The following is a 288,358-nucleotide window of genomic DNA, read 5'->3' on the forward strand; positions in this document are numbered from 1 at the left end:
ATAGTTTTTTTGATTACCAGTGCACCTTTGACATTTTCATGCACTTAATATGCATTTATTTTTATTCTCATATGATTGGTTGGTCATGTTTTTTGTTTATTCTGTATTGAATGCTTTTATCTTTTTGATTTTTTTGGGGGGTGGTGGTGGTTCAGTAGCTTTCTTTTTTATTTTAGACATCTTTTTTATAATATTCTTTTCCATTATGGTTTATCACAGGATATTAAATACAGCCCCTGTGCTACTTAGTAGGACCTTTATTCTTGATTTTTAAAAGAGTTCTTTCTATACTAGTGTAACTAGTATGATCTGCTCCACAAACTCAAGGTACAAATGTGGTCAAGTACATCCATTAATTTTCAAGGCCTGCCACATGCCCTATTAGAAGAAAGTCTAGTTTTCTCCACTGTGGTTTTCCCTCGTCTCCACTGATTGTCCAAGAATACTGAGGGGGGCTTACTCAGCCCAAAGGGCACCTCTTTTAATAGCCAAATACAGAGAGAACTAGAACTGGTGTCTACTCAGTTCTCCTTTGCCACTGAGTCTTTGCACATCCACATAAATTCTCCTTAACTTCAGATCTTGGTGAGCATAAAGGGTTTTTGGTCTCCTATTCCCTTTGGGTACCAGGCTTCTAAGGCAAACTGATTCACGTCCTCCCCAGTGACCCACTAGGTAAAACTAAGGTGAGGCAGCTGCTAATTGGAAAGAAACACACACACACACCCCAAAAAGTTTTTTTAAATTTAATTTATTTATTTATGGCTGTGTTGGGTCTTTGCTGCTGCACGCAAGCTTTCTCTAGTTGCGGCGAGTGAGGGCTACTCTTTGTTGCGGTGCGCGGGCTTCTCATTGCGGTGGCTTCTCTTGTTGTGGAGCACAGGCTCCAGGTGCGTGGGCTTCAGGAGTTGCAGCACCCGGGCTCAGTAGTTGTGGCACATGGGCTTAGCTGCTCTGCGGCATGTGGGATCTTCCCGGACCAGGGCTCGAACCCATTTCCCCTGCACTGGCAGGTGGATTCTTAACCACTGCGCCACCAGGGAAGTCCAACACACCAAAAAGTTTTGTTAGAATCTTCTTGCAGGACAGTGGGTGCCTTCACCAATTACATTTGCATAACTAAGACAGCCTTCATAGAACAAAGAATATCAACTTCATCTGATTAAAATTTTAAAAATAAACAATAAAAAATACTGTTAAGAGATACGATCTTAACCCTTTATCATATATGTTGTGTACATATTTTTCCATTTGTGAATTGCTTTTTAGCCTTGAATATCTTTTTTTGTTTTTTTTACGGGAGGGGGGCTACACCTGTTTTAAATTTTTTATGTAGTCAAAGGTACGGCCTCAACTTTTATTTCTTAAATCTTCATCAAGATTCAAAAGACATTTCTCATACCAAATTTATAAAAGACATTTACCCAAACTTCCTTTTGGTACTTTAATGTTTTCATTCTCTCACATTTCTAATTTTCATCTCTCCACAGTTATTTGGCAAAGGAGTGAGGTAACGACCTAATTTTCTTTTTGCTGTGTATGACCAGCCAGTTGCACAAACATCACTTATTAAGACCTAACTCTTCTCCATGATTTGAACTGTCCCTTTATCATATGTGGGCACTTCCCACAGCAATTATTTCAAAACTTTTCAACTATTTTATTCCCTATCAGCCACTTTTCCATCACTCTCAGCAGACAACTCTTCACAAATAATTGAGTCTGTCAAGAATTCCAACTTTTGCTGCAACTCCACTCTTCATATGAACATAGACCATTTTCTACCTCTAGAACAAGGCTCAGCAAACATTTCTGTAAAGGGGCAGATAGTAAATATTTTAGACTTGGAAGGCCAAGAGGCAAACTCAAGGATATTACATGGGTTTTTATATAAAAGGTCTACTAACGAGAAGAATTTTTTTTTCTTTTTAGGAATAACATTAATTAATTGGGGACTCTGATCAGTTGCAAATATTCATCCATTAAAATCATTCTTACTTTCTGGGACCATGCAAAAGCAGGCCAGATTTGGCCCCTGACCTTTGACATCTTCCCTCTGTCCATTAACTTGAGAAGAATTGCCCCAGATCATCCCACCTATCCACCAAGGCCATTTCCGGATCCCAATTCTTCCCTGCCTTTTCAGTGACATTAGCCATCAGTCTACTTAGCAATTCTATTCCAATTCCAAATGGTCCAATCCCTGGACCATTCCTTTCAGTGATTAATTTGTATATTTACATAATAAAAGACAACCTTTTTAAGGCTAAACAAAATATAAAAGTAATTAAAAATAGGTAGGCAGCACTTTCTATTGACCATAGTATATTTACAACTAAGGGAAGTTAGTTGTAACTAACTTCCTCTAGTAAACCCACACATTTCTATGACAAGTATAATACAAAATAACAAAAAAAATTTTTTAAATCATTTGTAGTTAGTTTTAGAATACAGACAATTTTTTGTCCATCAGCCTTGGTTTCCTATTTCCATTCTCTCTTCTTTATTATTAACTTATGGCTATCTTTCCTAAGGATACATTGTCTGGAGAATGGTGATTCATAACACAATAATGTGCTAGGTAGTTAGAAAAAGCCAACCTTTAACAAATAAAACACCATATATACAAAAACACGTACTACAATGGAGTCTTTATTATATTAACATTGTATTGACTTTATGCGAAAGTGCTCCAAGGCTATAATCTAGGAGACCTGTGCTTAAATCCTGATGCTAAAACTAATCCAGGATTCATTTTTCTCAACTATCTAACAGACCACTGCTAATTTCCACTTTTAATTTTACCTTTACATTTTTTGGGGAAATAATCTTAAGTATGTTAAAGAGTTATAAGCACAGCAGAAAAATGTTTTTTTTCTTTTCCTGGCTCATTTGAGAGCAAACAGAGATGCCCCATCATTCTCAAACATTTTCAAGTATTTCCTACAAATGAGGATATTCTCCTAAGTAGCCACAGCACAACTATCAAGACCATACATCACTACTACCTCAGACCCATTTAAGTTTTACCAATCGATCCAGAAATGTCCTTTGTATCAAAACAAATTTATCATTTTAACCATTTAAAAATATACAGCTCAGTGGCATGAATACATTCACATTTTGTGCAACCATCGCCACCATCTATCTCCAGAACTTTTCCATCTTTCCAAAATGAAACTTCATACCCATGAAGCAATAATTCTCCATTTTTTTCCTTCCCACACCACGGCAACCACAATTCTGCTTTCTGTCTCTGTGAATCTGCCTATTCTAGGTACTTCACATAAGTGGAATCATACAATATTTGTCTTTTTTGTGTTTGGCTTTTTTCACTTAGCATAATGTCTTCAAGTTCCATCCATGTTGTTGCATGTGTCAGAGTTTCCTTTCTTCTTAAGGCTAAATAATATTCCATGGTATGTATATACCACATTTTGTTTATACATTCATTAATCAGTGGACATGAGTTGTTTCCAACTTTTAGGTATTGTGAATAATGCTGCTATGAACATTGATGTACAAATATCTGTTCAAGTTCCTGCTTTCAGTTCTTTTGGGTATATACCCAGAAGTGGTAGTGCTGGACCACATGGTAATTCTAAGTATAATTTTTTGAGGAAGTGCCATATTGTTTTCCAGAGTGGCTGCACCTTTTCACATTCCCATCAGCAATGCACAAGGGTTCCAATTTCTCTACATAAAAGCCAACACTTGTTTTCTTTTTTTCTTCTTTTCTTTTGATAATAGCCATCCTAATGTATGTGAAGTGGTATCTCATTGTGGTTTTGATTTGCATTTTGTCAGTCTTTTTAATCTCCTTCAATCTGGAATAGTTCCTCAGTCTCTCCTTGATGTTTGTGACCTTGATAGTTTTTCTTTTGGTCCTTCAAGTGAATAGTGGCTCAAGCAGAAGTTTAATTATCACTCTCATAAATTCCAAAACCAATGGTCCTGATCAGTAGATAGTGATTCAAGATTCCATGCTTCTTCCATATTGCAGCTTTGCCATCTTCTTAACGTGGTTTCCAAATGACCTTGAAATTCTGAAGATTGGAGACATGCTATTTTGTAGAATATCTCTCAGTTTGTGTTTATCTGATGTTTCCTCATGACTAGATGCAGGTTATACAATTTTAGCAGGAATGTAAAAGAATTATGTTCTGTGTTCTCATGCCATCCTAATATAGTTTTGATTTGTCTCATTACTGGTGGCTTAAATTCAATTTGTGATTAAGGCAGTGTCTGCTACTCTTCTCCACTAAAAAGTTATTCTTTTCTTTGTAATTAATAAATATTTTGTAATATTTTGACACTACGTTAAGTATATAAATGATACTAAATTATGCAAATATGTAAACTTTGAGGATATGTTAATAAAATTTCCTCAACAAACTTTCGATTTATTTATTTCTTTTCATCAGTTTGGATTCATGGTTTCCTATTTTATTCAGTGGGTTATAATCTGTTCCTATCATTACTTATTTTGATACTCAAATTGTTCCAGATTTGGCTACTCAAAACTTATTAAAGCTGGCTTTTCTTACCTTTTAACGTGTTACCATCATTTTATGAAGACTTCCTTACCTGCAACAATAAAATATTCCCGGCTCATCTTCTGTTTTCTCTGCTGTAGGCTTGGAATCAGCCATTTCACCAAGGGGCTCTAGTTCTTTTTAAAAGAGAAGGGTATTTAAGAGCTAGGATCTGGGTGCTAGGTGTATTATTATTATTATTTTTAGCAGACTTCAGGTTTTACTGCCAAAAATTACAAAAACAAAAAATTTCTGCTTTTTAAAACCTGTGAAGTTTTAGAATTGTAAATGAGGGGCTGTGAATCTCTAACATCTACTTTAATTTTATTTTTTTAATTTAATTTTTTTACTGAGGTATTGTTGATGTACAATACTTGCTAGGTGTATTTGTTGCTATTGGGGTATTGTTGCTCCCAAGCCTCTCAGTGGAGAGACATAAGGAATATATGTTCTATGTACACACATATACGTAAATATGTAAAGGGTGGCAGAATATGCCACCCCAAAATGTGCTAATATGGCCTAAGGATTATTTTGAACAAAATGTTCTTAAAAAACAGCAGGTGCAGGAAGGGTGTTCTGACTTCCCCTTTTCTACCTGAAAGCAGGAGATGAAACGCCCATGTAAAAGATGTATTCCTTATACCAGGAGGAAAGACACATTCTTATCACCAGAGATAGGGAGTCGATGCTGAGAAAATTGTATACAACAGACCTTGTTAAAATAACTCTTATCTTCCTTTAGTCTCCCCATATATTTAAGTTACTCTTCCACAATTGCCTCTCTTTGTTCAACTTAATATATAAGCCCTTAGGTTTCGTCATTGCTTTGGGTCATTTCCTTATGAGGGCTCCCAAGTCACGTAAAACTTATATTACATAAATCTGTATGCTTTACTCCTCTTAATGTTTTTTTAAAAAATATTTATTTACTTATTTATTTAGGCTGCCCCAGGTCTTCGTTGCGGCATGCAGGATCTTCAGTTGCGGCATGTGTACTTCTTAGTTGTGGCATGCAGACTCAGTTGCAGCATGTGGACTCTTAGTTGTGGCATGCAAACTCTTAGTTGTGGCATGCATGCGGGATCTAGTTCCCCGACCAGGGACTGAAGCCAGGCCCCCTGAATTGGGAGCGTGGAGTCTTACCCAGTAGACCACCAGGGAAGTCCCTTAATCTGTCTTATGTCAATTTAATTCTCAGGCCCAGCCAGAGACCTTAAGAGGGTAGAGGTAAAATTTTTGCTTCCATTATATATACATACATATACAATTATACACTTGTCTCATTTATGTATTTATTTCTGTAACTATCTCTATATATTGACACCCATGAGGACACATAGATACCACAATTCCAACCCAGCATTGCAGAGTTTGTTCTAGTTTTCTCTTTCCATATTTGTAACTGAGGAGGATGTCCCCACCCCACCAAGGCTCTGACACATTACGATGGGTTCCATTCCTGCACTGATGCCCTTCTTAACCCTCTTGGGCTACCCTATGCTGGGCTAACCCCTGCCCATGCAAAGCTGTTCTCCCATTGGATGTCTTCCTGACCCTGCTCAGAGTCTAAAACCCTACACTGGGCCTTCCTGCTACACAGATGCCTTCCCCATCCATCGTGGGCTCTGATGCCAGGGCCAGGCCATCCCCCTGTGCTGGCCACTCTCCTCACCCTGTGCTGGCTCTGATGTCCCATGCTGGGTGTCCCCACTCTTCTCTGGCTTTGACTGTCTGTGCTGGGTGATAATCCCCTGCATGGACACACTCTTCACCCTGCTTGTTCTCCAAACTCCTGATGGCCCAACCTCCCATGTAGAAGCCTCTCTCTTCATCCTGCAGAGGCTGACCCCTCTCCCCAGGGGGAAACCCTCCTTAGTCTCTGACTCTGCCCTTGAGCACAGCTGCTCTCTCTCTCAGGCACAAATACCCGCATTGTTGATCCCGCTTAATGGCTTCTGGGCAGAATCGCTGGGGAAGGGAAAAGAAACGGGTAAGAAGAAGAGCTCAGTGACTGTTTTTCATATTTATCAGTTATAATAGACAATGCTGATTGCCTTCACAATAACTCTTCTTTCCACCATCTTTTGTTACTTGCAGCCAAAAGAATTCTAACTGCCCAACTAACCTTACTGATGCCCCTCTCTCAGCATACAACCTTGCTTCTTTCTCAGAGGCTACACAGGCTTTTCCTACTCTTCTATCCACATCCCCTAAGGCACAAAACTACCTACATCTCCACAGTACTCTATCTTCTTTCCCATAATTTCCAGGCAGCGATATTCTTTCTCTTATTCCAAGGCTAATTTACCCATCATGTTTCTATATACTATTTTCTCCCAGATTCTTAGGGAGTCTGCTTTGGTAAAAGTTTCCTTTATTTTCTTATTTTCAAATTCTGGATTATTATTTCTTTTCTTTAAGCAGAAAAATGGCCAAGTCTCTTCCTTCTTATAAACAAAGATAAACCTTCCTCTGATCAGAAAACATTTAATATGTACATTTTTTTGATCCAATATAATTCTGCTTCTAAAAATCACTTATTGGGACTTCCCTGGTGGTCCAGTGGTTAAGACTCCACACTCCCAATGCAGGGGGCCTAGGTCAGATCCCTGGTTGGGGAACTAAGATCCCACGTACTGCAACTAAGCCTGTGTGTCGCAACTAGAGAAGCCTGCACAGCCAAAATAAATAAATTCATTTAAAAAATCACTTATTATTGAATATTTATGAGCACCCATGTGCCAGGTACCATGAATAAAATAAGCAGAAACAGATATCATCCCTGATTTCATGGAGCTTAATGAGACAAATATCAATCAGATAATCACACTAATGAATGCATTATTGCAAATTGAGACCTTAATGATAAAATGAAATATTATGTACTCATATTTGTTGGTCCCTATTCCACTCTTTCCATGCATTAATTTAATCATAAATAATGTATTATACGTACTATAATATGTATATAGTTTTATTATGCCCACCACTATTATGCCCACTTGCAGAAATGAAACTGAGTCAGAGAGAGGTTAAGTAACTTGTCCAAGGTCATACACCCAGTAAGTGATAGAGTTGGAATTGAAACCCAAATTGTCTGGCCCCTGCTCTTAACCATTATGCTATACTGGTCCTTACAAGTAGCTATGAAGAGGGATCTTTTTTTTTTTTTGATTAAAAAAAATTATTTATTTATTGTTTCTGGCTGCATTGGGTCTTTGTCGCTGCGCACGGGCTTTCTCTAGTTGCAGCGAGCAGGGGCTGCTCTTCGTTGCAGTGTGCGGGCTTCTCGTTGTGGTGGCTTCTCTTGTTGCAGAGCACGGGCTCTAGGCATGTGGGCTTCAGTAGTTGTGGCACGTGGGCTCAGTAGTTGTGGCTCGTGGGCTCTAGAGTGCAGGTTCAGTAGTTGTGGCACACAGGCTTAGTTGCTCCATGGCATGTGGAATCTTCCCAGATCAGGGCTCGAACCCGTGTCCCCTGCACTGGCAGGTGGATTCTCAACCACTGCACCACCAGGGAAGCCCGAGGAATCATTTTTTAGTTTTATTTTTTATTTTTCGCTGCCTTGAGTCTTCGTTGCTGCTCACAGGCCTTCTCTAGTTGGGGTGAGCGGGGGCTACCCTTCGTTGCGGTGCATGGGCTTCTCACTGTGGTGGCTTCTCATTGCAGAGCACGGGCTCTAGAGCACAGGCTCAGTAGTTGTGGCACACGGGCTTAGTTGCTCCGCAGCATGTGAGATCTTCCCAGACCAGGGCTCAAACCCGTGTCCCCTGCATCGGCAGGCAGATTCTTAACCACTGCGCCACCAGGGAAGTCCCAGAAAGAGGGATCAATGAGGATATCCAACAAAGAAAACTGATCTAGACAGGAGCTTTCTGAGGAAGTACTGCTTGAGCTCAGACCTCAAGTTTGAGTAGGCATTAACTCTGCAAAGTGGGTGGTGGTGGTAGTAGGAGAAGCAATCATTTCACCTAGAGGGCAGAATGTGCAAAGGCCCTGAGGCAAGAGGGAGCATGGCACAGTGAAGAAACTGAAAGGTCAATATAGCCAGAATGTAGAAAGCAAGGGAAAAGTGGGACATTATATGGCTAGAGAGGTAGTCTAGGCCAGATGAAACGGGGCCTTATTGGCCCTTAGGGATTTTGTTTTTCATCCTAAGAGAAAGCCATGAAGATAAGGATTGGGGAAGCAGGGATCAATTTTCTTTGAAAAGATTACTCAACTCCAGTTTAGACAGTGAATTATAGGGGAGTCACAGTACATGTGGAGATGAGGCTTGTGATATCTTGAGGGTGGTAAGTTGACTTAGGGTGGTGACAGTGGAAATGGAGGGATGTGGAGAAATATTTAGAAAGTCAAATTGACAGGACTGGGTAAAAGATTAGATATGAGGGGTGAGAAGTTGTAGGTTTTAAGGACAGGACGACCCCCTCCTGTATGTAATCTGTCAATAAAATCAGTTAATGTATCTTCTAAATATCTTTCTTTCTAGCTCAAAACACCATTTATTGAGATAGGGAATGTGGAAGAAGATGAGGTTTGGGGAAAAGATTACTGAGTCTTGGACGTGCTGACTTTGCAGTGCCTTTGAGACATTCACGTGGAGATATTAACTGACCTGGGCTAAAGTCATACACTTGGCAGTTATTATATGGATGGCAAATGAAGCTGAAGCATGGATGAGTTTGCCTAGGGGAAGAAAATTGATTGAAAAGAGAAGGGGGTCTAGAGCTGATATTTCAGAAAGCCCAACACTGAATAAGTCTGAGTACAGCAAAGTGCTAACTTTGTAGGCCTGTACTGATCAAACCCTGCACATTCCAAAGAAAGGCTTGTTTTTAGAACTGTTCTTGATTGACTCCTGGGAGATGATAACCTCTGAGCCCTTGGAATACTCTGCCTGTAAGAATGGTTTGTATGCCTGAGGCCTTGGGCCACACTGTATCACTTTGACTGAATAGTTTAAGCTATCAATGTGATTTATGCTGATCATCTGTTTTAGTATGCCTGAGGCCTTGGACCATGATGTATCAGTTTGACCTCTGTGGGCTGGCATTTGAGCAGCTGAGGTCAGTTATGTGGGTGATCCATGCCTATGTGACAGACCTTCCCCCAAAATAAAAACCCTGTATACCAAGGCTTGGGTGAACTTCCCTGTTTGGCAACACCGCACAAAGGTGTTGTCACACATCATTGCTGGGAGAATTAGTGCCTGTGCAACTCCACTGGGAGGAGACACCTGGAACCTTGTGCCTGTTTTCTTCTGGAATTTTCTCCATGGACCTTTTACATTTGCTGATTTTAATCTGTATCATTTCACTGTAATACACCATAACCATGAGCATACCAACTTTTCTGAGTCCTATGAGTTCTTCTAGTCTGTTTTTGGGGACCCTGACACAGTATGTAAAAGAAAAACAGCAGTCCAAGAAGTAGGAAGAAAACCACCGGAGTATGGTGTCATGAAAGCCATGGAAGTAAGTGATTCCAGAAGGGGGAATTGTCAAAGGTGTGAAATCCCATGGAGAAAACAAGTAAGGTTAGGAATAAAATATGTCTACTGGATTTAAAAAACATGGAGGTCCTTGATGACCTTAGCAAGAGCTGTTTTAGTAGAGTGATGGAAATGGGAAGCCAGGCCAGAGTAGACTGAAGAATAAGTGGGATGTGAGGAAACAGAGAACTTTAGACAGAGAAGCAAATTTGAAAAAAAAGATTGCAGGTTAATTTACCTTTATTTATAGTAGTAAAATACATCAAACATAGTCTAGTTCTTTAATAACCTAATAAGAACCCTTTGAATTTATATATTAAAAATTTTTACAACGGGTATACTTGTTGAATCAGCAATTCTATCTTTAGGAATAGTCATAAAAAATAACTATAGACATGCAAAGTATTATTCATCACAGTGCTTATCACAGTATTGTTTATAATAGCAAAAAGTTGAAAACAACCTTATTGTGTAAGAACAGACAGCTAATATATTAGAGTACACTCACATTATGAAGTCTGTTTATTGTCTAAATTGGAATGTATCTTACTGGTTACAAGAATTAGAGATAATGTGTGTGAAATCACTTTGTAAACTGTAAACTGCTGTTCAAATGTCCTGTTTATTACTGGGATTAAAAATGTGCCCCCAGAAGGCCTTAGAAACATAGAAAAGCCAAAGAGCTAGCAATTAGACTCAGAACTCTGCCATTTGTCCCTCTTTTCTTGGTACTAGTGATTCTCAAACTCAGACAACTTGGCACCTGGAAGTCAAAGGGCGCTTTGCACAACATCATGAAATTCTGAGAAGTGAACTTTATTTTTTCTAAGATCTTGTTTTTAATTATCTTAAGCCTTATGATCACAAAATCTACAAATTTGTGCTGATGGTGTATCTCCCCTACTTTGTCTAATGAGTTTGCAAAGACACCATTACCAATCACATATATACAGGAGTTTTATAGTTTCATGTCGTTTTGAATAGCTGTTTAAAGACAATCCTGAATTATAACTCAGTCTCACTCAGATAGTAAAGGATTTAAAAGCAAAGTTTAACTTGCTATTATATCTTGTCACACTGACTTTTAAAAGCCTCTGACCTTATAGATCATCTATAAAATGTGAGAAGTGTTAAATATTCTTTGATATTTTACATAAACCACACTAAAATGCCTTTTGTTAAGTAAAAGGCAACATTTTACTTATTTATTTATTTTTCTCTTTCCTTTTTGGACGCACTGCGTGGCTTGTGGAATCTTAGTTCCCAGACCAGGGACTGAACCTGGGCCCTCGGCAATGAGAGCGTGGAATCCTAACCATTGGACTGCCAGGGAATTCCCAAAAGGCAACATTTTGGATACGGGGAATTTTGGATTGGCATAGTTAAGACCAAAAAGATAAAATGGATATTTCTACCTTGTCTTCAGCCCTTTAAAGCCTAATGGACACAAACTGAAATGCAGGTGAGTCTTGCTCAGTTGTATGAGACAACAAAGCGATTTTCCCAGTATTTAAATATTATACTCAAATAATTAGTTCTATAAACCTAAATTAAAACCAGTATCCTACAGGTTTTGAGATGGCATTCACCATCTTTGTGAAAAGTTCGATATTACCAATCAAGTCTGATTATATCTTTGGAAGAGGGAAACAGTGACAGTACTTGCTGAACTGGAATTCCTATCAAAATTCAAAAAGCTCATCATATTAATTTAACCACAGCCAATCTTATTTAAATCAGGACTATCCAAAAAAAAATTCTGTCAGCCACTCATGATCTGAATTCTGGTATATGAGATCAATTTAAATATGTTACACATAAAAGAAGTTGAGACATTTCTGTTTTGTAAGAAAATAAGGCAGTGGGCCAACTATTACTCATTAGAAGCTTTGAGATAAGCTATCAAGTCTGCCCTTTCTGTCTTCTTCTTAATGCCAGCGAAGATCATTTTTTTCCAGGGATGTACTTCTTAGGATTCTCCAAATACATTTCTCCCCAGATGATGCCCTTGTTCTTGTTGGCATCAGTGTAAGAGAATCCCAGGGGCCTGACCTGTCTTCCATCCAGGACCATTTATTATGCTTGCCTTACTTTTCCACGGTGTGGCACTGGGCATATTTCTGGACAAAAATCTTGCCCTTCTCAACATCACCCATTTTAATTTTGGTTTTTTGACATGTGCTTTAGGAAGGTCCTTGCTCTGAAGTTGGACTTCCTGCTAAGTGCAAGGATATGCTAATCCAAGGTACATGTGCTTATGTACCTGTGTTCAGAGAAGTGAACTTTAAATCACAAGATGTCCCCTTTATATCCCCTGGCCTTACCCACTCATGATTGCTAATATGGCACATTAACAGAAATTCCCCAAATCTTTTTTTTTTTTTTTTGGCTGTGCCACGTGGCTTGTAGGATCTTAATTTTCTGACCAGGGACTGAACCTGAGCCTTTGGCAGTGAAAGCGTGGAGTCTTAACCACTGGAATTCCCCAGAAATGCCCCAGATCTTAACCGCAGCTCAGCATTCCTCTGCTGGTCCTCGTGACCTCTTCCTTCCCCGCTGATGGCCGTAGTTGCTCTGTCCAAGAGTGGCAGAACCAGCCATTGCAAACCTTTACCCTATTCTTGGGCTACTCTGCCTCACTGTTGCCAACCTGCTGTGCTCTCACCATTGCTCACCTAGCTATGTCATTCCCAGTGCTCTTTCTCTTTGCTGGACAATTGTAAAGTTCTTTTCACTTCTGGTTACCAGCAATATCAGGGCAGTTTTCTCCACAGCAGAGCTACTAGGCATCTACTGATAGCTCTCCTTTATTTCAGAACTGTGTTTTTCTTATAATGTTTGGGCAAGCTGGTCAGGGGTAAAAGATAGCCTAGGTTAGGGGAATGGCTGGATCCTTACACTCGCTGCTCAGTTCAGCCCACAGAATGGTTTCTCTTCTTGAGATTTTTCTCTGAGGTATCTTTGTTTCTCCCTCCAGTTCTGTTCCCTTCATGAACCTTTAGGTCTGTCTACTTTTACATTCATTTCATGTTTACCATGCGCCAGGTACAGTTAGCACTTTATAAATATTTAATTGTCAACCTTGAAGTAGATCGTACTAGTAACAAAAGCCCTTTTACAAATGAGGAAACTGAGGCAAGCGAAGTAAGTTACCCCAAATCACACAGCTAGTAGGTGGTGGAACGAGGCTTCAAACTAGGCATTCTGGCTCCAGCACAGACTCAACCTCCATGCAATACAGTCTCTTCATCAGGCAGGTTTATCCATATCATACGTCAGTCTTATGATTTCACAGTTTCTCCTGCAAGATTTCTGGGTTTCCATTGCAAATTGAGAATGTAGCTGATTCAATGTCCCCAAGTACTCCATGACAATTTAATTCCAGGCACTGCATTCTCAGGGCACACAGTAAATTATATTGGTGGGGGGACAGTTTGCTCTCTATAAAATTATATCGTTTTCAAAAACAACACTTTTGGGCTTCCCTGGTGGTGCAGTGGTTAAGAATCCGCCTGCCAATGCAGAGGACACGGGTTCGAGCCCTGGTCCGGGAAGATCCCACTTGCTGCAGAGCAACTAAGCCTGTGCGCCAAAACTACTAAGCCTGTGCTCTAGAGCATGTGAGCCACAACTACTGAGCCCATGTGCCACAACTACTGAAGCCCACGCGCCTAGAGCCCATGCTCCACAAGAGAAGCCACTGCAATGAGAAGCCTGTGCACCACAACGAAGAGTAGCCCCCACTCACCGCAACTTGAGAAAGCCTGCACACAGCAATGAAGACCCAATGCTGCCAAAAATAAATAAGTAAATAAATAAAAATTTTTAAAAAGTGTTAAAAAAAACAAGCAATTTTATACTAGATTTTTATAGTATTTATTTATTTTTTGGCTGTGCTGCGCGGCATGTGCTGAACCCATGCTCCCTGTAATGGAAACATGAAATCCTAACCACCAGACCATCAGGGAATTCCCTTGTACTAGATTTTAATAAAGGCAAGTCGTAGCAGGCATCAAAAGCTTAAGAAAAATGCAAGGAAACAAAGATTTTGGTTGAGAAATTTGGTCCACTAATTTGTTTTTTTGAAGTGAATTTGGAGAAAAGTCTTTATTTGCTCTTTATTATATATACACCTTATTTTTCACCACCTGTACAGATACCACCCTGGTTCAATCCACCATTATTCCTCGGCTGAAATATTATTGTATTAGCAACCTAACTGGTCTTCCTTCTTCCACTCTGACCCCCTACAAGTGATTTCTACAGTAAACAGCCACAGTGACTCTTCACAACTTTGGGTCTTTGATCAAAACTCATCCAAGATTTCCTATCTCACTCAGCATCTTAAAACCGGAGTATGAGTATTCGGGTACTACAGTGGAGGAAATTTTTCCAAAGGGTACACAAGGATAGTTTTAAGAGATTTAATTTTATATTAATTCATATATATATACACATATGTATACATGCATTTTTTAATGCAGTGCTTATGTCAATAAAAATGAAAAATGGAATTGATACAGGACTTTATCTCTTCCTAGTAATGTTATATACATCCATGCCTACACAAACTAAAAAAAACTATGTCATCTCATTAAAAGACAGTCCCAATTAACATTTTACTTTTCATGTTTAATATTTATTTAATGAAATAGAACATTTTTGATCATGTACTTTTAAAATGGATGACGATGTTTGTTAAACTACTTGTTTACCTTTCCATTGGACAGATTTAAAAGTAATGTGACAATTAAAAAATGTTGGTATTGCAAAATGTCAGAAATGGCACTCTTTGCAACTATTTACACTCCTGATGAAAAATGTTAAGAATCAACTTATAATGTTCGAGGGAGAAAATAGTTTTTCTAAGTTCTTTTCCCGGGCACAGAAGTTTAAAAAGTTGAAGGCCATTTCTGTATATGACCTGGCTCCTTTACTATTATGTCATATTCTACTACTCTTTCCCCCTTCAAGGCACTCCAGCCACACAGACTCTTTGCTGTTCCACTTACAAGCCAAGACTGTGCCTCAGGCCCTTTGTACTTACCGTTTGTTCCTCTGCCTGGAACACTCTTCCGGAAGAGAACCACAAGCTTGTTCACCTATCAGCCGAGGCCTTCCCCAATCATCTCTAATCTCTTTTACTCTGCTTTTTTTTCTTCATAGCATTTATCACTCCCTGCATATATTTATGTCACTCTTCCTCCAGACTGCAAACTCCTTGAAAGTAAGGATCTCCTTTGTTCTTTGCTATAATCCTATCATCTCTAAAACACTACCTGACTCATAGTAAGAGGTCACTATTTTTGAACGAATAAATGAAAAATGTTTCGAGGTGGTTTAAGGACTTTTACCAGCTCAAGGATAACGGTTTCTTGGGAACACTGTCAGAAGAGGAAAGCACTTCACAATCCTAACATTAAAACAGCCGCAGTACTTGTTTCTCAATAAAGACCCTTCCTGAAAGCTTCTATTACCGACACTGTTAAGGCATTTGCAACCCAACTCCCGCCAGGGCACTAAGTGAGACTCTCAGGACATAATACTGGTTAGATCGTGACTCCCCAAACTGACGCACATCAGTATCAGCCAAAGCGCTTTCAACATTCATGAGCTCACCCCCACTTCCTGATGTAGGTCTGGGGTGTGGTCCTGGAACAGCTCTGCTTTGAAAAAGCTTCTCAGTTGATTGGTTTTCTGAAGCGTAGCAACGTCAGAGAATCAATCACCTTAAGAAGCTAAAAATAGCTGCTAAAATAGCTGTTTTTCCTCATTGGGTCTTTTCAGCCTATTTCTGGTACGCCACCAGTTAAATACAAAAATCCTCACTTTACTGCTCCCCTGAGACACAACCATCCAAAGGAACGCGGCCAGTTAAAGCACAGAGACCCAGGAGGTCGGCACCTCGGAGCCAGGAGGCCAAGGCGTCTGACCCCGCGCCGAATGAGGTTTCGGCGGAGACGCGCCCGCCTCTGGGGACCTCGCCGCCAGAGAGACACTCCGGCCTTCCACCCTTGCCCGCTCTTCCCCGCACCATCGCCGCGGCCGAGCTCTTAACCACCCAGACCAAAGATAGTTCAGCGTCAAGAGCCTCTGACTTTAAACGCTCACTGCTAGCCAAACTGCAACGGGGCGGACTCCACGCGCCGGCCACGGAGGTCAGGAAGGGCGGCCAGGACGTCTGCGCGCCCGCGCCCCAAGTTCCCGCCTCCCTCCGGAGGACGTCCGTGCGTACGTGCGCGCGCCGCGCCCGCCCTCTTGCAACCGTGCGACGCGAGGGTGGGGGCGCCGCCTGCGCGCGCGTTCTCGTTCCTTCGTTCGCTTGCCTGCTCGCTCTCGGCGGCCGCTCTCGTTGCGGCTGCGGCTGGGGCTGGGGGCGGCGGCGGCGGCGGCGGGCGGCGCGGGGCGGTCCGGCGGGTTCAAAGAGGAAAACATGGCGGAAAACAAAGGCGGTGGCGAGGCTGAGAGCGGCGGCGGGGGCAGCAGCAGCGCGCCGGTAACTGCCGGGGCCGCCGGGCCCGCGGCGCAGGAGGCGGAGCCGCCTCTCGCCGCGGTGTTGGTGGAGGAGGAGGAGGAGGAAGGCGGCAGGGCCGGCGCGGAGAGCGGCGCGGCCGGGCCCGACGACGGGGGGGTGGCCGCGGCCTCCTCGGGCTCGGCCCTGGCTGCCTCAGCCCCTGCAGCCTCAGTGGGCCCTGGAATTCCCGGGGGGGCGGTATCGACGCCGGCCCCAGCTCCGGCTTCGGCTCCTGCTCCGGGTCCCTCGGCGGGGCCGCCTCCTGGTCCGCCAGCCTCGCTCCTGGACACCTGCGCCGTGTGTCAGCAGAGCCTGCAGAGCCGGCGTGAGGCGGAGCCCAAGCTGCTTCCCTGTCTTCACTCTTTCTGCCTGCGCTGTCTGCCGGAGCCCGAGCGCCAACTCAACGTGCCCATCCCGGGGGGCAGCAACGGCGACATCCAGCAAGGTGAGCGGGAGGCCCGGCCCGAGGTCTGGGCCGAAGGGGATTTGCGGTGCCGAGGAGGATCTGGGGACGGAGGTGTTCGGGCCCGGGGCTGCTCGGACCGGCGTAATCCTAAGGGGTCTGAGGTGAAAGACACGGCTCCTGGGACAGTTTCCCGAGAAGCTGGACCTCCAGAGATACGGGGAGGGTGAAGGGAGGGGTGCCGGCTGCGAGAGGCTGGGGGAGGGGACACCGGCTGCAGGGGAGGTTCACGATGTGCGGATACGGGCCGGGAAGGGGTGGACTCTGGCCGAGCGCAGGTTCGGGAGCGGGTGGAACGGACTGTGAGAGAAGAGGGGGTCTGGGAATCCGCTTGTGAGAAGCATTTTGGAGGGAAGGCCTAGGCGCGAGAGGTGTTGAGGTAGTAGTTCAGAGATAAGGGCAGTGAGGATGAATTGCCTTAGAGGGAGAGGATTTGATCTGTTCAAAGCTAGGGGAAAGAAGGACTAGGGAGGTTAAAGGGCATTAGAGAATTTGGGGCTACGAGAAGCCGTCTGGTAGAGAGTAATTTTAGGATGACATTGAGAAGGAGGAACTCTGGAAGCAAAATAGCTGTGAGGGGCCTGCATGGATAGGGAAAAATCTTAAGGTTTAGGGGTGAAGGAGAAATGAACTTTGAAGGGAATTGGGGGTTAGGGAGAGCTGGGCATGAATTTCAGTTCCTTGTACATTAATGAACACTTAGTGTTTCGGATACTGTGCTAGAATTGGATAAAATACTCAATGAGGAGCTCATTCACAGTCCAACATAGGGGAAACAAACATGTAAGGTACAGCAGTGGAGGTGGGTCCTTGGTACAGTGGTTGTGGGACAATCAAGAGAAGGTCAAGGAAACTTCACTGAAAAGGAAACCCTTGAGTAGGTTTCTTGAAGGGTGAGTAGCTCCCTGGGTTGGAGAGTTTTCAGGGCACAGGGCACCTTACACATCCCTGGAGCTAAGCGATGTGTAAGGTGATTGGTGGAAATTAGGTTGGTTTGATGGGCTGAATAGGTAGGGGGTCTGCAGTGCCTTATCTGAAACCCTTGAGACCAGGTGTGTTTTAGACATCAGAATAGGTTGGAAATTTTTCTTTTTCCTGGTAAGGTCTCTAACACTACTGCAGGGTCTGGGTTAACAACTCATTATCAAATATTAATGTTTCTGCAGTGAAGTATGTGAATATCATTCTAATGGGATAGACCAATAACCTCTTGCAATTCAGAGTGGGTTTTGTTGCAGAATTATGAAAAAACTTTAAAATTTCAAAGCTTTTGAATTTTGGAACTTCAGGTACGGAAGGGATTGTGGACTTGTACTAAAGGGTTTGGGATTCATCCTGTAGAATGTATCCTGTACAGTGTAGATAGATTAAAGGGAGTCCCTAACAGATTTTTGTATCAGGAAGATAAAAGGATCACATTTGTGATCTAGAAAGATCACTTGGGAGCACATTGAAGGGTAAGGGAAGAAAAGATCCAAGGCAGGGCCAGTTAGGAGAATCCTGGCAGTAATCTAGGGGAGAAATTAGCATTTGGAGTAGGTAGTAAAGGACTGATATAAGGTGTTAAAGAAGAAAGTGTTTTGGTATGGGGGAAAGGTATGGACTTTGGGAGAAACATTTGAGTTTGGATGCCTACTTTGTCACTTCCTACTTGTTACTTGGACAGATTAATTTTACAAGGACAAAATTACCTACCTCATACAGTTATTGATAGAATGAAGTGTGTTAAGTGACTAGTACATGCTAGTTATTAGTGAAATGGCAAATAGTTTATTATTAGTGGTAACTAATTGTAAGTAGCTGTGGGAATGGATATGAGAGGCAATTGAGACTGGAGTGAGAGAGACACACGTGTCTAGGCCAAGTTCCAGGTTTCTTGTTTGGTGGGTGGCAGTGTTATTAATGCAAATAAAAGAATTCAGGCACAGAAGCAGGTGTGTGTGGGGTGGAGGGAGGATATAGTTATTTCAATTTTGGGTTTGAAGTATTTATTGAGATCTACAGGTAAGAATGTTAAGAGTAACGGTTTGATTGATGGAGAAGATTCTAAATGATAATGGGTATATAGAGGGTGGATAATGGGTGTATAAGTAACTGCTCATGGCCTCACTGAGTGTAGTAAGACGTAGGATTCAGTGTTCTTGTGGGAACCTGGATTAGGTGAGAGATTTAGAGTAAACACAAGATGAAAATTGTGTTTGATTGATGTGGCTGAGGGACTGAGGTTATGAAATTAGCTCTGTGTTACTTATGCAGGAGAGAGAATAATAGTGTGTAAATTCCCTCTTCATTTCTCCATCTTTTGTTTTTGAACTAGGAGAAATAAGTAGATGGGACTAAATACTGTCAATCTTAAGGCAGTGTTGCTTTCTAACTGGTATCTAAAACAAATTAAGTCTGGAAGCCATCATGTTTTTAGGCAGGGAGTCTAGAAAGTAACTTAGTATCAACTCCTGTATGTATCCTTTGCTTTGCTGTTTAAAAAAATGGAACATGCTGTTCTGGAAGTAACACTGGATTTGGAGTCAGGGGACATAGTTCTGCCCCTTAATTGTTTTCTGGTTCCCTCAGGTTCATGTTTCTGTCCTTCAGCTTCTTTATCTCTACATGTAGCTAATAGTCCTTCACTTATATCCCACTAAATCGTATTAAATAATGAAAGTGAAAATGCTTTTATAAACTGTGAAATGCTTTGCAAATGTAAGGTATTATTGAACAACCTGTGATTCCATTTCTGGTCTGGGTATCCATGGTTGGTAGTTTAGTTCACCATCTTAAGTGGTCCCGAAACAATGACATTACCCTCCCTTCTAATGGACTTTTTTTCTGTTTCTCTAACACACCAGAGTTATTCAAACCTTTTAGCTGTTCCCTTCAGATCGATGATTCTCCAAGTGTGGTTTCTGGACTAGCAGCATCAGCGTCATTTGCAATCTTGTTAGGAATGCAAATTCTTGGGCCCCACTCAAGACCTTCAAACCAGAAATCATTTTTAGTAAGTCCTCCAGGTGATTTTGATGCACACTAAGTTTGAGAACCACTATTCTTTTTTTTATATATATAAAATTTATTGATTTATGTATTTATGGCTGTGTTGTGTCTTCGTGGCTGCGTGCGGGGGCTACTCTTCGTTGCGGTGCACGGGCTTCTCATTACGTGGCTTCTCTTGTTGCAGAGGACGGGTTCTAGGCATGCGGGCTTCAGTAGTTGCAGCACGTGGGCTCAGTTCTGGCATGTGGGCTCTAGAGTGCAGACTCAGTAGTTGTGTCACAGGGGCTTAGTTGCTCTGTGGCATGTGGGACCTTCCCGGACCAGGGCTCAAACCCATGTCCCCTGCATTGGCAGGCAGATTCTTAACCACTGCGCCACCAGGGAAACCCCAAGAGAACCACTGTTCTTAAGTGAAGGGCTCCTCACTTCAGATGTTGCCTCTGCAGAAAGACCTTCTCTTGATCACTTTTTTTTTTTTTTTTAGGGCTTTATTTTTAAAGAGCAGTTTTAGATTTACAGCAAAATTAAATGGAAGATACGGAGATTTCCCATATATCCCTTCTCCCCAGACCTACATAGTTTCTCCCATTATCAACATCCCTCACTAGTGTGGTACATTTTTTAGAGTTGATGGCCCTACATCATAATCACCCAGAGTCCACAGTTTATGTTAGGGTTCACTATTAGTGTTGCACAATCTAAGGGTTTGAACAAATGTATAATGACATGTATTCGTCATTATAATATCATACATAGTATTTTCACTGCCCTGAAAATTCTGTGTCTGGCTGCTCCTTTTAAGGTACAGTTGGCTCTCTGTATCTGATGGGGGTTTTGGAACCAATCCCCTGAGATTGCTGAGGGACAATTGTAGTCCTCCAGGTCACTCTTTGACATATTATCTTTATTTCTTCATAGGACAGCTAAAGTCCAGAATGTTTACTTGTTTTTGTTTACTCGTTTGTTCCTTGTTTCCCACTAGAATATTGTAGAGTGAATGTAACTTTTGGATGAATAAGAATCATCTGGAGAGCTTTTTAAAATACCATTTTGGGAGTTTCAGAGACTGTTTCAATTGACTTGGGGATGACACTAGGATTTGAATTTTTAACAAGTATCATGTGATTCTGATTCTGGAACCTGCCACACTTTGAGAGACATGGATTTAAATATTTTGAGGAGAAAGACTGATTTATGTGCTGTTGGAATATTTGGAAAAGGAAAATCAAAATAGATAATTTAGTTAATATTTGTTGAATCTCAATTGTGAGCTTTTTAAAGTGCTTTTGTGACTTTTATTTTTTTAGGTTTATTTCAGGTTCAGTCAGAATAGCTATCAGTAGTGGGTATGTACAATCTATAATGTATCAGTAAAAATACAAATATGCATTGATGCATCTGAAAAACCTCTCAAATGAACTCTTGAAGGAGGTGAGACTTTTGTAGTAAGGCATAGACAGCATGGTGATGTGGATGATTATCTGGATTGGGAGTAACTTGCATTGGGTTCTGCTGTTAATATGTTGTGTAGCCTTGGGCAAGTCACCTAGACAGCCTCTCCAGGTTTGCAATATGAAGTTGAGTTCCTATCCAGTAAAATTCTGTGTGATTCTGTTATTGTCTTTTATGCTAACTTTTTACATCTACATAAGTTTAATATTCTCATCTTTTGTGGGGAATAATCAACCTGGAAAAATGATTCTGTTTATGAATCTTCAACTTTTTGTGAAAAGTCTGAGATGGCAACAATCATGTGGTAAGTGGGAGGGAATAACTCTGGGTATAGTGTGAAGAGCACCTCCTCACAGTGGTCCTGTTTTATCACTGAGCATGGTGAGCCACTCAGGGGAATCTTCTGTTTGAGCTCTTGGAAGTTCTTGTCCCAGGAGTACATGTAATATTTAGCAGTTTGCTAGTTCTGGGTGTGGCTTATCTCGGGATTTTTTTAGGCCCTACTTTCTCTAATGCTCTGTTTGACATAAATATGCTTGAGTTTTTGAATGATAACATAGTCATCAGCAATCAGTCATTAAAGACGTATCAAAGAAAAACACTTTTTAATATCTTACGGCATTGTGGTTGGTGAAATGCACACAATTCAGGAGTCAGACTGCCTGCATTCATTTTTGAGCTCCTTTATTTACTACTAGAATGACTGTGGATATGTTACTTAACATCCATAAATTGAGAGTAATAATAATAATACCTATTTCATAGTGTTAATTGTGCAGATTGAATGAGTTAATACATTGTAAATTGCTTCATAGAGTGCCTGGCGCCTGGTAAGCCCCCAATAAATTGTACTGCTGTTGCCTTTGTGATTACCTCTATCTCACAGTAAGCAGAAAAGAAGAGGCAGGAAGGCAAATTGTTGGTGTTTTTCTAGGTTTTTCTGACATCTAATGAAGTACAGCACACCAGACAAAGTAATTTGTATTCCAAACCTCTCTTCAGCTGCCTAAAACTTACAGTGTAAAAACTTGTAAACTAATGTTCTAAATCCTAAGTTTTTACAAGGTTTAATATCTGTACACCAAAAATTTCAGTTAGGGGAATCTAACTGCTTTTCATTTCCTTATATATACTCCTCTAAGCAGACACTAAATGAGAATAGTACCTTAAAGTAGATTCTCAAAGTTGGTCCATGAAACTCTGAGTTAGGGGGTACGGGGGATTGTGTCTGATACCCTTTCAGGTGTTGGCAGAGTTGAAACTGTTTTCATTATAACACTGATTCATTATTTGCCTTATTCACTGTTCTGACATTTGTATAAATAATACAAAAGCAATGATGGGTAAGACTGCTTGGCACCTTAGCAGGAATTCAGATAGTGCCTCCAAAGCACTCTAAAAGTTATTGTAACTTTACCATCACATACTTAGAGTAAAACCACCGCCACCAACAAAAATTATGTTAGTTTTACTTTTATGTCCTTGATGAAGCAGTGAAACTTGTTTTTAAAATATATATTTTTTAATATTTGTTTTATTTTGGCTGCACCGGGTCTTAGTTGTGGCGTGCGGACTTCTTAGTTGTGGCGTGCGGGATCTAGTTCCCCAACCAGGGATTGAACCCGGGCCCCACGCATCGGGAATGGAGTCTTACCCACTGGACCACCAGGGACGTCCCTATTTTAAAAATCTTTATCCTTAATATTCTGTGCGATGAAATGGGATAATGCATAAAGTGCTTCTGCTGCAGACTGAAGTGCAATAAGAAAAGTACTTGTGCAGTTGTTTGAATTCCAAGTTGAATTAGCTGCTTTTTTTCTTGGAAAATAATTTTTACTTGAAAGAATGAGTAACAAACTGTGGTTTTCAAGAATGGATATTTGGCAGATATTTTCTTTAAAATGAATGAATTGAGCCTTGTCACTTCAAGAGAAACAACTGATGTTGTTATATGTTGCCAGTGATAAAAATTGAGCTTTTAAATGAAAATTAGGATTTTTGGGAAACTTGTATATGCCACCATGAGCTTGACAGCTTCTCAATATTTAAAGGCTTTTCTGATGAGATTGGTAGTGATATTAACACTTTCTTTTTTGATATTGTGCAATGAAATGTCAACATTTGGAAGATCTACATAGTGAACCAGTATTTGCCAAATGACCAATGCATCATGTTACAAAATCAGGTGTAGGAAAAAGATTCAAAGTGCAAAATAGACCAATAGATTTTAATGTAAGGGCGTAGTAAAAGTTCATCACTATAGTTTGAAATTTCACATTGCAACTGATGTTTAAGAAATAAATAAAAACACTTTAAATTTTTTGAATGTATCAAAGAAGAATATCCACAGATTGTCTGAAAAGACTGTTAAAATACTCTTCCCTTTTCTTAAGTACATGGTTATATGAGGCCAAGTTTTCTTTATAGTCTTCAAACAAAACAATCTCTCACAACAGATTAAATGCAAAAGGGTATATACAGACATCTTCTGTTAAACTAAACATTAAAGAGATTTAAAAGTGAAATCAGTGCCACTCGTTACTAAAAAATTTTTTTGGTTTTGGAAATTAGTTATTTCTGTTAAAAATGTTATTTAAACATGCAGTGTGTTTATTTTTATTTATTATTATTTAATGTGTTTATTTTTAAATGAATTAATAAAGTATTTAATTTTAATGAAACAGATTATTAATTTGCTATTAATTATTTATTACAATTTTAAATATTTTAAAATCTTCAGTTTTTATTTCTAATACTGTACACATGGATGGATAAAACCCATCTGAACAAATGCTTTTTAGGTCCTTGATGATTAAGAATGTAAGAGGGATTATGAGACCAAAAAGTTTTGAGACCTGCTTCTGTGGTACGTGGGCCTCTCACTGCTGTGGCCTCTCCTGTTGCGGAGCACAGGCTCTGGACGCGCAGGCTCAGCGTCCATGGCTCACGGGCCCAGCCGCTCCGCGGCATGTGGGATCTTCCCGGACTGGGGCACGAACCCCTGTCCCCTGCTTCGGCAGGTGGACTCTCAACCACTGCGCCACCAGGGAAGCCCAGAGACCTGCTTCTTTAAAGGGGCTATAACCAAGTGATAATGTAAAGTCATTAGAAAGAGTGTCAAACCATGGAATAGCAGAAGGTGGCAGATTCATGCATTTATAGTCCTTCATTTTGGGGTACCCATCACAGTTCATAAAGAGCTTGCCCCAAATGTAAATGTAAAGAGGAAAAAAGTACTTAATAACTAAAATTGACCTTTTGTAAATAGTGTGCTGTAGATCTGCTGATTTTTTTTTTTCATATTTATTACTGGTTGACTGAGTTCTATCATTTTATTTTCCAGAGGACAAGTTCTGAGGTTGGGATCATGGTGTTGGATACATTAATCTGTGTCTCCTCTGTGGCCACAAATTGTATCTTCATCCTTAGCCAGCTTCCAGAATGGACATTGGTCTCAAGGGGAAGTGGGAAAAAACAAGGATGAATGAACATAAATGCATCATTTTTAGAAAAATACTTAAATTCTATGCCTTTATGATACGTAAATAGCATGAATTACGTGGTTCTAGGGAAAAATACTTTTTGAATGCTTGTTACGTGCGATTTATGTTGTTGCTTCTGTGAATTACTTGTCCGTATGTCTTCTATTTTTTTTAGTTTGCTAACGTTTTTTTGTTTTGATTTACAAGAATTCTTGGTAAGTTCTACATACTGATCCTTTGTTGGTTATGTAAATTGAAGATTTGTTCTTAGCCTACTATGGCTTAGTGTGGTAGCCAGCCTCTGAGGTGGCCCCAGTGTTCTTCTCTTCTGGTATTCACACCCTTCTTTAGTCTCTTCTCACAGTGACTCAGGGCTTGTTTGGGTGACCAAGAGAGTATAGCAGAATTAACAGTGACTTCTGAGGCTTCATTAAAGGTATATAGCTTTTTCCTTACTCTTTGGATTCCTTGTTCTAGGCGAAAACAACTATCACTCTTGCAGTTCTGTAAAGAACTGGGGTCTGTTAACATCCAGCACCAACTTCCCAGCCATGGGAATGAGCCACTTTGGAGGTGGATATTCCAGCATGGTCAGGCTTTCAGATGACTGCAGTCCCGGCTGACATCTGACTGCAGCCTCATTAGAGGCTCAGAGAGAACCACTTGCCATATCACTCCCAGATTCCTGACTCAAAGAAACTGAAAGATAAGGAATTATTGTTTTACCCCATTAAGTTTTGGGGTAATTTGTTACACAGCAATAAACTAATACACTTGACTTTTCTCTTTATTCTTTAGAGAGCTGTCTTTTGATATATGAGAGGTTTTTTAAAAATCAGTTTTTTCCCCCATTTTTCTGCCTTTATTGCTTATTATAAAGCTATAGTAAACTTTGTTATTCGTTAAGGTAATTTCATCCCCCTTCACATATACCTTGTTCATCTTAAAGATTATCTTGACTGATCTTGGCTTTTAGCTCTTAAACATATTAGAATCATGTTGTGAAAGTTCATTTTAAAAACTTGTCAGCATTTTTGTTGGAATTGCTTTGAATATATAGATTAATTTGGGAGAAAATGCCATCTTTACAATATGGTATCTGCCTGTTCAGAAACATTGCATGCCTTTCCATTTGCTTAAATCTTTTATTTTTGAATATTATATAGCTTATTTCCTAGAAAAGTCTTGTACGTCTTTTATGAGTTATTCTGATATATTTTATATTTTGTTTTTACTATAAATGGCTTCCCTTAAATTACATTTAGCTGTGTTTGCTTTGTTTTCTTGTTTTTCATTTTACTTTTTATTTTTTAAATATCTGAAGTATACTTATTTCATATTTATATTTGATAATTCCATTATCTAAAGTTCTTGAGGTCCTATTTTACTATTACTTGCTTCTGCCTATTCCTGATTATTGTAGATGGTGTTCTCCAGTGTTTTATAGTTTTGGAGTTTGAGTGTGTTTACTAGGGCTTTAACTATGAACCCTGCCAGACCTGATTTTTGGAAACAAGCCTCCAAAGAGTATTTTGTCCTTGCTTCTGTCAGGTACCACCAGTGAAAAGTCACTGATGGTAATTTTTAGTTTGGTGTTTCTTAGAACTGGCAGATGTTGATTTAGAGTTTACCTTATAGGCTAACCTGTATTTGAAACTTCTCAGGAGAAAATTTTTTCCCTAGCTCTGAAACCAGGGAGTGACAGTTTTTTTTTTTTTCCTATGCTAATTGTCTGATTTATTTTTTTTTAAGTTTTACTATTATTATTTGCTTATGCACCCTTCTAACTGAGGGTGTAATCTTTCAAGCCTGCCTTATGAGGAGAGTCTTGCTTCTAATTATTTTACACAGGCTTCCCCATTCTTTGTTTACTCCCTTGTTTGTACATACTAAGAAAGAATCGTTAAGAGTAAAATTTCAGAGACTTTGCATTTTTGAAGCTCTTTATTTTATTCTTCTATTTAAATGGTAGTTTGACTGGATATGGAATTCCAGGTTCAAATTTGTTTTTCTTCAGAACTTTGAAGGTATCTCCTCCCTTGTTTTAAAGTAGTCAGTGTTGCTCATGCTAGTCTGATTTTGCTCCCTTGTACAACCCCAATTGGGTTTTATTTACCTCTTCTTGGAACCTTTTAATATTTCTTCATCCTTTTCTGGAATATAGTGATTGTTTCTATGTTTTTTCCTTTATCGTTTTTAAAAGTTCACTGTGCTTTTTCTGTTAGTCTTCTACTCTTCATTTATAGTAAGAAAAAGTTTAAACTTAAAAAATTTTTTCATAAGGACCCTCTCTCTTCATGCCCTTCCCCTTCAGGCCCCCCTTTCTCTCACTCTTTTTGGAACTGTTTCTATTTGAATGTTGGAGCTACTGGGTTCATACTCTCTCCTACGTTTTCTCTTATGCTTTCCTTCTCTTTGTTTTCTTTCTTTCTTTTTTTTTTTTCTGGCCTCACCGCGCTGCTTGTGGAATCTTAGTTCCCTGACCAGGGATGGAACCGGGGCCCTCGGCAGTGAAAGTGCCAAGTCTTAACCACTGGACCAACAGGGAATTCCCCTTCTCTTTACTTTCTTATTCAACTAACATTCTGAAAGATCACCTTGACTTTATTTTCTTTCTTCCCTTTCTCTTTTTTTAAAAAAAAATATTGGTTTATTTATTTATTTGGTTGTGTTGAGTCTTAGTTGCAGCATGTGAACTCTTAGTTGCAGCATGCATGTGGGATCTAGTTCCCTGACCAGGGATCGAACCCAGGCCTCCTGCATTGGGAGCACGGAGTCTTAACCACTGTGCCACTAGGGAAGTCCTTGACTTTATTTTCTAACTTTGTTTTTTTCTTTTTGTCTTTATCTCTTCATGTCTCAAAGGCTTCCTTAAACAGTGGATAAGCTTTGGTTCTTTTCCTATTTGAGTGAGGCAATAAAATTCTAATTGGAAGTTCTGTGCTTGTTAATTGTTGGACCTTACTTTAGATCAGGGGTTGGCAAAATACTGCCCATGGGCCAAATCTAGCCTGCTGCCTGGTTGTTGTTGTTGTCCTCGTTTTTTCAGTATCTTTATTGGAGTATAATTGCTTTACAGTGTTGTGTTAGTTTCTGCTATGTAATAAAGTGAATCAGTTATATGCATACGTATATCCCCATATCCCCCCACCATGCGTCTCCCTCCCACCCTCCCTATCCCACCCCTCTAGGTGGTCGCAAAGCACCTAGCTGATCTTCCTGTGTGATGCTGCTGCTTCCCACTAGCTATCTGTTTTACATTTGGTAGTGTAGGTATGTCAGCATTACTCTCTCACTTCGTCCCAGCTTTACCCTTCCCCCTCCCTGTGGCCTCAAGTCTATTCTCTGCATCTGCATCTGCATGTTTATTCCTGTCCTGCCCCTAGGTTCATCAGAACCATTTCTTTTTAGATTCCATATATATGTGTTAGGATACTCTATTTGTTTTGCTCTTTGTCATACTTCATTCTGTGTGACAGACTCTAGGCCCATACACCTCACTACAGATAACTCAATTTCGTTTCTTTTTAGGGCTGAGTAATATTCCATTGTATATATGTGTCACATCTTTTTTATCTATACCACTGTCGAAGGACACTTAAGTTGCTTCCGTGTCCTGGCTATTGTAAATAGTGCTGCAGTGAACATTGTGGTACATGACTTTTTAAAAAATTTTTTTAAATTTTTTATTTTTGACCATGTTGGGTCTTCGTTTCAGTGCAAGGGCTTTCTCTAGTTGCAGTGAGCGGGGGCCACTCTTCATTGCGGTGCGTGGGCCTCTCACTGTCACGGCCTCTCTTGTTGCGGAGCACAGGCTTCAGACGCATAGGCTCAGTGGTTGCTCCACGGCATGTGGGATCTTCCCAGACCAGGGCTCGAACCCGTGTCCTCTGCATTGGCAGGCAGATTCTCAACCACTGCGCCACCAGGGAAGCCCTACATGATTCTTTTTGAATTATGGTTTTCTCACGGTATATGCCCAGTAGTGGGATTGTTGGGTCATAATGGTAGTTCTATTTTTACTTTCTAAAAAAATTTATTTATTTATTTATTTATGGCTGAGTTGGGTCTTTGTTGCTGCGTGCGGGCTTTCTCTAGTTGCAGCAGCGGGGGCTGCTCCTCTTTGAGGTGCATGGGCTTCTCATTGTGTTGGCTTCTCGTTGAGGAACACAGGCTCTAGGCTTGTGGGCTTCGGTAGTTGAGGCTCATAGGCTCTAGAGCGCAGGCTCAGTGGTTGTGGCACATGGGCTTAGTTGCTCCGCGGCATGTGGGATCTTCCCAGACCAGGGCTTGAAGCCGTGTCCCCTGCATTGGCAGGTGGATTCTTAACTGCTACGCCACCAGGGAAGCCCTTATTTTTGGTTTTTTAAGGAACCTCCATACTGTTCTCCATAGTGGCTATATAAGTTTACATTCCCACCAACAGTGCAAGTGGGTTCCTTTTTCTCCACACCCTCTCCAGCATTTATTGTTTGTAGAGTTTTTGATGATGGCCATTCTGACCGGTGTGAGGTGATACCTCACTGTAGTTTTGATTTGCATTTCTCTAATGATTAGTGATGTTGAGCATCTTTTTATGTTTGTTGGCAATCTGTATATCTTTGGAGAAATGGCTATTTAGTTCTTCTGCCCATTTTTGGATTGGGTTGTTTGTTTTTTTGATATTGAGCTGCGTGAGGTGCTTGTATATTTTGGAGATTAATCCTTTCTCAGTTGCTTCATTTGCAAATATTTTCTCCCATTCTGAGGGTTGCCTTTTCGTCTGTTTTTACGGTTTCCTTTGCTGTGCAAAAGCTTTTAAGTTTCATTAGGTCCGATTTGTTTATTTTTGTTTTTATTTCCATTTCTCTAGGAGGTGGGTCAAAAAAGATTTTGCTGTGATTTATGTCATAGAGTGTTCTGCCTATGTTTTCCTCTAAGTTTTATAACCTTACATTTAGGTCATTAATCCATTTTCAGTATTTTTATGTCTGGTGTTAGGTAGTGTTCTAATTTCATTCCTTTATATGTAGCTGTCCAGTTTTCCCAGCACCACCCATTGAAGAGGTTGTCTTTTCGCAATTGTATACCCTTGCCTCCTTTATCAAAGATAAGGTGACCATATGTGCGTGGGTTTATCTCTGGGCTTTCTATCCTGTTCCATTGATCTATATTTCTGTTTTTGTGCCAGTACCATACTGTCTTGATTACTGTAGCTTTGTAGTATAGTCTGAAGTCAGGGAGCCTGATTCCTCCAGCTCCATTTTTCATTCTCAAGCTTACTTTGGCTATTCGGGGTCTTTTGTGTTTTATACCACCTTCCTGCTGCCTGGTTTTATATGACTCGTGGGCTAGGAATGATTTTTACATTTTTAAATCATTGAACAAAAATCAAAAGAAGATACTTTGTGATGTGAAAATTTTATGAAATTCAAATTTGTTTTCATGTTAAATTTTTGGGACACATTTAAGCCCGTTTGTTTATGTATTGTGCATGACTGCTTTCATGCTACAGTGGCAAAATGAGTAGTTGTGACAAAGACTGTATGTGGTATTTATTGCTTTGTAATGACTTTTGGTGCACTACGAATTGCAGTGAAATAGTTATAACTTGATAGGCATATGTATAAGTATAGCATGACATTTACAAAAATATTTGTTACCAGTGCATACTTACCTTTTCAAACAAGAAAAGAGAAATGTGGATTTCAGATGTCACACTTTCAAGACACAGTGGAATGTGGGTTATTTTCCTTTAATGGCAAAGTGTTTATTATGCACTTTTACCATATAGCTTTGCTAAAAAAGTATAACATGTGTGGACAATACCAGACTAAGTATGGGACATGATATTCCCAATTCACAGGAAAGCAGTGGACAGAGAAATTAGAAAATTTAGAATGAAATATTTCATCGTGGCAGAATTTCTTAAAAATAAAAAAATGAAACCACGGTTTTTTACTTTGAAATATGGTTCAGAAGTAGCATTAGTCATGGCTGAAATTCACAGCTTTCGCTCTTAATGTTGGTTGGCAGGTGATGGTTTCCCTTCTCATGTGCATACAATGTGACTGATTTTGGCTCTTAGGCTTTTGGCTGTAATCCAGGCTCTTTTAACTTTGATCCAATTTTCTTTCTCTGTTTTCCATTCCCTACTTTGTTGTATGGTTTCAAGGTGGGGTATCTGAATTAGTAATGGCAGGAGAGAATTAGATAAGAGCAGGTTTATTTGAATCTGACTAGACTTCATGTTCCTTACCTGTAGAATAATATCAGCTTCAGTTTAAATTTTTTTACGTTTTTTTTATTTGCTTATAAAAATTTTCTCAGGTAATATTATTCTCTTTTGTTTTTTAAACAAATGAACTGAGGCAGAGAGGTAAAATTTTGCCTAAATGTGGCTCTCCCGTGTGGAGAGAGTAGACCAGCCTCAGATAAATGCCTTCAGGGGCACTTAGTAGTAAGGCTTACGGAGTATCAAAGCTTGCCTTACCTAAAAGGAGTAAAATTTAAACTTTAAAAATACTCCTTCCTGATCAGATGATACCAGACTGCCAGTTTTCTACCTTTGTCCTTATTTGGATCTGATTAGTTACTTTTATCTGAGTTGGATATAATTAATTTATAATTAGTTAGAAGTCATAGTTTTAAAAGCTTAACTATTTATGTAAACTTTTTCCTTTAGAGTGTTTCAGTAAGTGATATTGTAATATTTTAATAAGAATTAAGCATCATTAGAAGATGGTTGTTCAGAGACACTAGTCTGCCATCTTCTCGGTCTGCTGGCTTCCCAAATAAAGTCGTATTTCTTGCCTCAAAAAAAATAAATAAATAAAAAGAATTAAACATCATTAGAATGACTAGTATTTTTACTAGTAAGGGAAGAAGGTAAGAGAATTGTCTAGTCAAATTTGGTAAAGTGATTGAAATGCTGAAAAATGGTGATTAGCAAGTTCACAAAAGTCTGTTTAACTGATGGTATAGGTGCCTTCAAAATTTTACTAATTCTGTACCAAACCCGTATTATAATATACTTCTGAAATTTACCTACCTGTTCTTCCCACTTCTAAAAACACTCAAGTTTTTACATGTTCAAAATGGAATTAGGTGAATGGTTCTCAGTTGATGTGTCATAGCAGCATGTTACACTTGAGCACTTCACAGGTGTACTGCCAGATTCTGAACAGTGTGAAATTAATTTTTGTTACAGTGACACATTTGATGTCTGTTTGATCTAACTGTTGAGTCCAGTGGGTCATTTAACGTGACATAAAACATGACACAACTTGCTTAATCCTTGCAGAAGCTTGGGAAAAGACAATCTCATGCCAAAGAAAAGTTGTATGAAAACTTTGCCTTTTCAGTAGAGAGCATGATCAAGGTAGTAAACAGATTTGCTCATACAGAGTAGTTTTGTGATGGGAGACTAAAATATTGGTTTATTTTTAATGATGTGTGCAGTTTTTAAAGTAAATGTGCTATTGAAATATACATAAATGAAAGTATAAAAATCAAAAGCATATAGTTCAGTAAATACGCATAAACTCATTTGTAAGTCTAGCAACCAGAATGAGAAAGTACATTATTAGCACCCTATAAGCCTGTACTCTTTGTGTCCCCTTCCCGTTACTACCTATGAACCTAACTTCTAACACCATGGGTTAATATGCCTGTGTTAAAGTTTTATTTAAATAGAACTAAACAGTATGTACTAGTTTGTGACTGACTGCTTTTGCTCAACATTGTGAGATTATTCACATTGCTTATGATGGTAGTTTGTTCATTGCCTTCACAGCATTCATTGTATAAATATACTAAAATTTATTCATCCACTCAAATGTTGGTGATCATTTGAGTTTATAGTTTTTTACTATTATGAATGTGTTCATTTAACATGTCTTTTGGGGAACATATGCACACATTCTGTTGATTACGTATCTTAGCGTGGACTTGTCGAGTCATAAGTTGCACATGAGTTCAGCTTTACTAGATATTGCCAAACAGTTTTCTTAAGTGGTTATATCAATTTACACTTCTGCCAGTAGTGTTTGAGATTAATTGCTTTATATTCTTACTAAGACATAACATTATCTGTCTTTGACATTTTAGCTGTTCTGATGGGCGTGCAGTGTAGTAGGATAGCATTGCAGTTTAATTTGCACTTCCCTGGTAAACTGTAAAATCGAGCACGCTTTTTTATGTTTATCGGCCTTTGGATATCTTTTATTGTGATATGCTTGTTCAAGTTGTGCCCATACTTTTTTTCCTATGGGTTGTCTGCCTTTTCCCAGATGCTTTTGTGGAATTCTTTATATATTCCAAGCATGAGTCCTTTGTCAGATATACATCCTATTCTGTGGCTTGCCTATTTAAGTGTATTTTTAAAACTTGAATTTATTTTAGCTTTTGAATAAGTAGTACTTTCACATGGCTCAAACGTTTAAAAAGTATACAGAGCTAAATAGTGTGAAGCCTTCTTTCCACTCCTTGTCCTCATCCAGTTCCTATCTCCCCCAATATATAACATGTGTTAATAATCTATTTGTCCTCCCAGTACATCCAGATGATTTTTGACAGGGGTGCCAAATCCATTTAGTGGGGGAAAGAATAGTTTCTTCAACAAATGATGTTGGAACAACTGGATTTTCCACATGCAAAAGAATAAAGTTGGACCCCTGCCTCCCACCATATTAAAAAAAATGAACTCAAAATGGACCAACAACCTAAATATAAAAGCTAAACGCATAAAACTCTCAAAAGAAAACATAGAGATAAATTTTCATGACTTTGGATTTGGTAGTGGATTCTTAATATAACACCAAAAGCATGAGCAACAAAAGAAAAAGTTGATAAAGTGGACTTAATCAAAATTAAAATTTTGTACATCAAAGGACATTATCAAGAAGATGAAAAAACAACCTACAAGAATAGGAGACTCAGATAAGAATCTAGTACCTGGAATATATAAAGAATGCTTACAACATAATTTAGACAAAATTCAATTAAATAATGAGCAAAAGATCTGAATAGACAATTCTCCAAAGAAGACATGTGGCCAATAAACACATGAAAAGATGCTCAAGATCATTAGTCATTAGAGATGTAAATCAAAATCATGAGATACCACTTCACATCTACTAGGGTGTGTCTAATAAAGAAATCAAAGTGTTGGCAAGGATATGGAGAAATTAGAACTCTTGTATATTGCTGGTGGGAATGTAAGGTGGTGCTGCCACTTTGGAAGACAGTTTGGCAGTGATGGTTATATGGTTATATAACTTTGTGAATGTAGTTCAATGCTGTAGAATTGGATACCTGAAAATGGTTAAAATGGCAAATTTTATGTATATGTATTTTTACCACAATAAAAAAGTACTTTAAAAAACTTTGTTTTTCCTTCCAGAGATTTAAAAACTATATAGACTCAATTCTCAGTATTTGTGAATTCTGTATTTTAGAATTTATCTACTCATTAAAATTTATTTGTAACCCCCAAATCAGTAATTGTGGCACTTTCTCATTTGTGACACGTGCAAAGTGGCAAAAAATTCCAGTTGTTCCATGCATGTGTTCCAAGCTTAGGGAGAACATGGTAATATTCTGCCTTCTTTTCAGCTTTCATGCTGGAAACTCCGGTCCTTCTTGTGGTCTGTTTTGTGCCATGCTTTCCTCATTTTTGTGCTTTTTTGTTTGGTGATTTCACTGCTTAAAATGGCCCCCAAGCATAGAGGGGAAGTGCTCTTGAGGATTTTTTTTTTTTTTTCTGCACTCCACATCCCCGGCTTGTGGGATCTTAGTTCCCCGACCAGGGATTGAACCTGGGCCCTGATGGTGAAAGCACAGAGTCCTAACCACTGGACTGCCAGGGAATTCCCTGTCTAGTGTTTTTAAGTGCAAGAAGACTGTGTGCTTTATTGAGAAAATACATGTTAGATAAGCTTTTTTTCAGAGATTTATAGTATTATTGGAGTTATAGTGCTTTGGGCTTGAATTCAGTGTTAATGAACCAAGATTATATTGGGTTGGCCAAGAAGTTCCTTTGGTTTTAAAGTAAAAATAAAAGACACATTTGGGACTTCCCTGGTGGCGCAGTAGTTAAGACTCCGTGCTCCAAATGCAGGGGGCCGGGTTCAATCCCTGGTCAGGGAACTAGATCCCACATGCATGCTGCAACTAAGAGTTTGCATGCCACAACTAAGGAGCCTGTGAGCCACAACTAAGGAGCCCACCTGCTGCAACTAAGACCCGGCGCAGCCAAATAAATATATTTTTAAAGGCACATTTTTCATTTTCATCAAGAACTTTATTGAACAACATATTCATCATTTTGTTCCACTACCTTCTGCCATTTTTCAGGCAACTTCATAATTCTGTGTTCCCAAAACTTTTTAATCTTTTTGAGCAAAGAACTGTTCCAGATGCCTTTTACAGTCTTCCAGGGAATTGAAATTTTTTCCATTAAGACAATTTTTAAAGACCGAAATAAATGGAAGTTCAAAGATGCAATGTCTGGTGAATATGGCAGATGAATCGGAACTTCCCAGCCAAGCTGTAACAGTTTTTGCCTGGTCATCAAAGAAACATGCAGTCTTGCGTCATCCTGATGGTAGATTATGCGTTTTCTGTTGACGAATTCCGGATGCTTTTCGTCGAGTGCTGCTTTCAGTTGGTTTAATTGGGAGCAGTACTTGTTGGAATTAATCGTGTGGTTTTCCGGAAGGAGCTCATAATAGAGGACCCTCTTCCAATCCCACCATATACACAACATCACCTTCTTTGGATGAAGACCGGCCTTTGGTGTGGTTTGTGGTGGTTCATTTCATTTGCCTCACGATCTCTTCCATTCCACATTATTGTGCAGTATCCACTTTTCGTTGCGCATCACAATTTGTTTTAAAAATGGAAAGTTTTTGTTACGTTTCAGTAGAGAATTGCATGCAGAAATACAGTCATTTAGGTTTTTTTTGCTTAACTTATGTGGAACCCAAACATCAAAGCGATTAACATAACCAAGCTGGTGCAAATGATTTTCAACGCTTGATTTGGATATTTTGAGTATGTCGGCTGTCTCCCGCGTGGTATAGTGTTGAGTTTCTCAATGTCTTGATTTGATCGCTATCAACTTCAACTGGTCTACCCGACCGTGGAGCATCATCCAGCGAGAAATCTCCAGCATGAAACTTCGGAAACCACTTTTGACATAGTCAGTCACAGCACCTTCTCTATACACTGCACAAATCTTTTTTTGCATTTCAGTTGCGTTTTTACCTTCCTTGAAATAATAAAGCATAATAGGCCAAATATGTTGCTTTTTTCTTCCATCTTCAATATTAAAATGGCTACACAAAAATGCACCAATTTTTTTTTTGTTTTTGGTACACGGGCCTCTCACTGTTGTGGCCTCTCCCGTTGTGGAGCACAGGCTCCAGACGCTCAGGCTCAGTGGCCATGGCTCATGGGCCCAGCCGCTCCGCGGCATGTGGGATCTTCCCAGACCGGGGCACGAACCCATGTCCCCTGCATCGGCAGGCGGGCTCTCAACCACTGTGCCACCATGGAAGCCCAAAATGCACCAATTTTGATAAGTTTTTTAAAAATGCATGCTGATATGACGGCTGTCACAGTACAGTCTAACAAAACTGTTTCGAATGAAGTGAAAAATGACTAAGTACTACTAGAGCCATCATATGGAAAAAACCGAACGAACATTTTGGCAAACCCAATATATTAACTAAAGTATATTAAACAGAAATACACATAAAACAAGGTAGTGTATTGATTGGTTGTTCTAAATGTTCTGACCAGAGTCTCGCAGGAACCTAACCCTGTGTTTCTCCTAGTGATGGTTCAGTATCCACTAATTCCTTTTTGTAGCAACTTTATAGAAAAACTGCTGTGAATAATGAGACCTGACCCTATGTAAATACAAATAAAAATCACACAGCTGTGTTTAAAATGGATAACCAAAAAGGACCTACTGTATAGCACAGGGAACTTGCTCAATATTATGTGGCAGCCTGGATGGGAGGGGAGTTTGGGGGAGAATGGATATGTGTATATGTATGGTTGAGTCCCTTTGCTGTGCACCTGAAACTATCACAACATTGTTAATTGGCTATACTCCAATATAAAACAAAAAGTTAAAAAGAAAAAAAACCCCAAAATCATTTTTCTGTTTTATGTAAATGGAAACATTAAAATTTTTCATTTATTTATTTTTATTTATTTATTTATTCATTTATTTTTTGCGATACACGGGCCTCTCACTGTCGTGGCCTCTCCCGTTGCGGAGCACAGGCTCCGGATGCGCAGGTTCAGCGGCCATGGCTCACGGGCCCAGCTGCTCGGTGGCATATGGGACCCTCCTGGATCGGGGCACGAACCCGTGTCCCCTGCATCGGTAGGCGGACTCTCAACCACTGTGCCACCAGGGAAGCCCCTCATTTATTTATTTTTAAAAAAAGATTTATTTATTCATTTTGGCTGGGACGGGTCTTAGTTGAGGCACACGGGATCTTCGTTGCAGCATGTTTAGTTGTGGCATCCATGTGGGATCTAGTTCCCCGACCAGGGATCAAACCCAGGCCCACTGCATCAGGAGTGCGGAGTCTTAATCCACTGGACCACCAGGGAGGTCCCCAATTTTTTCATTTAAAATTGTATCTTGGAGATATTTTATTTTTTTTCTGAAATCTATAGTATTTGCATGTAACCTGTTCTTTTATGTACTTTAAATTATCTCTAGTTTATTTATAACATCTAACACAATGTAAATGCTATGTAAATAGTTGCCAGCACATGGCAAATTAAAGTTTTGCTTTTTGGAATTTTCTGGAAGTTTTTTCTTTGTGAATGTTTTTTATCCATGGTTGGTTGAATCTGCAGATGAGGAACCCGCTGATATGGAGGGTGATTGTAATTCATACATTTGAAGTGTACAGCTCAATAATGGTTTTTAGCGTATTCACAGAGTTGTGTAACCATCACCTCAATTTTAGAACATTTTTATCACCCTAAAAAGAAACCCTGTACCCATTAATGGTCACTCCCCATTTACCCATAATACCCACTCCCAGATCTAGACAACCACTGTTCTACTTTTTTGTGTCTATAGATTTGCCTGTTCTGCACATTTCATATAAATGTGATCATGGAGTATATAGTCTTTTGTGACTGGCTGCTGCTTTTTTTTTTTTTTTTTTTTTTTAATTTGGCTGCATCCCTTGACTTACAGGATCTTAGTTCCACAACCAGGGATCAAACCCAGGGCCCCGGCAGTGAGAGTGCCAAGTCCTAACCACTGGACTGCCAGGGAATCCCTGTAACTTGCTTCTTTTATTTGGCACAAAGCTTTCAAGGTTCATACATGCTGTAGCAGTGTTAGCACATTATTCTTCTTTTAAAAAAATATCAATCTATCTGTCTATCTAATCTATCTAAGCTGGATCTTTTAGTTTTAGTTACGGCATGTCGGACCTCTAGTTGTGGCGTATTGGAGCTAGTTCCTTGACCAGGGCCCCCTGCATTGGGAGCGTGGCATCTTAGCCACTGGACCACCAGGGAAGTCCCACATTATTCTTTTTAGGCTTGAATAATACTCCATTTTATGGCTGTCCTATGTTTTGTTTATTTATCGGTTGATGGACATTTGAGTTCCTTCCCCTTTTTGGACCATTATGAATAATGTTGCTGTGAACATTTTTGTACAAGTATTTGCATGAACATATGTTTTAACTTTTCCTTTTTTCTTAAAAAAATTTTTATTTATTTATTTGGTTGCCCCAGGTCTTAGTTGTGGCAGGCGGGCTCCTTAGTTGTGGCTCGCAGGATCCTTCATTGTAGCATGCAAACTCTTAGTTGCAGCGTGTATGTGGGATCTAGTTCCCTGATCAGGGATTGAACCTGGGCCTTCTGCATTGGGAGCTTGGAGTCCTGTCCACTGTGCTACCAGGGAAGTCCCTGTTTTAACTTTTCTTTTTTTATTTTAAAGGTTAACAGATTTTTTTTTTTTTTTTTTTTTTGGCCGCATTGGGTCTTTGTTGCTGGGGGTGAGCTTTCTCTAGTTGTGGCAAGTGGGTGGCTACTCTTCATTGTGGTGCGCAGGCCGGGCGTCTCATCGAGGTGGCTTCTCTTGTTGTGGAGCACGGGCTCTAGGCGCTCAGGCTTCAGTAGTTTTGGCTCGCGGGCTCTAGAGCGCAGGCTCAGTAGTTGTGGCTCACAGGCTTAGTTGCTCCTCGGCATGTGGGATCTTCCCGGACCGGGGATCGAACACTTGTCCCCTGAATTGGCTGGCAGATTCTTAACCACTGTGCCACCAGGAAATTCCCAACTTTTCTTGTATATATATTTAGGAGTGGAATTTTGGGGTTATATTGTAACTCTATACTTAATCTTTTGAGGAACTGCCTGTTTTCCAGTGTGTCTAATATTTTGCAATATCTCGTTAGCAATGTTTATGAAGGTTCCATTTTTTTCCCCATAATCTTCCTAACAGTTGTTATTCTGTCTTTTTTATTAGAGGCATCCCAGTGGGTGTGAGGTGGTGTCTCATCGTGGTTTTGATGTGCATTTTTCTGATGGCTAATAATGTTGAGCATCTTCTCAAGTGCTTATTTACTGTATCTTCTTTTACTATATCTTCTTTGAGGAAATGTCTGTTCCGACTTTTGCCCATTATTTAATTGAATTATTTGATGTTATTAGGTTGTCAGAGTTCTTTATATATTCTGGATAGTAAACCCTTATATCTGACTTGCATGTATCTTCTGTCTTTCATTTTTTCGATGATATCATTTGCCACACAATTTTTTTTAACATCTTGCTATTTTTTTATTGTAGAAAAAGATGTAACAAAATTTGCCACTTTATCCATTATTAAGTGTACATCTTTTTGGCATGAATTGCATTCATAGTGTTGACAGCACAAAAACTTCTGTGCTGAAGTCCAATTTAATATTTTTTTCCTGTGCTTTTATGTTTGATGTTGTATCTAAAATACCATTTCCTAACCCAAGATCATGAAAATGTACTTTTCTTTTTAAAAGAACTTTACAGTTTTATCTCTTACTTTTGGATCCATGATGCATTTGAATAATTTTTGTATGTAAAATTTGTGTGTGAGGGAAAGATCCAGCTTCAGTTTTTTTTAATGTGCTTATTCATTGTCCCTGTACCATTTTTTTTTTTTAATTTATTTTTTTGGCCACATGTCAAGGCTTGTGGGATCTCAGTTCCCCGACCAGGGATTGAACCTGGGCCACAGCAGTGAAAGCCAAGCATTCTAACCACTAGGCCATCAGGGAACACTTGTCCCAGTACCATTTATTGAAAGGGCTATTCTTTCCCTGTTGAATTGTCTTAGCACCCATAGAAGTGAATTTTTGTTTTGGGACTCTCAATTCCATTGCATTCATCTACAGTTGGCCCCCCATATCTGCAGCTTTCACATCTATGGATTCAACCAACTGCAGGTAGAAAATATTTGGAAAAAATTTTTCAGAAAGTTGTAAAGAGCAAAACCATCCTGGCAACTAGTTACATAGCATTTACATTGTATTAGGTATTATAAGAAACCGAAAGATGATTTAAAGTATATAGAAGGATGTGTGTAGGTTATATTCAAATATTATTTCATTTTATAAAAGGAACTTGAGCATCTGCGGATTTTGGTATCCATGAGGGTCCTGGAACCAATCCCCCATGAATACTGGGGGATGACTGTTTTTGTGCATCCTTATGACTGAACCAAATTGTGTTGTTCATTGTAGTTTTGTAGTAAGATTTGAAATTGGTAGTAAGTCTCTATCTTTGTTCTTTTTCAAGATTATTTTAGCCCTTCTATTCTAGATCCCTTGACTTTCCATATAAATTTGGAAAGTCAAATACTGGCCTGTTGATGTCTACAAAAAAGTCATCTGGGATTTTGATGGAAATTGTGTTGAATTTGTAAGCCAGTTTTGAGGAGTTTTGCCATCTTAATGTTAAGTTTTTTTGATTCATGAATCTGGGACATCTTTACATTTACAGGCATACCTTGCTTTGTTGTGCTTTGCAGATACTGTGTTTTTTACAGATTGAAGTTTTGTGGTAACCCTGCATCAAGCAAGTCAGTCAGCACCATTTATCCAACAGCATTTGCACACTTCATGTATCTGTCATATTTTGCTAATTTTTGCAGTATTTCAAACCCTCCACCAGCAAAGAGATTACGACTTGCTGAAGGCTCAGATGATGGTTAGCATTTTCAGCAGTATTTTTAAATTAAGGTATGTGCATGTACACTTTTTAAATATGTAATGCTGTTGCACACTTAATAGACTACAGTATAGCATAAACATAACTTTTATACGCACCTGGAAACCAAAAAATTTGTGTGACTTGCTTTATTGTCATACTCACTTTATTGTGATGGTCTGGAACCAAACCCACAATATCTCGAGGTATGCCTGTATTTAGGTCTTCTGTAATTTCTTTCAACAGTATGTTATAGTTTTCAGAATACAGGTTTTATGCTTTAAGAAATTTATTTCTAAGTACAGTTTACCCTTGAACATTATGGGGTTTGGGGTGCCAATCCTCTGAGCAGGCAAAAATCTGTGTATAACTTTACAGTCGACCCTCCGTATAAGCAGTTTGTTTCTTCCATATCCACGGTTCTGCATCTGTAGATTCAACCAACCATGAATTGTGTGGTACTGTAGTATTTACTACTGGAAAAAAATCCATGGGCTTCCCTGGTGATGCAGTGGTTAAGAATCCGCCTGCCAATGCAGGGACACGGGTTCGATCCCTGGTCCAGGAAGATCCCACATGCCACAGAGCAACTAAGCCCGTGCTCCACAACTACTGAGCCTGTGCTCTAGAGCCCATGAGCCACAACTACAGAAGCCCACGCGCCTAGAGCCTGTGCTCCGCAACAAGAGAAGCCACTGCAATGAGAAGCCCGCACACTGCAACGAAGAGTAGCCCTCGCTCGCCACAACTAGAGAAAAAGCTCGTGTACAGCAACAAAGACCCAATGCAGCCAAAAATTATTTAAAAAACAATTTTGAAAAAAAAGCCATGTATAGGTGCTGTTCAGACCCATGCAGTTCAGGGTCAACTGTACTGTGTTCTTTCTAATGCTCTTGCAAGTGAAATTGTCTTCTTAATTTCATTTTTTTTAAATTGTCTGTTACTTCATGTTCCTTAGTCATTCACTGCGTAAAAATATTGAGTTTTGTACATTGGTCTTTCATTCTTCAACAGATTCTGGGGATTAGGAAGTACTGTAATTAGTATAGCCACTATCTTTCTTATGGTTGCTGTTTGTATCTTTTCTTACCCTTCTACTTTGAGCCTATTTATGTATTTGAATCTAAATTGTTTCTTTTGGAAACAGTGTGTAGTTCGGTCTTATTTTTGTTTTTAATCCAGCCTAACAATCACTGTCTTTTGGTTGGATTGTTTAATCCATTTACACTTAATGTTACTGTTGATATACTTGGATTTATGCCTGCCATTTTGCTTTTTCTCATATCCTTTGTTCTTCCATTTTTCCATTTCTGACTTCTTTTGTGATACTAATCTTCCCCCACCCCCAGGGCTGCCAGTTGGTTTATTTGTTTAGTGACTGGATAGGATCATTTTAGTGAAGTCAACTTTATTTTCCACTACAGTGTGAAGCCTCTGCTATCTCTTGTCAGAGGGCTTAATCTTGGGCATGTGTAGTCACCCTGGGATATCATGATTTTAGGTAGGCTCTTTGTTTATTTTCTTGATCTGTTGAGCTCTCTACCTCTCTTGATATCATACCAAGCTGTTAGGTAGGCTCTGCTAATTGTGGTCTGGTTGCTCTGCTGTTTCTTTCTTTTTTTCCTTTAATAAATTTATTTATTTGTTTATTTATTTTTGGCTGCGTTGGGTTTTGTTGCTGCCCGCAGGCTTTCTCTAGTTGCGGCAAGGGGGGGCTAATCTTCATTGTGGTGTGTGGGCTTCTCATTGTGGTGGGTTCTCTTGTTGCAGAGCATAGGCTCTAGGTGCATGGGCTTCAGGAGTTGTGGCACGTGGGCTCAGTATTTGTGGCTCATGGGCTTAGTTGCTCCATGGCTTGTGGGATCTTTCCAGACCGGGGATTGAGGCCATGTCCCCTGAATTGGCAGGCAGATTCTTAACCACTGCACCACCACGGAAGTCCTTCTCTGTTGTTTCTGACAGTGCCCTGGGACATAACTTTTTCCATAGTCTGTTAAAATGAAATTCAGACCCCTTTCCAAGGTAGTTTTTGAGGTTGTCTTTGAGGTTTGTTATGACCCTAGGTGGGCTCCTTATTAGGTTCCTTGTGTCCCTGATAAACAGTTGGCCTGTGGTTTAGCTTATTTTTCTCATGAACGTATCAACTTCCTCTTACTTTTTTTTCAACTTTTAAATGTATATTTTATTTCTACATCAATTTTTTAAACATCTTTATTGGAGTATAATTGCTTTACAGTGGTGTGTTAGTTTCTGCTGTTTAAAATAGTGAATCAGCTGTACATATACATATATCCCCATATCTCCTCCCTCTTGCATCTCCCTCCCACCCTCCCTATCCCACCCCTCTAGGTGGACACAAAGCACTGAGCTGATCTCCCTGTGCTATGTGGCTGCTTCCCACTAGCTGTCTGTTTTACATTTGGTAGTGTATATATGTCCATGCCACTCTCTCACTTCGTCCCAGCTTACCCTGCCCCCTCCCCGGTCCTCAAGTCCATTCTCTTCGTCTGCATCTTTAATCCTGTCCTGTCCCTAGGTTCTTGAGAACCTTTTTTTGTTTTTTAGATTCCATATATATGTGTTAGCATACAGCATTTGTTTTTCTCTTTCTGACTTCACTCTGTATGACAAACTCTAGGTCCATCCACCTCACTACACATAACTCAATTTTGTTTCTTTTTATGGCTGAGTAATATTTCATTGTATATATGTGCCACATCATCTTTATCCATTCATCTGTCGATGGACACTTAGCTTGCTTCCATGTCCTGGCAATTGTAAATACAGCTGCAGTGAACATTGTGGTACATGACTCTTTGAATTATGGTTTTCTCAGAGTATATGCCCAGTAGTGGGATTGCTGGGTCGTATGGTAGTTCTGTTCTGTTTTTTAAGGAACCTCCATAGTGTTCTCGATAGTGGCTGTACCAATTCATATTCCCACCAACAGAGCAAGGGGGTTCCCTTTTCTCTACACCCTCTCCAGCATTTACTGTTTGTAGATTTTTTGATGATGGCCCTTCTGACTGGTGTGAGGTGATACCTCATTGTAGTTTTGATTTGCATTTCTATAATGATTAGTGATGCTGAGCATCCTTTCATGTGTTTGTTCGCAATCCTCATATCTTCTTTGGAGAAATGTCTATTTAGGTCTTCTGCCCATTTTTGGATTGGTTTTTTTTTTGTTTGTTTTTTGGTATTGAGCTGCATGAGCTGCTTGTAAACTTTGGAGATTAATTCTTTGTCAGTTGCTTCATTTGCAAATATTTTCTTTCATTCTGAGGGTTGTCTTTTCGTCTTTTTTATGGATTCTTTTGCTGTGCAAAAGTTTTTAAGTTTCATTAGGTCCCATTTGTTTAATTTTGATTTTGTTTCCATTTCTCTAGGAGGTGGGTCAAAAAGGATCTTGCTGTGATTTATGTCAGAGTGTTCTGCTTATGTTATCCTCTTAAGAGTTTTATAGTGTCTGGCCTTACATTTAGGTCTTTAATCAATTTTGAGTTTATTTTTGTGTATGGTGTTAGGGAGTGTTCTAATTTCATTCTTTTATGTGTAGCTGTCCAGTTTTACTAGCACCACTTACTGAAGAGGCTGTCTTTTCTCCATTGTATATTCTTGCCTCCTTTCTCAAAGGTAAGGTGACCATGTGTGCGTGGGTTTTATCTCTGGGCTTTCTATCCTGTTCCATTGATCTATATTTCTGTTTTTGTGCCAGTACCATACTGTCTTGATTACTGTAGCTTTGTAGTAGTCTGAAGTCTGGGAGCCTGATTCCTTCAGCTCCGTTTGTCTTTCTCAAGATTGCTTTTGCTATTCAGGGTCTTTTGTGTTTCCATAAAAATTGTGCAACTTTTTTTTCTAGTTCTGTGAAAAATGCCATTGGTAGTTTGATAAGGATTACACTGAATCTGTAGATAGGTTTGGGTAGTATAGTCATTTTCACAGTGTTGATTCTTCCAATCTAAGAACATGGTATGTCTCTCCATCTGTTTGTATCATCTTTAATTTCTTTCATCAGTGTCTTATAGTTTTCTGCCTACAGGTCTCTTGTTTCCGTAGGTAGGTTTGTTCCTAGGTATTTTATTCTTTTCGTTGCAATGGTAAATGGAAGTGTTTCCTTAATTTCTCTTTCAGAGTTTTCATCATTAGTTCAGCTTCCTCTTAGTTGCTTGCCACCAAGTTTTTTTCAGGAAGTGCTCTTAGGTTTGAACTTTTGCATATTCTATTCCAAGTAAAGTCAGTTCTTCATTTGCAAATATTCTCAGAGGAACTTCAGAGCTTTTTGTTCTTATAGTCTACCTCTTCCCCTGTGTAAATTCTCTGAGTCACTGCTCTGGAGCTTTAGGTGGGGCCAGTGCCTCATTTCTTTGGGTGACTTCCCTACTGTATGAGCAGGATACTAGGTGAAGTACAATTGTCTCTTGTCTTATTGGCTTGCCTCTCTTAGGCATGGAGCCTCTGCATTACAAGCAGGTGAGCCAGTTGCCAGAGTATTTTAGTCCTGCTGTGCCTTGGCTAGAATTGTGCCTTATATATTGGGGCTGCGTGGAGAAAGGGAACTCCTGACCCTTGGTTGCACTGCCTTGAATTTAGCATTTGTAGTCCAGAGCTGTGCAGGTTGAGAAATGCTGATGGCCTGCCCCTTTTGGGGAAGGTATTGTAGATTTTGACTTGGAGCCTGTGGGAAAGGTCTTTTTGGTCGTATCTACCTGGAGCGTTGCTTTCATCGTGTTGAGTTGGTGGGGAGGTGGGGAGTGGGTTGTGGCTTCAGTGCCACGGATTTGTTGTTTTATCTACCAAGATCTAGTAGCTTTTCTTAAGTAAATGTTTCTTTCTTTTTTTAATCTGTATGCTCTTAGGACAATTTCCAGAGATTTTAAATGGTTATTATTATTATTTTTTGACGGTACGTGGGCCTCTCACTGTTGTGGCCTCACCTGTTGCAGAGCACAGGCTCTGGACACGCAGGCTCAGCGGCCATGGCTCACAGGCCCAGCCGCTCCACGGCATGTGGGATCCTCCTGGACCGGGGCACGAACCCGTGTCCCCTGCATCGGCAGGTGGACTCTCAACCACTGCGCTACCAGGGAAGCCCTAAATGGTTATTTTTTTAAAAATCATTTTTCCCAATTATGGTTATTTCCCCAGGAAGGCATCTGCAGAGCTCCTCCCACTACCTTTTCAAAAATTGTTCCTGTCCCGATTTTTAAGAAAATTAATATCTTCATGGTGTGTCTTTTCCTGTCTTTTTGCTTTTAGTGTGCTTATGTCTTTTGTTTGAAGTGATTTCTTTTAGAGAATATATTGTTGGATCATGTTTTAAACTTACCCATTCTGCCAGTCTTTGTCTTTTAATTTGTGTATTTAGACCATTTACGTTTTAAGGCACTTATTGATATGCTAGGGATTAAATCTCTTATTTTTTTGTTTGATTCCTGTTTTTTTCTTGCCTTCAAGTGGGTTACCTAAACTTTTTTTTTTAAGATTCCATCTTTGTGTTGTGTTCGTATAGTTTTGTATAGTGCTTGAGTAGTTTCTTAGTGGTTGTTCTAAATATTGTAATGCTCATTTTTAACTTAGAGTCTATTTATATTAATGACTTACCATTTGGAGCTGAGTACAGAAACTTTATTTCTATTTAGATCGTTTTATCCTTCCTAGTTGTAAAATAGGATTGTCTTTAAATATTTCCTCTACATATAGCACCTTGTGAGATAATGTTATAATTGTAACATCGGCTATCATATAACATTTAAGGCACTCATGAGAAGTATTATGTTTACCCTCATTCTTAGCCATTCCACTGTTCTTTTCCGAAAATCGAAGTTCCTTCTGTTAACAAGTCTTCTCTGTTTAGCAAACTTCCTTTAATCATATGTTAAGGGTAGGTTTGCCAGTGACAAATTTTTGTAGTTTGCGTCGTGAGAATGTGTTTTTAATTCTCTTTCACTCCTGAAGAATACTTATTATTGCGTACAGGATTTGTGGTTGCATTCTTTTGTTTTAGCCTTTGAACAACACTGTAGAAGTTCCTTCTGTCCTTCACTGAGAAATCCACTGCCGTTTGAATTTGATGTTCCCCTGTAATGCAATCACTGGCTGCTTTCATGGTTTTTTCTTTGCCTGTAAGCTTTCAGAACTTAATGATGGGTCTTGGTGTGGATTTCTTTGGATTTATCCTGTTTGGAATTTTTAAGGATTTTCATTCTGTAGGTTTATGTCTTGGAAAATTTGGGATATTTGCAGCCATTATTTGTTGAAATACTTTTTAAGTTCCACTCCTCTCCTGGGATGCCAGTGATATGAATGTTAGCTGTTTTCTTATTGTCCCATAGGTCCTTGAGACTGTTGAATTTTTTTTCGTCTACTTTGGGTAAATTATATTGATTTGGTCTGAAGTTCAGTGACTTTATTCTCTGTCATTTTCGCTTTACTATTGAGGCTGTTTATCAAGGTTTGGTTATTGTATTTTTTAGTTATATCATTACCATTTGGCTTTTTCTATAACTTCTGTTTCTTTGGTATGTTTTTTTAAAATTTGTTTCAAGAGAATTTGTAATTGCTTTTTGAAGCCCTTTTATGTTGATATCTTTAAATGCTTTGTCATATAGTTCTAACATCTGATTCTGTTGAGCATACATCAGTTGTCTTTTCTGATTTAAATTAGATATTTCTCGTTGTTAGTTTGACTGATTTTTTAGTGTACTGTGATGTTTTGGATATTATGTTCTGATACTTGAGGTCATATTTAATCTTTTTAAGCAAGTAGTCTTCCTGTGGAGGGACATGATGATTAAATGGATGTGTATGTTCAGCTTCTCACTGAGCCCTACTGTCACCATTCCAGCAGAAGTGGAGTGCTGACTTTCACTGCCTTGTTGCAAATGGATGAGGTGAAATTTCAGTTCCCAAAAATGAGATATGAACTCATACAACTTTGTTGCCATGTCTGCTCAGTTCCACTCAGCCCCACTGACACAAGGGAAATAGGAAGCATAGGGCTGACTCACACCACCTTTTTGTTGCAGCGTAAGGGTGGAATCTCATCTATCCCCCTGAGACTTTAGCCTAGCAGAGACTGGAAGTAGAGTGATGACTTGCCTCACCTTCCACTGTCTTATTCCTTCTTGTTATTGCCAAGTGGGGGTGGAAGTTCAGCTCCCTGTTACTGCCCTCTGACATGGAGGGTAGGAGTTATTTTTAGTAGTTTAGGTAAGAAAAAATAATCTGCTTCAACTAAAATGTCATTTGTTTAAGATTATGATAGTGGAGATAATGAGGATTTTTTCCCTTTTTTTCAGCTTTATTGAGGCATATTTGACAAAATTGTAAGATATTTAAAATGTACATCATAATGATTTGATGTACATATATATCGTGAAAGGATTCCTCCCCGTCTATTCAGTAATAACACATCCATCACCTCATGTTTTTATATTTATAGGTGAGAATATTTAAGTTCTACTCCCTAAGGAAATTTCAATTATATAACACAGTGTTAGCAACTATAGTCACCATGTTGTACATTAGATTTTCAGTTCTTATTCATCTTAGAGCAGAGAATTTGTATCCTTTTACCAACCTCTCTCTCTTCCTGTATTCTTCACCCTGGGCTCTGACAACCACTTTTGTACTGTTTCTTTCTTTGAGTTTGACTTACAATTTTTTTTTTTTTTTTAGCTTCCATATATAAGTGATACCATGTAGTATTCGTCTTTGTCTGGCTTATTTCACTTACGTTTATCCATGTTGTAACAATGGCAGCATTTCCTTCTTTCTCATGGCTGAATCCTATTCCATTTTGTGTGTGTGTGTGTGTGTGTATGTGTGAGTGAGACTGTTTGTATGCATGTATGTATGTATGTATACACACACGCCACATTTTCTTTAGCCATTTATCTGATGATGGACATTTAGGTTTCCCTATCTTGGCTATTGTGAATAATGCTTCCATGAACATGGGAGTGCAGGTTTCTCTTTGATATCCTGTCTTCTTCTTTCTTTCTTTTTTTTTTATTTTTTGGATATATACCCAGAAGTGGGATTGCTGGATCATATGGTAGTTCTGTTTCTAATTTTTTGAGAAACCTCCATACTGTTTTTCATAATGGCTGTACCAGTTTACATTCCCACCGTCAGTGCACAGGGGTTTGCTTTTCTCCACATCCTCACCAACACTTATCTGTCTTTTTGATGAAAGCCATTAAAACTATTGCCAAGACTGATGTCAAGGAACTTATTACCCTCTATGTTTTGAGTTTTATAGTTTCTGATTTTAAATTTATATCTTTAATTCACTTTGAGTTGATTTTTGTGTATGGTGTAAGACAGGGGTCCAGTTTCATTCTTTTGCATGTGGCAATCTAGTTTTCCCAACACTATTTGTTGAAGTGGATATACTGAGGATTTCTTTAGGTCCTGACATTTTACCCTTTATAGGTGTGAAATTATAGAATCATGACTCATTGAATTCTAGCTTCAATTCCTGTTCTGTGCAAGGCAGTGTTAGATGATTTCTGATCTCAGGGTATGATATTTGGGTTTGGGAGACTTGAATAAGTGCTTAATTTTAACAATTGAAGGGATGATCAATATAATTTATTATTTATTTACTTATTTTTATTTTTATTTATTTTTTGACTGCATCACGTGGCTTGTGGGATTTTAGTTCCCCCACCAGTGATCAAACCCCGGGCCCTCAGCAGTGAGAGAGCTCGGAGTCCTAACCACTGGCCCACCAGGGAATTCCCGATATAATTTATTTTTACAAATGGGAAAATTTACAGGTCAGAAAGTCGTGGTCAAGGGTATTTGGCTATAATATTTTTCCACCATTTTGTCTTTTATAATTATTTTGAAATACTAGAACGTGGACATGATTAGAATTTTGAACAAGATAAATGGTTATATAATGGTAACTCATTTAAATCCATAAATTACTAGCATATTAAATACTATATCATTTTTACCAGGAAATGTAAAAATACATATCAGCTAAGAAGCTAATAAGAGTACAGGAAGTCTTGTCAGGTAGGCCATTACTTCAGAATAAAACATTATATTATCATCATGCAGTCTCACTCAAGCACAGTTTTAACACAACTGCCTTTTTCTTGAATGACCCAGATGCATTTCAGATTTACCATATTTAAAATTGAACTTGTCTCAAAAATTATTGAATCTCCTCTTGTAAGCCCTTTCTTATTCTTCTTATTCCTAAGCAAGAAACTTGGGAATGATCCTTGTCTCCTCTTCTATTACATCTCTGTTCTCCAGTTTAATTTTCTGGGGATATAGTGTCTGTGATGTCTTGTTCATCTTATGTCTTTGATAACATGGCCTCTTAAAACGAATTATGAGTTTTCTTCTCCTTTATTTTTAACATCTTCATTGGAGTATAATTGCTTTACAGTGTTAGTTTCTGCTTTATAACAAAGTGAATCAGCTATATGCATATGTATATCCCCATATACCCTCCCTCTTGCATCTCCCTCCCACCCTCCTTATCCCACCCCTCTAGATGATTGCAAAGCACTGAGCTGATCTCCCTGTGCAATGCAGCTGCTTCCCACTAGCTATCTGTTTTACATTTGGTAGTGTATATATGTCAGTGTTACTCTCTTCATCCCACCTTCCCCTTCCCCTTCCCCACGTCCTCAAGTCCATTCTGTACATCTGTGTCTTTATTCTTGTCCTGCCCCTAGGTTCATCACAACCTTTTTTTTTTTTTTAAGAGTCCATATATATGTGTTACGATATGGTATTTGTTTCTCTCTTTCTGACTTACTTCACTGTGTATGACAGACTCTACTGGGTCCTCTCACCTCACTACAAATAACTCAATTTCGTTTCTTTTTATGGCTGAGTAAATATTCCATTGTATATATGTGCCACATCTTCTTTATCGATTCATCTGCTGATGGACACTTAAGTTGTTTCCAAGTACTGGTTATTGTAAATAGTGCTGCAGTGAACATTGTGGTACATGATTCTTTTTGAATTATGGTTTTCTCAGGGTATATGCCCAGTAGTGGAATTGCTGGGTTGTATGGTAGTTCTATTTTTAGTTTTTTAAGGAACCTCCATACTGTTCTCCATAGTGGCTGTACCAATTTACATTCCCACCAACAGTGCAAGAGGGTTCCCTTTTCTCCACGCTCTCCAGCATTGTTTGTAGATTTTTTGATGATGGCCATTCTGACCAGTGTGAGGTGATACCTCATTGCAGTTTTGATTTACATTTCTCTGATGATTAGTGAGGTTGAGCATGTTTTCATGTGTTTGTTGGCAATCTGTATGTCTTCTTTGGAGAAATATCTATTTAGGTCTTCTGCCCATTTTTGAATTGGGTTGTTTGTTGTTTTGATATTGAGCTGCATGAGCTGCTTGAGGATTTTGCAGATTAATCCTTTCTCAGTTGCTAGGTTTGCAAGTATTTTCTCCCATTTTCATCTTTTTCATGGTTTCCTTTGCTGTGTAAAAGCTTTTAAGTTTCATTAGGTCCCATTTGTTTAATTTTGATTTTGTTTCCATTTCTCTAGGAGGTGGGTCAAAAAGGATCTTGCTGTGATTTATGTCATAGAGTGTTCTGCCTATGTTTTCCTCTAAGAGTTTGATAGTGTCTGGCCTTACGTTTAGGTCTTTAATCCATTTTGAGCTTATTTTTGTGTATGGTGTTAGGGAGTGATCTAATCTCATACTTTTACATGTACCTGTCCAGTTTTCCCAGCACCACTTATTGAAGAGACTGTCTTTTCTCCATTGTATACTCCTGCCTCCTTTATCAAAAGTAAGGTGACCATATGTGCATGGGTTTATCTCTGGGCTTTCTATCCTGTTCCATTGATTTATATTACTGTTTTGTGCCAGTACCATACTGTCTTGATTACTGTAGCTTTGTAGTATAGTTTGATGTCAGGGAGCCTGATTCCTCCAGCTCTGTGTTTCTTTCTCAAGACTGTTTTGGCTATTCGGGGTGTTTTGTGTTTCCATACAAACTGTGCAATTTTTTGTTCTAGTTCTGTGAAAAATGCCATTGGTAGTTTGATTGGATTGCATTGTATCTGTAGATTGCTTTGGGTAATATAGTCATATTCACAATGTTGATTCTTCTAATCCGAGAACATAGTATATCTCTCCATCTGTTTGTATCAACTTAAATTTCTTTCATCAGTGTCTTATAGTTTTTGCATACAGGTTTTTTGTCTACTTAGATAGGTTTATTCCTAGGTATTTTATTCTTTTTGTTGCAGTTGTAAATGGGAGTGTTTCCTTAATTTCTGTTTCAGATTTTTCATCATTAGTGTATAGCAATGCAAGAGATTTCTGTGCATTCATTTTGTATCCTACAACTTTACCAAATTCATTGATTAGTTGTAGTAGATTTCTGGTAGCATTTTTAGGATTCTCTATGTATAGTTTCATGACATCTGCAAACAGTGACAATTTTATGTCTTTTTTTCTGATTTGGATTCCTTTTATTTCTTTTTGTCCTCTGATTGATGTGGCTAGAACTTCCAAAACTATGTTGAATAATAGTGGCGAGAGTGGGCCACGTTGTCTTGTTCCTGATCTTAGAAGAAATGGTTTCAGTTTTTCACCATTGAGAACGATGTTGGCTGTGGGTTTCTCATATATGGCCTTTATTATGTTGAGGTAGGCTCTTTCTGTGCCTACTTTCTGGAGAGTTTTTATCATAAATGGGTGTTGAATTTTGTTGAAAACTTTTTTTGCATCTATTGAGATTATCATATGTTTTTATCCTTCCATTTGTTAATATGCTGTATCACATTGATATGCGTATATTGAAGAATCCTTGCATTCCTGGGATAAACCCCACTTGATCATGGTGTATGATCCTTTTAATGTGCTGTTGGATTCTGTTTTCTAGTATTTTGTTGAGGATTTTTGCATCTGTGTTCATTAGAGATATTGGCTTGTAGTTTTCGTTTTTTGTGACATCTTTGGTTTTGGTATCAGGGTGATGGTGGCTTTATAAAATGAGTTTGGGAGTGTTGCCCCCTTTTCTATATTTTTCAAGAGTTTGAGAAGGATAGGTGTTAGCTCTTCTCTAAATGTTTGATAGAATTTGCCTGTGAAGCCATCTGGTCCTGGGCTTTTGTTTGTTGGAAGATTTTTTTTTTTCTTTTTTTTTTTTGCGGTATGTGGGCCTCTCACTGGTGCAGCCTCTCCTGCCACGGAGCACAGGCTCCGTACGCGCAGGCCCAGCAGCCATGGCTCACGGGCCCTGCCACTCCGCGGCATGTGGGACCCTCCTGGACCGGGGCACAAACCCGTGTCCCCTGCATTGGCAGGTGGACGCACAACCACTGCGCCACCAGGGAAGCCCTGTTGGAAGATTTTTAATCACAGTTTCAATTTCAGTGCTTGTGATTGGTCTGTTTATATTTTCTGTTTCTTCCTGGTTCAGTCTTGGAAGGTTGTGCTTTTCTAATAACTTGTCCATTTCTTCCAAGTTATCCATTTTATTGGCATATAGTTGCTTGCAGTAATCTGTCATGATCCTTTGTATTTCTGCAGTGTCAGTTGTTACTTCTCCTTTTTCATTTCTAATTTTGTTGATTTGAGTCTTCTCCCTTTTTTCTTGGTGAGTCTGACCAATGGTTGATCAATTTTGTTTATCTTCTCAAAGAAGCAGCTTTTAGTTTTATTGATCTTTGCTATTGTTTCTTTCTTTTTCATTTTTTTCTGATCTGATCTTTCCTTCTGCTAACTTTGGGGTTCTTTTGTTCTTTCTCTAACTGCTTTAGGTGTAAGGTTAGGTTGTTTGAGATTTTTCTTGTTTCTTGAGGTAGGATTATATTGCTATAAATTTCCCTCTTAGAACTGCTTTTGCTGCATGCCATAGGTTTTGGGTCTTCGTGTTTTCACTGTCATTTGTTTCTGGGTATTTTTTGATTTCCTCTTTGATTTCTTCAGTGATCTCTTGGTTATTTAGTAGCGTACTGTTTAGCCTCCGTGTATTTGTAGTTTTTTTACAGTTTTTTTCCCTGTAATTGGTATCTAGTCTCATAGTGTTGTGGTCGGAAAAGTTACTTGATACGATTTCAGTTTTCTTACATTTACCAAGGCTTGATTTGTGACCCAAGATATGGTCTCTCCTGGTGAATGTTCCATGAGCACTTGAGAAGGAAGTGTATTCTGTCATTTTTAAATGGAATGTCCTGTAAATACCAATTAAGTCCATCTTGTTTAATGTATCATTTAAAGCTTCTGTTTCCTTATTTATTTTCATCTTGGATGATCTGTCCATTGGTGAAAGTGGGGTGTTAATGTCCCCTAGTATTATTGTGTTACTGTTGATTTCCCCTTTTATGGGTGTTACCATTTCCTTTATGTTTTGTGGTGCTTCTATGTTGGGTGCATAAATATTTACAATTGTTATATCTTTTTCTTGGATTGATCCCTTGATCATTATGTAGTGTCCTCCTTTGTCTCTTGTAATAGTCTTTATTTTAATGTCTATTTTATCTGATATGAGAATTGCGACCCCAGCTTTCTTTTGATTTCCGTTTGCAGGGAATGTCTTTTTCCATCCCTTTACTTTCAGTCTGCATGTGTCCCTAGGTCTGATTTGGGTCTCTTGTAGACAGCATATGTACGGGCCTTGTTTTTGTATCCATTCAGCCAGTCTATGTGTTTTGGTTGGAGCATTTAATCCGTTTGCATTTAAGGTAGTTATTGATATGTATGTTCCTATTACCATTTTCTTAATTGTTTTGGGTTATTGTAGGTCTTTTCCTTCTCTTGTGTTTCCTACCTAGAGAAGTTCCTTTAACATTTGTTGTAAAGCTGGTTTGGTGGTGCTGAATTCTCTTAATTTTTGCTTGTCTGTAAAGGTTTTAATTTCTCCGTGGAATCTGAATGAGATCCTTGCTGTGTAGAGTAATCTTGGTTGTAGGTTTTTCCCTTTCATCCCTTCAAATGTGTCCTGCCACTCCCTTCTGGCTTGCAGAGTTTCTGCCGAAAAATCAGCTGTTAACCTTCTGGGGATTCCCTTTTATGTTATTTGTTGTTTTTCGCTTGTTGCTTTCAATATTTTGTCTTTGTATTTAATTTTCGATAGTTTGATTAATATGTGTCTCAGCATGTTTCTCTTTGGGTTTATCCTTTATGGTACTCTCTGTGCTTCCTGCACTTGACTGACTGTTTCCTTTCCCATGTTAGGGAAGTTTTTGACAATAATCTCTTCAAATATTTTTTCAGACCCTTTCTTCTCTTCTTCTTCTGGGACCTCTGTAACTTGAGTGTTGGTGCATTTAATGTTGTTCCAGAGGTCTCTGAGACTGTCCTCCATTCTTTTCATTCTTTTTTCTTTATTCTGCTCCCTGGCAGTTATTTCCACCGTTTTATCTTCCAGCTCACTTATCCGTTCTTCTGCGTCAGTTATTCTTTTATTGATTCCTTCTGGAGTATTTTTAATTTCAGTAATTGTGTTGTTCATCACTTTTTGTTTGCTCTTTAGTTCTTTTAGATCCTTCTTAAATGTTTCTTGTGTTTTCTCCATTCTTTTACTGAGATTTTGGATCATCTTTACTGTCATTACTCTGAATTCTTTTTCAGGTAGGTAGCCTATTTTGTTTTCATTTATTTGGTTTTTTAGGTTTTTACTTTGCTTATTCGTCTGTAACAAATTATTTTGCTGTTTAGTTTTTTTTTTTTTTTTTTTTTTTTTTTTATGGGTGGCGCAGTATTCCTGTCTTACTGGTTGTTTGGCCTGAGACGTCCAGCACTGGAGTTTGCAGGCAGTTGGATAGATCCGGGTCTTGATGCTGGGATGAGGACCTCCGGGAGGGCTCACTCTGATTGATATTCCCTGGTGTCTGCGATTTTCTTAATCCAGTGGTTTGGTCTCGGAGCGTCCACCACAGGAGCTCGGGTCTGACCCCTGGCCTGGGAACCAAGATCCCTCAATATTCAAAGAAAGAAAGCAAGAAAAAAAAAGGAGCAGTACAATATTAAAGAATAAAAAGCAAAATAAAGTTAGAAAGATAAAAAATATATTAGGAAAAATAAAACTATAGTTGAAACAATTTCAACAAGATAAAATAAAACCACAACAGAAAGAAAAAGAAGGGGGGGACAATCTAAAAGGAGAGATCACTAACAAAGTATAAAGAATCAAATAAAATTAGAAAAATAAAAGATTTATTAGGAAAAATAAAAATTTAAAAGAATCACCAACAATGAATCAACAAGGTAAAACATAATCCCAATGTAAAAGAGGAAAACAGAAAAAAAAAAATCCTTGGCTATGGGGGTAGAGTTTAGGCGGAGGATGGTGTAGAACTTAGGCAGGGGTGGGATGTTGAGTGGGGCTGGACCTACCTGGGGTGTGGGTGGTGACATTTTAGCGTGGGTGGTGTCTGGGCGGGGCCTAGCTCAGGGTGATGTTCAAGCGTGGGGCGGGGCCTCTCCTTAGGATCTGCCCAGAAGGGGAGAGGTAGCATGTGGGAAGGAAGGCCCCTGGAGTGGTGTTCTGTAGTTTGGAGGTAGGGCCCTGAGTGAGGTTGTGTGGGTGCGGTTTAGGCCCAGCTCCTTGGAGGGGGTCTCCTAGTGTAGTGGTAGGGCTCTTGGTGGGGGTGTAGTGGTGTGGCTTGGGCTCTGCACGGCAGGAGCATGGCTCTGAGGGAAGAGGATTAGGTCTGGGAACCCAACCGGCTTCTCGGTGCCTGATTGCACAGGGAAAGCACGGACCCCGTTCCATTCTGTTCCTTCTCACCTGTCCCCCACCATCTCCCCCAGGGTCTCCCATTGCCGCTGGGCCTCTGGATTCCCTAACCGTGGGTGGGTCCCACTGGGTGTAGGAACTCCTTCCCTCCCCCAGCCACCCCTCAGGGGTGCCGGTCCTGGAGTTCTGGCCTTTACTTTTGCTCCTCCTTCCCTCCCCACTCCCTCAGGACCTGTGCGGCTGTAGGGAGCCTAGGTGGGCAGAGGATTAGGCTCAGGATCTCAACAGGTTCCTGGGGGTCCAAGTGGGCATGGGAATCGTGGCCAATGTTCCCTTTTGATCCTCTGCCCTCCCAGTGGTTCTCCAATTTCCCCCTTTGGGTGTGGGATCCCTTCTTCTCCCCCAGCCACCCCTCAGGGGCGCCAATCCCTTTCTGCTTCCACTTCTCCTCCCCCTTCACTTCCCCCAAGCCCCACATCCTACCTGGTCACTGGGGATTCTTCCCGTCTCCTAAGGTGTCCGTGGTCCCCCACTGGTGCCTGGTAGGTGCCCTATTTGTGACTCCTTTATTTCTTAAAGAGTTTGTGTAAGGTTTGTATTATTTCTTCCTTAAGAAAATTTACCATTGAAACAACCAACCAAGCCTGGACTTTCTATTCTAGAAGACTTTAATTGCTTATCCAGTTTCTTTATTTGGTATTAGTATATTCAGTTTCTCTGTTTCCTTGAGCCAGTTTTGGTAGTTTGTATTTGTCTAGAAATTTGACTCATTAAATTGTCTAACTCAGCATAAAAACTTTAATAATATTCCTTTAATTTTTTTCATTTCTGTAGGGTTTGTTGTTAAGTCCTCTGTTTTACACTGTTGATTTTGGTAATCTTTTTTCTTTTTTTTTTTTTTTTACCTCTGAATCAATCTATGTCATTGTGTGTCTCTGTACCCCCACCTTAAATCTCTTCCTCTTTTTCTTCTCTTCCCTTTCTCCCTTCCTTTCCTTACCTGCACCTTTTCCCCACCATTTAGCTAATTATCAATTTTGTTGATCTTTTCAAAGAATCATCTTTCGGTTTTATCCTCTTTCCCTCCACTGATGGGTACTCTGATCTTTATTTCAGTCTATTTAATTTGGGTTGATTTGCAGAATCTGATTTACATGTTCAGATTATTGGTTAAAAATTACTTTGCCTTTCTAGTTTTTTTTTTTGGCTGTGTCAGGTCTTCGTTGTGTGTGGGCTTTAGTTGCAGTGAGTGGGATCTAGTCTTCATTGTGGTGTGCAGGCTTCTCATTGTGGTGGCTTCTCTTGTTGTAGAGCACGGGCTCTACGTGCATGGGCTTCAGTAGTTGCAGCGCATAGGCTCAGTAGTTGCAGCACTCCAGCTCTAGGGCACGCGGGCTTCAGTGGTTGTGGCTCGCGGGCTGTAGAGCGCAGTCTTAGTAGTTGTGGCACATGGGCTTAGTTGCTCCACAGCATGTGGGATCTTCCCAGACCAGAGATTGAACCCCTGTCCTCTGCATTGGCAGGCATATTCTTAACCACTTTGCCACCAGGGAAGTCCTCTAGTATATTTGTAAAGCTATAAATTTCTCTCGGGACTTCCCCTGGTGGCTCAGTGGTTAAGAATCCTCCTGCCAGTGCAGGGGACATGGGTTCGATCCCTGGTCCGGGAAGATCTCACATGCCGTGGAGCAACTAAGCCTGTGCGCCATAATTACTGAGCCTGTGCTCTAGAGCCCGCGAGCCACAACTCCTGAATCCCATGCACCTAGAGCCCATGCTCCACAACAAGAGAAGCCACTGCAATGAGAAGCCCGTGCACTGCAATGAAGAGTAGCCCCTACTTGCCGCAATTAGAGAAAACCCGCACGCAGCAACAAAGACCCAATGCAGCCATACATAAATAAATGAATGAATGAATGAAAAAAATTTTTCTCTAAGCCTGTGCCATCAAATGTGTTAGCTAACACCCATGTGTAACTATTAATATTAAAATTTAAATAAAATAGTAGATTGAGTTCCTCAGTCATTCTAGTCACATTTCAGGTGTTCACTAAGCTCATGTGTCTAGTGGCTACCCCATTGGACATTGCAGATATAGAACATTTGCCAGAATTTCTGTTGGACTCTTAAGTAGTGCTTTAACTGCATCCTGTGAATTTATACATATTAATTTTAAGTTTTATTCAATTCAGTGTATTTTCTAATAGTCCTTGTGATTTCTTTTACCCATGAGTTATTTAGAATTTGGTTGTTAAGCTTTCAAAAATTTTGGCTCTCCAGATTTCTTTCTGTTGTTACTTTCTAATTAAATTTAACTGTGGTAAGAGGACATACTATGAATGATTTCAAACCCTTTCAAATTATTGAGTTTGTCTTATTAACCAGCACAGCGGTTGGCAAAGTATTTCTTTAAAGGGCCAGATAGGGCTTCCCTGGTGGCGCAGTGGTTGAGAGTCCGCCTGCCGATGCAGGGGACGCGGGTTCGTGCCCCGGTCCGGGAAGATCCCACATGCTGCGGAGCGGCTGGGCCTGTGAGCCATGGCTGCTGAGCCTGCGCATACGGAGCCTGTGCTCCGCAATGGGAGAGGCCACAACAGTGAGAGGCCCGCGTACCGCAAAAAAAAAAAAAAAAAATTTAAAGGGCCAGATAATATGTATTTCAGGCTTTGTATACCACACAAGGTTTCTGTTGTGGCCTACTTCCTCTTCCCCCCAGACAATTTGAATTATGTGTTTGGGAGGAATTCCCTGGTTATCCAGTGGTTAGGACTCGGCACTTTCACTGCCGAGGGCATGGGTTCAATTAGATGGGGATCTAAGATCCCACAAGCTGTGTGGCCAAAGAAAAAAAAATATGTTTGGGCTTTGATCCTCGTTCCAGACACAGAACTTAAGACGGAGTGATAGGGATGATAGGTGCTTCTTTCATTACTTATAAAAGATCCCTTTTAACCATACCTGAAGTTATGGTAAGAAAACAACTAAGTAGGCCTACTAGATAGCTTCAGGATGAGTGCTGCTAGGAGAAACCAACCGTGTGATTAGAGAGTGGGGCTGAAATTCCTGGACCTCTAGGGAGGGCAGAGAGTCTGGAGATAGAGATTAGTCACAAACCGGCAGTGATTTAGTCAGTCATGCTGATGTAATGGAACCTACATAAAAACTAAACAATGGGGTTTGGAGAGCTTTGGGCTGTTGCAGACATCCAGGGGTTGGTAAAGTGGTATGCCTGGAGAGGAAGCTCTGTGCTCATTCCTCCCTATTCGTTATCTTATGAATGTCTTTTTTTTTTTTTTTTTGCGGTACGCGGGCCTCTCACTGCTGTGGCCTCTCCTGTTGCGGAGCACAGGCTCCGGATGCGCAGGCTTAGCGGCCATGGCTCACGGGCCCAGCCGCTCCGCGGCATGTGGGATCTTCCCGGACCGGGGCACGAACCCGTGTCCCCTGCATCGGCAGGCGGACTCTCAACCACTGCGCCACCAGGGAAGCCCTTATGAATGTCTTCTATCTGTTTTTGAGTTGTATCCTTTATAATAAATCAGTAATAGTAAGTTAAGCACTTTGCTGAGTTCTGAGTCGTTTTGTATGTAATTGAACCTGAAGAGGGGATTGTGGAAACCCTTTGAATTTCATCACTGGTTGGTCAGAAGTACTGGTGTCAACCTAGGACTTGTGACTGGCATCTGTAGTAGGGGCAGTCTTGTGAGACAGCCCTTCTTTTGTGGAGTTTAATGCTACCTGCAGGTAGTTAGGGTTGGAATTGAATTGAATTGTTAGACACCCAGTTGGTGTCAGAGAGTTGGAGAAGTGGTGTTAGAAAAGATACCAGGTATTTGATGTCAGGAGGTAAAAAACCTCAGAACTCTTTGAAAAATGTAAACTACTGCTTAGCTTGTGGGCCATACAGAAACAGACTGGGCTTGATTTGGCCCATGGGCCTTAGTATTAGTGCCCATCTTTGCACTAATACATGATCTGTCCTTGAGAATGTTTGATTTGTGCTTTAGTAGAATTTGTATTGTACTGTCTTTGTGTGGAGTGTTTGTGTTGATCAGTTACATCAAGTTGGTTACAGTGTTGTTCAAGGCTTTTATATTTTACTAAGATAGTTGCTTTTATCAGTTTCTGAGAAATGAGTATTGCAGTCTCCATCTGACATTGTTGAATTGTCCATTTCTCCTTTTATTCTGTTAGGTTTTTTTGGTTTGGTTTTGGTTTGGTTTTTTTTAGCTGCAGCTGTGCGGCATGTGGGATATTAGTTCCCCAACCGGAGATCAAACCTGTGCTTCCTGCACTGGAAGCTCAGAGCCCTAACCACTGGACTACCAGGGAATTCCCGCATTCTATTAGTTTTGCTTCATGTATTTTTTAGGTGCATATACACATATAATTGTTAGATATTTCTGATGTATTGGTCCTTTAGCATATAAAATGTTTATCTTTGAGTTGAGTAATACGTTTTATCTGAGAGTCTTTTTCCTGATGCTAATATAACCACTCCACCTCTCTTATGGTTATTATCTTCATGGTATATCTTTTTCCTTTTTTTCCCTTTCATCCTGTTGTGTCTCTGGGTTTGAATGTTTAAGATGCCACATAGTTGTGTTTTACCCAGTCTAATCTCTGCCTTTTTATTGGAGTGCTTAGTCCATTTATATTTAAATGGTTGGATTTAGGTTGTTTGTTTTCCATCTTTGTCATGTCAGTTTTTTGTTCCTTTTACTGAATCTTTTGTGTTCACCAGTATTTTCAACATTCTATAAATTTTTCTCTCATTTTGTTTCTACTTTGTTTTTGTTTTAGCTCTAGCAATTATATGTCTAATTTATTACATGCCACTTCAAGGTAATACTGGATTAATTTTGTTAAAACGTAGCAACTTTGCTATAGATCCATTCCTCTTCTTTGTAACTATTGTCATATTATTTCGTTTGTATGTTTAAAAACTATCAGTACATTGTTCTGATTATTGCTTTAAACAATCTTATGGTTTTTTTTTTAAAGAAATTAAGAGGAAAAAATAGTCTTTGTGTTTTCCATGTTTACCATTTCTAATGCTCCTCATTTCCATCCTGTCGATTCAGGTTATAGTCTGATTTCAGTTCTTTTCAGCCTGAATGGGCTTCATTTAGTATTTTTTGTTGTACACATATGCTAGCGACATTCTATTAATTTTTGTTTATCTGAGGATTTCTTTATTTTGCTTTCATATTGAAGAATATTTTTGATTTATATGGAATTCTTGGTTTTGCAGTCTTTCAGTTACTTTAAATATGTCATTTCATTGCTTTCTGGTCTCCATTGTTTCTGATGAAAAGTCAGATGTCAGTATTGTTTCTCTGTGTGTGATGAATTGTTTTTCTCTTGCTGCTTTCAAGATTTGCTTTGAAAGTCTTTGCCTTTCAACAGTTTGAGTATGATAAATCAAGGTTTGATTCTCTGTTTTATTATGTTTGAGAGTTCTTCCACCTTTTGACTCTGCAGATTAATGTATTTCATCAAGTTTGGGATGTTTTTGGCCCATTATTTCCTCAACCGTTTTTCCTACTCCTTACTCTCATCTCCTGGGACTTCCACTACATTTATGTTGGGATTCTTGATCTTGTCTCCCTGGTCTCTGAGGAGCCGTTTCCTTTTTTTTTTGGTCTTTTCCCTCTTTTAAGGATTGGATACTTTCATCTATCTACAGGCTCACTCAAGTCTGTAATTTTTCTAACAGTTTTTAAAAAATATATTTACTTATTTATTTCGCTGTGCTGGGTCTTAGTTGTGGCACGTGGGATATTTGTTGCCACGTGCAGGATCTTTAGTTGCGGCATGCAAACTCTTCGTTGAGGCATGCATGTGGGACCTAGTTCCTTGACCAGGGATCGAACCCGGGCTCCCTGCATTGGGAGTGCGGAATCTTAGCCATCGGACCACCAGGGAAGTCGCTCAGGTCTACTGTTGAGCATAGCTGTATGATGAAATTTTTATTTTGGACGTTGTACTTTTCATCTTATGGATTGTTATTATAGTTCCTAGTTCTCTCTTGAGACTTCCTGTATGTTGAGTACTGCCATTGTATTTTACTTAGTACCTTTATGCTTAGCTGCTTTGAAATCTTTGCCTTCTAACTCCAATGTCTGGACTAAGTTGATTAGTTGACTGATTCCCCACCCCAACCCCCCCACCATCAGGTTCAGTCACACTTTTCTGTTTCTTTGTATGTTTTGTCAATTAGATTGTATTATGTTGTAGCAACTATGAATTCTGCTTTATTTTTCTGTGGGTTGTTGGTATTTTTTAGTAACTTGCTTAAAGTATGGAGTCTGTACAGCTTACAGCCACTGATGTCTCTTTTCAGTATTTTTACTTTAATCATTTAGCCTGGCTTGCTAGGGTTCGCTTCTGTATCTGCATAGCTTGGTGTTCAGCCAGTGGTTTGGGTGGAAGTTGTGGTCAGATACCTTGAGCCTATCAGCCTCACACCACTGATGATCCATCTCTGTTTAGTTTAGGAAACACACTAAAAGTTGCAGCCAGTTTTTAGTCTCACTTGGCCTTTCATTTTTGCTGGGCTTTCTTGGGTGTCCCTTTTAGTTAGCCAGCTATGTGTGGAGAGTTTGTCTTAGTTCTTCTGTGACTCTCTCATTTTAAGTGTCTTATATTAATTTTCTGAATGGGCTGCTGCCACAGTATAGGGAAGCTATTCTTTCCTAACTTGGATACCCACTTTTAGCTGGCAAATGTTCTGCTCACATTTGCCCTCCTAACCTAATTGATCCTGCTTCATGTGGCAGCAAAGCTGCTATTTTGTTTTTTTTAAATTGAAGTATAGTTGATTTACAGTGTTACATTAGTTTCAGGTGTACAACAGAGTGAATAAATATTTTTATAGATTGTACTCATTCAAAGTTATTATATAAAAAATATAAAGAAGAAAAAACCAAAAATGTTGTTATAAAATATTGGCTGTTTTCTCTGTGCTGTACAATATCTTCTTGTAGCTTATTTATTATATACATAGCAGTTTGTGCCTCCTAATCACCTACCTTTATCTTGCCCCGCCTCCTTCACTCTCCCTCCTGATATGTTTTCCATACTGTGAGTCTGTTTCTGTTTTGTTATATCCATTCATTGTTTTATTTTTTAGATTCAGCATGTTAAGTGATAACATACAGTATTTGTCTTTCTCTGTTTGACTTATTTCACTAAGCACAATACATTCCAGGTCCATCCATGTTGTTGTAAATGGCAGGATTTCATTCTTTTTTCTTTTAATGGCTGAATAGTATTCCATTGTGTATATGTGTGTGTGTGTGTGTGTGTGTGTTTGTGTGTGTGTGTGTGTGTATACACATATATATTCCAGTTCTTCTTTATCTGTTCATGCATTGATGGACACTTAGGTTGCTTCCGTATCCTGGCCATTGTAAGTAATGCTGCCATGAACATTGGAGTGCATGTATCTTTTCAAATTAGTGTTTTCATTTTCTTCAGATATATTCCCAGGAGTAGAATTGCTGGGTCATATAGTAGTTCTATTTTTAGTTTTTTTGAGGAACTTCCGTACTGTTTTCCAAAGTGGCTGCAGCAATTTACATTCCCACTAACAGTGTAGGAGGGTTTCCTTTTCTCCACATTCTCACCAACATTTGTTGTGGTCCTTTTGATAATAGCCATTCTGACAGATGTGAGGTGATACCTCATCGTGGTTTTGATATGCATTTCTCTCATGATTAGTGATGTTGAGCATCTTTTCATGTGCCTGTCAGCCATCTGTATATCTTGTTTGGAAAAATGTCTGTTCAGGTCTTCTGCCAATTTTTTAAATTGGGTTTTTTTTCCTTTGATATTGAGTTACATGAGCTGTGTATATATTTTGGATATTAACCCCTTATCGGTCATATCATTTACAAATATTTTCTCCCATTCAGTAGGTTGTCTTTTTGTTTTGTTGGTGGTTTCCTTTGCTGGGCAAAAGCTTTTAAGTTTAATTAGGTCTCATTTGTTTATTTTTGGTTTTGTTTCCTTTGCCTTAGGAGACAGACCCCAAAAATATTGCTACCACTTATGTTAAAGAGTGTTCTGTGTTTTGTTTTAGTTTTATTGTGTCTGGTCTTACACTTAGGTCTTTAATGCATTTTGAGTTTATTTTTGTATATGGTATGGGAACAAAGCTGCTGTTTTTAGGATCATCCTCAGGCAAGAAAGCCAGTGCCTTCCACATGGTCTTTCCTATTAACCTGTATATATTAACATTTTTGGTACTCTAATTTCTTTGGGGGTTTGGGTTATGGTTTGGTGTTATGTCCTGGTGCTAGCCAGTGTGACTCCATTTCCTCTCTCCTCCTTTGTGCTATTATTGTTTTATGCAACTTTAAAAAAATCAGTTAAGGGAAGAGAACAAATAAATTTATATTCTTTAATACATTTACCAGCATAGTTAACCTTACCTGTGCTGTTTATTTCTATAGGGATTTGAGTTACTGTCTGAGGACACTTTCTTTCAACCTAAGGATCTTCTTCTAAGGCAGGTCAACTTGAAATGAATTCTCTCAACCCATGATTATATGAGGATTTCTTTATTTCATTTTCATTTTTGTAGGTTAGTTTTGATGAATATAGAATTCTTGGTTGGTAATTTTTTCTTTTACCACTTTGAAATATGTCATCCCATTGCTTTCTGGCCTCTGTTGTTTCTGCGAAGTCTACTGTTAATCTTACTGTCGTTCCCTTGTACATCAGGAGTCACTTTTTTCTTCTTTCAAAAATTTCTTTGACTTCAGTAGTTTAACTGTAACTATGTGTATCTTTAAAAAATAAGTTCATGTTCATTAATTGTTACAAGAAAAGGCACAAAGGCCAAATATTTTCCTCCCTTTGTATTTTGCTGAATGATAATTTGTTATAAAATAAAGTTATAAAATATTTTCCATTTTGGTAGTTTAAAATTTTTTTCACTTAAAAATTTCCTGTTTGAGCCAGAATATCATTTCTTATTTAGGAATCATTTCAGTTCTTTTGTGGGGTAGGGAGGTCATATTTTTATTTATTTATTTATTTTTAGAGTTATTGGATTATGTCTATATATATAGTCAGTAAAACCTTTTACTTTTTTTTTAATCATGGCCAGGTCACATGATTAAAGTTTTATGGACATAGGAAAACAAAAATACTTTATTATTTTTATGTTAAAAGATTCCATTCATGGATTCAGCTTTGTGCCAAGTACCTTTTGGGATACATAAATTTTCATATTTTAGAGAGGAAAGATGGTACTTAACCTTTCAGCAGGGTCTGTGGTAGTATCTTTGTAATGAAATACCTTAATATTTTGTAGCAGTATTTACACTTAGTAGGGACATAACGATATAGTTTCATGCCAGTTCAGGTCAGGTCTTTTTCCCTAAATGTGTTTTGAAACTAAACTTTCATCAAAATTTTCTGGATTTCAGAATTCGGATAAGGAAATATGAGTTCGAGAGCCACTAAATTTTATGTTTTACCATTAGGTTTGTGTATATTCACATATTTTTACTTTTTGTTTGTGGCTGCCATCTTGTTTGTTGCATAAAAGTTTATGACAGTTTATGGATTGTATACTTCACTGTTAAATAAAATTCCTCCTTGTTCTATTTAATGCTTTTTGAGGTCAAATTAGACTTACCTAATGCTATACTGTTTTTCCTCTTTTTTTTGGTTCTACCTTCTTCCACCCACCCCCATTTGCTGATATTTATTTGTTTATCCTTTTCTCTTTAAACCTTTCTTTTGTTTTAGGTATGTTTCTTAATTTGATTAATTTGCTTCTTAGAAGTTACCTTTTTTTTTTCTTTCAGGTCTTCTGTTTTTATAAATGAAAATCACGTTTATTTAATTTTAGCAGAGCTTTTTTTTGTGCTTGCAATGTATATTCTAATTGCATTTCTCTTGAGTAAGCTTTTTTTTTTCTAGTCAAGTTCTCTCTTGTTTCTTCCACTAGTTCTGCCTCAGTAGGAGCCAGTCAGCTGGTTCTGATTGTTCACCTTGGTCTCCCTCAAGTTACTGAACCTGCTCAAATGGAATATACTTATTCTTTGCCTATTCATGAGTATGGCTCCCTTTACAGGGTCAATTTTGTGGGGGATGGTTTTATTGGTCAGTGGTGAACTAGTAGACCATGAAAGACATGATAAACTTTGTTTCAGCTGCCCTTTAATGAATATATTATCAAATTAATTACCTTATTCCAAGAGTAGCAGAGCCTTACTGTTTCCCTGCTCAGCTTGCTTGTACAGCTGGGGTTGGAACAGTCCTCACTGAGGATCCAGGGACTGACTGACTGATTGAGCCTATCAGTGCAAAATTCAGATGGCCTCCTAAAGGAGGCAATGAATAAGTAGATGCGGTGAACCAGGCAGCCATGGAATCCTGGCTCTTCATAGTGAAGGCTCCAGGTTCCACTAGGACTTTTCAGTTCCATGCCTCCTTCCCCCATGAAAAGAGAGTAAAGAACACCTAGGTGCATGCAAGTAAGCACATGTATGTATACACAGATTGAAGCCCTCTCTCCTGTGAGCTGTATCCACAAAGAAGACTCAGAATTCCTGTAGTTTGGGATTTGAATACTTGAATTCAAGAACTATCTAGAAGTTCGTGAGTTAGTGAAAAATCATTCATTCAAACTAGATGTTCAGTACTTTTTCTGTAAAGGACCAGGTGGTTTATATTTTATGCTTTGCAGTACAAATACTATCTCTATAGCTTTCTCTCTCTTTCTTCTTTTCCTTTAGAAGTATAAAAATCTTTTTTTTTTTTTTTTTTTTTTTGCGGCACGCGGGCCTCTCACTGTTGTGGCCTCTCCCGTTGCGGAGCACAGGCTCCGGACGCCCAGGCTCAGCGGCCATGGCTCACGGGCCCGGCCGCTCCGCGGCATGTGGGATCTTCCCGGACCGGGGCACGAACCTGTGTCCCCTGCATCGGCAGGCGGACTCCCAACCACTGCGCCACCAGGGAAACCCAAAAATCATTCTTAATAAGTTATTGGCTGAACTGTTTATTATTTTTTAAACTGTGCTTTTTCGTAGCTAGCAGGCTGTAACTTGCCCACATTACCAATTTAAAAGTATGTTATTTTTTACACAAGTTTCTGTTAATATTGAAAAAACTTCGGCAACCTTATTTCAAACAGTGCTGAGTGCTGGAATTAGATTGCTATATTTGGTAATGAATTTACTCATAATTTTCTGAGTATGTTAGGTTTTTGAATTTTAATTTAACGATCTATCTTTTAGGAAGCTTGGGCTTCCCTGGTGGCGCAGTGGTTGAGAGTCCACCTGCTGATGCAGGGGACACGGGTTCGTGCCCCGGTCCGGGAAGATCCCACATGTCATGGAGCAGCTGGGCCCGTGAGCCATGGCCGCTGAGCCTGCACGTCCGGAGCCTGTGCTCCGCAACGGGAGAGATCACAGCAGTGAGAGGCCCGTGTACCGCAAAAAAAAAAAAAAAAAGGAAGCTTAAAGAATACTAAGAAGCTTTATGATAACATCTAATTACTGTATTTCCTAAATATATTTTGTTTGTTTGATAATCAGTGTTAGGTCTTATATGATCATTTGTGCACATAAGTGGCCATATATAACTATGACTTCAGCTTAAGCCAGTTCTATATTTAGTGGTAAAAACAATTCTTTTTTTGGCTTTTCGAGTTTTTGTTTTATTGTGTGCAGCCTGCATATGTGTTATAAATATTCTTTTGTACATGACAGGTGTTCAGTGTTTTGCATAATTGATTTACAGTATTATATTAATTTCAGGTGTACGACAGTGATTCGATATTTTTATACATTACAAACTGATCACCACAGTGGTAAAACTGACTTGTGCAGACTTCCTGGATACGTACTACTAATAATTTAAATACACATTCTGTATGGTATTAGTTTGTAGGGTTAAGCCAATTTGATTATAAATTAATTTATTTTCTGTATTATATCTCCAATTTTTTCCTGTATAAAGCAGTATAGTACTTTATTTTGCCTCTCCATTCTTTTCCCTCTCTTTATTGACACCTTGTTTTGTAAGAATGGGCAACATATTTAACATTCCATATTTCTAGCTCCCCCGTATTCATATACAAATCTTTGTGCTGCTACCTCCACTGTTACAAAATTTCTGTAGAAAAGATCAGTGACTTGTTGCTTCAGAATCTAGTTATTTTTTGCCTTCCTCCTTAGCAAATATGTACTTCTTCCTAGGTGCCTACTATTGTGTGCACACAGGGAAGGAATAGAGATGAATGGGAGATAGGTGCAAGGTGAAGGGAGGAATTAGCATTGGGAATGGTTATACCTTTCAAACTTGGGGCTCTTGACACTACCCACTAACCTTATTCTCTCTAGCCTCTTTTTCCTGTTTCCTGAATTATTCAATTCAGACTTTCAACAGTCAACTCACAAGACTCACCCTCATCACTTGATCTGGCCTCCCACTTAGGTAATTAGAGGCCATAGGTGTAAATTCCCTTCCACTCCCTTCTCCACCTGAAAAACATGTCTGTATTTTTTCATTCATAATTACTTTCGAAGGGAAAGGAGGGGAATTGATGATTGAAGATTTGAACTAACTACTCCATGGTATGGGAAAGAAAACTAGGGCTGAATAAAAAGATTGTTAGGTTATGCCAAGAGTCAGCTGATATTTAAGAATAGTGTGTGATTCTGAAAGTAAATTGCTACAGGCACGACAGGATCATGAGTGGTTAATGGAAAAAGTAGTTGACCCTTGTTTGATTCTCATTTATTTCAGCTACATGTATGTGTTTCATGTAAAATGTACTTACTGTGATTTGCAGTTGAAAATGTTTGGAATTTGTCTCCTAAATCTGAGACCTCCTTTTCTTTTGCTTAACCTATAAATATTGGTGTACAAAGAGGTATTGTCCTTGATCCTGTTCTCCCTTCACTAATCATAACTGCACTTCAGATTTGAAATACTTATATGCTGGTGGCTCACACTCTTCAGTTCTAGAACTATGCTAAACAGTCTGTCCGAAACTTATTCATTACGTTCTGGCTAAAATTACTTTTCCCTCATTTTGAGTAATTGTGTAATTATCCATGAATTACCCATGCCAGAAACTTGCAAATCATCTAGAATTTCAAATTTCTTCCCTTGCTGTAACTGTTACCTCTCCATCTTCACATATTCATTCATTAAGTAAATCAGTTCTGCCTCTAATTTATCATCTACCTTTCTCTTATGATTGCCTTAGTTTGGTCTCTTGTTTTGTTACTAATAGACCAGTCTTTTAATTAGAGGGGTAGTTTAGCATAGGTTTTAAGAGCATTGGCTGTAATAAAAACAAAAATAAACAAATGGGACCTAATGAAACTTCAAAGCTTTTGCACAGCAAAGGAAACCATAAACAAGACCAAAAGACAACCCTCAGAATGGGAGAAAATATTTGCAAATGAAGCAGCTGACAAAGGATTAATCTCCAAAATTTACAAGCAGCTCATGCAGCTCAATAACAAAAAAACAACCCAATCCAAAAATGGGCAGAAGACCTAAACAGACATTTCTCCAAAGATGATATACAGAATGCCAACAAACACATGAAAGAATGCTCAACATCATTAATCATTAGAGAAATGCAAATCAAAACTACAATGAGATATCATCTCACACCAGTCAGAATGGCCATCATCAGAAAATCTAGAAACAATAAATGCTGGAGAGGGTGTGGAGAAAAGGGAACACTCTTGCACTGCTGGTGGGAATGTGAATTGGTTCAGCCACTATGGAGAAGAGTATGGAGGTTCCTTAAAAAACTACAAATAGAATTACCATATGACCCAGCAATCCCACTACTGGGCATATACCCTGAGAAAACCAAAATTCAAAAAGAGTCATGTACCAAAATGTTCATTGCAGCTCTATTTACAATAGCCCGGAGATGGAAACAACCTAAGTGCCCATCATCGGATGAATGGATAAAGAAGATGTGGCACACATATACAATGGAATATTACTCAGCCTTAAAAAGAAACGAAATTGAGCTATTTGTAATGAGATGGATAGACCTAGAGTCTGTCGTACAGAGTGAAGTAAGTCAGAAAGAAAAAGACAAATACCGTATGCTAACACATATATATGGAATTTAAGAAAAAAAAAATGTCATGAAGAACCTAGGGGTAAGACAGGAATAAAGACGCAGACCTACTGGAGAACGGACTTGAGGATATGGGGAGGGGGAAGGGTGAGCTTTGACAGGGCGAGAGAGAGTCATGGACATATACACACTAACAAACGTAGTAAGGTAGATAGCTAGTGGGAAGCAGCCGCATGGCACAGGGATGTTAGCTCGGTGCTTTGTGACAGCCTGGAGGGGTGGGATAGGGAGAGTGGGAGGGAGGGAGACGCAAGAGGGAAGACATATGGGAACATATGTATAACTGATTCACTTTGTTATAAAGCAGAAACTAAAACACCATTGTAAAGCAATTATACCCCAATAAAGATGTTAAAAAAAAAAAGAGCATTGGCTGTAGGTTCAGACATTTAGGTTTCAGACCTTGGTCTCCTCTCCCCTCCATTTACATTGTCATATAGCTTGAGAACATTATCTAATCTCTCTGAACCTCAATTTTTTCACCTTTGAAGTGAGGATAGTAATTGAACCTACTTTACAAAGCTGTTAGGAGGACTGAATGAACTAATAAATATAAATTTCCCAGTAAATACTACCTGATCTTACAGTGAAACCTTGTACTAATGCAAATATAGATATAATTTGATTATTTCCTGTCCCCAACACAGACTTTGTTTTCAAACGGGCAGGTTAAAATTCTTACTGGGATAAGGGCAGAAGTACAAGGTAGAGCAAAGTTGGGCTGGAAAACATCTGACAAGGATTGTGGGGTGGCAGAGAGTTCCTGTGTCCCCAGTGTCTCCTGAGCCAATTTATGTGAATCAGACTGGAAAAAAAGGTGCCAACTAATAGAGATGCCTGGAATTTCTGAAATTTGACTCTCCAGTTTGTGTGATTGAATTTCAAGGCCTTTGCTTATTTTGTTAAGGCAAGGTTTTTACCTTATTTTAATTGACATAATTTTAACCATATCTCAAATTTCCCTTCATATTGTAATTAGAATGATTTTTAAAGCTGAAGTTTAATTATAATAGAACAGATTATTATATTTTTCTATTTTAATTTAATTTTTAATCTCTCTTTTATATATTTACTTTTAGGCCATGCATTTAGATATCAATATGTTTTATTGATGCCTTTGCTAATTAATTTTTGCATCTTCTAAGTATTTTTCCATGTTCTTAAATATCAGGTTGAACTGTATAAAATTACCATATTTGCAGGTCACAAGTGGTCAAATACTGGCAGTTTTATATGGTTCAGTCGAATGCTTTATTCTTACAGCAATGAATAAGTACTGTTATATGTCTGATAATTTGATTTGCTTATATTCTTGAATAATAGCTTAATCAGGATACAGATTGCTGGTTGACTGTTATTTTCTCTAACAGCTTTGAAGATAAACATTCCTGTTATCTTTTGACAGTTTTTTTTTAACTGATGAGGTCAGCTGTAAGTCTGATTTTCTTCTATTACTAGTAGTTATTAAGAGTTTTTTTCAGGAGTTCCCTGGTGGCCTAGGGGTTAGGATTCTAGGCTTTTCACTGCCATGGCCTGAGTTCAATCCCTGGTCAGGGAACTGAGGTCCTGCAAGCCACATGGATGGCCAAAAAAAAAACAAAGTTCTTCATTTTTGCTATGTTTATGTGCACACATTTAGTTTTATTTACCCTGCTCATGACTTGGATTGCAATCTGAGTGTTCATTTTTTAGTTTTGAAATTTCCAACTGTTATCTCTTTAGCATCTCTACTTCAGTTCCTTCATGAACTTTTAGAACTTCTATTTGACACATGCTGGAGTTTCTCATTCAGTCCCCCCCCCCTTTTTTTTTTTCAGTATCCAAAATGTATTTATTGGGATGGTTTCCCATTCATCTTGATTCAGGGTGATTTTAGTGCTGCTTCTGTCTGAAGGAGCATCCTTCTGTAATCCTTGCTTTTTCCTCCTGTAGGCTGGCAGAATATAGTAGAGCAGCCAACACAAAAAGTGTTTGTGCATTGCTAAAGACAGTGGTGATTTTATAGCATCTTGAACATTTCACATCCATGAAATAGGAATTGGGGCTCTGCACCAGGTGCTTCTTCTTATGTTTCTTCTTCTTTTCTGGAGAGGGATGAAGGAGATCCTTTGTGAGAGGCTTGTTCTTGTGGGGAGGTTGTCACAGCCAGAAAGCCTCATTCAGTTCTTTAGCTTGCTTTTTATCTTTTGTGGTTTCTATCTCTCCTTATCTCTGTTGAATTCTATGTGATTTCTTCATATCTATCTTCTACCTTGATAATTTTTTTTACAGTTATCACTTATTATTTAGCTTGTGTTGTGAGTTTATTCAGTAATTTTATTTTCTTGATTCTTTTTCAGATCTACCCATTTTCATAGATCCCATTTGTCACTTTGTGAAAATTTTAACACATATTTGAAGTCTTTATCAGACTGATTTGTCTTCTGTGGATTAGGTTTCTACTTCTTGGTGTATTGTATTTGTTGACTGTAATAGTACTGAAATTTCTTCATGTGCATTGTAGTCTTATTTATGAGCTTATCTTCAGTGGGAGTTCCACATGTGCCTTGGGTTGGGAGGAGTTCTAATGAGATGGTTTTGTGTTTGTAAGGGTCCAGACAAGCTTCTTTTTGTTGTTGTTGAATGAATATGTGAATTTACTTATCTAAAGAGGAATCCCAGGAAAACAAGTAGCTGTTAGGCAAAAATAATGACTTCTGCTTCGTGGACATTTTGTTTGGAGTTCTGAGTTGATTAAAAAGGAGATTTTAAATAAGAACTTGAACTTAGGATAGAGAACAGAGGAGAAACGTTGAGTTCAGCCTTGGGAAAGATGACTAGTATGATGGACTGGTTTCCTTGGGTTCCTTCTGGTTCATAATAGATTTACTTCCAATTTTCCATTCAGTGTTTCTGAAATCTGAGAAAAACTGGTGCCAGGACACGAAGGTTCAGGGCTGGAAATTGCATCACTACATGAACCCTAAGTCATCCGGCATTGGATAGATTACCAGTTATTATAAAAGAATATAGCTCAGGAACAGCCAGATGGAAGAGATGCATAGGGCAAGGTATGTGGGAAGAGGTGTGGAGCTTCCATGCTCACTGAGTGTGTCACTCTTCCTGAATATCCCCAAGTTCACCAACCTGGAAGCTACTCCTAGACAAGCTTCTTATTAGTTTCTTGACTTGGCCTTTCTATGTACTCTGCAGATAGTACACACTTTGGTTATGTATCTATGCAGGAAGCTTGTTTGTGTTCAGACTTCTTGTGGATGACTCCACGGCTGGCAAGGACTTTAGGTTTTAGAGTACTTAAAGCCTGCCCTATGGCTTTATTGAGGGAGTTCAGTTTCAACTTTTAACCTTTGTCTTCCTATTCCCAACGGTGGTAACGATAACCCCTGTGGCCCACTTGCATCACTGCCTTACCACTTAGGCTTTGAGTGCCCTTTTGGTTTCTGGCACTTCCAATTTTGACTTCTTGGTTGTAGACTCAGTTATATATTTTTAGACCTTTAATTTGTTATATGTTAGCCATTTCTGTGTTTGAGTTGGGGGTCAGGTGGTCTTAGATTTGCTTAGTGATCCATCTTGAATGGAAGTCCACCAATTTAATGAAGCTAAATTGCAGTTAACAACACTGTGGAGATAAACTAGTTTGTAGACTTGTCTATTTTAGCCTTTAAGCACTCCCCCCAAAGATTATACATTTTAGTAAATTGACACTTAAAAGAAATTAGTCTAATAGGTATGAATGGGTCTCTCAGAACATTGAAGTAATGAAATCAGTTCTAGGGACGTTATGCGTAAAACTTGGTCAGTAGGGGCTTCCCTGGCGGCGCAGTGGTTGAGAATCTGCCTGCCAATGCAGGGGACACGGGTTCGTTCCCTGGTCTGGGAAGATCCCACATGCCACGGAGCATCTAGGCCCGTGAGCCACAGCTACTGAGCCTGCGCGTCTGGAGCCTGTGCTCCGCAACAAGAGAGGCCGCGACAGTGAGAGGCCCGCACACCGCGATGAAGAGTGGCCCCCGCTTGCCGCAACTAGAGAAAGCCCACGCACAGAAACGAAGACCCAACACAGCCAAAAATAAAAGTTAAAAGAAAAAAAACTTGGTCGGTAGCTTTGGCTCTGAAGTTTGGGTTTCAGTTTTGTATAGTAATGAAAACTCAACATGACAACTAGTACTGAGTGATTGAGTCAGGAGCACGCTCGTCTGATCACTAATTACAAGGGCATTGTTACTCATAAACTCGAATGGAAAATGACTCACATTTTCAACACAAACATTTATATAATTCAAAAATTTATAAATATAGAAGTAAATAGCAGAAAGATCCTTAAAGAAGCTTCAACTCTTTGTTTTGGTGGTAAGACACCTTGGCTGCTGGGTAATCTGACAGAAGTAAGTAGTCAGCATAGGAATGGGTTTGGCTGATGGTCTGCAGACTTAAATTTTCCTGTGTCTCATTGGGGGTTCTTTCATGCCTTAGATTTCTGAATTCCAAGCTTCTCTGAAAACCTTTATGGCAAATAAGAGTCTTTCTCAAATGTATCCCTCTATTCTTCCTGTACTTTGGGTTGTGTTTCTTCTGCAATGTTTAGGTATCCTTTTGCCATCTACATTTTTTGAAAAAGATAAAAAGTCGTAAACTGTGAGGTCAGCTTGCCAGGTAGAAGTAGAAATTGTAAGAACCTGAGAATCAGCTTATTGAGTTCAAAAAACAAAACCTGGTATGACTTACATCAAATCATACATAAAAGTATAATGGATACTTTTATATATTGAATGTTTCTTGCTCAGAACAGAATGTCTCTTCAGAGATATTCCTTCAGAGTTATTCCTTCATTAAGATGTTACAAATTTCTTAAGAACTTTCTCAATATTTTACATATATATAATTATATATACATATAGTTATATATACATATAATTTTCTATCTGTAGACTCCTATTCTTTTTTTTCCATTTGTGAACTTCGCACCTGCTCTCCTTGGTTTGCATGCTGTTTCTTCCTTTCCTAGTTTTGTTGGGGGTCCCCAAGACCATCCTCAGGTTCAGTGATTTGCTGGAAGGACTCACAGAATTAAGAAAAGCTTATACTCATGGTTGATTTTATTGCAGTGAAAGGATACAGATTAAAATTAGCAAAGAGAAAAGGTGCATGGTGTAAAATCCAGGAGAAAGCAGATGCAAGCATCCAGGTGTCTCCTTTCAGTGGAGTTGCACAGGGAGAGTCTTAATTCTCCCAGTTACAATGTATGACAATATGCAGGAGGAGTATTGCCAACCAGGGAAGCTCACATGAACCTCTGTGTCTGGGTTTTTTTAAAAATAAATTTACTTATTTATTTGATTTTTGGCTGCATTGGTTGGGTCTTCGTTGCTGCGCGTGGGCTTTTCTCTAGTTGTGGCGAGTGGCGACTATTCATCGTTGCGGTGTGCGGGCTTTTCATTGCGGTGGCTTCTCTCATTACAGAGCACGGGCTCTAGGCGCGCAGGCTCAGTAGTTGTGGCACACGGGCTTAGTTGCTCCCTGGCATGTCGGATTGTGCCAGACCAGGGGTCGAACCCGTGTCCCCTGCATTGGCAGTTGGATTCTTAACCACTACGCCACCAGGGAAGCCCTTGTCTGGGGTTTTTTTTGAAGACTCAGTCATATAGGGATGCAGCATCCACAGAACTGATAACACCTACTTGGACTCCAGCCGACCTCACAGGTCAAACTGAATACAGATGGCCCCAAGGCCTCAGGCAAACAGAAACGCTTTTATCAGGCATAATATTCCAAGAGTTCGAAGGCCATCTCCCATATGCCCATCAAGGGCTAGTGTTGAAGGCCTTCCTTAGGAATGTGTGGGGTTTAATGAACCCAGGCCAACCAAGCATACTCTTTCTTGCACATTAGTGAATGCATGTTGATTCTTCAAGACCATGTATAAATGTCACCTCTTCAGTGAAAACTTACCTTATTCACTGTAAGAAGTTAGTTGCTCGCGTATTTTTGCTCCTAAATTACTTATCCTTATCTCCTCTGTAGTTAATGCTGTAGGTTTCCAGGATTTAAAAAATATTTATTTATTTATTTATTCATTCATTCATTGGCTGCATCGAGTCTTAGTTGTGGCATGCAGGATCTTTCATTGTGGTGCGCAGACTTCTCTCTAGTTGTGGCGCACGGGCTCTATAGTTGTGGTGTGCAGGCTCGGTAGTTGAGGCACATGGGCTTAGTTGCCCCATGGCACGTGGGATCTTAGTTTCCCAGCTAGGGATTGAACCTGCTTCGCCTGCATTGGAAGGCAGATTCTTAACCACTGGCCCACGAGGGAAGTCACTCTACAATGTTTTTAATTCATGCCATCTTAGATGTAAAAATATTTATATTCATTTTCCCCTTTCTCCTGACCATACTGTTTCTTCCTTTGATTCAAAAAATTGTTTTTATGCATTTCCTTTGAGCAGGATCTTTGTATGCATTTTGTATTATAAAAACAATATTTTGTTTTCATATGTAATGGTAAATTTGAGTTTGTTTTACCAATGTATGTATGTCTGCTGAGGGACTGATATTCCTGCTTTTAGCATGACATTTTGTTTTCATTTTCCATTACAATTACTATATAAGTTATTGTAGTTTGTATATGTACAACTCTTTGCAGTCACATGCTCTACCACTGAGCTATACCTCCTATATGTACAACTCTTGGACTGTTTATATTCTTGTCTTTGTATGCTGCTTCCTATAGTTGTGCGTGGTATAAACTATAAAAATCATATACTAGTCTTGAACCCTTTTTTTTTTAATATACTGCAGTTTTATTTCAGTCACACAAACGAAGTTAGTATATAGGAAATTTAAATGAAACAGTATGGTAAAAATAGCTGAGAACCAAAAAATCTAAAAAGGAAGTACACCTAAAGGATGAGAATTCAATATGCACTAGTGTTTCATCTTTAGTTTTGATTGACGCTTGATGCTTGCAGATTTCAAAACTTTGAGATCATGATGACTATTCTGAAGAGATTTCAGCACCAGCACTAAGATTTTGTACATTCAGTTGGTTTGCAGTTGACTTGTTAGCCATTTACATAGTGTATAGTACAGATTTGGCACAGGTCAGATCACAGTGTTGAAGGAAAGAAGTACCTTCCTGTAATTAGAAAGGATCCCCTGAACTGCACTCACCTTAAGACATCCAGTATACAGGAGCATGAAAACCATCATAACAATGTGGCTCCAGGGAAGATAGTTTTGATAAGGAAAATAGCCTAAGCTTCTGTTTCCCATTTTAATTACTGAAATCTCTAACAGTGACAGAACTGTCACATAGTACAGTAAATGTATACAGTAATTCAATCAAACTTCTTGGAAAGAACACATTTAGCAATCTGGGATAATGCAGAATGACAAGAAGTATAACGTGATTCAACACTGGTTCTTTTTGTCATTTTACACAGATATCATGTTTGTTCGTTTTTTTAATGACAGGATTTTTATTTTTATTTTTTAAATTTTTGGCCATGCAGCACGGCATGCAGGGAACTGATCTCAATTCCCCAACCAGGATCAAACCTATTCCCCCTGCAGTGGAAGCCAGAGTCTTAACCACTGGACCACCAGGGAAGTCCTGACATGTTAATATTAGGCCAAAGCACAAAACGTTTAGTGCATAAACCAGTTTCTATTTTAAGATCTAGCATTTTTATTGTCTTTTATCTTAGTTTGTACCACTTTTACCCAGTACTCTATCCCAGTGTAGATTGTTTAACTTGATGAACAAAATCAAAAGTGATTTCTGACCAGATTTATGGGGGACATAAACATTTATATCATCGAAGTGTTTGCTTAACCAAGAGTGCAATAATAAATATGAAAATGCCTATTTCATTTAGAAAATAAGCTTGCTGCATCTTTATTTTTTTGAATTTTATTTTGTTTATTTTCTTATACAGAAGGTTCTTATTAGTTATCCATTTTATACATGTTAGTGTATACATGTCAATCCCAATCTCCCAATTCATCACCGCCCACCCCCCACCCCGCCACTTTACCCCTTGGTGTCCATATATTTGTTCTCTACATCTGTGTCTCTATTTCTGCCCTGCAAACCAGTTCATCTGTACCATTTTTTCTAGGTTCCACATATATGCTTTAATATACGATATTTGTTTTTCTCTTTCTGAGTTAACTTCATTCTGTATGACCTCTAGATACATCCACGTCCCTACAAATGACCAAATTTCGTTCCTTTTTATGGCTGAGTAATATTGTATATATGTACCACATCTTCTTTATCCATTTTTCTGTCGATGGGCATTTAGGTTGCTTCCATGACTTTGCTGTTGTAAATAGTGCTGCAGTGAATATTGGGGTGCATGTGTCTTTTTGAATTATGGTTTTCTCTGGGTATATGCCCAGTAGTGGGATTGCTGGGTCATATGGTAATTCTATTTTTAGTTTTTTAAGGAACCTCCATACTGTTCTTCATAGTGGCTGTATCAATTTACATTCCCACCAACAGTGCAAGAGGGTTCCCTTTTCTCCACACCCTCTCCAGCATTTGTTGTTTTTAGATTTTCTGATGATGCCCATTCTAACTGGTGTGAGGTGATACCTCATTGTAGTTTTGATTTGCATTTCTCTAATAGTTAGTGATTTTGAGCAGCTTTTCATGTGCTTCTTGGCCATCTGTCTATCTTCTTTGGAGAGTTGTCTATTGAGGTTTTCTGCCCTTTTTTTTTTTTTTTTTGCGGTATGCAGGCCTCTCACTGTTGCGGCCTCTCCCGTTGCAGAGCACAGGCTCCGGACACACAGGCTCAGCGGCCATGGCTCATGGGCCTAGCCGCTCCGTGGCATGTGGGATCTTCCCAGATCGGGGCAGGAACCCGGGTCCCCTGCATCGGCAGGCAGACTCTCAACCACTGTGCCACCAGGGAAGCCCCCTCTGCCAATTTTCTGATTGGGTTGTTTGTTTTTTTAATATTGACCTGCATGAGCTGTTTATATATTTGGGAGACTAATCCTTTGTCCGTTGATTGGTTTGCAAATGTTTGCTCCTATTCTGAGGGTTGTCTTTTTGTCTTGTTTTTATTTCTTTTGCAAAAGCTTTTAAGTTTCATTAGGTCCCATTTGTTTATTTTTGTTTTTATTTCCATTTCTCTAGGAGGTGGATCAAAAAATATCTTGTTTTGATTTATGTCAAAGAGTGTTCCTCCTATGTTTTCCTCTAAGAGTTTTATAGTGTCCAGTCTTACATTTAGGTCTCTAATCCATTTTGAGTTTGTTTTTGTGTATGGTGTTAGGGAGTGTTCTAATTTCATTCTTTTACATGTAGCTTTCCAGTTTTCCCAGCACCGCTTATTGGAGAGACTGTCTTTTCTTGTGTATCCTTGCTTCCTTTGTCGTAGATTAGTTGACCATAGGTGCATGGGTTTATCTGTGGGTTTTCTATCCTGTTCCACTGATCTATATTTCTGTTTTTGTGCCAGTACCATATTGTATTGATTACTGTAGCTTTGAGTATAGTCTGAAGTCAGGGAGTCTGATTCCTCCAGCTCCGTTTTTATTCCCTCAAGACTGCTTTGTCTATTCGGGGTCTTTTGTGTCTCCATACAAATTTTAGGATGTTTTGTTCTAGTTCTGTAAAAAGTGCCATTGGTAATTTAATAGGGATTTCATTGAACCTGTAGAATGCTTTGGGTAGTATAGTCATTTTCACAATATTGATTCTTCCAATCCAAGAACATGGCATATCGCTCCATCTGTTTGTATGATCTTTAATTTCTTTCATCAGTGTCTTATAGTTTTCTGCATACAGGTCTTTTGTCTCCTTAGGTAGGTTTATGCCTAGGTATTTTATTCTTTTTGTTGCAGTGGTAAATGGGAGTGTTTCCTTAAGTTCTCTTTCAGATTTTTCATCATTAGTGTATAACAATGCAAGAGTTTTCTGTGCATTTATTTTGTATCCTACAACTTTACCAAATTCATTGATTTAGCTCTAGTAGTTTTCTGGTGGCATCTTTAGGATTCTCTGTGTATAGTATCATGTCATCTGCAAAGAGTAACAATTGTACTTCTTCTTTTCCAATTTGGATTCCTTTTATTTCTTTTTCTTCTCTGATTGCCGTGGCTAAAACTTCCAAAGTTATGTTGAATAATAGTGGCAAGAGTGGGCAATCTTGTCTTGTTCCTGATCTTAGAAGAAATGGCTTCAGTTTTTCACCATTGAGAATGATGTTGGCTGTGTGTTTGTCATATATGGCCTTTATTATGTTAAGGTAAGTTCCCTCTCTGCCTACTTTCTGGAGGGTTTTTATCATAAATGGGTGTTGAATTTTGTCAAAAGCTTTTTGTGCATCTATTGAGATGATCATATGGTTTTTATTCTCCAGTTTGTTAATATGGTGTATCACATTGATATGCGTATATTGAAGAATCCTTGCATCCCTGGGATAAATCTCACTTGATCATGGTGTATGATCCTTTTAATGTGTTGTTGGATTCTGTTTGCTAGTATTTTGTTGAGGATTTTTGCATCTATATTCATCAGTGATATGGTTTGTAATTTTCTTTTTTTGTAGTATCTTTGTCTGGTTTTGGTATCAGGACGATGGTGACTTCATAGAATGAGTTTGGGAGTGTTCCTCCCTCTGCAATTTTTTGGAAGAGTTTGAGAAGGGATGGGTGTTAGTAGCTCTTCTCTAAATGTTTGATAGAATTCACCTGTGAAGCCATCTGGTCTGGACTTTGTTGAAAGATTTCTAATCACAGTTTCAATTTCATTACTTGTGATTGGTCTGTTCATAGTTTCTATTTCTTCCTGGTTCAGTCTTGGAAGGTTATACCTTTCTAAGAATTAGTCCATTTCTTCCAGGTTGTCCATTTTACTGGCATAGAGTGGCTTGCAGTAGTCTCTTAGGATGCTTTGTATTTCTGTGGTGTCTGTTGTAACTTTTCCTTTTTCATTTCTGATTTTATTTGAGTCTCTCCCTCTTTTTCTAGATGAGTCTGGCTAATGGTTTATCGATTTTGTTTACCTTCTCAAAGAACCAGCTTTTAGTTTTATTGATCTTTGCTATTGTTTTCTTTGTTTCTATTTCATTTATTTCTGCTGTGATCTTTATGATTTCTTTCCTTCTGCTAACTTTGGGTTTTGTTTGTTCTTCTTTCTGTAGTTCCTTTAGGTGTAAGGTTAGATTGTTTTTTTGAGGTATTTCTTGCTTCTTGAGATAGGCTTGTATAGCTATAATCTTCCCTCTTAGTGCTTTTGCTGCATCCCATAGGTTTTGGATCGTCTTATTTTCATTGTCATTTGTCTCTAGGTATTTTTTTATGTCCTCTTTGATTTCTTCAGTGATCTCTTGGTTATTTAGTAACATATTGTTTATACTCCATGTGTTTGTGTTTTTTACGTTTTTTTCCCTGTAATTGATTTCTCATCTCATAGCGTTGTGGTCAGAAAAGGTGCTTGATATGGTTTCAATTTTCTTTAATTTATTGTGGCTTGATTTGTGACCCAAGATGTGATCTATCCTGGAGAATGTTCCGTGCACACTTGAGAACAAAGTGTAATTTGCTGTTTTGGAATGTCCTATAAATATCAATTAAATCTATCTGGTCTATTGGGTCATTTAAAGCTTCTGTTTCCTTATTTATTTTCATTTTGGATGATCTGTCCGTTGGTGTAAGTGAGGTATTAAAGTCCCCCATTATTATTGTGTTACTGTCGATTTCCTCTTTTATAGCTGTTAGCAGTTGCCTTATGTATTGAGGTGCTCCTATGTTGGGAGCGTATATATTTATAACTGTTATATCTTCTTCTTGGATTGATCCCTTGATAATTATGTAGTGTCCTTCATTGTCTCTTGTAACATTCTTTATTTTAAAGTCTCTTTTATTTGATATGAGTATTGCTACTTCAGCTTTCCTTTGATTTCCATTTGCATGGAATATCTTTTTCCATCCCCTCACTTTTGGTCTGAATGTGTCCCTGGGTCTGAAGTGGGTCTCTTGTAGACAGCATATATATGGGTCTTGTTTTTGTGTCCATTCAGCAAGCCTGTGTCTTTTGGTTGGAGCATTTAATCCATTCACATTAAAGGTAGTTATCGATATGTATGTTCCTATTACCATTTTTTTAATTGTTATGGGTTTGATTTTGTAGGTCCTTTTCTACTCTTGTGTTTCCCACTTAGAGAAGTTCCTTTAGCATTTGTTGTAGAGTTGGTTTAGTGGTGTTGAATTCTCTTAGCTTTTGCTTGTCTCTAAAGCTTTTGATTACTCCATGGAATCTAAATGAGATCCTTGCCGGGTAGAGTAATCTTGGTTGTAGGTTCTTCCCTTTCATCACTGTAAGTATGTCATGCCACTCCCTTCTGGCTTGTAGAGTTTCTGCTGAGAAATCAGCTATTAACCTCATGGGAGTTCCCTTGTATATTATTTGTCGTTTTTCCCTTGTTGCTTTCAATAATTTGTCTTTAATTTTTATCAATTTGATTACTATGTGTCTCGGCATGTTTCTCCTTGGGTTTATCCTGCCTGGGACTCTCTGCGCTTCCTGGACTTGGGTGGCTATTTGCTTTCCCATTTTAGGGAAGTTTTCGACTATAATCTCTTGAAATATTTTCTCAGGTCCTTTCTCTCTCTCTTCTCCTTCTGGGACCCCTATAATGCGAATGTTGTTGCATTTAATGTTGTCCCCAAGGTCTCTTAGGATGTCTTCATTTCTTTTCATTCTTTTTTCTTTATTCTGTTCCTCAGCAGTGAATTCCACCATTCTGTCTTCCAGGTCACTTATTTGTTCTTCTGCCTCATTTATTCTGCTGTTGATTCCTTCTAGTGTTTTTTTCATTTTAGTTATTGTTCATCTCTGTTTTTTGTTCTTTAATTCTTCTAGGTCTTTGTTAAACATTTCTTGCATCTTCTTGATCTTTGTCTCCATTCTTTTCCTGAGGCCCTGGTTCATCTTCACTATCGTTATTCTGAATTCTTTATCTGGAAGGCTGCCTATCTCCATTTAGTTGTTTTTCTGGGGTTTTATCTTGTTCCTTCATGTGGTACGTAGCCCTCTTCCTTTTCGTCTTGTCTGTCTTTCTGTGAATGTGGCTTTTGTTCCGCAGGCTGCAGGATTGTAGTTTTTCTTGCTTCTACTGTCTGCCCTCTGGATGCTTGCTGCATCTTTAATGTCTTTACTAGTGGATGACAATGAGTAGTTGATAGAAAAAAAAGAACTATATACTTGAATTATGGTAGCGCATCCATCACAGGTTAATCTAGAAATGAAGTTTCTATAGAAACAGGAACTGTTTTAACAAGGAAAAAAAGTTCCCTCATTCAAACCTCTTTGAAGTGGTAATGGCTGCAAACTTGCAGCATTTAGGAAACTATGCTGTCAACAAGCTGTGTCTTACGAACCTATATTAAGAAATCCAGAAAGCAGATGAAAGTGGATTCTTCAAAATTTTAGTAAAACTACTGATAACCAAAGATTTCAAAGGAAATATAGCACATAACTCAAGCATAAATCAAGGTGGAGAGCATGGAGAATTTTTGATTTCCTAAATTTTCAAAAATTTTATCATTGCACATACAGGAATTCTCCTGTATTTTAATTTTAGAAGTTTCAAAGAAAATGGAGTGGATTACATACACAAGTGTGAATGCCCACACAAACACGTGCAGACACACACACACACACACACACACACACACAGTGTAAGTAGAGTATATAGTTCCTTCTTCCCACCACCTAAGTCTCACTACCACTGAGCTGTACCTCCTGTATGCACAGCTCTTTGGACTGTTTATAGCCTTGTCTTTGTATGGTGCTTCCTATAGTTGTGCATAGTATAAACTGTAAAAATTATATCCTAGTCTTGAACCCTTTCTTAAAAGCAAGGATTGAGTCATGCTATGTTCTCAATTTTATGGCTGACATATAGTAGTCAGTTTGTTGTGTTGACTGTGATGCTATTTTACAGTTAAGTTTAACTTCCATATGTTAACCTGAGCAGGTTTATTCGTTCTGATAGATGCTAGAACACTAGCAGGTTACATCACAGATGATCTTTCTTCCCACATTAGCATGAATTCAAGTAGTTCTGAACAAAGTCAGAATTTATAAGTTGATAGATTGTGTATTTCTATTCCTCCTGTAACAGAATTGCCATAAACTTTTGTCTTAAAACAACATACATTTTATTTTCTTACTGTTCTTGAAGGCTGAAGTGTGAAATCAGTTCTACTGTGTTAGAGTCAAAGTGTCGGCAGGTCTTGTTCCTTCTGGAGGCTCTGAGGAGAGAATCCATTTTCTTTTTCTTTTTCTTTTTTTCCAGCTTATAGTAGCCACCTGCATTCCTTGGCTCTGTCTCTGTTTCCAAAGCACATTATTCTAATCTCTGCTTTCATTGTCAATTGCCTTCTCCTCTTCTGTAGTCTAATCTTCTTCTGCCTCCATCTTGTTAGATCACTTGTGATGACATTTATGGCCTATCAAATAATCCAGGACAGCATACCCATCTCAAGATCCTTAATTTAATCACCCTCGCAAAATCTCCTTTGCTGTATAAAGTGACACAGGTTTTCCAAGCATTACGACCTAGGTATCTTTGGGGGCCGTTATTACAACCACATAGTGTAATAACGAAGCACCTTAAAGTTTTTTTGCATATTAATGCTTATTTTCTCTTCCTAAATAAGGTATCATTTTTCCCCAATGTAATAACTTAGTGGAATAACTTATTTTACTCAGCTCTTAATGCTCATTTCTTTGTTCTTGTCTATGATATATGAATGAGTAGTTCCCATGTAGGCATCGTGTACAATTTCCTTATTTTTTCTGAAGAATATTTCTTAATGTTGTTGTTTTGTGTTGTAGTTGGTGTAATACGGTGCCCAGTATGCCGCCAAGAATGCAGACAGATAGACCTTGTGGATAATTATTTTGTGAAAGATACATCTGAAGCTCCTAGCAGTTCTGATGAGAAATCAGAACAGGTATGCTTCTCAATTTTTCTTTATATTCCTATCTTGATATGAAAATATGAATTATAAGAAAACATGCTTGAATTGTTACATAATTTAGGGTAGTTATGCCTTAGTTTCATCTTTCAAATTGAAAATGAAGGATATCTTTATTCTACACCCTCAGACCTGGTTAAATGAGATTAAAAGTCATTACTTAAAGATTCAAATCTTGTATAGATTTTGTGTTCTGAGACTTTTTTTTACCTACCTGAATGTTTGATCTGGAAGGGAAAGGATTTTGTTGAAGAGAAATGGATAACAAAATAATTTTATTCTAGGTACAGTGAATTAGTATATTTGAGAGCAAGTTAGAAAGTTTTCACCTTTTTGTTTTGTGGATCTATATTTTGTAAATTTAATGTAGCTTAGTATTTATTTCCTCCTTTAGGTATGTACTAGTTGTGAAGACAATGCAAGTGCAGTTGGCTTTTGTGTAGAATGTGGAGAGTGGCTATGTAAGACATGTATTGAAGCACATCAAAGAGTAAAATTCACTAAAGATCACTTGATCAGGAAGAAAGAAGATGTCTCAGGTAAGATAGAAGCAGTTTTAATGACTACTATTAATCTCCCTCTTTTGCCTCTATAGCATTTCTACTTATCTTTATAAGCTTTTGATGCCAATATCAGTAAGAATTTAGAAAGTTAGACAAAAATTTTGTTTAGTTTAAAAATATGTGTTTTATTTTACTGCAGAGTCTGTTGGAGCATCTGGTCAGCGCCCTGTTTTCTGCCCTGTACACAAACAAGAACAGTTGAAACTTTTCTGTGAAACATGTGATAGGCTGACATGTAGAGACTGTCAGCTATTGGAACACAAAGAACATAGGTACAGAAGTCATAATTGCTTATCAAGAAATATTATAAAAAGTTCTTGTAAAATTATTTTTCCTAAAGCAAGTATTCTATAATTTTGTTAGCATTTTAAAATTATCAGTTTTGTGTTTTATGTCTTAGACAAGATATATTTTTGATAAATTATTTAATGGTTTCCATATTCATACCTAATTGTTTTATGGATATTTGTTGAAAATGTATCAGTACATGGATTTGGGTTGCAAGAATGGAGTTATATTATTTCTTTGTATGCAACGCCTCTGGTTCAAATACACTTTTTTTCAAGTGTTCTATGGGATTTAGGCTCTGGGCTGTTGTCTTAAAAGGTAATATTTCCATGGGTGTGGCTAAGTGATACCCATTTTAACATCAAAGCATAAATATACTGCTTTCATATTGGATATACAGTTTATAGAAAAACTAGGGATTTATAAGCATCTAAGTAGCATAATTAATAGTTCATTAATACATAGCTTTGTCTTTCACCCTTCTTTTACCCTCAGGATACAATAGTATTCACTTATCACCGGCCTGTTACATCTGAACTGTTCTGGAAAGTACTGAAATTTCTAGTCAGGTGTTAAGTTTGATTAACCACACTTAAATATTTGTTTTTTAACTCTAGGATGTCTTAGAGCTTTTAGTTCATTAGAGCCATTGGAATTTTTTGGAATCCTCTAAAAGAAGGGGATACATTAATTCTGTTCACTAACAAGTATTGCATCTGTAGTTTGTGCCAGGCAGTTTTCCTAATGGTGCATGTTTGTTTAATTCACACCAACCACCCATGCAGTGTTGGTACTGATATCCTGACTGTTTTAAAGGTGAGCGAGAGTTCTTACAGAAAGCTTTAGTAATCTGTACAACGTGTCCCCATAAGTGGTAGAGCCAGGATTTGAACTCCAGATCTATTTTAGCCCATATGCTCATTTTCTCCCATGTGGTATTCAGAATATAGAATACAGTGTATGGAATCTTTCAAACTTGGCCTCATAGGGGTAATGCTCTTTTTTGTTTTCCAAGGCACCTCTTACTGTTTTACAGAACATTTGTGTAGAAATGCTACTTTAAACTTTTGTATCCTTTGTTACAAAATGTCTCATCTTACTTATGAATTGGCTAATGTTTTGCTTGAGGTGACTAATCTTGTGAATGCCTTCACCTGAGGTCCAGATCTTACCCTTGTCTTGTAATCTCAGTAAGACATTAAATTACTTTCTCACAGCTGCAGTCAGATCTTTGAGCATTTAGATTTCTTATGGCTTTTTACATTGATTGTGCGAAACAGAAAGAATAGGAACATGGCATCCTTTATCCTGTGAACAAATAGCTTCAGCCACTCCTCTCAAAGTTTAACCATGTTCCATTCTTCCCTTTCCTTCACCACTTTCCTTTACTACTCATATCCAACTCCTAATTATCTCTTGAATGTTCTTCCCTTTTCTTTCGTTTTTTCACACTGTGATTTTCCTGGATAGACTATGGCAGAACCAATGGCACTGGACTTAAAAGCCTAGGTTCCTGTTACTACAACACATTTACAACTAGTCTCCCTAGTTGTAAACTAGTTTTGAGTTTTATATTGTCAAATTAATTCTGCCCACATTGCTGCCAGTATCATTTGGCTAACATGTAGTTAAGCCCCACCCACCCCACCCCCTTTAAAAACACTCTTCAAAGATACCCCATAGTCAAAGTTTAAAGTGTTCATTATTGAGTCTTACCAGATTCTTTCTCTTTATCATCTGTACAAAAGTTAGGAAACAGTCCACAAGACCACCCTCTCTTCTAATACCAGCTGCAGAGTTCAGTAAAAACCCAAACATAGGGGATAACAGCATGCAGTCCACCTCATTAATATGATTTGTTATTACTTATACCTTCTTCAGTTAGAGTGGTGGCATTGTAAACAGAATGCTTTCTGTTCACCTTGGAACCACCATCCATAAACCAAGCAGCTCTTTGTTAGCTAATAGACTTTATAGAGCACCACCTATGTGATCATAGCATTCAGCAGCTGCTCTGGTGGTTCAGAAGTTATATTTAGAGGAAAAGAGGCCAGCTACCTGCTCATAAATACAATAAATACTTCTTTGCATCCTCCTGGTCGCATGTTCCTGCACAGACCATCTCTGTTTATGTGGAACGCTTCTGGGCCTTGCCTTCGTCATTAGAGTGTTCCCCTGTCACCCAAGACATTATGAGTATTTTAGGTTTCATGGTTATTTTGTGTCCTTCAGTCATAGAGTCAGTCTCAGTGCTGAATGGCAAGCTAGTAATTTTCTCTTAAATGACATAAATTTTACCATGGTATCCTGAACTTCTCTGGTCCAAAATCCTGGTGGGTCTCTGCTGAGTGGCACTGAGAGGTTTTTGCCATAAGTTTCAATCTGCGTAGGTACATGTTGCTGACACTTCCAGAATCATGTCCAAGTGTGGATCACAGGGGCCCAAAAGCATCATGAGAAAGACTGCTTTTTGCAGTTCAGACAGTGGCTGCCTTTGTTCAGGCCCCCGTTCAAATATGACCTTCTTTTGGGTAGTTGTATAGATTGGTGCTGGTAATATTCCCAGATATGGAGGGTGTGTTCTTTAAAATTCAAATATACCAACCAAATGTTGGCTTCTTGTTTAGTTCTAGGGGTAGGTGGCAGAAGCAGTTTTTTTTTTTTTCACCTTTGGAATGTCATGGGTGGCTCCTGCCTAGGTTATTCCTAAGAATTTCACCAGTTTGGACAGGTCCTTGGACCTTTGCTATATTTAGCAACAGCTTCTGTTGGTCATGTGTGTCGCCATTGCATCTGAGTCAGTCTTACCTTCATCTTTAGTTTCTGATATTATCATGAAATTAATATAGTATATTTTTACACTCAGGACCTGCATCAAGTCTAAATCTCTTCTAAACAAATCATACCAGTAAGCTGGTGAATTGAAATAACCCTGTGGCAGTATAGTAAACATAAATTAGGGTCCTTCCACATCAAGGAAAATTGCTGTTTGGCTCTTTTTCAGAGTTAGAAAAAAAAATTGACATGTTCAGTCACTGAGTGCCACTCTTTTTTAGTCTGCTTTATATATTTTTTGTATTGTTGAAATCGTATCAAGGACTGCTGATGCTATGGTGGCACTACTTTATTCAAACTTTAATAGTCTGCTGTTACTCTTGATGAAACATTTACTTTTTTTCTTGATGAAACTACACATGGTTATTGTACAAAGAATTCATTGATACTAGCACTCCAGCTTCTAATTTGTCATTAAAGTTGTAATCTCATTTTATCCATCAGGTATCCTATACTGTCTCAGGTCTACAACTTCTGTGGACTTGGATGGACAGTTTTGTTTTTTTTAAAAAAATATTTATGTATGTATGTATTTTGCTGTGCCAGGTCTTAGTTGTGGCACGTGGGATCTTCAAGTTGCGACATGCGGGATCTTTAGTAGCGGCATGCAAACTCTTAGTTGCGGCATGTGGGATCTAGTTCCTTACCCAGGGATTGAACCCGGGCCCCCTGCATTGGGAGCGTGGAGTCTTAGCCACCGGACCACCAGGGAAGTCCCTGGACTTGGACAGTTTTAGTGATTTCCATGTACCATGTCTAATCAAGACTCGCCTGAAGGTGAACCTGTATGTCTTCTGTTTTACAGTACCAGTCAGACATAATATCCATTCCAGTGACATAGTCACATAAAGGAGAGATGTAACTACTTCACATAAAGTCTGTTCATATATTCCAACTTTCATCACCTTAATCCTATCAACCATCCCTCTCCTCCCAATCTAACCTTAGCTCCCATTAGGTTTTCAGCAGGTTTTAGAATCATAGCACATTGGGCCCCCATGTCAGGGAGTCCCGGAACTGTCTCTTATCCACCCCCTGTCTATTTTACCCACACAAGTGCATATTGCCTTGTGTTTTCCAGCTGGGGTTGAGCCAGAAAACCCTGGCCTCTCCTTCAGTTTTCAGGTTGATTGATCCATGGAATCGTTGCTCCAGGAAGTACAAGGTCAGGTTTCTCATTGTCATCTTTGCCCTCCAGCTTTTAAAATTTCTTCATACTGGGGTAAATACAACAGTTGTTTAATGCCCTTTAATGTTGGGGACCAGCAGTGGCTCCCATTGGTCCACCCAACCTCCCAAGAGTGCTACGTTAAGACCTTTGTTTCAACACCATCATTGTCTGCTTTATTCACTACCTTCCCCCCCTCCCTTTTTTTTTTTTTTTGTTATTTTTGTTTTTGTTTTTTATGGTATGCGGGCCTCTCACTGTTGTGGCCTCTCCCATTGCGGAGCACAGGCTCTGGACACACAGGCTCAGCGGCCATGGCTCACGGGCCCAGCCGCTCCGTGGCAAGTGGGATCTTCCCAGACCGGGGCACGAATCCGTGTCCCCTGCATCGGCAGGCGTCCTCTCAACCACAGCGCCACCAGGGAAGCCCCCCGCCCCTTCCCTTTTTAACAGCCACCTGAAGATTTCCATCCTGCTGGGATAAATCCCTTGACTCTCCCCTTTGTCTTTCCCTATTTTCTCATGAATCACTAGTTTTCTTAACATCTGTAAGGCCCATAAAGCTGAGACAAATCTAATAAGGCTTCTCAGATTATTGCTAGGTTTTGCAGCAGTAAAATTACATGGGGGTGCCCATGTACAAAGGTCTCCCTTAATCACATTATTTACCTTGATCTTAGTAGGAGGCATACTCAGTAGATGAACATCCTGCTCTGCATAATGCTCATCTGGCGTGGCTTGCGTGTGAGAAGCATATCAGCCAGTTCTTCTGGGGAGTTCTATTTGGCATTTATAGGAGAAGGACAGTCGCCTGTCTGAGGGTAAAAAAAACCTCACAGGGGCTTTTATCCAGTCCACCAAGCTAGCTGTCCCCTCAGGAATCACCTGCTGTGTATCTAGGTTATGTATAGCCATCTGTGGTTCCATAGTGAGCTGTGGGCCCTCCATCAGCTCAAACATTGCTGTTCTATTCTGCAGCATTCAGAATCAACAATACTGCCTCTAAGTAATCAGTCACTCTTACAATATTTTAGTAAAGGTTTTTTTCAGGAAGCTTACAATGTCAACCCACAAAATGAGATAATTCCTTAGCATTGTAAACTCTCGTTTCATTAGTTTCTTGATTTTGTCTTTCCTCAACCCGGACTACTTTGTGACTGAAGTCATAGAGGTGCTGTCTGTTTTCCCAGCGTAATTTTCCCCTTTGGAATGCTAGTGGCTGTAGCTCAGACTGGCTGAAATCTAAACTTTGCCCAGTGTCAGGATCTGTCCCAATACACTCTTTATTTTAGCTGCTACAGATAACAATAACCAAGGAATTGTTTCATTACCTTGTTTCTTATTAGTTTGCATTTCCTTGTTTATCCAGGGAGTCAACTCCTAGGGAGTTGGAGCTACAGTTTCTAAGTTCTTTCTGTTGGTAACTTTTACCTCTAATAACTGCAGCTGTAGCTCCATACCATGAGTGACTAGATAGTCATCCAGGAATCAAAGGTTCATAACCCTTGTCATCTTTTCCTTCCTCTTCCCAACCAGAAGTTTCAATGAGTCAGGATGGTTCTAGTGAATCTCACGTTTGAGGCCAACTATGAAGTTAGGGAACAATTCACAGGCCTCCCTCACTTCTGACACCCAGTTGCAGAATTTGGGGGTCCCCAAAACCATTTGCGCTTCTTTTTTTTTTTTTTAATTTATCTTATTCATTCTCACTTCTGACACCAGTTGCAAGTTCAGGATTTCTTAAGACTACCCTCAGATTCAGTAATTTCTTAGAACTCACTGAAAGATGTATACTGACAGTTAACATTTATTACAGTGAAAGGATACAGATTAAAATCATCCAATGGAAAGACACAGAGCAGAGTAGTCTAGGAGAGTTCTAAATGTGGAACTTCCATTTGTGTCTTCTCAGTGGAATTCTTTCTTTTTTGTTTAATCTTTATTTATTCATCCATTTATATTGGCTGCGCTGAGTCCCAGCTGTGGTGCATGGGATCTTCAGTTGTGGCATGCCAACCCTTAGCTGCGGCATGCGTGCAGGGTCTAGTTCCCTGACCAGGGATCGAACCCGGGACTCCAGTGCTGGGAGCAGGGAGTCCCACCCACTGGACCACCAGGGAAGCCCCCTCAGTGGAATTCTTAATGTAGTTAACTCCTCCTAGCAATAATGTGTGACAGCATGAAGAGAATATTGCCAACCATCGAGGCTTGCATGAGCCTTGGTGTGCAGAATTTTTTTTGGAACTCTGTCATGTAGATGTAGTTCACTGGCCACATGATTGACTGGTTTCCAGCCCCTCCTGATGTTGAGCTGACTGTGTGACCTGAAGACTCTACCAGAAATCATATCATTAGCATATGGCCTAAGGCCTCAAGTAAACAAAGATACTTTTGTCAGACAGTGCATTTCAAGGGCTTAGAGACGCCCTCCCAGCTGCTGAGGGCAAAGGCCAGAATTCTCTTTGGGCAAGGTTAATTCTTTAGTACACAATCTGTTATCTCCTATTTGCACTCTTACAGTAGGAAACCCTCTGTTTTAAACTCCTCTGCCTTTACAAGTGCTATTTCTTACCAGTACACTGTCAGGAGAACTATTTCTAAAAGCCAGTTTACTTGTGTCTTGTCTTCCCTAACACTTTCATCCCATCTTACCCACCCCGTTTCCCTGTCTGGACTTCAGGCCTTTTAGGGCTAGTTCTTTAAGGGACTTAGCTTCTCACATGCTTATTGATCAAGTCGGGTTTCCCACCTCTTCTTGAGTCACTCATGCAATTATGATAATATGTATTTTCTTAGAAAATCCCACCAGTTAGTAGAGGTTTTAAAAACATACTTGTGGGCTTCCCTGATGGTGCAGTGGTTAAGAATCCACCTGCTATTGCAGGGGACACGGGTTCAAACCCTGGTCTGGGAAGATTCCACATGCTGCGGAGCAGCTAAGCCCGCGCACCACAACTACTAAGCCTGCGCTCTAGGCCCCGCGAGCCATAACTACTGAGCCCGCGTGCCGCAACTACTGAAGCCCACGCGCCTAGAGCCTGTGCTCCACAACAAGAGAAGCCACCACAATGAGAAGCCCACGCACCACAACAAAGAGTAGCCCCTGCTCGCTGCAATTAGAGAAAGCCCACGCACAGCAACGAAGACCCAACGCAGCCAAAAATAAATAATTTTTTTAAAAAGCCATTAAGAAAAGTTTAAAAATAAATAAAAAAAAGAAAAACATACTTGCTTAGAAATAGACCATAAAGATTTTACAAAAATCTGTGCTTCTATCTTTTTCTTGTTTATAATGTTGAATAGCTGAGTTTATTTCCTTATTCTTTATTAGCCTAGCCATAGATTTGAGTCTCTTGTTGGTCATTTTATTTTATTTTTTAAAGATTTTTTTGTTGTGGACCATTTTTAAAGTCATTACTGAATTTGTTACAATATTGCTGTTTTATATTTTGGTTTTTTGGCTGCGAGGCATGTGGGATCTTAGCTCCCTGACCAGGGATCAAACGTGCACCCCCTACATTGAAAGGTGAATTCTTAACCACTGGACCTAGGGAAGTCCCTATTGGTCATTTTAGTGATCCAGTTTTTGAAATTGTTTATTCTTTTTTTAAGTATTCTAACTCTCACAGTTCTCTTTTATTTTTTATTTTATTTTATTTTATTTTATTTTTTTGCTGTACGTGGGCCTCTCACTGCTGTGGCCTCTCCCGCTGCGGAGCACAGGCTCCAGAAGCGCAGGCTCAGTGGCCATGACTCACGGGCTCCGTGGCATGTGGGATCCTCCTGGACCGGGACACGTGTCCCCTGCATCGGCAGGCGGACTCTCAACCACTGCGCCACCAGGGAAGCCCTCTCTTTTATTTTTATTCTTTGCTTAGCTTAATTTCATTGTACTTCTTTTAGGTTCTTATGCTGAATCTTGACTTTATCAAAAAGATGTGAATTTTTCATTTATTTATTTATCTATCTATCTATTGCTGCATCGGGTCTCATTGCTGCGTGCGGGCTTTCTCTAGTTGCAGCGAGTGGGGGCTACTCTTCGTTGCGGTGTGTGGGCTTCTTATTGCAGTGGCTTCTCTTGTTGCAGAGCGCAGGCTCTAGGCGCACAGGCTTCAGTAGTTGTGGCACGTGGGCTCAGTAGTTGTGGCTCACAGGCTTTAGAGCACAGGCTCAGTAGTTGTGGCGCACGGGCTTAGTTGCTCCGCAGCATGTGGGACCTTCCCGGACCAGGGCTCAAACCTATGTCCGCTGCATTGGCAGGAGGATTCTTAACCACTGAGCCACCAGGGAAGCCTGTGAATTTTTCTTTGATTAAAATTTAGCCTCATTCCAGAATCATTATTGACTTACCTCCTCTATATAAGAATTTTGGGCCCCCTGCCACCCACACACCCTTTTAAAGGTGATTGTTGCATAGTATAGTGATACAGATAATGAACTTTGGTGTGCGAGTGTGTATCTTCAAATGGAGAATATGTAGTACCTTCCTTATAAGATGGCTGTGAGGATTGAGTTGAGAATTGTACCTGTAAAGTGCTTAAGACAGTAAGGGCTCAATAATAGTCTGTTACATTTCATTTATTTATGGCCATGCTGGGGGGCTTGTGGGAATTCCCTGACCAGGGGTTGAACCTGGACCCTCAGCAGTGAAAGCCCTGAGTCCTAACTACTGGACCACCAGGGAATTCCCTATTTCTTTTTGTTTTTAAAAAAACACTTTATTGAGATCTTTGGTTTTCTTTATGGCCTCGTAAATTGTTTTCAAAAAGGAAAACATCTATAGAACTTTATGAAATTTTGTACCTCAAAGCACTTCATGATTTCTAGCTAAACCAAGGCATTATCCCTCCTCCTTCTAGTAATTCTCTTCACAGTACATGAATAAAAAATGTATAGACTTATAAAGGATAAGAATGAGAGAAGAGACACCAATGGAGGTTTCAGTTAATTTTTCAAAACCAGGGAAATGGATTGAATATTTGTTGGATCTGATGATTTACCTAGTAGAGTTGAGCCAACTACAACCCAAGGGCATGCAAATGAGCTATAAAGGAAGCTACTTGATTTATTTCCTAGAAACCTATGGTGGCTCAGGATCTAGAGGTGATAGGTATCACAAAAGTTGGGCTTATTCTCTGGATAAGTAAAATCAGAGGCCCTGGACTTGGGGATATTAGGTCTAGATTGAGGGTGGGGATGAGGTACTTGGCTGAAACTGGGGAGATTAAAGGATCAATCTGCACACTAAACTGTGAGACATTCACTTACCTCGACTTGCTTCCAGATTGCCAGTAGTGAACTTTTCCATTTCACTATTCTTCCCTACTCTGCTGTCTGGAATTAGAGGCTTTGTCACTCTCTGGAGAAAGTGAATAATTAGAAGAGGCCTCCTAATGTTGCCATTTGGGGTTCATTTCTGATGAAAAAGATTGCCTTATGGTGAACCCCATCAGTTCATAAGTTCTGCTCTCTCACACATGATTCTGAGCAGTTTTAAAGTATATTTAGGGACTTCCTTGGTCATCCAGTGGCTAAGCCTCCCCATTCCCAGTGCAGGGGGCCTGGGTTTGATCCTTGTTCAGGAAACTAGATCCCACATGCCTCAACTAAGAGTTTGCATGTCGAAACGAAGATCCTGTGTGCCACAACTAAGACTCATTGCAGCCAAATAAATAAGTAAATACTGACATATTAAAGTATATTTAAATATAAAAGGATATGAATAGATGGAAGGATCATCTGACATTTGATGAGAGCCACTGTCATATGCCATCCATTGTGGGATAGTTGAGAATTCTCAACTTCTCTCTCTTGTCTGGCTTCAAATATAGAGACTGTAAAATCTAAGTATTTCCTTTCTCAGCATTCCTGGCATTAGGGTACCTCTGATCCACAGTTTATGCCCCCAAAATAGAAACAGAATTCTGTTTAGAGGGTGATTTTCAGAAAGTTTTTACCTTCCTGACAAAAGGGACAGATGTTGCTGGTGTCATCCATCTTCCTCCTTTTTCCTTCCTTGAATTTGGATGTGATGCCTGGAATTCTGACACTATTATATACTCATGGGATAAAGCCAAGATCATCTCAGTGATTCTAACTTTGATGTTGTTAAACTAACACCATCAACTGCCTACATTTGGTCTTGTTATATGAGCCACTATTAGTCCCTACAGCTGTACATGTTTCTGATTGACACAGCTGCCCTCATGAAAGGACATAACATAATACAAGGGCAAAAGGAAGTGTGAAATAAAAATTATGATGTTCTGAAAAATGGCAAGCTATTGGTCACAAATTAAGGATAGAATCTCCACAAAAGAAGTAATTAAAGGGACTTCCCCAGAGGTCAGGTGGTTAAGACTCCGCACTTCTGCTTCTACTTCAGGGGGTGCAGGTCTGATCCCTGGTCGGGTTTGATACCTGTTCAGGGAGCTAAGATCCCACATGCCGAGCAATGTGGCACCCCCCCAAAAAAAAAAATTAAAATAAGAAGGAGCTCTTGGAAGTATGATAAGTGAAAAAAATCAATAGGTTTGGTAGATAAATTCTATTTAGTCTCCTAGAAAATAAAACAAAAAGATTTTAAAAAGATTTAAAAATTACAAGAGATCAACTGCCAGCTAGTACAAATTATAGAAAAAGAAATGAAAGAAATTATCAAATAAATAATACAAGAAATTCTCCTACGAACCTAGAATTGCCAATCTGAAATGACCCATTTAATGCCCAGTATGCTGATAGTAAAAGGCTTCTATCAAAGCTGTGTATCATCATCGTAAGATGACGATATGCTATGGGTTAGAATGAAGATGAACAGAGTTTCCAAAGAATCGAAGTAGGTAACCTGCAATGAAATGGAAATCTAAATATGATCTTTAAAAATAGCAATACTAGGAGGTAGAAGATGGTGGAACTGTAACTTCAGAAGTTGGGGGGGTGATAAAAAAATTAAAATAAAAAGTTGTGGGGCGAGAGGGAAAGATTTTCAACCTAGAATTCTATATCTAAACTTAATCAGTGTGAGAGTAAGATGTAAACATTTTTCAGCATGCAAGGATTCAGAAACTGCCTCCCATACACCTCTTTCTGGAGAGCTATTAGAGAATGTGATCCACAGAAATGTTAATAAGCCAAGAAAGTGAATGGGAATGCCCAGAATGACAGCTGTGCAGGAGCTAGTTTAGACTGAAGCGTGAGGACTAAGGACCCCATTAAGGATGTCTCCAGGAAAAAAATGGAACCACTTCTATTAAATTTGTTATATTAGGTCATTTGAAAAATAATATTGACAAGTTTTTGACATACCTGATGGAACATGAGAAACATTAGGAATCAATACATTGAGAATTAAGTCAATATTCCAAAAGAAAAAAAGTTCAAGAAAAGAAATTACTCTTATTATACTCCTTGGCTCATCGTTGGACAGTGTTTACAATCATTTATTAATTCAACAAATAGTTGCATGCTTATTGAGTGCCAGGCATGGTATATTTCTGTGAACAACGTAAAGTCACTGTCCCCAAAGACTTAATTTTTCATGGTAGAGTCAAACAAATAGTGAATATATCAGGTGGTAATTGTCATAGAGAAAAATAAAGCTGGGAATTTGGAACAGAGCATGTGAGCCTGCAGGTTTGTAGGTTTTTATTTTAAATTAGGGTGGTTTCAAAAAGCTTCGGTGATGAAGTGGGATTTGAGTAGAGACTGAAGGAAGAATGGGAGCAGGCCTTGCTTAAATTTGGCAGTGAGGAGCATGCTTCAGGTAGAGAGAAAGCAAGTGCAAAGGGCCAGAGATAGTAGCATATTTGACATCTTTGAGTAACTGTATGGTCTGAGTGCAGTTAACAAGGGGAAGATTGCTATCAGATGAGTTCAGGGGCAGGAAGGGCCAAATTATTTAGTGATTTGTAGGTTATGGTAAGAATGTTGCTTTTTACTCTTGAGTCAGATGCTCAAGCTTTTGAGCGGTGGAATAATTTGATTGTTTTAAAAAGGATCGCACTAGCTCTAGTGAGGAGAGATTAAAGAAAGAGCAAGGACAGAATCACAAGATTAAGTTAGGAGGTTGTTCTTAATAATTTTGGCAAGAAATAATGGTGGTTTAGACTAACTAGAGATATAAAGATATAATCCAGTTCTAAATATATTTTGAACTTGATGCCTGAAAAAGATAATGTGGATTTGCTGATATATGGGTTGTATGAGATACCAATAACACCAAGAGTTTTGGCTTTCAGTTTACCAAGAATAATGGAAGATTAGGATTGAATTTACTGAGGTGTGGAAGACTGTGGGAAGACATTGTTTGTTAGGTGTATTTAGGGAGTTGATAGTTAAGTTTTGGCCATATTAAATTTGAGATCTTGTAGTAATATAAACACTGACTATTTTATGATAAAATCAGATTGGGCTTGATAGAAGTAGGGAGGATGGTGGTATGTGTTGAATTCTTAACTGTGTTTAATTGATAAAGCTATATAATAAAGGCCTATCATTTTGGAAGGCATCCCATAGACCTTCTGCCCCCATCATCACAGATTGGAGAAGGTCCTCACACTCAGTGTACCTTCTCAGAACTTCTCTGTTCCCTTCACTCTGTCATCATGAGGCAAGATGTAACATATACATTTGGAGTGAGTTTGTGTCTCCCAAAATGAGGGTCATGACTAAACCTTCGCATTCTAAGACCACACAATTCTGACTCTTCTATCCTCATCTGGAGTGAAGATGTGGTTGACTTGCTAGAACTAGAATTTCTTCTCCATTAACAAATTAAAGGAGAAAGCTCTAGGCCCCACCCCTGTTTACCACCAATATTTGCAATTTCTCCATTATTATCTGCTTTAAATCTGCTAGGGCTAATATTATTATGTACTTTATCCCTGTTTGTCATCCAAGAAAAGCCCCACACTCCCAGGTCTCCCCTCATCTGCCATGCTTTAATTCCCATAAGGCTCCCACGTGGCAGTTTCTGCTACTTTGTTCTCTGTGATTCCTGGTTTGTCATCAGCAGGATTTCTATATCCTCAACCTCTTTTTTGATCCCTTTCTGTACCTCCTTTGCTATAATGGAAACAGGGCTCTAGGATGTTGCTTCCTCTGCAGTCTTTTTAACTGGTGGCTGTTTTATTTTTTGCGGTACGCGGGCCTCTCACTGTTGTGGCCTCTCCCGTTGTGGAGCACAGGCTCTGGACGCGCAGGCTAAGCGGCCATGGCTAACGGGCCCAGCTGCTCTGCGGCATGTGGGATCTTCCCGGACCGGGACACGAACCCGTGTCCCCTGCATCGGCGGGCGGACTCTCAACCACTGCACCACCAGGGAAGCCCTCTTGGCTGTTTTTTCTTTGACATCCCATGTATTACTAGGCCTGGAGATGTGAGGTAGGTCTTCTCTTTGCTATTTTTTAGACCATTCTTCCTCCTTCCTCCCTGAAAAATCTCTAAATGTAGTGCTATCATTCTTGTCCCTCATTGATACTGTCACATAAAACCCTTGGGTCATTCCACTTTATCTCTTACAGATTTTAGTTCCTAACTCAGTGGCAATCTGTGGTATTCTATTATTGTCTTAATTCCTGGCAATTTTAATATACTTAGATTTGATCCTTCTGACACTCTGGTCTTTGTTTTTTGAACTCCTTTCTAAGGTTTATGCCCTCTACATTGCCACTCACACCTGAGACCATATACTAGACCTTGGCATTTCCAATAGTTATGTTCAGTTTTAAGCATACCTCTTTGTAAACACATATCCCATCATTCTAGCTCATTCTGCTCAGTACCAGACTTCAGTTATTCACCATACAGTGACTTATTTTAATCCATTGATTGTACTACCCTTTCACTTTACCTCATTTCTTTATGTTCTCATTTAACCCATTTTCAGTTTAATTTAATGGCTAATCATTTTCACTCCCTTGCTTTTAGCCTTGACTCCCATATCCCACTTGGTTGAACTCCCTTGGCGAAACCACCATCCTGATTAAACTCAACTTCCATCATGCTTCGCTTATGCAGTGGAATATCACAGGAGAAAAAACGCATAATGACACCAGCTGGTCTCACTCTCAGCTCATGACCACTTAGCCTCAGATAGACCCTAATGTTGCCTGGCAGTCGTGCTGTGCATTCACACCTTTTCTGTCTTAAATGTCCAACTTTCACCCTCTATTCTCACTCCCAAATATTCGTATTGCTTCCTACTTTATTGAGAAAAATGAAACAATCAAAAGAGTACTTGTGCAGACTCCCTCTACCACATTTACTTTTCTGCAAACACTTGTACCCACATTTCTACATTTCTGTCTTATCTTAATTAAACTCTCTTCCTCTATAAAGCCATTTGCTCCAATTAATACACACTTAGATTCCATCTCATTTTATGTAGCTGGGGACATTGCTTCAGCAGTTTGGCCTTTTCTCTGCCGGTTTCAGTTTTTTCAATCTCTAGCAGTCACTCCCATCAGTATTTCAATATTCTGCTATTTTTTCTTCCATCTTTAAAATGAAGGAAAACACAAGACTTTCTCTTTAACCTACTTTCCCTGCTAACAACGGCCCCTGTTGCTCCTTGCAGCAAAACTTTTTGAAAGTATTGCTTGTAATCATGGTCTCCATTTTCTCCTGTCCCATTCTCTTAAATATACATATTTGACTATCATCATTCTCCCAGCAGTGTTCTTTTCAAGGTCACAAATAACCATTGCATTACTAAACCTAGAGGTCATTTCTGTCATCATCTTATATATTAGCAACATTTGACATGACTGATCATTCCCTTAATACGTTTCATTTACTTTGCTACCAGGAGACCACATTCTTTCAGTTTTCCTTTTACCACGCTGATTACTTCTTCTCAGTCTCATTTGCTCATTTTTCTGGATTCCTAATTTTGAATGTGCCAGGCCTTACTCCATGATCTACAGCTACAGTCTTATGGCTTTAAATACCATCCATATGCTGGTGATGTTCAAATTCCTATTTCTGGCTTAGTACTGTCTCCTGAACTTTCAGATTTGTCTGTTCTACAGACTGTAACATCTCTACGTGAGTGTCTGCTTTCTCATATAATACAGTAAACCCTTTAACAGCACGGGTTTGAATTGTGTGGGTCCACTTATATGTGGATTCTTTTCACTAAATACATACTACAGTGCTACACAATCCCAGGTTGGTTGAATCCGCAGATGTGGAATCATGGATGAGAAGGTCAACTGAAAAGTCATACTTGGATTTTTGACTGCACGGTCAGTTGGGATCTCTAACCTCTGCATTGTTCACGGGTCAACTGTTTATCCAAAATTGAGCTGATACCTTCTCCCAACCTTTTTCACTGGCAGCCTTGCCCCATCTCAATTTGTTGCAATTGCATTTTTTTTGTTGCATAGGCCAGAAATCTTGGCATCATCCTTGACTCCACTGTTTTCTCATACCCAAACCCAAACATATCAGAACATCTTTTTGGCTCCACCTTTAAAATATATCCCCAAATCCCACAACTTCTACTACCTCATTGCTGTTAGCTCCATTGCTACTAGCCTGGTCTCAGCCACCATCATGTCTTGTATGGATTACTAGAGTAGTCTCCTAAATCATCCCCATGCTTCTAATATTATCCCTCATCAGTTTACTAGAGATTCGGTTTACTAGAGATTTACTTTGAGATTCACTAGAGTGAATCTCAAATCAGACTGTGTCACTTCCCTGCCCAAAAGTAGTGGTTCTCTTGTTCACTAAGAGTAAAAGTCAGATTCCTTATAGAGGCCTATATACACGCATTTCATCTGTTACTATTCTTACCTCTCACTCTGCTACAGCTACACTGGCTTTCTTGCTGTTTCTAAAACATGCCAGAGATGCTATTACCTGCCTATTTTCTCTAACTAGAACTTTCTTGCTCCACCCTTTTGCATAGCTAACTTTCATATATCCATCAAGTCTCTGTTTAAATGTAACTTTGCCAGTGAGATCTACTCTGATCACTGTATTTAAAATTGCAATTTGCCCCTTCACTCCTAATCTGCCTTATCCTGCTCTGTATTTTTTTATATAGAGCACTTATCACCTTCTAAACATATTCTATAATTTATAGCTTGTTGTTATTTTTTGTGTTCTTCCCATTAGAATGTAAGCTTCGTGAGGGAAGGTGTCTTTGTTTTATTCACAAAGTCCCAGGAGCCTATAACAATATTTGACACAAATTTAGACATTTCATCTGTTGAATAAATATTTGTTAATATAGATGGAGGAAAAAAAGAGGTGCTGCCTGGATATAGGAATTATCAATTATATGTTGTGTATTTTTATTGCATAAGTAGTTGAGGGCTCTTTGCTCTCTCTTTTAATTGGAAACTCTTGCTCTTTTAATTGGAATGTTTAATCCTGTTACATTTAATGTATTTAGTGATAAGGTTAGGTTTAACTTTTTGTTTTTTATTTTCTCTTGTGTTTTGTTCTGTTGTTTCTTTCCTGCCATCTTTTAAGTTAAAACTTCTTTGGTATTTCATTTTATATCTACTTTTGGCTTTTTAAGGTGTACCTCTTTATTATTTTCAGTGATTGCTCTAGGGCTAATGATACGCAGCTTTAACTTAAAGCCTACTTAAAATATTGTACTATTTCCCACTTCACAAATAACCTTACAAAAGAATAATTCCGTTTATCAAATCCTCATCCTTTGTACTAATGCTGTATCATTTATTCATAAATGCATTATAAACCCTACCTTCCAGTGTTTTTTTAAATGTTTAGACTCTTAAGGAAATTATGAGGAGAGAAAATAAAAGCCCAGTCTTTTATATTTACCCATTTATTACCATTACTGTTTCTCTACGTCTTTTATCATGTTCCTTTGTCCTGAAGAATATTCTTCAGCATTTCTTGTTTTGTAGGTCTGTTGGCAATGAATACTCTTAGCTTCCATTCATTGGAACATCCTCAGTTTGGAGGGATATTTGCACTATTTATAGAATTCTGGATTGACAGTTCTTCTTTCAGCATGTAAAAGCTGTCATTACTTTGTATTCTGGCCATCTTTGTTTTTAATTATATCATTCATACTGTTCCTGCCTGAATGTTGTTTGACAGTTCTCTGGCTGCTTTCAAGCTTTTCTTTGGTCTTCACCATTTGAACCATGATGTATTTAGGTATGTATTTCATTCTGTTCATCCTGTGTGTGTTTCACTGAACTTCTTGTACCTATAAGTTTATGGTTTTCATCAAATTTGGAAAGTTGGCCATTTAAAAAAATTTTTCTCTCCACATTCTTACTGTCTTCTGGGACACCAGTTACACGTATGTTAGACCCTTGATTTTGTCACACAGGTCCCTGAGGCTTTGTTCATTTTCCTTCAGTCTATTCTCTCCCTTCTTCAGATTTTATAACTTTTCATTTGTCTTCATTTTCACTCACCCTTTCTTCAGTCATCTCCCATTTGCTACCAGACCCATGCAGTGAGTTATTTCATTTCAATTATTATACTTTTCTAGAATTTCCATTTTTTAAAATACTTTCTATTTCTCTGCTGGGATTTATTATCAGTTCATTCATTAAGAACCTGTTTTCAGTTAAATTTTAAATAAATATCCAGTAGCCCATTTGAGATCTTTGCTAAATATAGCACTTGGACTGTCTTGGTGACAGTGCCTATTGAATATGTTTTTCTTTACTCTGAGTCATACTTTCCTGTTTCTTGGAATACCTAGTGATTTTTAATTGAGATTTGGACATTGTGGATGATATGTTATATAAACTCTGAATTGTTTTATCTTCCTCTGCAGACTGTTGATTGTTGTTCTAGCAGGCAGTTAAATTACTGGCTGATCACCTTGATCTTGTGTAAGCTTGGTTTTATCCTTTGTTAGGAAGGATCTGTGGAAAGCCAAGGTATTTCCCAAGCCCCTCTCAACTTCTAAAATCTATTTCTTGGAAGATCTTGTGAAGGCTTGATTTTAGGCTTTGTTAGGACAGGATAGGCCTAGGATAGAAATTATTCCAAGTATAGTCCTTTCGTTTAATGTGTAGGCTTTCTGATTTCTCATGTAGATGCCTGGGGAGTTGAACAAAATCAATTCCTCCTCTGGCTCAGCTGGAATTCTGTCTCCCAGAACTGCTTGACCTCTAGTTTCTGTCTTACAATGTCAGCTTTATAGCAGCTGCTCTCTGTTAATCCTTGCATAATCTCATCCTGTGTATGTACAGCCCAGATGTTTGCTAAGGACTTGGGAGGAAGGAGGAATTCACTTTTCCTTCTCCCTTCACCCCCACTCTCCAACCTCACCCCACATGGCTCCTTCCATTCTAGTGCCTTGCTCCATGGTTTCCAGTGGCTCAGGTTGTCCCAAGCCCTAATTTCTGCCTCCTCAGCTCAGAGAGACTTCTGTGTTCTGCTTGGTCTCCAGCCCTCTGTGCTGTTATCATGTAATTGTCTACAGACAGACAAGTGCTCTCTAAGGAACTGCAGAATTTTTCTGCATGTAGTCCAATGATTGAATATAGTTGTATCATGTATTTCTCTCTTATTTTATAGTTTTTGGTGGCAGGGCTAGTCTGGTGCCAGTTATTCTGTCATGGTTAATAGTGGGAGTCACCTTTGTTCCACCTTAATATTTTTTAATCCCTGATTGCAGTTTTCTGTATAGTTAGAGAAGGGTGTTTGTAGATTGTTTTTGAGGATCAATATGGTTTAAGAGAGTGTGGTTGCTTAGAATCTAATATCAGACATTTTTGTTAAAGAGTAACAGAAGTATAGTTTATAGTGACGGTCACTTGACTGGAACTATATAAGTGAAATTTCTCTAAAATATTTTCCTAAAGAATACCTTTTCTTGGAATTAGGCTTTTAAATTTAAAAAAAATGGATGGACGTTTTGTGATCAGGAAGTTTTTTTGTTTGTTTGTTTGTTTTGCGATACGCGGGCCTCTCACTGTTGTGGCCTCTCCCCTTGCAGAGCACAGGCTCCAGACGTGCAGGCCCAGCGGCCATGGCTTACGGACCCAGCCGCTCCGCGGCATGTGGGATCTTCCCGGGCCGGGTCACGAACCCGTGTTCCCTGCATCAGCAGGTGGACTCTCAACCACTGCGCCACCAGGGAAGCCTGATCAGGAAGTTTTGAGGAGCAGGCATCAATTGGCAGAGTGGAGAAAGTGGGGACAGGGTGGGTAGGGGCGGCTAGCACTGCCATGTATCTCAGGCCAGGGTCCACAACATCACCCCCTCTTCCCTCTTGGTGGGGGGAATGGGTGAGGCAAAGGAACTCCAATCATGCTTTATCCAGATGCACGTGAGGGCTTTGCGGGGTAACCCTCGCTGCATGTTTTATCTCATAACCCTCCATGCATGCTTTATCTGAGTCTCCACCCCCAGAATCTCCAGCTTTTGAAAGTGGCCTGGATAAAGAAGTTGTTGTACTCTTAAAGAAGGGTATGGAATAATATTTCCCATGCCAAAGTGAAAATTAAGCATGAGACCAGATTGATGGACCCAAACCGCAAGCCACTGCATTCTTTGGGAGGGAATATCTCAGGGGTAAGGCAGGTTTTCCACATCTTGTCTCTCATAACCCCTTCTTGGGATAGGGTGCTGAGAAGTGTCCCAAGCAGTGGGTTGTGTGATGATAGGTGAAAGGGGTGGTTGAAGGAACAGCTGCAGACCTGCTGCTTCTAAGCTCACTCCTGCCCCATTCTGGGCCAATACAATTTTATTTATTTGCTCCCTCGGATGACTGTACCTTGTGTCCCACTTTCTCCAGGATGCCAGCTGCACTAGCTGTTTGCGGATGACGTATCTTGTGCATTTAACTTTTTTTTCCATAATATAAATATTCTAGTTTTGTATTTTTGTGTATTTTAATCTAAGGCCCTCATTCCTGCACTGTGTTCTTAGGAGGTATGTGAGCAGTCTCAGGGATAAGTTGGCAGCAGCTCCGGGTCTGCACAGCAGGAATACTTTTTATTACTGTATCACCAGAGAGAACAACTGTTTGGAGTGTATAGCCTATTGAGCTACCTCATTTTTGCCAATTAGAGCTGGATTTTCTGCCATAGTGTCCTCTTGAAACTCCTCCATCTTAAGTGTTTCATGGGAGACTAGGTTTTAACTGGGTTGCCCCATGACTTGGTCTCCTTCTACTGAAAGATTGGAAATTGGTCTGAACAGGAAGAGGTGGTGCAGAGAGGTTAGGAGAGGCTGGGCCAGGTAAAAGGCGCAGAGAGGGGAAGCCAAGATTAGGCGCAGGCCCATCTGTATGTGTGATAAAGGGCTCCTGTTCCAGACCTCTAATCCCAGGGCACAGGACTCGCTTTACATACTAGATCCGTCCTTCACTGGATTAGGCTAGGCCTATATGCACAACAGGGTATAAGTGTGTGTTTTTGTAAAAAAAAACTGTGAGTTGGTAAGGATAGGTTTTAAGAACGATGCCTCTGTACTCATCTTGGGCTGCCCAGGTATGGATATATGAAGCAAGGACAAGATCCTTAACCTTTAACAGTTCTGGACCTTTCCTCCTTGGCTTCCAGAGAGACCATCAGCAATGGCTTCTTTGTGGTTCCCAGAGCCAGTGTCCTGCCCTGCTGCAGCAGTTATTAGTGTCATGGTAGCTAAAGAAGAGTGGGTGTCGTTTACATGCTGTGAGATCACTGCAAACCCACCTCACTGTTGTAACGGGGCAAATGCAGTAGAACTCATTGGGTGATGTACGTCTGATCCTGGGTTCTTGTCTCCACCAATTGCTGCCCCCCTCTAGTTATTGTATTTGGGTTTCGTAGGACTTCACAAGTAGCTGATTTGGTGATTGCTAGGTGGCCTAGTTTGTGTAAATATAATGTGTTGATCTTTTCCATGTTCTTTTGGGGTTTTATTGTTTACAAACTTCTTTTTATATTGAGAAAAATAGCCAAAGCATCTTTGACAAAAGGTTCTGCACCACGCAGAAAGATCTGAAACATAAGCTTGGGGGCCTCTCTTCTTGAAGTGGGGGGTGGGTCTTGAACCACACTTTCTTTTGTGTTCCCCTTCTCCTATTTCGAACACGAGATTCTGTCCTAAACACTAGATTCCTACCCCCTCCTCTATTTCCCCGTCATGCCCCTCCTCCCCCCACAAACAGCCCATACACCATACATTTAATTTGTGTAGTATCTGCAGTTAAACGATTTGTGTACAAATCCTGAAGTAAGAACTCTCCTTCCCTTGTTCCCAGTCTCTTGAATCATGACCATTCCTTGATGTGATTCATGCCAAACAGACTGTTGTCTTTGGATGGATTAAAACCTACTTTAATCTCTAATCCTAGGGTAGAGAGAAGCAATGAGGGCGCCTTCCGTGTAGAAAGTGGGGTCGGGAGACCACAAAAGGAAAGATGAATGTATATCCATGTCACTCAGGAACTTTTATACAGGTGAAAGAAACATGTAAAGTGGCCACAAGATTGTTTAATAGGAGACGGATGAATGTAATTCCATGTTTACTGCTAGAAACCAAAGCTTTGTGTGAAATCTTGAATTTATGGGGAGGGAAGGAGGGTAGAAAAGCACGTACCTGTCTGTTCTTTCCCTCATCCCTTCTCCACATTCCTGAACTGCAGGAGACTGAGCCCGCTTGAGCTTTGGTGACTCCATCTGGGGAGTGTTCTATTTGATGGTTGATTTTGCTGTGCCAGGTACTTCCTTTCCCATTTGCTATCATTTTGTAACACACATGCTGATCCTTTCCCCTTCCCCTTCTTTTCCCTGGGAAAATTCAATGAATAAAGACTTACTGGTACTGGGGGGAAAAAAAACGGGAGGACAAATGAATGGATAGATTAGGTTTAGAGAATATATTCGCAATTCTATATGTATATTAGAACTACCTATGGAGCTTTAAAAAACAGATGCCTTAGTCTGGCTCTAGACTGGTTAAATAAGAATCTTAAATTACATCCTGGGTATCAAAATTTTTTTTACAGTATATTAGTAATACTGGTAAATCATCCCAGGTGGTTTTTGTTATTCAGTGAAGATTGAGAACAACTACTTCAGAAGAACTTTTGCCAAACTGGGTTTTTAGTTTTGCTGTAAATTCTCCTAAAGTTCAAAAAAGCCTTTCAGATGTGATCCAACTAGCTAGTAGAAATGACATACAAATTCGTATCTACTATCAGTCTTCTCAGGAAGGGCTATGGCAACAAATCAAGATTTCCTATCCAAACATATTGTTTTCATGAGATGCATTTATTGTCAGAGAAAAAGCAGCTTGTTTATTGAACTTAAGTTCAGTATTCATTCAGCTCATTTGTTCAGTAGGTATTTGAGTGCTCACCATGTACCAGGTACCATGCTAGGTGATGACTGTACAATAATACAAAAACTGAGACTGTCCTTGCTGTTTTGGGAGTCTTACAGTCTTTATGAGACTTGAGACTGAGTATATGGTTCAATAGTAGTTCATTTCAGCAGTTACCTCCAAAAATAGTTAATTCATTTTGGGTTTGCTGAAAAAAACCTTGTTAATTTTAATATCATAGTTTGTGGATCTATCAAACTATCTGAGGAATGCATAGGCTCAGTGAGTCAGTCACCTGGCAGAATGATTGCTTATGACTAGAAAAAGAATTGGGTATGGCTAAGAGAGATTGAAAAAGAGGAATATCGGGAGAGAAGATTTGAGAAAGAAACATTCAGAGTCATCAGTTATCCATTTGGCAAAGGGACAGATAGGTTGAGATGTATGTTGGTAAAAATGTTGTTAATTGGTGAAATTATTACAAAAGTAAAAAAAGTATTGGTTGATCACTTTTCTTTGCAGCAATGCAAACCTGCCTCTCATCATTTATGGTTCATCTCTGATCTCTGTATGGCTAGTTCTTATCTTTGAGATCTTAAAATAAATGTCACTCTTAATGAACCTTTTTCTCTATACCCAATCTAGAATTTTTAACCATCCATATCCTTTCTGTTACATCAGTCTATTTAAGTTTTGGTTTTCTGATTAATTAGAATGTAAGGAAATGAAGAAGGGGACCCTATTTTGTCTTGTTTACTGTGGTGTTTCTACCCTTTGAATGCTTAGGGCAAATAGAAGAATTCATTGACTGGATACTTTTAAAAAGTCTTAAAAAAAATCACAAGATATATATATATATATATATGTATATATACACACAGAAAAGTATCTAAAAGTACGGTTTAAAGAATAACTAAAATATCTTTAAAAATCTGGATTTTTGTTAGGTATTTCTTTTAGTTCTGTGAGAAAAAACTGCTGAGATGCTAAATGGCACCATCATCTGAAAAAGTTTGGGAACCTCTTGGCTATAGTTAATTCATTCTTTTATTGATAGTAATTCGGGTTGTTTCTAGTTTTGGCTAGTATAAAAAATAAAAACATTCCTTCCCGTCTCCTGGGACACACGTGCGTTTGTTTCTCTAAGGTATGTATTTTGGATAGGAATTTTGTGGTTATATTTATTTTTTAACATAGATTCAGATTCCTTGTGGTTCAGGTTTTCTGTTTCTTCTATCAGTTTTGCAAAGTTATTTTTCTATAAATTTGTCCATTCTGTCTAAAATTTCAAATTTCTTGATACCAGGTTTTATTAATATCTTTTTTAAAAATTTATTTTATTTATTTATTTTTGTCTCTGTTGGGTCTTCGTTGCTGCGTGAGGGCTTTCTCTAGTTGCGGCGAGCAGGGGCTACTCTTCGTTGAGGTGCACAGGCTTCTCACTGCGGAGCACGGGCTCTAGGCGCGCGGACTTCAGTAGTTGCAGCACACAGGCTCAGTAGTTGTGGTCCTTATTAGTTATCTATTTTATATATAGTACTGTGTATATGTCAGTCCCGATCTCCCAATTTATCCCTCCTCTCCCTTACCCCCTGGTAATCATAAGTTTGTTTACTACACCTGTGACTTTATTTCTGTTGTGTAAATAAGTTCATTCGCACCATTTTTTTAAGATTCCACATATAAGCGATTTCATATGATACTTGTCTTTGTCTGACTTACTCAGTATGACAATCTCTAGGTCCATCCATATTGCTGCAAATGGCATGATTTTGTTATTTTTTATGGCTGAGTAATATTCCATTGTGTATATATATATCTACATCTATCTTATCTATCTATCTATCTATCTATCTATCTATATATATATATATATATATACACATACACCACATCTTCTTTATCCATTCTTCTGTTGATGGACATTTAAGTTACTTTCATGTCCTGGCTGCTGTAAATAGTGCTGCAGTGAACATTAGGGTGCGTGTATCTTTTTTTGTTTTTTTTTGTTTTTTTTTTGGTTTTTTTTTGCTGTACACGGGCCTCTCACTGTTGTGGCCTCTCCCGTTGTGGAGCACAGGCTCCAGACGCACAGGCTCAGCGGCCTTGGCTCACGGGTCCAGCCACTTCGCGGCATGTGGGATCTTCCCGGACTGGGGCACGAACCCGTGTCCCTTGCATCAGCAGGCGGACTCTCAACCACTGCGCCACCAGGGAAGCCCACGTGTATCTTTTTGAATTATGGTTTTGTCCAGATATGTGCCCAGGAGTGGGATTGCTAGATCACATGGTAGCTCTATTTTTAACTTTTTACGGAACCTCCATATTGTTCTCCATAGTGGCTGTACCAATTTATTATACATTCCCACCAATAGTGTAGGAGGGTTCCCTTTTCTCCACACCCTCTCCAGCATTTATTGTTTGTAGATTTTTTGATGATGGTCATTCTGACCGGTGTGAAGTGATACTTCATTGTAGTTTTGATTTGCATTTCTCTAATAGTGATGTTGAGCATCTTTTCATTGTGCTTTTTAGCCATCTGTATGTCTCCTTTGGAGCAGTGTCTGTTTAGATCATCTGCCCATTTTTTGATTGGGTTGTTTGTTTTTTTTGATACTGAGCTGCATGAGTTGTTCGTATATTTTGGAGATTAATCCCTTGTCAGTTACTTTGTTTGCAAATATTTTCTCCCATTATGAGGGTTGTCTTTTTGTTTTGTTTACAGTTTCCTTTGCTGTGAAACAGCTTTTAAGTTTATTTTCTCCATTCTTTTTTTATAATTAATTAATTAATATTTGGCTGCGTTGTGTCTTTGTGGCTGCGTGTGGTCTTTCTCTAGTTGTGGCAAGCAGGGGCTAGTCTTCGTTTTGGTGCACGGGCTTCTCATTGCGGTGGCTTCTCTTGTTGTGGAGCATGGGCTCTAGGCCCATGGGCTTCAGTAGTTGCAGCACGTGGGCTCAGTAGTTGTGGCTCGCAGGCCCTATAGAGTGCAGGCTGAGTAGTTGTGGTGCACGGGCTTAGTTGCCCCGCGGCATGTGGGATCTTCTCAAACCAGGGATAGAACCCGTGTCGCCTGCATTGGCAGGCGGATTCTTAACCACTGTGCCACCAGGGAAGTCCCTATTTTCTCCCTTCTTGAGATGAATGCTTGGCTTACTAAATTTCATCCCTTTTCCTAATAAATGTTAATTTCCTATTAAGTACTGCCATAGTCCTATCTTACAGTTTGTTACATGGAATTTTGACAGTTTAATTCAAAATATTTTCTAGTTTCCATTATAATTTCTTCTTTGAACAGTGGATTGGTTATAGAATAGTTTTTTGTTTAACTTCCAAACACATGGAAAACTTATCTTTTTCCCCCCCCCTTTGAGTTTTAATTTATTTACATTGTGGTTAGAGTATGTGGCTTGTATTATTTCAGTCTTTTGAAATTTGTTAACACTTTATGGGCTAGTTCACCCACCCATTGGTAAACTGTGACCTATAGACCAAATCCAATCATGCTACCATGGCTTCTCTCTTTACTGTGAAGGCAGAGGAACAGATGAGCAGTTGTGATAGAGGCCTTAGAGTCTGTAAACTTAAAAATAAGTACTGTCTGGACCTTTACACGAAAAGTTTGCTGACCTCTGGCCTAGTATAAAATTGCTTTCTTTGAAGGTTCTGTGTGTATTTGAAAAGAATGTATATTGTACTTCAGGTAGTGTTCTACACTCAAGTATAGTCCTCAAGTATGTTGTGTTCTATCTATAGCCTCAGTAAAAGAACAAAAGTTTGTTCTTTTACTAAGAGATGTGTTAAAATTTCCAATTATGATTCTCAATTTCTTAAATTCTTCTTGTTTTATCACTGTTTGCTCTCTATACATTTAAGCTATGTTGTCAGGAACATACTTAAAATGATTTTACTGGTGAATTGAGCCATTTGAGTTGACCTGTCTCTTATGTTAACCTTGAATTTTGTCTTGTTTGCCAGCTTTCTTTTGGTTAGTGAATTGCATGGTATACCTTTTTCCTTTCATTTTTACTTTCTGCTTTGCTGTTATCCTTATGTTCTGGATTTGTTGCTTATGAACAAATATGGTTGGATTTTTCAAAATTAAGCCTAAGAATCTTTATCCTTTAGCTGACTTAGTGACTTGAATGTAATGTAAGTACAGTTGACCATTGAACAACATGGGTTTGAACTGCATAGGTCTGCTTATGCATGGATATTTTCAATAGTAAATACTACAGTACTGCACAGTCTGGTTGGTTGAATCCCTGCATGCAGAGGTACCCTGAATTGGGAGTGCTGACTGTAAGTTATATGCAGATTAACCCCTGCATTGTTCAAGGATCAACTGTACTTATATTTTCATTTAAATCTACCATTTCATCATTTCTTATTTTCCTTCCCACTTTATTTTTCCTTTTTCTTTCTTCTTTTGGATTGGCTAAGTATTTTTCATAATTCCATTCCCCCCATTTTACTAGCTCCAAAGTTATTTATACTGTTTTTTTCTCTTAATTGTTACTTATCAAAGTCTGTACTTAATATGATCACCCACTGCCTAATAATTTCAGACCACTTTAAAACTTCGTTCCCCACCAAAAAACTACTAGAGCCCATCAGTGAGTTCAGTAAAGTTGCAGGGTACAAAATTAATATCAGAAATCTGTTGCATTTCTCTACACTAACAATGAACTATCAGAAAGGGAAATTATGGAAACAATCCCATTTATAATCGCATTAAAAAGAATAAAATATTTAGAAATAAGCCTGCTAAGGAGATAAAAGGCCCGTGCTATAAGGCAGCAGTCCCCAACCTTTTTGGCACCAGGGACCAGTTTTGTGGTAGACAGTTTTCCTCGAACCTGGGCCGGGGGTGGGTTTGGGGATGATTCAAGCCCATTACATTTATTGTGCACTTTATTTCTATTATTATTAAATTATAATATATGATGAAATAATTATACAACTCACCATAATGCAGAATCAGTGGGAGCTCTGAGCTTGTTTTCCTGCAACTAGATGGTCCCATATGGAGGTGATGGGAGACAGTGACACCCGAAGTGTATTGCTTATGTCCAGTCTACCCTTTAAGATGCAACTTGCCACTTGCCACTCACTGATAGGGTTTTGATATGAGTCTGCAAGCAATTGATTTATTATGGCCTCTGTGCAGTCACACCTCTCTGCTAATGATAATCTGTATTTGCAGCCACTCCCGAGTGCTAGCATCACCACCTCAGCCCCACCTTTGATCGTCAGGCATTAGATTCTCAAAAGGAGGGGCAGCCTACATCCCTCACGTGTGTAGTTCACAGTAGGGTTCGTGCTCCTGTGAGAATGTAATGCTGCTGCTGATCTGTCAGGAGGTGGAGCTCAGGTGGTAATGTGAGCCATGGGGAGCGGATGTAAATACAGATGAAGCTTTGCTCACTGCCTGCCACTCACCTCCTGCTGTGCGGCCCAGTTGGGGACTGACCCCTGCTATAAGGCACTGGTGAAAGAAATTGAAGAGGATACAAACAGGTGGAAAGGTATACTGTGTTCATGGATTGGAAGAGTCAGTATTGTTAAAATGACCATACTTCCCAAGGCACTCTAGAGATTCAGTGTGACCCCTGTCAAAATACCAAAGATAATTTCCACAGAGTTAACTTGAACAAACAATTTTAAAAATTGTAGGGAAACACAAAAGACTTCGAATAGCCAAAACAATCTTGAGAAAGAACAGAGCTGGACGTATCACACTCCCTGACTGCAGAGTGTACTACAAAGCTATAGTAATCAAAGCAGCACAAAAACAGACACAGATCAATGGAACAGAATGACGAGCCCAGAAATCAACCCACACACTTATGGTCAGTTAATCTACGACAAAGCAGGCAAGAATATACAGTGGAGAAAAGACAGTCTCTTCAGTAAGTGGTGCTGGGAAAACTGGACAGCTACATGTAAAGGAATGAAATTAGAACATTCTGTAACACCATGTACAAAAATAAACTCAAAATGGATTAAAGACCTAAATGTAAGACCAAAAACCATAGAACTCCTAGAACAAAACATAGGCAGAACACTGTTTGTTGTAAACTGTAGCAGTATTTCTGTGGGTCTGTCTCCTAAGGCAGAGGAAACAAAAGCAAAAATAAACAAATGGGACCTAATTAAATTTAAAAGCTTTTACACAGCGAAGGAAACCATCAACAAAACAAAAGGACAACCTCTTGAATGGAAGAAAATATTTGCAAGTGATATGACCAATAAGGGGTTAATGTCCAAAATATATAAACAGCTCATACCACTCAACATCAAAAAAAAAAAAGAAAAAGCAGCCTGATTAAAAAATGGGCAGAAGACCTGAATAGACATTTTTCCAAAGAGGACATACAGATGACCAACAGGCACATGAAAAGATGCTCAACATTGTTAATCATTAGAGAAATGTAAATCAAGACCATAATAAGATATCACCTTGCACCTGTCAGAATGGCTATTATCAAAAAGACCACAAATAATAAATGTTGGTGAGCATGTGGAGAAAAGGGAGCCCTCTTAACACTGTTAGTGGACATGTAAATTGCTGCAGCCACTTTGGAAAACAGTATGGAGATTCCTCAAAAAAACTAAAAATAGAACTACCATATGATACAGCAGTTCTACTTCTGGGAATATATCTGAAGAAAATGGAAACACTAATTTGGAAAGATACATGCACCCCAGCATTCATAGCAGCATTATTTACAATTGCTAGAGATATGGAAGCAACCTAAGTGTCCATCAACAGATGAATGGAAAAAGAGGATATAATTGTGTGTGTGTGTGTGTGTGTACATGCACACACACAGAGAGAGGAGTATTACTCAGCCATAAAAAAGAATGAAATCTTGCGATTTTCAACAACGTGGATAGACTTGGAGGGTATTATGCTAAGTGAAGTAGGTCAAACAGAGAAAGACAAAATACTGTATGATATCACTTATATGTGGAATATAAAAATTAAAACAGACCAGTGAATATAACAAAAAAGAAACAGACTCACAGGTATAGAGAACAAACTAGTGGTTATCAGTGAGAAGAGGGAAGTGGGGAGAGGTAATTAGGCGTAGGGGATTAAGAGGTACAAACTACTAGGTATATAAGAAATAAGCTACAAGGATATGTTGTACAACACAGGGAGTATAACCAATATTTTATAATAACTAAATGGAATATAACCTTTGAAAATTGTGAATCACTGTGTTGTACACCTGAAACAAAATATTGTACATCAACTGTACCTCAGTTAAAAATTTTTTTAAAACTTTATTCCTCTCTCTCCTTCACTCTCCTTGTAATTATAATGTATTTTAATTTTCTGTTTTCTTACCCCTGTTGAATACACTATTACTGATTTTATATAGTGTTTTAGATTTACTTCACTTTTTTTTACTCTTTAAAATTGTTTTTTAATTGAAGTATAGTTGATGTACAATATTGTGTAAGTTAAAGGTGTACAATATAGTGTTTCACAGATTTATTTCACTTTTTTCCTCGCTTTCTGTTTTTTTCCTTCCACCTTCTCAGACCTTCTACCTTGATTCATCTTCCTTGCCTGAAGTTTATTATTTTTAGAATCTTCACTAAACATCCCCTGGCAGTGAATTTTGTTTTAGTTTGTCTAAAAATATCTCCATTTTGCTTTCATTTTTTGAAATACATTTTTGCTTTGTATAGCATTTTATGTATAGGTTGTCAATTATTTTTTGTTGTTATTAGTACATTGGTTGTACAAGTACATTGCCTTTTTGCCCTTAAGAGTTCAGCAAACATTCTACCTGTTATTCTTTTGAAGGTAACCTGTCTTCATTTTCTGACTGCTTTTTAGGATTACCTCTTTTGATTTGGTTTTCTCAATCTTTGGACTGTGTCTTTCAATCAGTAATCTCACCAAGTAATGCATCTGTTGTGTTCTTGTCTTTCCTTCTGGAACTCTAACATCTGTATGTTAGACTCCCTCATACCATTCTCCATGTCTCTTAACTTACGTATTTCCCATTTTTTTTTTTTTTTTAGTTCTAAATGTAAAACAGGCGTTTTCTTTTGAACAGTCTCAGTTTATGAATATTCTCTTTAGTTATGTTGAGCTTCCATTAAAATCCATTCATTACACTTAAAAAATTTAAGTCTGTTACTCCCCCTTTAAAAAAATTATATTTTGAGATATGAGATTTTTTTGTTTTGTTTTGAGATTCACAGGGAGTTGCCCAAAAAAATTAGAAGTCCTCTGTATTCTTTACCCCCATTTAAAAACAGTTGTAGCTTGTGTTTCATTCCTTAAATATAGTAAGTAGAGATATTTTGCTTTTGTTAGTGGGTCTTTTCTTCCTCTTTGTTTTTCTGTCGCTCAAGGTGCTTTGTTTCTTTATATATATATGGCTATTTTAAACTATGAACTTCTCATTTTCCTTGAAAATTATTTATGCACATACTTTGTCTAGAATTATGATGCTTTCTTCAGTAAAGGTTTGAATTTCCTTTTGCCAGTGCATACAAGCACTGCCAGGTTGGGACCATTAAATATCCAGAATGAAGTTGTTTCAGACAATCAGATGATGTGCACTTTGTCTAAAAATCCACATCGGGTGCTTTATGACGGCTACTTCTAAGGGTTCTTCCCTCTCCTCTTCCACAGCATTATTGTAACTTTCTTTTAGTCCTGCAGAGTTGGTAGAGGAGCAGGTTACTCTTCATAGCTCCTTTAGATCTCTGCCTTATGGTGGCATAGTTATGTGAAACCATCATCACAATCAAAATAATGAACATATTTATCATCCCCAAAAGTTTCACCTTCATATATGAAAGCTGTTTTTGCTGTGTAACCAATTCTAGGCTGACACTTTTCTTTCAGTACTTTAAAGATGTTGCTCTACTCTATCGTGGCTTGCATTGTTTCCATTGAGAAGTCTACTGTTCTGTCTTTATTCCTCTGTTCTAATGTATCTTTTTCCCTCTAGGAACTTAAAAATTTTTTTTTCTTTATTATTGGCTTTAAGCAGTTTGGAAGTAATATACCATTGTGTAATTTTTTTAATGTTTCCTGTGCTTGGAGGATGTTGAGCTTCTTAGATCTATATAGGTTTTATAGTTTTCATCAAATTTGGGAAATTTTATTCCATTGTTATAATTTCTTCCAATATTTTTTCCCTGTTCCCTCTCCCTTCCCATTTGGGGATGCCACTCATACAATTAGTGTTATTACAGTTGTCCTAAAACTCACTGTTCCTCTTTTGTCCCCTCCCCCAGTTTTTTTCTGTTTGATTTCAGATGGGATTAATAGCAGATTAGATGTTACAGAAGAAAAGATTAGTGAATTTGAAGAAAGGCAGCAATATAAAGTAGCAGCCTATTCTACTAATGAAGTCTTAAGTAACTGAAACATCAGTTGATGTCACTGTGTTCCTTTTGAGATTTAATTAAAGTTGGCTTTTGTTTCTTGTTCTATTTATGTGAGAATCCTGATATCTTCCTGAAGCTTTCCTGAGATTTCTACCCTTTTGGTTCTCATCATGGTTGCTCAGAGTGCGTGCTCTCTGCAGCTCTTGCTGAACTTTTATGGCATAATCATCTCCCTTTCATATATTGTCTTGAATGAGGAACATAGATAGCCTCATTTAAAAATTCTCAAAAACACTCTTATGAGGTCTTTATATACATTGTAGACTTTTTGTTGTTGTTGAAGGATTGAAGTTTTTTATTTTAACAGTGCAAATCATTTAAAATTATTGCCAAAAATAGTGGTGATAACTGGCTTTAAGCTCTTACTGTGCTTTAGTGAGCAAAGCACTATGTTGATTAAGTGCTTTGTGTTGTTTTGATCAATTTAATTTTTGGAGTAGTCCCGTAAGATAAATGCGATGAATATTACACATTTTTCTGAAGAACTGAGACATAGAAAGTTGTCCAAGTCATCTATTACTGTGCAATAATAGTACCTAGTCATTAAGTCTTTCTAAAGATTTAATGAGAGAATCCATGTCAGATACTTCACAAAGTGCCTGAAAACAGAGTAAGTTCTCAAAACAGGCTAATTGTTGTCATTTCTAGATTGATAAATACTGAGATAAAATATGATGTTCGGAATTTTTTAAGAGTAATCTTGAGGATAGAGTAGGTGGGTATATTGACAAATTGGCTATAAATGGATGCTCTTTGCAAGTGGATGATAGGTTCAGTGGGGTTGAATCTGTAGTTTATTATATGCTTGAAATTTTATGTAATTTTATGTAATTCGTATTTATGAAATTTTATGGAATAACTGAATTAAGAAAGAAACTGAGTCAGAATTACTACATATCAGCTTTAAAAAATGTTTCCCTAGATAGTCAATTTGGATACAAACTAAGATAATATATTTCCCTAGAAGTGCCAGAGTAAAATCTTATCAATTGTTAAACACTCTGACAGTTACTAAGAATAATACTGTAATTACTTGGCGAATAGAGTAGCATCCTTGTACAACTCAGAACCTAATAAGACTCTAAATGTGCATTTAAAAGTTACAGTTTGCAGTTAATAGCTAAGTGATTCTCAACCTGAAAAAAAAATCCTTTTATTCATTTCCCATACTTATGAGAGCCCTCTCTTCAAAAACTTCTTAGCAAACTGCATTACATAATAATTTATTTCTCAATAAATTATACACACACACACACACACACACACACACACACACACACACACACACATATATATGTAAGCATGATTCTCTCCAAAACATGATAATCAGTGGTATGTATATTATCCTGGGTTTCTATAATTCTAGCCAGAAGCACAGTAAGTCTTACTTATAAGGCCCATCATAAGTAAACCATGGGTGTGCATAATTTTTACCTAGACATTTTGAAATACTGAAAATAGCTCAGTGTGGCTAAGACTTCCATGTTAAGAATCACTGCTTCATATGCAGGATTAAAATCTAAGAAATTCCTTGATATATTTACATATTAACAAATTTATGCTTAATCCATTTATTGGTTATTCTTTCCCCCCATTTCTGAAGTATTTCAACTATTACTTTGATCAGTTCAAAAAAGAAAATTCAGTGTTAGTTTATTCTTTTAGCTAAGAGAATCCGAAGTAGCTTGTAGCCAAAACTACTTCCATATTGTTCTTTTGTTTTTTAAGCTCTAGTTAGTATCTTTCTTCTAATAATACAGTTGAAGTTTATTCAAGTGAAAAGAAACAAGCCTGATTGTCACTGTTTTATCAATCTCTTGATGGTTCACTATTATTTATTATCTGAGTCCAACTTCAGCAAAATGTACAGTGGTCTTTAACATTTGGTACCTCCCCATCTCTTCCAGCTTTGTCTTCTTTTCCTTAGCCCTGAAAATGACAGGTGGCCTCAGAACTGTGTACTTTTGTACATTCAGATTTTTTCCCCCAGTGAAAGCTCTTACCTTCCTCCCAAGTTTGTTTACCTAGAAAGCTCTTACTCATCCTTTAACATCCAGTGCAGATGTCAACTCCTGTATGAGGGGAGGAAAGGACAGACACATAATTTCACCTAGGTGTATCATGGTGTGTTTGCTTGCTACTTGTTCATATGAATACAGCAAGACATTTCTAGAAACAGGATTCTGAAACATTTATTTTGAGTTGAGAAAAGAAATAAAATTGTGCAGGGTTAAATTTTGTGAATTAAAATTTTGTGAGTTATGATACTAGTTGACCTTTCTGCCAAATGCCTTCTTATTTGCAGACATAATTAAACTCTGGGTCAGAAGATCTTTTGTTCCTCACAATGTAAAGCTTATGTCAAAAGGGTTAGCATGGTAATCTCATATTCCTGCTTCATCTGTACAGATTTAAACAAAGTATTTCATTTTGGACACAGAGAAATTATGGTATAGGAAATAAATAAAATGTTGTTCCTTCAGTGTTTCTTCAATGAAGGAATAGTCTTTGCTCACCTATGTAACAGTAGAACCTCTTTTAAAAGCCTTTTAAATTAAAATACTCACATGCTTTTGTGCTGTTTAATTAATATATCATACAAGTTATAATGTGCTAGACTTTACATTGTAGACAGTTTTTTTTTGCTTTAAAAATATTCTTAAAAACGTAAAATGATTTGTTTTGTTATGTGTACTTTACTACAATAAAAAATTCTTAGTACACAAAATAAAATCCTCATTAGCCAGCTGTTCTCTATAACAGCAATCCCCCTGTTGCTCTAAACTTTGCCTTCTAATTCTCTCAATTTTTCTTTTACTTCTTGATCCCCTCCATTTAGTAGACTTTCCTTTTGTTAACAACTTCATAGCCTTTCCTCCTATATTTACCTTAACTGAGACCTTCACTGAAGGCCCAAACATCTAGATGCTTATAGCCTTCCTCTTCATCTCAATTTCTGCTTTTACTTTAATGATTTGTGTCCACATAGACAATTATAACTTTGTCAGTACCTTGAACTTCTCATTTCCGGTGATCTTTTCTTGACTCTGCCTTAGCTAGGCATTCAGTTTTTAGGTTATACCATGGATGTTACTTTATATGGCTCCAGTTAAACTTTCAAATCACCAAAGATGCTGATCTCTGTGACAGAGTCCATTGTTCAAGCTTGTTTATTCAGCTATACCAATTAGTACCATACCCTGATAGCTCATCTGAGCTACTGTCTTAGAGTTCTAGCTAGTCTTCCCCATCTCTCTTCTTCAGATCTTTTATATTTCTGTCTGATGATTTTCCTGGAATGTAAGTCTGATTATTACATCTTGGTTGGAATTCTTCAAGGGTTTCCTATTACTGAAAAATGAAAATCCAAAAATTAGCATGGTATACCCAGCTCTTCACAGTCTGGTTCTGGATTTTATTATTGTCTCACATTCTGATCTTTGCACGGCTTTCTCTAGGTATGTTGAAGTATTTGTTGTTCTCCAAATATGCCTCTGCAGTTAGCATAGGATAATTCTGTTCTGACTTCTCTGTGAAGCATTCCTTGGTGTTGAGGCAGATTTAGACACTGTGTTCTTCTTTTTTTTTTAATACATCTTTATTGGCGTATAATTGCTTTACAGTGTTGTGTTAGTTTCTGCTGTACAACAGAGTGAATCAGCTATATGTATACATATATCTCCATATCCCCTGCCTCTTGAGCCTCCCTCCCAACCTCCCTGTCCCACCCCTCTAGGTTGTCACAAAGCGCCAAGCTGATCTCCCTGTGTTATGTGGCTGCTTCCCACAAGCTATCTGTTTTACATTTGGTAGTGTATATATGTCCATGCCACTCTCTCACTTCGTTCCAGCTTACCCTTCCCCGTCTTTGTGTCCTCAAGTCCATTCTCTGCGTTTGCGTCTTTATTCCTCTCCTGCCCCTAGGATCATCAGTATCGTTTTTCTAGATTCCATATATATGCGTTAGCATACGGTATTTGTTTTTCTCTTTCTGACTTACTTCACTCTGTATGACAGACTCTGGGTCCATCCACCTCACTACAAATAACTCAATTTCATTCCTTTTTATGGCCGAGTAATATTCCATTGTATATATGTGCCACATCTTCTTTATCCATTCATCTGTCGATGGACACTTAGGTTGCTTCCATGTCCTGACTATTGTAAATAGAGCTGTAATGAACATTGTGGTACATGACTCTTTTTGAATTATGGTTTTCTCAGGGTATATGCCCAGTAGTGGGATTGCTGGGTCATATGGTAGTTCTGTTTTTAGTTGTTTAAGGAATCTCCATACTGTTCTCCATAGTGGCTGTATCCATTTACATTCCCACCAATGGTGCAGGAGGGTTCCCTTTTCTCCACACCCTCTCCAGCATTTATCATTTGTAAATTTTTTGGTGATGGCCGTTCTGACCAGTGTGAGGTGATACCTCATTGTGGTGTTAATTTGCATTTCTCTAATGATTAGTGATGTTAAGCATCTTTTCATGTGTTTGTTGGCAATCTGTATGTCTTCCTTGGAGAAATATCTATTTAGGTCTTCTGCCCATTTTTGGATTGGGTTGTTTGTTCTTTTGATACTGAGATGCATAAGCTGCTTATATATTCTGGAGATTAATCCTTTGTCAGTTGCTTCATTTGAAAATATTTTCTTCTATTCTGAGGGTTGTTTTTTCATCTTGTTTATGGTTTCCTTTGCTGTGCAAAAGCTCTGAAGTTTCATTAGGTCCCATTTGTTATTTTTGTTTTTATGTCTATTTCTCTAGGAGGTGGGTCAAAAAGGATCTTGCTGTGATTTATGTCATAGAGTGTTCTGCCTATGTTTTCCTTTAAGAGTTCTATAGTGTCTGGTCTTACATTTAGGTCTTTAATCCATTTTGAGTTTATTTTTGTGTATGGTGTTAGGGAGTGTTCTAATTTCATTCTTTTACATGTAGCTGTCCAGTTTTCCCAGCACCACTTATTGAAGAGACTGTCTTTTCTCCATTGTATACTCCTGCCTCCTTTATCAAAAGTAAGGTGACCATATGTGCATGGGTTTATCTCTGGGCTTTCTATCCTGTTCCATTGATCTATATTTCTGTTTTTGTGCCAGTACCATACTGTCTTGATTACTGTAGCTTTGTAGTGTAGTCTGAAGTCAGGGAGCCTGATTCCTCCAGCTCTGTTTTTCTTTCTCAAGATTGCTTTTGCTCTTCGGGGTCTTTTGTGTTTTCATACAAATTGTAAAAAATTTTTGTTCTAGTTCTGTGAAAAATGCCATTGCTAATTTGATAGGGATCACATTGAATCTGTAGGTTGTTTTGGGTGTATAGTCATGGTATATCTCTCCATCTGTTTGTATTGTCTTTGATTTCTTTCATCATAGACACTGTGTTCTTATTGCAGACTATGTACGCCTCCAGTATAGCTCATTTCACAGTGTAGTATCATTTCATATTTGTGCCTATTTATTATGAAAATATAAACAATAATGGATTTTATTTTACCCATGTATCCCTAGCATATAGAAGAAGCCCTAAAATACTTGTTGACCTAATGAGCAATTTACACAGAGGTAACAAAACTAGCAAAGAAAACCATTCTGCCTTACTAGCAAACAAAGAACTGTAGTCTTGTACTGTCTAATTTTCACTATTATAATATTAGCAAATCTTAACATATACCACTTTGTTGACAAAGTTAAAATAAAACTCTGGTGTTGGTCATATTTTTAATTGATATAACCCTTTTGGAAAAGTTTGACAATATTTACAGTCTAGAACTGAAAAATTATTTCAAGGGTGATTGCAACGACAAGATAAAGAATAAAGTCAAATGCAGAGTTGCACATACATTGTGACTGAAAAGACTAAGGAACTAGATATTACAATAGTAGCAGTGATTTTATGTTGTTGGAACTGTGGGTGGTTTTCCCACCTTTGAAAGTATTTTGTATAATGTGGTTGTATTTTATGATTTAAAATGTATACAGCTTACACCAGTATTTAGGTTTTTATAAAAATGCAATCCTGAATCAAAACTCTAATTTAAGAGCACTTGAACAGTTTTGAGTAATTTTTTTTGTCTTAATAGTGCCTTCACAGTGTCAGGTTAAGAGGGAAAGGGGATTGGTAGTTAAAAGTTGCTGGTAACATAGGGGGTGTGTGGCCAGCATAGGGTGTTGATCATTTAAGTAAGGTTTCAAGATTGACTCATGCAGCAGTTTTTCATTTCCAAATCGTAAATTTTCCATTTTAAATGTAATTTTTGTTTTTGTTTTAAAGGTATCAATTTTTAGAAGAAGCTTTTCAAAACCAGAAAGGTGCAATTGAGAATCTACTGGCTAAGCTTCTTGAGAAGAAGAATTATGTTCATTTTGCAGCTACTCAGGTGCAGAATAGGTAAGTATGTTTCCTTAAAACTATAATTTCAGTTTAAGGATTATTAAACACGATGGGTCCAGTTTAAATTGTTTTCCTTCTATATTATATTAGGCATATATAGAAAACATTGTTTTGGAGAGGTAAATGGTATGTTTGAGTTTGTATTATGATAATTGTTAATTAAAGAGAATTTAATTGCTTCAAATTTTGAATACTCTTTTAGGATACATCTTTGACTATTTTATAATTAATATGGCTCTAGTCTTTGTCAGCCTTAGTTAAATGTAGAAAAACCAATTAATGTGTAGAGAGTTGAATTATAAAATTTTAACTGGAGACTGTGTGGAAGACAGGAGAGAGTATGAACGGTGGTGGACAAATTAATTTTCCATCTGTAAAACAAGCATTAAAAACAGTACTTATCTTAGTGGTATTATTATGAGAACACAGTTTCTGGCATATAGTAAGCGCTCAAATTGTAGCTGTTGTTATTTTTATCAATAACACTGTCAGTTTTTAAGAATCCTATTTTCGTTCATTTCTCAATAAACTAAATTTATTGATAAAGTAAGGGGGACTGGGACTTCCCTGGCTGTCCAGTGGTTAAGACTGCATGCTTCCACTTCAGGGGGCACGGGTTCAATCCCTGGTTGGGGAACTAAGATCCTTCATGCCACAAAGTGGGACTAAGTTCCATAGTGAGTAGGTTAAGAAGATTAGGACTCTTAAAGGAGTCCTTAAAGACAAACACTTGGAGCTGGCATAATTAAAACCCATATGTTCCTAGAGGTATGAATAGGGTTGATATGTGTTTATTCTTCAGATTCACAAATATTGAGACTTTTAGAATACTAAAATTAATTTATGATGATTTAAAATGACACATAAATACTCAAAAAGTATTGAAGATGAATGAATAGTACATTGTATATTATTGATACATTATAAAATCGTACATTATATGTTAGTAAGAATTTATAACTTTCATCTTAAAAAGTGATACCAAAGGAAAATAAAGGCTCCTCAGAGGTTGTAGATAATATAAATATATAGATATTCAGTAGTCATGGTTAGTTCTCGTGGATACGTCAGGATGTTTTTTATATTGCTGATATATTATAGATGATATTGGAGAGGATAACTGTCTTCTCATAAATTACAGATGGATGTCCTTTCCAGAGAAAGGATAGTGAGATAATTCATATGGCAATCCCATATTTTTATACGTATATTTTGTATATATGTTCCTGAATCTGTGTAGAGAAGTGAAGTTTACAAGATTGCGCAGGGTTGGGGAGATTATTTCATCTCCAGAAAGCTTAAAAAAAAAAAAGTATTAAAGTAATAAAATGTCTGTACTTCTCCTGTTAGATTCTTCGATGACCTTTCTCCATTTTTTAATGTACATTATTTTTTTTGCTGCCTTCACAATTGAGCATATATTTAAGCATGCTTAAATTCAGGGGAGTTTGCTTTCAGCATGCTTAATGGTTTCAACCTTTGGCTGAATCGTTTCAAGGTCATGTGTTCTTACCACTAGTGAGCAGCATTCTCATTTTTAAAAATGTCTTCCACTCATTTTAATAAGATAAGGACAAAATTGAATAAAATTGTTAAATCAGTGCCTGAAGTACAAAGGAGAGAAAACTACATTTTTGACCCGGTGTATTCAAGTTATTTAAATTTGAATTTGGTAAATGAAAGGCAGTTTTAGCAGTTGAAAGTGTCAGTTATAGTTTGTACAGAAGTAGAATGTATAAAAGTTTAAAGTTACCATCTTATGATTGTTTGTTAACATTTTATGTATTTATATTAGTAGAATTCTTCTCTTCCTATTTTATAAATAGCAAGGTATTGGCTATTTCATATTTACACCAAAACTTTCATAACTACATGGGAGCTTATACCTGTTTCTAAAACATCCAACAGCTGTTTTTAAAAAAGGAATGAAAATGTTTTATTCCCTTAACCGTATACAGTAGGAAATCATTTTGAGAAGAACCTATGGAAGGGGTATATCTGAATTCACATTTGAAGTAGTTTTAGTGAAACTAAATGCGTCTAAGCTTCCTCTTGTTTCAAAAGATAATAGTAGTATTGGTTGCAACATTTTTTTTTGCACATTGGTTCTGTTTAATCTTAATGCTTCTCAAGAACAATGTGCCATATTTGACACTAACCAGCAATCACTGATGTCAGTTGTTTATCACATTCACGTCATAGAAACTAAAGGAGATTGCCATCTAGATTAATAAACTGTCCTTTATGAACTTAATTTAAAATTAATAAATATTTAATCCATTCTTTGTCTACATACATAACTTGTTTGGACCAAATTGAGTGGTCAGGTCTGCCAAAACATAAGTTGTACATTTGACAAAGGTTTAATTTTAGTTACTCGGTTAAGTTCCCAGTTGGATGAATTTCTGTAACAGTTGGTAATTCAGAGACATAGGATAAGTCTATAACCTAATGATGCATTTCTCTTATTCAGGATAAAAGAAGTAAATGAGACTAACAAACGAGTAGAACAGGAAATTAAAGTGGCCATTTTCACCCTTATCAATGAAATTAATAAGAAAGGAAAATCTCTGTTACAGCAGCTAGAGGTATGGTTCAAAGCCAAAATAAAACAAAAACTGCTTCTCTTGCTCTTTAGCTGTTTTTTAATGTTTATTGAAAGCTCTTTTAGATTGGTTGGGGGTGGGTATGAAAGTAAAGTCAATTAAAAAAATTTTTTTGTGTGTTTTTTGTTGGAAAATAGGCCTTTTTCAAGTTAGTTACTTTGCAGCCCAATTTAACACTTTAGATGTATCGGTTAGGATATAGTGTTGTTCTCTTAGGAATGAAAGAATTATTACTAAAATGTGATATAAATGAAGACAAAGCTGACCTGCCACATTCCCTCTTCTCCCCACAAGATAGGTCCTCAATTTAACTTTTACATATGAATGTATATTGGGAGTCTTACTGACTCATGTGTGTTCTTCACTTTATTTTTTAAATGTTCCATAGTTTTGCTAAAAATGCTGCTCATTTTGAAACTTAAACTTTAAATTTACTCATAATTTTGTTATATTAGGTCTTTGTGTTGTATATTGAGAGTAATATGTGAATGTAAATTTCTAGATGAGAATCCAGTCAATTTGTGAAATGTAAATTAAGTTCTAGTGAAAGACTCTACTGACCATAGTTGGCTGGTTCTCAAAATTTTGTGCTTTTAAGTTGGCTTAGATGATACCGAGTTATGTTTAAAGCACCATTGAATAGTAACAATTTAAATTACATGAATATTTGATTATTTAACTTTTAATTACTATTAACCTCAAATTTTTCATAGTAGATTTTTTTCTGTTCCATTCCTTCATAGAAAATTGTTGAAATACTAGACACAGTTACATATAAATAAAATAAATGTCAACAGAGAATTATTTCTGAATTTCTGTCTTTTGAAATACATCTTGCCGTTGAGACACAATTGTGAAATTAAAAATACTCTCACACATATTGTTAAATTTTGAGGTCTCTTGCGACTGTTGTATATCCAGCTGAGTTGCAGTTAACCCTAATAGATTTTTGTTTTCAGAAGGACCTTGTAAATGGAGAGCGTGAGCAAGCAATTATTTTTGATACCTTTTAACTTACAGTAAATACATTTTAATTATAGGTCTAAAGTAATGTTCTGAAACCATTTCAAGAACTTTTGAATTAAAAAGATACCTCTTAATGCTAAAATATACACAAATACCTACTGATAAATCTGCCACATATTTCTAACATACTAATGATTTAAGCAGTAGATGTTTTCTAGCGCACTGTGTTTCTAAACTTTGTGAGATAGAGGTTTTCCTATAAGCTTTATAAAAGGGATGATTTCCAGGGAAGTTGTAAATGAAACTTCTGTCATTTGAATATTTTTATCCATTGATTTACATTATAAGATGAGTAACTTATTTCCTTAGGGAAAAAATTGTTCAGTAAACCCAGTTGAGTCATTTTTGTAAGAAAGTGGTTAAGAATGAAGAGGCAAGTTGTACAGTATGCTGAATGTCAAAGGACTTAGGACATCACCTGTCCCTTCTGGGAATTTTTGTTCCCAGAAAGCAGTTTATTTTTCCTTTGCAGCACTTTCCTCAAATTGGTCTTTCCTTCCACCCTCACTTACTCCCTTGTTCTTTATGAACTTTTGTCATATAAGAAGCTTCCCTAGTTCTACTCTTAGAGCTCTGGAATTCATCTTTCTCCTTTTGCCTTACATGTTGAAAATAAGAGATTTTAACTTCAGCCTCATGCCACGCACAAAATTTTCTTTGGCCTGAGAAGTGTGTTAAGATTACATAAAATTATTTCTAAAGGTCAGCTCATATGTCATAGGCTCTATATATTAGATTAGCCTAATAAACACTGTTTTTAACAAGGGCTCTTCATCTTCTGAAGGAAACATTAATTTCTGTAATTTCTGTATGTGGAATGTCTAATTTGGACTATAGAACTAAGTTTTGGTCCCACTTTTGTTAGTGACTTTTTCCTTGATCCAAGTCCTTGATCATAGACTTGATCATAGACTCATTAAATAATGAGGAGCTTATTAAGTTATCCCATTTTAAAAAAGAAATACAGGTATTGTGTTCACTGGCAATAGAAATTATGAGTTGATTTTTTTATACAGAATTCTAAAGTGAACCTCTTGTTCTGTTTCAGAATGTTACAAAAGAAAGACAGATGAAGTTACTACAGCAACAGAATGACATCACAGGCCTTTCCCGGCAGGTGAAGCATGTTATGAACTTTACAAACTGGGCAATTGCTAGTGGTAGCAGCACGGCACTACTGTACAGCAAGCGACTGGTGAGACACATAGTATCTTATTTTTCTTTAAATTGACTTTATTAAGATATTATTTACATTCAGTGAACTGCATCTGTTTAAAGTATAGATTTTGAATTTTAGTAAAAGTTATCACCATCACCTCAAAATACAGAAAATTTCCGTCACCCACAAAAGTTTTCTTATTTTTCTCTATCCCTGGCCTTAGGCAACCATTAGTCTCATTTCTCTCATTTTCTAGAATTTCATATAAATGGAATCATACAGTAAGTCTTGAGTCAATCATAGGTTTTGGAGATACCTAGTAGTATAATGTAGTTTATCAGTAGAAATGGCAGAAATTCAAGCATGTGCCTTCGATTGCTAATATCATTTTTTAAACACTGATACTATCTCATCTGAGATGGACACTGTGGGGCTACATGAGCTTTCATGTCTTTATCTTGTATGTTTTCTCAAGTGATATTTAATTTTAAGACTAATATGAATTTTTTCCCTTTTAGATTACTTTTCAATTGCGCCATATTTTGAAAGCACGGTGTGATCCTGTCCCTGCTGCTAATGGAGCAATACGTTTCCATTGTGATCCCACCTTCTGGGCAAAGAACGTAGTCAATTTAGGTGAGAAATAATTCGTTTTATGGCTATAACTTGGAACACTGAATTAGGAGGAGAAAGCATCTACAACAAGTTTTAGATACTTAAAGTTTTTAAACTTCATTCTAACATGTAAACTTTTTGGAAAATATGTTCTTCATTGGAAACTTACTTCAGCTATGTTCATTACATCTTTAAGTATATATAATTATAAATTACTTTAAGAATGTTGAGGGTCTCCTCTGTATAGTTTTTTAAATTATGTATCATTTCTAACTTTTTCCCCACATCTTTTAAAATTGATATTGAGTGTTACATATCAGAAACTTACCAAATGGGTCTTTAGTCTTTGGAAGAATTTCTTACATGCTTAGTAGCTTATGTATTAATTGTACAAAATTGCCCACCTGTGGAGGACCTCCATCCAGTATGCTGATGTGTCGGAATGCCATGTTCTGAGGAATGTTTGAAAGATAAGAGTAGCTCTTTTCACATGGAAGACAAATGGACTTTGCTTTTGCTACTCCACAGTGTGGACCTAAGGGCCTTAGGTGAAAGTTACAGATAAGACATACAAAACCAGCTCAATTTAAAGTAAAACAAAACCCCCCAAAACTAACCAACAATTAGAGCTGTCTACAGATTGATTAAACTCATTTTCAAAATAGTCAAGTCCTCACCATTGGAAGCTATAAAAGCAGAGGTGGGTAGGGTAGCCTTTTGTAAAAAAAATGTAATCTTTGTGTATATTCATTTGGCTATACCTTTAGATCAGGCGTCGGCAAACTATTTTGTGTGACGTGGTACCTAAGTTTGGTTTTTACATTTTAAAGGGTTGTAAAAGCAAACAAGTAAAAAACAAAGAGTATACGACAGATTTTATGTGGCCTGCAAAGCCTAAAGTATCTGGCTTATTACAGGAAAAAGTTTGCCAACTCTACCTTAGATCAAACCTTACTAAAATTTGCCTTCTATCCCTAGAAAGTACCTGGCTCTGTAAAAAGGAAGGAGAATTTGTCATCTCCAGGGGTATAAGTAGTTTAAAACGTTCAACATTTCCACAGAAGACAGTTTTGTAGCAATATAGTACTCTGCCCTGCACATTTTGACAATCCAAAGGCAGGTAGAATCAGTATTAGCAATCTTGAGTATCCTTGAATCTTCTCAGGCTAATGATTTAGACTGCCTAGATGGGCCTCCTCTAATACTGTCTCTTTCAGCTCTTTAATTTTCTGAACATCTGTGTCAAAAATAAGGGCAGATAATATATTATTCTGAGTAATCAAAAGTCAATTAATTGGCTTTGGACTATATTAGGTTTCTGATCTTCATCATCTTTAAACCTAGCTCCCATCCCTTCTGTGCTGTTGGAAACTGAGTGGTGATAGTTGTCAGAGGAAAGAGGAAAATATAATGATTAACCCACAAAGTAGATGTTAGTTGATTACATGTAAATTATTCTCATTTTTTAAATCCTTCAGGTAATCTAGTAATAGAGAGTAAACCAGCTCCTGGTTATACTCCTAATGTTGTAGTTGGGCAAGTTCCGCCAGGGACAAACCACATTAGTAAAACCCCTGGACAGATTAACTTAGCACAGCTTCGACTCCAGCACATGCAACAACAAGTGTATGCACAGAAACATCAGCAGTTGCAACAGATGAGGATGCAGCAGCCACCTGCACCTGTACCAACAACAACAGCAACAACACAGCAGCACCCTAGACAAGCAGCCCCTCAGATGTTACAACAACAGGCGAGTATTATTATATCACTGCACTATTGATATAAATTATGAAGACCTTGAGACTACACCCTGTCCTGTATAGATGAGTTACACATTTCAAAGTTACTGATGGGGACAGAGGTCAAAGATCAGTTTAAACATTTGCCTTGGGTATGGCAGGGATGTGGGGGAGGTGTGAGGAAGGACAAGAAGTAAATACTTATGATGGGAAACAAAATTAACTCACTAGTACTGTGGAGGTATACACGTTTTTATCCCTCTATACCAGATCTTTTTTGTTTAAACATGTGGTTTTGGGCCAAAGAGCCATGTTGTTTCCTCCTAAGATCTGACGCGTTCTTTAGGCTTTTGTTCAAATCATTCCCATCCCTGTATCTTTCCTGCTGTCTCCCATCCAAATCAAAACTATTAATCTGTGGTTGATTAAGTTAATGCTGATAGGCTTTAAAACACACGTATACTGAGAGAAGGAGATTGGGGTAAGAGATGAGGAAAATGACTTACACTTTTTACTTTATGCCCTTCTATCCTGACAAAAGTATTCTTATCATAACGTTTTATAATTGAAAGATAAATTTATAAATATTATTACATAAATGGCAATTTCTGCCTTTTGCAGCCTCCAAGATTGATCAGTGTGCAAGCAATGCAAAGAGGCAACATGAACTGTGGAGCTTTCCAAGCCCATCAGATGAGATTGGCTCAGAATGCTGCCCGAATACCAGGGATACCCAGGCACAGTGGCCCTCAGTATTCCATGATGCAGCCACACCTCCAAAGACAAGTATGCCTAGAGTTCCATTTGTAAGAATCATATAATTTTAAAACTAAAAGACAACAGTTTTCTTAATCAGTTGTGGGGTGGAGGGAGGGGTGGTCATTGATACGTTTGAGAATTTGATTAATGCTGTGTATCTTCTTGTCCCAGAAAAATACACATACAATTTTAATTAAATTCTTTTTTCACATCTTTATTAGATCATTGCTTTACAATGTTGTGTTAGTTTCTGCTGTACAACACAGTGAATCAGCTATATGTATACATATATCTCCATATCCTGTCCTCTTGAACCTCCCTCCCACCCTCCCTATCCCACCCCTCTAAGTGGTCACAAAGCACTGAGCTAATCTCCCTATGCTATGCGGCTGCTTCCCACTAGCCATTTATTTTGCATTTGGTAGTGTATATATGTCAGTGCTACTCTCTCACTTCATCCCAGCTTCCCCCACCAACGCTGCCATGTCCTCAAGTCCATTCTCTATATCTGCATCTTTATTCCTGCCCTGCCACTAGGTTCGTCAGTACCGTTTTTTTAGATTCCATGTGTATGCGTTAGCATACACTATTTGTTTTTCTCTTTCTGACTTACTTCACTCTGTACAACAGACTCATACAGACTTCATCCACCTCACTACAAATAACTCAGTTTTGTTCCTTTTTATGGCTGAGTAATATTCCATTGTATGTGTGTGCCACATCTTCTTTATCCATTCATCTGTCGATGGTCATTTAGGTTGCTTCCATGTCCTTGCTGTTGTAAATAGTGCTGCAGTGAACATTGTGGTACATGACTCTTTTTCAATTATGGTTTTCTCAGGGTATATGCCCAGTAGTTGGATTGCTGGGTCATATGGTAGTTCTGTTTTTCGGTTGTTTGTTTGTTTGTTTGTTTTTTAAATTAATTTATTTTTGTTGTGTTGGGTCTTCGTTTCTGTGCGAGGGCTTTCTCTAGTTGCGGCAAGCGGGGGCCACTCTTCATTGCGGTGCGCGGGCCTCTCACCATTGCGGCCTCTCCCGTTGCGGAGCACAGGCTCCAGACGCGCAGGCTCAGTAGTTGTGGCTCACGGGCCCAGCCACTCCGCGGCACGTGGGATCCCCCCAGACCAGGGCTCAAACCCATGTGCCCTGCACTAGCAGGCAGACTCTCAACCACTGTGCCACCAGGGAAGCCCTATTTTTCATTTTTTAAGGAACCTCCATACTCTTCTCCATAGTGGCTATATCTATTTACATTCCCATCAGCAGTACAGGAGGGTTCCCTTTTCTCCACATCCTCTCCAGCATTTATTGTTTGTAGATTTTTTTTTTTTTTTTGCAGTATGCGGGCCTCTCACTGTTGTGGCCTCTCCCGTTGCAGAGCACAGGCTCTGGACGCGCAGGCTCAGCAGCCATGGCTCATGGGCCCAGCCGCTCCGCGGCATGTGGGATCTTCCCAGACTGGGGCACGAACCCGTGTCCCCTGCATTGGCAGGCAGACTCTCAACCACTGCGCCACCAGGGAAGCCCTGTAGATTTTTTGATGATGGCCATTCTGACCAGTGTGAGGTGATACCTCATTGTGGTTTTGATTTGCATTTCTCTAATGATTAATGATGTTGAGCATCTTTTCATGTGTTTGTTGGAAATCCGTATGTCTTCTTTGGAGAAATGTCTAATTTTTTATTAAATTTTAAGAGTTTCTTTGATGTCATTAAATCCATTGTATACTTTGGGTTGAGAATCTCTGACCTAGTCCAACCAATTCATTTTACAGAAGTGCAAAACAAAGGAGCTTGTTATGTACCCACAATCATAAGAGACAATGGTAGAATTAAGATTAAAACTTCAATTTCCTAAAATTGTTCCTCTGCTCTTTTAATGTGACATTTTGACTTTTTTTTTTCTCTTCACTCAGTATTGTTCCTTTTAGGATGGATATACCTACTCTTAAAAATAAGTGTGTTTAGAGGCATGTTTTCTGATCTTTGCTTGAATAGTAGATTATATTTGTATAGGAGATATGATTATAAATATGAGGCTACTTTTGCATAGGATTTCTAGTTATGTAAAAAAGGTCATTTTATAATTGTCAGAGTGATGTTTCTCAAAGCATGATTTGAAGACCATCAGAATGACTGGGGTACCATGTCTGAAATAGATTCTGAACCATATCCACTGAATCAAAATTTCCAGGAGGGGAGTACTCATAAATATGTGAACTTTTACTGACTCAGATCGATCTGCATACTGAAGTCCTAGATCAACGATCCGTCAACTTTTTGGCCCAATTACCTCCAGAAAGACTTTTGAAAAATACACACTCCCTCACATTTGAAGGTTGACATTTAAAACTTCCATTACAAGTTTAAGTTTAAATAGTTGGAAAGGACATACTGTTTAGCGTATCGTATTGTATAAATATTGACATTGTAAAGTAAAACCGTTGCATTATTCTTCTAAGTGGATCCACTGGAGTCCCAAATACAGAGGCAAGTTCTTTTTTGAAAGTCAAAATTATATACTCCCTTTTCCCCATGGACTTGAATTTCTGTTCTACTTTTCCAGAATTTTATCTTAATATATTTAAGATACAGATTTAAGATATTCACAAGTTTGATAGACTTGTGAATCAGTTTGTTGCAATTTTCTGCTGGAAAGATGTCTGTTGCAATTTGAAAATTCTTAAATTTCCAGTTTATAATGCAGTTATTAAACTTTAAAACTCCTTCTTTAGACCAAATTTTCATTACAATTATTCCTATACAGTTGTTTAAACAATATATTTACATGGTTTAAGATTATTAGGAAACAAAAATAAAATTCTTTTAGATATACATTTCTTTATTAGATACATGGAGTCTTTCCCCTTCCTTCATGTATGCATGTTTGTATGTCTGTTACCTTGTACTGTTAGAGTAAGTCAGAATTCAATGCCGATTTTTATTACTAGTTTTTTTTTGTTATTGTTTTCATGTGATGCTCAGGAAACTTGTTCACAAAAATTTGTATCTGGGAATTCAAAACGATTTTTAAAATCTTTTTTTATCAGTTGACAACTTCTTCAGGTCTTTCTTTGTTTTTGTTGATCACCAAGTATCAGAACCCACTCAAAGATTACCCAGGTTTCAGAGCCAGGCACTTTGTCAGCAACTTGACACCTTTATTTTCAACTGTACCTTTGCCTGTCTCTTCAGGAGATTTTTTGTTTGTTTTGTTTTTCACCCTGGGGCAATATGCTAGATAAGATTGGGCATGAGTTAAAGATGTGTTGTTTTGTATTTCGTTTTTGGAGGAGAAGGGCAGTTGTGAAAGAAGTAGTTGGAAAAAAGAACTCACAGACCATGGCACATTCTTAGGTAAATTTGGTTTTCTTCAGGATAAAAGTATATATGAAGGTCGACTATCTAGACTTTAATTTCCTTAAAAGTATTCACATACCCATGTACCCCTTAGTGTACTGGGAAAGCCTTCAAGTATTACCAGGGGGCAGGTACACCGTTTGGAAAGGTGCAGAAGCTACATAATTGGATTAACCAACCATCTCAGAACATTGTCCTTAGACTTTGGGGCCCCTACAGAAATCACTGAATGTTAGAATTTTAAGTTTTTAAATACTTCAGATGATTTGTTTGTGTATAGTAATTTATTTCCCAAAGATTTTAATCTGTGTACTGTCTTAAATGATCCTCATAACACTCCTCATAAAGACAGGTATCCATTTTCATTCATCATTATCCACATTTCTAAATTACCAAGATTGTGATTTGGCCTAAAGTCACATAGTATTAAGAGTCAGGAATTGATACCACGTTTCCATTTGTAAATTCATTGTTCTTTCTACCATATCAGTTACATAATACACAATTATACAATTAATTATTTTTATTTTAAAAAAGACAAAAGTGTCAAAGTGAAATATAGGCACAACAGTGGCTTTCCTGGTCTGATGTTTGAAAACTATGGGCTTCCAGATCATCTATTTATATATATCTTTGTTATGAAGTAAAATCATATCACCAGTCTGACAGGGTACAATTATTGGCAAGTCTATTTTTTTTCTAAATACTACACAAAAATGAATAGAAAAATGATGTTTGAATTGTTTTTTTCCTGCATAAGTTTGAGAGGGCCTACTTCTTTGTCTCTCAGCCACAGGTATCAGACTCTGAACTTGTGTATCCTTCCTAAACTGAAACTTGTTGTCAAGGTATTGTTCATATTTGGATATCCTGGCAGATCAGGTAATGATAACATCTTTTTTCCTAACAGCACTCAAACCCAGGGCATGCTGGACCCTTTCCTGTTGTGTCGGTGCACAACAACCCAGTCAATCCAACCAGCCCTACTACAGCTACTATGGCAAATGCAAATCGAGGTCCCACCAGCCCATCTGTTACAGCAATAGAACTAATTCCTTCAGTTACCAATCCAGAAAACCTTCCGTCGCTGCCAGATATTCCACCCATACAGGTTTGTATTTGAGTGAGAGATTTAAAACCTTGTGTTAATTAGGGACTTAGAGTATATATTGGTTGTTTTTGTTTTTTTTAATTCAGGAGCAATATTTTTTTTGAAATTTCCAAAAAGTAGAGTATAAATAATTTGAATTTTAAAAGGTTATGTGTGCTAAAACTAACACTCCTCAGTATTTTAAAGCTACAGAGTGTCAGCTTTGCTGATCTATCTGCCAGCAGGCAAACTTTGTGTTAAATGAAGCACTTCTGATGAAGGTTTAGATCCAGAGAGGAGACCCAGTACCAAAATACAGTTAAATTTTTGTCAGTCTTCTGTTAGGTACAAAAGGGATAGTCAACCCCTGGTGCAAACAGGTTGGACTGAGAAAGGAAGAGATTGGAAGGTCTAGATATTAGGCATGTGGCGGGGGGGTGGGGGTGGGGTGTATACTGAGAGAGGAAGTAATAATGAGGAGTAGAAGATGAACGGGAAGGACCTCTGAGCTGTCTTGTCCCTTTCACCTGTAACGTTTTCCTGAAGAAAAATATCATTCAGTGCCTTCTGAAATTTCATAAATTCGTTTGAATTAGAAGCATTTTATTTTTAAATGTAAATATAAAACTTGAAGGTTGTACTGGGTCATTTCAAGCATTGTATGAGTTATTCAGAGTCAGGGGTCACCATGGGAGCAAGGAGCAGTGAAATTACTAAGACACTAGGACCCGTGACTCTCTACTCTTCGTTGCGGTGCGCAGGCTTCTCACTGCGGTGGCTTCTCTTGTTGCGGAGCATGGGCTCTAGGTTCGTGGGCTTCAGTAGTTGGTGGCGTGCGTGGGCTTACTTGCTCTGTGGTATGTGGGATCTTCCTGGACCAGGGAATGAACACATGTCCCCTGCATTGGCAGGCGGATTCTTAACCGCTGTGCCACCAGGGAAGCCCCTGTAGTGGTGTTGAGAGTACTGGACTACTATATAGAATGGAAAATTTTGGAATATATCAATAAGAAGTAAAATTTATAAGTTGTAAGCTTATAATTTATAAACTTTCAGTTTAATGCCTGAAATCATCTCATATGATATATAATATCCCTATTTCATGGAAGAGAGTAAGAATGGTTAGTGACTTTCTCAGTGTCACCCAGTAAATGGGTAAGTTGGAATTCAAAGCCCAGCTCCTGATTACTGAACTGAGAAAGTCCAGTTCTCTCCCCACTTCTGTCCATAGAGATAGCAAGGAGGTGGTTTGAGATCGTAGGCCTGGAAAGGTAGAGTATTAAGGGCCTTTGGGCAACCAGAGAGAGGTAGGTACAGTATTAAAGGAGTCATTTAAGTTTTACTAAGCACTCCATGCTAAAGTGCCTGGGCATTGAAGATAAAAAGAAACAAGACTTTGTTCCAGTTTTTAAGAAACTTTCAAAGGGAAAAGAAAGGTTGCTCATGTCAAACTTAACATAATCTGCTAGGGCCACTGTCACAGAGAGCAGATAGAGGGAGGATGGATGCTCCACATCTTTGAAAAGCTGGGCATCATAAGGGAATGGGTCATTATTAGATCTTCCTTGTCATCTTTTCCCAGAAGAACTTTGAAATCAAGACAGGAGGCTCCAGAATATATCCCCTCCCATCTTTAGTTAAAGTGGGGTAGAAGGAGCAGAATCCATACCTTCTCTTATGAACCTTCTCTTCCTTGCAGACATAATGCCTAACCTTATTTTTATTTACTGATTTATTAAAGTATTGACTGCTTTAAAAAACTGAGATATAATTCACATACCATAAAATCCAACTTTAAAAAATGTACATACAATTCAGTCAGTGGTTCTTAGCATATTCAAAACATGGTGCAACTATCACCACTGACTAATTCCAGAACATTTTCATCACCCCGAAAGAAACTACCCATTTGCAGTCCACTCTCCATTCCCCTCTTTCCCAGCCCTTGGAAATCACAAATTTACTTTGTTTTTATGGATTTGCCTATTCTGGACATTTTGTATGAATGGAATGATGCAATATGTGGTCTTTTGTGTCTGGCTTCTTTATCTTAGCATAATGTTTATCAGGTCTAAACACGTTGAAGCATGTATCAGTACTTAATTCCTTCTTATGGCTGAATATTCCATTCTGTGAATATACCACATTTGTTCCTCCATCCATCAGTTGATGGACATTTGGGTTTCCACTTCTTGGCTATTAGGAATAATGCTATGAACTTTTGTGTGTAAGTTTTTGTGAACTTGTAGGTTACCAGTTCTCTATGCAGATTTCTAGGAGTGGAATTTCAGGGTCATATTGTATGTTTAAGTTTTTGAGGAACTGCCAAACTCTTTTCCACAGTGGGTGCACCATGTTACATTCCCACCAACAGTGTCAGTGTATGAGGATTTCAATTTTTCCACATCCTTGCCAATGCTCGTTATTGTCACCTGCTTTTAAGAGCAATTAGAGGTGGGTACCACAAAAGTACAACCACAGTAAGAAGTAGTTAACTATATTAATCAAAAATAGAAAGGGAAGCAAACCTATCATCTCTTGAAGATTCATCTACTTTTTCTCCTATCCTGTAGTTTCCGTGGTATAGTGAAAAGAAAAGAATCCTGGGGGAGGTTACACAGGAAGCAGACAAAGTAGCATTAACTATGCAATGCAGACAGGAAGTAAATACAAAGCAATTTCAGGTATTTGTTGATATATCTTAATACTGATCATTACAGCTATCCAGCATAGAGTAGAAGTTGATTTAAAGAGAATTCTCTCAACTTGAATTATTTTTTATTTCACTCTACTATCCATCTCCAGTGGAGTTATAATATGTGGTAGTAATTTTGACCTTGAGGGGATACATGATGAACCTAAATACTTTTTCAGTAGCTAAATGAATATTAGAATCTGTTCAGATTAGATTATAATTAATAGATGTAGTATTCTAATGATATATTAAATTCTTTGTAAACAATTTTCCGTATTTGGAAAATATGTACTTAATTTATCTGGATACTATACTGGATAATATGAAGTCTTGGGAAAACCATGTGTGTCTTTCAGATATTCACATGTAAATTTAAATGTTATAGAATACCCATTTCTGTACTGTGTTCCCAGTACTGGCTGTCTTCCATTTTTACCAATATGATAGGTAAAAATCGTGTTTGGTTATTTCATTTACATTTCTTTTTTCATGTGGTTTGTTATCTTTTCTCAGGTTCATTGATTATTTGAATTTTTTTGTGGATTGTCTTTTTCCTTTGAATTCATAGAAGTTATTTATATAACACTTACCTATTCCATGCAGTTATTTAAGGATGCTTAAAAAACATTGGTTTAATGAATATGTGAATTAATATTTTTCCCGTTAGACTTGTAACTTTATATATAGTGACTCTTCATCCATGTCTGGTGAAATATCGAGGTAAATCAGCTAGCATTTCCATGTTGGTGCTGTAGTGGCATCAGGGAAGCCCTTTTATGTACTTGGCGGTTTGCTTCTCCCTAATCTTTCCACTCTTGTAGCCTTAGTGTTGTCTCTCTGGCCAGAGATATAAATTGCAGGTGGGAGAGTATAAAAGGAGTGGGAGTGGGAGTAGAAGTAGGTAACTTGCGACTTTCATGTCTGTTTTGAATCATCCTCTCCTCCTTTATGTTTAGGTGAGATATAGCGCAAATTTTATCTGTGGCCCATGTTAGGAACTGCCCCTCTTCACAAATCCTCTAGTTAACTCTAGTTGCAGCTAGGGATTTTCCTGTAGTTACAGCTTACAAGTGAGTCCTTGGCCAGTAGCTCTGACCACTGAGCAGGCGCAACTCCTAATATCTCTTAATCGTCCCTCTAGCTAGCCCACGGCAAACTCTCACCTTTAGCCTTTTATGTCTTTGACATGAGGCTTTTAAAGGGCTTTTCTGCGGAAGGCCTATTTACCTTTTTTTAAATTGAGGTATAATTGACATGTAACATATATTAATTTCAGTTGTTCAACATAGTAATTTGATATTTGCATACATTGCAAAATGATTATCACAATAATTCTAGTTAACATCGGTCACCGCACATAGTGTAAAAATTTTGTGTGTATGAGATGAGGGCTTTGAAGATTATTCTCTCTTAACAACTTTCAGATATACAGTAGAGTATTAATTATAGTCACCATGCTGTACATTACCTCCCTATGATTTATTTTATAACTAGAAGTTTGTACCTTTCGATTCCTTTCACCCATTTCACCCACCTACCAACTCTGGCAACCACAGATCTATCTCTGTATTTACAAGCTTGATTCTGTGTTTGTTTGTTTGTTTTTAAATTCCACATATAACTGAGATCATATGGTATTTGTCTTTCTCTGTCTGACTTATCTCACTTAGCTTAATGCCTTCAGGTCCATCCATATTGTCACAAATGACAAGATTTCCTTTTTTTTATGGCTAATATTCCATTGTGTATATAGATATAGCACATATTCTTTATTCATTCAGCTGTAGCTTTATCTGTTCATCTGTTGATGGACACTTAGGTTGCTTCCATAACTTTGTTATTATAAATAATGTTGCAGTGAACATGGGGGTGCATATATGTTTCAAATTTGTGTTTTGGGGGACTTCCCTGGCAGTCCAGTGGTTAAGACTCTGTACTTCCACTGCAGGGGGCGTGGGTTTGATCTTTGGTCTGGGAACTAAGATCTTGCATGCCATGCAGTGCAGCCAAAAACATAAATAAAAATTTTTTTTAAATTAGTGTTTTTGTTTCTTTTTTTTTTCCTTCATATAAATACCCAGGAGTGGAATTGCTGGATCATATGACAGTTCTATTTTTAATTTTTTAAGAAATTTCTATACTGTTTTCCATAGTGGATGTACCAATTTACATTACCACTACAGTGCACAAGGTTCCTTTTTCTCTACATCCTTACCAACACTTGTTATCTCTTGTCTTTTTAATAGCCATTCTAACTGGGGTGAGGTGATAGCTTGTCGTGGTTTTGATTTTCATTTCCCTGATGATTAGTGATGTTGTGCACCTTTGCATGTAACTGCTGGTCATCTCTATGTCTTCTTTGGGAAAATGTCTATTCAGATTCTCTGCCCAATTTTTTTTTTTTTTTTTGGCTGCGTTGGGTCTTAGTTGTGGCACACGGGATCTTTCGTTGTGGCACAGGTTCTTCGTTGTGGCATGTGGGCTTCTCTCTAGTTGTGGCTTGTGGGTTTTCTCTCTCTAGTTGTGGCCTGCAGGCTCCAGGGCACGTGGGCTCTGTGCTTGTGATGTGCAGGGTCCAGAGTGCGAGGGCTCTGTAGTTTGCAGCATGCCCGGTCTCTCATTGAGGTGCATGAGCTCAGTGGTTGTGTTGCGCGGGCTTAGTTGCTCCGTGACATGTGGGATCTTAGTTCCCGGACCAGGGATCGAACCTGCGTCCCCTGCAGTGGAAGGTGGTTTCTCTACCACTGGACCACCAGGGAAGTCCCTCTGCCCAATTTTTAATTGGATTGTTTGGGGGTTTTTTGTTTTGTTTCTTTGGCTGTGCCTTGCAGCATGCAGGATCTTAGTTCCCCAGCCAGGGGTTGAATCCCCACCCTCTGCAGTGGAAGCACGGAGTCTTAACCACTGGACTCCAGGGAAGTCCCTGAATTGTTTGATTTTTTGCTGTTGAGTTGTATGAGTTCTTTATGTATTTTGGATATTAACCCTTTATCAGATATATGATTTGTGAATATTTTCTCTCATTCAGTAAGTTTCATTTTGTTGATGGTTTCCTTTGCTGTGCAAAAGCTCTTTAGTTTGATGTAGTTCCACTTGTTTATTTTTGCTTTTGGAATCAGATCCAAAAGATGATTGCCAAGATCAGCGTCCAGGAGCTTACTGCCTATGTTTTCTTCTAGAAGTTTTATGGTTTCAGGTCTTACATTTCAGTTCTTTAATCCGTTTTGAGTTGATTTCTGTGTATGTGTAAGATAGTAGTCTGATTCCATTCTTTTGCATGTGGCTGTCCAGTTTTCCAACTGTCCAACATTGTTTATTGAAGAGACTGTCCTTTCCCCTTTGTATATTCTTGGCTCCTTTGTCTTAAATTAACTGACCATATAGGTGTAGGTTTATTTCTGGCCTTTTTATTTTGTTCCATTGATCTGTATGTCTGGTTTTATGCCGACACCATACTATTTTGATTACTGTAGCTTTGTAATATAGTTTGAAATCCTGGCCTGTGATGCTTCCAGCTTTCTTCTTTCTCAAGATTTCTTTGGCTGTTTGGGTTTTTTTGTGGTTCCACAGAAATTGTAGGATTGTTCTATTTCTGTGAAAAATGCCATTGGAATTTTGATAGGGACTGCATTGAATTTGTAGATTGCTTTGGGTATTATGGACATTTTAACAATATTAATTTTTCTAATCCATGAGCCCAGAGTATCTTTACATGTATCTTCTTCAGTTTCTTTTATCAGTGTTTCACAGTTTTCAGTGTAGATATCTTTGACCTCCATGGTTAAATTTATTTCTGGTTAGTTTATGCTTTTTCATATGATTTTAAATGGAATTGTTTTCTTTTTTTCTTTCTCTTTGTGTGTGTGTGTGTGTGTGTGTGTGTGTGTGTGTGTGTGTATGATGCACTTTATTTGGCCACACCACATGGCTTGCAGAATCTCATTTCCCTGACCAGGGGTTGAACCTGGGCCTGGTAGTGAAAGCCTGGCATCCTAACCACTAGACCACCGGGGAACTCTCCTGGGATTGTTTTCTTAATTTCTCTTTCTGATAGTTCATTATTAATATATAGAAATGCAGTAGATTTTCATATATTGATTTTGTGTCTTGCAACTCTACTGAATTCATTTATTCTTACAGTTTTTTGGTGGAGTCTTTAGGATTTTCTGTAATATCATGTCATCTGCAAATAGTGACAGTTTGATTTCTTTCTTTCCAATTTGGATTCCTTTTATTTCTTTTTCTTGTCTAATTCTCTGGCTAGGACTTCCAATACTATGTTGAATAAAAGTGGTGAGAGTGGGCATCCTTGTCTTGTTCCTGATCTTACAGGAGAAGCTTTCACTTCTTCAGCTTTTCACTGTTAGGTGTCATGTTAGCTGTGGGCTTATCATAAATGGCCCTTATTATATTGAGGTACATTCCCTCTGTACCCACTTTGTTGATAGGGCCAACTTATATTGATGAAAACTATTTACTTTAGGAGAGTCCTCCCTTGCCTGTAATGTGTTGTGAGCTGCTTTATTCTGATCATTTTTATATCATTCCAGTCCTACCTTGGTTTGTATCTATAGTTTTCTTCAAAGTTTCTACTTTGATGCCATTCTTTCCTGTTTTATAGTCTTGAAAATCAGTGTGATTTTGAGAGGAGAGTGAGAAGTAAATGTATATGTTCAGTTTTCTGTTTTTTTGTTTTTTTTAAAATATTTATTTATTTATTTAATTTTTGGCTGCATTGGGTCTTAGTTGGGGCATGTGGGATCTTCTGTTGTGGTTCGCGGGCTTCTCTCTAGTTGTGGTGCTTGGGCTCCAGAGTGCACTGGCTCAGTAGTTGCGGCATGCAGGCTCTCTAGTTGTGGCATGCAGGCTCCAGAACTCATGGGCTCTGTAGTCACGGTGAGCAGGCTTAGTTGCCACACACCATGTGGGATCTTAGTTCCCCAACCAGGTATCGAATTGGCGTCCTCTGTATTGCAAGACGGATTCTTAACCACTGGACCACTCGGGAAGTCTCGCAGTTTTCTGTTTTGAATGAGAAGTAGATTTCCCTAAAAAGTAATCTTGCCTCTAGTAGAAGATTAAAAGAGGCAGGTGTGGGTAAAAGTAGATCAGTAAGCAAGAAGATTAGCAGTTAAGTAAGAATAGTTTAACTATCTCTGATATGGAATAGTGTAATATTTTTCTTAAGGTAATTTTCATAATTAAGTAGTGTTTGTTACTATTTCTTAAATAAATATTTTCTCATTTCATCATCACAGTTCTTCATTGTGGGTGGGATGTTTAAAAACAGGGGACTGATATTCAAATTGGGAACCAGCTCGCAGTCACAGTGCGAGCTCCTCTGGCTTTAACCTTCTGCATATAAAGTGCGAAAAGGGCTCAGTTTTCCTGTTGACTGCCGGCTTTTTTGTGTGTAATAAGGGAATTTATATCCCAGGCTAAAGGCTTTCTGTTGAGTATACAGACTTTTCAAAGCACTGAAGTTAGGTACTGACATTATTCGATACCTGTTTAGTTGAATGATTCTGGCAGGACCATGGATATTGATACTAGGGGCAGGATGCTGAAAACAGGATCCTGCATCAACCTTGAAAAAAGGCAAAAATGTAAGACTGTGTCAGAGGTATTTTCATAGTAAAACACAAAGGATTTAGTGGGTTATTGGGTTTTGTCTTGAGCTCCCAGTCATTTATTGAAGCATATTAATTATAGCTATATTCACATAAACTATATACTATTTGGGTCCTCGAGGAAGCATAAGGAAGGAGCAATTAAGCCAAGTTTGATATAAGGTAATCTGTTTATTAGTAAACTGTGAGCATAAATGATTATACTAATGAAATTAATAACTTCTCCTCTGCTTTAATCAAAGCAAATTTATCTTTTTGTTCTTTTTCTTTAGTTGGAAGATGCTGGTTCAAGTAGTTTAGATAATCTACTAAGTAGATACATCTCAGGCAGTCACCTACCCCCACAGCCCACAAGCACCATGAATCCCTCCCCAGGACCCTCTGCCCTATCTCCAGGATCATCAGGTAAAGTCAACTGAGGTACTGTCTCATTTCTTTAACACCTTAAAAAAGTATCTCTCGGTATATGTATTAGGGTTCTCCAGAGAAATAGCACCAATAGGAGAGGGGTGTGTGTGGAGAGAGAGAGAGAGAGAAAACAGAGGTTAAGGAATTAATTGGTCCACTTGATTGTTAGGGCTGGCAAGTCTGAAACCTGCAGGGCAGTTAGCAGGGTGGAGACAAAGGGAAGAATTGGTGCTAGTCTTGAATCGAGGCAAAATTCCTTCTTGCTCTGGGGACCTCAGTCTTTTCTCTTAAGGTCTTCAACTAATTAGAGGCCCACCCTCATTATGTTTTACTCAGAGTCTACTGATTTAAGTGTCAGTGACATCTAAAAAATACCATTGCAGCAGCATCTGGATTGGTGTTTGGCCAAACAACTGAGTACCATAGTCTAGCCAAGTTGAGACATAAACTTAACCATTGCAGTAACATTTTTTTTTCCTGATCTAATTATTTTTCTTTCAATACTGTGGACAAGCTTCAGCGAACTGAAATAATAATATATATCTGTAGTGTACACTGTTCAGAACTCTAATGTACCCCCCCTTCAACCCCCAGTTATATTCATGTTTTTGCTGGATTTGTAGATGAATTTAATTTCTATGTCTTCTATTTTACAATACATGTTGTCATTTGAAGAATTCTTTGGTTTAAATCCAAGTTTAAAACACTTTGTTAAATAATGAAAAAATTGAAAATTTGTTTAAAAAGCAAGAATTGAGGAAGGGCAAGTGAACTTTCAGTTTGCAGTTAAAAACTTAAAATTTACTGGAAACTATTAAAATGTGACTAATCAGGTCCTGAGCTATAGATCTCTTCCAAAATCCCAGTTTTATTAACGCTATTACATGAATGAGTGATTAAAGCATCTCCAAATAGATTGACAGTGCAGAAGTGGTTATGGGATATATTCATGGTTTCTTACTGAAACATATACCACCTCATTATTTCTACAGTAAGAGTAGTTCAGCTCTAAATGTGGGTTTTTCATGAGATGTATCATTAATACATTTTTTGCATCATATTATTTTTGAGGTTTAGTATAAGTATTCCAGGACTTTTAAAAGGAAGAATAATTAATAGGAATCTAGGTAGGACATTTACCAAATGCGTGGGACAGCAAATAGCTTTCTCTTGATACGGTAGTTTCCATTGATTGAATAGTGGTGCTCTGAGAGGATTCTGGGAATGGTATCTGGGCTCAGCTGAGAGAAACTGATTGATAGCTGCCAACAATAACACATGAAATCCTTGACTTTGAGACTAAGACAAGGGCTGATTTCCAGGAATTGCTGAATTGCCTTATAATGATACTTGAATTCTGTAATTAGTAGGTAGAATTCTGAATTTTCTTACCTGCATAGTTATTCATTTTGACTTATTATTTTTCAGGTTTATCCAATTCTCACACACCTGTGAGACCCCCTAGTACTTCTAGTACTGGTAGTCGAGGCAGGTGAGTATTTACATTATTAATAGCTTTATTTTTTCTTTTTATCAAGAAAAATTTCAAATACGTATTCTAAAAAGTAGACTATTATAATGAACTCCCGTAAACTTTTCACCCATCTTCAACAATGATCAAGTTATGGCCAGTCTTATTTCTTCTATACTCCTACCCATTCCCCCCGTTCTAAATTATTTTGAGATAAATCTCAGACATTTTACTTGTGGTTGTTTCAGTATATATCACTGTATGTATCACTTCAGTGTATATATATACACTTTAAGTATATATCACTTTAAGGATTTAAAAGTTGTATAACTATGGATTCCAGTTATCACACCTAAAAAAAAAATTTACTAGCTAACTCTCTAACATCAGTAGAGCTCTAGCTAATGTTCAGATTTCCCAGTTTTTCTCATAAATGCTTTTTTTTTTAAATTGTTTCTTTGAATCAGATTCAGATAGGTGCTATACATTGCCATCAACCCATATGTCAAGGTCAAACTCTGTATTTGTTGAAGAAATGTATTGTTTGTCTTACAGAGTTTTCCTCATTTCCCCATCTTGTCATTTAAATACACTACCTTCTGTTTTTTTCTCTATATTGGTATTTAGATCAGGAGGTTTGATTAGATTCAGGTTTGATTTGAGGGAAAGAGGTAGGGAGAATACTTCATTGTGGTGATGTGTACTTCTTTCAGGGTCACAAAATGTCTGGTCGCTTTTGTTGATTCTTTCGTGATAGCACCCATTAATGATCATTGCCTTAGCTCTTTTTTTTTGTTTTTACTAGTTTAAAAATATTTTAATTATTGTATCATACCTTCTTTGTATATTAGTTTAGAATACTTCTGTAAAGAGAAATTTTCTGCCATCAGCTATTTGATTATGGGAATGGCAGAATAAATTGATTCTTTCTCTTTATTTACCTATTTTTATAATAATGAGTTGATTCCCAGCACCCTCCAACAGTGACCAATGAATGTTATTAACTTTATGGGCTTATATATTTAAACATATTTTATATGTTCTAAAATTATAATTGTTATTTTTATTGATGCTTAAATTGTTCCATATTTGTCCTATCAGAACTTTTCCAAGTTGGCTTCATAGTTCTTTTGCTATAACCCCAGTAGTTGTTGAAAGCATTCTTGTTTCCTGTCCTGATGTTCCTGGTTCATCTTGTACATTTCTTGCCTCAGGCCTGAAATCAGAAATTTCTCTAGGAAATCCTGGTCATGTTAGTGGGGAAATGGTGCTTCAAGACAATCTTCTGGGTATTAGGGGCACTCACTGCTACTGAATTGTTCATGATTTCTTATGCCTTTTTGGTGGACAGAGAGCTAAGAAATGGTAGTGTGGGGGATTTCCCTGGTGGTCCAGTGGTAAAGAATCTGCCTTACAATGCAGGACGCGGGTTTGATCCCTGGTCAGGGAACTAAGATCCCACATGCCGTGGGGCAACTAAGCCTGCGTGCCACAACTACTGAGTTCGTGTGCTTCAACTAGAGAGCCTGTGTGCTGCAAACTACAGAGCCCACGTGTTCTGAAGCCTGTGCGCCCCAACTAGGGAGAAGCCCATGCACTGCAACGAAGAGCCCGCTTGCCACAACGGAAGATCCCGTGTACCGCAGCTAACACTCAAGGAAGCCAAAAATAAATTAAATAAATAATAAATAAATAAATGTTTTAAAAAAATAAAAGAATTAAGAAAAAGAAATGGTAGTGTGGAAAGAGTGTGTGTGTGTGTGTTAAAGGTAAATGTAATAAATGTCGACTGATTTTTATTCTTTAGTTTGAATAATTTAGTGCAGTGTAAGAAAGATTTTATTTCAGATATATGAATGTTCTGTATTTGTATATATATGTGTGTATGCATTTGGTTCTATATTATATACTTGCTTGGCTTTTAAATTATACTTTCAATAATCAGTAGTTTTAAAGAAAAGTACAAATTGAGTGAAAAAGGTTTTCATTTCGACAGTAATACAGTCTTAGTTATTCACTTCTCTTGCCAGTGGTTTTGCTTTGTGGACTAGATAGAACCAATTAGTCATGTACCTGTCCTCTTAGGCTATTATCCCATTAATTCAGATAAGGACTCAAAAGCTGAAACAGTGATTCCTTTGAGGACACTTCATGAACCACTGTTATTGAGGTTTCCTTCAGATGTTTGGGGGTAGAGAAGAATTTAAACTTCTTATATTATATATATAGAGAGAAGCAATCACTATACTAATAGCCTAGACAAATGATTGTTTACTAGATTCCTTAAATGATGTAGTATAAGTGCCTCAGACCATAAAATGTATTTTTCAGGTCTTCTGAAAGTTTGACCTACGTTTTTTAAAAATTTGAAGCCAAGTTTATAATACACTCCTTTTAATTGCATTATGAAATATCCTTATCTGCTATAAAGTTAATAAATTGTTTTCAGTTTAATGAACATTTCATATAACTTAACAAGCTTTTCATATAATTGTTTTTATGTACACCATGCAGTCAAACATATGTGACCTTTATTTGTTGTTTTTGTTAGCTGTGGGTCGTCAGGAAGAACTGCTGAGAAGACAAGTCTTAGTTTCAAGTCTGATCAAGTGAAGGTCAAGCAAGAACCTGGCACTGAAGATGAAATATGTAGCTTTTCAGGAGCTGTGAAACAGGAAAAGACAGAGGATGGCAGGAGGAGTGCCTGCATGGTAAGTTCCCAGTGGAATCTGTCAGGGATTTAAGGAGGTCACTTCACTGATTCTTCCATCTCTGCATGTATTAGTCTGGTTAGTGGTCCTGTGGACCTGTATTCATTTTTGAATTTTTATACGTGGTATAACCCAGATATCTCTTTTTCTAACTGAATTTTTTCATCTAAGTGTCAACTGTAATTGATGAGAAAAGACTTACTTGTATTAAGGACTCATTTCAACTTTTAGTTTATAATCGGTCATTATTTTTGCCATGATTCTAAATTGGGTTCTAGCTTGTTCTAAATTTATTAATAATTTCAATAGTCACATTCAGTCTCAAGCTGCAAAAATCCTTGGCTATTTTCCCTGGACCGGTGAGCTCAGGATTACGACCGCTGACATGAAAGAAGTTTAATGCTCACAGAGTTTTGTGATGAGAAGATTGCCTTTGGCTTATGAATTATTAACCATTTTAGAATTCCTCAGCTAGAACATTTTATAAAATTTATAGTATAGGATGAAGGAAGGCCCAAGTCCCTCCTTATTTAGAAATTTTGATCTTGGTTTTTTCTTCCTACCTACACTTATGTCTCATTTTCTGCATGGTTGGCACATAGAAATTTCAACTATGTAGATTTAGAGAGTACTGTTATCTCTTCACTCAGAACTCGGTTTGGGAAGTACCCCTAAAAAACAGTGCAAAATGGTGGTGAAAGATTTTACATTGTCACAGTCTTCCTATATTAGTAGAATGATAAGTGGGCAGAAGAATATTTCAAAATGCTTTTCAAAAGCTATGTGACAATAAGGACCTACTGTGTAGTACAGTGAACTATATTCAATATCTTGTAATAAGCTATAATGGAAAAGAATCTGAAAAAAATGTGTGTGTGTATATATACACACGTATATATACACACACATATATATAACTGAATCAATTTGCTGTACACCTGTAACTAACAACATTGTGAATTAACTATACTTCAATTAAAAGAAATGGTTAAAAAAGCCAATATAAAGGGGAAGAAAAAGCTATGAGACAGATTGTTGAGTGAAAAATAGTATATCATAGTCAGCTCTCTACAGGAAAAGTATAACCCTATGCTCACTTCCCAATCAATGTGCTTAACAGTTTAATTAATTCCTTTATTATCCAAGTGAACCAATATTACAGAGACTGCTCCCTAAAATCATACATTAACATGCCTGAATAACTTCGGGGTTATTTTCATTCTTTTATGTTACTAATATGATTTCAAATAATTTTATAATAAATAATAGTAAATTCCAAAATAATTTTAACTTATGTCAGTATATCATGTTGTATATACATGTTGACAAAACTTTAAACACACAGAGACACACATGCATGCACGCACACACTGCGAACAGTATGGATTAAATGTTTCTTCAAGAATTTGTCCTTGCTTTGTTTTAGTTGAGCAGTCCTGAGAGTAGCTTGACACCACCTCTTTCAACTAGCCTGCATCTAGAGAGTGAGTTGGACGCATTAGCAGGCCTGGAAAACCACGTGAAAACTGAACCTACAGATGTGAATGAAAGCTGCAAACAGTCAGGGCTCAACAGCCTTGTTAATGGAAAGTCCCCAGTTCGAAGTCTCATGCACAGGTCGGCAAGGATTGGAGGAGATGGCAGCAGCAAAGATGATGACCCAAATGAAGATTGGTGTGCTGTCTGCCAAAATGGAGGGGATCTCTTGTGCTGTGAAAAATGTCCAAAGGTCTTTCATCTAACTTGTCATGTTCCAACACTTCTTAGCTTTCCAAGGTACAAGTGAAATAACTGATTTTTTGTTGTTTATTTTTATAAGCTAAAGAAGTAACAAAATTATTCAGGGCAGATAGCCTTCTTAATGACTGCCTATTACTCCATTACCTTCTAGAGAAATTAACAGCTGAATGAAGAAATGTCCAAGATCTAAGTTGTGCATTAATGTTAAAAAAAAAATAGACTATTTCTTGGCCTTCAATTTATACTTAATATAAGCAAATTAGATAGACCTGTAAATTATGAGGTGCAAGAGACTAGGGTATTGAGAAACTTAGTTGATTTCCTCTTGAAGATAATTTTTTAATCTATTGCCATCAATTTTAATAGGGTCTATAATAATGGCTTTATTTATGAATAGTATTCAGTTTGAGGCAACTCTATTGGATCTTACCAAAAACTTACTTTTCTAATGTTTGAAAGCTCTTGAAAGGCACTTTAAAGAAAAAAAAAACAAGTACTTTGTAAAAATACCTTTAATGTCTTGAATTTTTTGAGGAATAGCTTCATCTTGACCACTGGAAGCTGTTAGTTGGTAGTGCCTACCTGAAGCACAGTGTGCAGATTCCTCAGCTTTCTCAACTTTTCCTATTTGGAATGTCTTTTAGTCATTAACTTTGGAACGGACAGTTACTGAATTCGTTATTTAGAAGAGAAGATGGTACGGTAAAGATAAAGATTGGGGCAACATATGAGCATTGTCCTCAGACTATATGACCCCCTTGGCGGCTAAGTCTGATTTCAAGCATTAAAACATTGATTGATGAGCATCCAGTGCAAGCTGATGATTCCAGCCAATACAGCAGAACAAATGTGCTGGGCTGGGTTACGATACCTGTAGTCTGGTCGTAATTCTGTAGTGAACTAACTTAATTAGCTTGGACGGTTCACTGATTTTCAGGGATTAGTTTCTGCATCTACGAGTAGTAGGGTTTGGATTAGAAGAGTTATTTTTCTTCCCTTCCATTTAACATATTTATGTTCGTGGTATTTCATCTCCAGTTGATTTCAGAGACCTTAAAATAGTAGAATCATACTTATTTCTTTAAGCCTTCCTTCTTCCCCTGCCCTAACCCCCTGGTTTTTTAAGTGAAAGTAAACCAGTGTCCTTGGGAAAACCCAGCTTCTTTCTGCCTATAGATTGAAAGATTCACATTTTTTCTCAGATTCCTGAGAAGTAATGATTTTAGTTGATTAATGCTACCCTTTCTGAAAAATTCAGCCTTTAGTATTAGAAAAGTAGTGGATATATGAACAGTGCCAGAATATTTTTCTGAAGCATTGTAATTCTTACCTAAATCTTAGAAGGTGTAGTCCTTTGCCACAGATGTATTAAGGACCTTCTTTTTCTTTACTCTTTTAGAAAAAAACATTGGCATTTTGGTCTTAAAATTAAGGCTTTTCATATTTTTGTTTCCGTTGGATAGTAACATCTGCTGGAACGTTAGAATTTTGCCACTGAAAGCTTTCTCTCAAAGGCAGATGCTTTGGAAGGAATTGAAACTGTTGACACATTTTAGTATAATCCCTAGACTTAGAATATATATATGATGAGGAAGAGAAAGGGTAGAATGCATTTGAAGTAATCAAATTGGAGTTTATGGTTTGATAGAAATCCTGATACAAAAAACTATTGACTGAGCAGATTTAAAAGACTGGCCATGAAAAAGTAATTGTTATATTTTTGGCATCTTTAATACATGCCAAAACAGTACAAGATACCCGAGGGACTGTATCGTGTACTCCTTTCTTCTTCACGCATATGAGGTCACTGTCATGGTCATACTGGGGTATTGAGAATTGGTCTTATGCTGCAAGTGCTGATCATCAGCTTTGTGCTATGAAGAGACAGACCCCTTTTGAATAGAGATAGTGGGGTTATATTGCTTTCCAGAAGGTAATCAGTTGAAGAATGGAAACATTTGGGGAAGCTTTTATCACATAACTTCACTTTATGAGATGTGGCAAAAATAGTACCTCTCTTTTCCACAAAAACTGGAAAGGAAAGAAAACAAAGAAACTGGAGACTTACCTCTAGGGAACTAGCTTCCTTAGAGTGGGTTTTGTTATAATTACATGGACTAATTGCCTATTTCCTTCTTTAGTGGGGACTGGATATGCACATTTTGCAGAGATATTGGGAAACCAGAAGTTGAATATGATTGTGATAATTTGCAACATAGTAAGAAGGGGAAAACTGCACAGGGGTTAAGCCCCGTGGACCAAAGGGTAAGTGTCAAATAAATTGATTTATTATTAGGGATTCTGTAGTTGTGTGGCTATACATCTTTTTTTTTTTTCTTCAGTGTAATATACATATAACCTGATAAATTTTCATTTTTTAATCTCATTATCTGATAGTATGTTCATAATTTCTGAAATCTTTGTCTGTAGCCCTCAGCTCTAGGCTCTTAGATCTAGCTTCCTCATACTTAACATTTCCCAGCGAAAATCTTGATTTCTAATCCTCTCCTTCAAAAAGCAAAAGCAGGGGACTTCCCTGGTGGTACAGTGGTTAAGAATCCACCTGCCAGTGCAGGGGACACGGGTTGAAGCCCTGGTCCGGGAAGATCCCACATGCTGTGGAGCAACTAAGCCTGTGTGCCACAACTACTGAACCTGCACTCTAGAGCCTGGGAGCGACAACTACTGAAGTCCACGTGCCTAGAGCCCGTGCTCTGCAACAAAGACATGCCACCCCAATGAGAAGCCTGTGCACCACAACGAAGAGTAGCCCCTGCTCGCCACAACTAGAGAAAGCCCCCGCACAGTAACAAAAACCCAATGCGGACAAAAATAAATAAATTTATTTATTTATTTTAAAAAAGCAAAAGCAAGAAAATAACGACATAAAAAACTGCATCCTTCTCTCAGTAATTCCCATCATCAAATGGTACCACCGGTCATCTCTGTTGCTCAAGCCAGGAATCTGTTAGAAGAATCAGGAATGACTATAATACCATTTTCTCACTTCCCCCAACCATTACCTTCTGAGACAGCCATCATAGTTTTTCATCTGCACTACTGTAATATCTCTTTGCTGAACTCCCTGATTCTACTCTTGCCCCCTTACAGTCCATTTTCTATGCAGTACATAGTGTTCTTTTTTAAATATGTAAACAAGTCTATCACTTCTTTGCTTAAAATCTTCTAATAGCATCCCATCATATTAAGAATGAAATCCAAAATCCTCTCATCATTTCACTCAGATTTCTTTTGATCTGGCCTATAGTCTGATCTCCAAAGACAAAATATCTTTCATGTACTTCTGTGGTCACTGCAGTTACGTTTGGCTTTGATCTAATGTATAAACTTGCAAAATCCATCTTCCACTATCTTTGAGGAGAAGGTATGTGTTTAGAGTATACAAACGGATATTAAAAAGTTTAAGCATATAAACACTATAAATGTAAAATGCATATCAATTTACTCCTGATTGTATAACGAAATTCTAGAATTGGACTGAGAAGACACAGTTTTTATTTAATTTTGAGCCTGAGCAGAATCCTTTCAAGAAAGGGAATAGCATGTATCTTGCCTGCCTCAGGGAATTAAAATGAGTAGCAACAATCATAAATTGTTGTACAAAATGCTGTATGTTGCTTTAATGACTCCTTTCTATTTGTATAAATAGTTAAGAGGTAATAGTAGGTAAATTACCTGAGTTATCAGATGAGAACAAAGGCACTCTGTCTTTGATAAGTTCATTTAAAGTAGGACAGAAGATAGTCATAGTCTCAAACCTAAATAGAAAACAAGGTAGTTTTCTTTGGGTATTTATTTAGTTGGATAGCTAGTATGTAGGAGGCTTATCTTCAGTGTGTTGTAATAATGCTTTGTACTGATAAAGTTCTTATTCTTAAGAATATCTTTTGAGAGGGAAAACATTTCATGGGTTTTCCTTTCTTTTCTTGGGCCAGAAGTGTGAACGTCTTCTGCTTTACCTCTATTGCCATGAATTAAGTATTGAATTCCAGGAGCCAGTTCCTGCTTCGGTGAGTTGTTTACCTTAGTACCTTCCTGTTGAAGAAGTTTTAGTATAATACTTAAGGGTATGGGGCTCTGGCCTTAGACTGCTAATGGTAAAACTCAGGCTTGAGTAATCTCCTCAACCAAGGTGCTCAAATTCTCTTTTCTAATACTGTTTCTTCCCTCATTGGGTTATTTCAAGGATTCTTCTGTACAATAACCTGTGTAAAATATGTTAGCATGTACCTGATAAAATTTCTGAGTAATAAGAAGTACTTGTGATGTTATTAGGGCTAAATGGCTATGAGATTCACTTGTTAAAATTGCAGTTTGTTTTTAAAGACCGTTGCTGTGATAAAAACTTAATGAATTTAATTTCCACTTCTTTTATTGGGTTGGCCAAAAAGTTCATCTGGGTTTTTCCATAAGCTGTTACTTTTAAAATGGACATAAAGGATACAGGTACAGGTATAATGGAAAGAGTCTTGAACTAGGAATCAGAAGACTTAACTTTTCCTAGTTCTGCCGCTAACCAGCCTTATAACTGGGGAAATTACATAATTTTCTGCCTCTACTTTTTTTTTTTTTTTTTTTTTTTTTTGCGGTACGCGGGCCCCTCACTGTTGTGGCCTCTCCCGTTGCGGAGCACAGGCTCTGGACGCGCGGGCTCAGCGGCCATGGCTCACGGGCCCAGCTGCTCTGCGGCATGTGGGATCTTCCCGGACTGGGGCACGAACCCGTGTCCCCTGCATCGGCAGGCGGACTCTCAACCACTGCGCCACCAGGGAAGCCCTGCCTCTACTTTTTTAACTGTACAGTGGGAATATTGAACTAAATTATTTCTAAGGTTCCAGTTCTATGATTGATTCTAGGATCTATATCTTAGGGAGAAAATAACTATATAAGTATTAATTTGAACAAAAGTGTAAAGTTGAACCTTGCACACTGGTTCTGCTTCATAAGCCCTCTTTTATGAACATTCAAGATTAAGAGAAGACTGTGGGACAATTTGCAAGCCAATGCCCTTTGTTTATCTTACAGGAGATTTTTGTAAGGAGTAAAGGCTCTAAAATTCCATAGTAAAAGGAATATCAGGGATGCTCAGTGCCTTATAAATGGTATAAGAATATGCAACATATATTTACTTGCCGTCAGTTGTTGAATTAAGATAATATTGGATACCAGGCCTGTTACAGAGCATTGAATAGTAATTTGTTTACTGGGTAGGCTCAGGAATGGATTTTAAAGTACAAAAGGTCTAGATACAAGGAAGATGTTTTGTTCAGATAGTAATCATCTGATACCAAGAAGTCTATCTGTTCTTCAAGTTTAGGGACTTTACAGTAGAAGATTACTTTCCAGTGTTTTCTTTTCATGAACTATTTAAATAGTTTCTCCATGTTCAGTTATTTTGCAAGGATACAAATTTTTGGCCAAGAGTTGCAGCCAGAACTCCCAAGTATAATCCTAAATGATTAATAAAAATTTATCTTGTGTTATTACAGTCTTTTCCCCTCTATTGCTATGTCCAGAGTTCTCTGTGATACAAGGTTTTATCCTCTAAAAGATACCCTATTCTAATAATAACAATACATTTTGTAATCTTTTTCCCTTTTTTAAAAAAAAACAGGAGTCATACAATTCTGATGGGCTAGATTTGTCCTTAACACTAGTGGTTGGCTACCCTTGCTGATTGCTTTTTTTCCAAATTTTCTTATTAAAGATAGAACTTTGGGTCCTTCACTAACCATGGACACTGCCACATATTCTGAATATGATTTGATTTTCATGATGTGCATGTGACAGAAGATTTAAAGTACAATTCATTACACTCAAAATTTGCATGCAGCTGGTTCGATCAACACATGTTTTTCTCTAAAATTAATATGCTTTGCATTTTCAAATTAAACACTTCGGCATTTTTTGAGAATCTTTATCTATCCTTATTTGTTTCTTTAGATACCAAACTACTATAAAATTATAAAGAAACCTATGGATTTATCAACCGTGAAAAAGAAGCTTCAGAAAAAACATTCCCAACACTACCAAATCCCAGATGACTTTGTGGCTGATGTTCGTTTGATCTTCAAGAACTGTGAAAGGTTTAATGAAGTATGTTAGCTTCCAAACTATAGAGTCTTGGATTAGTAGTTTTTGTTTGTTTGCTTACTTGGTTATTGGATTTTGTTTTTCCTGCCAAGAGATTTTTCTGAGTTGATTTCTAAAATTTATTCTGCTTCAGTTCTGTCAAAAGTAAAATTTGATTGCATCCACAGCTCCAAAGAAGAAAGTTTACTGTGTATAATTTGAAGTATATACTTAAATATAATGTATTAAATTAAGAATATTATTGGATGTCCCTTTCTGTACATGTTGAGAGTTGAGATAAGTATAGAAGATAGTCTGTAGTTAAGTATATTTTGCGGGAAATGATTACAGACAAGCCTACATTTGGGGTACATTTAGGAAAGGCATTTGTACCAGTGTCCTTAGATTTTGTTATTGACCATATAAATATAGAACCTTAAAATTATAAACTCACGTGGCTCATCTTGAATAGTAGCCCAGAGTGTATAATTTTGAGTTATCTGATCTCAGTGTGACTTTCATTAACTTTGGTTATGTATTTTTTTGAGAATAAAGATGAGCTATCCATACCTTTAGAAGAAATCTGATAGATATTTACCTCCTTCAAGGAAATTTTTGTTATCTTTGGGAAGCTCAAGTCTCTTGTTGTTCAGGAATATTTTCATTATTATAAGAGAAGAAAATGGATGAGATTCCACAAAATCTTCAAAAAGATTACTACTAAAATCTTTATTGCTGAAAAAACTTGGGTGCCATATGAATGTTATTAAAAAATCAAATTGAATCATTTAAAGTGTACTCATAGTTTCCCCTGGAAGCATCTAGGTGACTTTTTAAAATAAAAAAAATTTTTTCTTATTAGGTGACAAGTTCTGGTCACCTTTATAGCCATGTGCCACAGAGAATATAGTAAAACCTCACTCACTTGAAGTTAAATTAATACAGTCCCAAGTTTCTTGTGTTATTTTCTAATTCAGTTAGATTATTTTCAAATAAGTATACTTTCATGAACCATAGCTAACATTTTCCAGGAAGAAGACTTATTTTACCTGCTTTAATAATAGTTAACTAAATTATGATTAACAAATTGCCATACAGATAGAATTCTGACTTAGTGGTTGTTGAAAGTTTGGCAGTTTTTAAAAAAAATATTTCTTATATCATTTTTTTCACAAATATTTTTCTCTTAAATATATTGATGTATTCAAACCAACTCCTACTCAGGTTGACCTCACTAATTCAGAATTTGAGACAATTTTGCAGTAGCTTTAGTAATAGCTTTGTTAAGAAAGGGGGTCCATGTTCTGTATAATTTTAGAAAGCACTTGATCTGGTCATAGCAATTTGTTCCTCCTAGTATGGCTGACTTTCGTCGCCAATCCTATGCAGTCTTATAACTTTAGAAAGGATTATAATTTCCCTTTTTTTTTTTTGACTCTGGTATCCTTTTTAGATGATGAAAGTTGTTCAAGTTTATGCAGAAACACAAGAGATTAATTTGAAGGTAAGCTTTTCAGACCATGCAAACTTGGTGAAGGAATATGCATTACCAATAGGTGAATATTCCTATCTTTTGCTTGCAGGCTGATTCAGAAGTAGCTCAGGCAGGGAAAGCAGTTGCATTGTACTTTGAAGATAAACTCACAGAGATCTACTCAGACAGGACCTTCGCACCTTTGCCAGAGTTTGAGCAGGAAGAGGATGATGGTGAGGTAACTGAGGACTCTGATGAAGACTTTATACAGCCCCGCAGAAAACGCCTAAAGTCAGATGAGAGACCAGTACATATAAAGTAAAATGACATGAACTTAAATCAATTGTTTAAAAAAAGAAAAGAATGAAAAACTTTATTTAAGTGTTGCTGGAATATCCTGCCTACAGTGGGCACCTCCTTGAAGAAGCTGATAGCTTTTACACAGTATTAGATTGAAATAATGGACAGAAAACACATTCTTGTCAAGAAAGGGGGGAAGGACTCTATTTGCAACTTTAAAAGTAAAAACAAAAGCGAAAGTAAAATGATTTGAAGATTTCTGTTACCACAGAGAATGGTTCTGATGGTTAGAATGGGCATATGTTGATCACTTGGTATTGATTGGTGCAGATACTGAGTGTTCAAGTACTTAAGGGTCATGTCACTGGTTAAATTGTCTCTTTGGAGTAGAGTGCACAACTATTAAACCAACTTTTATCCCTCCCCCCCCACACATATACATACTGGCTTATTTTCTAGTTAAAAATCAAAGTTGCTCAGATTCTACTTTGATGTCAGTGCAGATGTGCATTGCATCATGCTGTTATATTTTCTCTCATTTTGATGCTGTTGGCCCTTAGTTTTATATTGGTTTAAAGAACTCAACAATAGTTTATTTTCTGTTCATACTTAAGAGCCTAGGAAACATGACCATTGATCATCATTTAATCAACTTTTAATGTTCTACTGAAATAAATATGGTAACGTTTCAGTAGCAGATCATTTACAGTACTCATTTCCAGAAGACACTTCCACAGAATTGCACTTCCAAATCAAATCATCTGATCATAGTTATTCCCGTGAAAGGTAGAATGTTTGTTTGAAAATTAATCTAGTTTTCTGTACATTTAAAATTTGATTGCGAAGGTGACAGCTGGCTCTTATCCAGTCTTCCTTCATATCAGTTTTCTGATAGACCACTATTGGCAAACAGTAATCTGTCAACTACCAAATGTGTAAAATTTTCTGTATTTCACTTTGTCTTATTTGTAAATAGTGAACTAAAACTTCTGGCAGATCAGCAACATTTGCTGAGCCTGTTTTTTAAGCTAATATGTATTCTTACTAATGTTCCTATCAAGAATGGATTTGTAATATATGCTGTCTATTTCTAATGTTCACATTCATATTTTGAGGTTCTATCTTATTTTAATAGAGAACAGACTTCTCAGAAAATCTTCAGAAGCAGCTTATTATTAAAATATCAAAATATTGAAATAAACCCGGTGGGGTTAGAGTACTCATCCGTCCACCAAGTGGGACATTTGCATGGACTGGGGGCTTAAAGGACGTAGAAGAGACCTGTAAGTATATCCTGAAAATGAGCCAATCAATCCCCACTTGAATGGTTACTGGAGTAAACCCACCTTTACTACTCTGATTTTAGCACCCGAGGCAGATAAACCACCTTGGCTCTGTTTCATTTTTCTTCTCTTCATTTGTGATGCTCAGATCCAAGATGCGTGTTCTAGACTGTGTACAGGCTTCTCTTTTGTTGAGTTAAAAATTTTAGTCCTACTTTTGTATGGACATGTTAGAATGTAAAGTGACCAAAATAGAAGACTTGCCATTAGATATTTTTCAGACATCAGCAGATTTGTGGCAAATTATTTGCCTTTTAAAAAATTCAGCTTGAACAGTTCAGACAGTAGACTACTCAGAAAAAAATTATTTGACATAATTGTCTAAGAGGTAAATATTTTTTAGTGCATATTGAATCAAATAAAGTGCTCTAAAGAAGTTATTATACAAATTTCTTTGGGTTGTTTTTTTTTCTTAACAAGTGGTGGGGGTAAAAATGAATATGATTCAAGCCTTCTGATGGTATATTGGTTTTATTATTGCTACTGACTTCATTCTGTGGCTTTCTTTTAGCTTCTTTTTCAGTTTCATTATAAGTTAAACTTCAAAACATATACCAAATTTTTATCATTTTACTCAAATTTTAAGTTCTTTAAGAACAGGTTTCTTATAAAAAGGAGAAAATTGTTTTAAAATGCCTTTATCTGTGTGCATTTTCCTCTTTCCCACAACATTCATGATTTCAGTTTATCAGGAGACTTACCGAAGGGCACATTTTTGGAAAGTGATGAGTAACAGTAAAACTTCATTTTGCCAAGCCACTGAGTTCTAATATTTTATGCTTGCTCTTCATATGAATACTTTTCACGAGTCTTAGATAATAGGTTCTACCAACGGGGGCAGAAACAAAAATTTTAAGTAAATATTTATTTCTTGATATTTGGGGCCTTAAAAGGTAATGTGTTTCATTCAAAACATTTCCATGTTAGATGGCGTTTTTGTTTTCTTTTAATTTAAGATTAGTTCTTAAAAAAGCTACTTATTGCCAGCATTTAACAGGCTTCATTTCTCTTAACAGAAGGTAGTTCATACGGCTGAGGAATTACTATTAAATTATATAGCTAGCAACAAACCACGTTTAAGTGAAGGTATTCACTTTAGATTTCATTAAAGCTTTTTTCTTGCACATTTATCATTGTGTTTCTAAGCTGATTTGTTCGGCACTAATATGACTGTAAAAAAATATAAAAATTTAAATTGGTATTCAGATATCTTACATGTTTTCCTACTAATTTATGTTTTAAAAAGACAAACATTGAATATTGATCCCTGAAGGTGTTTGTTTTGATACTCCCTTACATTTGTATTCTTTGTTAAAAGGCAGTATTTTTGATTTGTAGATGTTAGATGTTTCCTTAAAAGCTTGCAAACTTTCACCACACTTCATTTTTCATTTTCACTAAGATCAAAGTGTTCCTCAGTCTGTTCCTCTGGCTTAAATTTGTCTTTTTGTAGCACTGAGTGAAGGAATTGCTTTGCAAGGTGAAGTATGTATGTGTTCCAAAGTATGGTTAAATTGTAGGTCATGCGCTATATTGAAACATCAAATCATTACCACAGAGAAAGGTTAAGGCATTGAATCCACTGTTGAAATTATTCTTTTTGGAATCAACAAGGTACTTTCTGACTTCTATTCTTATATAAGGGAATTTTAAATAAATTTTAAAGTTAGTTAATTCTAATTTTTTGTTATAACACTTTGAGATTTTTAGTTAATCCAAAGAAATAATGCTTTTAAATAGAAGCAAAAGGTTTATGGTGTGCAAATCATAGATTTACCAATTACCTCAGCAGGTATCCTGCCATGTAACTATTAGTGATTAGTTTTAATAAGCCAGTAGACTTAGGTTTTCTGACTATGCTCCTGGGTTGTGGCCTACCATACATTATTAAACAGTCTCTTAGTAGTCAAAATGGGAGTAAATGCTGTGGCCCCCTCTCTCTTGGCCTTTTAAAGTCCTTTACCCATGCTCACTCACATACAACACATGAAGTATAAAAATCTCATTTCTTGAGGTCAGCACTGCTTATTTGCATACTTAACTTTGGATCAGTGAGTAGTTTTATAAAATCCAACCTCCCCAACTTCCCTAATTAAAACAATCAAGTTCTTAATTCATACCATGAATTCTTATACCATCTATATTAATAATCTGCTGGAGGTGATCCAAGGTTTAGTGTATTGCAGCTTGATCATATACCAGACCTGGATGTTTTATTTCTCTCACAGTTATCTCCTCCTTGATAAAGCAATAACACTGCTTTAAGTCTGTTGCCTAATAGCATGTCATAATCCTCTCCTGGATGGTGATTTTATAGGAAAGTTTGTATGCATATCACCCAGTCTATCTTTTAAAAATTAAGGAATTTAAATGTATGCTGGAGCTAATGACAATATATTGTGGCATTTTATTTTAAAAATTGGGGAAAGTTGCATATTTTTTTAAAAGTAGGCATTTGAGTAAAAGAATTGAAGGTACTTTTTTAAGAAAAAAATTTATATGCCACAGTTTACATAGACCTTTCAGATTTCAACATGTACTCTTGGATATAATGGTTTGTTTTATTTGGTCAAAATGCATGTATAGCATTTCTTCCATTTAGTTCCTTGTGTTTGCCTTCGTGGTCTTTTATATATTTTTTATTGTATCTGAGAAACAAAATTATCTTTGAAAATAAGTCAATTTGGATATATTTGTTATGATCAAACTACAAAATGTACAAAATTAAGTTTAGCCCTTTTCTAGAAAGCAAGTGATCTTTAAAATTAAAAATGCTGTTCTTTTAAATTCACCAAATTTGTATGTGGGAAGGCACTGAAATGATTTTGTAAGTGCCACTGCAGTACTCCCTTTCAAGTGTGGCCTAAATTTCAATCTTAAGAACGAAATGCATGTCTGCTCCTGGTCTGAAAAATGTAGGTATTAACTATGTTTTAAATCACAGTGAAACATGTATATAAGCCTATAACAAAAAGATTTGTGCAATCTGAAAGCCTGTTGATTTTCTATGTAGACATACCTACACACGAAAGGGTTAAATTCACATCCTTACTAGTTCCTTGCTTCCAGTATTTCAACTCTTCTCCCCTCATTATTATTATTACTAATATTACAATTACTATTATTTTTGCACATAGTTAACTACCCGTCAATATGATTCTGAAAGAAAAAGTGCTGTTTCTGTGGTATTGTATTCTCTAAATCATCATATTTAATTTTTTTAAACAAGGTTGCAGTTTCTAATTGTTCCGTTCCTGTGTTTTTTGCTGGTGTGTAATAAAAGCAAGATTTTCTTTTCATGGTTATTTAATACATTAGCTACCTGTAAATATTTCTTGTTATAATGCTCTGGAATGTGTTGTAGAAGTTGTATTAGATTAGTTTAAAGCTTTGTTTGAAAGCCACATTGTTTTGGTTATTTCTATTAAATTAGAAAATTGAAAAAGTTTTCAAATGAATTTCTTTTTTTTTCTTCCTCTTTGAGTTGAGACTTAATCATTTAAATTTATTTTTAAAATTTATACTCTGTGCAGGGCACTGGAGATATCGTCATGAACAAGATAAAATACAGTCCCTTCCCTCACGTGTTTAGACTCTGTTGGAGAATAATGAGTGCTATGGTAGGGATTAACACATAAGAAAGGATCTAACCCCAAATTTTGTTGGTCAGGGAAGCGATCTCTCTCACTCATAAAAGATAGGACCAGGTAAAAGAGAAAAGGAAAAAAGAATAAATATACAGAAGCCTAAAAATGAAAGAGAACATCTATGTATTCCAGGACCTGAAAAGTTCAGTTTGGCTGGAATAGAATGTAAGTTGGAGTAGTAAAATACTAAGCTGGAGAAATGAGCAGGGTCCTTTTCAAGCAGAGGGGTTTGAAAGTCATGTTAAAGGGTTTGGGGCTTTCACTGAGGGCCACAAGGAGCCCCTGAAGAATATTAAGCACGATGGGACTTGGTGAGTTGATATAATCAGGTGTGCCTTTTTGAAAGATCATTTTAATTATGAAGAATGAATTATGAGGAGATTGGTAGTGGAGAGACAATTGTAGGCTCCGAGTAATTTAGGTGAGCAGTAAACTAGCTGTCTGGCAGTGGAGATGGAAAATAGCAGTCAAATTTTAGAGATTTAAAAAGTGAAATAGACCAATGACTGAGGCCACGCAGTTGTCTACGGCATATTTTATGTGGTACCTATTAAAATAGTAAAGAGGGGGAGAAAAGAAAAGACTTGGGAGTTTGTTGAGTTTAAGGTAACTCTGGAAAATTAAGGTGCAGGTAGGTGTCCATAGTTCTGGTGCTTACAGAAAATCCTTGGGCTGCAGATAGAACCTGTAAGATAAATCAGGAATCACGTCTGTTTTATTCATCACTGAATGCCTAGCACACGGTAGGCATGCTAGCACACAGTAGGCATTCAGTAAACAAATGTCAGAGTTGAGTCACTTGCATAATAGTTGGTAACTGAAACAATGTAAGCGTATGGTATTGCCTAGGAAATTTATACAATAAGGATAGAATACTTAATGATAGCAGAGGCAACAACATTTAAGGATTAGGAAAAAAGACTCCACAAGTACACTATGGATTAGTCATGGAAGAAAGCCAGGAGAGCTATAATGGAAGACAAGAGAAAAAGGTGGCAAGAAGGGGTATGAAGTATCAGTGATAAAATGTTGGAGCAAGAGATGAAGTAATGCTAAAGTGGCTATTGAATTTAGGAATGCAGAAGCCATAGATGACCTTGGTAAGACCTGCTCCAGTTTGAGCAGCAACAAGAGTTCAGTGGGTTAGATTAATGACTATTCTTTCAAAAAATATGACTTTGGTTTTTCTTTAGGTTATACAGAGCTTATGGCCATGAATAATCAAGTAAAATATCAGAATGAAACCTCCAAATTATCATCTTTCTAGATGCATTTCGTGTAGTGGAAAAAGCATGGATTTTGGCCATTGGGGAGACTTTGGTTTAAACATTTTGAAGTGATAGATTTACTGATCTGTGTGAACCCAGAGTTTTACTTTGTGTTGTGAAATGGAGATAGTCATATGCAGCTCATGGAATTGCTATGGACACAAGATCCTTTGTAGCCACAGGGTTGACACATAGTAAGTTCTCAACAACCATATAGCTTCCTGTTTCTTCTTCCTGCTATTGGGATGAAAAGGGGGAAGGTTAGAAATGTAATTTCTCCCTTTTTACTGATGAAACAAGAAGAGACTTCAGTACAGGACCCCAAGGCTTTTAAATCTATCCTCAACTCTTAAGTAGTTAAACATGTCCTTCACTAATTTAATTGGTCCTTAGACTTCTAGATCTCAGCATATACCCATATTTTGCTCTAGATTTTTAGGAAATAAAAAATGCAAAAAATGAATTGGTAGGATACAGTACCTAATGCCAGGTTTTGTCTCAAGCTTCCCCTTTTCATATTACTTGGGCTCAGGTGGTGGTAAATATATCACTGTTCTTTCATTTACAAATATGTTACTGTTGTTGATTTGGAAAGGCAATACATAGGGACATCAGTTTCTGACAGCATGGCAGACTGCATGCCCTGAGGAACTCTGATGGTTCAAACATCTGAAATGCTGGGTAAGATTCACTTAAAAACAAACAAAAACCTTCTTTAAATGCATTGCTGAGTCAGGAAAGAAGAAAGATGCTCAAAGCTCCACCCTATCACCTGTAGCATTTTTGCCAGAAGTATTTGACCTGAATCTAATCATGTGAAATAGACAAAAGTGGAATATAGGACATTTACAGAGATGCCTGATGTGAATTATTAAAGTAACTGCTGTGTAAAACAGGTATGGAGACTATTCTAGATCAAACAGTGACATGAAATGCATGAACTGTGATTTGATCTTGAATTAAATAATCCCCACCATTAAAGACATTTTAGGCACAGCTGTGGAAATTTGTATATGAACTCTTAAATGATATGGAATGTTTAACTTCCTTAGGTGTGATAATGGATTTGTGCTTATATTGGAAATCTTCTTAGGAGATGGCATGCTGTAATATGTAGGGATGAAGTATTTTATTATTGTAAATGGTTAGGCAAAATGTGTGTGTGTATGATAATGCAAATGTGGCGGAATAACAACTGCTGAAATCAGTTAAGGGTAGATGGATGCATATTGTATTGTTTCAAACTTCTGGAGACTTGAAATTTTTCAAAATAAATTAATTTGGGGTGGGGGGGACAAAAAGCATGAATCCAGAGAAGTAAGCATTAAAGAAGACAATTGCTCCAGGTGTCCTGAGGACTTTGGAATGAGCCAAACTTTAAAATGGTGACAAAGCATAGGGCCTACATAAGTGTGAAGTTTGAGTGAGATACTCTTCCAAAACCTGGGACCTCAAAATATGATATACTCAGTGAAGGAATGAAGCAGGATAGGCTACCTCAGAGAGAGAACTGGGTGGAGGGAAGACAAAAAATCTTCCCTGAGAATTTGAACCCACAAGCCAACACAGACTCATACTTTTCTTTTTCTTTTTTTTTTTTTTGCGGTACGCGGGCCTCTCACTGTTGAGGCCTTTCCCATTGTGGAGCACAGGCTTCGGATGCGCAGGCTCAGCGACCATGGCTCACGGGCCTAACCGCTCAGTGGCATGTGGAATCTCCTCGGACCGGGGCACGAACCTGTGTCTCCTGCATTGGCAGGCAGACTCTCAACCACTGCGCCACCAGGGAAGCCCCAGACTCATACTTTTATGGAGTCAGAAAAATTAAAGTTGTTTCAGGTTAGAAGTGGTTTCAGACACTTAACAGATTTAATGTTAATACTCTCTTACAGAAAGCACTTTAGACCCAATCTCAAATAATTTTCATAGGTAGTGTTCTAATAGTCTTGGACTCATATTCAGAGTCACAAAAATGAGAAATGATTTTTTAAAAATCAGGAGAAACAGTAGGTTTTGACCTCTAACGATGGCAGATATTGAAATTATTGGATGAGTGTGTTCAAAGACATTTTAAAAAATTAACATATCTAAAATTTGGATGGCATTGTATATTTTGGTTATGTTAGTGGTACAAAAAAATGGTGTATCCTTCAATACTTAATGGCTTAGATTCATTGAAATACAATACAGGGAAAAGAAGAGAACATCAACAAATTGAGAAGGAACAAGAGTATTAAAAATGGTGGAGGTGGGGGATAACAAGAGCGCATGAGAAGGAAAATGATCAGTAAGACTGAAACAGTAAAACATTTGGACACAAAAAACAACACATAAAAGACCAAGATGCAATTATACAGAATGCAGTGCATTACAGAGACAGAGGGTGTGAAGGAGAGGTTAAAGGACATCAAGAACATGTGGAGAAGGTCAGTGAACATCTAATAGTGTATGAGAAGGAGGTGATAGAATGGTTATGGATAACATTTGAAGGTATTTTGGCTGAGAATTAAAAAATTTGATTAAAGTCAAACATCCTCAAATTTGTGGAGTCTGGGAAATAAGTCAATAGCTAGATCTACTGAGCTAAGTTCTGGAAGATAAAGTCTAGAACCTACAAAAATGAGAAGTCAGAGCAATACCCTTATGAAGCAAACCACCAAAATAGAGGGTCTTAAAAGAGCAAGAGAAGACCTTACCTAGAAGTAACAGTAATTAGTCCTTACAGGTGCTTAAGAACAACAGTAAAAACCAGAAGACAGTGGAATAATATTTTAGATACTGAGAGGAAGCTGTTAGCCTAGAATTCTGTACCCAACAAAACTATCAAGAAAAAAGGGAAGGACTTTTTAGCTAAAAAGAGCTTACTACCAATATATCTTCATTAAATGAATGTCTTATGTGTTACTCCAAGAAAAGCAGAAAGAAGATCTAAGACACAAGAAGGAATAGTGAGCAAAGAAAATGGTTAATGAGGGTAAAGTAAACTTTATAAAACAATATTGATGTCAATTTTTGCAAGTTAAAAGAAGAACTGAATGACAGCATGAGGAACTCTACTTCCTCGCTCCCTGGAAACTGGCAAAAAAAACACCTGTTTTTAAAATATTTATTTCATTTTTGGCTGTGTCTGGTCTTAGTTGCGGCACACAGGATCTTTCATTGTGGTGCACAGGCTCCAAAGCACGAGGGTTCTGTAGTGGTGTGTGGGCTTCAGGACGTATGGGCTCTGTAGTTGCAGCATGCAGGCTCTCTAGCTCAGTAGCTGTGGGCCTGTGGGCTTAGTTGCCCTGCAGCATGTGGGATCTTAGTTCCCGACCAGGGATCAAACCCACATCCCCTGCATTGGAAGACAGATTCTTAACCACTGGACCAGGCAAGTCCCCCAAAATTATTAACAAAATAAAACACATAAAGCCTCTGAAGATGGTCCTGTGTGGGAACAGCAGGTGAAGAAACATCTCTTCAAGAAAACCTATGAAAATTCTGTTGGAATGTTTAGAATCTATAATAGTTGAACCAAGACCCCCACCCCTTTGTCAGCTCTGTGACATATCAGCTCTTTGCTGCAGCGAAAAACAGGCTTCCTCTCCCTCAGCTCCCAATTGGAAGGCTCTCTACCTGGGAAAAGCAGGATATCAGTCTTTCTCATCCTGCCCCCAGCTACCTGTTGCTGAGGTTAAGTCTTGAGTGTGGCTGAGAAGTGGGAGCTCCCTTCTTCTATTCAGTCTGCACTCAGAGAATGGAGGCTCCACCTTGAGTGTGGCATGCTTAGAATACTGGGACACTGATCACCTCTGCCCTGGCTCATGAAGTGGTGGTTCCATGCCAGGAGAGACAAGCTGAGGCCTCAGACTGCATTCCCACTTCCACCACTGAGCTTCTGGAGTAGGGGTGTCACTCAGAAGTTTGACATTGTTCAAGCTATGCGTGGACTAGAGATTGGACTGTGCTTGGCTTAGAGATTTTACCTTGGAGAAGCAGTTTATGAAACCAATATCTCCTAATCTCTGCTGAAAGAAGACTTGATTTGCAACAGCATCAATAACTTCAAACGTGAGAGCACAACACTAGAGGTCGTAGCAAAAAGCAACTGAGAATAAATTCAAAATACAATCTAAACTGTAGGTAAACTAGTTTGCAGGAGAAAACCATGGAATAAGGCAGCTTGAAGAAGCCATCCTGAGATAAGTTTCAAACATCTCTATGCCTTTAAAGGAGACAGAATATGATTGGATTCGTTTATAGAGCATTTTATGCCCCACAACATTGTTGAGGACAATACAGCAGCTGGCAGTTATGGGAGTTTAACAGCTGGGCATGGTCAAAGAAACAAGGGAGCCCTACCGAACCCCAAGGAAAATGTGATTATATCCAAATCTGTGCCTTCTTGAGGAGATACATCAAAAGCTTAATGCTGGGAGAGGAGAGGGAGTACATTTCACTAAAAATGCAGCCAGTCACTAAACAAGTAACAATCCCTGGGGATGAGGGAGGGGAAGGACCCATTGCTACAATATATTATCTAAAACCTTCAGTCCCTGACAAATAATAATTATGCAAAGAAATAGGAAAGTATAACTCATACACTGGAAATAAAGCAGGCAACAGAAACTGCCTGTGAGAGTGACAAGGTGTTGGACTTATAAGAGACACTTGAAAGTAGAACTAAAGGAAACCATGGTTAAAAAGTAAACGAAAATATGATGACCATGTCACATCGAATGGAGAATATCAATAAGGAGACATATATTAAAAAGAACCAAATGGAAATTCTGGAGTTGCAAAGTACAATTTTAAAAATTCACTAGAGAGGCTCCACAGTATACTTGAACTGCAAGAAGAAAGAATAGATGAAGATGGATCAATAGAGATAAAAAGAAATGAAGAAACATGAATACAGCTTCAGAGAAATGTGGAATACCATAAAAGCGCATATGCAGAATGGGAATACCAGAAGGAGAGGAGAGAAGTAAAAATATTCAAAGAAAGTTCTCCAAGTACTGCAAAACAATAACTTTATACATCCAGGAACTTTAGTGAACCCCAAGTATGATAAAGAAATCCTCAGACACATCAAATTTAAAAGTGCTGAAAGTTAGGGCTTCCCTGGTGGCGCAGTGGTTGAGAGTCTGCCTGCTGATGCAGGGGACACGGGTTCGTGTCCAGGAAGATCCCACATACCGCGGAGCGGCTGGGCCCGTGAGCCATGGCCACTGAGCCTGTGTGTCCAGAGCCTGTGCTCCGCAACGGGAGAGGCCACAACAGTGAGAGGCCCACATACCGCAAAAGCACAAAAAAAAAAAAGAAAAAAAAAGAAAAAGACTATTTTGAAAGCAGCAAGAGAAAACTACTTTCAAGGGAGCAAGGTTAACAATTGACTTCAACAGTAACAGTGGAGGCAAGAAGGCCATGGGTAACATATTCAAAATGCTCAAAGGAAAAAAATGTCAACCAAGAATGCTATATCCAGCAAAGGTGTCTTTCATAAATAAAGGTGAAATAAAGACTTTTCTCAGATAAAACAAGATTTGAGAGAATTTGTTGCTAGCAGACTTGCCTTACAAGAAATACTTAAAAAGGAGTTAAGGTTGAAAGCAAATGACACCATGTGGGAATTTGAATCCATATCAGTAAAGATAATTATATAAGGTATGATTCTGTAATTATAGAAGACAGCATAAATGTATATTTTCCTTCTCTTAATTGTTATAAAAAGCAGCTGTATAAAAGAATATGTATATGTCATTGGGCCCATACTGAAATGTAAGGCATGTGTATTGTACTTGCTAGTAACAAGATAAAGGAGGTGGGTAGGAATTGCATTAGCATAAGGAAATTACTATACAGTTGAACGGCATGGGGTTAGGGGCACTGACCCTTCGTGCATTTGAAAATCCACGTATAACATTATAGTTGGCCCTCCATATCTGCAGCTCTGCATCCATGGATTCAACCAACTGTGGATTGTGTAGTACTATAGTATGTGTTTATTGAAAAAATTCCATGTGTAAATGGAATGCAGTTCAAACCCATGTTGTCAACATTTAAGTAGGTTAAATAATTATAATAGTATTGTTGGGTTTGTAACATTAATGGAATTTTATGTATAATATTACAAAAAGGAGGAAACAGGAATAGAGCTATATAAGAGTAATGTTCCTATATGGAATTAGCTTAGGAAATCTGTAGCTGATCATAAGATGTATATGGTAAAGCCCAGAAAATCTTTTAAAAACCCTCAAACCCTCAAAAAGTACAGTGAAAATTCATTAAAGACATTAAAATACTACTTTGGAAAATATTCATTTAAAGCAAAAGAAAGCATTAAAGGAGGAATAGAAGAACAAAAAAAGACAGACATAGAAGCAAAAAATAAAATTTTAGGCATTAATCCAATGATATTAATAACAGTAAATGTGACTGGATTAAGCAATCCAGTCAAATGACTGAGATTGTCAGACTGGATAAAATAATTATATACTGTCTACAGGAGATACACTTTAGATTCAAAGATAGATTGAAATAATAGAAGGGAATAATAAGTGTCCTGCAAACAGCAACCATAAGAAAGCTGCAGTGGCTATACCTTGAGAGATAATAGACTTTAGAACAAAAAATGGCATGAGGGACATTTTATAAAGTAATGTGTCAGACCACACTAGGGAGGTTTAACAATTCTATATATATCTATTAACAGCACGAAAATACAAGAAAGCAAAAAACTGACACATGAAGGGAGAAATAGACAATACAACAGTAATGGTTGAAGATTTCAATATCCCACTTTCAATAATGGGTGGAACAACTAGACAAGACCAACAATGAAACAAGACCAACAACACTGTAAACCAACTGATCTAACAGATATCTGTAAAATACTAATCTTTACAGACAACAGAATATACATTCTTCTCAAGTGCACCTGAATGTTCTGCAGGAGAGATCATGTGCTAAGCTATAAACCAAACCTCAATAAGTGAGGATAGAAGTAATGCAAAATGTTTTTCATCAACAATGGAATGAAATCAGAAATCAATAGAAAAAATTTGAGAAAAATTACAAATATGTTGTGTTTAATTGGGTTATTAAACACAACACTCCTAAATAACCAGTGGATCAAAGTGGATCAGGGGAAATCAGGAAATACTTTGAGATGAATAAAAATGACAATAAAATATAACAACTTATGAAATTCACCTAACATTGCTTAGAGGGAAATTTATAGCTATAAATGCCTGTGTTAAGAAAAAGAATTTGAATCAATAGCCTAACCTTCCACCTTAAGACACTGAAAAAAGAGCAGACTAAACCTAAAGCAAGCAGAAGGAAGGAAATAAAGACCAGAGCTGAAATTAATGAAATACACAATATAAAAACAATAGAGAATAATCAATAAAACCAAAAGCTAATTCTTTGGAAAGATCAACAGAATTGACAAACTTTTAGCTAGATTAACCAAGAAAAAAAAAAAGATTCTAATTACTAGAATCCAATGAAAGATGGGACATTACCACTGATTTTTTTTGTCTTTTTTTATTGAAGTATAGTTGATTTACAATATTGTGTTAGTTTCAGGTGTACAGCATAGCTATTCAGTTTCATAGATATTTCATATATGTGTGTGTGTATATATATATATATATATATATTCTTCAGATTCTCTTTCCTTATAGGTTATTACAAAATACTGAGTATAGTTCCCTGTGCTATACAGTAGGTCCTTGTTGGTTATCTATTTTATATGTAGTAGTATGTATATATTTCCCTCCTACCACTGATCTTATTAGAAACAAAAGGATTGTGGGACTTCCCTGGCGCTCTAGCTGTTAAGACTCCGCACTCCTACTGCAGGGGACACGAGTTTAATCCCTGGTCAGGGAACTAAGATCCTGCATATTGTGTGGGATCTTAGTTCCCCCCCCCCGCAAAAAAAAAGGATTATAAGAATACAGTGAATGATTGTATGACCACAAATTAGATAACCTAGATGAAAAGGATAAATTAGTAGAAAAACTACTGAAACTGACTAAAGAAAAGAATAGACAAGCAGAATAGACTTCTAACAAGTGAACAGTTTGAAGTAGTAATTTTAAACACAAAAAAACTACCCACAAAGGAAAGCCCAGCTCAGTTGGCTTCACTGCTGAATTTAAAGAAGAATTTATATCAAATTTTCACAAAATAGTCCCAAAAATAGAAGGGAACACTTCCCAACCAATTTTATGAGACATTACCCTGATACCAAAACCAGACATCCTAAGACTACAGACCAATATCTCCTGTGAGGGATGTACAGATCAACAAAATACTAGCTAACTGAATGAAGCAACATAAAGAATTATACACCATGACCAAGTAGGATTTATCTGAGGGATGCAAAGTTAGTTAAACATCTGAAAGTCAACATAATATCAATCATATAAATACAATAAAAAACAAATTACATCTTTTTTTCTTCCATCTCAGTAGATGGAAGAAAAGCACTTGACAGAATCCAACACACTTTCATGCTACAAAAAATGTTCAACAAACTGGGAATAGAAAGGAGCTTTCTCAGCCTGATTAAGGGCATCTGTGAAAAATCCACAGCTCATACTATGCTTAGTGGTAAAAGACTGTACTTTCTCTCAAACATTAGGAAAAAGACATGGATATTTGCTCTTACTACTATTCAGCATTGTACTAGAGTCTAGCCAGGGCAGTTAGGCAAGAAAAAGAAATAAAAGGCATGCAAATTGGAAAAGATGAAGTAAAAGTATCTCCATTCAGAGATGACATGATTTTATATATGGAAAATCCTAGGGAATCCACTAAAAATCTACTAGAACTAAAGATTATGTTCAACAAGGTCACAGGATAAAAGATCAGTATATAAAAATCCATTGTGTTTCTACACGTTTTCAATAAATGATCTGAAAATAAAAGTTTCATTTACAATAGCATCAAAGAAGAATAAAATACTAAGGAATTAAATTTAACCAAATAAGTGCAAAACTTTTATTCTGAAAACTATAAAACATCAAAGATCTAAGTACTTAGAAAAACATCTCATTCATGGATCGGAAGACTTAACATTGTTAATATGGCAATACTCAAACTGATACACAGATGTGGTGTATTCCCTATCAAAATCCAAGATGAGTTCTCTGTAGAAATTGACAAGGTAATTCTGAAGTTCATACGGAATTGCAAGGGACCAGAATAGCTAAAACAATTTTGAAGAAGAATGAAAGAGGTTTCACACTTTCCATTTCAACACTTATTCCACGGACTTACCTGGCGGTCCAGTGGTTAAGAATCCACACTTCCAACGCAGGGGGTGCGGGTTCAGCCCCTGATCGGGGAACTCAGATCCCACATGCCATGCAGCATGGCCAAAAAATTAACAAAACAGAACAAAAACTTATTACAAAGTAATGATAAGACATTATAGTATGGGCACAAAGACAGAAATAGATCATTGGAATAGAACTGTAAGTCCAGAAATAAACCTGTAAATCTCTTGTCAACTGATTTGTTAACAAGAGTGCCAAGACAATTCAATGGGGAAAGAATAGTCTTTTCGACAAATGTCAGTGGTTCAGCCGGATAGCCACGTGCAAAAGAATGTAATTGGACCCTTACCTCGTAACAAACAAAAATTAAAATGTATCAAAGAGGTAAACAAAAGAACTAAACTATAAAAGTTTTAGAAGACAACATAGGGGAAAATCTTCATTACCTTGTGTTTGGCAAAGAATTCTTAGACATGACACCAAAAGCACAGCAACAGCAAAAGGATAACTTTGACTTAAATTTAATTTTAATTTAAAAATCAAAAAAATTTTGGTCATTGGATACCAACCATCAAGAAAGTAAAAACCCACAGAATGGGCGAAAATATTTGCAATCATATATCTGAAAAGGGACTTGTATCCAGAATTCATAAAGATCTCTTAAAATTCAGTAATAAAAAGGCAAATAACCCAATTAAGAAATGGGTAAAGGATCTGAACAGATATTTCTCCAAAGAAGGTATACAATGGCCAGTAAGCACATGAAAAGAGGCTCAACATCATCAGTCCTCAGGGAAATGCAAAACAAAACCCCTAGGATGGCTAGAAGTTAAAAAGTCAGATGATAAGAAGTGTGAGTGAGCATGTGGAGAAATCAGAACCCTCATACACCGCTAATAAGACCATAAAGTGGTGCAGCTGCTTTTGAAAACAATCTAGCACTTATTCAAACTATTAAGCATAGCTTTACCATATGATCAAGCAATTCCACTCCTAGTGTATAACAGAAATGAAAACATATTTTCACACAAACACTTGTACACCAATGTTTATAGCAGCATTATTCCTAATAGCCAAAAGGTGGAAATATCCAACTATCCATCAATGACTAATGTATAAACAATAAGTGGTATGTTTATACAGGGAAACCTATAGAGACAGAAAATAGATTAGTGGTTGCTTAGGGGTAGGGATTGATAGCTAAAGGGTATGGAGTTTCTTTTGGAGGTGATGAAAATGTTCTAAAATTGATTGTAGTAATGATTGTTCCTATCTGTGAATATAGTGAAAACCATTGAATTGTATACTTTAAATGGGTGAATAGTGTCATATTTGAAATATCTTAATAATATTGAAAAAATGAAGCCCCCTCATAAGAAATAAGAAATAAAATACTGAACAAAAGTAGCATATAAGGGATTTCCCTGGTGGCGCAGTTGTTAAGAATCCACCTGCCAGTGTAGGGGGCATGGGTTCGAGCCCTGGTCCGGTAAGATCCCACACGCCGCAGAGCAACTAAGCCCGTGAGCCACAACTACTGAGCCTGCACTCTAGAGCCCACGAGCCACAACTACTGAAGCACCTGCACCTAGAGCCCATGCTCCACAACAAGAGAAGCCACCACAATGAGAACCCTGTGCACTGCAACGAAGAGTAGCTCCCGCTCACCACAATTAGAGAAGGCCCGCGTGCAGCAACAAAGACCCAAATGCAGCCAAAAATAAATAAATAATTATTTTTTAAAAGTAGTATATAAGCAGGAAAGAGAAACTGAAAACGAGAGCATTTTAAGAGCTTTGAATTTTTTGACAGTATAGTCAAGATGCTGGTCACTGTTAGACCTTAAGGTAAATATGCATACTAATAACCTTTTAAAAATAATAAAAATAGAGTGTGTAATATACATACAAGGAAAAGGGAAAGAGGGAAGATCTAAAATCAGGTAAGGAGGGAAGGGGGGAAATAAACAGGATGAATAGAAAGCACAAAATATTATAGAAGTAAATCCAAATATTAATAATCAGTAAATATAAACAAGCCAAACTGCCTAGTAAAAAGGAGCTTTGTCAAACTACATTTAAAAATTTATACACTTACCGCTCTTGCCTTCTAAGATGGCCCACACTCTGTGGAGTGTTTCTCTCTAAATAAATACATTTCTTACCTTAAAAAAAAAATACACTTAATGTTTATAAGGGATGTACCTGAAACAAGCATACAGAAATATAAATTTCAATGAGGATTTATAGAACACAGTATCTAATAATTGGAAAGTATACATTTCTTTTCAATGGGTTAAACTAATGTATGGTAATGGAAATTATATCAGTGATTTCTTCTGGTGGGGGGAGCAGATTTACTGATAAAGGTCATAACATTTTTGGTAATGAAAATGTTTTATATCTTGGTTGGGGTGGTGGTTACAAAAATGTATAAATTTGTAAAAATTCATCTAACTATATACTTTAAGTGGATGCATTTTATTTTATGTAAATTATCTCATTTTAAAAGAATACTTTTTAGTTTATTTTGCCTTCCTAACTGTTCCACTAAAGAAGTCATTATATCCAAGCTAGCTCATGGTCTTGAAATACTGTTCCCACTAAAATTAATCAGACTTTCTGTTAAATGACTGATTCTAATTTTGGTGTGAGAAATGTATAAGCCTGGAGCATCTTATCACGCAAGAGAACGAAGGAAGCTAACCACTACTATTGTCATATCAAAAGGACTCAGGAGCCAATGTGAAGAGATTTCCACTTTCTAAAAATGATAAAAACTTGAATTTCAAAAAGAATAATTGCAATTGCTTGAAGCCCATAAATACATTTATATTTGTGAATTCATAACAATATAAAAATCGGTCACCTTTAGAAGATGATGGAAACCAATTCATTACCTTGAAAAATGGTAAATATGTGGAGAGAATCAAATACTATATCTTGTCTTTCCTATATGGACTGTATCTCTGAGTAACCAAGTAATAGATGAGGGAAGCATTCCTTTATAAAATTATTTCAGCTAATGAATGGAAATCAAATTACAGAATCAAAATATTTTTCATCCCTCAGTGAATTAGTGGATCTATGCAATGAGCAAGCCATGGTGGGGGGGGAGAAAAGCATTATATGCTTTCTGATGAAAGAACACGAACAACCCGACCTACAGTTCTTGCCAAAGGAATCAAACCTGAATCTGACGAGGCCTCTGGATCCAACTGCCAATTTGTAGAAATTACAGAGCACAGAAGAACATGGTGAATTGCACCATGACTATGCAGTCAGCAAAATCCAGAATGTGTGGAACTCTGGGTAAAATGCCCTTGTTCTTCAGCAGATATATTGTGAGGAAAAGGGATGGAAACTGAAATTTGTGCATTAAAAGGGGTTTAAAGGGCTTCCCTGGTGGCGCAGTGGTTGAGAATCCGCCTGCCGATGCAGGGGACACGGGTTCGTGCCCCAGTCCGGGAAGACCCCACATGCCGCGGAGCGGCTGGGCCCGTGAGCCATGGCCGCTGAGCCTGCGCGTCTGGAGCCTGTGCTCCGCAACGGGAGAGGCCACAACAGTGAGAGGCCCACGTACCGCCGAAAAAAAAAAAAGGGTTTAAAAGACCTGCCAGTTAAAAAAAATTGGGAAGGCTAAATTACATTGTTTCAAGATGCATTCTTGGGCCATTAAAAACTTGATTCTTATAACTTAGGATGGTGGTTTATTTATCTATCTATATCTATTTATTTATTTAGCTAGCCGTGGGCAGTGATAGTGAGATGGCATACGGAGGGACTTTTGGGGTGGCTATTTATTGTTCCAATTAGTAGTTACAAGGGTGTTGCTGACCTTATCAAAATTTGCTAAACTAAAAAAAAATAAAAATTCACTAGAAGTATACCTTTGTGTGATTTTTCTATTTCGGTTTTATTTTACAATTCGAAAGTTAAAATTAATTTTAAAAATAGATATTACAGACAACATTCTGCCAATAAGTTATAAATTTTAGATAAAATTTCTAGACATAAAAACTGATACAGATTCTTACAACTTTTAAAGAAAGTGGTTCTATAATTTAAAATCTTTCATTAAAGAAAATTCCAAAGGCAAGTTACTTTATAAACTAATTCTAATCATATGAAGAAGAAATAATTTATTTTATCCAATTCCTTCCAAAGAACAGTAAGAAACAGATTACTCACCAATTTATTTTCTATTCACTTTCTTCTTCCAAGATAAGAAAACCTGACTGAAGGAGTGTGTTGCATAACCCATTTCTTTCAACACACATTTTTTTGTTGTCTCCATATATTCATAGACTTTTCATATTATCCATTTAGCTGACCTCATCATCCAGTGCCTCAATACAGTTCCATTCCCATTCCTCTACTTTCCATATGTATCTTTCCTTTCTCTCAAGTCAGACCAGACTAAGTGAGTCAGTATGTGACTATTCCTGTGCTAATTTGTATAAGAGATCAGCTAATTGGTGAGCCTCAAGTGTCCTACATATCTGTTTTGGGTAAGGATGTACAGACTGGAGTTCCAAAACTGCCTGTCATGCCTGGAAGACTCTTAATTCTTTTTCATTCCACCCTATCTACTGCTACCTGCATTTAAATAAACAGCAGAGTCTGGTCTTTGAAGATGAATTTCTGCCTCTTGACATTTTCTATTCCTGGGCATCTGTAGTCTTTATTACTCTGGCTATCTAATCTCTTCAGCCTGTCCACTAAACTTCTCTTCAACTGGCCCCCATCAGGAGGTTTTCATGGAGGTCTTAAGCCATAAATTTCCTGGAGGAATGTTTCCGTTGATCAGGAGGCCAAAATGTTTTCAGAGATGTGCTTGAAGCTTGAAGGGTAAAGGAGAAGGCAAGGTAAGTGAGAGGGTGGATTTCGTGGAATAGAAATAATAGCCAGGGATTTGGTAGAGGCAAGAGGAGAGGGTCCTCCAAAACCAGGCTGTGATAAACTTTATGAGAGATTCCTCATTCTTGTAAGAGTTTGGCCACCCCTATGATGCTACTGAAGGTTATAGTAGAATCTGGTTGGTTGGTGATGGATATTCCAATGATGAATCTATAGTACCTGGTAGGAGAATTCATAGTAGTGCTCAGAGAACTGCTGTCATCTCTTCTCCTGAAATCATAAAGGGAACCTGAGCTCCTGAGTGATTTCAGAGAGATGAAATATCCTATAGGTAGTGAGGGTGAATATTCAGTTTGAGGATGACAGACGCCTTCCTGGGTCTGAGGCTGCAACAGTAGCCAGCCCACATGCTAAAGTATGGATAGTAGCGGGACCTCTGCTACTGCTTTGATATTGAAGATTTGTTTCACTTGAAGAGGCTGCTGAACCTAAAAAATTGGTGCCCTCCTCTTCATCCTCCTCCAAATCTAAGAGGTGAAGACATCATCCTTGGTTCAACTGGGAAAGCCTTTAGTGATAATACCTGGTTGCCTGTCAAGAATAGCCCTCACATTTGGTTAAACAAGCTACTGCCAATGCTGCAGAGTTTGTGATCCTTTCAGGGGCTTGAAAATTTGGAATTATTCTGGCATAAAACCTTGAAGGGACTGGTAAGGCAGGAAATCAGAGATTTGAGAAGAATGAAAGTTTGAAATAGCTGTAGTGGAGAGTGAAATAGCTATAGCTCAGGCATTGATGAGGTACTACTTGAGGTTGGTGACCGTGAACTTATAAGTTGGTAGCAATCTGATTTTTTTGTGAGACTTTATGTAAGACGCAATTTAATGATTAGAGTTTAGGCTTTTGAGCCAGAGAAACCTGGACTGTGTGACGTTTATGGGTTACTTAATGTCTCTGAGCCTCATCTCTACAATCCTTTTCTCATAGGATCGTTGGAAGAAGTAAATGAGTTATTATGTGAGAAGCACTTAGGAAAGTGCCTGATATACAGTAAGTCGTTAACAGATGTTAGTGTCAGGTCTTTATTTTCTCTAACATTGCTCAACTGGCTGAGGGCAGCAGAGGGACAGCAGAATTATCCAGGGTTAGGATTTTGCCTGACTGGTGCATAAAAGGACAGAAGGCAAAGGAGTTTAGCATGTTGACTGAAATTAATGATGCGATGAACCACAGATTAAGATGAACCATAAATCAAGAGAGAGGTAATGACAAAGAGAGTCACAGAAGTAGAAAACAAACTTATGGTTACCAGGGGGGACAAAGGGGGGGAGGGATAAATTGGGAGATTAGGATTAATATATACACACCACTATACATAAAATAGCTGATAAGGACCCACTGTATAGCGCAGGGAACTCAATATATGGGAAAAGAATCTAAAAAAGAATAGATACATGTATATGTATAACTGATTCACTTTGCTGTACACCTGAAACTAACACAACATTGTAAATACTCCAATAAAAATTATTTTTTAAAAAGAGGTAATGAGAGGAAGAGGTGATAGATAAGGAGAACACTACCTGGATGGGCAGGATATTTTAACGATGTTGAAGATCTGTTATAGCTGGGGTAGCTGAATAGACAAGCTGGGAGGATGGAAGATTGTGGTCAGATAATAGGACCCTTGAGTTAGTGATTTTTCAAGGTGAAGAAAATTGGAATGATAATATCCCCACTATGAACATAGGAGAGGTAGAAAGAGAGGAAAAGAGGTCAGGTGGCAAGAAGCCAGTGATTGGATGGCACATCCTCCTGGACAGTGAAGTCCTCCAAGACTATGGTGGCAAGAACGGGGTTGGAGAGGAAGAAAGTGCCAGGGTTTCAGTCCTGCATGGAACTTGGTGTGTGAGAGTCCACCCTGGAGTGTCTCCACAGGGCCACATATTGTCATTATCCGTTATTAAAATCCAAAGGCCTCTAGAAGGTAAAAATAGCCAACATTTACTGAACGCTTTGTGCTAGGCACTGTTTTAAGCGGTCCAGTGGTTAGGACTCAGCGCTTTCACTGCCGAGGTCCCAGATCCCACATGCCGTGGAGCAACTAAGCCCATGTGCCACAACTACTGAGCCTGTGCTCTAGAGCCCGTGAGCCACAACTACTGAGCCCACGTGTCACAACTACTGAAGCCCGCATGCCTAGAGCCTGTGCTCCACAAGAGAAGCCACTGCAATTAGAAGCCTGCACACCACAATGAAGAGTAGCCCCCACTCGCTGCAACTAGAGAAAGCCTGTGCGCAGCAACGAAGACACAACACAGCCAAAAATAAATGAGTAAATTTGTTTAAAAATAAATAAAGTAAAAAATGACATAGCCATAGGACGTGACATAAAGTGGTTAGAACAGATTAGGCCCAAGATGGCAGAAGATTTGACTTCCAGTGGACCTTGGGCCTCATTACACGCTTATTCTAATACATTAGCATCTAAATGACTCACCTACGGGCACCCTGACAGTTCCCAGGCTGACCATAAAAGGCCAAAGAGTGGGCTGTGGCCCAATTCGTGGAAATCCCTGCCCCTTCTCCAAAATAGTTGAAATAATCCTCCCACTTGTTAGCGAAATTACGCAGCCCGTAAAAACTAACCACCCCATATTTCAAGGCCACTCTTGCCTTTTGAGATGGACCACATTCTGTGTACGGAATGTGTTATCTCTCTCAATAAATTCACTTCTTACCTATCACTTTGCCTCTTGCTAAACTCCTTCTGTGCCGGGACATAAAGAACCTGAGCTTCATTAAGTCCTGAGACCAGGTGTGCAATCTCAATTAAAAGACAGTGAGTTCGAGGTCCAGCCCAGGGGTTCAAGTCCCAATCTGAGTTCTGACTGGTTTTGAATCCCATCTGAGTTGTGTGGTTTCAGTTCTAGCTCTCAAATATTTTCCCTTTAGGTGAGACATCTTCAGAAGTGTAATCTAATACTTAAGAGTGTGGGTTCAGAGCCAGATTACAGGGTTGAACCCTAGTTCTGTGGCAAGTTACTTATTTCTCTAACAGTTGCAGAACCCAAGTCTGTGTGCCTGATGCACACGGAGGCCAAGCAAACCAAAACGTTAGAGTTTGGAGAATAGAAATATCTACTGCAGGGCCCAGCAAGGAGAACAGGTGGTTCATGCTCAAAAGACCCAAACTCCCTGATGGCCTTCAAGGAAGGGTTTTTGGGTGAGGGCTTCAAGGGGTATGACTTTCTTTTCATTGGTTGGTGGTGAGGTAACAGGGTGGTAGTGCAGGAATCTCAATCAACCTTCTGGTTCCAGCCAGTCTGGGGTCTACACATTTGTGCTCAGCCTGACCTCCACCTGGGTGGGGGTCTTAGTTCCTGCAGAACAATTCAAAATATATATATCAGATTGTTAATGTATATCCCTAGGACTCTGTTTTATCACTGAACTATTTGTTTGACTGCTTTTCCTTTGTTTCTGTATCCCCTTACTTCCCTAATTAGCACCTGCTTGAATCTACTCTTTGGAACTCAGGCTTAGAAGACTAAAGCCTTTTTCTACAAATAAGAAATGGGGGGGATTTCCCTGGTGGTCCAGTGGCTAAGACTCCGCACTCCCAAAGCAGGGGGCCTTGTTCGATCCCTGGTTGGGGAACTAGATCCCACATGCGTGCTGCAACTAAGAGTCTGCATGCTGCAACTAAGAAGGCCACATGCCATAACTAAAACATGCCATGATGAAGATTTCACATGCGACAACTAAGACCTGGCGCATCCTAAATAAATAAATATTTTTAAAAAAAAGAAGAAGAAGAAGAAACAGGGGACACAGAGGGGCTTTTGTACCCAGGAGGGCCCTGCAGGCTCCTGCTCATCTCATGCCTCAGCCTCCTCATCTGTAAAATAGGAATAATGGTAAGAGTACCTGCCTCACAGGGTCCTTATGAGAATTTCATGAGTAAAGACAGTGCTGGCACATAGGAATCACTCAGAAACTGTTTCATGCCATTCTTAGATAAATTGTACTCATTTTGTACTCTCAGTTGTAGAGATGTCCCTAAAGGCTATTTCTTTTCAAATAAAGTACATATTACAATAACTAGGGGTTAAGGGTCTTGTGTGGATGGGAGTCTCTCAGCACTGCATATGCCCGGCCTGCCCTGGGGCTGTGGCCGCCCTCCAGACTGAACTGGCTCAGCCAGCCCCACGGGGTGGGGGTGGGGGTTCACCCAGGCCTTCTTGACCAAGGGTGGAACTCAGGGTCCCTCTGAGGGGCGGACCTGGAAGAGTGTTACCAAACCAAACTTGGGTCCACTCACCTGTCCTGGGCTTTGTTTGTTGGAAGATTTTTAATCACAGTTTCAATTTCATTACTTGTTATTGGTCTGTTTGTATTTTCTATTTCTTCCTGGTTCAGTCTTGGAAGGTTGTACTTTTCTAAGAATTTGTCCATTTCTTCCAGGTTGTCCATTTTATTGGCATATAGTTGCTTGTAGTAATCTCTCATGATCCTTTGTATTTCTGCAGTGTCAGTTGTTACTTTTCCTTTTCTAATTGTGTTGATTTTAGTCTTCTCCCTTTTTTTCTTGATGAGTCTGACTCAGGGTTTATCAATTTTGTTTATCTTCTCAAAGAACCAGCTTTTAGTTTTATTGATCTTTGCTATTGTTTCCTTCATTTCTTTTTCATTTATTTCTGATCTGATCTTTATGATTTCTTTTATTCTACTAACATTGGGGGTTTTTTTTGTTGTTGTTCTTCCTTCTCTAATCACTTTAGGTGTAAGGTTAGGTGGTTGATTTGAGTTGTTTCTGTTTCTTGAGGTAGGATTGTATTGCTATAAACTTCCCTCTTAGAACTGCTTTTGCTGCACCTCATAGGTTTTTGGTCATCGTGTTTTCATTGTCATTTGTTTCTAGGTATTTTTTGATTTCCTCTTTGATTTCTTCCGTGATCTCTTGGTTATTTAGTAGCATATTGTTTAGCCTTCATGTGTTTGTGTGTATTTTTTCAGTTTTTTTCCGGTAATTGATACTGAGTCTCATAGCCTTGTGGTCAGAAAAGATATTTGATATGATTTCAATTTTCTTAAATTTACCAGGGCTTGATTTGTGACCCAAGATATGGTCTATCCTGGAGAATGTTCCATGAGCACTTGAGAAGAAAGTGTATTCTGTTGTTTTTGGATGGAATGTCCTATAAATATAAATTAAGTCCTTCTTGTCTAAAGTGTCATTTAAAGCTTGTGTTTCCTTATCTATTTTCATTTTGGATGATCTGTCCATTGGTGAAAGTGGGGTGTTAAAGTCCCCTACTATGATTGTATTACTGTCGATTTCCCCTTTTATGGCTGTTAGCATTTGCCTTATGTATTGAGCTACTCCTATGTTGGGTTCATAAATATTTACAATTGTTATATCTTCTTCTTGGATTGATCCCTTCATCATTATGTAGTCTCTGTCTTTGTCTCTTGTAATAGTCTTTATTTTAAAGTCTGTTTTGTCTGGTATGAGCACTGCTACTCCAGCTTTCTTTTGATTTCCGTTTGCATGGAATATCTTTTTCCATCCACTCATTTTTAGCCTGTAAGTGTCCCTAGGCCTGAAGTGGGTCTCTTGTAGACAGCATATATATGGGTCTTGTTTTTGTATCCATTTAGCCAGTCTATCTCTTTTGGTTGGAGCATTTAATCCATTTACATTTAAGGTAATTATCAATATGTATGTTCCTATTACCATTTTCTTAATTGTTCTCAGTTTGTTATTGTAGGTCTTTTCCTTCTCTTGTGTTTCCTGCATAGAGAAGTTCCTTCAGCATTTGTTGTAAAACTTATTTGGTGGGTTGAATTCTCTTAGCTTTTGCTTGTCTGTAAAGGTTTTAATTTCTCCTTCGAATCTGAATGAGATCCTTGCTGGGTAGGGTAATCTTGGCTGTAGGTTTTCCCCTTTCATCACTTTAAATATGTCCTGCCACTCTCTTCTCGCTTGCAGAGTTTCTGCTGAAAGATCAGCTGTTAATCTTATCGGCATTCCCTTGTATGTTAGGTTTTGCTTTTCCCTTGCTGCTTTTAATATTTTTTCTTTGTATTTAACTTTTGACAGTTTGATTAATATGTGTCTAGGCGTGTTTCTCCTTGGATTTATCCTGTATGGGACTCTCTGTGCTTCCTGGAGTTGATTGACTATTTCTTTCCCCATGTTAGGGAAGTTTTCAACTATAACTCTTCATATATTTTCTCAGACACTCTTTTTCTTCCAGGACCCCTTTAATTCAAATGTTGGTGCATTTAATGTTGTCCCACAGGTCTTTGAGACTGTCCTCCATTCTTTTCATTCTTTTTTGTTTATTCTGCTCCCTGGCACTTATTTCCACCATTTTATCTTCCAGCTAACTTATCCGTTCTTCTGCCTCAGTTAGTCTGCCATTGATTCCTTCTAGAGTATTTTAAATTCCAGTTATTGTGTTGTTCATCACTGTTTGTTTGCTCTTTAGTTCTTCTAGATCCTTGTTAAATGTTTCTTGTATTTTCTCCATTCTGTTTCTGAGATTTTGGATCATCTTTACTATCATTACTCTGAATTCTCTTTTCAGGTAGGTTGCCTGTTTCATCTTCATTTATTTGGTCTTGTAGGTTTTTACCTTGCTCCTTCATCTGTAACATATATATATATATTTTTTTAAATTTATTTTATTTATTTATTTTTTTGGCTATGTTGGGTCTTATTTGCTGCATGTGGGCTTCCTCTAGTTGCAGTGAGTGGGGGCTACTCTTCGTTGTGGTGCATGGGCTTCTCATTGCAGTGGCTTCTCTTTTGCAGAGCATGGGCTCTAGGCTCACAGGTTTCAGTAGTTGTGGCACTTGGGCTCAGTAGCTGTGGCTTGTGGGCTCTAGAGCACAGGCTCAGTAGTTGTGGTGCATGGGCTTAGTTGTTCTGCAGCAGATGGGATCTTCCTGGACCAGGGCTTGAACCCATGTCCCCTGCATTGGCAGGCAGATTCTTAACCACTGCACCACCACCCTGTAATATTTTTTTTGTCATTTCCTTTTTTTTTTTTTTTATGGGTGGGGCTGTATTCCTGTCTTACTTGTTGGGCCTGAGATGTCCAGCACTGGAGTTTGCAGGCAGTTGGATAGAGTCGGGTCTTGGTGCTGAGATGAGGACCTCCGGGAGGTCTCACTCTGATTAATATTTCCTGGTGTCTGAAGTTCTCTGTTAGTCCAGTGGTTTGGACTCAGAGCTCCCACCACAGGAGCTCGGGTCTGACCTCTGGCCTGGGAACCAAGGTCCTGCAAGCCAGTTGCTGGGGGTTCCTCCTGTCATCTTAGGTGTCTGTGGTCCCCCACCGGTGCCTGTTAGTTGCCCTAGTTGTGCGGAGACATGAATTTCACGCCCTCCTAGTCTGCCATCTTGACCCTTATAACCTTTGTCCTTTACTTCCTCACCTCCTCCCCCTCTCTGTTCTGTAAAAGGAACTGGCATCCAGACCCCGATAAGATGGTACTCTGGGAAAGTAGTCTGCCATCTTCTTGGTCACCCGGCTTTCTGAATAAAGTTGTTCTTCCTTGCCTCAACACCCCATCTCCCTATTATTGGTCTGTCCTGTGGTGAGCAGACCGAGCTTGGATTCAGTAACATACTGACACTGGATTTTGGTCAAGGAAAGTGCTGCATTTATTGCAGGGCACCAATCAAGGAGTCCTGGGCACTTAGTGCTCAAAATACCCTCCCTGGTGGAGTTGAGGAAGATGGTGGAAGAGTAAGACGCGGAGATCACCTTGCTCCCCACAGATACATGAGAAATACATCGACACGTGGAACTGCTCCTATAGATCACCCACTGAATGCTGGCAGAAGACCTCAGACCTCCCCAAAGGCAAGAAACTCCCCACGTACCTGGGTAGGGCAAAAGAAAAAAGAAAGAACAGAGACAAAAGAATAAGGACGGGACCTGCACCAGTGGGAGGGAGCTGTGAAGGAGGAAAGGTTTCCACACACTCGGAAGCCCCTTCGCGGGTGGAGACTGTGGGTGGTGGAGGGGGGAAGCTTCGAAGCCACGGAGGAGAGCGCAGCAACACGGGTGCAGAGGGCAAAGCGGAGAGATTCCCGCACAGAGGATCAGGGCCGACCGGCACTCAATAGCCCGAGAGGCTTGTCTGCTCACCCGCCGGGGCAGGCGGGGGCTGGGAGCTGAGGCTTGGGCTTCGGTCTGATCGCAGGGAGAGGCCTGGGGTTGGCGGCGTGAACACAGCCTGAAGGGGTTAGTGCACCATGGCTAGCCGGGAGGGAGTCCGGGAAAAAGTCTGAACCTGCCGAAGAGGCAAGAGACTTTTTCTTACCTCTTTGTTTCCTGGTGCGCGAGGAGAGGGGATTCAAAGCGCTGCTTAAAGGAGCTCCAGAGACGGGCGCGAGCCGCGGCTATCAGCGCGGACCCCAGAGACGGGCATGGGACGCTAAGGCTGCTGCTGCCGCCACCAAGAAGCCTGTGTGCAAGCACAGGTCACTATCCACACCTCCCTTCCAGGGAGGCTGTGCAGCCCAACACTGCCAGGGTCCCGTGATCCAGGGACAACCTCCCCGGGAGAACGCGCGGCGCGCCTCAGGCTGGTGCAATGTCACGCTGGCCTCTGCCGCCACAGGCTCGCCCCGCATCTGAACCCCTCCCTCCCCCTGGCCTGAGTGAGCCAAAGCCCCCAAATCAGCTGCTCCTTTAACCCCGTCCTGTCTGAGTAAAGAACAGACGCCCTCAGGTGACCTACACGCAGAGGCGGGGCCAACCAAAGCTGAACCCTGGGAGCTGTGAAAACAAAGAAGAGAAAGGGAAATCTCTCCCAGCAGCCTCAGGAGCAGCGGATTAAATCTCCACAATCAACTTGATGTACCCTGCATCTGTGGAATACATGAATAGACAACGAATCATCCCAAATTGAGGAGGTGGACTTTGACATCAAGATATATTATTTTTTCCCCTTTTCCTCTTTTTGTGAGTGTGTATGTGTATGCTTCTGTATGAGATTTTGTCTGTATAGCTTTGCTTTCACCATTTGTCCTAGGGTTCTGTCCATCCGTTTTGTTTTGTTTACTTTAAAAAAATTTTTTTCTTAATAATTATTTTTTATTTTAATAACTTTATTTTATTTTATCTTTATTTTACTTTATCCTCTTTCTTTCTTTCCTTCCTTCCTTCCTTCCTTCTTTCTTTCTCTCTTTCTCTCTTTCTCTCTTTCTTTCTTTCTTTCTTTCTTTCTTTCTTTCTCTCTTTCTTTCTACTTTTTCTCCCTTTTATTCTGAGCCGTGTGGATGAAAGGCTCTTGGGGCTCCAGCCAGGAGTCAGTGTTGTGCCTCTGAGGTGGGAGAGCCAACTTCAGGACACTGGTCCACAAGAGACCTCCCAGCTCCACGTAATATCAAATGGCGAAAATCTCCTAGAGATCTCCATCTCAACACCAGCACCCAGCTTCACTCAACGACCAGCAAGCTACAGTGCTGGACATCCTATGCCAAACAACTAGCAAGATAGGAACACAACATCACCCATTAGCAGAGAGGCTGCCTAAAATCATAATAAGTCCACAGACACCCCAAAACACACCACCAGCCATGGACCTGCCCACCAGAAAGACAAGATCCAGCCTCATCCACTGAAACACAGGCACTAGTCCGCTCCACCAGGAAGCCTACACAACCCACTGAACCAACCTTAGCCACTGGGGACAGACACCAAAAACAACGGCAACTACGAACCTGCAGCCTGCAAAAAGGAGACCCCAAACACAGTAAGATAAGCAAAATGAGAAGACAGAAAAACACACAGCAGATGAAGGAGCAAAGTAAAAACCCATCAGACCTAACAAATGAAGAGGAAATAGGCAGTCTACCTGAAAAAGAATTCAGAATAATGATAGTAAAGATGATCCAAAATATTGGAAATAGAATAGAGAAAATGCAAGAAACGTTTAACAAGGACCTAGAAGAACTAAAGAGGAAACAAGCAACGATGAACAACACAATCAATGAAATTAAAAATTCTCGGGGCTTCCCTGGTGGCGCAGTGGTTGAGAGTCCGCCTGCCGATGCAGGGGACACAGGTTCGTGCCCTGGTCCAGAAAGATCCCACATGCCGCGGAGCGGCTGGGCCCATGAGCCATGGCCACTGAGCCTTCGCGTCCGGAGGCTGTGCTCTGCGATGGGAGAGGCCACAACAGTGAGAGGCCCGCGTAATGAAAAAAAAAAAAAATTCTCTAGAAGGGATCAATAGCAGAATAACTGAGGCGGAAGAACGGATAAGTGACCTGGAAGATAAAATAGTGGAAATAACTACTGCAGAGCAGAATAAAGAAAAAAGAATGAAAAGAACTGAAGATAGTCTCAGAGACCTCTGGGACAACATTAAATGCACCAACATTCGAATTATAGGGGTTCCAGAAGAAGAAGAGAAAAAGAAAGGGACTGAGAAAATATTTGAAGAGATTATAGTTGAAAACTTCCCTAATATGGGAAAGGAAATAGTTAATCAAGTCCAGGAAGCACAGAGAGTCCCATACAGGATAAATCCAAGCAGAAACACACCAAGGCACATATTAATCAAACTATCAAAAATTAAATACAAAGAAAACATATTAAAAGCAGCAAGGGAAAAACAACAAATAACATACAAGGGAATCCCCATAAGGTTAACAGCTGATCTTTCAGCAGAAACTCTGCAAGCCAGAAGGGAGTGGCAGGACATATTTAAAGTGATGAAGGAGAAAAACTCTACCCAGCAAGGATCTTATTCAGATTTGAGAGAGAAATCAAAATACCCTCCCTGATGGGTTTCAGGAAAGCATTTTTAAAGGCCAGGTGAAGGAGGGGTGTCCCAGGGCATGTGATCAGCTTGTGCACACTTCTGATTGGTTGATGGTGAGGTAACAGGGCAGGGGTTAACATTATCAATCCTCAGACTCCTGTAGGTCTGGGGTCTACAGTGTTCATGGTCACCAAGTGGTTAATTTCTTTCATTTGGTGGGGGTTTTTGCATCTGTAAAACAACTCAGGAAATGTGTGTCAGATATTATCTAGGTACTTCAGAGAGGAGCTAAAGCAGAGGATATGGGGGAGGAGTCTGTCCCGGGAAGGCCCTGTAGGGTTCTGCTGGGTTACAAGAGGAGAAGACGGGCAGCATCCATCAGCTTCCTGGCCTTCGAGTGAGGAAGCAAGTCTGAAGCCTCCTGGCTGTGTAACCTCAGACCTGGGTCACCTCACAAGCCAGAGATCCCTTATGTGTAAGGAACACAGTGGGCAGAGTCTTACCTAGTTCATAGGAAGGTCCTGAGGACAAAGAGAGAGGAAGCTATATGAAGATTCTGAGACCAGAAATTAAAAGTTCAGCATGGTGTAATCTTAGCTGTGGCCTTTCAACCCCGCTGGCTTCCCTGGCTGCCTGGGGTTCCCAAGAGAGATTGGGCTGTGAGCCAGGGCTCTGACGTGCAGAGAGCCCTGGGGACAAAGCGGGAGGTGGGGAAGATGTTCTGGGCTCCTGCAGACCAGTGACACCCAAGGTCTGGGAGGCTTCTGGCCTTGCCCAGGGCAAGCTTCCTGGAGAATGTGGAATGAGCCTGGGAGCTAAGGTGTCTGCCCCACAGAGAAAGATGCCCCTGCCCCCAGGGGAGGCCAGAGGTGTGAGGCTGGAAGTTGTTGAAACAAGTTAGCAGCTGGCTGCTTCAGGAGAGCTGGGCCCCAGGCGCTGAGATCAGGGACCTCCGGAATGCAGCCCCACAAATCCCTGCTCAGCCTGGAGGGAACACTCAGTGCCCAGCCCACGAGGGGGGCCACCCCCTTAGGGCAGTCAGGCATGGCCTGGGGGACGCAGAACGTGCGCCTTAGGAGCTCCTGGGAACCTTGCCTAGGGCCTGACACCCTGGGGATTGGCCAGTGGCCCCAAGGCTCCCAGCTTCCTCCTCCAAAGCCCACCTCCCTCCTGAGTTTAAGAGACACAAGTCAGGTACAGGTGCAGGAAAACACTCTCTTGAGAACAAAAAGAACCAAAGCAACTTGGACAAAGAGGACTTTGGAAGCCGTTAGGGAAACATTGAGCTGGTGCTTGATGAAAGGCACTATGTAAATGCCGTACATTAGAGTGATTATCCTTGTCAGAAAAACAGAAACGAGCAAAATTTTTTTGAAAGCCACCTGATTTAAGTCTTTGAATCATACTCATATGTGCCAGCAAAATGCAAATGCCATTGGTTCTTGGAATCTGTGTGCTTTCCTTTACTTGTGAGACTATTATTATGAAAGGCTTCCAGAGTCTGCCCACTTCCTTTAGTAAAAAGACAACTTTTGTAATTAATCTGACTACAATGGATTACCCTCAGGTGTGGCATCTGGGAGAAATGAAAGAAGCTCAGAGCTCCCCCAGAGGAACTGAGGATTGAGAGATGGGGGTGGGGATTAATATAAAGAGTAAATGGCAGCAAACTATTATATATAGGATGGATAAACAATCAGGTTCTACTGTATCCTATGATAAACCATAATGGAAAAGAATATGAAAAAGAATGCATATATATGTATAACTGAATCACTGTTCTGTACACCTGAAACTAACACAACATTGTAAATCAACTATGTTCCAATAAAATAAATTTATAAAAGAGTCAATGGCACACATGCGGGCAGCACCTGGAATATGTCCACAGCCACCAGTGGTCGCCTGCCACTTGTGCTGCACAGGGACACCTCCTGTGGGTCTGACCTTTCAGATATTAGTTCTCATAAGTAACCATCAGATCAAACCACCCAGTGCTGGGCATGGAAAATCTGGCTCCCAAGAAGGGGTTTATGGGCCACGAGGAGGAGATGGACGGTGCAGAGCTCAGAAGTGGCTTTGGTGAGAAGCTCTGTGCTCTGGCTTTACCAATAAGTGGAAATGTTACCGAATTGGTTGACTGGACCCACACCGGGGCCCTAGCCCAGGCCAAGACCCCCTGTCTCAGCCAGGGAGGTTCTTTTTCCAGTTAGATTTGCCCAGCCAATAACAAAACCAATGCTGAGACTGGAATAGCACAAGCTTTATTCAAGGGCCAAAGAATGGAGAAGTGGGAAACTAGTTCACAAATCAACTTCTCAACCCAATTTGGGCAGAGACATCAGATATATAGGATGGTCGAGGTAAAAGGGAGGGAATTAGAAAGAGGGGTGAATATTCATGACTAATCTGAGAACAGGGGTGTGGTTTGGACCCCAGTTTGATGCAGCTCAGTCCTTGTATGGGCCTTTCTGGTTGTCATGGCAACTGTCAACACTCTTGGTGCTGGTGGGTGTGTCATGTAGCACGTTAATGGATTACAGTGAGCATATAATGAGGCTCAAGGTCTACTGAAAGTCAAATCTTCCGCCATTTTGGGCCTACCTGGTTCTAACTGGTTCTTGTTTCTCTTTGCAGCTTCCTTCTGAAACTTAGATAAGAGTAATAGTTTCCATTTGAGGGTGGGGTAGGGGAATGATTCAGGGCAATAGGCTTGGTGAGATAGGAGGGAAAGGGGCAGGACACACACACTAATAATGAAGAAGGGGTATAGTTGTTGGGATGCAATAAAGACTGGCTGGAACCAAGGTGGCTTCAACAATAGCCTGCATTGACTTTTAGCTCATTATACCTTCATTGTAATACCAAAATTCACTCCCCCTTATGCCATGACAGTTCCAAGGAGGAACATTAAAAGGCCAAAAAGTGGGCAGTGGCCCATTTCCTGGGAAATCCCCACCCTACCCCGAAATAGCAAGAATATCCCTCCCACTCCTTAGCTTATGAAATCATTAAACCCATAAAAACCTTCCACCCCACCACATGGGGCCTGCTCTCACTTTCTGAGATGACCACATTCTACCTATATGGAACGTGTTTTCTCTAAATAAACTTGCTTTCCCTTTACTCTAGCTTTTGTTCTTGAATTGTTTCCTTCGGGAAGCCAAGGACCCTTCCTTGGCGGTCTGTCCTAAGGACTCGTGCAGGTCCTAGTATGTGACATTTCCCTCTCCTGCAACATTGGTAACAGAAACACACTCTGTTTACCCCAACACAGCCCAGAGCACTTTCTCCCCAGCGGTGGGCTTTTGCCTTCCTGACAACCACTATCCAGAACGACAGAGCTTCATGCTGCCTCCTCAGAGATTACAGCCAGGCTGGTGCTGAAAGCTCGGCCTCTCTGCACCGGGTGCAGAATTGAATCTTGGAAACAGAGTTTTGGGTGAAGTAGAAGAGGATAGGTTTATTGCTTTGACAGGCAAAGGGGACACAGTGGGCTCGTGCTTCGAAAAACTATGTGTCCCAACTCAGGAGGATTTGATGAGGAGTTTTATAGCAATACTTCAAGGGTGGGGTTGCTGACAAGACGAGGGTGTGTGCAGGGTCTCAGGTGGTTGGTCTCCTAACCTTGATGAGCTTCTCTGGCCCCTTTAATCTTGCCTCAGGTGGTTTCCTGGATGCTCCTCTCTTGACTAGCAACTGTTTGAATCCGCCCTTTGGAACTCAGGGAAGGTCGTGGAGGCTAGAGAGTCTTGCCTACAAGAAAGGGGGGACAAAAAGAGGCTTCCATGCGCAGGAGCCCACAGCTCCCCCTGCCCAGTTCCAAGGCTACCTCCTCAGTTTACAGTTCAGGAGCTGGGGTTAATGTGGTGCCCAGGGTTGCCCAGGTGCAGGCAGGTTGAGAACCAGAACCCGCACCTCCAGATGCCAGTCTGAAGAGCGTGACACCGCACTGCTCCATTTCTACACCCGCTCTCGCCCCCTTGCTGTGGGGAAAGGGTCCGGTACTCTCGTCTGTGCTCACCCAGGTGTAAATGTCTATCTGACAGAAAATGTCAAAGAGAAGGTGTGCGTTAGGCACAGCAAGTGGGTAAGCAAAGAATTGGGGGAGGCAAAGGCCAGGGATTGGAGATGGAGAGCCCAAGTTCAGGTGCTGTTTACTAGCCAGGGGTGTCTTTCCAACAACAGTAATAATGATCTCTGCAAATCTGTTTGCAAATTTTTAAAGAGGGAAACAAAAGATTTGTGAAGTCTAAATGAGGTGTTCTGGGGAATTCCCTGGCAGTCTAGTGGTTAGGACTCTGCGCTTTCACTGCCAAGGGCACTGGTTCAATCCCTGTTTGGGGAACTAAGATCCCACAAACCTTATGGCCTGGCCAAAAAAAGAAAAAAAAGAAGAAAAAAAGAACTTGGTAAATGAGATATTTCTGAAGAGCACTTTAAAAGTTAGACAGGTATGCAAATACAAGATATAAAGAGGGCTTCCCTGGTGGTGCAGTGGTTGAGAGTCCGCCTGCGGATGCAGGGGACGCGGGTTCGTGCCCTGGTCCGGGAAGATCTCACATGCCGTAGAGCGGCTGGGCCCGTGAGCCATGGCCGCTGAGCCTGCGCGTCCGGAGCCTGTGCTCCGCAACGGGAGAGGCCACAACAGTGACAGGCCCGCGTACCACAAAAATAAAAAATTATATATATATATATATATATATATATATATATATATATATATATACATACATAAAGGGATTATCTTATCAGGAACAGCCAAAAAGCATGATTCTTCTGGGCCAGAAAACTCTCTGGGCAAGGGACCATCACAAAACATCATCAACATCATGATTATTATTTTAACTATTATCTGTGAGGGACTGCCACAGGGGATGTAAAATGGTTTCAGTCTAAAAAATACCTGGGTAAACGTAAGATTTTTGAAGCAATGTGGTTGTGTGGCCGTGGAAGCCGTCTCTATCCTTATGACAACTCCGGGCCTCCTCAGCGAAGCCTGAGTCGGCTTCCTTCTTCTGAAGAACACTGGCGCCCTCTAGTGGACACAGCTGAGAGAACTACCACAGCGCCGCAGAGGCTCAATGGCTCGGAGGCCGCTAGGGGCGCTGCAGATAGGCCGCACTGCTGGAGCCCACGGAGGGGCTCCCAGACATTTGGACAGATGTTAGCGACAGGCGGTTAGGTTTTTCTGTTAATGTGCTTAGAATGGGGTCTACAGGTTTATAAATACAGGAAAAGCTTACAGGTTCGGTCCTGATCATTTAAAACATGCAATAATCTCTGATTAATTATCAAGGCACAAGCTCCTGTTTGTTCCAGGAGTAGCAAAAGCATTTGCTAAACAAATTACACCTATAATTCCTTCACACCCAGCTGTCTTTCTGCTCTTAAAGTCCCTGAATGCCTTGAGAGGGAGTTTGGAAGAAGCAAGTGGAGAGGGAAGGAAGGGCATGGAGGACAGGGAGCCCCTCACCTCCTACCATCGCTCACTGGATGTCCAGGGTGGGCTCTGGGCACTGGTAGGAGGCGGGGGCCTGGAGGCCATCACAGGGAGGATCAGGCATCATGTCCCTCCTGCAGGACAGATGACTTCTGAGCTTCAGGCAGAGCTGTGGTCCCTACTGCAGGCCGAATCCACTGGGTGCAGCCAGGGGAAGGGTCTCTTTGGGGGAAGCACTGGCCTGTCTCTGACGCATGGAGGCTCCTGGCACTCACAGAATCTTTCTCTTGATCTGCTCCCCTGGCTCCTCCAGCAAGAAAGGAGGTGCCGAGGAGGTCTCTGGGGGTCAGAATCCAGGAATCCTATCTTGTACAAGTGCCTCACCCAGTAACCCATCCTCTGCCTCCAGCCCTTTATCCTTTCACCTGAGCCACCCACTAAGAGCTCTTACCCCCCTTCCTGCAAGTAGGCCTTGATGGTCCAGAAAACCAGAGCTCAAGGCTATAGCATCCAAAAATTTGTTCCCTTTTCCTCGGGTGAAGAAAGAGCTGGATCATTCCTTCCTGCCGCTAGAGTGGGCTGAATCCTCAGGCATTCAGGAAAAGAAGTGAAAACAAGGCAGCTGATTTCCAAATTAAACCAGACTGAAATTCACACTAAGCTATACTATTAATAATTTTAAAAAGCTTTTATTGGGCCTCCCTGGTGGCGCAGTGGTTAGGAGTCCGCCTGCCAATGCAGGGGTCACGGGTTCAAGCCCTGGTCCAGGAGGATCCCATATGCCACGGAGCAACTAAGCCCGCGCGCCACAACTACTGAGCCTACGCTCTAGAGCCTGTGAGCCACAACTACTGAAGCCTGTGCGCCTAGACCCCGTGCTCTGCAACAAGAGAAGCCACTGCAACGAGAAGCCCGCACACCGCAACAAAGAGTAGTCCCCACTCGGCGCATCTAGAGAAAGCCCGCGCACAGCAACGAAGACCCGATGCAGCCAAAAATAAATTAAATTTTTAAAAAAGGTTTTATTTATTGAGTGTCTACTATACACTGGGCACTTCAAATTCAATATTTCTAATACTTACAACAACCCAGCAAGTAAGTTTTATTTTCTCTATTTTCTACGTGAGAAAATTGAGAATCAGGGAGGTTAAATGCCGTGCCACAAACCACACAGCTATAGATAATCAAACTAGGCAGGTTATGCTTCGGTAATAAATAACCCCCACATTCCAGTGGCTTATGTTAAGCCGGTAGTGGTTTATTTCTCACAGACATCAAGTCCATCGCTTTCCTCTGCACTGTCCTGGCTCTGAGGTCCAGACTGGTGGAGCTGCTAGCCTCGGGGCATCGCTGGGTGCTCGGTCAGAGGCTAGAGGGCTCTGGAGGGTCCCTGCTGACATGCAGGGCACAGCTCCCTGGCCCAACAAGTGACTCAGCCCCCCCAATTGCAGTCTACATGTGCTCAGGAGTCAGAGGCCTGAACTGCTGGGCAGCAGCCTTAGAGACAGGGAGCCGTCCCTGCCTAGGCCTCTTCTCCCCTCTGGGGCTCACTCACTCTCTCTCTCTGTCTCCCCGCCTTCCTTCTCCTGTCCCTCTGCTTCTCTCTGCATCCTAACACTGCTCATAATTTTCTCGTGGGTTAGCCAAGAAATAAAAACAAGTTCTCAGGGTGTACACAATTTACTCCAAAAGTCATTAAATACAACTGACAATGGTACACTTGATAGAATTTGTCACTGACTGAAAATTCACAGGACAACAAATCTACTTGGCCAAGTTTATAGAATTTGATTAGAAAAAATGGTCACAAAAGAAAATTCACAATTGCAGATGCTCTAATGGGTAGAATATATGGATCAGAAGTTGATGATGAATAAACTTTTTTTAAAAATAAATTTATTTTATTTGTTTATTTTTGGCTGCATTGTGTCTTTGTTGCTGCGCGTGGGCTTTCTCTAGTTGTGGCGGGTGGGACCTACTCTTCATTGCGGTGCATGGGCTTCTCGTTGTGGTAGCTTCTCTTGTTGTGGAGCACAGGCTCTAGGCATGCGGGCTTGAGTAGTTGTGGCACACGGGCTCAGTAGTTGTGGCTCACGGGCTCTAGAGCGCAGGCTCAGTAGTTGTGGCGCACGGGCTTAGTTGCTCCGCGGCATGTGGGATCTTCCTGGACCAGGGCTCGAACCTATGTCCCCTGCATTGGCAGGCGGATTCTTAACCACTGAGTCACGAGGGAAGCCTGATGAATCAACTTTGATGTAAAATGTAAGTGGGAAAGAATTGTTGCCAATGAATTTCAAGACTGTAAAAATGAAAAATGGAAAAACTTGGAAACCATTTAACTGCACAATAGGGAAAATGCATTAATTAAATTGGATTAAAGGAGTTTGCTCTGAAAAATGCTTGCTCAGTGAAAATGCATCAACATTTCCATCTTCTGTGACCTCTGTGGCCAGGTCAGTGACTTCCTGGCTCACAGCCCTTGGTGGCCTCTGTGAATGTCACCAACCCTCTTTGGCCTTATTTACATGTAGAACTCCAGTTCCAGGTATTGAACCTGGAACTCCACCTCTTTGCACACAATCTCTTAATTTGCCGCTGCTCCATTCACTATATCACTCCCCTTGTACAGATCACTTTCCCTCCCTACATGCTTCCGTTCCCGTGGGCCCGTCTCCAGCTCACTTCTCTTCTATGTGCTCTCCCTAGGCAATTTCAAACCATCTCGTATATTTACTGCTACTTTGTGCTGATGGCTGCAGAACTGACATCCTTAACTGTAACAGTCAGGCTTCTTAGCTTTAAACAACAAAAAGACTGATTAGCTTGAGCAGAAAAAGGCAATTTACTGGAAAGATACTAAATTTCTCAAGAATTGACCAGAGAGCTGAGGAGATTAGGCTTAGAAAATGAGCAGGAATCAGAGGTCAGAACCTCTGACCCCACCAGGGTCACAACACTAGGGTGATCAGGTTACGACCTGCTGTCCCCTCAGGCTGCTGGCACCACTGCCCCTGGACATGGGGAGCACCACTGAGTTACCTGAGGGGGTTCTAACTGCCCTGCCTCTTTGTGTCACTTGCCCAGAGTTGGGCTACACTTAGGTGACCTGCCCACGCTCTGGCTACCAGGGTGAGGGGGGAATTGGCATCTGGTTTGTTGTGGGGAGGTGCCCTCCCTCTCACCATGATCCATGCTGTGGCAGATTCTGCAAACATAGGAAGTGGAATCAGGGCCACAGAGCCCATAAAGCCTAAAAGTAGTTACCAGCTGGTCCTTTACATAAAAGGTGTGTGGACTAGAGGGAAGCCCGCATGCCGCAATGAAGGCCCAATGCAGCCATAAATAAATAAATAAATAAATATTTTTTTAAAAAAGGTGAGCGGACCTCTGGTTTAGAGGTTGAACAGTCACAGGCTTGAAGTTGGACCGGTCACGAGAATTTTCAGGTCAGGCTTGTGTTGTCTTTGGCCTTCTGTCTATTTGCGTCTGGTTAGTTGCAGGTACAAGTACCAACGTCCACCTCTCTTGTCTAGACATAGATTTTTAAGTCGGAAAGCTCTGGCCATTTGCCTACTGACCTTCGTGCTCAATTCATTCCTAAGTCCATGCCCTGTTTAATGGCAGTTATCATGAGGCCATCGGAAACAACTTGTTTGTAGGGGAAATCAATGCCCCTACATTCTGGGCCATTGGGTGGTTCTCTTGTCTTGGAGAGAGATCTCGAAGGGAGATGCTTGAGAAAAGTTAGGGCCATGTCCCAGACCTGTTTCCTGCTACAAGGCTATCTCTTAATTTAGAAATGCTTCACTTCAGTGACTCGAATCAGTGAGCTTTGTTTTTGACTCACAAAAGCCCCACATTCTCAGACTCTCAGGCAACTTCAAGCACAGGCTGCAGGCAGAGTTGTACTGCCTTCCACCCCTCACTGCAAACTGCCTAGGTTTCCCCTAGATTATTCTAAAAGGGACAAAGAGTACCCCAAATATGCCAATATTCTGATTTTTTCCCTCAACGATTTCTTCTGAACCACGGGCTGGGTTCACACCTCCCAACGTGTTGTAGGTGACAATTTGACCAAACGTCTTGCCGTGGCATAACAAACATCCCCGGTTTTCCAGCATGCAATGATCCTTTCCTGCCATCTGCTAAATCAGTGCCATGCTTTTAGGTACCCACATCTAGACAACATAGGATACAGATTTTTCTGGGTGTAAGAGAGACCCCAAACAACAGTGACTAAGATAGAAGTGATCCATTTCTCATGTCACTGTCTGAAGGCAGGCAGTCTAGGGCTGGTACAGCAGCTCTGCTTTAAGAGGTTGTCTAGAGATCTAGACTCTATCTTGTTGCTCCACCCTGCCTCGGGTGTTGCTCCCCAGTCCATTTTTCATGCCATAGGGTGGAGGGAGTGAACATGGCATCCTCCCTGCCCCCTTTAAAAGACACACCCTTGGGCTTCGCTGGTGGCGCAGTGGTTAAGAATTGCCTGCCAGTGAAGGAGACATGGGTTCGATCCCTGGCCCGGGAAGATCCCACATGCCACGGAGCAACTAAGCCCGCATGCCACAACTACTGAGCCTGCGCGCCTAGCGCCCGTGCTCTGCAACAAAGAGAAGCCACCATAATGAGGAGCCCGTGCACCGCAACAAAGAGTAGCCTCAGCTCACTGCAACTAGAGAAAGCCTGCATGCAGCAATGAAGACCCAATGCAGCCAAAAATAAATAAATTTATTTAAAAATAAATAAATAGATAAAAGACACACCCTGGAAATGGCTTACCTCTCTTCTTTCTTCACACATCTCACTGGCCACGAGCTAGTCATCTAACCACACAGAGCCGAAAGGAGGATGAAAATGCAGTCTTCATTAGAGAGAACAGAGAGAGTTGATGTCGGTAGGCAACGTAATCAATTAGTCCCCACCAAATCAGGTCAGACCCTTGATTACCACTTCAGCCCAGCAGTCTATTGTAACTACCATGATTATCTTGCTTTCGGCAGTTAAGTGCCTGAAATCAACTCCTTCTACTCTGGTATCTTTCGTTTTCCATTAACATCAAGGATCCCATTTCAACTGCATCCAGTTGCATCATTGGTTTATGGAAATCAGTCATGAAATTGCTTTTTGGAGATGCTGGTGCTCTACTCACCAATGTCTTTTTGTCTTCTGGGCCCTCCTGAGGATAGAATAGATGTATGGGCAGGTCACACATGATACATCTTCTATAGCATTTCTATATCCCTAAGCTTTTGCATTCTTTCCTCCATTATTCCATGGAGTTTCATTTTGCACAAGGCAGTGTTGAATCCAGGTTTCAAATCAACAATTGACGTGGCCATAGGACCACTCACAGTGGCTGGAGCTGGAACGCTGGTTCCTGATTTCTGGTGAGCGTACTCCTGATTAAATAATGATGTAAAATGATGCACTCGTGGCAAACACTGGGATGCGGCACCCGCTCCCCTCTTAGGAATGAAGGACTTACTTCCTCAGCTGCTGGGAGTGTTGCCGGCAGTGGGCCCTCAGCTGGCAGCCCACTTAAGGCTGAACAAAACAGCACTGCCCTGGGTCACGCCCCCTTCCTGGAGCAGCCACAGCCAAGGTCAAAGTTGGACCCTTGGCCCCAGCTTGAACAATTCCAAATGGCCATCCCAGCTCCCAAGCTTGCAATGGGGCTGGCTAAATCCTTTGCTGGCAGTGCAGTGCACCCAGCTCACCCTCTCTGCCCAGCTTTGCTTCTGTCCCTTCTATTCCACAGGCATGGTCCCCGGAGCACTTCCTAATAAAAGCTCTGCATGCTCATCTCCATCTAATTCTGCTTCTCCGAAATTCTTTGGATGATGAAGATTTAACTTTAAGTACAGTTGAGCCTTGAACAGCCCAGGGGTAAGGGGCCTGACCCTCTGCATAGTTGAAAATCCCAGTAGAATTTATGGTTGGTCCTCCATATAGACAGTTCCTTCCTATAAACTGTGGATTCAACCCACCACTGACTTGTAGCATTGTGGTACTTACTGTTGAAAAAAATCTGCGTGTAAGCGGACCCATGCAGTTCAAATCCCTGTTATTCAAGGGTCAACTGTAATTACGCCCCATCCCTCTGCCCCCTACTTCCAGGACATGCTAGAGTCTGACGCTAGTCACAGACCGATAAGAAATGAGCGATGGAGCGGGGAAGGGCATGAGGAGAATTGGCTTCCTTCTGTGAGGAAATGTGTGAAGGGAGTTACAGCATCTTCAAACTAGGCATCAGACAGGGAGGGAATGTCAGCAAGGGAGACCTGGTAGGGGTTCAGTGCTCAGTGTTCTACGAGCCCAACAGATTTCCCCACATATCTTTATTATAATTTTGGGGGGGGTCACAATCTTTCCTGAAAAATGCCCTAGTCTTTCCATAACATACCTATAGGGGGTTAGTCAATTCAATAGATGCTGAAGTTTGTCAGTGCTGGTCTGTGCTCGGTTTTCAGCTATGTTAGCCTTAAAGGAGCACAGATGATAAGACATCACAGTATTAGACAGTCTTTGGATTGACAGTTTAGAGATTTAAGCTTGTCACTTTTTTTTTAAACAGTGTGATGGGGACTGAAGCCTAGTGAACCACCAATTGATCAGATGAACAAGTATGTTTCAACGTGTTAGTAAATCTTAATGTTACCCGTGCAAACGTGGCAGGTGAACTGTAACATGAACCTTCTGAAGAAAATGTCTCAAAAGAGTAACTGATGGTGGACCATCTGCTCCTGGGATAGGGTTTTTGTAGCCCTCTCAAATTCCATCACCTAGGTAGCTGCCAGTCAAACATTCATGGAGGCTCCTACAAGAATAGGATATGATGTTTAAAGTCCATGCCATGTGGAAATTGGTTTTGATTTATTTTTAATGATCTTAGACATCCAGTAGGGGCATTGGAGACCTCTAAGAAGACTGAAAACAACCTAAGACTAGCAATAGGTTCTTCCTGCAATCCATAGCAAATTCCATAGCAATTTACTGAAAAAATAAAATCCCCCAAATTTATTAACATTTATGTTCAGGGAAACCCCTGTGAACCCTCTGGGTTACAGTCTAAAGATCTATATTGCCAGCTGTTCCTATAACACGAATAGAGGTGTTCTGAAAAGTTCACATGAAGAAAAATCACAGTTAACCTTGCACTTGATTTCCTCAGAGTGCCACAAAATTCTCCTCTGAATCTACACTGGACTGAAACACTTGTTAAAGTTGCATCAATTGTGTTCACGGTCAGAGGCTCTGGTCAGAAAAGTTTGTCTGCCAATCCTGCTTTTTTAGCCATGAAATGATTTTCTTTTCATACATTATTGAAAGCCCCAAGTTTAATAAAGTCAAAGGCATAAAAATGTTAGAAATGGGTAGAGCTGCTTTTCATGATTCAAGGGAGGAAGTTTGAGAGCAAAGCATGGAGAGCTAGGAGAGGCTGCACTGCTGCATCGGGATGTAAGTGGGGAATGGGCCAGCCTTTTAGTTACACTTCTCCTTCCTGCATTAGAAGGAAGAGTCTTTTTAGTTCATGTCTCTTTTCTAATTTTTTTCAGCTTTGCACTGAGATTGGAGAATAAGAGATAAAAATGTGAACAAGGAATAAGAAAGTTGGAGTTTAAATGAGCTATTTTACTTCAGTTTAAGAAATTAGAACATATCAGATACAGACTTCAAGAGGAAAAGTATTAGCAGAGACAGGAGGGACATTTCATAATAAGATCAACTCACTAAAAACATAACTGCTGTAGATGCTTCTGTGCCTAATAACAAAATACATGAAGCATAAACCTCAACAATTATAAAACCACTAGAAAACAATAAAAAAATCAGTAAAGATACAAATGACCTGAATACGATCAACCACTTGGACTTAACTGATATTACAACACTACACCTTACAATTGCGGAATGCACATTCTTTTCAAATGAGCACCAAGATAGATAATATGAGGCCATAAAACAAGTCTCAGTAAGTGAAAAATAATTGAAATCATATAGAGTATGTAATTATGACCACCATGTAATTATATTAGAAATCAATAATACAATATTTAGGAAAACTCAAGATATGAGGTAAGCTACATGCTTCTAAACTACATATCACTAAAGAAACTGAGTGAGGTTAGAAAATACTTTAACTGAAGTAACAGAAATGTAACATATCAAAATTTGTGGCATGCAGCTAAAGCAGGGTTTAGAGGGAAATTTATAGGTTTATATGATTACAATAGAAAGAAGGTCTAAAAAGAGTTATAGGTATAGTCCTATCCTCATTAATTTATTAAATCAATTAATATCAAGCACTTAATTGGGTATATAGAACTAAGCAGGACAGACATGGTTCCTAACTTCCTGGTGGCCACAGTCTTATGAGACAGACAAATGATAAATAAGCAAACACAGATAAAGATTAAAATTATGATAAATGCTGTGAAGGGAAAGAATGGAGGGCTATGTGAGGAGGTGACCTAAATTAGACTGGAACTTAAAAGAAAGTTTCTTTGAGAAATTAACATTTAAGTTCAGCAGGACTTGGGAATTCCCTGGTGGTCCTGTTGTTAAGACTCTGTGCTTCCACTGCCATGGGCCAGGGTTCAATCCCTGGTCGGGGAAGTAAGATCCCGAAAGCTGATCTTTGTTGTGGCCAAAAAAAAAAAGTTCAGCAGGACTTGAGTAAAAAGCAGGAGATAGTCAAGCTTCGAATGAGGGGAATGTTCCTGGTAGAAGGAGCTGTGTATAGAACAGGCAGCTGGATATATTGCTCAGGGGCTCAGAGGAGGGTCCATAAACCATCTCAACAGTCAGGGTTCTGGATTGCAAGTGTAGGTAAGAATTATATGAAATGTTAATCTATTTTCCATTCATTTTCCTATCTTCTGCTTTGAGTACCCAAAGGGATGGTTTCTCTTCTCTAGCCCACCCCACGTACAAGCAAAGACTCAAAGATGCAGCAGGGTTAAGGGCCAGACAAAAATGTCTGGTGAGTGCATGCAGAGTAAGGTTTTCTGCCCTCAAAGACTCGTTAGGACCAGGGTTGGAGGAAGGGTAATCAGAAGGTGAAAAATCAACTTCGATGGGAGAGGAGGGAGTAGAGGGACCAAAGATCTTTGTTAGAGAGAGAAGGATTTTGTCTTGTCTTGTAACCTAGCGAGACCCTCTGGGGCCTTCCCGAGACAGACCCCTCTCCCCATATCCTCTGCTTTAGCTCTTCTCTGAAGTACGTAAATGATAGTATCTGATGCACATTTCCTGAATTGCTTTGCAGACGCTAGGACCCTGCACCAAATGGAAGAAATGAACACATCCCCTCTGGAATCTGGCTGGAACCAGGAAATATCTGCAAGAACTTATCACCTTTTTAATTTACCTCACCATCAACTAATCAGAGAATTGTGGACGAGCTTATCATATACCCTGCAACTCCCCTCCCTTGCCTTACCTTTAAAAATGCTTTGCTGAAACCCACTGGGGAGTTCAAGTTTTTTGAGCACCAGTTGTCCAAGACTCCTTGTCTGGTGCCTTACAATAAACACTACCCTTTCCTTTACCACAACCTGGTGTCAGTAGATTGGCTTTGCTGTGCACAGGCGAGCAGTAAACCCAAGTTTGGTTTGGTAACAATTTTGACACCCAGTATGGGACCGCAGTCCAGAGGGGACATCTTGCCTGTGGCACATCGGCCCATGGCAGCTGGTGACTCCCAGGTCCTGTCCAGCAGCTGCCTGGGCACCTTTGTCTCAAGGACAGCCCTGAGTGCTTGCAGCCAACTGGGTGTCATTGACCTATGGTGCTTTTGATTTTTGTGGTAAAGGAAGCAAGGCACTGGATTTGGCTGGTTGAGTTGTCTTTCGTAAGTAACGGAGCTCCTGTGTGATGACACCAAGGTATTCCTCCCTATTGCGTTAGCTTTACCTATGGCAGAGCATTGGTTGGGATTTTCACTTTTGGACTAAAGCTTGGTTATTTGGCTTCATCTCTGTTGGGGCATTGGTTGGAAATCTCCCTTTCTGGGGCTAGGGAACTGTGACCCTGAGAGACAATTTTGCATTGCATTGGTTTGTTTTCTTGGTATTTGACAACACCGGCTATGAATAATTAAGTATGGGTAATCACAGCTCTGTTCCAGCTTGTAATTCCCCTAGGATGTATTTTGCAAAAGTGGGAGATCTTCAGCTATGCTCCCATAAAAGAAAAATATTTTTTTAATTGTAACTCTGTTTGACCTCAGTACTCCCTGAGATCTGGAGAGCAATGGGCCCTAATGGCTCTGCTATAGTATCAAAGTGAGCCTTTTGTAATTGGTTTGACTTTTATCTTGGGTGTATGTGTAAATTATATGTATTATTTGTTGTTTGTTTAAACTGAATTGGATTTTTGGAAACTGGGGGAAAAAAAATCCCTGAAAATGGCCATGATGGCTGGTTTTTGCATATACAGTTAGAGGAAGCTTGTTTTCTGGGAGGAACTTGCATTTCCTTCCCCATGCCTTTAAAATGTTCTGACTGGGCTCTCAGGAACTGATCTGATCTTCTGTAGCCCCTGAGACTGAGAAAAAAAGGAGTCCTTTTAAAACTCCAGTGGAAAAACTGAGATCTCTGGTTCTGTCTTTATTTAAAAATTAACTTGTAAATGAACTCTGTTTAACTGGCCTAGAAGTAAGCACTTACAAGTTAAATACTTCTAAATATAAAAGTAACTGGCTAGAACCAATTAAGTTCACGTGATCTAGGAAATATTCAATATTAAATTAATATCTGATATTAAAGCTAGCTTAAACTTGTTGGTTTAATCAATACAGACATGTCTTACTTTTATTGTACCTAGGTTTCCTGAAGGCCGGTAAGTTCATGTTACTTCTGTTAGAGTTTGTCAGAAAAAAATTAACTTGGTATGCTTTTCATAAGTTATAAAAGTAAATGAGATAAGAGTTTTCAGGTGAACTCTTTTAGGAATAATTATGTTTTGGGTATGTCTATCTAAAATACTTTCTCCAGATATTTGGTAACTTGAGTTTTGCTAAGTTAAATGATGGGACTTCATTGAATATCTAGGTCATTTCAAATAGAGGTTATGGAATATGTTCATAAGTTCTAGTCAGGAAATGCTAGTATGATAGAAAGTTCACAATTTCTTGCTTCTTGGTGTTTGCTAGAGATTAAGGCTTTTATGGGTTAAAAATTATAATAAATGTAATTAAAGCTACTAAAAATAAGGGAAACATTTCAGTATGCCAGGAAGGTAAGATGTGTGTTTTTAGTAAAAGAAAGTGTGAAAAATGGAATTACATTTTTGTCAAAGGAAAAAAAGGGTAATTTGTATCCTAGAGGTTGCAGTTTCTGGATGGAAAGATAAGGGAAAAACTAATATGGATACAGAAAATTATGGAATGTTTGAAAAAAAAGAGAGCGAGCCCTGAAAAAGGAGTTTTACGCGTGGTCAAGCTGGGATCAGATTAAATAAATCAGGTAAATGGATTTAAAAAAAAAATCAAAACTAGGCAGCTGCAGGACTAGATTTGGTTTCTTTCTGTTAAAAGAACAAAGGTTTCTTGGAATGCTGCTTTTTATAACATTGTGTGAATTTCCTTGCTTTTAAGTAATCTGTACTTGCTTTTGAAGTCTTTTGTCACTTTGGTTAAGTGAATAAATATTCACAATGACCTATGATCCTATTTGACCAAGTATTTTGAAACTCTGATATTTGACACACATCCTATCAAATTCTAATTAAAGTTCTTTTGACCTCCAGCTAACTTTGGGAAGTTTCAGAGGGTCCCTAAGGCATCTCAGAGAGAAATAGTAAACAAGGATTATTTGACATGTTAAATTACACAGGAAGCATTGTTAAGTGAGTGATAAGCCACCTCAGATTATACTGTATGGGTAAATGTTTTTAATATAGACATTCTAGAAATTATTTAAAGTTTCTGAAATTTGGATATGTCCTGCTATGTTGTCAGTCATAATTCTAGTTGTTATCTTAAAATATATGTCACAGCAAGTTGGTCGAGCTTCTTGTCAAAAACATTGTAATCAGATTTTTAACCTTGCCTTTTTAAGTCTTTTGTCATTCATAGACAGTTAAGCTGATGCTTTGCAAAAATGCTTATCTTCAAGAAGGTTCATTGAAAGGACTTTGACAAGCACAGGTTTCTGATAACTTTCAGATCATACTGCTGAAGTGGGTAAGAAATTTAAAAAGTCTAATGGAAACTGATTTCATAAAACTGTTAGCAAAAAGGATTAATTACATGGGATTGGATAAGCTGATCAATGTGGTTATAACTTTTTGGTTTTGTCTGAAATATTACTGGCTTTTAATCTGTGTTTCAGATGTAGGGAGACTTCCCCCTTAAGCATATTATTATTTGTAGCAACTTGATAAATTATACCTCTGTAAGTAGAATTAAACATTTGTCTTTTCTCTCTACCTGATCCCTCTCCAGAAACTGGAAAGTCTTAGGTTCCCAGCAGCTTTATCAGGTAAGTAAGGCCACCTCCTAACAGGTGCAAGATCTCGGAGAGGAATTCACCCAAATCTGTAAGGCGAAATCTGTGACAAGCCCTTGGTGTGGCTTTCTTGGCCTTGAAGGGCCGTTTAAGAGTTCAGTCTGAGATTTCTTATGAAAAGTTCCACCACAGCCAGTTTAAAAGAGCCTATGTATCAATTAACCAGACTTATTTTGCAAACAAGTTAGTCCTAACTCGGCCATATTGGTAAAAATGAGGGTAATTTCAGAGAGAAAAAGATTGTTTCAATGGACATTACACTCTGGTTTTGTTAATAGTTGTCATGTGGAATCTGAATCTATGTCAATGAACTTTCATACTCAGTTACATGAAAATCTATTATCTTGCACGTTGAGTAGATCTTTTACTCATGAATGATTTTTTAGCAGCATGTATTGGCCACTTGGAAAATATTGGCTTTGTGAATTGTGCAGATTTTCTAAATGTTGGTACATTTCATTTTACAGTATCAAAAAATCATGTTCATTCCATTACAACCAATTTCATTTGATAGCTTCCTGATACTTAAGACTTTTCTAACACAAGGTTGAGGAAATAAGTTTGCCAAAATTCTAATTTGCTTGAGAGTGAAAATTTTGTCAGACTACAAATTCTGTTTTCATTGAAAGGACAGTTTCACTTGTTCATTTTCAAAAATTTGTCTTCCATCTACTCAATTCTGAATAATTATGGCTTGTCAATCAGTCAGTCTTTCAAATAAAAATGATTCCATGAAAAAGTGGCTAGTTCAGCTTGCAACTCAATAACCACACAAGTGCTTTGCCTGGAGACAACCTTCTCACTTCAGGAAGCAGCAGAAGTGCTTTTTGGATACTTCCCATTTTGACAAATAGAATTTTAAGAAGTGTGTATTTCAGGGTCAAGATTTAATTAATTCTTACTCTTTCAAACAAGATATTCCTTTAATTTGATTTTTTTTTTTTTTTCCGGTACGCAGGCCTCTCACTGCTGTGGCCTCTCCCTTTGCAGAGCACAGGCTCCGGACGCGCAGGCTCAGCGGCCATGGCTCATGGGCCCGCCGCTCCGCGGCATGTGGGATCCTCCCGGACCGGGGCATGAACCCATGTACCCTGCATTGGCAGGCAGACTCTCAACCACTGCGCCACCAGGGAAGCCCTAATTTGATTTTTTAATTGAAGTATAGGTAGCTTACAATATTGTTAGTTTCAGGTGTAAAGCAAAGTGATTCAGTTACATATATTTTCAGATTTTCCATTACAGGTTATTATTACAACATAGTAACTATAGTTCCCTGTGTTACACAGTAAATCCTTGTTGCTTTTCTATTTTATGTATAGTAGTATGTACCTGTTAACTCCATACTCCTAATTTATCTCTCCTCCTCCTCCCTTTCCCCCTTTGGTAACCATAAGTTTGTTTTCTATCTGTGAGTTTGTTTCGTATATAGATTCATTTGTATTATTTTTTTAGATTCCACATATAAGTAATATCATATATTTGTCTTTCTATGACTTACTCCACTTAGTATGATATTCTCTAGGTCCATCCATGTTGCTGCAAATGGCAGCATTTCATTTTTTTTTATGGTAGAGTAATATTTCATTGTATATATACCACATCTTCTTAAACCAATTTTCTGTTGATGGGCATTTGGGTTGTTTCCATGTCTTGGCTATTGTAAATAGTGCTGCTATAAACATTGGGGTGCATGTATCTTTTGGAATTAGGGTTTCTTTTCTGGATACATGCCCAGGAGTGGGATTGCTGGATCATGTGGTAGCTCTATTTTTAGTTTAAGAAAACTCAATACTGTTTTCCATAGTGGCTGCATCAATTTACACTCCCCCCAACAGTGTAGGAAGGTTCCCTTTTCTCCATAACCTCTCCAGCGTTTTTTACTTGTAGACTTACTAATGATAGCCATTCTGATTAGTGTGAGGTAATACCTTGCTGTAGTTTTGATTTGCATTTCTCTAATAGAGATGTTGAGCATCTTTTCATGTGCCTGTTGGCCATCTGTATGTCTTCTTTGGAGAAGTGTATATTTAGGTCTTCTGCCCATTTTTTGATTGGGTTGGTTTTTTGTTGTTGTTATTGAGTTGTATGAACTGTTTGTATATTTTGGAAATTAATCCCTTGTCATTTGCATCATTTACAAATATTTCCTCCCAGTCTGTAGGTTGTCTTTTCATTTTGTTGATGGTTTCCTTTGCTGTGCAAAAGTTTCTAAGTTTGATTAGGTCCCCATTTTTTTTTTAAAGTGGGCCAATTTTATTTATTTATTTTTGGCCACACTGTGCAGCTTGTGGGATTTTAGCTCCCCAGCCAGGGATGAAACCCAGGTCCTCAGCAGTGAGAGCACGGAGTCCTAACCACTGGACCACCAGAGAATTCCCTCCAGTTGTTTATTTTTGCTTTTATTTCTTTTGCCTTGGGAGACTGATCTAAGAAAATGTCGCTACAATTTATGTCTGAATGTTTTGCCTATGTTTTGCTTATGTTCCCTTCTAGGAGTTTAATGGTGTCACATCTTACATTTAGCTCTTTAAACCATTTTGAGTTTAGTTTTGTATGTGGTATGAGGAGTGTTCTAATTTCATTTCTTTACACGTAGCTGTCCAGCTTTCCCAACAGCACTTGAAGAGATTGTCTTTTCTTTACTATCTATCTACTATATATTCTTGTCTTCTTTGTCAAAGATTAATTGACCATAGGTGTATGGGTTTATTTCTAGGCTCTCTGTTCTGTTCCATTGATCTATTTCTCTGTTTTTGTGCCAATACCATTCTGTTTTGATTACTGTAGCTTTGTATTATTGTCTGAGGTCTGGGATGGTTATGCTTCCAGCTTTCTTCTTTTTCCTTAGGATTGCTTTAGTAGTTTTGGGTTTTGTGATTACAAACAAATTTTAGGATTATTTGTTCCAGTTCTGTGAAACATGTCACAGGTATTTTGACAGGGATGCCATTAAATCTATAGATTGCTTTGGGTAGTATGGCTATTTTAACAATATTAATTCTTCCAATCCAAGAGGATGGCATATCTTTCCTTGTCTTTGAGTCATGTTCATTTTCCTTTATCAGTTTTTTGTAGTTTTCAGTATAGGCCTTTCACCTCCTTAATTAAGTTTAGTCCTAATTTTTTTTGGACTGATTTTAAACAGCATTGTGTTTTTTTTGTTTTTTGTTTTTGTTTTTCACTTTCTCTTTCTGATACTTCATCGTTACTGTAAGGAAATGCAACAGATTTCTGTGTATTAATCTTGTATCCTGATACCTTGATGAATTTATTATTTCTAATAGTTTTTGTGTGGAATCTTTAGGGTTCTCTATATTAGAGTATCATGTCATTTGCAAGTAGTGACAGTTTTACCTCTTCCCTTCCAATTTAGATACCTTTTACTTCTTGTCTTTTGTGGCTAGGACTTCCAATACTATGTTTAATAGAAGTGGTGAGAGTGGGAGTCCTTGTCTTGTTCCAGATTTTAGTGGGAAGGCTTTCAGCTTTTCACCATTGAGTATTATGTTGGCTGTGGGTTTGTCGGGAATGGTTTATTTTGTTGATATATGTTCCCTTTATGCCCACTGTGGTAAGAGTTATGAATGGATGTTGAATTTTGTCAGAAGCTTTTTCTGTACCTGTTGAGATGATCATGTGTTTTTTGTCTTTTCTTTTGTTAATGTGGTGTATCACATTGATTAATTTGTGTATGCTGAACCATCCTTGTGACCCTGGGATGAATCCAATTTGATCATGGTGTATGATCTTTTTTATGTGTTGTTAGATTTGGTTTGCTAATATTTTGTTGAGGATTTTTGCTTCTATATTCGAAGATATTGGCCTTTAATTTTCTTTTTTGGTAATGTCTTGTCTGGTTTTGGTATCAGGGTGATGGTGGCTTCATAGAATGACTTTGAGAATGTTTCCTCCTCTTCAATCTTTTGGAAAAGCTTGGAAGAGTTTGAGAAGGATAGGTATAAGTTTTTCTTTGTAAGTTTGGTATAATTCCCCAATGAATCCCTCTGGTCCTGGACTTTTGTTTGCAGAGGTCTTTGTTGTTGTTGTTTTGTTTTAAATTACAGATTCTATTTCACTTCTAGTGATTGGTTTGTTTGAGTTATTTCTTCTTGATTCAGTTTTGGCAGGCTGTATGTTTCTAGAAACTTGTCCATTTCTAAATTGTTCAGTTTGTTGGCATATAATTGTTTATAATATTCTCTCATGATTTTTTGAATGTCTGCGGTATCAGTTATTTCTCCTCTTTTATTTCTTATTTTGTTTACATGGGGTCCTCCCTCTTTTCTTCTTGGTGAGCCTGGCCAGAGGTTTGTCAATTTTTTTCCCCTTTCAAAGACCAGCTCTTGGTTTTATTGATTTTTTGATTTTATTGTTTTTTAATCTCTATTTCCTCTCTGATCTTTATTATTTCTTTCCTTCTGCTGACTTTAGGTTTTGTTTCTTCTTTTTCTAATTCTTTTAGGTGGTAAGTTAGGTTGTTTTAGATTTTTCTTGTTTTTTTGAGAAAAGCTTGTATTGCTGTGCAATTCCCTCTAAGGACTGCTTCTGCTGCATTTCATAGATTTTGTATGGTTATGTTTTCATTGTCATTTGTCTCAAAGTATTTTTAAATTTCCTCTTTGATTTAATCGTTGATCCATTGGGTTTTTAGTAGCATGTTGTTTAGTCTCCATGTAATTGTTTTTTTCTCGTTTCTCTTTCTGTGGTTGATTTCTAGTTTCACACTGTTGTGGTCAGAAAAGATGCTTGAAATAATTTCTATCCTCTTAAATTTGTTGATGCTTGTTTTGTGTCCTATTTTGTGGTCTATCCTAGAGAATGTTCCATGTGAACTTGAAAAGAATGTGTATTCTGTTTTCTTCTTTGGAAAATATATCAATTAAGTCTAACTGTTATATTGTATCATTTAGGATCTCTGTTGCCTTATCTTCTGTCTGGAAGGTCTGTTCACTGATGTCAGTGAGGTGTTGGAGTCTCCTACTATTATTGTATTCCCAATTTCTCCGTTTATTTCTATTAATTTTTTTTATATACTTAGGTGCTCCTGTATTGGGTACATATATGTTAATGAGTATAATAGCCTCTTCTTGTGTTGATCCTTTTTATCATTATATAGTGTCCTTTATCTTTCTTTATGGCCTTTGTTTTAAAGTCTATTTTGTCTGATACAAGTATTACTAACCCTGCTTTCTTGTCATTTCCATTTGCATGAAATATCTTTTTCCATCCCCTCACTTTCTATCTGTGAGTATCCTTTGCCTACAAGTTGGTCTCTTGTAGGCAGCATATTGTAGGCTCTTGTTTTGTTACCCAATCTGCCACCCTGTCTTTTGACTGGAGCATTTAGTCCATTGACATTTAAGGTAATTTTTGATAGATATGTATTTATTGCCATTTTAAACCTTGTTTTCCAGTTGATTGTGTTTCTTTGTTCCTTTTCTTTTCATTTTTCCTTTTGTGGTTTGATGGTTTTCTTTTGTATTATGCTTGTGTTTTCTTTCTTTTTGTGAATCTATTTTGTGCTTTTGACTTGTGGTTACCCTGTTTTTCAAATATGTTAACCCATTACTATATGTACTTGCTTTAGACTGGTAGTCATGTAGGCTCAAACACATTCTAAAAAGAAAAATCTACATTTTCTTACTTCCCCCCAACATTTATGATTTTGGTGTCCTCTTTTACATCTTCATGTTTATCCTTTTGTTGTTCATTAGTTATCACTTTAACAAAAAAAAAATTTTTTTTTTTAACCTGAGTACTGGCTTAAGTGATTTACTTTCCAGATGTGATTTCTGTTTCCTATAGATTCTTGCTTCTTTTCTATTTAGAGAAGATCTTTCAATATTTCTTTTTGGATAGGTTTAGTATTGCTGTCTTTTTAAAGTTTTTGTGTATCTGAGAAATTCTTTATCTCTCCTTCCATTCTAAATGATAATCTTGCTGGGTAGAGTATCCTAGGTTGCAGGTTTTTCCTTTCAGGACTTTGAATATACTTTGCCACTCCCTTCTGGCCTGCAACGTTTCTGTAGAGAAATCAGCTGATAGCTTTGTGGGAGTTCCCTTGTAATTAACTCTTTGTTTTTCTCTTGCTGCCTTTAGAATCCTCTCTATAACTTTTGCCATTTTAGTTATAATGTCTTGGTGTAGGTCAGTTTGGGTTCACTTGTTTGGGACCCTCTGTGCTTCCTGTACCTGGATCTCTCTTTTCTCCTTTAGGTTTGGAAAGTTTTCAGCCATAATTTCTTCTTTCTTTTTTTTTTTTGGCCATACCGCTGTGCAGCTTGTGGGCTCTCAGTTCCCCGATAAGGTAATGAACCCAGGCTGCAGCAGTGAAACCCCAGGATCCTTACCACTACACCACCAGGGAACTCCCCATAATTTCTTCAGATACATTTTCAACCGTCTTTTCTCTTTCTTCTCCTTCTGGTATGCCTATTATGCATAGATTGGCACACTTTATATTATCCTGTAGGTCTCATACGTTGCTTTCATTTTTCTTTCTGTCTGCTGTTCTGATTGGGTGATTTCCATTATTCTATCTTCCAGATCACTCATTCATTCTTCTGCATTATTCAGTTTGCTGTTTATTGCCTTTTTTTTTTTTTTTTGGCTGCATGGCTTGTGGGATCTTAGTTCCCTGACCAAGGATCAAACTTGTGTCCCCTACAGTGTAAGCATTGAGTTCTAACCACTGGACCGCCAGGAAATTCCCTGCTGTCTATTGCCTTTAACTCAGCTTTTGTCTCAGCAAATGGGTTTTCTAACTTTAATTGGCTCTTCTTTATAGTTTCTAGTTCCTTTTTACAGTGATCTACATTTCTATTGATAGCCTTTCTTAATTCCTTCTGTATTTTTATTACCTCCTTTTTGAACTTGGGGTCTAGTAGACTGGAGAGGTCTGTTTCATTGTTTGTTCTTTCAGGGGAATTCTCTTGATTTTTTTTTTTTTTTTTTTGCGGTACGCGGGCCTCTCACTGTTGTGGCCTCTCCCGTTGCGGAGCACAGGCTCCGGACGCGCAGGCTCAGCAGCCATGGCTCACGGGCCCAGCCACGCTGTGGCATGTGGGATCTTCCCGGACCGGGGCACAAACCCATGTCCCCTGCATCGGCAGGCGGACTCTCAACCACTGTGCCACCAGGGAAGCCCCTCTTGATCTTTTAATTGAGAGTGATTCCTCTGCTTCTTCATTTTACTTGTATTTCTCAGGCTGTATGAATTCAGGAGAAACAATTATCTACTGTGGTCTTGAAAGGCTGATTTTATGTGGGCACATCCCTGTGTAGTCTCCATGAGTCTAATATTTTTGGTGTGAAGGCTGTTTTTATTATGGATGCCTGCCACATCTTTCCTCAGTGTGCGCTGGCCATTATCCCCTTGATAGGGTGTGTGATTGGTGCTGTGGTGACCAAAGCCTACACTGGATGTTGAGTGGGGCCTCCTCTTTTCTCTGTGGTTGTCACAGCCCTGTCAGGGACAGGGTCTGCTCCCTAGTTGTTGGGGTAGAAACCCCCGATCTGTTCCTGAGCTGCAGTGTGAGGTAGGTGGGACTGGAGCACTTCCACTGGGAGAGGAGCCACTGAGTATTCCTCCTCAGGAGCTGTCCACTGGGAAGTGTGCTCTGGTGTCACCTGTCACCTGTTGGGTGGACTGAAAGTACACTGTTGTTGGCACTGCCCTCAGCCTCACCTCAACCATGGGATGCAGACAGTCAACCTGTGTGTCCCTCAGGCGCTGTGTTCAAAGCCACCAGCGCAGATCCATTGGCACAGATCCGTTAGAGTCAGGCATCTTCAGTGTGCATCTTTCACCCTGAAGTGAGTCTATTGTAGGCAACATATTGTAGGTTCTTGTTTTTTTAACCCAATCTGCCACTCCATGGTCTTTTGATCAGAGTATTTCTTTTTTTAAAATAAATTTATTTATGTATTTATTTATTTTGGACTGTGTTGGGTCTTCATTGCTGTGTGCGGGCTTTTTCTAGTTGTGGCGAGCAGGAGCTACTCTTTGTTGCGGTGCGTGGGCTTCTCATTGCAGTGGCTTGTCTTTGTTGCAGAGCATGGGCTCTAGGTGTGCGGGCTTCAGTAGCTGTAGCACGCGGGCTCAGTAATTGTGGTTCGCGGGTTCTAGAGCGCAGGCTCAGTAGTTGTGGCTCCCAGGCTTAGCTGATCCATGGCATGTGAGATCTTCCCAGACCAGGGCTCGAACCCGTGTCCCCTGCATTGGCAGGTGGATTCTCAACCACCAGAGAAGTCCCAGAGTATTTCATCCATTGACATTTAAAGTAATTATTGATAGGTATGAACTTATTACCATTTTAAACCTTGTTTTCCAGTTGACTTTGTAGTTTTTCTGTGTTCAGTATTTCTTTTTTGCTTTTCCTTTTGTGGTTTCCTTTTGAAGTATGCTTGATTCCTTTCTTTTTTGTTTTTGTGAATCTATTGTATGCTTTTGATTCATGGTTACCCTGGTTTTCAAGTATGTTGATTCATTACTATATGTACTTGCTTTAGACTGATAGTCATACAAGTTCAGACAGATTCTAAAAGATCTACATAATTTTACTCCCCTCCCCCATATTTTGTGATTTTATTGTCTTATTTTACATCTTCATGTTTATCACTTTACTGTTAATTAGAATTATAATCGCTTTTACAAAATTTTTTTGATTGTTTCTTAATCTATGTCCTGGCTTATTTTAGTGATCTTCAATCCTTATATATGTTTCCTTTTCCTATTTTTATTTTCCCTCTCCTATAGATTTTTGCTTTTTTTTCTATTTAGAGAAAAACTCTCAGTTTTTTTTTTTTTTTTAGTGTATTTTTCAGGGTAAGTTTAGCATTGCTGAATTCTTTTGGTTTCTGCATGTCTGTGAAATTCTCTCTCTCTCCTTCTTCTAAATAATAATCTTGCTTGACAGAGTATCCTAGGTTGCAGGTTTTTCCCTTTCAGGACTTTGGATATATCATCCCACTCCCTTCTGGCCTGCAATGTTCCTTCAGAGAAATTTTCTGATAGCCTTATGTGGTTCCCTTTTACATGACTCTTTGTTTTTCCCTTGCTGCCTTTAGAATCTTATCTTTAATTCTTTACATCTTAATTATATGTCTTGGTGTGGGTCTGTTTGGGTTCATCTTGTTTGGTACCCTCTGTGCTTCCTGTACCTGGATATCTATTTCCTTCTCCAAGTTTGGGCAGTTTTCAGCCATAATTTCTTCAAATACATTTTTGGTCTCTTTTTTTCTCTTTTCTCCTACTGGAACCCCTATTATGCATAGGTAGGCATGCTTTATATTATCCCATAGATCTCGTGTGTTCCTTTCTTTTTTTTTTTTTATTTGTCTTTCTGTTTGCTCTTCCGACTGGGTGATTTCTATTATTCTACTTTCCAGATCACTTATTTTTCTGTGTCATTTAGTCTGCTATTCATTGCTTCTAGATTGGTTCATCTTTATAATTTCTAGTTCCTTATTACAGTGATCTGCATTTCTATCAATAAAGTCTTCTTAATTCCTTTAGCATTTCCATTACCTCCTTTTTGAACTCAGGTTCTGGTAGACTGGTGAGGTCTGTTTCATTATTTGTTCTTTTAGGGGATTTATTTTGTATTTTTAATTGGGAATAGTTACTCTGCTTTTTCATTTTAGTTAACTTTCTGCATCTATGAATTTAGGAGAGAGTGACATCTACTATGGTCTTGAAGGGCTGTTTTTAGGGGAGCATCCCTGTGTAGACTCTAAGTCCAATATTTTTGGTGTGAAGGCTGGTTTTAGTATGGCTTCTAGCCATGTCTTTCCTCAGAGTGTGCTGGCCATTGTCCCCTTGATAGGGATTGTGATTGGTGTTGGGGTGTTCAGAGCCTGCACTTGGTGTCAGGCAGGGTCTTTTCCTTATGCTATTGTTATCACCACCCTGTCAGGGGTGGGGTCTGATCTCCAGTTGTTGGAGTAGAAGTCCTGATGGTTGAGTTTTATCAGACTTTGTTGCACTGGAGTGTGTGCCCTGCCCCAAAGCTGGTGACTGCTGAATCAAGTGATGCCCACGTGGTCATAGTAAACCTCTGTGGTGCCGATGCAGGTGTCTGCAGTTCTGTCCCAAAGCAGCCCAAGTCGTGTGCCTTTCTCCCTTGTGTTCAACCCAGACCTTGTGCTAGGCTGTGGTGTGGAATAGGCAGGGGCTGGGGGCCAGGGTGCTGTGGTTGCAGGAATTGAAGTGGCTGTGCTGCTGCCTGGGACCTGGGCTGCCTCTGTGCCAGATCTCTCCCAGAACCTGTATGCACCAGTTTCGGCTCCAAGATGTGGTGTGGAGTGAATGGAGCTATAGCACTCCTGCAGGGAAGTGAACCACTGAGTACTCCTGCCCAGGGCCTGCCTGCCTGAGCCTCAGTGCCCAGCTGCTGTGCAAATCTGTCGTGCCACCCAGTGCATGCACCAAAGCAACCCACTATGGTTGGAATTCCCCTGCCTTGTACACTTTGACAATGAGCTCCATGGCTGCCCCTGCTGCGTGAGCACTGACAGTTGGCTCCGTGGGTCCCCCTTGACCACATTCCAGGCCCTCCAGGCTGTCTCTGCACAGCTAGATCAAGTTCCCTCCCAGGAACTGCCTGCCTAAGATTCAGTGCTTGGCTGCTGTGCATATATGTGGCACCGCCTGGTGCATGTGTTGACAGTGTCTTCCCAGTTTGATCTGCTGCCCCTGTGTGTGCACTGACTATGGTCTCTGTGGTTTGGACTGAATCACACCCTGGCACATCCCAGTCTGTCTCTGAGTACCTAGACCGAATCTCTGCCCTGATCTTGTGCTAGGCTGCAGTGTGGAGGGAGTGGTCTGAGGTATTCACCCCTTTGGTTTGGGAAGTATGGCGGGGTGGCAGCCACCAGTGCACTGATTGTTAACAAGCCAGCACTTGCGCACTCCTGATGAGTAAAGTCTAGGCCCTCTATCTGTCCCAGTGGATTTCCCAGCAGGCAAGGGGTTTCCCAGGGTGAAGTTCTGCCCATGTGAACCTTCTTTCCTTTACAGATCCCTCCCAGGGGTGCCAGTCCCATTCTGACGCCTTTTCCCCCTCATCCTACCTGGTTATGTGGATATCCTTCTTGCAGCTTTGGTTTGAGAGGATATCTTCTGTCGGTTTCCAGTTGGTTTTCAGTGAAAATTGTTCCCCATGTAGATGTATTTTTGATGTGTTTGTAGGGGAGGTGAGCTCTTTGTCTTCTTACTCCACCATCTTGATCCCTGTCCCTCTCCATTGTACATAATTACCTCTTTTTTCATAGATTAATTGACCACAGGTGTGTGGGTTTTTTCATGTGCTCTGTATTCTGTTCCATTGATCTATATGTTTTTTGTGCCAATACCATGATTTTTTTTAACATCTTTATTGGAGTATAATTGCTTTACAATGGTGTGTTAGTTTCTGCTTTATAACAAAGTGAATCAGTTATGCATATACATATGTTCCCATATCTCTTCCCTCTTGCATCTCCCTCCCTCCCACCCTCCCTATCCCACCCCTCTAGGTGGTCACAAAGCACCAAGCTGATCTCCCTGTGCTATGCAGCTGCTTCCCACTAGCTATCTATTTTATGTTTGGTAGTGTATACATGTCCATGCCACTCTCTCGCTTTGTCACAGCTTACCCTTCCCCCTCCCCATATCCTCAAGTCCATTCTCTAGTGGGTCTGTGTCTTTATTCCCGTCTTACCCGTAGGTTCTTCATCTACTTCTTTCTTTTTTTACTTAGATTCCATATATATGTGTTAGCATACGGTATTTGTTTTTCCCATTCTGACTTACTTCACTCTGTATGACAGACTCTATGTCCATCCACCTCACTACAAATAGCTCAATTTCGTTTCTTTTTATGGCTGAGTAATATTCCATTGTATATATGTGCCACATCTTCTTTATCCATTCATCTGTTGATGGACACTTAGGTTGCTTCCATGTCCTGGGTATTGTAAATAGAGCTGCAATGAACATTGTGGTACATGACTCTTTCTGAATTATGGTTTTCTCAGGGTATATGCCCAGTAGTGGGATTGTTGGGTCGTATGGTAGTTCTATTTGTAGTTTTTTAAGGAACCTCCATACTGTTCTCCATAGTGGCTGTATCAATTTACATTCCCACCAGCAGTGCAATAGTGTTCCCTTTTCTCCACACCCTCTCCAGCATTTATTGTTTCTAGATTTTTTGATGATGGCCATTCTGACCAGTGTGACATGATAGCTCATTGTAGTTTTGATTTGCATTTCTCTAATGATTAATGACATTGAGCATTCTTTCATGTGTTTGTTGGCAATCTGTATACCTTCATTGGAGAAATGCCTATTTAGGTCTGCCCATTTTTGGATTGGGTTGTTTGCTTTTTTGTTATTGAGCTGCATGAGTTGCTTGTAAATTTTGGAGATTAATCCTTTGTCAGTTGCTTCATTTGCAAATATTTTCTCCCATTCTGAGGGTTGTCTTTTGGTCTTGTTTATGGTTTCCTTTGCTGTGCAAAAGCTTTGAAGTTTCATTAGGTCCCATTTTTTTATTTTTGTTTTTATTTCCATTTCTCTAGGAGGTGGGTCAAAAAGGATCTTGCTGTGATTTATGTCATAGAGTGTTCTGCCTATGTTTTCCTCTAAGAGTTTGATAGTGTCTGGCCTTACATTTAGGTCTTTAATCCATTTTGAGCTTATTTTTGTGTATGGTGTTACGGAGTGATCTAATTTCATACTTTTACATGTAGCTGTCCAGTTTTCCCAGCACCACTTATTGAAGAGGCTGTCTTTTCTCCATTGCATATTCTTGCCTCCTTTATCAAAGATAAGGTGACCATATGTGCGTGGGTTTATCTCTGGGCTTTCTATCCTGTTCCATTGATCTATATTTCTGTTTTTGTGCCAGTACCATACTGTCTTGATTACTGTAGCTTTGTAGTATAGTCTGAAGTCAGGGAGCTTGATTCCTCCAGCTCCATTTTTCGTTCTCAAGCTTACTTTGGCTATTCGGGGTCTTTTGTGTTTCCAAACAAATTGTGAAATTTTTTGTTCTAGTTCTGTGAAAAATGCCAGTGGTAGTTTGATAGGCATTGCATTGAATCTGTAGATTGCTTTGGGTAGTATAGTCATTTTCACAATGTTGATTCTTCCAATCCAAGAACATGGTATATCTCTCCATCTATTTGTATCATCTTTAATTTCTTTCATCAGTGTCTTATAATTTTCTGCATACAGTTCTTTTGTCTCCTTAGGTAGGTTTATTCCTAGATATTTTATTCTTTTTGTTGCAGTGGTAAATGGGAGTGTTTCCTAATTTCTCTTTCAGAATTTTCATCATTAGTGTATAGGAATGCCAGAGATTTCTGTGCATTAATTTTGTATCCTACTACTTTACCAAATTCATTGATTAGCTCTAGTAGTTTTCTGGTAGCATCTTTAGGATTCTCTATGTATAGTATCATGTCATCTGAAAACAGCGACAGCTTTACTTCTTCTTTTCCGATTTGGATTCCTTGATGTTTTGATTACTGTAGCTTTGTAGTATGGCCTGAAGTCTGGAAGGGTTATGCCTCCAACTTTGTTCTTTTTCCTCAGGATTGCTTTGGCTATTCTGGGTCTTTTATGGTTCCATATAAATTTTAGGATTATTTGTTCTAGTTCTGTGAAAAATGTCATGGGTAATTTGATAGGGATTGCATTAAATCTGTAGATTGCTTTGGTAGTATGGCCATTTTAACAATATTAATTCTTCCAATCCAAGAGCATGGGATATCTTTCTATGTCTTTGAATCATCCTCTGTTTCCTTTACCAATTTTTTATAGTTTTTAGCATATAGGTCTTCCATCTCTTTGGTTAAGTTTACTCCTAAGCATTTTATTCAAAAAGGCTATTCTTAAGTGAATCTGGCTTTGGTTTTTTTTTTTTTTTTTGCGGTACGGGGGCCTCTCACTGTTGTGGCCTCTCCTGTTGTGGAGCACAGGCTCCGGACATGCAGGCTCAGCAGCCATGGCTCACGGGCCCAGCCGCTCCACAGCATGTGGAATCCTCCTGGACCGGGGCACGAACCCGTGTCCCCTGCATTGGCAGGCAGACTCTCAACCACTGTGCCACCAGGGAAGCCCTGGCTTTGTTTTTTCTGTGAGGGCATGATGGTAAAGACAATGCTCCTACTGCAGTTTGGTGCCATTGCCTTGATTTGTGCCAAGGCACTGGCTCTTTCAATCATTGCTTATGTATCAGTGAAAATGTAACACGTGAAAAAGACAAATAATATCTCTAATTTTTTGAAAATAACTTTTACCTTGCAGACCTCCTGAAATTGTCTCAGCAAATTTCAGGTGTCTGGGGACCACACCTCAAAACCACTGATATCTGGTAACTAGAAAGCCTTGATCCCTGACCAAGATGGGACAGAACAGAGCCAGTTGGAAACTTTCATCTGAGTAGGGTGATGGACAGGCCACCATCAGAATGGAAACCAATTCTGGCTTATTTAAGTGGAAAAGTGCTTTACTGAATAGATATTGGGTAGCTCATCAGCAGGAGGCCTTCAGAGCCAGGCTTGTAAATTGGGCAGAAAGAATCGAAAGAAGGCTCAATGTCCAGAACCTGGTCCAACATATCACCAGCAGGCAGGTGAGGGGAAGGTACTGTTATTGCCACTGCAGCTGTTATTGACATAGCATGTTGCATCTTGTATCCTGATACTCCAGAGCTGGTCCTGGGAGGCTGCTGCCACAGTGTCATCCTCACTTTTGTCACCTGGAAAGATCTGGACTGAGTCCCTGAATGAACCTCTGATTGGCTGAGCCTGGGTCACTGGCCTCAGCCCTAGCTACTCAGTAAGCTGGGGAAGACTTATTACCCGACATCTCCAGCTTCTCTGGCAGATTGCAGCTCTGCTTCCTACCAAGACTTATAAGAAGGGGAATTCTCCACGAATAGAAAGGAGTTTGGATGCTACAAAGCAGCTGAAAAGTGACAAACACTCAGCCTATTTCAGCTGGAGTCAGAGAATGGGAGTAATCAGTAAGTGTTAACCATTGAAGACATGGTGGCAAAGACATTTCCTAGGAATAGAACATTTTAAAAAATTGAGGTATAGTTGATTTACCATATTATATAAGCTTCAGGTGTCAACATAGTGATTCACAATTTTTAAAGATTATACTCCATTTATAAAATTTTGGCTATATTCTCTGTGATGTACAGTATATTCTTGTAGCTTATTTATTTTATGCATAGTAGTTTGTACCTCTTAATCCCCTACCCCTAGCTTGCCTCTCCTCCCCTCTCCTCACTGGTAGCCACTAATTTGTTCTCTGTATCGTTTTTTTTGTTTTATTCACTGGTTTGTTTTACTTTTTAGATTCCACATATAAGTGATATCATACAGCAGTTGTCTTTCTGACTTATTTCACTAACCACAATACCCTCCAAGTCAATCCATGTTGTTGCAAATGGCAAAATTTCTTTTTTTATGGCTGAGTAGTATTCCATTGTGTATACACACACCCCCACACACCCACACCAACTCTTTACCCATTCATCTATCGATGGACACTTAGGTTGCCTCCTTATCTTGACTATCATTAAATAATGTTTTTATGAACATTGGTGTGCATATATCTTTTTGAATTAATGTTTTTGTTTTCCTCAGATATATATCCAGAAGTAGAATTGCTGGATCATATGGTAGTTCCATTTTTAGTTTTGTGAGGAACTGCCACACTGTTTTCCCACAGCAGCTGTACCAATTTATATTCCCACCAGTGTACAAGGGTTCCCTTTTCTCCATATCCTCACCAACAGTTGCTTTTTGTGGTCTTTTTGATGTTAGCCATTATGACAGGTGTGAGGTGATCTCATTGTGGTTTTGATTTGCATTTCTATGATTAATGATGTTGAGCGTCTTTTCATGTACCTGTTGGCCATCTGTATGTCTTCTTTGGACAAATTGGGTTGGGTTTTTTTTCGGTATTGAGTTGAATGACTTGATGTATTTTGGATATTAATGCCTTCTAGGTCATATCATTTGCAAATATTTTCTCCCATTCAGTAGGTTATGTTTTCATTTTGTCAACGGATTGCTTTGTAAACTTTTAAGTTTAATTAGGTCCCATTTGTATACTTTTGCTTTTGTTTCCTTTGCCTTAGGAGACAGATCCAAAGAAATATATCTGCGATTTATGACAAAGAGTGTTCTACCTATGTTTTGTTCTAGGAGTTTTATGCTTTTGGTATTACATTTAGGTCTTTAATCCATTTTGAGTTTTTTTTTATATGGTGTGAGAAAATGTTATAATTTCATTCTTTCACATGTAGCTGTCCAGTTTTCCCAGCACCACTTATTGAACAGACTGTCTTTCCTCCGTTGTATATTCTTGCCTCCTTTGTTGCAGATTGACCATAAGTGCATGGGTTTGTTTTGGGCTCTCTATTCTGTTCCATTGATCTATGTGTCTGTTTTTGTGCCAGTACCATATCATTTTGATTACTGAAGCTTTGTAGTATAATCTGAAGTCAGGGAGTGTGATTCCTCCAGCTCTGTTCTTCTTTCTCAAGATTGTTTTGACTATTCGGGGTCTTTTGTGTTTCCATACAAAATTTAAAATTTATTCTAGTTCTGTGAAAAATACCATTGTTATTTTGATAGGGATTGCATTCAATCTGTAGATTGCCTTGGGTAATATGGTTATTTTAACAATAATAATTATTCCAGCCCAAGAGCATAGTATATCTTTCCATCTGTTTGGGTCATCTTCAATTTCTCTCAGTGTCTTAGTTTTCTGAGTACAGATCTTTTACCTCCTTAGGTAAGTTTATTCCTAGGTATTTTATTCTTTTTGATGTAATTGTAAATGGGATTGTTTCTTTAATTTTTCTTTTTGACAGTTTGTTGTTAGTGTATAGAAATGCAGGTTTCTGTATATCAATCTTGTATCCTGCAACTTTTACCAAATTTGTTGATGAGTTTTAGTAGTTTTTTGGTAGCATTTTTAGGATTTTCTATGTATAATACCATATTATCTGCAAACAGTGACAGTTTTACTTTTTCTTTTCCATTTTGGATTCCTTTTATTTCTTTTTCTTGTCTGATTTCTGTGGCTAGAACTTCCATTAATATGTTGAATAGAAGTGGTGAGAATGAGCAGTCTCGTCTTGTTCCTGATCTTAGAGGAAATGCTTTCAGTTTTTCACCACTGAGTATGATGTTAGATGTGGGCTTATCATATATGGCCTTTATTTGAAGTATGTTTCATCTATACCCACTTTCTGGAGAGTTTTTATCATAAATGATTGTTGAATTTTGTCAAAAGCTTTTTCTGCAACTATTGAGATGATCATATCGTTTTTATTCTTCAGTTTGTTAGTGTGGTATATCACATTGACTGATTAGCAGATATCGAAGCACACTTGCATCACTGGGATAAATCCCACTTGATCAGAATGTATGATCCTTTCAATGTATTGTTGAAATTGACTTGCTAGTATTTTGTTGAGGATTTTTGCATCTATGTTTAGTGACATTGGCCTGTACTTTTCTCTGTGATGTATTTGTCTGGTTTTGGTATCAGAGTGATGCTGGCCTCATTGAATGAGTTTGGAAGCATTCCTTCCTCTGCAATTTTTTTGGAATAGTTTGAGAAGGATAGGTGTTAACTCTTTAGGTATTTGGTAGAATTCCTCTATGAAGCCATCTGGTCCTGGACTTGTTTGTTGGGAGTTTTAAATAAAATACTGATTCAGTTTCATTCATTTCATTACTGGTACTTGGTCTGTTCATATTTTCTATTTCTTACTGGTTCATTCTTGAAAGATTGTACATTTCTAGGAATTTGTCCATTTCTTCTAGTTTGTCCACTTTATTAGCATATAGTTTTTTGTAGTAGTTCCTTATGGTCCTTTGTATTTCTGTGGAGTCAGTTGTAACCTCTTTTTCATTTCTGACTTTTATTGATTTGGGCCCTTTTTCCTTGATGAGTCTGGCTAAAGTTTTTTCAGTTTTGTTTATCAATTTTGTTTCTTTTCAAAGAACCAACTCTTAGTTTCATTTATCTTTTTAATTTTTTTAATCTCTCTTTCATTTATTGCTACTCTGATCTTTATGATTTCTTTCCTTCTACTAACTTTGGGTTTTGTTTGTTCTTTTTCTAGCTCCTTTAGGTGTAGGGTTAGGTTGTTTGAGATTTTCCTTGTTTCCTTAGGTAAGGTTGTATTACTATAAACTTCTCTTAGGACTGCTTTTGCTGCATCCCATAGGTTTTGGATCATTGTGTTTTCACTTTCATTTGTCTCCATGTACATTTTGATTTCCTCTTTGATTTCTTCAGTGATCCAGTTGTTGTTTAGTAGCATATTGTTTGGCTTCCATGTGTTGATTTTTTTTTTTTTGCAGTTTTTCTTGTAGTTGTTGTTTAGTCTCATAGAGTTGTGGTTGGAAAAGATACTTGATATGATTTCAGTTTTCTTAAATTTACTGATGTTTGTTCTGTGGCCTTGCATGTAGAATTCTTGGAGAATGTTCCACATACACTTGAAAAGAATGTTTATTCTGCTGGTTTTGGATGAAATGTTCTCTATATTTCTCTTAAGTCCATTTAGTCTGATGTGTCATTTAAGACCTGTGTTTCCTTATTGATTTTGTCTGGATGACCTGTCCACTGATGTAAACAGGGTGATAAAGCCCCCTACTATTATTGTGTTACTGTCAATTTCTCCCCTTTATGTCTTTTTTGTTTTTTTTGGCCATGCCACATGGCATGTGGGATCTTAGTTCCCCAACCAGGGACCCACGCCCCCTGCAGTGGAAGCACCGAGTCCTAACCACTGGACCAACAGGGAAGTCCCTCCCCTTTATGTCTTTTTTAAAAAAATAAATTTATTTATTTATTTATTTTTGGCTGCATTGGATCTTCGTTGCTGCATGTGGGCTTTCTCTAGTTGCAACGAGTGGGGGCTGCTCTTCATTGCGGTGCACAGCCTTCTCATTGTGGGCTTCTCTTGTTGAGGACCATGGGCTCTAGGTGCATGGGCTTCAGTAGTTGTAGCACACAGGCTCAGTAGTTGTGATTCGCAGGCTAAGAGCACAAACCCAGTAGTTGTGGTGCAGGGGCTTAGTTGCTCTGCGGCATGTGGGATCTTCCCGGATCAGGGCTCAAACCCATGTCCCCTGCATTGGCAGGTGGATTCTCAACCACTGTGCCACCAGGGAAGTCCCTCCCCTTTATTTATTTATTTATTTTTTTGTGGAACGTGGGTCTCTCACTGCTGTGGCCTCTCCCACTCCAGAGCACAGGCTCCGGACGTGCAGGCTCAGCAGCCATGACTCACGGGCCCAGCTGCTCCACAGCATGTGGGATCCTCCCGGACTGGGGCACGAACCCATGTCCCGTGCATTGGCAGGCGGACTCTCAACCACTGTGCCACCAGGGAAGCCCCCTTTATGTTTTAATATTTGCTTTAGGTACTTGTGTGCCCCTATGTTGGGTGCATGCATATATATTTACAATTGTTATCTTCTTGGATTGATCCCTTGATCATTATGTAGTGTCCTTGTCTCTTGTAACAATATTTTAAAGTCTGTTGTCTGAAATATGTATTGCTACCCCAGCTTTGATTTCCATTTGCATGGAATATCTTTTTCCATCTCCTCACTTTCAGTCTGTTTGTGTCTTTAGATCTGAAGAGAGTCTCTTGTTGGCAGCTTATATACAGGCCTTGGTTTTGTATCCACTCAGCCACTGTATATGTTTTGATTGGAGCATTTAGTCCATTTACATTTAAAGTAATTATTGATATGTATGTTTTTATTGCCATTTTGTTAATTGTTTTGGGGTTGTTTTTGTAGGTTTTTTGTTCCTTTCTTCTTTTGTTCTTTTGTGATTTGATAACCATCTTTAATGTTGTGTTTGGATTCCTTTCTCTTTTATGTGTTTATCTATTATAGATTTTTGGTTTGTGGTTACCATGAGTTTATATATATGTACACATATATGATTTAAGTTGCCAATCTCTTAATTTCAAACACATTTTCATTTTAACACTGCATTTTTACTCTCATGTTAGTTTTTGACATGTTTTACCACTAATTGTTTTGTGCATCTCTTAACTGTTTGAGATATAGATGATTTTACTACTATGTGGATATAGATGATTTTACTACTTTTGTCTTTTAACCTTTCTACTAGCTTTGTGCATGGATGACTTACTACCTTTACTTTATATTTGCCTTTACCAGTGAGCTTTTTCCTTTTGTAATTTTCATGTTTCTAGTTGTGGCTTTTTTTTGCTTAGAGAAATCCATTTAACTTTTCTTGTAAAGCTGGTCTGGTGGTGCTGAACTCTTTTATCTTTTGTTTGTTTGTCTGTAGAACTTTTGATGTCTCCATCAAATCTGAATGAGAGCATTGCCAGGTAGAGTATTCTTGGTTGTAAGTTTTTCACTTTCATCATTTTAATATATTGTGCCACAAGGAAGAGAGCATTGAGTGAGACAAGAAAAGGGGCCTGGAATATTCCTTGAGTCCTCCCAGAACCTAAAGGCCGGGTGGAAAATGAACCTACCAAGACAACTGAGAAGGAGTAGCAAGAAGGGGAGCATAAGAGTGTTGTGTTTCAGAAGCCAAGAGAGAAGCATGCTTTGAGAAGGATGGCATGGTTTCAGGTATTGAATCCTTCCCAGAGGCCCAGAAAGCTGAAGCCTGAGAAATGTCCATCGATGAATTATAAAATGTCTCAAATCTGCTCTTTTCCTCTTCCTCCCTTCTGTTGCACTGGAATGTGAGTTATTGCTACCTCTCAAAGTCTGGGAGATGGGATGTCATTTATTATTCACCAGATGTACTTATTCCAGGAAAAAAAGGATGTGGGTACCATTTGGTCATTGTTCTCTAAGCACTAAGAAATCCCTTCTGCACCCAGTGCCCAGGCTGAGTCTCTTAGTGACAGGAAGCCTGACAGACAGCATATGGGAGCTACAGAAAGATCTCTCTTCCTTAGCACATTTGTGAAGAGTTGTAATCCATTTGATAACACTTTATGGAGCATTGCACTGCCTGTGCTTACTAAGCTCTGTCTTAATAATTGGGTATTTCAGAGAAGACAATAGTACATGAGATAGAAGACAGACATGAACTTAAAAGCACATAAAAAGTGAAATAAAGAGGCACAAATGATTATAGTCCCACCTCCTCTCTGCACTTATTTCAGTTCTCTAGGATATGGTCCCTGGTGCCCCTCAGGCCTCTCTGCATGGGTTCCTACTGAGCCCACCCTCACCTTGCTACCCTGGACCTGCCCAACACCCACTAGGTTTCAGTGAGGCATCAGTTCTTCCATGAAGACTCTGACTCACAAGTCTGCTTAGTAATCTTCCTGTAACATCTTGACTTCTCTAGCTTATCACTTATGTGCCTGTTTGCTGATCTTCCTGACTAAATGGAAAGTCTTAAATGTAGGACCTTGCTTATCTTGTTTACCAGTTCAGGTCTTTCTAACAATTGCATCCTCAGCACCCAGCACGTAGTAGGTGCTCTATGAATATTTATGGAATGAATAAGTGAATCAATGACAGTGAATAAATTGGGAGCCTGTAAGTACTGACAAGACTCAGTGCAGAGGGATAACCAGAGCTGTGTGGAGAAGCCAGAAGGACTTGTTGAAAGGTGACGTTCTGTGCAGGCTTATGGAGGCAGATGGACCCAGATTAGCAGGGGCCAGAGATGCCACATTAGAGTGTTGATACCTTCTGAGTGGGATGGGGAAGGATTTGCATTGCTGGAGGGAGTTATCTATTTTGGGTAGTAACTAAGAGTTTTCTAAGTATTCTAGATGTTTCTGGGAGAGCATGCTCCTTCCAAGCCTATGCCATAGTGTGCTGTGATAAACGTAGGAGCAGAATAAGCCCTTACCCTAGTCTGCCACGGTGCCTGTGTTAAGACTGCAGCCCTGTGTGGCAGTGGTGGTGGCTGGAGTGGGGTGCAGGTGCCTTACAAGCAGGGCCCAGCTCCCTTGGTAGAAGGGCTCTGCGATGCGAGGGATCCAGCCAACCATTGGCCATGTGACAGGAGCACCATCTGTACCCTGGGGCGCCTCGATTTTGCAGCTGCCACAGCCTACTCAGGCAGATTTGACACGAGCTTAGCAAACAGCTTTTCCAGGAGGTTCGTAAATTTCCAATCTGCTGTGCTACGTTTTTCCCCTACAACTGCCACCAACCAAATGTTAATTTGGATCCAAGACCTGAAGGGCAATCAGCAAATGTATGGGCTCATCACAGAATTGGAAAGGAGATTGGGGCTCAGGTGGCCCTCTGAATGGACCATTCCCAGGGAAAAAAAAATGTCATTGTCAAATCTTTACTAGTATGTCTGTCTTTACACACAGATGTATGCCTCAGATACTACATGAAAATTGAATTTGTTATTTTCAATTTAATTTTAGCACCAAGTTAATGCAATCTTTAATGTTATTAAGGAATTCTGCGCTGAGTATTCCATTTGCAAAGTAAATAAATGACCCTCAATTTGTCTTTTGTATAAATTGTATATAAATGTGGATATATTTATATTTGTGCTTGTATCTTCTGTGTACCTATGTTGAGGATCATATCTCTTTTGAAAAATGCAGAAAACGTTGGCTCCATACTAGCTTTAATAGTTCCATACTTAATTTACAAGGCTGGAGAAAAGGTTGAGTTATAGACACAATTAGTTGGCACTAAGATTGTCTTCATTGTTATCCATACAACTTCATCCACACAAAAGACATAAATGCAGAATTGTACAGCATGCTGTGATAAATACATTACAGCTTGGAGCTGCATTTCAAATACAGCTTTTTAAATATCTTACTACCCAGGGAGGTTAAAAGTATTTATGAATTGAAGAACTAGGGGTCTTTGTTGTATTCCTGAACACAATCTAATTATAGAAAAGACAAGTTTATAAATATACAATAGAAATTTTCCGGGATGATTGTAGCGTCTCCAATTCCTGCTCTGCTTGACTGCGACAACCATTCCTCCCCACATGTCCATACTAGTTAACAAGCAACTCCTGCTGGAATTAGTTTTTCAAATGATGTTGAATAACTTTAGAAGCCAGAGTAGTAATACCTTAGAAAAACTAAATACCCAAACTCACATAACTGTGTGGAGGTGGAGAGATCAGTTAATTTGATTATGATTCTCCCTCAGATTCTCTAGAGCCCAATCTATAGTTGTGAGCCAAGAGAAAAGTGAGTGTAATTTGAGGTTCTTGGAAGAATTTGTACATGTGCATATTTTTTCTTTAGGATTCATTTCCATACTGGTGTTCCTGGTGGTCCCATGGAAGTGCCTCTAATGGTAGAAGTTCCTTTAACTGTAGAAGGGTCCTCTAGTTCAGCAGCTTATAACAGGGACTGTGTCTAATCTTGTATCCTCAGCACTCAGTGCAGGGCATGGCACAGTGCAGGCTGCTTATTGAACAAATGAAAGAGCAAATGACCAAATGAAGACTAGTTTAGGCTTGACAGTGCAATACAGTACTCTATAAGGAGGGAGAGGCAATGGGCATATACATTCTATCCACTTAACATGAAGATTGCATTAGTAGTTGGTCTTTTTGCATACCCCTGGCAGAAAGGGGCAAAGGCACTTGACTCAGGCAGGATCAATCATTAATTTTTCTTGGCCCGATTGTGCACAGTTTTGGAAAGGTGCTTGCCTTTTCCCTCTTGAGTTGCTAAATGGAAAGGTGTGACTTCAGGGTGGCTATCCTCACTGGTTTCCTGAAGAAGGCAGTGGGTAGTAGGTAAAAATACAGCTCCTCAACCAAATGAAGGCTGTAGAGCTGATGGTGGAGAGATGAACCTGGACCTGTCACTGGAGCTTTGGATCCAGCTGTTCTTAGGGTCATTATGCTTCAGGATGAGCTGGTTAGGTGGTCCAACAATCTTTTGATTAAGCTATTTAAACTGAGTTTCTGTCACTTGCAACCAATAAGTTTTTGATAATTTGCATTTTCTGATTAATAATGAACATACGTTGCTTTTATAAAAAAAGAAAAAACAAAAGTGAACACACACATACCTACCGACCCACACTTAGGTCAAGGGCTCCATTTCTGATTTTTGAGACAAGCAAGTGGGCTCAGGGGTCATCCTCATTGAGCTTCATTACCCAGCTGTGTAAAATCCAGTTTGGGGAGTGGGCAAGAATCAGATTATTGCTGCTGAATGCCATTATACCTTTGTAGAGAAGTAGTGGTCAATCTTCAGTAAAATCCAAATTTAACAAAGCCAGGGTAAAACACACTAGGAAGCTATCAAATAGAATCTTCTTCCATTGGATGGGAAATCTTTCTGAGTCTATGGCCTTAGTAAACTTTACCTTTGGAATTCTCTTACTCTAGACAGTGCTCACCTTTTTGTTTTCTTAGTGGAGTCTTGAGGAGCTGAAGTTTTAAATTTGATCCAGTCCAATTTATTAATTTTTTTATGACTAGTGCCTTTTGTTTCCTAACAAATCTTTGCTTACACTAAGGTCGAGAAAAATTTTCTTCTGTGGTTATCTTTAGACATTTCATTGTTTAAAAGTTTACATTTAGGCCTGTGATCCAGTTCGAGTTAATTTTTTTTTTTTTGGTATGGTGTGGTGAAGAGTCAACGTTCATTTTCCCTTCCATATGTATATCCATTAGTTCCAGCACCACTTGTTGAAAAGACTGTCCTTTCCCCATCGAATTACCTTGCCAAGTTGGCTGAAATTCTATTTCTAGATCCTGTTATATTCTAATCATTCTGTGTCTACCCTAATGTCAGTAGCACATTTTCTTGATCACTGTGAGTCTTGAAATTAGGTAGCTCATGTCCTCCAGCTTTGTTCCTTTTTCAAAACTTCTTTGGCTCTTATAGGGTCTTTGCATTTGTATATAAATTTTAGAATCAACTTTCAATTTCTACCAAAAATCTTACTTAAAATTCAGATTGTGTTGAATCTATAGATCAATTTGAGAAGATGTGGCACCTCAAGAATATTCTGATCCACAGACATAGTAATTCTCTTTATTTAGATCTTTAATTTCTCCCAGCAATATTTTATAGTTCAGTGTACAGATAAATTTCAGTGTAAATTTTGTTAATTTTATCCATTCGTATCTTATACTCTTGATACTGTGGTAAATGGCATTTTAAGATTCCAATTTCCAGTTGTTCATTGCTATTTATAGAAATAATTGATTTTCAAATATTTATTATATCCTGTGACACTGCTAAACTCATTAGTTCTGGAAACTTTTTGGTAGATGCCTTAGGATTTTCCATGTACATGAACATGTCATCTGTAAGTAAAAGTAATTTTATTTCTTCCTTTCTAATCTATATACTTCAATTATTTTTCTTTTATTGCCCTGGTTTGGAATTCCAGTACAATGTTGAATAGAAAAGAATGGATCTTTGTCTTGTTCCTGATATTTGAAAGGAAGCATTCAGTCTTTCACCCTTGAGTATGATGTTAGCTATAGGTTTTTCATAGATGTTCTTTATCAGGTTGGGGAAGTCTTCTTCTATTCCCAGCTTGTTGAGTGTGTTTTTTGTTTTTTAAAATCATGGATGGTTGTTGAATTTTGCCAAATGCTCTCTTCGTATCTATTGAGATGATCATATGAGTTTTTTAATTCTAACATGGTAAATTACATGGTTTGATTTTTGAATATGAAACCAATTTTGCATTCCTGGGATAAGTTCCACTTGGTTGCAGTGTATTATCCTTTCAAATAATTGTTTAATTAGATTTGTTAATATTTTGTTGAGAATTTTTACCTTTATATTCATGAGGGACATTAATCTATAGTTTAATTTTGTCTTTTCCTGTTTTTCGACATCAAGGTAATGTTTGGCCTCATAAAATGAGATGGCAATTGAGTTTTCCTCTTTTCTTCTGAAAGAGTTTGTGTAGATTTGGCATTATTTCCTCCTTAAATGCTTGAAAGAATTCTCCATTTGACCTAGACTTCTCATTTTGGGAAGGATTTTAATTAGGGGTTACTTTTCTTTGGTATAGATATTTTCGTATTTTTCTTGTGTCATTTTTGTCTTATCTCTTTAAAAGTTTTCCATTTCAACTGAGTGGCCAAATTAACTGGCACATAGTTGTTCATAATATTCTCTTATTTTTTTAAAAGTCTGTGGGATCTGTAGTGATCTTTCATGATCTTGGTAATTCTCTCTGGAGCTGGATTAGAGTGAATGATGTGGAAAAACAGGAAGTAGGAAGTGGTGAGCACAGGATGAGAATGCTTGCAATTACAAGCATGGGGGGGTGTGGTTATTGGTAATGACAAGGAGTATAGCCATGCGAGTGGGTGGCTGAGGTTTGGCAGGACAAGGTCATTGCAGGAGAGGAGTCAAGGAGCTGAGAGGCCAGGGTATTGGAAGGAAATCTCCAAGGATAATGATGGGAGGAGTGGTGGAGAGAAAGACAGTGAGCCCAGTACTGAACTCTTCAAGGAATGAAGGGAGTGAGTATGAGAAGCCCCTGGGTAGTTTATTCAGGCATGAGAAGAAAAGGTGCTGGGGGCTTTTGGGAGGAGGTGGAGAAAATGGCCATAATGAATGAGGAGAACTCCTCCCCCTCCCCTAGGCCCAGTGGGAAGGTTTCAGGGGAGGCCGTTTCCTGAAGGGAGAGCTAGGTATCCACCGTGGCAGGAGGGTGACCCAGCTGCTCAGAGAAGAGAGAGAGGATCTGGGGTTATTGGCTGAGGGCAGCTGGAGTGGCAGAGGATACAGGGGAAGATTTAGGGAAGCCTGAGGGAAAGGAATGTAAGAACCACAGGAGCATGAATGTCTGGGTGTTTACAGGTGAGCTGGGGTCAGCTTTGTATGGTGATCACTACAAAGAGGGATGGTGAATTGCTGGAATATTGCTGGACACTGTTGAGACTGAGCAGGACCCTCTGGGCCCTCCTGGGCATAAAAGCCTTTCCATGTCCCCCATTTCTTGTTTGTAGGAAAAAAGTCTGTCAGCCCCCTAGACCTTCTCTTATTTCCAAAGGGCAGATTCAAATAGTTACTAATTAGGAGAGTGGAGGAACACAGAAAGAAACAATAGTGCAGTGAGGAGGCAGGGGCCTGGTTCCTCCTCAGGGATGTGCAGAAAAATTTTCTTCACGTCTCTGAGTTCTACAGGAATGAAGGCCCACCAGGTAGAGGACGGTAATTTCAGGCTGAGCACTAGCACGTGGACCTAAGGCTCTTTGGACCCAGAAGGCTGATGATTGAGATTCCTGGACCACCACTCTGTAACCTCAACACCAACCAATCAGTGGAAGGTCACACACCCTGCAGCCCTCACCCCAAATTTTGCCTATAAAAACATCTTCCCTGAAGCCCATTAGGGAGTTTGGGTCTTTTGAGCATGAGCCACCCATACCCCTTGCTTGGTCCTTGCAATAAGCCTTTCTCTGCTCCAAACTCCGACGTTTCCATTTGTTTGGCCTCACTCTGCCTCGGGCACATGAACTTGGGTTCAACAACACTGTGATGGCGAGCCTTTGAGTGCTGAGGGGAGCTCTTGGGCCCGCGTGTTGGTGGGGTTAATTAACATTTGAGTTCTAGGCACTGTGGTAGGAAAGATTTTTCCTTCATCTCCACATTTGTTTCAGCCTTTAGCAGATTAATGAACTGAAGCTGTGGTTGATTTTCTGAAGCCCATGATCCAGGGCCCATTGACGACCCCCAACTACCTGAGGCTGGCCCAGGGCTTCATTGTTGTGCTCTGTGGCACATGCGGCCTTCCGCTGCCTTGGCTGTGGAAAGCCCCTAATGCCTAGCTCTAAGGCTCGTCTCTGCCAGCTTTTAGATATTCCAGCATTTCTTTCTGCTACAAGTTTTATAGAGGTATGGTCTACTGTTGGCATTTCATTTGCTTTACTATTCTCCTACTCCTCTCAGGAAGGCTCAGTGAGTTTCTAACAGTTTAACCTGTATCCTAAGTGGTCTATTTTGTTCTCTAACTACCTAGGGTTTGCACTGCCTGCTGGTGTTAAATGCTGTCTTTTTTTCTTTTTCTTTGCTTTCTGTCAGACATTTAAAAAAGATAGTTATCTTCATTTGTCTTTGAAATCTCCTAGAGAGAAAGATAGGAAATTAATGTGGTCCAAGTGTGCTCAAATTATGTAATCTTTGATTACACAAATCATGACCATCCTCACTTTCTGTCAGATCATCCCAGCCAGGAGAGTCTCCCATCAGGCCAGCATCCAATGCTAGACCTGATCTCTGTTATTAGTGTGTCTCACTCTCCTCTAGTTCCCATAAATAATTCTGTAAGTCAATATGTGCATTCCCTCAGGACACAGGCCCCATCTCATCTCCTCCCAAAGTGACTGCATCATCCTGAAACTCAAGTGTTTTACGTGAATTCCTGGCATTCCTCCCTTAAATTGGTCCAGATTTCCCTAGCTCTTTGGTCCAGTGGTCCCAGCCTATAAGATGGTTCCCCCAATTGTCCTCACTACAGAGTGCCCACTACAGAGGGCACTTCTCAAGAGTTTCCCAGGTCCCAGCTACTTCTGGCGAAGTCTTTCCAGTCTTCTCTCTCATCTTATCTCTTCTGTTAGATTTCACTGAGTGCCAGCCACACTTTCTGACCTAGTATCATGTAGAAATCCCTACTCCCTGCCTCCCTGCCCCATTTCCATCATTCTCTTTATGTCAGTCCATCTGATCTTCTGAGATTCCAGATTTTCTTCAAAGTATTACTGAGCAAAGGTGTGCTGCCTAACCCACACAGAAGCCAAAGTTTGAGAAAAGAAAGAGTTTTATTGCGAGGTCGACTGACAAGGAGACGGGAGGCAAGGCTCTCGAATCTGTCTCCTAGGTCAGGGCCCGGGGTTAAATTTAAGGGGTTAGAGGAATTTCAAGCTTGGATGCTGATTGGCTAGTCTTGAATTAGTCCCTAGGAGCTACTCAGGCTGCTGGAAGCCAGATTTTCCTTGTGGAAGGACTTCTTAAAGATCTCCAGTTCTATTCTTTGAGTTCCCTAGATTGAAGGTTCTTGGTTCAGAGATCATCCTGGAGACCTGGGTTCCCTCTTGCATATGCACAGTGCTGTTTCTGTAAAACAAGTCCAGGTTTGATTAATCAACAACCTATTTAAGAAGGCAAAACCAGTTTAAGTTGGTCAATGTTTTATGTGTTTCTTCAAAAGCAAATCTGTCTCTTTCTATAGTTTAATTAGCCTTTATTTTCATTTTCAATCTTCCACTGCCCTGAGTGTGAGAACGAGGCATGTTTCTTAAACCACTCTTCTTCTTCCTTGACTTCTTGAGAAAACCTGACTCCTAAAGTCAGAAGATTACATGCACAGGCCTTTTATGTTGGCTTCTTCTTCTTCTTTTTTTTAAAAATATTTCTTCCTTCCTTCCTTCCTCCCTTCCTCCCTCCCTTCCTTCCTTCTGCACCGGGTCTTAGTTGCAGCATGCAGGATCTTTAGTTATGGCATGTGGGATCTTTCTTTTTAGTTGCGGCATGTGGACTCAGTTGCGCATGCATGCAGGATCTAGTTCCCTGACCCGGGATCAAACATGGGCTCCCTGCATTGGGAGCACGGAGTCTTACCTATTGGACCACCAGGGAAGTCCCTTATGCTGCCTTCTTATTCTATGGTTTTGTAATAATTTCATTGAACTGTTTTTCTGTCTAACCCAAGAAGATGCTATATTGTCTTTAAAATAAGGTCCCTCATTCTTCTTGGTTCCTTCATTAATAAACTCTGTCACTCATAGGTGAAGCCATTGTTGGAGTTTATGTCAACAAATCAGAGCCAGCTTGAGACCCCACTGAGCCTCTTGAGCCTGAGGTGATGCTACAGGAAGTTAAATTTGGTGTTCACAGTCTAATCTCTCGGCACTGAGAGTAATTGAAACAGTCTAAGGGGAGAACTGAATGCAGGGCAGCTCATCTTGTCCTTGCTTGTCTATGACTGGTGCAGTAATTTAAAACTGGAACCACACTGATGCTCTTTTTTTTTTTTTTTTTAGCATTTATCAGAGTTTAATTCCTTTTATCTTTTTTTCTTTTTGGCTATGTTGGATCTTCATTGCTGCACGTGGGCTTTCTCTAGTTGTGGCGAGTGGGGGCCACTCTTTGTTGTGGTACACGGGCTTCTCATTGCAGTGGCTTCTCTTGTTGTGGAGCTCTAGGTGCATGGGCTTCAGTAGCTGTGGTGTGTGGGCTCAGTAGTTGTGGCTCGCGGGCTCTAGAGCGCAGGCTCAGTAGTTGTGGCACACGGGCTTAGTTGCTCCGCGGCATGTGGGATCTTCCCGGACCAGGGCCTGAACCCACGTCCCCTGCATTGGCAGGCAGATTCTTAACCACTGTGCCACAAGGGAAGTCCCCACACTGATGCTCTTCGATGACATGAAACAGCCATGTCAGTGCACGTGGGGAAATGAGGATTCCCAGGTCATGGGTCTTCGGTATAAACTGGCACGGCCACTCTGAAGAGCAAAGTTGCAGTACTTAGTGAAATTAAATGTTCCACTTGCCCTTCAACACAGTAATTGCTCTCCAGAGAAATTCTCATGTAAGGAAACATTAAAGCATTGTTCCTGGAGGGGAGTTGGAAGCAATCAAGACTCCTCCATTAAGAGATCAGTAAGCCAAGTGCAGCCTAAGAAATATGATCCTGCAGCTAAAATGCTACAAACTAAAACTAGATGATTATAATGCAACATAGATGACTCTATAAAACATAGTGTTGAATGAAGAAAGAAACTGTTACTGTCTATGCAAATTAAAATCATATACATAAACTCACTTCATATTTTACAAGGATATTTATAATTCCAAGGATATATATCAAATACTTTAGAAAAAGTTTGTAATGGGGGGGAAGGGAGTGAGAGTGGAAATTAGGGATTGTATTAAGCATGTTTTTTTATTCTGATGTTTTGATATCTGGGGTCTTGCTGACCCTAGGACTAGCTAATTCCTAGAGAGAGCAAACAAAGTACCAGCCAGTGCAGGGAGTGTACCTTTCATATGCAAATCAACCAATCTGAGCCCAAACTCTAAACCACCTCCTTTTTCAGGTTCTCATAGGGCTCTTACACACAGGGCCACTGTCTACCTGCCCTAATCACCCCAGGGCCAGGTACCAGACTACAAGAGACAGCCCTCAAACCCGAGTCTGCAGAAATTATTCAAACTAGCCAGTCCTAAGCCTGCTCACCCAGCCTTGCCTCGCCTTCCCATGAAAACCACAATAATGGCTCTTGCCCACCTTGTCCTCTTGCTCCCTTTGCCTGCTGACTTACTCTGGTTCTTCCTGTATGGCCCTGCATGGCATGGCATGCAGGGATCTGTTTTTAGGAATCTGTGAGTACAAAAACTTCTTGCTTCATGATAGTTATTTTTGTGTCTGTGTATCTTACCATGACCAATTAAAATAAATCTAAGGTAAATTTTAAAATAGGGATGAATTTTTTAATAATAGCAGGGAGGGGTCTTACTTTGACCATTGTGAAATGGGTCATGTAAAAGAAAATTCTTCCTATGTACTCTTTTTTTTTTTTTGCGGTACGCGGGCCTCTCACTGTTGTGGCCTCTCCCGTTGCGGAGCACAGGCTCCGGACGCGCAGGCTCAGCGGCCATGGCTCACGGGCCAGCCGCTCCGCAGCATGTGGGATCTTCCTGGACTGGGGCATGAACCCGTGTCCCCTGCATCGGCAGGCGGACTCCCAACTACTGCGCCACCAGGGAAGGCCCCTACATACTCTTTTATTCTCACATTACACTCAATACTTCATTTCTGGCCATCAAATTTGTGGGGCTTTCTCCCACACCAAGCATTCTCAGATTCTCTGGCCACCAGCTGGGTGTACTACAATTCAATTCAGTTACAACACTATCTACCTGGAGGTAATGTCAGATCCCACAGATTATGGCTCAGTCCTACAAGACTGCTCCTCCCTGCCCACCTCTCCAACTTCATATGCCAGTTGTAAGTCCAAGTTATTATCTGTGCTTCTGACTGGCTATAAATTGGAGGTTTCTACAATCCCCTCCTCAGGTTCAATTAATTTGCTAGAGCAGCTCACAGAACTCAGGAAAACATTTTACTTATTAGATTACCCGTTTATTATAAAAGAATATAATTCAAGTACAGCCAGACAGAAGAGATGCATAGGGCAAGGTGTGGGGGAAAGGGTGATGGAAGCTCTTTGGGCATGCCACTCTCCCAGTACCTCCTCATGTTTATCAACTGGGAAGCTCTCTGAGTCTGGTCCTTTTGGATTTTTATGGAGGTTTCATTACATAGGCATGGTTGATTAAATCATTGGCCTTTGGTGGTTAACACAACATCCCATCCCTGTACCTTCCCTAGAGGGGGACAGGGTGAAACTACCAACCCTCTAATCACAAGGCTGGTTTCCCTGGCAACCAGCCCCAAACTTAGGGGCTTTCCAAAAGTCACCTTATTAACATAAACTCAGGTGGGAGAGAGGGGCTTATTAACAAAAGACAACTCTATCACTCATCACTTAGGAGATTCCAAGGGTTTTAGGAGCTTTGTGCCAGGAAATGGGAGAAGACCATATATATATATATATACACATACACAGAGAGAGAGAGAGAGAGAGAGAGAAGTATTTCTTGTTATAAATCCCAACATCACAGGTCATGAACTAAGAAGTATAATTAACCCAAACATCTGCACCTAAGAAACAAAAGGGAACACCACCACCAAAGGAACCTCCCAAGAAACAATACCCTGGCCTGCCCCCACATGCCGATTCTGACTCTATTCTCTGCAATGTGATTGTCCTCATACACTGATGCAGGCTGCCCAGAATTCACTGGATAAACCAGTGGTTCCAGCTACGTTCTCAGAACACTAGGGTTCTGTTAAGCAAATCCAACAAGTTCATTTACCGCAGGTCTTCTCAGAGTCTTTGGTACATTGTGTATCTCCAGGAAGGCCACATAATATGAAGCATTTCTGAAACATGCTTTCTGAGTAGGCTTTATTTTTGTGTAAATCTGGCGTTCTGTATGTAAATGATAGTTGGGGACTACTGTGCTGGATGAAGGTATGCTGGGACATGAAATGAGCAGGAAGATCTTGGCTCACACAGGAGGGACTTCAGGAATTCATTTGGCCACTCAATTTTCATTAAGGGAGGTGTTGTAAATGATACAACTCAAGACACATATGGAGAACTGAATGCGGGACCTTGGTCTTCTATCATGTAGGATAGCATTCTACAACACAGTGATATTTCTCTAAATGCTTAAATAAGCATTGTAAAAATTGTATTAACTACACTCTGTTAACTCTAGCATATGATCTGTAGCATTACATTTCATGGTCTATGGACAAAAGTTTCTGATTTTTTAAATAAAATAAACATAAGCTGGTTAGCTTATATGGTTGGAAGTTAGCCTGTTTTTATACAAATTTCCCAAACTATAAGCTCTATCAGAGTTTAATATTTACCTTTTTGACACTTTTCTGTTTGTTATATATCTACTGATACTGATCCCCAAATCATATTTTAAAGGTTAACTCTCTATTTTTCTTCATTTCTATCTGCTTGGGGTAATCCTAAAGGACAAAAAGACTTAAATTGAAATATGAGTCCTATCTATAGCAATAACTGTTATCTTAAATTTGGGGGAAAGAAGAAATAATGAGGAAAATCTTATATAAGTATCATGAGGATTAATGGAGTTAATATATGTAAATTGCTTGGAACATTGCTTATCATAAAGTAAACACTATATATATGTGTTTGCTAAATAACTGAAATAAAAAATTTAAAAAGCAAGTTAGACATTGGTGAAGTGATGACAATTTCTTATCTACTCTCCAATAAATACAAGTTCCACAGAGGACTCTGAGAGAATAAGTAGTTTTCTGCTTTTTATAGTAAAGAAAGAAGTAAGAGTCTTTTAATGCTGACTATTCTTTTTCAACCAAGGAAAAAGCTCCCCCAAATCTCAAAGCTTTAAATAAAACTAGTTTCTTTGAACAAGACTCGTTATTTCTTGGACAGAAAAACCAAATGGTTTTCATTACTCACCAACAGAGTAAACCACATGATTTGAGGGTATAAATGTTGCCTATTAATAGTGAGTTGCCGGCCGGCTCTCTTATTCTGAAGGTATTGGCTCAGCCAGATTTACAAACCACATTTTCTTCCAAAGAACCTACATTTTCTTCACTTATCAGAGCTGACATTAGGTGTAGAGCTTCTGGAATTTACTCTATCAAATCTTGTGAGCTACATTTTAAACTACTCTCTACAGTGAATTCTAGTTGAATATTATATGTTCATGGCATAACTAGTAATTGAGGAGGAAGAAAATTTCAGGGATCATTTTCGTACAAATATAAAGATTTGTGGGATTTGAAGAACTGGACTGGGAATATAAAAATCATAATGTCAATCAGTTTTTTTGCCATCACCTGGGAACATTATTTGTCATTGTAAGACTTTTGATGGCAAGTTTTCATAAATAGAGGTAGGGAGATCTGGAGGCAAGGTTTGATGAATATTTTGTTCTGTAACCAAAAAAGACATTCTTAAACCACCAATTCTTTCTGTGAGAAAAAAGTTCTGCTCTACCAAAGAGAACATATTTCAGAGAGAATAATTTAGGGATTCCGGGGACCTCAGAAACCATCAAAAGAGGCAAAACAGAGTTGTATAGTGGCCACAAACCCCTCCCTGCCTTGGAGAGAAAACAGCAAATGCATTTTATAAAGAAAATTAATTTTAATAGGTCAAGTTTTACTTCAGTGGATCTTGCTTAATTTTTCATGTTTAATGTTTTATGGAGTTAGTCCTGCAAAAATCCCTTTTGATGTGCATAATATTTCCAAAGCCTTTAAGGAGATCAATGTCTTCTGACCCACGAATCTAGGCCCAGCATTCTATTTCTCATATGTTACTAAATGTGCTTTGTAATTTAAAGGAGTTTATTGAACTTGGAAAATTTGACAAAAGATAAGAAGATACAGAATTCAGTAGCTCTTCTTGAACATGAATGAAATATGGCCTTAAAAATAGGGATTTTCAATCTTTTTGGAGATGGTACACAAAATTGATTGATTTTATATCTCTGTCTCATGCCTTGACACTTAAATCCTTCATAGAAATGCTCTATGATATTTTTTCAAGTTTATTTTATTTGGATAGCGCCCTGATAAAATACTTTTTAAAATTTTTCATTGCAATTGTTGAATATATCCTGAGTAGTTTCCAGAATTAAACCTGTGTATGCCTGGACTACTTAAACCAGTGCTTTCCCTACTTATATGCATTGGGGATCTCAGATTTCTTCAAGCCCTAGCACTTTCAATTGTGGGTATTCTGCCCCTTCATTAGCAAAACTATCTCAACTTGAACTTCAAGTGAAGAGCTGTTCTGTCTGAACATTTCAGCTATACCAGAGTCTTTCCCTTTTTCTTTAAAATCCTGCAGTGCTATTTGGATTTTTAACAGCAACAATAAATTTGTATTATTTTGTTAAGCCCTAAAAAGTAAGAGTTGTGGTATTCCCTTGATTCTAAGATGCCCTGATCATTTAATGGAAACTTTTTGGGAACTGTACTTCTCAAATATGAGCTATCTCTCAATTTCAAAAAGTAACTTTGTGGGAAATAAAGCACGGCTTCTAAGAAATTACAGTGTATGTACTGACATGGAAAAATGTCTGAGATATATTTTTAAGTGAAAGAAGCAAGTTGCAGAGCAATATGTTAGCTAGTATAACAAATAGGCCCCTAATGTACACAGTAGAAGTATATTTCTTGTTCACATAACAATCCGGAGCAGGTGAACAGATTCTTGGGGTGACTCTCCTCCAAGCAGTCATGCAGAGCTTAGTCTGAAGAAATTGCATTGTCTTCAACATGTGGCTGTCTCCATCCCAACCAGCTAGAAGCATGTATGTATAGGAGTTTTCCATGGCGAGGCCTAGAAGAAGTGCACATCACTTCTGCTCATGTTCCGTTGGCTAGGCTGAGTCATATGACCACATCTAACTGCAAGGCAGGCTGGAGAATGTATCCCAGATGTGTTCTCAGGAGGAAGAGAAGAACACGAATTTTACTCTAGCAATCTCTTGCGTGTGTATATACGTATATATGTCTTACCTTCGTTAAAAATGCAGAAATGTTAGCTCTGTTAGTCAGGGTTTCCTAGAGAAACAGAACCAATAGGAGATCTCTAGCTCTATCTCGACTCCCCTGGGAGTCAAAAAATCACTGCTGGTTGAGAACCCCTGACTTAACCCCTATGAATTTCAATTTCCTCATTTGTAGATCAGGGATAATAATACTTTTCTGGTATAGTAGGTAAGGAAAGCAACATTAGCTTTTATAATAAACAATCCCCAAATCTCAGTGGCTTAGCACAGTAAAAGTTTATTTTTTGCCTGTGTTCTACCAGTGTGAATATTTGTGGTTTGGTAGCTTTCTTTTTGGAAAAATTCAGGGGCTGGGTTCCTTCCATTTTGTGAACCACTTTGTGTGCCCTCCTCTATCTAGGACTTTGGAATCCTCTCCATTCAGCTGAGAGATGGAAAAAGAGACAGGGTATAGCAAGTGGGGGATTATTTTGGGCCAGGCCTGAAAGTAGCACATATTTTTCCAACTTCCACTCCATTTGCCAGGACTTGGTCACTGGGAGACACCTGACAGTATCAGCATAAATGTTTGGATAATTTGTCTACTGTATGTCTGAGTGTCTCATGTTTCAGTGGATGGAACAAAAGAAGTGACATTGACATTGACATTGGAATTTCTCTAGAAGAATGAAGGATTTCATTCCAACAGCCATTTGAAGTTTCCTCCAGGTGTTTCTGTGAGTCTCCAGGGACAACTCACAGGTAGTCAGAAAGAGTGTCCTCGAGTTCTTTTGCTTGATCTTCTCATGGGCTTGGGAGCCCATGGTGCAGAAGCCCTCGAGGGAGGTTGCTGGCTTCTGTTGCTGCTGGTGACCCTTGTGAGACCAGGTCTTTTGCCTTGAGGGTGGCCACTGTAGCTGCTCCCTGCAGCTTTACAGCCCCTGCCAGAGCCCCCTGGTATGTTGTGGTTACAGAAACAGGGGCAATGACCCCTCTCTCCCAGCTTGGCTGTGCTTGGCTGCCACAGTCTCAGTTGTGCCCAGAATTTCACCAGAACTTTAGTTAAAGCTGGTCCTTTGGCTTTCTGTCCTAACCCCTCTCTCCATAGGAGATCAGATCTCCAGCACAATTAGCCTGCAGTGTTGGCAGGAGCTGGCCAAGGTAAGGAGACTGTGGCAGGGACAGAAACTGCCCCTTTCCTTCATTTTCTCTGCTACCCTACTACCTCTGGCCCTTCAAAACTCCTCCCACCATCAGCCCATGCAAATGGATGCCACAGGGGTCACCAGCCCACCATTTCTGCAACCTGGGTTGGCTCAGCCAGGACGGCTGTGTATTTATTAGATTTATGTGTATATTAGATTTAGCAAAATCCTTCCTGAGATTCCCAGAGTGCACTCAAAAAGGATGATGCTGCCATAAAGAGCATCTAAATGAAGTGGAAGACATGACAAGGTAAGAAGGCGGTGTCTATTGTCCGCCCAGTGACACAGACTTACTGCTGATTTAGCTCACGGGAACTTTAGGGCTCTTCGAGCTTAATAATACTTTGGTTACAGCATATGAGGCACATGTGATAAATCATATGCTATTCACAATTAAAGCTGTGGCTTTCTAAAATAAATCACCACCAGCAGCGATCCCAGGGAAATTAAACCGGCCACCTCACTTGCCTGTGCATTCACCCGTCCTCCGACGTAGAATGGGTACTTAGCTCAGTCGCCTAATTAGGTTAACACGTGTTTTTAATGACCTTGGCTTCTATTACCTGTGGTAAAGATCATACCTGAGATTTATAAAACTCAAATAGAAAATTTGGGGTTTGGCTTTGTGTTGATTCAAATCTATTTAGCAGACTGTAAATTTAGTCATTTGGTAAGAAGGATGAATGCAATAAGTTACTCTCCTGCTCTCACCCAGGCTGGTTTCTTTAGACCCTGGAGTTGGATGTCCCTACATTTTAATTGAGTTGGCTAGTTTCCAGGCCACTGTGATAAATAGGATAACATTTCAGAGTATTACTGTGACTGAGGAGATACTGTTTCTTGATGCCTAAGAGTAGGAGTGATTTTTTTTTCTTTTAATAGGGAAAACAGTTTGACAGGACTGTGTGCATGAATGAGTGAGGAAGAATGTGTGTGTGCATGTGAGTATGTGTATGTGTGAGTCTGTGTCTGCACATATGTGAAAGTGAGTTGAATGTGTATGTCTATCTGTGTGCTTGTGTGTGTGTGAGTGCTCGTATGTGTGTGCACAGTGGTGTGTGAATGTGTATATACATGTAAAAACATATGCATATTTGTGTGAATGTGTGTAAGACCTTGCATGAGAGAAAGAGAATAAACGCTTAGAGAACTTAAAACAAATCAAAGAGCTGACTGGCCTCAGCTGGATCCATCAATGCTCCTTTCGGAATCCCCACAATCAAAGGCTTTGTCTTATCTCTCACATGCCTTTGACTCGGCTCATTTTCTTGGAAGGAGAATGGAGTCTGCTTGATCTCAGAGTGCTCCTAGGTATGTGTTGCTCTCAGGGCTCTTTAACAGACAGGAAACAAGTGGCTTTCCCCGCCCCCACCCCCATGGATTAGTCTGGTTTCACATCAATCTTTACACTAAAGCCTGCATCCTTCATCCCTAGAATAAACAAACAAAGCTGTTTTCCACTACCTCTGTGTCTGGTCAGTCCTGACACTGAGAAAGTTTAGAAGAAAAGAAGGAAGTGAAAAAGGGACTAACATTTCCTGAGTATTCATTATTTGACAGGCATCAAGTTAGCCACTTTATAGTTGAAGAAATGAGGCTGGATGAAGTTAAGTACCTTAAATACCTGAGATTAAAATCCAGACTATATCCTTTCCACTAACCACATTGCCTTGCAACACCTTGGGGAGACTCAGGGATTTTTTAGTTTGTGCCCCAAAATCTTGGCCAACACTTTGGTTAGATCAAATGGAGCTCAAATGATCATAAAGATCTTCCAAAAAAATAATAATAAGGGAAGGAGAGAACTTTAAAAAAGCAAGCTCACAGACTCTTCCTGTGCAAAAACTGTGAAAAACCAGAAAAAACTACAATAACAAAACAACTCACCCATACCAAATAAGCAATGATGTGGTTACAAATTCATGCCACAAACTTAAAAATTAGATGGCCAAAGAAAGAAATGGAAGATTCTGGTGCAGCTCAGTGAGTCAGAGTTGTTACTGGGAAAGAATGGGAGTCAACAGAATCCTGAGAGTCGTCTGATCCCCTCTCAGTCTGTACAAAAGTGGTCTGAGGGAGTGAAGAGGAAAAGCACAAAGTGTCACAGAAGGAGTGGAGGAGACACACAAGCCTAAGAGAACAAGGAAGAGAGGAGTCAGAACAATCATAACCACACACACACTAGTTATTCCTGCAACAAATAGGAACTTAGCGTTCTTGAAGACAAAAAAGAAAATAAATGAGACAAGATGCTTAGGGGATCAGGAAGCCAGTCAGAAGAGCACAGGGACTGAGAGCAAAGTTCCTCTCCTGGTGTGGGAACTATTGACACAGACCTGACCTCACAGACACCTTCCCCTCTCCTCATCTGGCTTCTCACTTGGGAGGGGAGGTGGAAAGGGATTCTCAGGTAGATAGGCGAGTGAAGTGGGGAAGTGAACGATTTGGGGCTGACATTGAAGCGCAAGCTCTGGGACTCCTCCCACAAGTGACAGCCTACCCTTGCTGGGTGGAGCAGAGCCTGGGAACAGATTTTTAATGACAACAACAAAAAAAGGAGTTAAGAGTCGAGATTTGTTAACAGGATAACAAAAGTTTTTCCTAAAGGACAAGCATTCATGTATCACAGACTTAATTTTTGTCCCATTCAGGTGCCATCTGTTCTATTATATACTTAATATTTTCTTTAAATCAACTTACTTTTTTAACCTAAGAAATTTATTTTAAAAGGAAACTTTATGTTGCCTCAGTAAGTTGAAAACCAATATAACTTGGCAAAATAGAATAAAATAAAATAATGAAAATAACTTAACATGATTAAATTCTAGCTCTACATTGTTGCCTCTTAAAGGTGCCGAACCTTAAGAGATACTCTCTCTTTGTTAAAAGGAAGAGTAGATATGTTTGGAAACATGTTGAAAATATACTAGTATTGAATTGAGACTTTCTTCTTGATTTAAATAGAACTGAAAGAGAATAAAAAGGAAATAACTTTCCACTAGGTGATTCAGTATTATTTAATTCTTGCTCCATGTACCAATTGGGAAAAGGTGACAGAAAGGAAAAGGCTTGATATAACAATAAATGCAAAACAAAAAGACTGGGAGAGCAAAGCAATTAGAGGAACAATATTTGATAGTACCCATAAACTCTCTCTCTCTTTTTTTTTTTTTTGCAGAGTACTTGAGGTTAAAATCCATCAACCAAGCGACGAAATTAGGAGTTGAGGGGATGTGGTAAAAAAATCTTACGGTACACATTTTACCACTTAAAAATGTAACTAAGACTAAATAATCTTGGGATTTTTTTGAAATAGCTAGAGTCAATCAAGACATTCTAAAAGTGAAATACATAATTGAGAAACTTTAATTCTTAAACTTTCCCTCTTTTTTTTCTTAACTATAGGGAGATTTTTTTTCAGTTACCTACTGTTGTATAACAAACTATCTCAAAACTTAGTGGCTTAAAACACAACAATCATGTGTTTGATCACAATTTGGCAATTTGGGCAGAGCTCAGAGTAGGGACAGTTTATCTCTACTACACCTGGTGTCAACTGGGGCTGGAGGAGTCACTTCCAAGATGGCTCCCTCATTTGGCTGGCAAAGTTGATGTTGGCTGTTGGCTGGGAGTTCACTTGTGGCTGTTGGCCAGGGACCTCAGTCTTCCTTCTTGTTGGCCTTGCTGTGTAGCTGCTTGGGCTTCCTTGCAGCATGGTGGCTGGATTCCAAGAAGAAGGAAGTAGAAGCTGCTAGTTCTCTTAAAGGCTAGGCTCAGAATTGGAACAGCATCACTTCCAAAGTATTCTATTGGTCAAAGCAGTCACAGGCCAAGCTCAGATTCAATGGCCATGGAGAAGTAGTGGGAGGAGTGACAAAGAAATTGTGACCATTTGCCACTGTATCTTTCACTACATATTTCTTGTGGTAGGGGATTTCCATTTTCACTTCAATTTCTTTTTCACGTTAACTTAAAAATTATTAAATTTGATACTTTTACAAAAATGAACATAGAGACTATATATATTACACCATTTTTGAAAAATCATTTACATCTATCTATCTACCCTTCTATCTGAATACATGCACAAAGAGATGTAGAGAATAATGTTTAACAATATTAATGATACTTATATCTAAATAATAGTATTTAAGATGATTAAAACATTTTTTCTTTTGTGTACAGTCCGATTTTGTTTAAATTTCTTATATGTATTATTTTTTGTTTTCTTTTTGTTTTTTAAAGACTATTTTTCAGAGCAGTTTTAGATAGGTTCCCAGCAAAGTTGAGAGGAAGGTACAGAGATTTTTATAAAACCATAAAGTCATTATCTTAATAAAACCTAGAAGGAAGCAAGTTGTTAGAAAATAAATTTGCCCCTAGTCACATAGGCAACACTCACAATGTCAGTGAGTTGGAGGTGTCCTTGTGGACCACTGAGTGCCACTTTATTGTGTAGAAGAAGAAAATGAGGTTCAGAAAGTGACTTGCTCAGGCTCGCATGTCTAACATTCAGGCAGGTATGCGGTAGGCTAACTGAGTGACCGTTATTGAGTTTGTGTCATATCCTTTTCCAAAATGTGAAGGAGTGAATTGACCTGGATTTTATTTAATATGAATCTATGCATTTGGATGTAACACATGGAGCAATAAACATGTGTTTGAGATAAGAACAGGGGAAGAATTCAGTTACCAGCTTGATTTCTGGGCACCTTTGCAAAAACTTAGAAAGGATTTCTATTTAAGTTCCTTTTCTGGAGGCCCCCCTAATGCATGACCCATTCAGAGAGGTGGTCTACCTGTGGCCTGAAAATCTCTGTGACACACAAAAGGACATTCCCAGGGTGAAGAACTTAAAAGGCCCTTTGAAAATGGAAGGCACTGAGGTGGGAGGTCTGGCCAGACACTGCTGTCGGTCCAGACAAAGGGAAAGCACATTTCAGGGACATCGCTGAAGGAGAGCAGAGTGTATCCATCTGGCTCCATGTTGCAAATTGTCGCTGCTCTTCCTTCTTCTGTCATTGAATGAATCGCTCCTTGGGTTTTGCTGATAATTTCTGCAAATTAGTGGAAAACAGAATGTCTGGAGCTCCCTCTGAGGCTGGTTGTAGGGAGGACGATGATGAACTCCCACCCTCTCGGGCCTCTTACTTGCTGGGGCTCCCAAGGAGGCTCTTCCTTGCCCAACGGGATTTGGCCTCCCAGGCCTGGTCCAGCCTGCCCTTGCCTTTGCAGTGCCACGCCTGTCTCCACATGTGTGGTCTTGGTCAGCTCTGCTCTTTACTGAGGGGTGCAATGCCGAGTTCATTTACACTAAATCTCCCCTGACATTCTGCTGAAGTTACTATTTCCCAGCATCCAGCAGCTCTCTGGTGACCTTAATGGGAAGGGAGTCAACCTTCAGCAAATCTCTTTTTGAGGAGAGAGGAACAGGACCATGAAACTGGCAACAAATAAAGACCCAGCAAATGAGTGCAGCGAGGATGGAAACCAGCTGTTTTGTCCAATTGCATCAAGAAATAAAAACGTCCGTGAATCCATCTTGTCCGATTTGGTTGCCGTTCCTTTTAGAGGACATTTCCCTGGAAAGGCTAATTCTCCTGCTTTCATTCTTGCTTCTTTCTGCCACTACAAGAGGGATTGAGAGGTCTGGCTCTGTAATCTTGCCATCTCTCCCAGCTTCCTCCAATGAATGGCAGAGATTACTTCAGGAGCTAATATGCTGTCTTTGGAGAAGTCCTGCCTCATTCAGAACATGTTTGAGAAGGCTGACAAGGAAACATGATTAGCAGGGGTATTGTATAGTTCAGGAAACAACCCATCCTTTCAACAACTAACACTCCAGACACTTTAACTGAGCACATTTTATGTACCAGGTATTGTATTCGGCGCAGGGCAGGGATCCCACAGCTCCAAAGAGGGCAGGGAGGTGTGGAGGGCTTACGGCATTGGGGGAATTATAAGTAGCTCTGAATAGCTAGAAGAAGGCTGCATATGATTTTTAAAATTGTTTTCCAAGATGAAAAAGACAAAAACATTTTTCCTCATGGAGTTCCCATTTTAATGAAAAGGACAGAGAAGGAAACAACCTTTATGTTCTTTAATAAAAGTAGGTGTGTGATGCTTTGGGAGCTGAGAAGAAAGAAGGACTGAATTAAATCAGCTGTGGTGGGGAGCTGGGGGTTGGGGGGAGGGCAGGGAGGATGTCGGAGGCCAGAGAGGGTTTCAGAGCACAGAGGAAAACTGAACTGAGTGTAGATGGGTGAGTAGATTTTTCTCAAGAAAACAATGGCTGAGGGAACTCTAGACAGTGGAAGCAAGACGTGCAAATACTGAAATGTATGAGGAAACGTGGCTGTGGGGAAATCGCAGATGTAATGCAATGGTTCTGAACAGCCAGTATGTAGACTGTGGATCCCAAAAGATCTCGTGTGTCATGGGGCAGTAAAAGCCTTGGCTCTGGGGTCAGCACTGAGTTCACACCTGATCCAACAGTGGGGTAGCTGAATGATCTTGGGCAAGTCTCTGGGTCTTAGTTTCATCCTTTAGAAAACGGTGACAATAATGTCCACGTCACAGGTGTTGTAAGAAGTAAATGGATGCTCTAAAGTACGGGCACGTGCTAACCCCAAAGTGTGGCTTCCCCTCCCCCACTTCTCTTCCCTGGTTGTGCAGGGCACAGGTGGCCCCTGAGGAAGGGCTAGGCTGGGGGCAGGCTTCCCCCCAGGGTCAGGCTGGGTCCAGGGCTGGGGCTGCAGGGAAGAGTCCAGGGGAGCAGAAAGGCAGTTGGACTGACCTTCCACCTGGGGCTTCGGGGTCTATGGATAGATTAACACCCACGGCCAATCCCAGCAACGATATCTCAGAGTTCCCCATGCTTATTTACTCTGGTGATATTCAGGGAACCCAGAGGGGAAGGTGCCAGCTCTTTAAGGCAATGCCACATTTTGAGGGGCACAGACTCTTCTGGAAGTCACCCCAGACACAGGCACGCTCACACCAAAGCCTGCAGTTTCAGGGCGTTAGCAGACCCCTCTGAGGGACATCCTAGCCCCCAGGTAGCCTCTGATGATTTCACAAGCAGGGGAAGAACCGTCCCCCGGAGGGGCAGGCGTATTTCCCGACAGGACGACGCCTTCGCGGGTCGCAAATGCCCTTTCAGTCTCGCATTTCCCCGGACTCGGTCACGCGAGCGAGAGACGCAGCCAGAGAGCACCTGTTTCCCCGGCTTCTCATGCTGCCACCACTTCGCGTCTTTATTCGGTTTTCTGAGTGGGAGCAGTACACATTAGGTCATTGCAAATGATTTCACTTGTGCGCGGCAAGTGATGGCAGGAAGCCGCTGAGCCGCCGCAGTCCCACGCGGGTGTCCGCGGGCCGTCGATCCACAGCAGCTCCAGGACCTGACCTCGCTTCATGGGGTCAGGCGCTGCGCTGGAAGGAGTTTTAATTAGAACACCGAAGTGCGTTTGTCTTCTAAAGCACATCAGGGATAAAATATTAAAAGGGCAAATGCTCTTTTCCAAGAGAATGAGTTTTTCTGCCAGTGTATTTTATTGGAATAATCCTGACGAAATGAAAGGAACACCCAAGTTCCTGCCAGAGGAAGCCGATGAAAGGAAAGGTAACTTTGTCATTCCTGCTATCCTTTATTCATTCCGAGTATGTGCCAGCCGTATTCTACATCTATTGGATTATTTAACCCTCCTGATGACCCTACCAGGACCCGTCTTACGAGTGGGGAGTCTGAGGCTCAGAGAGATTTGTCCAAGGTCACACAGCCAGGAAATGGCAGAGGTGGAATTTAAACCAGGGCCACCTAATTATAAAGCATATCATCTTTTTCTTTTTAACCATTTTAAACTGTAATCCTTTTCCCTCAAGGTAACAAATATACATAGTCTAAAAGATCAGAAATGTCAACCAGGCTCATAACAAAAAAAATCTATCTTCTGCTGGGTGCCTCACCCCCATTCCCATTCCAGGTGACATCCACTGTATTGGTCAGGGTTCTCCAGAAAGACAGGACAAAGAGGGTGTGTCTACAGAGAGAAAGAGATTCATTTTTAGGAATTGGCTCATGCCATTATGGAGGCTGGCAATTCCAAAATCTGCAGGGTAGGTGGCTGTGCTGGAAAGCCAGAGAAGAAGAGATGATGCAGTTCAAGTTTGAAGGCTGTCTGCTGGCAGAATTTCTTGTTTTGGGGAAGTCAGTCTCTGTTCTAGGAAGACCTTCAACTGATTGGATGAAGCCTACCCACATCATGGAAGGTAAACTGCTTTACTCAAAGTCCACTGATTTAAATGTTAATCTCATCCAAAAAGACCCTCATAGAAATAATCTTTGACTAAATATCTGAGTCAACGATATCGATAGTTAATTTTATGTTGATACATAAAGTTAACTATCACAGCCACTTTCAACTCTATTAGATGTTTACTCTGATACTTAACTTCCATATTTCTTAAAAACATACTTTTATTGCTATTTCTTTTTTCTTCTGCTTTAAATATTGCCTATTGACTTTTTACCAATACACCTGTAGATTTAGCTCTCTCATGCTCCTCCTCAGAAGTCCTGTCCCTGCATCATCCTCGCAACACTGTCAAACCACCCTTCAAATCAAGAGTCAGAGTTTACATTCTTATGATCATTACTCACAGATGAATCATATGGATACTCCATTACATTTCCTCTCTCATTCATCGTTGTGCTCATTTCTGGAGTTAAAAATCACCTTGTGTTTTGTTTGCTTAGTTTACTACTTAGTACCCATCACTGATTAATCCCCGCACTGTCAGAACTGAGAATTCTCTCAGTAAACGACCTGTGTTGAAGATCCTATCCGTTCCTCCCTCCCGTTCTTTTCTCCCTTCCTTCCTTCCATGTGCTGCTCATCTCTGGATTGGTTTTTCTCTGCACAGCTGTGACCCTGAAAATTCCCAGCACCACATCCTGGGAATTCCCTCCTTTCTGTGTGTTCATTCCCTACTTCCTGGAAGATGGAAATATTTTCTTCTTTCTTGATTTTTCTCTATTTTGGTGGAGCTCATTTTCTAGTAGTTTCCTGAGAAAAGGTACATGGAAGTGCATTTTTTTCAGAACTTGCATGTCTGAAAATGCCTTTCTTCTGCCCCCATACTTTACTGATAACTTGAATAGGCATAGAATTCTATATTGAAAATAATTTTTGTTCAGAATGTTTTATTTATTTATTTATTGGCCACACTGCTCTGTGTGTAGGATCTTAGTTCCCAGACCAGGGATCAAACCTGCCGCCTGCTGCAGTGGAAGCCTGGAGTCTTAACCACTGGACAGCCAGGGAAGTCCCTTGTTTAGAATTTTAAAATCTGTGTTCCATTGTCTTCTAGCTACTAGTGTTGCTATTGAGAAGTCATTGCAGTTCTGATTCCTGATCAGCTTTGGAAATTTGTATGTGATCTCTTTTCCAATTTCCCCTTTCTAGAAGATTAGGATATTTTCTTTGCCCTTGGTGCCCTGAAACTCCATGATTATGAACTTTGGTGTGGGCTTTGTTTTTCATTCATTACACACTTGAGGGGCCCTTTCAGACTGGAGGCCTATGTTCCTCTGTCCTGTGAAATTTTCATGTATTGTTCCTTTGGTAATTTCTTCCCCTTTATCGTCTTTGCTTTCTCTTTCTGGAATGTCTGTTATTCAAATGTTGATCCTCCTTGATGGATTCTCTCATTTTATTTTTCCTTTTCCATTTATTTATTCTTTTGATTCTAACTTTCTAGAAAATGTCCTCAATTTTATCTTTCAATATTCCTATTGAGCTTACATTTTTTTAAATCATATTTTTGACTTCCAAGAGCTCTTTATTATTCTCTGAATATTTATTTTTTTACAGTCTCTTATTCTCAAATTCAGGGATGCAATTATTTTACTCTGAGGGTAATATCTATAGATTTTAGAATTTCTTCTGTTCCCTTTACTGTCTCTTCTTCTTCCAAGTTTCTTTTATCTGCTGGTTTGTTTTGCTCTTTTTTACATTATAGGTATTCCCCAAATGTCAGGTAATCCTTGGTTGCCCATTTTTAAGACACTAAGGCATCATCAGTGTTTTAAGGTGCTACAATACAAAACTCTGTGTACATACTAGGGGCTTGTTGTCCAGGGGGCTTTGCTGCGCAGTGGTGGTCAGATGGGGCCAGGCTGCTTTGTTGGAGGTCTTCCAAAGTCAGTACCGGTAGGCATTTCCTCTTGAGCTGGTTAGTTTCCCTGGAGAGGAAGTCTTACCTGAGGAATATAAGCCTGCTTCTGGCATTCTGGAGCAGAGTAGGGGAAGAGGGCTGGGGCTTACAGTATGCTGGCTTTCACACAATCCCTGTTTTCATTAGAGAGGCTAACAGCCATCATCAGTTGGACCCAGTATCCCCAAGTTTGGAGTCTGACTGGTTCACCTTACCAGAGGGTAAATCCCCAGCCTTCTGCTGGAGTGGGTAGGGAGTAATTGTCTTCTTGGCAAGGCAAGGGAAAGGATGGGTGGGTCTAGTTGCTTCTTTCAGTCTTGTAATCACTTGTCCTTTTTCCAGCCCCACTGGAACTGGGGAGACTCCAATTCTTGAGCCTTCTAGGGATCTGCAATACACATAGGCTTGTTTCATCTTAACTTCCTCTCTCTCTCTCTGCTGGCTCTGTTCCTGGTTACCTCTGGTCGACCTGCTCTTCAGCTTTGGAAATTTTATAGACATTTTAATATCTGCTGAATTTTGTCCCCTATAATCTTAGTTTCTGTAGGTTTTTTGTTTTTTTTTTAATACTATCATCTTAGTGGACTTTTGGTGGGAAACAGAGATGAAGGTATGGGTTCTAGTTGCTATGTTTAACCAGAAGTTCCCCACAGCAGCCACTCTTCACTCCTGGGTTTAGAAGAGGCTGATGGGGAAAATGTCTCCTGGTTGTAGAACTTGAGCCCATCTTATCCCCACGCTAAACAACACTGCTCTGTTTCACAGTACGTGTGAGATTTGCTGTATTAACTAATCTTTTAGCAATGCTCTTTGTGGCTCGCTTTCTGGAGAGGTTCAAGGAGTCAGATTTTAAGCACCAGGTAGAGCATCCTTAATGGAACAGGAGTCATTTGGCCATGTTGGCTGTAAAGTGAATCCCTTTCCCCATTATTCTGTTGCCAGCTGGCTTGGCTCACCAAACATGTGGTTAAACAGCTAAAGTGGCTGGTCCATTGTAAGTGGCCAGCAGTCGGCCCTCTAGGAATTCTTGGCAGGTCTCAGAACTAGCATGTTTCTTTGGTCGCAGGGGAAATCCAGGTTTTAGCTTGGCCTAGTACAGCTTTATCCCTGAGAGTGTAAAATCATCTTGGATACCTGTCTAAATACTGCTCTCTTTCTCTGCTTGTTGTCTGACAAGCTTCCCATTTTTTAAGGTCCAGATGAAATGTCAACTCTTCTACAGCACACTTCCTCTAGCCCTCATCCCCATGTCCGCAGGGGTTTTTTATGGAGCATTAGGATAACCTTTCCTATAGGATTCATTCACTCATTCATCAGTTGTTCCCTCTTGTTGAACAGTGAGCTCATCGAGGCCAGACATTCTGTCTTCCCTTTACCCCAGTGCTTATCAGGGCGCCTGACTCGTGCACTGTGGCCGTCAATGTGTATTTGTTGACTGACTGAGAGAAAGCTCCTCTATCAGCAGAGCCTGTGTGTCCTTTCGCCAGGAATGGTGAGGCATTTCTGTTGATCTGCCTTTTGGCTCCACACTGTAACCTCTAGAGGCAACTCAAGGTTTTCCATGGCAACACCCCCTCCCTCAACCCACCTGCCAGGAGAAGCGGCTTGGGTATGAGTCAAGAACAAAATAGAATACCAAGACACAATTAGTCTCTGCACTGGGGGTGCACTCGGAAGGAAGGATAGGAGACTGGGGTCCACACTTTTGGTTTTCTCCTTGGATCCTCCTCTCAGCAGGGAACATGGCCTGCTCCCCTGCTGCTGGTGTGATGACACGGGCCTGGGGCTCCCTGGCTCTCCTTGTTCTGGTCCCTCTTGTGATCAGCAGTGGTGGGCTGTGATCTGCAAACATCCTATGCTCAAAGGAGGTCATCGGCCCAAAGGAGGTCATCAGCCCTGTGTATCTACTCCAGTTGGAATATTCCTTTATTTCAAGGCATCGGTACTGGAAAACAGATGATTGCTTTGCTTTAGCATTTGGGTTTACCTCTAATGAGGCATGCCTGTGTACAGGATCATAATGGACTCTTTGCCATCATGTTGGAAGAGGCTGTCTTTTCAAAGGGGCCCTGTAGAAGATGTTTCAAGGGGCCCAGCTGTTATTGCAAAGGGATATTTCTGGTAAAGATTAACAAAGAATATCTTCAAAGAAATGGGATCAACCTCCTCCTTTACCTAGAACATTTAAAAAAATAGGCCACTAACAATCCAAATCATGGTGAATGGATAAACACAATGTGGTATACCCGTATAACACATCACTTCTTAGCAATAAGGAGGAACCACCACCGATACATGCAACAACATGCACGAATCTCAAAAACTCTATGCTGAGTGAAAGGAGCCAGAAACAAAAGACTACATGGTGTACGATTCTATTCATGTGAAATTTCTACAAAAGGCAAATCTGTGAAGACAGAAAGTAGATGAGTGTTTGCCCAGGGCTAGAGGTGGGAGTGGGCACTGATTTCACACGGCACAACATTTCTATTTGAAGTAAGGAAACTGTCCTAAAACTGGATTGTGGTGATGGTTATGCAGCTATATAAATTAACTAAAAATTGTTAAACTGTATACCTTTAATGGGGAATTATACGTTATGTAATTTATGTCTCAATGAAGCTGCTAAGTGTGAGAAAAAATGAAGCCAGACCAAAAAAATCACTGAAAAGCTCTTTTGCCAACTTAGGAAATGGATGGAAAAGAATAGTAGGGATTCCACAGCTCTCTGCTGATTTAGATTTGAGGTGTGCATCAGGCTTAAAATCTTTTTTCCTTTTCATTTAACTACTCTGTCTTCTTGCCCTTGGAGAGGAGGAAATGGCACAGAATCCTCCTTCTGCTAAAGACAGTGGAAGCAGGAAAGCAAAGCGAGAGGAACGTGTTGGGCTCCCCTGAGCTGCCTCACCCCCATGTAACCTCTTCCACTCTCGGGCCCGGCAGTGTCTTCAGCTCCTCTTTTAGCTGTAACTTTAGTCATCCGATCACCGAGCACAAAGACCTAAATTATCAGCGCAAGCAAGTTCAACCTACACACTTCAGCTCCAGTCTCTTAAAGACCCTTGTGCTTCCTTGAGAGACAGTCCTGAAGGGGCAGCCCTGAACCAGGACATGAGATGGGGGCCTGGCCAGCCTGGGGAAGTGCTTTGCTCGCCAGTTGCTGCTGTGACTGTGCGGGTCAAGGAAGTCCAGATCACTGAGAAAAAGTCAGGCCCACCAGGATGGAGAAGGGAATAGAAATAAAGGAAGAGTAGAATAGAAAACCTCCTCATGACAATAGCTTGCATCTCTCTGTACTTTTTTATACTTTGCAGACCTCTTTCACATTATCTTACTTAACCCTCACAAACTCCAGGCAAGATTGCCATTAATATCCCCAGGAAACTGAGGGAAAGAAGTAAGAGAATCAGTGACAGAGCTGGGGACTCAAAGTCAGTCCTTCTGACAAGTACCATATGATATCAAGTATATGTGGAATCTAAAATATGACACAAATGAACTTATCTACAAAACAGAAACAGACTCACAGACATACAGAATAGGCTTCTGTTTGCCAAGGAGGAGAAGGGGTGGGCGAGGGATGGATTGAGAGTTTGGGATTAGCAGATGGAAACAGGTATAGAATGGATAAGCAACAAGGTCCTACTGTGTAGCCCCAGGAACTAAACTCAATATCCTGTGATAAACCATAATGAAAAAGAACATGTAAAAGAATATATATAACTGAATCACTTTGCTGTATAACAGAAATTAACACAACGTTGTAAATCAACTATACTTCAATGAAATAAATTGAAAAAATTCAGCCCTTTGGAGTTTAATTAGGTATACTATGCTATACTATACTATATATGTTTATATATATACCTATATGGTACATGTACTATATATGTGTACGTATATATGTATATACATATCTAAGTGTGTGTATATGTATAGATTGACCTATCTGTATATATCTATTGATCTATCATATATATGTGTGTATTAGGCCTTGTTTTAAGCCTCTTACATTGAGTCTTCCCTACTACTCTGTGAAGCTGGTACAGATGAGGGAACTGAGGCACAGAGAGATTACTTTGCCTAAGGTCACACGGTGCCCAAGTGGCAGAGCTGTGATTTGAACCTACACCCTCCAGTGTGCTTTTCATGACACCATGCTGCCTGCCTCCAGACCCGCCATGTTGGTGAGTTTTGGATTTGATTTCTGGGTACAGACTGCACTCAAATCCTGGCTCTCATCGCTCCAGCCTGTCATGCCTGCATTGCCTTCATCTGCAAGGACTTTGCTTCCTGCTATCATAGCAGCTCTCCTACAGTCAGTCTCCTAAACGCTTAGCAGTTTGTCTCACTCCCAGACTTGGCTTCTGTTTCTGCTGCTGCCAGGATCATGGTACGGTCCCAGGAGGAACTGGAAATGCATGTGGATTTTACAAGCCTATGGATTTTTGAAGAGAGATGAGTGTTGATTTACTAGCTTCTCTGTGTGTTGAAATGGTCTTCTGAAAACTTTTACGGATATATTTACATGGAAGTCTCCCAACTAAAGAATGTACTGTAGTACAAAGAAATTTGCTGCCAATATTGTTTCGTTGCAAAGTGACATTGAATCAGGTCTGAGTAAATATTGATGATTTCTTTTGAAATGTGACAGACTCATGACATGGTAATTAATTTTACTGTAGGCCGAATTCAGAATGACTTCAGCGATATACGAGTAGGTGTGTAAAATGTTTATAGGGCTTTCAAAAGTAAGCCCAAGGCTTAAATGAAACCTTAACCAGACAACCGAGGAAGAATAAAATTGCAATTCTAATTTTGCTGGTAGAATTTCTGTGAGAAGCAAGGCGTTTTAGTGATTGATATTCACTGCAGATAATCAGCACATCATGTATTTTATGTACTGTTAGACTATTTGGAAACTTCAAATACACTTACTTTTCAAGAAATGCATGCATCGAGCAACGGTTAAAAAAGAAAGGCTAAGTTTAGAAAATTGTCTTTGGTTTACGGCAAAAGCTGCAAGGAACACATATTTCATAGTTCTCTGCAGGAGGCTAAAGGGTAGTGGCTCAACCGAGGCCTCCAATTTTGGGTGTTTCTTTTTCTCACCCCACATTGAATCTGTCAGAAAATCCTGCATTTTCTGCCTTAAAAACGTATCCAGAATCTGGCTACTTCTCACCACCTCCACCTCTCATTACCACACGTCCAAGCCCCATCATCTCTCACCTGGGTTACTGTAACATCCCCCTCCCTGGTGTCCCCCCTTCCCCACGGAATCCATGACTGACCTGACAGCAGCACGATCGGGTTAGAGCACAAGTGAGTTCACGTCACTCCTCTGTCTCCACTGGCTTCCGGTCTCACTCAGACTATAAGCCAAGTAAGTTCAGAGCCTACAGGCCCTGCTGGATACGGCTCCTTCCTTGCTTCCTGTTGTACTTCCCCCTGCTCACTCCTCCCTGTCACAGGCACCCTCCTGTCTCAGGTCTGCAGCTTTGGTCCCTCTATCTGGCGAACTCTTCTTCCTGTATCCTCCTGGCTGCATCCTCTCCTCCTCCAGGTTTTGTGCAGGTCGCCTTCCCAGTGAAACCTCACGTGACCACCCTTTTAACATGTGCAACCCGCCCCCACCGCGCCAAACTCCCCGTCCCCCTTGTCTGCTTTACTCTGTACTTTAGCACTTATCACTATCTGACGTTATACATTTTAGCTATTTATTTTATCTAGAATGTAAGCTCCATGAGGTCAGGAATTTGGGTCTGTTTTGTTCACTATTGTATACCCCATATCTACAGTAATGCCAGGTGTATCGTAGGCATAAGAGAAAACACATAACTTACGGAATGGATGGATGGATGGAAAGGAATTTTCATCACTGCTGTGTAAGGGATAGGGGTTCTGAAAAAGGAGCCAAATGCTTAGTGAATGTTCTAGAAAGGACCATTGAAGGGGTGTGGAGACCTCTGGAATCTCAGTATACGAGCTGCTGATTAATGGATCAGTGGTTAGACTATTTCTATGGAATAATAGCAAATGTAGCAGCACCAAATGAACTAACTAGAAAGGATGTTATAAAGCTGATTCTAGAATCGGGGATGCAAGTGTAGAGAGAATAAAACTATACATCTTACACCTTACCTGAGTAACATGCAATCTAATTTAAAAATAGGTTTCTAAGTACAGAGCCCAGTTTCTTGTGCAACCCACAGAATGGTAAGAGGGCCTGCGCATGCTCGGGACTCGATATTTCTAAGGAGGTTAGTTTCTACAATGGAAACAGAGGAATTCAAAACCATAAATTAATGTACTCTTTTGCAGTGTACAAAGTACTGTTGAAAAATATCAATAAAATTGCTCACTGACTGAGCAATTATATAATCTTACACAATAATATGTATATTTATTGAGAAATTACCCTGTGCTAAGTGCTTTACTTCTAGCATCTCTTTTGATCCTCACAGGTTATTATAATTATCCCCAAGAGTGTATTCATTCAACAACATTTATGGAGCACCTCCTATGCCAGGCACCATGCTAGGCACCGAGGCTGCGAAACTGTATTGGTTCTGCCTCAAGGAACCTGCAGTCCTGTGAAGGAGACAAATGCAAAAACATGAACTATTGCAGCCAATGGTGGTATGTGTTGTGGAGCAGGATGAGGCATAACTACATCACAAGGCCTGTGGGAAAAAGGAACAGTAGCTTAAAAAAAAATCCCATTATCCCCTTCCTCAATATGTATGGTTGTTTGTTAATTTCCTTTTTTGTCTTATGAATGGACTCTTCCAGGGAAGTCAATTAATCTATAACCACTATTTTTATTTACAATGCCCAGAAATTGGATTAGTGGCTGTCCTGTGGCTAAGGGTGAGGGAGAGCTGATGGAAAACCTTGCGCATCTCTTCCTTTCCCTTCTAGAGGCTTTCCAAAGAAGTCTTTGTTACCATGATGCAAGGTTTCAGGTCTCTTTATAGGTGACCTGACTCAGAGGGGGATCAAAACCCCACCAACCTACCCACAGACATGGACTCCAATGGCACCTAAATCTAGGAGGACATGGCCCTGGTATCCCAGAGTGGGGACTGGGCAGCTCAGGAAGGGCAAAATGTTCTATAGGGGATACAGGAAGAAAATATTGGAATGTTTGCATATATCTTAACTAAAAATAAGAGTCAAGCTTTAATTTCATTTAATACACAGAGTGATCCATACATGCTTGTTTGGTCTGTATGTCTGTTGGTCCCATGTCACACAGAACGTAAGGGGTCTCCTGAGGCACACTGAGTGTCACATGTACACATGTGCATGAACACACACACAGGCTGATGGTTGTATCTTCCTTCACTCATCTGCTTTCAGAGTATTATAATATCCTCTTTTGCGCTCCTTGTGAGGATATACAGATTGCACTGTTTTGTTTTAATTAAATGAACCCTCACAAAATGGAGGAGTAGCTTAAGAACCCTGCAAAGAAAGAAAGAGTGTGTTGAAGATAACACAAATCCAAGTAAACAACAAGAAAATGGCACTGTCCCTAATCTGATATATGCTTACTATCATATATATTATGAAGTGAGAAACAAAGACCATCTAATCAGATCAGACAATAAGTTGGCAAAAACAAATTTAGAAATTATCAAGAGGACAGTGCCTTTTTCTCCACTGGTGTTTACGATAAGCCACACTCTAAGTGTATATTAAGCCTTGAGATATTAGCAAATGATAGAGGTACACTTACCTATAACTTATAGATAAATAAATATAGTACTTAGGTACATGTACAAATATTTTTACTGCTGAAGTTGTGTGATTGAAAAAAATTGAAGGCCACTGTATTAGGGAACTAGGCTTGCTTTAAGAAATCCTGGCCCTTTAAGATAACGTTCTCTGTCACGTGGGCAGAAGCAGATGGCTGGTCTGCGTGGACCCGAGATCAAGGACTTGTTGCTTATTTACTTACAAGCTGCATTTTTAAACAATGCTATCTGCATGCTGGTATTCCCTGAAGAAGCTTCCTGTGTGCTGTGAGCCTTTGGAAAAATAATTCCATATTTTATAACAAATAACCATTGAAAACTGTACAGTAATGGGAAATACTGAAGTGTAGTTTTATATAATTTTGTCTTCATCTTGTGAGATTTAATTTATATTTTTAAAGTCTCCTGTCTCCTATATGTGTTATTTTTGTTTGTATCTTTTCTTAGTCTGACAATGATTTTTCTTTCTGGGGAAGAAAATTTACATAACCGCTCCATATGTAAAACAGTGTTGCTTGGTGAGTCATGGTCACAAAAAGTTCCTTTGGAGCATGTGACTGAATCTCTGCCTCAGCCAATTTTTTTTTTTTTTTTTCCCATGGCCTTCTTTGACACTCTAAGCCCAGAAGCTCCCCACTTGCCTGGCCCCTGCTCTCTGAAGGCCACATCAGGTGTTACTGGCTTTCCCAGCTGCCTCCTGGCCCTAGAGGGTGAGAACAAACCTCTGGGGACAGGGCAAGAGGTCACCCTTTGAGCCATCCCTGGACCTTGTGAAGCAGGTGCCGCTTAATTCTAGGAGTTGGAAGGGAGAGATGCACCAGTCTCCTGCCTCAGCCCTGGAATCCTGATCAGGGTGTGATGCGTTGCTACCAGTCTGCTCAAGAAGCGTCTTTCCATGGGAGGTGGGGAGTTCAGTGGTGAGTCACTCAAATTAGTCTCTGCTGTTTGGGCACATTACTTAGCCTCATTGTATGTCAGTTTTCTCATCTTTAAAATGGGAATAATAATGCCTATTTCATGGACTTGTGAAAGATGAAATGAGAATCCATATAATGCATTTAGCCTGATAGATATAAGTTGTTAAAAATGTGCGTTACTGTTATCATTATCATGTATTATATAGCCAGACTCAGTCTCCAGCTGAATAAGTGGTAGTTGGCGGGAACTTCATGACTGAAGTAGAATTAAACACTGACCATACCTATTTAGAGGGCTGACCATCTCTCACCCTGAAAATAATAGGATAACAGGATTTCATACTATTTCTCCCACTTAAAACAACCTAAATATAGTCTATAAAAATAGGCTTTGGGAGCAGATAGACTTGGATTCAGATACCAGCTCTGCCACTTACATGATCTTGGGCAAGTCACTTAGCCTCTGTGACAATCTGTACGGGGTTTTCATACAGTGATACTGAGTTTGAGAACATGATGTAAGCATGACATCCAGAAGACTGTCTGGCGCTTAATGGGAGCCTCATATATTGTCCCTCTTCCCTTTCTTAATAGCCATTAAATAAATCAAGTAATAAATACTTATACTATGAAAAATGAGGATATCTTTATTGTTCAGGGTCTTGAGGCCCATTGTGATACTGTGATATAAGAAGAAATATACATTTGGTTTTTGTCCCTGGTAGAGTGTTTCCTTGGGTTCTGTGAGCCATTATAGCAAATTATCGAATCCCTGGAGGGGGGTTGTGGGAAGCGCTGATTTGTAGCCAAGTTGGGCAGAAGTGTGGGTAACCTGGGGACACACTTCTTGCAACTGGTATCTGAAGTGGAGAATAGTCTTGTGGGACTGAGCCCTTAACCTGCGGGGTCTGCACTAACTCGGGTAGTTAATATCAGAACTGAGTTAAATTGCAGGGCACCCAGTTGGTATCTGCAGAAAACTGGAGAATTGCCGGGTGTGAAAAACCCTCACATTTGGTGTTGGAAGTATTGTGAGTAGAGAAACAGTTTTCATTTACCTGTTAGGAATCTCCAGTCAGATGGAGACACTTGTAGACACTGATAGAAGAATAAGCATTTACTGAACCCTACTATGTGCCATGCACTGGTTAGGCATTTTGTAATTTCATGTATTCTTTAAAACTCTGTGAGGAACATGTTAATAACACAACTTTATGGATGAGAGAACTGAAGTTTAGAGAATTTAAGACCTTATCCCAAGTCAATCTGGTGGTGAAAGTCCACGCTGTTCCTACCTCCTGCTTCCCTGCATCGCCCCAGATCTCTGGACCAACAGCTACTACATCTCTAAGGGAGAACACACCTCTAGTTACAGGCATTGGTGGTGAAACGAGAACCAGCATGATAAAGTGGTCGTTTGGAACTCTACAAGCCTAGAGGACATTTCACGTCAGCGGCATAACCCTGGGGGCCTTGGGTAAGAGGAATATGCCTAAATTTCCCCAGCCCCCAATCACAATAACTTCCAAGACACAGTCACCCAGCCAAAGCTTCTATCTAGCTCTCTTATTACCAACCCAGTGATGGCCCTGTCTATTTGATCCTTTAGTGGTAGAATTTGGGGCCAGTTCTCTTACTAGGGCACAGAATCTTGCTGTCAGGACCAGAGACAGCAGTTCTCTGGGATTTCATTGATGAAGTTCAGTTGGCAATCCAGGGCAGACTTTGTCAAGAAGAAAGATGGAGAGAGAAACTTCTGTAATGACCGCTAGCTATTAAATTTGACCACCCGCTGAAATCAATATCCCCTCAAGTTAATCCCAGACTGCCTAAATCAGTTACAGTCAACTATAATTTACGTCACACAGCAGCCACTGGGAGGTACAGAGAAGCAGGTGGGAAGGTAATGAGCACAGGCCCACATCAGGACCCAAGCAGATCATTTCTACACTCCTGGGACTGTTGCAGGATGAAGTTCCCAGCCTTCTTTTTAAAAATGAAAATACCCTTTTCTTCTGATTTTAAAATAATGCATGAATATTATGATTGTTTTTGTTTTAAAATCAGACAATAAGAAATGTTTAAAAAAGCAAAAATTTAAAAAAGCAAATGAAAATCTCACCCTTACTCCTGCCAACTAGTAATAACATTCTGTAAATCCTTCCAAACATTTTTTTTGTTCGTATACCTCTAGCCTCCCCCACCAATAATTGTTTTAAAAGTAGGACTGTATTGTGATTTTATTTTATCACTTCTAACATATCGTAAGTATCCACCCAAAGAATACAGATCTCTGTTGCTGTTTTAATGGATTTATGATATCCATAATAGAGATGTACTATAATTTGCTTAGCTATTCCTCTCTTAAATGGTTTCCAGTACCATGATGATAAATAAAGCTGCAACAAACACACTGGTACACCTTTGGTAAATACTTTATGTTGTGTTCAGGTCATTAACCCTGAACTTAAAATTCCACAAGACTTCAGGAACCTCAACCTATGTGCACTCCCTTGATAAATTATGGCTAAAACATTCATTCATTCATTCAACAAATATTTATTGGGTGAACATGTTCCAGACACAGGCCTATGCTCTGTGGATATGCAGTGAGTAAAACAGACAAAAACCTCTGCCTTCAGAAAGCTCGCATTTAGAGGGATGAAATTAATGATAAACAAAATAAATGATCTTGTGTAACAAGGTGGCAAGTGTTAAAGAGAAAAATAAGCAAGAAAAGGGGAATTTCTTCTACGGTCATTGAGCATTCATTCTCTCTGTCATCGTGCTATTCAGTTGAATTCACTAAACATCTGTTGAGCCCCTACGTTATGTTCTAGGTACTGTTCTAGGTGTTGGGAATGGGGCATGTAGAGCTGGATGAAGTATGAGTCCTAGTGTAGAGAAGCTCACAGTTATTTTCTTCCTTGTGACTTCACCATTTCATCTGTGTGTGTTTTGTCTTCACAACTAGATTAGAAAACCCTCAAGGGCAAGAGTCTGTGTTTTATACTTCTCTTGTGCTCTCCTGAGCTTTTAGCAGAGTGTTTCTTTTTAACAGAATTAATGGTTAATAAGTGCTTGTTAGGTACTGTACTTGTGAAATAGAAATGGCGTTGGTCAGTTCAAACTGATGTGGCTCCTGTGGGAAGGAGTATAAAGGGCTTTTAAATTTTTATTTCAAATTATTCTGATGCCATTAATGATATATAGAAGGCAAAATACATAGTAAACTTAGAGAAGATAGTAGAGCCCAGAATCAAATCAAAAATATTTTTCCACTTTTAATATAAACCGTGTTTTCCAGAAAACACACACACACACACACACACACACACATAAATTGGGGGGGAAAAAAAAAAAAGAAATGGTGCTGATGGTTTTGAGAGATGACAAACTGGGTTCTGATGAACCAAGAAAGATTCAGGGTGAAAAAAAGGCACTGACTAACATCCAAGGTTAATGAGAAAGCTACCTATTTAGATCATGATGTTGGCATTAAAAAAAAAAAAAAAACTTGCTCTAAATCATGCATTGATTAAGTATAGTAATATAGATATGTTAATGTTAAATACATTAATTTTAGCTCTATTGTGCAAAGCTGGTTGAATAAGTAATACCATTTTTGAAAGAAAAGCAAACCAAGCAGAGACACGAGCTGGGATTTCACCTGGCTCTGTGTGGCTTGTTTAAACTGCCCCCCACATAGGACTAATGCACACCAAACCCTGCCTGAAGGGGGCGCTCTAACACTCACTTGCAGTTCAAGGCCTTCGCTCTATAAAGTCCCTCAGTTCTTCCAACAGACCCTTGTTTTGTGCTCTTTCCCACTTCCTGGCTATCTTCTGGCTGTTTCATCTCTCATTAAAAAAAGAAAAAAAACCCTGCCATCCAAAGTAGGTAACTCTGAAAGTATGAAGTGCTGCAGGATAAGACAGGCTTTATATCTATCATGATGGAATGCCTAATATTTGTCAGGGACTGTATCCTGCCAGCTACATATATTATTTCTAATTCTCAAAGCAACGTTGCAAAAGGAGCAATATTGTCCCCATTTTGCAGAAAAGGACTCAGGCTGAGAGAGGTCACAGTGTAAGTATGCACACTGCTCTCTGTAGCTGTCTTTATTTGTCTGTTTACTTATTATTAGTACCATCATATTATTGTCATAGTTGATGTCATTCTGGCAGAAATAGTATAATTTTAAAATATTTCTCTTTAAATTTAACACTCATTTCTCCCCCATGGCTTCTCTCAACAAAGACTCTGCCCATCCAGGCTTGGAGGGTTTCAGTGAGGACCTGTGGGCTCTTTCTGGTATTTTCTGACCTAGCCCTTTGAGCTGAGTAAGACCTGGAACAGGTGAAGCTCCCACAAGGCAGATCCCAGCTGCCTGCAGGGCCAGGCAGGGCTTTTGACTCAATTCTCATCCTTTAAAAAAATTTTTTTTTCTAGCTTTATTGAGATTAATTGACATGTAACATTATGTAAGTTTAAGGCATACAACGTGATGATTTAATACACATATACACATTGTGAAATGATTACCACAGTAAGGTTAGTTCACACCTTCATCACCTCACATAATTATCTTTTTGTGTGTGTGTGTGGTGAGAGCATTTAAGATCTACTCTCTTAGCAACTCTCAAGTGTATAATAAAACAGTACTGTTATCTCTAATCACAATGCTGTACATTAGATCTCCAGAACTTATTCATCTCGTAACTGGAAGTTTATACCCTTTGACCAACATCTCCCCATTTCCCCCAACTCCCAGCCCCTGGCAACGACCATTCTACTCTCTCTTTCTATGAGTTTGGATTTTTTAGATTCCACATATAAGTGAGATCATACAGTATTTGTCTTTCTCTGTCTTATTTCACTTAACATAATGTCCTCAAGTTCCATCCATGGTGGCACAAATGGCAGGATTGCCTTCTTTGTTGTTGAGCCATCCTTTCTGATTGCATTTCTCCTGGCACACCCCAGATGGAGAGTGATATAAAGCCCCCATCTGCAGAGTGATATAAAAACCTCAGAACGAAATGGACCTTTTCCCAGTGTTCACCACAGCACTTGGGGCCCAGCAGGTACATAATGATTTTTGAGTGGACAAATGACACTATTTACAGAAGTATCTTACTAACTTTTGAAGCCTTTCTCACAGAATACAAACATAAATTTCAGAGTGGCTATTGTCTGGACTAACATGGAAAACTATGAAGACAAAATTATTGAGTCAAATCAGCAAAGTGGCTGACTATGCCGAACTGAGGCCTAATTTAGGGGAGAATTCCTTTAAAAAAGTAGCAAAAAGTTATTCTATTTAGTATAAAAACTTCTGCCATTTCCCTAGAGTAATCGTGGCATCACGGAGAAGTCAACCCTATATTTTTGACCTCTGTGATTCTATTATCAAATCCTTCTTTCTTAAACAAATTTTAAAATTATGTAATACATATGTATTATAAAAATAGTAGAAAATACTGACAAGTATGAAGAAGAATTGTACATCACTAATAATTCCACCACCCATAAATAATCACAACTAACATTTTGGTGTATTTCCTTCTCCCATTTTCCCATGCATGTAATGTATATGCATTACAACAATGAAAACACACACACAGTTTTGCATCCTGCTTTTTTCACTTATAATAATATAGTATTTCCCCATATCATTAAATATCCTTAAAATCTTGATTTTAGTGGATGTAGAATATTTTATTGTATTTTTTTATTTTATCACATAATTTATTATGGACTTCGTCAGGCATCGTTCTGACTCTTTGACTGTATAAAGGCCCCACAATGGACAGCTTAGTGTGTAGTTGCTGTACACACCCATGGTTACTTCCTTTTGATCTTCTTCTCATTTTTAAACTCCACACTCAGCTACTTCTAAGGCAATAATTTTTAACCAGTGAGACATGGCCCCTCGGATGGGATGGCAAAGAGTAGGATACGTATAATTTGAAAAGCCTTACTTGAAATTTCCATTGCATTATTTTTTTATTAAGATATTTAACTGTTTGGAAATTATATAGCAAAATGTGGGATTTTATTTTTCTAATGGGGGAATGGGTTAAAAATGCACATTCATTCAAAAATACTTATTGAACACTTACTGCATGTGAGGCCCTGTGCTAGACCCTGGGGATCGAGCCATGACGGAGACAGACAGGCTGAGAATACATACTAAGGTTTGCATATAACACTTTTAAAGCCTCTAATGGCCTGTACAGATCATTTTTTTTTTCTTTGTCAATGTTGTTTGGAGCAAATCAGATTTGTGCTGAGATTAAAAGGGACTCTATATGTTCAGTGCCTGGCAGAGTGCCTGGAATACAGTAAGTAGGTCTTCAGTAACTGCAACTGCCCTCCACCTTCCCATCCCCTCAGAACAAAGGTTTCATTCATGTTGGTGGTTGTGTTGAGTCTCACAATTCACTCTGAGACCCAGCATGCAGGGGATGGCTGCTGGCCAGAACTCTTCTCTACAAACATAGAATCTTGGCATCATCAACACCAGACTCTTTCTAAGCTAAAACCAATATGACTTGGTTTGAAGGGTCAGTAATTTATAGACTTTGGGGTTCAATACTATCCTGTGATCCTGGGTGGTCGGGCTTCTGTGAAATGTTCTCTTTGAAATCATAATGGAAATGTGGGGGTCATTCAGTGTTACCTTTGCATTTTACATCACTATTAACTCTCCCTTTAAGCCTCAGAGTTGCTGACGCTCAGTTTCCCAAGATCATTTCTTGCTTTGGGAACAGCTTCTCATAACCTTGAAAGAGATTTGGCCATTTGGGGGAAGATGGAAAGGTGATGTGATGGAAAAGGAGGATGTAAACTGTCCTCCTTTGATAGGCCAACTCTCCCCACTCCCCACAGAACTCAGGGGAGTAATACAAGATTATTTGGGAGAGTCAAGTTCTCATTGTGAATGTTTTTCTTTTCCTTCAGCATACAACCCATACATTTTCTCAGAAGGAATCTTGTCTCTTATGTACATTGTTTTTCAGTGTGGGTCTGCTGCAAACACAGCTGGATAGACAGGCACCCCTGCAGAAGTTCACCCAGAAGGTTAGTGGCTTATTTTGCGAAAGTTCTAGTTGGTCCTGGTGACCCATAACTTCTTGAAGATATTGTCCTTAGAGACTGAAAGTTAAAAAAATCATTTTCTGGCCTCGATGAAGTGAACGAAAGACATATGTTTAGAGAGGCTGTTGAACTCAGAGCTGGGTTATAAGTAAGGAAGAATGTTATCTACCTCTTCTTACCTCCTCTATTACCCTTGGTATTCTAGATATATTTGTTTCTCTTTCTTCAGGGCATTTAAAATTAAAAAAAAAATCTTTTTGAAATCCCATCATAATACCATGTTTCCTAAAGTAAATCTAACCTAGCATGAAGAAATTATTAACAAAGTTTCTTTTATCCACATTAAAGAGTATTTGAAACATTGATCTTCTGACCACCCTTGATAAATCACGGCCATCTGATAAGTCTCCAAGGTGGACTTACTACTAGTTGAATACATGATGTACTCTGTACTTCAATAGAGCAAGTTTGGACAGACACAGAGCTGTAATGGAAAATGAAGCAGAGGGATTTATATGCCTAATTAAAGTAGCAAACTCTCAAATCCAGACCCATAAATTGACTTGTAGAGTTCTGATTGCTGGAAGAGTTGCAAATAAAAGCAGTTTGAGGTGAGAGATCATTTTTCTGGAAGCAGGTGAGCCCAGTGATTTAAAAATTGAAAGCTTTTACTCTTAGTAATTTCACTTACAACGAGAGTGTAAATTTTATCTGAATTATAACTATATATAAATCTGATTTATGAAAATCTGTCAAAAGAATCCTAGACTCTAAGAATCAGTGGCAGATATAGCTTGAGAATCATAGGATTATTTAGCTAATAAACTCTAAAGTATATAAGATGTAGAATTTAAAATTTGTTGTGTTTGGATAAAGTTATATATAAATAAAAAAAGGAATCTGGAAAAATAGTGGACCTCAAACAAGAGTAACAATTTGCATTCACTGGTGTCATCCACACAAGGCCATAATCCATTTGTTTTCTCTTTCATTTTGTCGTTCTGAAAATATTTTTCTGATTGATAGCTGGTTATCATGTCCTGTGTTGCTCCATTTTATTATCATCTGGGGCCTTTCAAAGGATAAAAGTGCTTTTTAATCACATCGGTAACATAAACCATAATGACATATTTTTTTCCTTCACAAATGCGTTAAGACTGTGAGTACCTTACTATCCTGTGAGCTCCTTTCGGACAGAACCATGCCATTCTGCCCTGGATGCCCAGCTCCGAGTTCAGTGTGTGGCTCCATAAACATGAGTTCACCCTCCTACACTGTTGGTGGGAATGTAAGTTAGTGCAACCACTATGGAGAAGACTATGGAAGTTCCTCAAAGAACTAAAAATAAGAGTTGCTGTATAATCCAGCAATCCTTCTGCTGGGCATCTATCCAGACAAAACTATAATGCAAAAAGATACACATATCCCTACATTCATAGCAGCACTACTCACAATAGCCAAGACACGGAAACAATGTAAATGTCCATCGACAGACGAATGGATAAAGAAGATGTGGTACATATATACAATGGAATATTAGCCGTAAAAAGAATGAAATAATGCCATTTGCAGCAACATGGATGGACCCTGGAGATTATCATACTAAGTGAAGTAAGTCAGACAGAGAAAGAAAATATCATATGATATCCCTTATATGTGGAATCTAAAATATGACACAAATGAACTTATCTATGAAACCGAAACAGACTCACAAACACAGAGAACAGAGCTGTGGTTGCCAAGGGGGAGGGGATTGGGGGGGATGAAGTAGGCCTTTGGGGTTGGCAGATGCAAGCTATTATATATAGGATGAATAAACAACAAGGTCCTAATGTATAGCACAGGGAACTATATTCAATATCTTGTGATAAACCATAATGGAAAAGAATATAAAAAAGAATGTATATATATGTGTAACTGAATCACTTTGCTGTACAGCAGAAATTAACACATTGTAAATCAACTATACTTCAATAAAAAATAAAATAAAATAAAAACACGAGTTCACATGAATTAAGGGAACCAGAACATCCTGGGCATTCCTTGGTCATCCCTGAGCCTGAGGAAAGCAATCGATTGGGTTGTCCTGTCAGGTGGGAAGTATCAGAAACCGTGCTGGGGACAGTTGTGGAATTTGGAGGTTTCGGATCTTCAGTACCACAAGGGCCTCATTTTTTTGTAAAGTGAGAAAGAGATTTGGAAACAGAGAACCTGAATAGACAAAAATGTAGAACACAGGAAAAATTCCTAGACAGTCGATAAACTTGGTTGCGGAAAAGAAATGTGATCCTTCCCATACAGCAGAAAGTCTTCAGCTGGTCTCCTTCAAGGTTGAGCAACTCCCTGACTGCTGGAGGGAAGAAGGATAACTGGGGGGAGCTAATGGGCTCCCTATTACCAGCTGTAAACTAAACACGTATTTGCTTCCATAAATATTTGGCACGTAGTAAGCAGGGAATAATGATCGGGTATCTGTTCCTCTGTAAGTGGCAACGTTAGCATCAGCTGGTGCAGTCAGTGAGAATCAGGTCTGATACAATCAGCAGGGGACACACCCTTGGTGACTGCAACAAAAAGTTCAAGGTGGCTTGTTTGGGATGAAAAGAATCCACTTGAGGTCGTCCTCTTGCCCTTCAGCACTGTCCCCTCTGTAGTTAGCCCTCAGACCAGCTCCCAGCCCTGCCACCTGCAGCTCTTTAAACAGCCCTCCTCCTCCGCAGGACCTCATAGCTACCTCTCATCACCCTGGCAATTGCAATGAGAACCCATGAATCACTGGCCGGGGTACGCCACAGCCTTTACCAGAGCGCCCTGGACAACCCCACTTTCTTTTTCTCGAATATTCCAGTCTGTCCTGTTAATACACTAGTTCCATACTCTAGACAGACTTGGATTTGAATTTGCAAGACAAGTTGAAGAAGATAACGAAGCTCTTTAAGACTCAACACCCTCATCTCTAAAATGTGGGGTGACCACCCATCATGGGTTTGCCTAGGATGCAGGACTTTTAGTGTCAAAACCAAGAATGTCCCAAACAAACCAGGATGAGTTGGTCATCTTACTAAAACAGGAATAATAACACCTCATTTCTTGTGTAGATGAAATGTAATATTGTTTGCAGAGTATCTGTCAGGAGTAAGTATTCAATACACGCCAGCCTCCTACCTTCCTTAATCAATTAAAAGTAATTGTGAAATAAGGGTTTGTGGAATACCTGCCAGGTACCCCTCTAGGTACCGGGGGGCTGTGATCAAGTGAGGTCTGAAACACAATTCCTGTCTTCAAGGTGCTCACAATCAGGTTGGAGATATAACATTAATGCATATGAAATTGATATTTTATTTACTTATGCTCCGTTCCTTTCCCAAAAAAGACTGGAGGAAGCTCAGAATAAATGATACAGATACATGAAAATAAGAGTTGAAGGACGACAGCCACATAATTAGAGAGACAGTGGTGGAACAATTATACTAGAAACCCAAGGCTAAGGAAAGCTATTCCGACTGAATCCCAAACAGCCAGGAACAAAACAAGAATAACACAGAGCAGACTGAATTAAACAGTAAATTATATGGTATCAGTTTCAGAAGTTCAAGGTAGTGGTCTAAAAGTTCAAGGTGGAGTTCAGTGATGATTTCCCTCAAACCAGCTGCAGTGATTATGGGCAGGATGCCCCCTGCCTGCCTCCGTTTCCTCTCAAAAACAGGGAGAATGCTTCTCGTGACAAGACATCAACTATCGATAATGCATGTGTGTTTCCAAACTCTCCCCTTCTGCTGCCCGCTAGGGAGGCTGTGTTGCCCTAGTTTCTCCCAGGGCACAGGAAAAAGAGCAAAGGCCTGGGGGCAGAGTTTAGAAGAAATTTTTTCTCAAGAATTTAGGAGAAGAGAGAAGAGAGGGAAGGCTGTGGTGGGTGAGGGAAATAGATGAAAGGATTTTTAGGAAGTGTTGTCCAGAGTCATATATTCCCTTTACGGTGCTTGAGTAATTTTGGAAATTTCTTTTTAGCTGGCAGACTGTCTTTCTTTGATCCCAGCCCCACTCTGAGACATGAGCTGATGGGTGAATGAAGGAGAAGGCACTTTGCAAAGGTCACGTTTGAAGCTGGATCTGAATCCTCTCCTAGCAGCTCAGACCCTCTGCTTTTGCTCTTCAGTCAAAAAGGAAAAATGCAAAAGACTTGGACAATTGGGATTCTGGCTCATTGGTTTCATAGTTGTACATCTTTGGACAAGTTACTTACCCTGTCAAATACTCAAATTCCTCATCTGTAAAATGGATTATTTGAAGAGAAATAAGATAATGTATTTGTACATAAAGCCCTTAGCACAGTGCCAGGCCCTCAGTAAATGTCAGCTCCCTTCTTTCCTTCCCCTTTTGTAATCCCATCTTTTTATGATGAGAATTGACAGTAGGTAGAAAATTCATGCCTCCTGGACCAGCCCTATGCAAAGCTGAAAGTCCCATGTCTCTCTCCTACCTAACTCTTCATCCAGCTACTCCCCATACCTCCCAGGTACACCCACCTAGGAGTCCGCTTATCCAGAGATCTGCCTTTCCTGTGTCTGTCTCTTGGCTTTGCAATTGCTCCTTCAGGGCAGTGACCACAGCTTTCTGACTTGATGGGTAGTGTAGAGCACAAAATCAGACAGATGCTGTAACAGAACAAACCCTTCTATTGCTCTGCCATTGTTTTACAACTCTCATCTTTCCTCTACTTCATTCCCATGGTCTGGATCTAACACCTAGAATGGCTCCAGTTCTGAAGCTTAACGCCCAACTTTCTTTCTGATAATAGCATCCCACCCTTGCAGCTCATTCACTCCCTTAACACACACTTTCAACCCCAGTGTGACCTCTGGTTCCAGAATTGCTCATTTGGCCCCCGACTCTTTTCTCCCTTTGGCTCTACCTCTTTTCTTACCATGATCCATCACTTCAGTTGTTCTCTCACAATTTCCCTTTACCTTCATAGCCCATGGCTGTCCATCTACTCCAGAACAGTCAGCCCTGGATCAATCCAGCCACTTACACTCAGACCAATGAGCTCTGCTAAGGAAAATCGCATCACCATACAAATTCACACTTTCCAACCTCCCAGGTCTCAGTGCTGCTGGAAATCCTCCATGTGTCTTAGTGTTTCTCCCGTCTCCTTAGCAACTACTCCATATTCCACTATTTTCCTTAAATCTACCCTTCCATCTTCCTCTGTCTCCTCAATGACCCTGTCCCTTAGTTCTATGGGGGGAACTGAGGGCTTCTTTCAAGGTCTTCCTTGCACCCCTTAGCTGCTCAGAGATTTCAGCCTGGACCATCATTTTCCTCTTCCTAATCCCCTCAGTGGAAGATGATCTCACTCCATCAATCATCCCAGATTTCTTTATTAAATTTCAGATTGTTCCACTCGATTGGCCCTGTTCCTTCAGTGTGTAAATTTGCTCACTTTTTTCTCCTCAAAAAAATTCCTGTCACCACATTACTTACCCTTATCCCCAGTTATTGTATTATGGGGCAGGAGTAAAAATGTTGACAAGTGAATATCCACAGACTCTTCCCTTAATCCACTCTCTAATGAGAGTTCTGTCATTGCCATCTTGGCCTTTCCTCTCCCTCTTTCCGCAGGGGAAGGATTGTCTTTGTCTTTCCTTCTGTTGCAGAATCTGGGCAATGAGGTAGAGGGGACTAGAAGGAACTCAGTGTAGCTGAGTGGATCTGCATGGTAAACAGCTGTGCCAAAGATGAGGAGGAAGATAAGAGAACTTGCCTGAGTGGGATTTCCATAAGTATTTTAGGGGAAGAGATGGAGGTTTTAAAAAATGTAGACTCTCAGGTACCACAGTAGACTCACTAAACCAGAATATGCACTTTTTTCTTCATGATATGGATTTAACAAGATTCCCTAGGTAATCTGCACATTAAGGTTTGAGAAGCACACACAAATTAACTAAAAACAGACCATAGGTATAAATATGAAAACCTAAGAATATCAAACTTTTAGAAGAAAATATAGGGGAAACACTTATGACCTTGGGTTGGGCAAAGAGTTCTTAGGTATAACAAAAAACAGAGCAAACAAAAAACTATGATCCATAAAAAGAAAAAAATAGATAAATTGAACTTCACCAATATTAAAAACTTTTTTACACTTCCAAAAACATGATTAAGAAAATGAGAAGACAAGCCACAGATTGGGAGAAAATATTTGCAAGTAACATATCTGATAAGAGACTTGTATCCAGAATATATAGAAAACTCTCAAAACTCAACAATAAAAACAATCCAAATTAAAAATGGGCAAAAGATTTGAATATACATTTCATTAAAGAAGATACATGAATGGCTAATAAGTGCATGAGAGCAAACTCAACATCATTAGTCGTCATGGAAATGTAAATTAAACCACAATGGGATACCACTACATACCCTCTAGAAGAGCTATAAGCAAAACAATTGAAAAGACCAAGTTTCATGCCAGTGGGAATACAAAATGGCATAGCCACTGGAAAACAGTTTGGCAAATTCTTCAAAGGTTACATATAAACTTAAGATAGAGCCCAGAAATTACACTCCTAGGATTTTACTCAAGAGAAACAAAAATGTGTATCTACACAAAGATATGTATATGATAATAGTTCATAGAGGCATTATACATAATAGCCGAAAACTTGAAACAGTTCAGTTGTTGATGAAGGCAGGAATGCATGAGCGGCAGTGACTCTAGAGACAATGTCATCAGTAGCCAATCAGGACAGGTGCACAGGTGCTCAGCACTTTCCAGCATGCCTTTGCTTCCTCCTCTCCATGTCCAGCACATGTCCCCAACTGCTAGCCCTACTGACCAGTCGTGGCCCCAGGCCCACCACAAGACACTTGACTGGACCCATGGAAGCACCAAAGCTTCCCCTAGACCTACCCACGAGGCTCCCTTCATAAGGGGTTGGACGTGTCTGGCTTCTCAGATTGATTGAGTGACTCTTCCCCTGATCAGCCAATATCACTTTCAGGCCTTTACTTCCCCAGCTCCTTGCACAACTGTGCAAGGTCTTATTCCCATAATAAGTCCTTCGTCCCATAACACCAGTCACTCTGTTCCCCTGACTGAACACTGTTATTGGTGCCAAAAGTGGTTCCAGGGGAACAGAACCTTAAGGGTAGGAATATGGAATTGTTTGACTGATCTGACTAGATTTAAAGGCATTAAAGACTCTGTTGCTAATGGTGAAGTGGACACTGGTAGTCCACGGCATTTAAGTGGCAAACTAACATGAGCACCTGCAATCACCTGCAATCAAGCTCCTAGGAAAAACAAGGCATTGAGTATTAAGTGACTGCTGCCACAGAAGATTAGAGTGCAAATAAAAATTGTAAAGAATTTGGTTGCTCTTAAGTACACTGGAAAGCTTGGGTAAAGAAAATAATGAGCTCAATGCTCTATATGCCCAGATCCAAGTGATAAACCAGAAAGCCCTGAAAGAAACTTTGTCTTCTGTGGGTTCAAGCCCAAGATTTCTGAAATCCAAACCCAAGGTCTAATCCTGAAGGTGGCTGAATTACAAGGCAAAAAGAATTTACATCAGTGAATGTACTGAAAACCATTGAATCGTATGCTTTAAAGGGGTGAGTCATATAGTATGTGAATTATTGGGTTGGCCAAATAGTTCATTCGTTTTTTTCCTTACGATGGCTCTAGAGGTAATTAGCTGTCTTTAACTTCATTGAAAAGTTTTGTTAGATTGTATTGTGACAGCTGTCACATTAGTGTGCATTTAAAAAAAGACATCAAAATTGGTGAATTTTTGTGTAGCCAGTTTAATATTGAAGATGGAAGAAAAGAAGCAACGTTTTCAGCATATTATGCTTTAGTATTTCAAGAAAGGTAAAAATGCAACCGAAACACAAGAAAAAAAAAGATTTTTGCAGTGTATGGAGAAGGTGCTGTGACTGATTGAATGTGTCAAAAGTGGTTTGCGAAGTTTCGTGCTGGAGGTTTCTCGCTGGACGATGCTCCACACTCAGGTAGACCAGTTGAACTTGATAGCAATCAAATCGAGCCATTAATTGGGAGCAATCAATGTTATACCTCACAGGAGACAGCCGACATAGTCAAAATATCCAAATCAAGCGTTGAAAATCATTTGCACCGGCTTGGTTATGTTCATTGCTTTGAAGTTTGGTTTCCACATAAGCAAAAAAAAAACCTTCTTGACTGTATTTCCGCATGTGATTCTCTACTTAGACATAATGCAAATGTTCAGTTTTTAAATCTAATTGTGACAGGCGATGAAAAGTGGATACTGTACAACAACGTGGAACAGAAGAGATCATGAAGCAAGTGAAATGAACCATCCCCAACCATACTAAAGGCCGGTCCTCATCCAAAGAATGTGATGTCGTGTATATGGTGGGATTGGAAGAGAGTCCTCTATTATGAGCTCCTTCTGGAAAACCAAACAATTAATTCCAACAAGTACTGCTCCCAGTTAGACCAACTGCAAGTGGCACTCGATGAAAAGCATCCGGAATTAGTCAACAGAAAATGCATAATCTTCCATCAGGATAACACAAGACCACATGTTTCTTTGATGACCAGGCAAAAGCTGTTACAGCTTGGCTGGGAAGTTCTGATTCATCCACCGTATTCACCAGACATTGCAACTTTAGATTTCCATTTATTTTGGTCTTTACAAAATTCTCTTAATGGAAAAAATTTCAATTCCCTGGAAGACTGTAAAAGGCACCTGGAACAGTTCTTTGCTCAAAAAGATAAAAAGTTTTGGGAAGATGTAATTATGAAGTTGCCTGGAAAATGGCAAAAGGTAGTGGAACAAAAGGGTGAATATGTTGCTCAGTAAAGTTCTTGGTGAAAATGAAAAATGTGTCTTTTATTTTTACTTAAAAACCGAAGGCAATTTTTGGTCAATCCAATACATCTTTCAAAAGCTATTACCAAAACCCCCCACAAAATTTACAATCTTGCAAGTTTTTCTGTTAAAGTTAGGGCATTGATTGGGAAGAGAAGGATTCTGAAAATTGGGAGGGGGACACATGGGCAGTTTCTGATGAACTTGAGGACTTCAGACTCTAAATTCTGCCAAGCCTCCTGTGTCAGTAGAAGCAATCTTTCCTTCCCCTGTCTGAGGAGGTCAGCCTCCCAATCTCAGACCCCATAATGATCTCTCCTACAGTGGGTGACTTGCAAGGGACTGTTGATTTCCCTTAGGACCTACCCCTACCCTAGACCCTTTCCCTGTACCTCTACAGTCACTGATGATCTCATGCAAGCTCATGGCTTTAAGTGCCATCTCTATGCTGATGACTCAAATTTATAGCTTCAGTTCAGACCTCTCTCCTGAACTCCAGACTCATATATTCAATTGCTTTCTTTAAATCTCTGCTTGGATGCCTAATAGGCATCTCAAAATTAAGTTGTCACAAGGGAGATCTTTTAGTTTCCCTCCCCCATCTTGCTCCTCCACGGCTAAAATTCTTGGTGTCGTTCCTTCCCTCTTCTCTTTCTCTTACACCCACATCTAATACATTAGTCAATCCTTCAAAAATATCTCCATTAGTTACTACTTCTCGCGGTCGCCGCTGCCATCACCTGGCCTGAGACATTTTTTTATCATCTGTCACCTGTGTTTTTGGAGTGGCCTCCTAGCTGGTCCCTTGCTTCTAGCTCTGCCCTCTTTCAGTCTATTTCCAACACAGTAGCTGCGGTGATCCTGTCAAAATGCAAGTCATATAGCATTACTCCTCTGCTCAAAACCATGTAACAGCTTCCCAGTTCCCTCAGGGTAAAAGTTAGACTTGTTACAATGGTCTACAGGACCCTAGATGATCTGCCCTCCCCCACCACCTCATTCCACCCAGCCACACTGGCTGTTTCAGGGGTTCTTGAATGTGCTGGGTTTACTTCACCCCAGGACCTCTGCTCAGAATGCTCGCCCCCCAGGGTCTCAGGGTTTCTCAGCACTTTCCCAGTGAGGCCTTCCCTGGCCACCATATTTAAACTCTCAAACTCTCTCCACTCTTTTTTTTTTTTTTCCCTTAGTTTATTAACAATTTTTTTTAAATTTTTTTAATTTTTTTTAAACATCTTTATTGGGGTATAATTGCTTTACAATGGTGTGTTAGTTTCTGCTTTATAACAAAGTGAATCAGTTATACATATACATATGTTCCCATATGTCTTCCCTCTTGTGTCTCCCTCCCTCCCTCTCTCCCTATCCCACCCCTCCAGGCTGTCACAAAGCACCGAGCTAATATCCCTGTGCCTTGCGGCTGCTTCCCCCTAGCTATCTACCTTACTACGTTTGTTAGTGTGTATATGTCCATGACTCTCTCTCGCCCTGTCAAAGCTCACCCTTCCCCCTCCCCATATCCTCAAGTCCGTTCTCCAGTAGGTCTGCGTCTTTATTCCTGTCTTACCCCTAGGTTCTTCATGACATTTTTTTCCCCCTTAAATTCCATATATATGTATTAGCATACGGTATTTGTCTTTTTCTTTCTGACTTACTTCACTCTGTATGACAGACTCTAGGTCTATCCATCTCATTACAAATAGCTCAATTTCATTTCTTTTTAAGGCTGAGTAATATTCCATTGTATATATGTGCCACATCTTCTTTATCCATTCATCCGATGATGGGCGCTTAGGTTGTTTCCATCTCCGGGCTATTGTAAATAGAGCTGCAATGAACATTTTGGTACATGGCTCTTTTTGAATTTTGGTTTTCTCAGGGTATATGCCCAGTAGTGGGATTGCTGGGTCATATGGTAATTCTATTTGTAGTTTTTTAAGGAACCTCCATACTGTTCTCCATAGTGGCTGAACCAATTCACATTCCCACCAGCAGTGCAAGAGTGTTCCCTTTTCTCCACACCCTCTCCAGCATTTATTATTTCTAGATTTTTTGATGATGGCCATTCTGACTGGTGTGAGATGATACCTCATTGTAGTTTTGATTTGCATTTCTCTAATGATTAATGATGTTGAGCATTGTTTCATGTGTTTGTTGGCATTCTGTATATCTTCTTTGGAGAAATGTCTATTTAGGTCTTCTGCCCATTTTTGGATTGGGTTGTTTGTTTTTTTGATATTGAGCTGCATGAGCTGCTTGTAAATTTTGGAGATTAATCCTTTGTCAGTTGCTTCATTTGCAAATTCTCCACTCTTCATGTTCCTATCACTTCTCCTGTTCATGTCTCTTCCTATTACTTACCGCTCTCCCACATACTACATATGGGCGGGGATTTTCATCCCCCCACCACTGCTATATCCCCAGTGTCTAACACTATGGCTGGCACATAGTAGGCTCTTGATAAAAAACTGTAGAACGATGCATATATCCAGAGAAAACTCTAATTCGAAAAGATACATGCATCCCAGTGTTCATAGCAGCCCTATTTACAATAACCAAGACATGGAAGCAACCTAAATGTCTTTTCCTATAATGGAAAAGAATCTGAAAAAGAATAGATTTATATATATATATATATACATGCGTATATATATAATATATATATGTATGTATATAACTGAATCACTTTGCTGTACACCTGAAACTAACACAACATTGTAAATCAACTATACTTCAATTAAAAAATAAAGGGAAAAAATCAATATAAAATCTAAATAAATAAATAAATAAAAACTCGGAGGATGAAAGAATGCAAACAATTGACATGGGGTGTATAGTAGATACTCAATTATGTTAGTTGTCACTATTTACCTGATTATTTCAACTACAGAGTCAGGAGGTATTCTAGACTATTTCTTCCTTTTCTTCCGTCCACTCCCATATCTAAATAGTCACAAAATTCTGTAGCATCTACCTTAGCCTAAGCCCTCATCATTTCTCACCTGGATTATTGTAATAGGCTCCAGACTGAATCCTGTCCTCTTCCCCTCTTTCTTTTCTCTTTTGCTAAATATTGCTGCTCGAGTTTCAAAATCAAAAATCTGATCATGTCAGTTCCCTGCTTAAAATTCTTCAGTGGCTCCCCGGACCTGGCAGAGTTTACGCTTTTTCACTTAGTACACAAATCCTTTCGTGACCCAGCCCCCTCTGACCCCCTTTCTGGCCTCTTCTCCTGAGAATCTTCTTCACACCTTTCGCTTCAATCCAACAGGGCCACTCAGTTTCCCATAGAGCAATGTTCTTTTACACCTTCTTGCTTCTGTATATGCAGTCCCTGCTACCTGAAATGACTTTCTTTTTCCTCTGTCTCTTTTTAAACTCTAGCGAATCCTACTCATCTTTCACATCTCATCTCAAGCATGACAGACTCCAGAAATTCTTCCTGGACTTCTCAGTCTGACTTAGGTAGCAGTTTTCTGTACATTGCCCATCACAGCACTACAGTCCTGCAGTGGAACTGGTAGTGTGCTGGTTTGCCTTCCCCACTAGTGAATACAAACCTGGAGAGTAGGAGAGGTGTCACACTATACTTAACACCTCCATGTCTAGCACAGAAATGAGGGGGCTGGAAGTGTTTGCTGAAATCATGATGGTTGCAAGGTTAAGACTCTGCTAGCTTCCTGAGGCTGCCTTGCCTAGAAACAGAGAGGCAGGCTGGAAGCCAGGAAGCAAGACATTCATACAAGGGACATTTAGAGTTGGTCTGCTCTTGGGGTTAGAGAGTAACCACTTCAGAGAGAATAGGGAATGGGCCAGGCTCTATAAAACAGCAATGGTAGGAAAAGCACTTTGTATTTTGCACACTTGATTTGAAGAATGTTTCTGACATTTTCTTTGTGGCATTTCCTTGGTATTATCCCTTAGTATGTAACAAAGTCTAATGGAAAATTCCAGTCTGCCTTAGCTGTTCTAAAATAATCCACGAAAAACAATTTGGGTCCATGATTGAGCCGTAGTATTAAAGGTGCAGCCATTCCCCTCTTGGTGATGGCAGCAAGAATGTCTTCCAAACAGAAGAATTTTAATTGCTCTATCACTTTGGAGGGCTTAAGGTTTCCCTCTCTGCTTTCACCAAAGGGAAGGTAAAATTTACAGCACACAGTCCTCCCCACCTATGGATATTCTTTCCTGAGCTGAAAACCTGAAGCTTCAGAGTTTTCTTTTAGGAAAGAGGCTTTCCCCCTTCACAGAGACTTAATAAATACTTGGAATGAGGACGTTTTCTGATTGGTTGTCCAGACATAAAGAGGTATTCTGATTGGTCGGTGCCAAGGTGGATGGAGTGGGTGAAGGGTAGGAGGGTGGTGATGGAAAGGCGCTGAAAGCCCCCTCTGCTCAGAGCGAGTACAAAGGCACAACTGATGGTGAGCACATAAACATATGACTCAACAGTGAGAATTTCATTCTTTTCAAATAAGCTGTTGTAAGAAAGGAGCAAATATTTAAGCAACAGTTGGAGTGTTTGCAATTGCAACTCCCGCTGATGAATTTAAGATGGTAAAAGGGCGACAGGGGACATTGGCTCAGAACAGAGCATTAAGGCTGTGGTAATAGAAAGCAATCTGTTCAAGGCGAGGTCTTGGAGGGCAGAGAAAACAAAAATAAAACCAAGCAAGCGAAAAGGGTAAATAATGGAGAGGCAATAACAACCACCTTATAATCACTGAGAAAATACCGACATTAATAAATCTTGAAAGGCAGATACGGATGCTGAAGTCGAGGGGCCGGACTCTCTCAGAACCCCGGTGACGCTGGAAAAAGTGAAGATGTTAGAGGAGGGGTACAAGTAACAAAAATAAGTTAGAAAAACTATGCAGATACTAACCTGCTCTTGTTTTACGTGGGTATAGAGCACATCTATATACTTCCCTTCCTTTAAAAATGTCAGCCATTCTTATAAATCTTCATCTTCATGTAGCTAGGAGAGAGTGATTTTAGACTCACAAAATTTTAGTGCTGGGGCTTAGAGACAGTCTCTTCCAGACCCCATCATTTTACAGATGAGGATCCTGAAGTCTAGGGAGGGGACATGATTTGTGCAGGATCACACTGTCAGACAACTTACCTGACTTCCCTTCCAGTGTACTTTTTCTGACGTCAGGAGTTTCCAAGTGTTTAAAGTAAAAAGACCCCCCCCCCTTTTTTTTTTTTTGCGGTACGCGTGCCTCTCACTGTTGTGGCCTCTCCCGTTGTGGAGCACAGGCTCCGGACGCGCAGGCTCAGCGGCCATGGCTCACGGGCCCAGCCGCTCCGCGGCATGTGGGATCCTCCCGGACCGGGGCACGAACCCGCGTCCCCTGCATCGGCAGGCGGACACTCAACCACTGAGCCACCAGGGAAGCCCAAGACCCCCTTTTTTAATGTCAAACATGTTGAACACTCTTACATGACCAAAGCGGTGCTTTTAGTATCTACTGATTATAAATTTTATATGCAGTCATGATAAAAAGCCACCATGAATTCAGCAAAGCTTATAAAGTATCTTGTATTACTCATGTACATTTGAAAATGCAGAATATATCTATGAGTGAGTGACACATGATAGTTTCAGCCTCTAGGCAGCTTGGTGCTCAAAAGGACCATAACCCTGAGGCCTCCCAGGGCTGGCAGCTTCCAGGTTGGGAACAGGGTCCTGCACCAGGATGAGCTGGCTATTTCCAAACCCAGCATGAAAAGAAATACTTCCATTCTCTTAAGAATAAAGAAGGTATCAAGTGAAATCAAGTACCTTAATTTGAAAAGAATTTCATAAGGACTTTGGGTAATTTCAGACCACAGAAGAAGAGAGTCCTATTCTGTGAGCCTGGCCCAGGGCTCATCACCAGATGAGCAGAGCAGAGGGGCAGGGGCTGCCCTTCTATCTTCATGGGTAGGAAGGAAATCCATCCCACAGTGGGAGAAACTCAGAGTGTTACAACAGTCCTGGGAGTCGGAGGAGGGTTGGAGCAGGGGGAAGACTGAGGGGTGCAGTGCTCCCCAGATGGGAGACTGCTGAGTTTGGCAATCTGTGGATCACACAGGTGGGGGTGCTCCCAGGAGAGCCCTGGGTCAGTTACCACTTATTGAACACCTACTCTGTGCTAGGCACTCTGCTAGGTGCTTCACACGCACCATTTCATTTAATAATCGCACTTCAAGGCAGAGGCTATTCTAACCCCCACTGTATGGTTGAGGAAAGAAAGGCTTAGAGAAGCTTTGTAATTTGCCTAAGATCTTGGGGCTGGAATTGGAACCCTGCCAGCTTGATTCCAAAGTGTCTGTTCCTAGCCACAACCTTAGCCAGCAAGAAGGTAGTGAGCTGTTGTGAGATTCAATTGAGACAATCCATGTAAAGTGTGTCTGAGCTTATAAAAAAAGGCTTATTACATGGTGATGATGATTATCAATATTTTCAACATTTTTATGTTGGAAATGCAAATAACATTAAAAGGATGAAAACACTGGGGTGTTGTAAGAAAATCAAGAGTGTGAAATCTTCCAAGATGGGATCTTAAAAAAAAATGAATTGTGCCCTTGGGTAAGAGAGGGAAACCAGACTGTGGACCCAGAGGAATGGCCAGGGTACACAGGACTGATGTGGATGGACATGGATACCTCCCAGGGGTGACGAGGCTGCCTCCACCAGGATGACAAGAATTGCCACCAACGCAGGGGCGAGTCCTGAGACAGGCAGAATGTGGTGCGGGACCCTGTGTGGAGAAGTGTGTGATGGGGAGGCAAGCTCTTGGGATTTGATTGGTTGGGTTCAGAGACAAGAATATTTTATCACATTTACTCTTATTATTACCCATTTCCTTGTGTCCAGGTGGGTATGAGGGGGACATTTGCTAGCAATGACATTGTAATAGGTCAATGGTCAAAATGACATCCGAGTAGAAAAACCTAGATATGGTCAGGATCTAGAAAAGTTGAGTGTCAGTGGTAGGAAGAGTCTGAATAAGTGTTAAATTTAGTTAATCCACTTACTTAATCAGAAGTGGTCCTTTGGAACAGTTATTCAAAGTCTCCTTCAAAAGAGTTCTTCAAAAGAGTTCTGCCATGGTACGTAAGAAAGAGTTCTGCCATGGTACGTAAGAAAGAAGGCATGGTTTGATAGCTTACATTTTCAAAAATTATCAGTTTCATTTTAGAGAATTAAAATTGTATATGTGTAGCAAAAATAACTTTCTTTAAAATTTCAAGC

General features: G+C 39.3%; 1 protein-coding gene and 3 pseudogenes across 7 annotated transcripts; 1 reads left to right on the forward strand and 3 right to left on the reverse strand.

Moving 5' to 3' along the window:
- Nucleotides 1–735: 735 nt before the first annotated feature.
- On the reverse strand, nucleotides 736–16,194 carry LOC111179999 (cytochrome c pseudogene; annotated as a pseudogene).
- A 232-nt stretch (nucleotides 16,195–16,426) lies between these two features.
- On the forward strand, nucleotides 16,427–164,585 carry TRIM33 (tripartite motif containing 33). 7 transcript variants are annotated; one of them, XM_089917374.1, is made up of 21 exons: nucleotides 16,428–16,991; nucleotides 85,835–85,953; nucleotides 86,372–86,516; nucleotides 86,680–86,812; nucleotides 124,794–124,910; nucleotides 127,387–127,501; nucleotides 129,594–129,740; nucleotides 130,223–130,340; nucleotides 131,798–132,072; nucleotides 132,683–132,847; nucleotides 137,093–137,293; nucleotides 145,870–146,002; nucleotides 147,434–147,497; nucleotides 150,028–150,187; nucleotides 151,614–151,963; nucleotides 154,069–154,192; nucleotides 155,884–155,958; nucleotides 157,892–158,044; nucleotides 159,474–159,524; nucleotides 159,604–159,812; nucleotides 160,930–164,585. In XM_089917374.1, the coding sequence occupies exons 1-21, from the start codon at nucleotides 16,466–16,468 to the stop codon at nucleotides 161,057–161,059; spliced, it is 3,510 nt and encodes a 1,169-aa protein (XP_089773500.1). In that variant the 5' UTR covers nucleotides 16,428–16,465; the 3' UTR covers nucleotides 161,060–164,585. The 7 variants fall into 7 exon arrangements, with proteins under 7 accessions (XP_089773510.1, XP_089773500.1, XP_089773515.1 ...); XM_089917389.1 differs by having other exon boundaries at nucleotides 159,604–159,732; XM_089917395.1 differs by having other exon boundaries at nucleotides 159,604–159,727.
- On the reverse strand, nucleotides 72,172–73,113 carry LOC149750674 (small ribosomal subunit protein eS27 pseudogene; annotated as a pseudogene).
- Nucleotides 164,586–179,299: 14,714 nt separating the features above from the next.
- Nucleotides 179,300–182,843, reverse strand: LOC111179882 (trafficking kinesin-binding protein 2 pseudogene; annotated as a pseudogene).
- Between the last annotated feature and the right edge of the window lie 105,515 nt (nucleotides 182,844–288,358).

Source organism: Delphinapterus leucas, chromosome 1, assembly GCF_059928025.1.
Source record: "Delphinapterus leucas isolate spDelLeu-1000000601 "Yukka" chromosome 1, BTC_Dleu_Yukka2, whole genome shotgun sequence".
Taxonomy (NCBI): Eukaryota; Metazoa; Chordata; class Mammalia; order Artiodactyla; family Monodontidae; genus Delphinapterus; species Delphinapterus leucas.

Excerpts from the sequence above, each read along its gene's own strand:
- TRIM33 (XM_089917374.1), top strand. The coding sequence starts at position 16,466 with ATGGCGGAAAACAAAGGCGGTGGCGAGGCTGAGAGCGGCGGCGGGGGC. Across the intron at positions 159,525-159,603 it reads CACAAGAGATTAATTTGAAG|GCTGATTCAGAAGTAGCTCA; the intron begins GTAAGCTTTTCA and ends TTTTGCTTGCAG. Across the intron at positions 159,813-160,929 it reads GAGAGACCAGTACATATAAA|AGAACAGACTTCTCAGAAAA; the intron begins GTAAAATGACAT and ends TTATTTTAATAG.